The sequence below is a fragment of the Ambystoma mexicanum genome, chromosome 3q (assembly GCF_040938575.1).
Source record: "Ambystoma mexicanum isolate Mex_15411 chromosome 3q, UKY_AmexF1_1, whole genome shotgun sequence".
In the NCBI taxonomy this organism is placed as follows: Eukaryota; Metazoa; Chordata; class Amphibia; order Caudata; family Ambystomatidae; genus Ambystoma; species Ambystoma mexicanum.
Window position 1 is genome coordinate 878,111,918 of NC_090926.1, and position 288,358 is coordinate 878,400,275.

A 288,358-nucleotide genomic window follows, 5' to 3' on the forward strand; every position below is an offset into this window, starting at 1 on the left:
TAACATGGAATGCATCACAGGACATTATTCAGAAAAGCAGAGCCGGCCTTAGGGCTGGCGGGCGGGGCAGCTGCCCGGTGCGCCCTGCCTTTAGACCCCTTCCACGACAGCTCAGGGGAGTCTTTCAAGGTCTCGACAGCTCAGGGGAGTCTTTCAAGGTCTCCCCCAAGCTAGCGTGGTGGGAGAAGGCGCGGCAGGCACCCTATTAAAATTAACGCTTTCCGAGCGCATCTAAATACAATAGGGCGCCTCTCGTGCCTATTGAAAAATGTGTCACTCCCCCACCCCCTGCCCCATGACTAGGGGTGCGTGGGTGACGGGGCACCCCCTTTTTGATTTGCTACCCGGGTCGCTGTGGCTTCTAAGGCCGGCCCTGCAGAAGAGTAATGGTAGGGCTGTGTTAGTAAACCATGCTTTCTACACTTACACTTTACACAAAATTAGGCAGACGGTCTGCACCCTTTCATGGCCCGATTCTCAGCTGTGGCAAAAGCGTGAATGAAAATCCGACATTCTCCCCTCAAGTTTCCAGCACCACCATTCTGAGGTGAGTGGAAGGATTGGGGGCGAGCTGTCGAGCGCTCCAGTTGCGAAAGCTCATGAAAACTTTTGTTGCGGCCGCAACTTGCGCACCAGTATCACTACGTGGAGTTTTAAGAAGTCTGCCACTTTTCTTATTTACCAAAGTCTCATTGAGCCTTCAGTAAATTAGAAAAGTGGCGCTACCCTCTAGGAAACTGTACCATGCAAAGTCAGCATTCTGGGACTTTAGGTAAGTGAGTCACTCGCAGCAGGAACTCTCGGGATGCCGGTAAGTATAAAAGGAACATGCTTTATTATGTTACAGAGTTAGGTATAGCAGTTGGGCAGGAGGATATCAATGGTACATTTATATGGTTCAAGCGCCTATCATTTATTTATTCATATATTTAGGCATCATGGCGCTACATGGAGACAAGAGACTTCTGATGACGGGACGACAAAAAAGGAAGGGGCAGATCAACCAAGAGACTGACAGCCTAAGGGGGACTTGAGCAAAATTCATAAAACACAGCAAGTAAGGTTCTTGACTCAACGTGGAGGGAAGGCCATTCCAGAGTTGGGCTGCTAGTACAGTGACATATCTCCCCAAACCTCTGCTCTTCTTTACTCTGGGGATAGTAAGCTGACCACTGGTACTCGAGCCAAGCTCTCTAGATGCATTGTACAAAGCCATGCGTTCCTTCAGATATTTAGGACCATTGCCATAGATGCATTTATGACTTAGGGTAATGGCCTTGAAGTGTATCCTTGCTGGCACAGGAAGTCAGTGTAGTTCCCTTCTAGTGCCCATAATATGGGATCGTTTGGGAATGTCATAAATTACGCATAGGGCTTCGGTCTGTCATAAGCTGATGCAACAGAAGGTGGTCCCAAGAAGAAGGGCATTCCAATAGTCTAACCGGGGTAGAATAAATGCTCTTGCCAGAATGGCACGATTTGTTTGTGACAGAAAATGTTTTGCATGTCTTAGCACTTTTAGGTGGTACTGGGTACTGTGAACTACTCCCTCAACATGAGCGGCAGAATTCACGGCTGCATTCATGTAAACGCCAAGCGTTTTGAGTTTGCCTTTAGGGAGGATTTTGATATTGTCGATGGACAAGCAGGAGTATTCGGAACACAGCTTGTTTCTGGCTTGAGTGGACCCGAAGATCATCAGTTCGGTCTTGGAGGGGTTTAAACACATGTAGTTCAAATTCATCCAGTCATTGATAAGTCCATAGATGTGAGTCAGAGCCATAGTCGCCACTCAACCCCAGTACTAGCTGATTGTCGTCAGCATAATTTGAATCATTTGTGTTCCAAGAAGTTATCAAGTCGCATAAAGGCATGATGTATAGGTTAAATAGGGAATGGGACAGGCAGGCACTCGAAAACCCTCTGTGGGGCATTCAATTTCGGAAGTAGCTTTACCCCAGCAATCTCGTGATTTCCTCTTACCCAAGAAAAAGGAGAACCAGTTGAAGTCCTACCCTGAAGTCCCCAGCAATGGTCTTCCCTGGGACCTGGAGCAATCCAGACTCTACATTCTAAGCATCTTATAAGATTACAGATATGCATTAGGATACAACAGAAACACCTATCCTTTAAAGGAAAAAAAGTATTAACCTGACAGGTGCCGTTTTTGAACATGCAAAAAAAGGGCTCCGCAAATAGAATGCCCTCACAGTGGCTGCCCCGAATTAAGGATGGTCACTTGGACCGTTGTCAATCAGGCCTATGGAAAAGCACAGGCTTTAATGCCTGGTCGCCGCATTCTTAGTTTTTAAGAAAAGTGTTGCTTGTCCAGGGAACAACACCTTTCTATTTTTGCATGCACCTCAGAATTGGGCCCTTAGTAATGTAGAATGTGCAGTGTTTTAAGTGAGATGTGAACTCTGGGGTAGCAGGGTGAATCTGGCAACGGGCATGGCTTGAAAGGGGTGTAGCCTAATGGAGCAGCATGTAGTTGAGGTAAGGGCCACTTACACCCATATATACATTTTTTTGGGGGCTGGAGAAAAGCAATCCACGCATCTGGAAACAACTCGTTGTTACTCCTACGTCCCGTTCCCTTTCCTCCATACTTGTGGAACATTCCATCCTTCAGGACGGGACTGGAGCACTTTTGTAAAAAAGCATCAAAACTTGTTTTGTCGTTCTTTTATTTTTATGCGGGGCACCCCGCCCTCCTGATCTCTGCCCTGTGCATCACCCTTCAGTCCTTTTCTACGCTTGGTCGGGACTGGACGCATTTGCATCACTGGGAGTTTTTTGTGTGTACTTCTGTTGTCCTTCCTTCTTGCTCCGGTTCCACGGTCGTCTAGTCCTCCATCTATGCCGCAGCGTCTGGGATTTTTGTCCTGTTGTTCATGCAAACGTCGTTTCGCATAGGCGGATCCTAATCCTGTTTGCCTGGTGTGTCTATGTCCGGAAAACATTGCTGGGACTCATGATTTTATTGCAACTCTGTGTCCATCCGGGCACTCCAGCGTTGTGTTCTTCGGTGGCAGGTGGTATTCCAACGCGTTTCTCCACCTCATTTACAGCTCTTTATTGACGAGAAGAAGAAATGCCTGTTAAGTTCCTTACCTTTTAGGGCACACCAGCCTGGGGACTCCTTTCCAGGGTCTTCTGGGACCGGGAGGGGCTTGCATAGCTCTTCTACTGGGGACATCCCTGAGATGTCCTTTAAGGGGCCGAATAGGCACACTGGAGACGCGCAGCGTCCTCCGAGTGTTCCTGTAGTGGGCCTACAAAAAGCGGACATTCTTCCGAGGTTCCCCTTTTGGGGGCTAAAGTTCAGCCCAGTTCTTCTGTGGCTCTGGATACCGTGGTTCGCCCTGAGGTCTCTATTTCTGGAGCTTTCCATACCGAGTCACAACTTGAGGCCCCTATTAAGGGAGCTTTACGTCCCGGGTTAAAAACAGAGGTTCCTCTTCTTGGGACTAAATCCAGTACCGGCAGAATCAAGGGACCTCCTTTGAAGGTCTTGTCGGTGAGGTGTATTCCTCACCCTTCCCATGCTCAGTGTGCGGGTACCGATCCTGTTGAGGGGACAAGGAAGGCGGTCACGTACCACAGGACTTCGAGTACCGGCTCTGCCAGGGTTCCTCCACTGGAGGCTAATTCTGGGACAGCATCGAAGATGTCCAGTAAACATCCTAGATCTGACAGCACTGGCTTAGCCGAGGATCCTTGTTTCAAGGCTAAAATGCCGCTTAAGACCCCTGTTTCCCCTGAGGAGACAGATGCCTCACTTTCTCCTGTGACGCAGTTCTCCTCAGGTGTCGACAAAATTGTGGCTCAACCTCCATGGTCCATGGTGGCCATTTTGGATACCTCTCTTACACCAACGCTCATGGCAGCTGGTGCCGGGAGCATTGCTTTTGGGGCTGAGCAGTTTTTTCCATGCCATGTGGACAACATGAACCCGTTCCGCCCTTCTATGGATTGGTGTGCTTGTGCACCGCCGCCTTATACAGTATCGCTTCCTCCTGCTTCTGCACCACTGATTTACGTGGACCGAGCCTGCGGTAGGCCGTTCTGGTAACCATCCTTGTTGCACTTATGGGGGTATGACCCTCACAAGCAGCCTGTGCCTAATCCAGCACCTAGACCTTCATCGGAGGATGTGTTCTTTGAGAGATTTCAGACACTCATGCACTCTGATCCCATGATGGCATACTTTAAGGGCCTTTTTAAAGAGCTGTACCCCAGTCCTTCGGTACCACCTTCGGCCCTGGTTGCTCCAACGCAGGTCCCGGTTGTGCCACCTCTTCCACCTCTACCTGCCGTACCTCCTCCAGCGCTTTCTCCTCTGCCTCCACTATCCCTGCTAGAGAAGACATTAGGTGCGACGCTAGACAACACTTCAAAGCCTGAGACACCACGTGCAGCAGATCAGCCTCCTGTTCCCGCTTCACCGGACAGCGATGAACAGTCCCGCTCTAGCAGAGCATTCCATGATCGGGTGCTAGATATGATGAATTTGCTTGATATCCCAGTACCCGAGGCCCACGCTCCACAGGAGGGGGTGCTTTCAGGAACTTTTACCGTATCGCAGCAAGTGCGCACCAGCCTGTTCCTCCAGAAGGACGTCTTAGCTGAGGCCCGTAAGGTCTGGGATAAACCCCATACTGGGCTGCATCTCAACAAGAGGATTGATGCTCAATACAAGCTTCACGCCTCAGAAAATATAGCTGTGTCGGCTTGTCCGCTCCCATCGTCCACAGAAGTGGCAGCTGCCACTCTCCAATCCAAGCCGGCATCTGCATCCTCCAGCGGCCCAAATCCTCTCCTAGGAGGATAAACTTCTTGACGCCATTGGCAAGAAAGTGTTTTCCAATTCGGTGCTCCAACTTCAACAAGCTAACACCGAGCTCATCCTGGCAGCAGACAATCTTCAGCTGTGGAAGGAGCTAGCTGATTTCTAGTAGTGTATCTCTGCGGATAGGCTAGATGACTTCAAAGCCGGGTTGTCAGATGCCGAAGTGTTGGCACAGGATCTACTGGAATCTGTGGCACACCACGTAGATATCTCTGCTCGTGGCATTATGCTCGGGGTCGACATCTCCCGCCAAGCGTGGCTCCATGCGACAAAGTTTTCAAAAGAAGTGCAGAACAAGGTTCTAGACCTTCCTTTCGATGGCAAAAAGTTGTTTCATTCCTCCAAAGATGAGGAACTCACAAAGACAAAGGCGAGTACTCAGACCGCCAAGTCTTTATCGGTCCTGGTAAAAGCTCCAGCTAAGGCCCTTTATACACAGAGGTCAGGGTCCCAAACTCGGTCCTTCTCTGGGTTCAGGGGGTTTCAGGATTGCTGTGCATGATGATCTTAAGCCCCACCGTAAGCAACAACGGCAAGGTGATCGGTTTTTCTCTCAGCCATCAGCCTCTTCTCCAGGGACAGGCAGTCTCCCTGCCGACAAGTCATCCAAATGATATTTTTTGTCGGTCGCATGAGACTCCGGTGGGAGGACGAATCTCGGCAGACCATCACCGAAGGCCGGTGGGTTTTGTCCATCGCTCGGGTGGGTTTTTGATTGCCCCTCCACCCCACTCTTCAACCCTGCCTTCCAGCAGACTGGGTCGCCCTCCTTCAGAGCCGAGGTACAGAAACTTCTAGACCTCAGAGTGGCGGAGCCTGTTCCCCCCAGGGAGCAAGGGGAGGGCTACTACTCCCGTCGGTTTGCAGTACCCAAACCCAACCAGGCTGGCCTGCACACTATCCTCGATGTTTCCCAGTTCAATCTTTCTCTTCCCCAAGAGAAATTCAAGATGATCACACCTTGCCAAATAAAGTCTGCTCTCCAGAAGAGCGACTGGCTCAGCGTAGTGGACCTTCAGGACGCATACATGCACATTCTGATATGGAGCCCACATCGGAAATATCTGCAGTTCTCCCTGGGAGAAGAACACTTTCAGTTCTGTGCGCTCCCTTTTGGCCTCACCTTGGCATGCGTGTCTTTACAAAGATGATGTCGGTCATCGCACCTTTCCTCCAACTGGAGGGGATTCATGTATATCCATATCTCGAAGATTGGCTCCTGCGCAGTCCTTGCCCACGGCCTTGGCCAATCTTCAGTCACTCTTTGGTTTCATGGGTTTCCGTTGGAATACTCTCAGTACCAGGGTGTCCCTAACTACAGACAGGATTGCAGACCTATCAACCACGTGTCAGCTCTTCCTCCAGTCCTCACACATGATGGCTTGGTGGTTGCAAAGACTTCTGGGTCTCATGGCCTCTTGCGTGCTAGCTCTACCTCTTGCACGTCCAAAGATGAGGCGCACTCAGCTAGCTCTTCGGAGCAGCTGGTCTCAGGCTTCGGCCCCGGATTTTAAGATGATCCTAGTTCCTTCCTGCATGACGTCAGATCTGCAATGGTGGTCTTCGACCAACAACCTTTGAGTGGGGGCCTCCTTGCAGGAGCCCTGCCCACAAGTGATGGTTACCACAGACTCCTCCCTTCTGGGGTGGGGAGCGACGCTAGATCACCTCGAAGTATTCGACCTATGAACGCTTCAGGACAGGCAGTTCCACATCAATTATCTAGAGCTCCTGGCTATTATTCTCGTGCTCAGAGCCTTTCAGCCGTCGATTGCCAACAAGGTAGCCCGTATTCGCACAGACAATTCTGTCGCAATGTTTTATAAAAACAAGCAGGGTGACACCAAGTGACCTCTCCTGGTGGACCTAGCCATACAAGGGACTGAGCCATTCAACACAAGGTTTGGCTCCAGGCTGTACACATTCCGGGTCACATCAATGTAACTGCGGACTCACTCAGACGCCAGTCGGCCTGCCAGTTACGAATGGGGATTGAACAGCGTTGTTCTCTCCAACATTACTCGCCAATGGGGCACTCCAGAAGTGGACCTCTTTGCGACTCTTACAAACAGAAACTTCCTCTTCATGCATCCAGAGACGACCTGGGGGCGTCCTCCTTGGGAAACGCGCTTGAGATCCTGTGGCAAAACATGAGAGCTTATGCTTTTCCTCCATTGCCTCTGATTCATCAGTCACTCTGCAAGCTCAGGAGCACATCGAATTGCACTCTCTTCTTCATAGCTCCTTGGCGGCCAGCCAGATTCTGGTTCTCAGAACTTCAGCATCTGTCGATTCTTCCTCCGATCAGATTGCTGCTGATTCCCAACCTTCTTCACCAGAACGATCACCAGCTCTGGCATCCCTCTCCACAATCGTTAAACTTGGCAGCCTGTTGCCTGAATTCAAATACTTAGCACAGTTCAATCTGTCCGAGGACAGTATGCGTATTATCCAAGCGCCTAGAAAACATTCCACGACGGCTCAATATAGGAGCAAATGGCCTCATGTTTGCCATTGGTGCTTAGCTAAACAGCTTGACCCCAGTCATGCTATGGTTGACACTGTTCTATCTTTCGTGTCTCACCTTGCAGCTACAGGCATTCATATTCTGTTTTACAGAACTTACTTATCGGCCATTGCGTCCTACCTGTCCACGGACATCTGTTCTTTTTCACTGACTAACCCGGTCCTTAAAAGACATTTTGCGGGTCGTCTTCACCTCTTCCCGCCAGTGTGCACCACTCAACCCAAGTGGGATTTTAATGTGGTCCTTACCGCGTTATGCCATAAACCATTTGAACCCATGGCTACTACTGATCTGAAATTCCTTTCTTGGAAAGTCACCATTCTGATTGCAGTGACATCGGCGAGGCGAGTAAGTGAGCTTCAGGCTCTTTCTGTGGAGCACCCGTTCCTAACTTTCCACAAGGACAAGGTTGTGCTTCGCACTCATCATTCCTTCCTGCCTTAGGTGGTTACCGATTTTCATCTGAATCAATCGATCTCCTTACCTGTCTTTTTTCCTACCCGGCATCTGATGCTGAGAGAGTTTTACATAACTTGGACGTTTTACCTCGATAGAACGAGTGAACTCAGGGGCTCCTTACAACTCTTTGTCACATTCGGAGACTTGAAGGGTAAACCGGCTTCGAAAGCAACTATCTCCTGATGGATTGCCTCCTGTATTTCATGAAGCCTATAGCATTCAGGACCTTCAACTTCCGAAAGGGATCCCTGCTCATCTTTTACGTGGGAAAGCGGCTGCTGTTGCCTTCCAAAAGTATGTCCCTTGGGAAACCATCGCCAAGGCAGCTATGTGGGCTTCCCCATCAGCTTTTGTAAGCATTACTGCTTGGACCTGAGCTCCAGGGCCGATGCCCAATTCGGCTAGGCTGTTCTTAAGAACCTATTTCAGTAAAGGTATTACCTGTGAGGTGTACTTGGGAATCTCCCACAAATATGGAGGAAAGGTGACGGGACGTAGGAGTACAACAAATTTACTCACCTTAGTGACTACCTTACTCCTAGTCCATAGGCCCGTTTCCTCCATACGCTCCCCACCCACTGTGCCCTCTATAAAGTATCCTCTATTATTGCTTAAATGGTCTCAGACCTGGCGATAGAAAAGGGCTGAAGGGCAATGCGCGGGGCGGAGCTCAGGAGGGTGGCGTCACGGCCACGTGCGGTGCCCCGCGTACAGGGTCGGACTGGGACAAGAAATAGGCCCAGTCACCCAAAAAAAAGTAGCCCACCCCTTGACCTCTGATGACATCACCGGAAGTGATGCCATTTGACCCCACCCCAAAGTGACATCCCGGGAAGCGATGAAACACGGCCTTTCACCCCTTGACAAAACAGCAAGTGGCATCAAATAGCATTGTTCCTAAGTACACTAAATTACTGTGAATCCAAGCAGACGTCCCAGGCCAAATGATAATATGTTATTGTATAGCACTTACGCTTAAGCTCTTTTTTTATAGAATAAATATGCATACAATATCACCCAACCTGTGTTGGTACTCATTTATCGACCTAAGAAGGATGAAAGGCTTTTTGAAAAAAAAAAAAAGTGAAACATATATATATTTTTTCTAATGTTTTTCTTCCAAACCGGCCCAGGCATGGCCAGAAACCGGCCCCCACTCCACAGGGACGATTTCGGCCCGGCCACAGGCCGAAAGGCAGAGGGGCCAACCCGACCCTGCCCGCATAAAAATAAATAAGGACAAAACAAGTTTGGATGCTTTTTTACAAAAGTGCTCCGGTCCCGTCCCGAAGGACGGAATGTCCCACAAGTATTGAGGAAAGGGGACTATGGACTAGGAGTAAGGTAGTCAATACGGTGAGTAACTTTGTTATTTTTGCATACTGCGTACATTTGATCAAAAACGTTATCTATATCCAGAAGCCATAACTGTTGTCAATGATAGCTGTAGTCCAATAGACCTACTGTATCACTTGTAGCAGCTCTCAAGTTTGGTAGGTAGGTCACAGTTACATTAAATGTTTTTCCCAAGGTCACACACACACTCTCCTGAAGCCAGGGTTTGAGCACAATCTGTAATTTAGGCAGATGACCATGTAAACCCCATATCTGATTAATTGAACTATGTGTTAATGCTTGGCTTCCCAGGGCTAACATAAAATTGCACTTTATAGCGATATCTTGAAAGGAGACGAATTGCATAATCAATGAGGCTGGCAATATATAACTTGTTTTTCCTTCTTCCCCATCGCCTCATTTCTTCAAAGACAAAATTGAATTCTTTGGTTTTGTGTTTCACGCAGGTGGCATATCTTCAGACCCAGAGAAAGTAAAGGACATTCGGGAAGCTGCCCCTCCTGAGTCACTGTCGGATGTGCGAAGTTTTGTGGGCATGGTAAATTACTGTGGGCGATTTATCAGAGACGTGGCTTCCCTCGCAGAACTGCTTAGGGCTCTCATGAGGAACAACGCCACCTGGGAGTGGTCCACCTGGGAGCAGAAGGCATTTGACACCATTAAGGCAGCACTAACCGGCGAAGAGGCCATGTCGTTTTTTGACCCCAAGAAGGAGTCAGAACTGGTTGTTGATGCCAGCCCAGTAGGCCTGGGGGTGGTGCTGTTGCAACCAGACACACAGGGGCAAATGAGGCAAGTAAAGCCCTGACTGACACAGAGAGAAGATTTTCACAGATCGAGAGGGAGGCTCTGGCGATCCTGTGGGGCTGCAAACATTTCCGGATATACATCTTAGGAAAACCGGTGTCGGTCATCACAGACCACAAACCCCTGCTTCCCATCATGACAGGGGCATCTTCCAAGCCTCCCCCACAGATTGAAAGGTGGATGTTATCCCTGATGGAGTACAGACTGAAGCTCCAATACCGGCCTGGCACGTATAACCCGGCAGACTACCTACCCCGACACCCCGGGGCCGGCTGCTCGCAAGATGAACCGGCCGGAGAAGACTGTGCCGAAGTGGTCAGGCATGTGGTAGAGGCCGCCATGCCAATAACGTTGACCATGACGGAATTAGCAGACACTTCCAGGAATGATGAGTGCTTCCAGATAATCCGTACTGCTATGGCCGATGGGGACTGGAAACTGGTGCTGGCAAACATGTCACGAAGGGCAAAAGGCGCACAACAGGATCTGCAAGTGCTGTGGCGTTCCCGTCACGAACTGTCCGCATAAGATGAAGGGTTGCTGCTAAGAGGACGGCAGATTGTAGTATTGCGACTGTTGGTTGAGAGGGTGCTCAAATTAGCCCACAGTGGCCAGCAGGGGATGGCCAAAACTAAGGCACGTCTGAGGACCAAAGTCTGGTTCCCAGACCTGGAACATCGTGTAGACAAGTATGTGCAACACTGCATATGGTGGCAAGCCGCCAGCCTAGCAGCGAACCCTGTATTGAGTCCATGGGGAGAAGTGACACACCATGGGTAAGGTTCATGCCATTTTTGGCTCCACGGGAAGAGGAACATACTTTCTATCAGTAATCGAACAATGGTCTTGATACCCAGAGATTGAGTTGGTTGAATCTACCGCCAGTGACCACACCATTCAAGCGCTGGAACAGATATTTGCTACACATGGTTTTCCCCTTGAACTACAATGGACCCCCATTCCAGGGCCATCAATTTTCACAGTACATGGAGGAGTGCGGAATAACTCACCGGAAGGTGTCACCACTATTGCCCAGGGCCAATGGAGAAGCAGAGCAGTTTATGCGCACCCTTAACAAAATAATCAGAATCACTCAAGGCCAAGGGGGTGAACTACGAAGGAACCTATATCAGTTCCTACATGAGTACCGTGCCACACCCCATCAGTCCACCGTGTTAGCCCCAGCAGAGGCACTATTCAATCGGTGCCCCCCAAGGACTGATACCGGAAATGGAAGGGCGCAACCCAGGGACCATTGATGCTCAGAGTGTTTCCGAGGAGCGGCAGTTGCACAATGAGCGCCTGAATGTCAGGGGGCATCTCCAGCAGCCCAACATCGCAGTGGGGGACACCATCCTGGTGCGCAACATGCACCCGGAAGGAAAGCTCTCTCTCACGTACAAACCCAGTCCCATGGGTATGACTCACTTCAACGGGTCAATGTTAACCGCAGCAGACCACAGAGAGACTGTCACGAGAAACTCCTGCTATTTGAAAAAAGTGGACACGAGATCCACCGAGGAGGACCCCGTCGCAGATGAAGCCACGACTCAGCCCGCCGCTCTGACACCCGGAAACAGTGAAGATATAATAAGTCTGGCACCAACCGAGTCTCCCCATCAGTCCAGGAATGAGAGCAGAAGTTATCCAAGTCAGGAAGGTCGAAGGTGCTCGGCCAGGTTCTGTGATTTCATAATGAACCCTGATCCCCAGGGAGGACGGTAATGGCCCACGTTGGGCCGGTAAGATTATTACCTGTTTTGCACTAACGTATACGCCCTGTTTGGGCAGTTGTCTATTGTTTGTGTTATCACTCTGTTAGTTCTTTATGAAAAAGGAGGAATGTTACGGAGTGATGCACTCCCCGTACGCATGCGTGAGCCAGAACGAGGGCCGCACATGCGTGATTAATAAAGGGGAACCCGTGTGGCGCAGTAGTAGTAGCCCGTAACAGTCAGATGTCTTTGTGTCTTCTCTTCAGGTACGGGGGCCCTGTTACTGGGAGATCCCTGTGGCATAAAAAACTACAATAAATACCAGCATGTGCACTTCATCCAAAGTTCCTCTTACTGGCATCACAGTGTCGCTGCAAGCAGCATCTCCTCGTTCTCCTGCCAGTGCAACGAGGCATTCTGCGGTACTGGCAGTGCCCGTGCCAATGAGGAATGTGAGGCCATCACCCACCATTAGCTCCCAGGACCTGTCTACTGGCCCTGATGGAACATGAATGGGTGCTGCTTCACAGCATGGCATCTGTCTCTTACCCATACCCAAGGCCACTTCTACAGACATCGCAGATAAGTGACCGCTGCGGGGCGTCTCGGGGGAGGTTGTTGTACTCACAGCGATAGCGAGTAGGGGGGCAGGAATACATGTGTGCGATCGGGAGTTCCTAGTGTAACAGCTGCCAGGGCTTTTACACGTGTGCATGTGTTGGAATCTTAAGTAGAAGATCACATCTAAAGAAGCCAAACAATGCAAGGCTGTGCAGTGATGCAAGCCCAGGAACAGTTTAGCTATATGCTCATATTGCTAAGTAGCTTCTTTTTTATAAGAGGTTGCGCTAAGCCGTGTCCCCTCTTTTCCTGCTGCGCGGGCGCCTGGAACGAGCCGAGGCGCTTCACTTCACTGCCCACCTTGCATAAGCAACAACGTGAGTGAGGGGCTAGCGGGGCTTCAGACAATGCACGAAGACTTATGTAGATAATCACGCGTCCACTCCGTTAGCACAGTAGGAAGGAAAACACAACATGCTGGGGTTCATTTTTTGTGTTATGTAGATAATGTCACAACATTTTGGTCTAAGGCCCTTGCTCTCAGTTTGGGTGATGCAGGTAAAACACCAGGAAAACACTTGCGAGTGTCCTGCTGTGACAACACTGCACATTGTGAGCCAACACAGTGCACACACCCACATGAGGAATAATCATGACAATTGTGCTAACAGCGGAACCATGTTGATTGACTAGCGTTCCTGGGGTCATTGTTTATCACCGCCTGCTTTGGGAGGCCATGTTGTGTCTCACAAGTCTTTTTCCTGGTGGAGTGGGTGTTTTATGTAGCACAGCTGAGCTGTGTGAACTGGCAGTCCGGGGAAATTACCCGGCTTTTTCATTTTAGAAACCCCGTCTGAGGTTTGCATGGTTGGGTGGCTAAGGTAATAAAAATTGTAATTATTTTCCCCAAAACTTTCAGAATTTGAAGGATTGTCTCGAACCCCCAACCTTTCAGGAACAAGTCACAACAGTTGCTGACTGTGCCACAGAGACTGGCTTGGAAATGACAGTACAGCAAGCACTGTTATATCAATTAGAGAAACGCTTGTACTGAAGTAGCATGCCAAGATTCACAGACAAAACTACAAACGTGAGATCATTTACACTTTACAGAAAGGAGAAGTGCTGGAAATATGATTAGGTGGTGGTTGTGGGGGCGTGTTGGGGGATTGGTGGTAATTGGTGGGCTGTGATGGGGTAATCCCTCTTTTATGTTGTTGATCGTCCCGATTTTTAGTTTTGGAAATCTGGTCACCCTACGTTTGCTTCCCCTCTGCCATACAGTTACCTGGAGCGGGAGGGGGGGAGGTTCCAGGAGCGGATACCCCGGGATTGGCCCACTATGTGTCTCGCCAATTCCAGTTCATTCTCCACTCCTGGAAAATGAGGATGCAATAAGGCCTCCCCCGCTGTCAGTCCATTAGATCATCATGCTCCCGTTCCGCTACGTGGTGGCTACGTCTTTCTACGCAGGCCTGCTATCTTCAGACCTTGATACCAACGCCAGTACACTCTCAGAACATTTGAGCTGAAGTTCGCAACACGGGTCTGTGCTAAACGAACAAAAAACACGAGATGCGTCCTTGTTTCGGCAGAGATATGCAATAACTTCCTGTTACAACCGGCCCCTGAGACAAGGCCTTGTTTCGGCCCAGTCTGCTCTCGGTCTTTATTCTCTTGTGTTTCATTCTGATACAGGAAATGGCTCTGCAGATGCACAGCTCTTCTCCAGTGTCACCCCTGTGAACATAGGGCATTGGGGGTTTGATAACTATAACTCCCCAGGTTCCTCCGGCCATTGGCTGTCTGTCCCCGAAGCAAGTGACTATTGGACATCAAGAAAGGGGCTTCAGGTTCATATTCCCATTAGAGTTTCTATGGGTGTGAATGCAAATATTTGCCTTTGCCAAGAACTGATGAGTCATGCGTCAAGTCAGATGGCAACTAAGTGGAGACTTGGCAATCTCTCAGTGTCGTTATCAGCAAACTCCGGTACTCGGTACAACCTTCTGCGAGGAACCGGAAAGTGTCCGTAACGGCTGAGTGGCGTGAGGCGGGTGGTGAGATCTATTAATGATACCTTCTCCTGCCCTGATGGAATATTAACTTGGCAGCCATGCAAATCAAGTGCTTGCCCCCTGTGGATCACAGCTATTATTAGCGGCCGGAGATTGATCCATGCACAGCGAAGCAAGCACTTGACCACAGGCGGAGAGCTCAGCGCAAAGGGATACTGCGGGAGGCGCAGGCAGGAAGCCCGCCCCTTTATGCATATTTCATGCAGCTACACGTTACAGGACGCTTCTTCTCAGCCACAGCGCACTCACAGATAGGATGCAACCTTGTGTGTGCATTCTCGATAATATCACATTATATTCACTTAAGTGTTCTTGTTTTTGTGATGTTAGTCAATGGTTTCTCTTTTCTGAAATGTTGTCATTATGGATAAAATAAGATCAATTAGCCTAGGGGTTGAGAGCAGTTGTACTGACGGGAATGCGCAGTAATGAAATGAACCCCTTGCATGACTAAAAGCCAAGAAGGTATATACTTCAATCAAGTGAAGAGGCTTTGGGCTCATTTGAGTTCCCTAAATTTGGCGGCAGGGACTTGTTACGTTAACACTTTAGCGTAGACAGTTGCTCCCCGTCGCTGAGTTTTCCTAATCTGCAACAGGGGAGCGGAAAAAGGCGGCGTACATGCTTGCACTCCACCCTTTTGCACTCCACCATGCAAACTGAGTACATGCTGCTTGCCATGCATGCATCGCAGGTGCCGTTTCCACTGGAATCAGATGGAGTTTGCTGGCTTTTTGCTGGTGAAAAAAGCTGGCGGGACTCCATAGGAATCCTCAGCATTTGCACCGTATGAAAATCCATGGCGGCACGAATGCCGAGGATTCTTATGGAGGAGAGGAAGGGAGTGACAGAAAAGTTAGTTACATACCTCCCCTTTACTCCGCCATACAAATACATGACAATGGAGTGTGACATGAATGGAAGGCATAGAAACCTTACGGAAGTCTTTCACGTCTTCCATTAGCAGTACGCCCCCACAGCAAAGGAGCTCCATTATGTCTATAATGCAAACGTTAAAAACCACTGAAATTCACCAATTATGGGTTTCAACCTCGACACATCCAGCCACTCGACATGCACACACATCATATTACAAATGACATCACTGATGATATAACACATGACTTCAACACTTGGCAAAGACCTTACCCTGCAGCCTTGCCCCTCACACAAAACCAATACCCACAGTGGGTACAGTTCACTGAATATTGCTTATTGCCAAGCACCTAGCACACTACCCTTGCCAATAGTTTAATCTGGGATCTGCTCATAGGGATTTGAACTACAGCAATGCTGCATGCAAGAATTCATCTTCTCATAGCAACTATGGGCCCTGGCATATTTCCATGGCCTGTTCTTGCTGTGGCTGGGTCATAGCCAACAGCCATATCCCAGGTAATAATCCTACAAACAATAGCCACAGTAATTTACCTGACTGCATGACATGGGTGCATGGCACCTGGGTAATGGTCAGAGCCCATCCCCCAAGTGCGATACCTATCCCCAGATTTCCCAGAGAGCATGGACTGTACCCATGCCATGTGGGTATTGTGCCATAGCTAGAGTCCCTTGGACAGAGACTGCAGCATTACCCTCCCTACAGTTATCACAGGACATGGCCTTTCAGTTTATGTTATGTTTGAGATACATATTGTTCCACATCACCAACATGGTGGTCTCAAGGTGCTGAGGACTGTTTGGAAGTTGGCATATTCTGCCCATGGTATCCCGACCATAGTCTGCAGAGGACAGGAAAAGGGAAGCGGTCGTGCATTAGTATAAAGAACCTACAGATATAACAAACAGGGGATATACAAGTAGGTTGAGTATGTTTAAGGATGAAGGATGGTGTGATTTGTGATAGCTTGGGTGCATGCCGATTCTGCCCAACTTTCGTATCTGTAGATTCCAGTTCACTGCTGCCCATCCTCCATTTAGATGGAGTCCCTTCTCTGCGTCCCTGTGCCCGACATGCACAGGCACTTAAGGCCTGTCTAAGGGAAGAAGCTGGGTGTTTAAAATCCGGCAAGACACAGGAGCTTCCGCTCGAAGGCTGATAAGCTCCCCATTTCTTTACTCTCTATTTCAGCTTTCTCACCATCGCCCTATCCCTGAGTCCTGGCTCTGTCACTCCAAGCAACAACCTCATTTTCCCCCTTGATGAATCACAACTCTTTTGCTCCCAAGGGAACATCTCCTACACCTCATATTCTCACCTCTCCCCTCTCCTGTCTATGCCCCTGTATCTCATCAAAGCCTTACCACAGGATTGTTTCTCTACCTCTCATATGATTGCCAATGTCCAGCTTTGGGCTTGCCTGTTCCGGTCTCTCCACTTCTCTGTTCTCTTTTCCGTTTTCTGGTCTTTCACCACTACTCCTTGCTAATATATTATCTCTGCCATCCTTCTCAATATCACCTCCAACTTCCTCTCTGATTTGCCCCATAATCACCTCTTTAATACTCTCCTCCACTTCTCTCTTGATGTCTTCTCTAACCTCCTCTCTGAATATGTTGTCAGTGGCCAACTGTTGCAGATTCTTGGTGGAGGTGCCTCAGTGGCTTTCTCTTCAGGCAGAATCTTGCCTTTTGTCTCTGACATTCCTCTATATTGTGAGGCTGGAGAATGAGTGGGTGGACGATTTAAGCATATTCTCAAGGAAGATATTTTTTCCCAATTGTGTATCAAATTCTGGGTTCCTTGGCTGCAGAGCATAACTATTACTGGTGCAACCAATGCAGCAGCAGAGGGTCACAGTTCCGGTCACCAAGCAAATGATTGTGGCACTTCTCACCCAGCAAATGCTCAAGGCACTGGTCTCTGAGCACATGCTCAAAACACAGAAAGCTTATTTGTACATTTTGTGCTGACGCATCCTGTACTTACAGCAGACTATTCAGCCCAAGACAAATTGGAGATCCACTCCATCTGTTGCTTCTAACATTGTAACTTTATTATTGTTGATGAATTTGTTCTTATTCAAGAGGCTGAGAGACACCACCGCAATGTTCCTACAGAAGAGATAATCAGGTTAGGCCAATCAGCATGCAAATGTGTATTTATATGTACAGTATATGCAAGCAAGTATATGTGAGCTGAGGAGAGGAAAGCTGATGAATAAGAGTGAAAGTGGGTGAATGCAGCGTGGCTGGAGGGGGCTAAGTCTAATCAAGTTGCCTACAATGCGAGGCAATGCTGGCACATATTAACACTTAAGTGTTACCTTTCTTCTTGAATGCCTCCGCTAGCTGGCTGCTGGAGCCAGTGGAGCGGGCCGCAAAGCAATGTAACTTAGGTTACTTAAAGTAACGTAAGTTATAGTAAACCCAAACCGGCTCAGGTGTGGTGGCTTGAAGTTCAGAAACTGGCCCCCAGCCCCAGGGCCGAATGGCCGATGGTGCAGTCCGACCCTGATCCTGGAAACACAAAAATTAACTTCAGTCCATAAATCATGATTACAGTTATCTACATGTTTGGTGGGTGACCATACCCAGCTTTGTAAGAATAAAAGAAATGAATGCTAACATAACCCATGGCCTCTTTTGGAACTTCCCTTTCCGGATTCACCATTTCCTACTCCCATATGAACCTCCCCCCACCCCCTGTGTAGCCCACCCACTGCTCCTCCCCTTGACACCTGACTCTAGTGACAGCTGTTAACCATCTTTCCCTGCTGACTCTGAATGTTCCTTTATTTTCCCCTCCATTGGTTACACCGAGTAGGCAACTATTTGCTTTTCCTGGGCCCTTTACCATAATGTGCTGTTCTTTTGTCTTTGCTCCGACAATACAAAATGTTATCATGACTGTATGTACTTCTTAATTGTACTGTATTTACTGGGGCACTACCACAGTACAAAGGCTGAGTAACTGATTAACATAACATAAGATATGAGTATTCAGAGTGGGGCATACAGTGCATTCAGATATTGGTCGTGGTCCGAATGCATCCCATGACCATTGGGAACACCTTCCTAATGTGGTTTATCATACCTTCCACAGGTATTTTGTGTGAGGACCTGCCCTCCAAGAGTTAATTCCTGGTTGGTGGGCTTGTGCACATGCTTGAGATATCCCTTAGGTTATGCCCACATCAACTCAATTAGATTTAGGTCACAAGATTCCTGATGCATTTGAACCCAAGTGAAACCAGGTTCCACTATAAAAGCAGATGAAGAGGGGTCCTTGGGGTTATTGTCCTGTACGATTCATAATTCTCAAGTATTCTCCAGGTACTTCTCCCTTGCATATAACAGCATCCCCTTCTTATGATCTCTTTAGAGAAGGCTGTTTCCATTATACCATCAATATAAATAAGGGGCCTTCTTAGTGATGCCACCCTAGACATGTACTTTGGTTGGATTCTTTAGTGCAGGCTGGCTTGAAACATGTTCTTTCCTTCTGAATTACATCCTGTTGAATCTTTCGAGGGCAACAATAGTCTTGTTAATGAACAGAACATCTGGAAGTCCTCAATCATCTCCATCCAGACCTTCACTAGAGCCACCCACTTTGCCTTATTGACATCACAGATTATAGAGCAGAGCCTGTGGATCTTGAGTAAAGCATGTTTATAATAAGTGAAATTGACATTGTAGAGTAAGGGAGAGTGGATGAGGTAGGGTTGGGTGAGGTAGAGTGGGTGAGCAGTGAGGGGTAAATAAGGGCACGTAGCGTCAGTGAGTTAGAGTGGGTGAGGTATGGTGGGTTGAAGTAGATAGCTAGGTAAAGTGGGTGAGTGAGGAGAGGTTGAGTGTGGTTAGTGGGAAGAGGTAGAGTGATGAGGAAGAGTAGGTGAGGTAAATTGGGTGAGGTAGAGTAGGGTGATTTAAAGTGGGTAAGTTGCAGTAGGGTTAGGCAGAGTGGGGTGAGTTAAAGTGGGAGAGTTGGGAGATGTACAGTGGAGTGCAGTAGAGTGGGTGAGTGGGGTGATGGAGAGTGGTGTGTGTTAGAGTGTGTCTGGGGTAGAGTGGGGAGAGGTAGAATGGGGTGAAGCAGAGTGAATCAAGTAGATTGGAGTGAGGTAAAGTAGGGTGAAGTAGAGTGGGTGAGGTGCAGTAGGATGAGGTAGAGAGTTGAGAAGTAAAGGGTGAGCTGAAGCGGGTGGAGTGGGTGAGGTAGAATGAGTGAGGTACAGGGGAAAGAGATAGAGTGGAGTGAGACAGAGTGGAGTGAGTTAGAGTTGGTTTGGTTTGGGGTGATATTCAGTGGCGGGTAGCATGGAAGGTAGTGTGCATGAGGTAGGGTGGGGAGAGGTTGAGTAGGTGATGTGCAGTGGGATGAAGGAGAATTAGTGAGTTACAATGGGATGATGCACAGTGGGGAGAGGTAACGTGGTTGAGTGGGGTGAGGTAGAGTTTTGTGAGGCAGAGTGAGGTGAGATAGAGGAGGGAGTGAGCTAAAGTGTGAGAAGGAGGTTGTGAGGTGCAGTGGTTGAGTTAGAGCGGGTGGGCTCGAGTGGGATAAAGTGAAGGGGACAGGTAGAATGGTTAGAGTGAGATGAGGTAGAGTGAAGGAGTAGAAAGAGTATGAGTGGTATTAGGTAGAGTGGTGTGAGGTAGTGTGGGTGTAGAATAGTGGTGCTGTAGAGTTAAGGGAGGTAGAGCTGGGAGGGGTAAAGTGGAGTGTGGTAGAGTGAGTGTATGGGTGAAGTGGAGTGAGTGAGATGGAGTGGGTTAGATTATTTGTTGAGGTAGAGAGGGCTGAAGTAGAATGGTGTGTTTAGGTTGTGTTGAGGTTGAGTAGAGTAGGAACTGTGGGGATAGGTAGAGTAGGGTGAGGCAGAGTGGGTGTGGTAGAGTGGGTGAGGTAAAGTTGAAGAATGGGAAGATGTAGAGTGCAGTACCGTAGAGTAGGTGAGTCGGTGACTGGGTTGATGTAGAGTGGGGTGTGGTAGAGTGGGTTGAAGATATGTGGGGAAGTTTGAGTAGGATGAGGTAGAGTGGGGAGAGTTAGAATGGGTGAGGCAAAGTGTGTGAGGTAGATTGGGGTGAGGTCAATTGTGTGAGGTAGAGTGTCTGAGGTACAGTGGATGATGTAGATTGTGTGGAGTGGAGTGGGATGTGGTTGCGAAGGAGAGGCAGAGTGGGTTGAGTGGGAAGAGAATGAGTGGTGTGAGGTAGAGTGGTGTGAGGTAGGGTAGGTATGGTAGAGTGGGTGTAGTAGAGGGAGTAAGGTAGAATGGGGTGAGGTAGTGTGGGTGGGGAAGAGTGAGTGGGGTAGAGTTGGGCTCACCCACTACTTTCTGCCCACTCACTCCTGCCTCCATGAGAAGATCTCTTGCCTTCGCTAGATCTCTCCTTGTTACATCAACTGTACTGCCTACATCTCTGCACTGTGATCCGCCTTTTGTCATTGTAATGCTCACCTGTCTGGCAGTAGGTTCTATGTAACTTAGACCCACAGACAGGCACTCTTGCCTTTTTCCCTGTAACTGCTGTAACAGCGCCACAATGTCCCAGGGCCTCTTTATGCACTTTATAAATTCAAATAAATAAATAAGAGGTAACGTGGAGTATGGTAGAGTGGGTGAAGTGGAATGAGTGAGATGGAGTGCATGAGATGAGTTGTTGAGGTGGAGTGGGGTGAAGTAGAATGGTGTGTTTAGGCTGTATTGGGGTTGAGTAGAGTAGGAAGTGTGGGGGTAGGTATGGCAGGGTGAGGCAGAGTGGGTGAGGTAGACAGGGTGATTTAAGGTGGGTAAGGTGCAGTGTGGGTTGAGGTAGAATGGCACATTGGCAAGATGTAGCGTTGACAGTGGTCGAAGTGGGCGGGAGCAGTTGGAAGCAGTGCTCCTCTACTTTAAAAAAAAGTTTGACTGTTTCTGTACTTTCATTTTAAAAAGAAACCGTTCTGGAATGGTTTGGTGTTTAAATAAAAGGGTAGGAAAAAGTTGAAACTTGCACTTCAGTCCAATGCACTGAACATTCCCTTAGACAGCATGTGGGTATTTCTGGGGGTTTGGACAGGGTTGGACTGGGACAAGAAATAGGCCTGTACACCCAAATAAAAGTGGGCCACCCCTTGTCTCAGAAAAGTGGCCCACCCCTCGCCTCAAAAAAGTGGCCCTCAAACCATCCCCCGTGAATTGCATCACTTCACTACTTTACAGAAAATGCTACTTATGGAGGGTTCATGTGTCTGTTACATTACAACACAACTCATGAAATAACATAACTGTGCATACAAGAATGGATCAAGAGTATGATTAATGTGAGGTAGAGTGGATGAGATAGAGTGGGGAGAGGTAGAATAGAGTGTGGTAGAGTGGTGAGTGGGGTGAGGTGCAATGGGTGATATGAAGTGGGTGAGATGAGTTATTAAGGTGGTGTGGGTTTGGGTAGAATGGGGAGAGGTAGAGCTGAGTGTGGTAAAAGTGAGGGAGTGGATGAGGTAGAGTAGAATGTGGCAGAGTCTGATGTGGTTGAGTGCTGGAGGTAATGTGGGGAGGAAGGTTGGGCAAAGACAGATTGTGGGGAGGGAGAGTGGGTAACTTAGACTGGACAAGGGAGAGTGGACAAGGGAGAGTGGGCAAGGGAGAGTGGGTAAGGTATAGTGGAATGAGGTAGAGTTGGGAGAGGTAGCGTTTGGTAAGGTAAAGCGGGTGAGTTGGGTGATGCAGAGTGGGGGAGGTAGAATGGGCGAGGTACAGTGGGGTGAGGTAGAGCTGGTGAGGTGCAGTTGGGTGAGCTAAAGTGTAGGAAAGTAGAGTTGGGTGAGGTAAAGTGGGTGAGTGGAGTGAGATAGGGTGGGTGATGTAGACTGAGTGAGGTAGAGGTGAGAGTGGTAGAGGGAAGTGAGGCAGAGCAGGTATGGTGCTATATGTTTAGGTTAATTGGGGGGTAGCATGGCAGGATGAAGAGTGTGTAACTTAGAGTGGGGAGAGGATGAGTGAAGTGAGTTAGAAGGAATGCGGTAGAGTGGGGAAAGATAGAGTGGGCAGAGATAGAGTGGGCATAGGAAGAGTGGGCAGAGGTAAAGTGGGTGAGCGGTAGGAGAAAGAGAGGGTTGAGCTAGACTGGGTGAGGTTCAGTTGAGTGAGGTAAAGTGGGAAGAGGCAGGGGTAAAGTAGGTGAGGTTGATTGGGATGTGGAGTGGAGTGGGGAGAGGTAGAATGAGGTGAGGTTAAACTGGGTTAGGTAGAGTGAGGTGAAGTTGAATGAAGGCGTCGGAAGAGTGGTGTGAGGTAGGATGGTTGTGATAGAGTGGGTGATGTAGAGTGGATGATCAAGAGTGAGTGAGGTAGATATAGAGTGTGGAGATATATAGTTGGTTGAGGTGGAATGGAGTGGGTAGTGTAGAGCGGGCGAGGGGGTGTTAAATAGAGTGGGTGAGATGAGTTATTGAGGTCGAGTTGGGTAAGTTAGAGTGGAGAGAGATTGGGCTGGCTGGGGTAAAGTGGGTGAGATAGAGTGGAAATGAGGTTGAATGGGGTGATGTCATGTAGGTGAGTTACAGTGGTTGAGATACAGATGACTGAGGTATAGTGGGGAAAGGTAGAGTGGGATGTGGAAAAGTGGGTGGGTGGGGTGAGGTAGAGTAATTAGGTGGGCTGAGGTGGAAGAGGGAAATGTACAGTGGAGTGAAGTAGAATGGGTGAGTGGCCTGAAGTAGAGTGGGGTGCCACAGAGTGGAGGTTGTAGAGTGGAAAAAGGTAGAGTGGGGTGATGTAAAGTAGATGAGCGTGATGAGGTACAGTGGATGAGGTAGAGTAGGTAAGGTGCAGTGGGAAGAGTTGGAATGGTGTTAGGTAGAGTTGGATGAGATAGAGTAGGTGTGGTAGAGTGGGATGAGGTAAAGTGTAATGTGGTAGAGAGGGTGAAGTAGACTTAGTGAGATACCGTGGGCTGAGGTAGAGTGGGGCAACGAAGAGTGGAGTGAAGTAGAGTGGGTGAGTGGAGTGAGGTAGACTAGGTGAGTTAGAGTGAGTGAAATACAGTGAGTGGGGTGGGTTAAAAGTTGGTGACTGGGGTGAGTAAGAGTGGGTAAGGTAGAGTGGAGTGTGGTGTAGTGTGGAGAGGTGGAGTGGCAGTGTGGGGTGAGGTAGGGTGAGATGAAGTTGAGTGAGGGAGTGGGAAGAGTATCACTTTAATGTGATTTGCTGTATGTATAGTAGTGTATGTGTCTGTAATGTCCATTTCATACATATACATGTTCTGGAAGCACCTCAAGACCTTCCTCTTTTCTTCTGCCTATGCTCCTCCTCTCCCCTACTGATCTGTTCTCTCTTGGCACCGTGCACCTGGCCACCCTCTGTCCTCCGGGCCCAGGTACCTGCTCACCCTGCCACCCTCCTGCACTGCCTCCGGGCCACCCTTTGCACTGGGGTCTGTATCTGTACCCACAAAGCCCCCCTTTTTCTTCCTGCACTTATCAGACCTACCCTGTCTGCTGCCTTAAAACCAGCACTTGCAAATTGCTGGCTGCACTACCACTGTTTGTTGCCTTTATTATTTATTTATTGTTATTTATCTGTTTCTCCTCTGCTTTGCACTTTCCACTTCTCCCCCTTCCATGCACCTTTCCCCTCCCCCTCTCCCATGCACTTGCGTGTTCTCAATGTCACTGGGCCTAGTAAGATCAGTGTTTTGTTCTCCCCTGTTCCCCTCCCTTGCCTTGTGGCGCTCTGAAACACTTGTGTACGAGCGTGATAGAAATAAAATATCAATATATCAATATATCAATATATGAAGCTGCCCATTCATTTAACATGTGTCTTCTAGCCCTTCTATACATAGGCAAGTAGGTGGCGTAAGTGTGTGGAATAAGGGTGTGTGACGTAAATGTGTTTGATCTGTACATCTGTGGCATTTCTGTATTAAATAAACATGTCCTATATGCTTTCTTTATGCATGAAAACTCACATTAAAGTGAGGTTTGACTTTGAGGTGAGTTTTTATATGTTTACTAGAAGAAGTACCCATTCTCTGAACGGGTTCTGTAGACAGATATGATAACTCTGATCCTGTATGTCGCTGTTCCGATTCGCTTATCGCTTGGTGTGGTTTGCATCCTGAAGTAAACTGCACTGAGAATGGGTGCGTGGGCTGGCTGATATACCCCAGAGCAGACGTTGGGGGAGGCGAGAGTTGGTGTGCTGCTCCATATTGGGACCTTCTGTGCTCTCTCACCACGTGTTGCCTCACCATTGCATGGTGCAGTTCGCTGCAGTTCATTGCGGTGCAAATATCTTAGAAACCAAGCATCCGAAGGCCTGGACCTCAATTTCTGTTCCTCATGTTGGGACTGGTCCTTCTACCAGCACATTGATGTTTCGCCGATTTCAGGCAACCATCTCAAGTGTGATGGTGCTGAAATCCAGGGAAAGGAGTGGGGTGTCCAATGGTCATGTAGCTAGTAATATCCAGAGGGTCCTAACAGATATCTATGCATAATTTGGTGTAGATTGGTGAAACGGTGTGGAATTGTATAAGGAACAACACTTCAGAAAGCCACAAACCCACAAACAAATTATTACTTGCGTTGAAATCCGGGGAGCAGGGTAGGGTGTTCAAATGTCATGTAGCCAGTGAAACTGTATAAGGAACATTGCTTCGTCAATCCACAAACCCACAAACAAATATTGACTTTTGCTAAAATCCGGTGAACGGGGTAGGTTGGCGAAATGTCATGTAGCCAGTAATGTCAGGAGGGTCATGGCAGGTAATTATGCAACATTTGGTGCAGATTGGTGAAACAGTGTGGAATTGTATAAGGAACAACGCTTTGCCAAACTACAATGTTGATTTTTGCTGAAATCCGGGGAAAGGGGCGGGGTGTCCAAATGTGATGCAGCCAATAATGTCCGGAGGGTCGTAACAGGTAGCTATGCAAAATCTGGTGCAGATTGGTGAAATGGTGTGGAATTGTATAAGGAACAACACTTTGCCACAAACCCACAAACAAATGTTGACTTTTGCTGAAATCCAGGGAAAGGGATGTGTAGTGAAAAGGGGAACCCGCACCCCCTGGGGCCAGCCCTTAGTGCAATAATCACTCCTAATCACTCTCCCGCACAAGTAAAAATCTATGTGAGGCACAATGAACTCAGTCTGGAAGAAAGCCAATCACACAGAAGATTTGATGCTTGCATTTATTGCTACAGTGACTAATCAGAATTAAGCAGCAGTTTTCAATAATATGGGAATGAAAGTGCAAGCTGAATAATACAAATTATCAGTTAGAGATGAATAAGCAATGAATCTTACGCTCCTAGGAATCGTTGATGGCGATACGACAGAACCACACCCAGGACCCACGCCACTCAGTGTGCCCGGCACCATTCAGGGACTGGCCTAGTCCCTCGAAGGCCTGCACCCAAGCGGGAATGTGATTGCCAGGAGCCTCTGCCCTCTAGTGCTGGATGGTTATCCAGGCGCTGACTCTCTCCGTGCGCGCGTCTCACGAACAGCCCAGGAAGAGTCCTCCCATAACTGGCCCAGGTAAAGTTCTCTTATTAGGGGCTGCACGTCAATCACTATGACGTACCAGCTCTTCGAGAAGCTTCCATGCAGCAAAACATGTTTTCGACTGGAAAGTCACTGTCAGTCCTGGCTCTCAGGCTCAGTGTACGTTGTTGTGGGGAGCGCCTTTCTACATTCCTGTGTTATCAGTGCACCTGACAAGCGCAGAGTGCACAAGAGAATGGCAGTGCCTGGCTCCTAAATGCTGTGCAGGGTTTCTTGCAAAACTAGATATTTATGTCTCCAGAAGGGCCTTCGGCGTTAACCCCTTGCAAGCATGCTGGCTCACTCAGTCTTAGAGGCCTGGCTGGTTCAGCATTTTCCTCCACGCTTCGAATAAGCTCTAAATACACGCAAGATAGCTCAGTAGGTCAACGCAAGTGCAGGCTAATGCAAGTACCTAGATACTTTTCATGACATTCCACCCCTTTCGAAGTGAGGCCCGAAAATGCTGACTCAGTTCTATGATTTAGAAGCGTGTACGGTGTGCTGTAGGCCGACCAAACGTTTTTCTAGCGCAGTCATTCTATTATAGGGAAAAGTCATTCTGCGCAAGAGCCCAATAAAAACTATAGCAATTAGTAATAGGGAAATTAGCAGCCACAGCAAGGGATGCAACCATATATTAAGTAGCCTTGTAGAGGAGGGTGACCATCCAGTGAATACATCCCACCAGTGGTGAGTAGTAACTGATTGCAGATGGTCAGCAGTTTTGATTAATTGATTCCTGTCTATCATCATCTTGCACTCTCCAGAGATAACTGAGGTAGCTAAAGTTTGGAAGTCTTTCCAAGCGGTTTGGGCAAATTGTCTTATAGCTTGAAGCCCGTCAGTGATTACTCCATAGGGTAGAGTCCAGTTAAGCAGTTGCGTGAGCTCGGCATGCAAAGTGGTGTGAGACCATCGGGTCAATGAATATAAGGTGTGAGTAACAATGTTTAAGATAGTCACGACCTGATCTACACAAAATACTTGAGGGTTTCCTAGCAACCTATAATTATTAATAAGCAAGGAATGATTAGTAACTATACAGGCCTTGTGCTGGTCTATCTGGAAAATGTCAGTCCCATTAATGTGGTATTGCAGCCAGGTGCACTCCCCGGCTATGGGATGCATGCATGGGTCCGGCATCCTTCCAGTTTGGGGACACACCCACCCCTGATCTCAGGGCATGTAGGTGTGACTGTGGATGGTGTAGTTTGGCTGTCTAACCATTCCCCTCGTATCTGCGGAACCCACCAGGAACCATTTATTTTCATAGGCAAGACTATAAAAGGGCACCATATTTCTAAAGCATAAGCGGTTCTACAAACTTGCATTAAAGCGTGGCATGTGTTATTCATGCAATCAAAAGCAAGCGGTTTAATCAATGTGTTTGCTGGTAACTGTAGCTCTGTGTGCCAGTGAGTTGAGGATAGTCACCCCCACTCGGAGCGAAAAACCAACACCTGCTGATTTAACAAGGTTTGCCATAAAATGCATCGGGTGTCTTTAGCAGTTTTATTGACCTGCCCTATGGCAGAAAAAATGTCTTCATAGCTAAAATTCGGCCATCTCCAGTGGTTGCCAATACCTCTAGCAGTGTTTCGCAGGGTAGGGCTTATCATAAAGCCCTACTGGGCCAGAAGTTTTATAGCAGCACTGGCATCAGAACCCATAGTAGCTAACTTATTGTGCACAGTTTCTATGTCAAAAGTGTTTAAAGCTCCCGTTCCCACCCCTGCTGCTCCCTCAATCAATAAATCTAGCCCCCTAGCTACACGCAATTTGGCGATGGGTCATAGAAATTGACTCCATTTGTGCCAGCTTGGTTGTAATAAGGAAACATTGCCTCGTGATAAATCTATGTCTAAGTCTACCTCTGTAATGATAGAGGCGTGCATTACGTGCTTGCAATTTAAATGTTGTTTTACTACTGGAAAATCTAGCATGTTCACAGTTTCTACCTTGTGTGACTTAAAGAACACCATTCTCCAAGTGGCATGCCTGCCATATACAATATTAGTTTTAGATACAAACACCATACTACCATCCAGCAGTGGCTGTTTCATCGCACAATTGTATGAAATTCATTTAGTTAAATTATAGTCCACAAAATCTTGGCGAGCACACTCGCTGTAGTTCTTGGGGCAGAAAAAACATGAAACATCAAACAAATTGTTGGATCCATTCACTGAAACGGTTGGGCCTAGGATTTCATAAGCACCAATCATATGAGTCAGTGACAAAAGGTGGCCGACAATATGCCAAGCCAGCACATTAGCAGTCCCATGCGGATACTCATTTGTAGCGCTTTTCTCACAGGTTACGGTGCGATTTTTATCGTCACGCAGGACTGGAGCATCAGGTGTAGTGCATGCGATTCTCAGAGTCCATGTAGCGTCTTGCATCAACCCATTCTTTACAGAGAAAGCGTTTGCTTGGCAGGTCAGGAGCACCCACAGCAAGGCAAGTCTCATCCCCTTCATGCCGTGTGAGCCTAGCAGCAGGGATATAAACAGGCATGTCAGAATTCTGCAATAGTACAACATAAATACTTCCAACACCTTGACTTAACACCTCCCTTTTTGTTTGGATGGTGAACCCACACCTTTTTCCCAGTGCTACAGAAGCCTCCTTCATCCCTCAGTGTGGTGTCTGGGGCTTGCTTACTTTCAACCACTAGGGGAACAACTGCTTGTTCACAAATCAATTGTGCAATTCGGTCATGTTTGGTTAATGGTACCGCAGATGCACCAGCATTATGTAAAAGTACCGAAACAGTCCCTCTATAATCAGGATCAATCACACCTCCCAAAATGTCAATACCTTTTTTCGCCAGACTGGATCGTGCAGCAATGCGTCCATAAGTACCAGCCGGCAATTTGATGCCAATACCCAGTGATATGGATTTGGTTTGCCCCGCTGGTATAACATCATCTTCATAGGTAGATAAATCAAGTCTAATGCTGCCTGCCGTAGCTTGCACAGGCAACTTTGCTTCTTTGTCGGTTTTCCACACAATAAGAGCCTTTGTAGATTCCACCTTCTCACCTTCACACTTGTCAGTCTCACAAAGGGTGTCTGCCGGTTTCCCAACGGACGATTGTTCAGTTCAAACAGTGCTTGTGCCAGGTGTTTGGACCACCCCTTGAGAGTGTGAGTCTTAGTCAGTTTCTTTATTTGTTGCTTGAGCAGCCCATTGCTGCGTTCCACCAGAGGAGAGGATTCTGGGTACTGACTGATGTGCACTGTCCATTTGATACCTTGCTCTAGCGCCCAGTTCTGCACATTATGTCCAGCAAAATAGCTGCCTTGGTCTGATTGGATTTCATCCGGAATGCCATAGTGCCTGATGAGGTATTCCATTCCTTGCAAGGTAGCCCATTGATCTGCATGTGCAACTGGATAGGCTAACAGCAGTCCAGAATATGTGTCTACCATGGTCAACACATAATGCTTCCCATTCTTGGGCGGTAAAGGACCAATGTAGTCAACTTGCCACATGCTAGCAGCTCTTTCACCTCTTCTCAAAGGGCCTTGAGTCTTCCTCTCCAGTGGGTAGTGCTTCACTTCGCAGCACACGGAACATTGGGAGGCAGCTTGCTTGGCATGATCCATGGTAATGGGCAATTGTCTCCTCTTAGCCCATTCATAGGTACCTGCTTGCCCTAGATGTCCTAAGGTTTGGTGTGCCCAGTCCGCCATGCCTTGCAATATCTCAGCTTCTTCAGGTGTTGTCACTGGGTGAATCTTTGCCATTTGATCCATTTCGTTGTTGAACAGGGCAGCCAGTGAGGTGTCAGGGGGCATGGGTGCATTGACATGCCCAATGCAGATTTTGCACCTCTCCCCTTTGCGCCACATCTCTTCCCAGATGTCCGGCCCTCCCCAGATCAGAGTGTTTTTGATCTGCCAGCCGTCTCTTCTCTATGCCGGTGCCTAGTGCGTCAGGCCCTCATATGTGGCCCAACTGTCCGTGTATATGTATGCAGTCTCTGTCTCTTTCACCTGTTCAATCACGGAGGCCACCGCCTGCAGTTCAGCATATTGACTGGATCCTCCCACACCTTCTCTCATCAGAAGTGTTTCTCGGTGGGGATGGAATGCAACAGCTTGCCAGTGTCTTTGCCCTTTATCATACTTTGATGTGCCGTCCGTGAACCATGCAAAATGTTGTTCTTCCTCTGTCAATGTATCATAGGCGGGTGCAACTTTGAGGGGAGATTCTGGAAACGCCACCTGGGTGCTCGGTTCAGGCATCGCTTCAAGATCCACTGCCTCCAGCATTTGTTCTTGCAGTCTGGAAACCCCTGTGCGGCCAGCTTTCGCACATTGCTGGAAATACCATTTCCATTTGACATGAGTGGCGTCTTGTGCCCTCACACTTTTTCCGCTTACAGCAGTGTCACTCACCCAGCCCATGATCGGAATTTCTGTGCAAATTGTCACTGGTTGCTCGCCTGTGATTCTTTCAGTCTCAACTAGAGCCCAGTATACTGCAGCAACTTGTTTCTCAAGCGCAGTGTATCTTGTCATAGGATCAATGAGTTTTCTTGACCAGAAACCTTGCAGCACTCTTTTCTGTCCTTGCTTTTGCCACAAGCTCCACACTGCAACATCATTGAAGACAAGAATTTCCAGTTCAAAAGGATCAGTTTTCGTCATGGGGCCCAGCATGATGTAATTCTGCAAAGCGTCCTTAGCCTGCTGAAAGATAGACTGTTGCTCTAAGCCCCATGTAAAATCATGTTTCTTTCTGGTGACTTTGTAGATGGGTTTCAGTATCAGGCTTAAATGAGGTCTGTGATTTCTTCAAAAAACCATTAGCCCAATGAATCTTTGTGCCTCTTTTTTATTTGCTGGTGGACTCATCTGCTGAACCATGTCAATCACAGGGACAGGAATTTTCTTAACTGACCCAGACCAGATTGCACCAAAAAATGTCACCTCTTGAGCGGCCCCCTGTACCTTTTTGGGATTTTTGGCCCACCCCCGGTTTTGCATGTGTGTGATCAACTTTTCAGCAGCTTTTTCTACATGTTCTTTCTCAACACTGGTTAGCATGATGTCATCAATATAGTGGGCAACATACACATCATCCAACTGTACCATCTTTAAGTCTCTGGCAAGCAATCCATGACACAGAGTGGGACTATGCAAATACCCCTGGGGCAATTTAGTAAATGTAAATTGTCTGTCTCCCCAAGTGATAGTAAATTGGTCTTGTGATTCAGCGTCAATGTCAATGGAGAAAAATGCATTGGCCTTGTCGAGGACCACATGCCATTCACCCACTTCTCTCATAAGGTTTTCAATCAGAGTAATGATGTCTGGCACCGCCACAGCTAAGGGTGGCACCTTCTTGTTCAAAGCACGAAAATCAATTGTCAGACGCCATGCCCCATCTGGCCGGCGGATAGGCCAGATCGGCGAATTGAATGGACTGACTGCCAGCCTCATTATGCCAGCTTTCACCAATGACTCAATAGTTTCACCAATCTCTTTGTGCCCTCCTGGCAGCCTGTACTTTTTCACACACACTGGCTCAGCAGGAGGGGGTAAATGCAAGGGGGACCATTTTGCATGCCCAACCACCACGGGGTTAACAACTCTCACATGGATTTTCCGATTGCCAAAAACAAATTCACCTAAATCTGTAGTCACACTTTTGCCCAACAACACATCCATTCCCAGTATATACTCAGGTATGTCGGCAATCAGGACATTTGCTGTGAAGGGCAATCCCTCACCAATTGACATCTTTACATTAAAGACTTTTGCAACAGTTTCTGCTCTCCCATACCCATTGACCAAAACCCTGGGACCAGATAATTTATTGGGATTGCCATTCAAAATGGTTACCTCAGCTCCCGTGTCTAATAGAGCCAAAACGTGTTTCACTTTATCATTGAAATACAATGTAAGTGGCACAAAAGGGCGTCTGTCTCTGGGACTGGTTCTCTTTATTAACCGTACCTCAAAGACTGAGCCAGCCCTTCAATCAAAAATGGAGTCTGGGACCTCCCATTTGTCATTTGCTAAATCAGGGTACACTTTTGCCCACACTTTGGGCTTCAACACCTCTTCCTCAGATGGTGCAGAGGGCGTAGTTTTGCCTGACCCCTGTTTTGGCAACTTTTTCCATTTCTCAAGCAGCACAGGTGTTGGTTTACCGTCTATCTCTTCCTTTGGAATTCCCGCTTTTAGCAGGTCCACCCACATTTGCCTGCGTGTAATTTCAATAGTGGCAGTTTTCGCTTTAGACTTTTAGGCCTTTTCTCAGAATCATTACCCGCCGCCACTAGGCGCGCGGCTTTGCGCACATCCAGCCCTTCTAATTGCCCTAGTAACAGTGCGACCTCACCAATGGCTTTACCTTGTGCTGGACCCAGCAATGAAGCGCGTGCGCATGCCTGCAGTAAAAAGTTCCATATCAGGCCCTGCAAAATTTGCACTGTACATTGCGCACTGTAAACCCATCTCTCTAAAATGATCTGTCGCTTCAGTTAGTGAACCCCAGGGGCCCCACATTTCTTCCATATCCATTGGACTTGCATACAAATGTATTAAGGCAGTTTGAAGCCAATTAAACAAGGAATGCGACCCTTGCTGCCCCAGTGTGCCGCGCAACATCTGTCCAAGCATTACATTAGTAGTGATTGAACCCATCTTTAACAATACTTATGGGGTTAAGAAGATGCCATCTGCACCGGTATCCCACCCTCTTAAAAGCCACTTCAAAATCGGTTCACCTGCCCTCTGTCTGAACAACTTGGCAATGTCTAAAAGCTCTGTCTGTGTATAATCGCGGACAATCCTAGTATTCTGAATGTTTCCACCGCCAGCTTGGCCTTTTGACTTGTTAGTGATTAATGGCCGCGCTGGATAAACACATTTCTTTGGAGTACATTCCAGCTCCTCTCCCTCAGAACAGTCTAGCTCTGCAAGTCTGACTTCAACAGATTCATCCCAGTCAAATGTCTGTTTGGGTTCGCTATCACTAACCTCACCAGACCATGAATTTGGGTCCCAGGTATCTTTCCTAATTAATGCGCGAATCCTTATCTTTGACGGATTGCCCCGTCGCTGTCTGCGCTTGTGCATGGCTACATGCACAGCTTAAGAGGCAAACCTGTCCTCTATCTCATCAGCCCGCTTAACGGATGATTCAAGGGTCTCTCTCATAATGATTTGTTGTTCCTGGAGCAGGGAAATCTCATCATTTAATTTACGAATCTGAACATCTTTAACCAATTCATTCTCATGCAACTTCCTGAGCACCTGCAGGAATAACCAGCCCACGTTTCCTGCTGCTTTTTGCTCCCTTCTGCATTTCCCAAGCGGTAATCTCTCCAAAGAACTCACTAATTACCGCCGGGGAAACATAATTTTCAAGCATGTCCCTTGCTCTCGGCGCAGAGTACCGATGCAAAATGTCTGCTACACCCGATCAGGCCTTTGTTGCCGGCCATCCTGGAATGTGACAGAGTGCACTATCCCCTTCATTACATTCATCCTTCCCCTGTTTCTTCCAGAAAGGCATTGTGCTCGCAAGTCCCGCTGACTACGCCAAATGTAGTGAAAAGGGGAACCCGCACCCCCTGACCCGCACCCCCCTATTCTGTGCCTCGCATAGAATCTATGCGAGGCACAATGAACTCAGTCTGGAAGAAAGCCAATCACACAGAAGATTTGATGCTTGCATTTATTACTACAGTGACCAATCAGAATTAAGCAGCAGTTTTCAATAATATGGGAATGAAAGTGCAAGCTGAATAATACAAATTATCAGTTAGAGCTGGATAAGCAATGAATCTTACGCTCCTAGGAATCGTTGATGGCGATACGATAGAACCACACCCAGGACCCACCCCACTCAGTGTGTCTGGCACTGTTCAGGGACTGGCCTAGCCCCCCAAAGGCCTGCACCCAAGCGGGAATGTGATTGCCAGGAACCTCTGCCCTCTAGTGCTTGCTGGTTATCCAAGCACTGTCTCTCTCCGTAAGCGCGTCTCACGAACATCCCAGGAAGAGTCCTCCCCTAACTGGCACAGGTAAAGTTCTCTTATTAGGGGCTGCACGTCAATCACTATGACGTACCAGCCCTTCGAGAAACTTCCATGCAGCAAAACATGTTTTCGACTGGAAAGTCACTGTCAGTCCTGGCTCTCAGGCTCAGTATACGTTGTTGTGGGAAGTGCCTTTCTACATTCCTGTGTTATCAGTGCACCTGACAAGCGCAGAGCACAGAAGAGAATGGCAGTGCCTGGCTCCTATATGCTGCGCAGGGCTTCTTGCAAAACTAGATATTTATGTCTCCAGAAGGGCCTTCGCAGTTAACCCCTTACAAGCATGCTGGCTCACTCAGTCTTAGAGGCCTGGCTGGTTCTGCATTTTCCTCCACGCTTCGAATAAGCTCTAAATACACGCAAGATAGCTCAGTAGATCAACGAAAGTGCAGGCTAAGGCAAGTGCCTAGATACTTTTCATGACAGGGTGGTGTGCCCAAATGTCATGTAGCCAGTAATGTCCGCAGGGTCCTAACAAGCAACTATGCAAAAGTTGGTGCAGATTGGTGAAACGGTATGACATTGTATAAGGAACAACGCTTTGCCACAATTCCTGCCACAAACAAACACATTTTGACTGTTATATTTAGAGTGAGATTAGGCAAGCTAATGTTTAACTGTTGGTACATGTACGTAAACTACATTTATATGTTTTATACGCATATGATATATGATATGGCATTTGTAGCACGCCTATACACAAGTGTTTCAAGGCGCGACAAGGAACAGAGGGCGGACAGAGACAACGATCTTACTAGGCCAAGTGACAATGAGATCGCGCAAGTGCCTGATAAATTACTTCAAAGTACTTTGATGCGAATTTCCATACACATGTTAGTGTACATGTATGAAATGTACATCTTCTACACGTACAAGACTGATGGTCAATGGGTCATTACCGCCCCTGTACCACTGATTGCATGAAACCACAGTTGTACTTTCGGTTTACTGAATCAGGGACAGTACACCTCGGTTGCGTTGCTTCCAAATGGACTTACATACATTGGTCAAGTGTAGGGCCACTGTCCCCAAACCTGGAGGGACTCTAATCATGGTGCCCTAGAAGAGAACCAAGGCCTTTAGCCCTGATGGTAAGTTTACAAGGTTCAGGATCGTGAGCGGGGCTTTGCACCCTGTGCACGTCGCTGCCTACAAGAAGTGATCTAAAGCTAGGACAAACTACAAGTCCCTCTCTAATATAGCTGTCCTAATATAACCACTTGGAGTGCTTCAAGAGGTGGCAGGCAAAAGGACAAACGTAAATTGAAAGAGTTTTCCAACAATATGTATTGTCAAAAAACAGAATATGCTCTAAATAAATTGATATGCCCAGTTATTCCCACCAAGTTCACATTATAAGATTACTGGGGATGGAAACATCCAACCTGAGACAGTAGTTACTCGTCCAGTTCATGGATATTGCGATTGTAATTTTTTTAATTATTAAACAATCATAAAACAATTAAATCTAAATGGCATTTGCAAAAAATAAAAAATAAAACATTAATACGATAAATATTTAAAAGTAGGCTGGTTCCCTCTGTCACTGAAAAGAAAATTCCACTCCTTAACATCGAAAACCTGTCTTCTTCTTTTGTGAAGTGCCTGCCTTATAGAAAAATGCAATGTCTAGGTCATATCATGCAACAAAAAACAAAATAACAAGCAACAGCACTTCACAATGACATCAAGCCCATGCTCAGATAATATGATTTCCAAAATAAGTACAGCTGGATCCACCAGATATGAGCAGCGCAATGCAATGATTCACAAAGCTTCTTAGATCTGAGAGTCATTATAAATCCGTAATAGGAGGAGGGGCATGTCAATAATGCAAAATGGCCACCTAAATAGTGAACTTCGGTAAAGCCCATAACAAATCCCATAATATCCTGCAGAAGGGCATAACTGTCCTCAGAGGAGGAGAACAGAGAAGACATACCCTGCTCTGATCTGGAACCTGAGCATAATCTTTGGGGAACTGCTCCCAGGTATCCAAGATCCAAACTCCTCTGAGGCCGAAATCACTCGCTGGCCACCAAAATGGGACATGTTGGAACACATTATGTCCCATATGACACACACAAAGCGAGTTAGGGGAAACAAGAAGTGACTCTCCTTAGGCATTTTAAAAAATTTGAGCAAAGATGGATAATTTTCCTAAAATAGAAATCGAGAATGTTAGACAGACGATTATTGATGTCTTGGATTAATAGAAACCCAGGTTCATATGACAGTCTTTTAATGAACAGGGTCAAGTTGCGTGGGGGCTACTAGCGCAATAGATTGAAAAGAGTGAAACCTGGGTTCAGATCACAGACCCGATAGGCATCATATCATGGATGGTGTTGGGGCTCTCTTCGAAATTAAGGATTGAAATTAAAATTGGACAAGCAAGAGCTAAAAGAAGCTCCTGGTTATCAAGCATTATTCAGTGACCAGAAACTACCATTGGGGAACCAGGAGCAGGTACATAGATTTCCACAAATCTAACTTTCACATAAGAAGTAAAAATATAATTTTGTCCATCATTTATGAACTCTTCTACATAGATTTGTCCTGTTGTTTATTTACAGCTTGTCCCAAATTCACATAGGTTGTTTTTGTTCTGTATTAGTTGGCCTGTGGAGACAAAAATTTCTCCTTGTAGAGGTTGATGTCAAGCTAATCAGGCTATACAAGGCAACAAGCAGGAGCTAAATAGCTCCCATCTCCCTTCAATGTCGAGCCCTGCAGTACTCAGAACTCTATAATTATAGTGAAACACCTCTAGAAGCTAGGATGATTACTGGATTTCATGAAAAGCCCACTCTCCCAACAGTTAACCAGGAATGAGGGATGATGATGATAACCCTCTTCACATATGAAGAGCTGTGGGTTGTGATTAAAGGCCTCAAACTGGGGAAAGCCCCAGGCCGGATAGCAACCCCTGGAGTACTATAGAAAAGTAAGACACATTCTAACCCCTACCTCTCAGGTGGCTCAATTTGTATAGGATACAGGAATGCAAACATAATAGTGTTTTCTATACCAGGAAAACCCACACCCATACAGACCATATCACTTCTCAGAATAGACTCTCAAATATATTCTAACCTAAACCATCTGAATGTCTCAAAACTAGCATTCCCGCTTCCAGCCAAAGAGGAGATCATTGCATTAGATTATCTGTCTGGAAGCTCAATCCAGCAAAGACAGTCATTACGAATAGGAACCTGGATGATAACCACTGTTGCAGATGTCAACTGCAATATATCAATTTGTTGCACTAAGAGGGCACCCCGATATAATGCCCACTGACATACAATCCCACCCCACAACTCTAGGGACAGGAAACAAGCTAATTTAGATATCAATATTTTGTTTTATTAAAGTAAAATCAATGCAGAGGTGGTCCCCAAGCTTTAGGCTGCGGAAGTCACCACAATATGATGCAATCACAGGCAGCCTGTCCACAAAAACTAACACAAACGGCCTGCGCAAATGTCACTATTTCTCATGCACATGCATCTATTTACAATAATCAAATATCTATATGTTTAATTCTGGATAACAACAGGTATTGTAGTGTTATTTCTGCAACTTGTCAGTCACTGTATCAAAACGCTTTTGACTTCAAAACATTTCTAAATTACACATAAATAACAAAACAAATTATTAAAAGGACTTTGCTTTCCCCAACAATTGCTAGAAATATGGAACTGTGCATACATACAATTTCCCATGTACATATGTTGTTGTGTGTTTCTACTAGTTGTGTGCAATTTCAATGTATGTTTACACTGAGTTGCATTAGAAGTCTGCAGGTGTTGGGCATGGGTGCAGTGTTATTGATTCAGAATGCCACGAATTGTGGTTCAACCACCCAACCTAGGAGAAAGGTTTTAGAATATTCTGATAAAAGTATGAGTGCCTCTCCCCTATTATTTCTCAGATTGAGTCTCACTGGCACAAGATTATTTTCTCTGGAGTAGAAATTACCCAATTCAACTTGCTCTCATTCAGCTCATATCTATGGTCTTCACCGATTACACATTTTTAATCAAATATGCATTAGGCTATGATATGGATGTCTTTGAATCTGTAGTGATAGTTCATGAGGCAGTTGGTAGGTAATATTATTTAGTATTCATTTATGTGACTTAAATACAAGTATCAGTAAAGGACACAGAACTTCGCTGCTCTCTTCACCCGCTTCTCCTCACCAACTGTCCTTCCTCCGCATTCCTCATTCCACCTTCTAGAATCCGATCTTTGTCACGTCACCACCCCCTTTCTTCCAGAATCTCCTCTTTACCACTAATGACAGCACGTACCTTTGTCCTTTTGAAGCCATCACCTTCCACCTTCACCTCGTTCAGAATTGTTCTCTGGCAGAGCTCCTTCCCTGTGTTGCATGGTGTCTGTGTGGCAGTGTCCAATCAGCCTCACTCATCCCCAAATTTCTAGTGATGGTTTATGAGACAGTTGGTAGGTAAGATTATTTAGTATTTATTTATGTGGCTTAAATACGAGTAGTAGTACAGGTTATGTAGCTTCTGCTCGGCATCCATCCTTCTTCCGCATTCCCCATTCCACCTTCTAGAATCCCCGTCCTTTGTCATGTCACCACACATTCATAGCTCAATATTAACTTTATCTGTGAAAATGCTTTGGTACAATATACTGAGATTATTATTTACAAAGAGCTGTGCATAGGCTGCATAGAAATGCTATCACTATCATACTGTGCCTACAGACCAGAAATATATGTTTGGGTTGGATTGAAATTGCATCTCACTTGATTTTACATGGACTGAGAATGCAATGTTAATTTCCCATTTAAAATCAGTGTATTTTGGTAATACCTTTCCAAACCATTCCCCTTCAGGGACCTAGTAAAAATGGTCCTAGAGACCATATCACATTACATATGGGGGAATTCTCATACTCACTTTGAAATTATCCTTTCTGTTTTTAGGATCAGCATAGGATCTCTCCGATTGGATATCTCCCAGCCAGCAAGGGCCCTTCTGATCTGCCTCCTTGAAGTAAGAACATCTTCAGGTTCCCATTCTCCGCCTCGAACAGCAATCCTCCCTTCAGCAGCCCTTATTGAGTCCAAGCCCTTCAGTTCATCGCTCTGATTAACCCATCCCCTTTTGAAAAGGTGTTTTCCTTCCCTACAGCCTTTCATTCCATAGCCTGAGTCATATTCTGCTTTTTAAAATGTCCAATAATACAATGCTTATATCATGATTATGTCACAATATTTGATTGGTTAAATATTTCCACTGGCTTTCCTCATAGTCAGACACTCCTATAGAATATGCACCCCAATCTTCATTGGTTGATTATGCATTTTTTAAATATGAAAATAAAAAGGATGAGACTCATTTGCTTGGAGTAATATTGAGTTCTAAATCTAATATTTCTTCCGAAGCAATATGCCACATCACCAAAACAAGAAGATCTGTGATGCCGTTGCCCAGACGCACATTTGGATATGCAGAATTACTCTGTCAGATGTTAATTCAGAACATTATAAATATTAATATTTTAAAGAATTATTTAAAAAATGTAAGCAATTTGAATTTCTTTAATCTCAAAAAGATTCACAGCTTTGAAAAACCCTTTTCGGCTTGTTTGCAACTGGTATGGTTGTACGTTTATAAGCACAATCTTTTTTCATTGCAAGTTATAACGTAGAGTTCCATGCTTAGTTTCATTTCTAGGGAAAATGAAACCAATGCTAGCAGGTCTCTCAGCCAATGACTGATTTGAAAACTCTGTGAGATGTCTCTTTCTTCTCCTTGCTGTAGGCTATCTATCTGGTCAGGCTTTGTGCCTTAATTGATGTTGAAGATGTTCTGCTAAGTGTAGGAAGATGTGTTTGAAGCTTGGCGCTAGAAAAATAGATCTTATGATTATCAGGCAGGACATTGTATTTCGCCTTCTCCTGGTATTTTAGCTTATATTAATAAGAATATAGTGTCCTTAGAGGAACTTGCAAAAGTGGGGGCTACTCATTAACGTGGAGGGCATTTTGTTCTGAGAATTTAATAGATTTTTCTGATGTGATTAATGAGGCTTCCCCGTAGGGCAGGAATGTCGGATGGCAGCCAGACCTAAATATACAAACTGGGTTATGGAAGGTTCAAATGTTCTTGTTATGTTAACTTGATGATCCACATTGAAACCTCATATTATGTTTACTTCTATTGTAATGGTAAAGTGCGAGCCATTCCCATCAAACAACATTTCAATGGCTTCAATCTTTTGTGCTCGATATGTCCTAAATAAGAATCATTTCGCAATTTAAACACAGCCAATAAAATAGTAAAATGGTACTCTGTGAGGCTTCATTTTTAACACATATGAACATTTCAGTCTATGAAATGACACAGGAATACATAGGCTAGTGTTGCCTTTTACATTGTTCTTCTGTTTTGTCCTTGGCATGGGTTTTCTTTAGCCTTCAGTGGATTGTTCAAATATGACAATGCACCACTTTGAATGTTTGCAGACAATTTTACTTTATTAAAGAGTTCAACACTTCTGACAGACGTTTAGTATTTAGTTCCAAATATTCTTTATGTTTGGCAAACTCTGTGCCATTTGTCTGGTGTCTCTCATGGAAGCAATTAACTTGTGAAAATGTTAATAATTAAAATGATGCATTATGTTGGTACCTATCACTTTACATTGAAGCAGTCTCAATGTCTTTTTCCATTACATAAGACCCGCCTATTTACTTCCTTTGTCAGCAGAATATTTCTCCACACAGTTGAATCACATGTGTCACACTTGAAGACTTTTCAGTGCCTCTTGCTTTAATTGATGGTTTTTGGGTTCCGTTTAGGGTGAACTCACACCACAGACCACATCATTCTTTAAACTAGATCCCATGAATAAGTCTTCCCAAAAATGTAGGCATTTGGGTTACAGCCAACAGGATCTATTCATATAAAACTATACACCTTCATCCATAAAATGTCATCCATAAATATGGGGTGATCTTGAGCAGTGGAGCCTCTTACCACTGTTTTCTAAAATTAACATTCTCCCAAGGATTCTCTATCTATGCCAATGCCTGCCCATGCTGCCCTACTAGACAATCAAGAAACCGAAAGATCTCTTTCAAAGTTCATTTGGGTGGAGAAAAAGTCTATGGCAAGCAGGCATGTCTTGATGATTCCAAAGGAACGATGTTGCCTGTTTCTGCAAGATTTAGGTTTGTATTTTGAGGCAGCACTATTCTATTATACCACTAGTTGGTTGTGAAAAAATATAAAGAAGAAATGGGTTGCACAGGAAGAGAAATATTATGTGCTCTACAGTTTAAGTCCCCACCCACCCCAATTCACTAGCTTCATACAACAGCAGTGTATCATGCACACTGGACCTTATGATAACATGTCTAACCATCTTAGAGACCGGCACAACTTAAAACATGATGGAAACCTTGAACTACAACTCCTCCTGGTGGCACCTCTAACATGGAATCCATATGTGAAAGAAATATCACAAGATAACATCCTAAACCAATAGAGTACACAGGGACTATGGGAAATTCCACAATTGATGGGAAATGGTGGGGACTGCTCCAATTGATTTCCCAGAGTGACATGTCTTTTCCGGCTTTGCAGCTCGGGACTCTAGCATGACAGCTTTGACGTGTGATGTCTTTACAACGCTGTAAAGTACGGCACGGAAATGGAGGTAGGTTGGTGGTAAGCAGGATGGGGAGGGAATGGGGAAAGAGTGGTAGGGGGTGAGGAGAAAGGAAAAGGGCTTGGCTGGGAGCGAAAATGACAGGGAGGAAGACAACAGGAAGGAGGGGTGGGATAGCAGAGAAACCGATGAGTGGGGTGTAGTGGAGAAGCGCCAGCAGGAATAAAGGGGGTGACACCCCCTTCAAACAAAAAGGGGCCACCATGAAGAGGGGGACTGGAGCACGGTTGAAATAAAGATTTGGTGCAGTAATGGAGACGCACTAGAGTCCCACGCCGGAAAGCCACCAGGGGAAAGTCATGGAACCATTTTACATTGCTACACGCTGCGCCTATCCTTAGATAAATGAGATTCACTAGCAAAACAAAAGACATATACATTATCTGTATACCAGAGTGCCTGGACACCGTGTTCGAAAACCACCCACAAAAAAAACTTAATTACTAGCTGGAGAGAATTGCAGCAAGGTTTTTCATAATCCTGGCATTTTCTAGGAAGTGGAAAGACCCAGCCAAGGGGATATGTTTGAGAGGTTGTCAGATACCAGTAACACACGGCCATATATTCTGTACATGCCCTATGTTGCATAACTTCAAGCGCAATATGTAATATGAATTATCAGCAAAGGTAGGTCACAAGATAGGGCTATACCTATCCGCACCAGTGTTTGGGCACCTCCCCAGGGTTGATAACATGGCTCAACACAGATGCATTATGAGGATATCTGCAGTGGTCATTAGTGCATGTCGTATAGTCCTTTTCCTGAAACCAGAGTCATCTAAAGCTGAAAAGTGGTAAATAAAAAGGAAAGAACTCAGAGACATGGAAAAGGTCGCAGTTTCATCTAAATCAAGTTATTTTTTAGAAAGGTGGAGGGTATACCACTCCAGAGAGCTGCCATGACAGGCCGCTACTTACCCGGACATGGTATTCTCATCACATCCCCTTATCCTTGAAGACACTGAGAAATAGTGTAGTAAAGCCTTCCTGCAGGTACATTTATGGTTACAAAGGGTCAAGGCTCAGAAGACCCCCTACCGAATGTCAACACTAGCTATTAGAATTGGGTTGGGAGTGGATGTTGAGAAGGGAAAGGGAAGGAGATGTGGAGAAGGGGATCCGGTTGATGGGGGAGATGGAAGCTGTTGTTACTCGTTTTCAGTATCCAGTCATTGCATTGACAACCAAAGCATCAACAGCCAAAGCATCTAAAAAAAAAGCATCTAATGCATTTTTTTATAGATGGTAAAGGGTTTAGTTTAATAAAAATGGGTTTTAAAGGTTAAAAAAGATGGGTTGAGGGGGACCCCCCCATTCAGGACCCCCCCCATTAAAAAAAGAAAATGGAAAAAAGCATTAGATGCTTTTTTTAGATGGTATGACATTAGATGCTTTGGCTGTCGATGGAATGACTATAAATCCTGTTTTCATTGTTGTCACTGTTATTAAGACATTTTTCCATCAAATGACTTAACCAGAGAAAGGAATGAGACCAGAAACAGTGTTTATATACTGCTTTACTTTAGAGCAATGATTATATATGAGAAACAAGTAGCTTATTAAATTTAATTTTACTCTCTGAAATAAAATACAAGTTTAAAAAAGAATCCTTAATAATCTCATCAAGCAACATTCCTCGGAAATGTGGTCTCTGCCTTTGTCACCCCTTTAGCTACAGAAGGTCAACCCCTCTCTCTTTTGTGGGACATGATTTCACCTTTGAAAGTGATCTTCTATGAGGGGAAAGTTCAGAACTGATTTAGAGAAATTTCTAACTTTTAGCATGATGTCACCAGAGCCTGTTTAACCATGAACTATCCAGCCAAAACTAATCTTAACATTGCCTGAGAACTTCCTTCCAAGAGGTGATCTGAATGCAGTCAAGCTTCCCAGCACCCAGTGATCAGAAATGGCAGGACATCTACTTCCCCTTTTTAGCACCACTTCCATTTGTCAATCAGTGACGTCTTTGATGTCTCACTGCCAGCTCCTCTGAAATATTACCACTGATGGAGCCACGAGGAGCTCAGCCAGCATCTAGCATGCTATCACCCTCTACACACACATTATGTAGAAAGATCTGAATGAAGCTCACTAGTCATTCGGTGGTGAATGTCATATCTGATATGCCCTCTCCCACACCTGAAGGAACAGCGCCCTCTCCAAACGGGTCTCTAGTGAGTGGTTATGCTTTGCTTCCATTCCTACATCCATCCCCTAAGTTTGTTATGCAGCCCCCTGTTAACCAAGCTGGAATATTCCAATCTCAGCTTTTCCCATTTTCTCTTGCATGCTACCATCTCCCGCGCTCACATACTCTGGACAAACTGTTTAATATCCAGCACTGTCAACAATGATCCAGTTCCCTGGAACCTTATCCATCGGTTCCTTTGCTCCTTTGAGGTGTAGACTTGGATCTAATCTAATTCTGCTGCCAGGATCACATAATCACCTTATGCACCTAGCCACTAGAGGTGCATAAATGATTGGGCTTTCACACAGTTGGCGTTAAAATCAAAATTTAAATTGGGCAAACTAAGCCTCTCTGGTGAGAGAAGTAGGAGGCAATTCAGGAAAGTGTAGGGTTATGGATCCCAAGCCTCAAGAGTGTCAGAAGGCGAGTGGAGTGATCAACCATGACAAAGGCTGCAGATAAGTCAAGGAGGATGAGGAGAGAAACCCGTTTGAGTGCCATCTTCAGAACGCTTATCGGAGGATGTTTCATAGTGTGTTTTTTAGTAAGTAATTAGTGACCGTGTTAAAGACTATTTGTTTCAGATTTTGAAGTAAGCGGGATGATAGAAACATATTGTTGGCTAATATGGTCTGCTTGCCGATGGGTTTTTGAGTAGGAGAAAAACAGCAACTAGTTTGAAACATTGGAGAGGTTGAGACTGAAGCAGGGTGATATATGGGAGCAGGCTAATAAAGATACGTTTTAAATGTTCAAGTTTTAAAGGGGTCAACAATGGTGCACAGCGAGTTGGCTGTCCAAAGGATGGGATCCAACTAGGAGGGTGAATTAGGCAAGAAGGAACAAAGGCTGGTTAGAGCAGTAGTGAGGACATGTGAGAGGAGGGAGATAGGAGGAGGAGGGACAGAGGATCGTGAGGGTATTGCAGATCCTAGCAATCTTGAAAGAGAACTAGCAGGCACAGTCAACAGTCATAACCGGAGAGGAAAGGTGGTGGGGATCAGAGCAGTGAAAATACATGAGGTTGGTGAAATCGTTGGACTTGGTGGCATCAGAATCCAGAGCCATTACAAGGGTTAGGAGGGCCTTCCTTCATGCAGGGGAGTGTGTCATTAATGACACTGGTGAGCTTGGAGTTGCATGGTAGTCTTGAGTGAGCAAATCTCAGGGTGATCCAGAGGGATCCAGGAGTGGAGGTGAGGGATAGTAAATCCGTACAAATAATCTAATTTTATGAGGGCTTTTGACACAGTAAACTGATATGTGTTATGGGCCAAATTGCATAGCTGGAATATTGATCCACATTTCCTACATTTTATTATATCTCTATACACGGATACCACAGTCAGAATTTGCATGAACCGTGAGGGAGAGTTGACAAGAGTGCATCGAGACAAATGTGGATTAAAACAGGGTAGTGCACTTGCCCCCATACTATATAATTTGTACACAGCTGATATGGGACAGGCGATAAATAAGGTACAAAATGGCCCCCCTCCTTGGACAGTGTTCCGATTCCCTGGCTATGTTATGCAGGTGACACCATTATAATGGACCATACACAGATCGGTTTACAGTGATCGATGGAAGCACTTAGTAACTATGCTAAGCAGAATGATTTAGCTATTAACATCGACAAAACAAAACATCTGCATTTAAGCAGGAGAGCAACTCAGGATACAGGCTTTGTTTGGAGACTTAACACCACCCCGATTGAAGTTCTAAGTGACTATATGTATCTGGGTTTTCCTATTAGATTGCACCAACATAATAGGTTACTCAAGGATTTCTACATGCCTAAAATTATGAGTTAATGGTTCATTGTAAAGAAATTCATATGTAAAAAGGGGGTTCAAATGTAGAAGGTATGATTACTTCATACAATACATCCATTGTCCCGGGGATACTATATGGAGCCATCTTTCTAAGTGTATACTGTAGTGCATGGCTAGAAACGGTGGAAGGGAAAATTCTGAGGTTGATTCTAAAAGGGCCCCAGTCAGTACCATTGGAGGCACTTAGATTGGAATTAGGGGTACAATCTATAAGATCGTGGGTGCTTGCCAGATGCTAATTGTGGTGCTCTATACTGTCTTCAGAGAAAGGGTCTCTAAAGGCACAATCTGTCGAGTTAAAAAAGTGTAAGCCTAATGATTTTATTATAGACCTCGGGAATTCTGTAAAAAATCATGTATCTTCTCTTGGTATCACACTTAATGAGGTTATGGATAACCCTAAGGGTGTTGAGCTTTTAAATAAGAACACAGTGGCGTGGGATAGAGATGAGTGCCAGACTAGGTTGGCAGGGGAAAAATGTACTCTCTCTATTCAAGCCAGAGTGTTAATCCTAACAAACCCTGCACATACCTGAAGAAATTTGTTAACCCACAAATAAAGCGCTTCATAATTTATTTAAGGTTTAACATTCTACCTACACATGAACATCTAGCTAGGTGGAGGGGTATTCCCTGGGAGGAAAGGCTGTGTAGGCTGTGTAAATAGAAATTAGAGACATCTCGACACTTACTCGTTAATTGTACAAGTATGATGGATTTTCACAAGAAAGGCTACCCAGTGGAACAAAAATCACTTGGAGTTCGTTATAAGTGATCCATTTTGGGACCATCTTTATTGTGCGAGAGCAATTGTTGTCACGGCAGCGGCTTACTATGTTTGGAAAGAGGCACTGAAGCTGATAGAGAGTCTAATGTAAGTGCTGTGGGGATATGTTATAGATTTGAAGGAACTATCATGATGAATTTGGATATTTTATAGAGGTGAAGAAAATACTATGAATTTTTTAAAGACTTTAGTGAGATGAATTGTTTGGAAAAATGTAATACGACAATTATATAAACGTATGTACCGTTTTTAATGTTTTTTTTTTAAATTTCTTTTATTGATTTTATACAAACAAAAACAATGAAAACCAAACAAGCAGCATAATCATAATGGTTCAATTGCACATCAAGTGATCGTAGTCACTGCTCCCATTATCCCACCCTCCCCCCGTGAGCCTATATGTCCATCTCTTTCAGTGTTTGGCACATACGGCCGAGTTTTGTCCTCTTCGGAGTCTTTTGGGTTTGATGTTACTTCAAACAATTCTGTTATTAGCGCTTTCCAGGCCAATAGGGTGCCCACCTCCCCCTCATCAGCCCGGCTACTCGCATCTTGCCATGCCACCGTTTCAGCCTCCGCCCATTTCTGTAGGTCCTTCCACCATACATCCACCTTAGGTTTGTGGCATTTCTTCCACCCCATGGCGATCCTACGTTTCGCAAGCACATACGCCAGATTTCTTAGTTTCTCAATATGTTTGAGTTTCCGTGGCTTAGGGAACCTGCCCAGTAAGCAGGCCCAAGCCGTGTCTATAACAAGAGAAACCCCTTTATCAGCCAGTTTCTGCGCCACATCCCTCCAGTAGCATCTAATAATCGGGCACGACCAAAACATATGCGTCATGCCAGCGTTTTCCAGGTTACATTTAGGACACGCTTGTATGCCAGCGTTTCGAAACTTAGATATCCTCAGGGGGGTCATGTATGCCCTACGCGTTACATACAGCTTAATTTGTTTTAATCTGGCATTTCTAGATACTTTTTTGTGGTAGCCCAGGGCACGCTCCCACATCCCGTCCTCCATCGGGGCCCCCACTTCCAGCTCCCAGTCCAGTCTCAGATGCGTCAAATCTTTGCCCACCTTAGCCATCACCATCTCATACAGTCTCGAGATCTCATGACCCCCTTCAGACATATCATACATTGCTTCCAAAACTGCATCTGGTTCTTCTATCAGAACTGTTTCTGGCCAGGTGCTCTTAATCATTCGCACCAATCTAATGTATGTGACACATTGCCCCGTGTGTAGACCCGCCTCTTCGTTGAGTTCTATACACTCCTTAATGGATCCCTCCTGCCAAACATCGCCTAGCGTTGCCAGCCCCACCGATTCCCAGTAGTTCCTAACAATCGCCCTTAGCTGATCATCCCCTCCTGTTAAAGTAACCAAAGGTACCTGCGGGTGGCATGGGTATGGGACCTCCATTAGGCGACAAGCCCTACGCCAAATTTTCCGCCCCAGCTTCAACATCGCAGGGCGCCCCCTCATGTCAGTTTCGGACAGCCAGATCATTTCTTTCAAGTAAAACGGGGCACAGTCCTGCCCAAGCACCCTGTGCTCAGGGGTCACTTCATCGGAGAGCCACTTAGCCAAATATTGCAACTGTCCCGCCAAATAATAAACCTCAAAATGGGGCAGTCTGATACCTCCTTTTTCATAAAAGTTCTGCAGTTTCCAGAACGCCACCCTATTCCGGTACCGTGCAACAAGAAATCCCTACACATGCTGTTCAATTTACTAAAAAACTTTTTGGGTATTATGTGTGGGATATTGCTACAGTAATACAAAAGCCTGGGCAGAACTACCATCTTGAGCATAGCCCCCCGCCCCATCATCGCCAAGGGCAATCTAGCCCAGAACTGCATGCTGTTTCTGATTTTCTCAACGGCTACTTCCGTATTGTGTCTGTGTTCGTCCTGTGCCGTGTGATATATATCTATGCCCAAATAGCGAAAAGAGTGCGTTGCCCACGGTACCTGTAGCACCGGTAGACCTCCTGCAGGGATCCCCTTATAGCTACCTAATGGGAATATGACTGACTTTTGGGGGTTCACCGAGATGCCCGACAACTCCTCATACCTTTCCATCACTTCAAGTATGTATAAGAGGTTTTCTTCTGGGTATTGCAAGTACAGCAACAGATCGTCCGTGTACAAGGATATCAAGTGTCGTTCCCCTCCCATCTCAATGCCAATCATCTCGTACTGTGCCCTAAGGCATATTGCCAAAGGCTCCAGGGCCAAGATGTAAAGCATCGGGGACCAGGGGCACCCTTGTCTGGTACCTCTGCCAAGTTGCCATCTTTCCGATATCACCGCTCCAGTTCGGACCCTGGCAAGCGGCTCACTATACAACATCTTGGCCCACCTGATATAGCACGGCCCCATTCCATACCCTTCCAAAGCGGCCAATAGCCTTGACCACTTGACCGAGTCAAAAGCCTTGACTGCATCTAGAGACACTATTGCCATCTCACCCTCGTTTTTGACACCCCATTCGACCACCCGATGAAGTCGCCTATGGTTGTGTGTAATGTTCCTGTTCGGGACGTAACCCGTCTGATCAGGATGTATGAGTCTGCCAATCACTTTCCGCAATCGATTCGCAAGAACAGCTGTGAGAATCTTGCTGTCTTGATTGAGCATCGACAGGGGCCTGTAGGAACCACATCTGTGCTCCGGTTTATTTGGCTTGGGCAGCGGTATTATAATCGCCTCTCTAAGTGACTCAGGCAACCGTCCTATCTCAAACGCTTCATTCAACATGTCCAGCATTGGGGGGAGGATTTCCTCCTTGTATACTTTATAAAATTCGCTGGGGAACCCATCTGCCCCTGGGGCCTTACAAGTGGGCAGCTGCTTTACTACCTCTTCTAATTCCTCCAACGTGATTGGCTCATCTAACTCCTCCCTCTCTTAGTCTTTCCCAGTGCCCTGCACATTGTTGCTGTAGTTTTAGTACCAGCTCTGTGTCTATCTCTTCGCTCTTCAACGTTGTTTCTAGCTCGGTTTCCGCCCTCTGTAGGTCAGCCAAGACCCCACCCTGTAACCCTCTTGACTTAGCAATGGCCGCCCCCCGCATCACCACCTTAAAAGCTTCCCATAGTGTGCCCGCAGAGTCCATACTTCCAGTATTTTCCACAAAAAAGTTAGTAATCTCCTCCCTTATATCTTCTCTAAAGATTGGATCTTTGAGCGCCTCCGCTCGGAAGCGCCATGTGGGGATTGTCACCCTCGGGGGGCAATATCTGTTAGCTGCGTCCGCAACGCTCTCGCCACTTGGCTAGGCTTATTCACCCTGTCATCTGACCTGTCCACCGCTGGATCCAACACACAATTGAAGTCCCCGCCCCAGATCACCGCGCTCCCCATACACACACTAAGATTGGCACACAGGGCTCTGAAATATGCTGCTGTGTTTTGGTTGGGGGCATACGTGTTTACTATGCATACCTCCCTGCCCTCTACCAGCCCACGCAATATAGCCATCCTTACATCCATTTCAACCACCTCTTGTGTCAATTTGAACGGGACATGTGGTGCCACACAGATTAGCACCCCCCGGGCATATGCAGAGTATGGCGAGCCCACTACGGTCCCTTTCCACTTTCTCTTAACTAGGTTCAACTTCTCCCGCGTCAAGTACGTTTCTTGTAGTAATGCAATGTCTATTTTCTGCCTTTTCAGATACATCATGATCTTGTTTCTTTTCAGGTAGCTGTTAAGGCCCCTGACGTTCCACGTTATTATCCTGAGGTCCCCCATAGGTCGTTAATAAGCACCCACCCGATCCTCCATCGGTTACGTCCTTTCGTGCACTGCACGTGCCGCAAGCTGGTTCTCCCAAATAGGCTTGAAACAAAACTTAAACTCCCCATAACAACACACACGCGCAACTCCCCATCCCCCAACTTTCTGCCCACCCACCCCTCCCCCAACAATACCCTCCCCAACAGTTGCCCAGCTCCATTCCTGGATCTCAGGCATCCCCACATCTAGCCCTGCCGAGCGCGAGCTTCTACTCAGGGCTCAGTAGGATATAGCCGCCCTAATGGCCGCTGAAACGAATAGTCTATTGGGGTAGGTTGTCCGCGTTCTGTTGCTCCTCTCAAAAAACATTACACATTCAATTGCCAAACCGTTACCGATTACAGTTACACTCACTATATTCCAGTCCGAATCGAACACCAGGCTCAGATCGTGTACAAAGTTCAGTCAGTCACAGCTTCTCCATCCAATCAGGGTCCTTTTCCTTGCTGAATCTTCATTTGGTATGATCCTGCCGATCCCAATCCGCTTCTTGTTCCGGGCAGCCCTGCAGGTCCAGCCATGCGACAACATCCTCAGGGGTATCGAAAAAGAGCGCTTTGTTCATATGTAGCACTTTCAATCGTGCCGGGTACAGAAGCATATATCTGATTCCTGCTGCCCTCAGCCTCCTTTTGACGGCTACATAGCTGTACCTCTGCCTCTGTACCAGCATTGTGTAGTCCGGATACGCTGTGATGTTGGTGGATGCTCTCTCTATCGTGCCGCCCTTACGAAAGTATTCAAGGATCTTCTCTCTATCTCTGTAATTCAGGATCTTCGCGATGATCGGTATTGGCGGGGCCCCCGGCCGGGGTTTCCTCATCAGGGCGCGGTGCGCCCTCTCCATTGTGAATCCCTGCGAGAGATTACCAGCTCCGATCCCTTGCAGGATCATGTTTTCAACATAGTTTGTGGGATCTTGCCCTTCTTCTCCCTCCGGAAGGCCAACCACGCGAATGTTGTTTCTCCTCGCTCTTCCTTCCGCGTCTTCCACACGATTTTCCAAGTTAGCGACCTGTTGTTTTAAGACATGAATCTCCTTCGCATTGCTCGTGCTAACATCGTTATTAATCTTCACCCCACTTTCCAAACCGCTGGTTCTTTCTGCAAGTGCCCTAACATCTTGACGAAGCAGGGTGAGTTCTGTGCCTACAGCATCGATCTTATTCTCCAGAGCTGTGCGTAGATCCGCCATTGCCAAGTCCCATTTAGCGCTTAGCCCCGTTATAGCTTCTGGGATCTGGTGCTTATCCCCTTTGGGGGCATCCTCTGCGGGGGTCTCGATTGCGCTCTGTACTGATGTTGAGGGGGTCCGTTGCGTTCTCGTAAAAGTCTCCATCGTGGGTTGCTTGGGCTTAACTCTCAACCCTTTCGCCTACATGGCGCTTCTCGCTGCTCTTGTGCGCCTCCGCTTTAGTGCTGCTGTCGCACCGTCCTCGGTCCGACAATGGTCAGGCTTTCAGGTCGCCAAACGCACATTCGAGATGGCACTTCGGATTGTCTTGCAGATGGGCTATGGCCTTCCACTCCCCATACAACTTCCATAGGCCTCATCACCCAAGCATCCAATGTCATCTCCTCTTGCGGTCAGAACGCTGAGGCTCCATTCACGTATGTCAGGCCAGGCGCTTTCGTGGATTCGACCATTCTGCCATATCACCCAATTGTGTTGCTTCTCCAGGCAATTTGCCGCAGCCGTGTCCCGCAGGTCCGGGGAATCAGTTTCGTTTCTCCTCGGAGGCCTTTCCTTTGTTAGCCGCCATCTTGGTGTCGAAGCAGCCCCGCGATCGCATCGACAAAACCATGTATATCTCACGATTCTCGGGGACTATGAGCTTCTCCAGCGAGCTTCACTTATCTTGCAGCTTCCGACAACTGATCCTCAAAGTTCTAGGCGCTCGTTGCAGTTTCAGTAGGTAAATTTGGCAAAAATAGAGTCGGATCATCAGGAGCTCCTCACGCAGCACGTCCTATTCCATGGCCAGTTAGCCACGCCCCCCTGGTGAAAAAAAGTTAAGTAATGAAATAGGATTGTTGTAGAAATGTGATGATTTGTAAAGTATGTAATATGAAAACTATAGAAATGCATGTATTGTAAATTGCTTTTTTATGATGAGACATGTGCTTATGGTTTTGTTTAACCTTTGCAAAATACAAAAAAATAAAATGACCTAATACAGAAAAAACGAATGACAAATGACCCAATGTATTTGACCGAAAAAGGTAAGCATTTTAGTAAATAATAGGTAGGGGGTTGGGTAAGGGTATAAGTTAGGTTAGGGCGTTTAGAGAGGAGGCTTAGGGGGCACTCCACCTGCATTATAAAAAAAAAGATTAAAAAAGATGAAAGTAATTTTCGTTTTTCGGTCAAAAAATGAGGTCTTTTCTCAATTCTTTTTTTTTTCTCGAAAAATGATCACAGATCCAGTGAAAGTTGGAGGAAAGATATGGGGGAATAGTGGTTTTCGAAAGGTGCATTAGGAGGTAGGGTTAAGTCATTTAAGGCCTGTTCAACAAAGGAGGCCTGAGTCAGAGACAGGACCTGACCTGGGCCAGGTAGGGGGCTAGCGGATCAGGTATGAGCATACTTCTGGGGATAGAAGAGGCAGGAGATGGGAAAGATGAAGAGGAACCAAGACGTTGATGTTGGGGTAAGGAAGGAAGACAGAAAAATAGGGCAAGACATTATAACAACAGGGAGGATTTCAGATTCCAGTGTGACCAACTCACAGAACCATACATATCAACCTTTTATCACATTTAGATTCAGACAGTAAACATGACATTGGTCAATTCATGAAGCTGACTCTAGAAAGCACTCCAGTTTCTGCTGATGGCTATTAAAGCGAGATTGACTGAAGGTGCTTTGGGAACTACTGAATGATGGCGATATTAGGAACAGTCTCCCACACGAAGTTAAACACCTGCAGCTGTAAACGGCTTGGAAGTCTACTAGTGTACAATCCATTTTGCAGCCTCTGCATTTACAGTGAAATATGTGTCACCTGTGATACAGCAGTCGAACCAAGAGTGCCATCTGGGAATGCTCTAATTCTTGTCCTCACGTGCGCATCCCAGATCCTGCCTTTAGGAGATCATTATATCCCGAGATGCACAGAAATGCAAGGCAGCAGCTGTTGCATCCTTGATGCGACTTTGATGGGATTCTCAGCTAGTGCCGCAAAGGCGTTCAGAATAAGAAGCTAAGAGTTGCCATCTGCTGTACACACTGCACATCCGCTGAATGGAATATGTCAGAAGGCAGCGTAATGTTGTGGTGCACATACTGCAAGGTAATGATTACCACGTGCCCTATATTCGTCCCTGTGGACGTGGCAACGCCTTCATCCACTGTGCAGAATAAGATGATCATTTTGGTTTCTACATACACTCCAGACATTTGCACCAAGAAACATGTTAATGGATGTAGGTCTGTGCATGTGCTGGCTTCTACATACGTAAGCCTAGCTGTGCAGTGACAGTGTGATCTGCTAGAAGGGGTTATGGTACAAAGACGGACTACTAGGAGTCCACCATGAGGTGCATAGGGATAAGAAGCATTGATGGTAACAGGCAGAGGATATGTCACAAGGATGGAAAGGCGGACTCACTCTTGATTAATCTGCTGGTGGAGCTAACACATTGCATCTTCACACAATCTGGCCTTCCCTCCTGCTCTGCTGAGCCACTGGGTCTGCATCAGCGATTCCAACCCGTGCTTTCTTTTCTAAGGGAGCAAAACAAAAGGTGTATTCTCTTTCAATCATCCAAAATGACCACAAAGGCAGGAGGTTTGTAAGCAGCTCTACCCACATATTTCATACATTTTTATAGGTCAATGTTGGCCAACTTTAGAAACCAACTCTGATTTTAAAATGTCTGTTTTCCTCTACTGGATTCCACATTTCTGAATATAGTCACTAACTTCGGTTCCCAAAACATTTTAGTTGGATACATAATGACCAGAGGAAAATATCAATCTAGCAAAGAAGCATTTTCGATTCACTGCTTAAATAAAAAGGTACAGAGTTGTTACACTAACATGGTAGTTATAACCCAAAGGGCACTGAGGGTGCAGCAAGCAGGGTGAAGCCCTAACAGGCTAGTATTGTAACACAATGAAAGAGGGCAACACACAACTGTATGTAATTAGAAATAGGCCGTAGGAAAATCCCATTTACGCAAGACAAAAGCGCTACAGAGCAGTGACCAAGGAGATCCAGGGTCGGTTTGGAAGATATCAGGATAGATAAAAAATAACTGTCTGTCCCTGTCCTAACCCTGAAATTAGGGAAAACTTTCCTTAGGAAGCGCTGATGTTCTGCTTACAAAAAAGGGGACAGTAAAAGAAGTCAAAGAGAATCCATTTTTGAAGAACAATATCAACATAAAGGTTGTTAGACTCCTGTATGTCCTCAGTCACTGTTAAACCTAATAGAGGAATATAGGCAAAAGTGTGTAAAAGTAAAGTTTACACCTTGGATTAAAAAGACATATAAACGATAACAAGTCCGGACTGTCTATTGTGGGTACACAATACTTTTACTATCCCACAGACAGCTCGAGACTTCCCAGGGTGACTTTAAAATTAAAATCTAAGAAAGAGGCTCAGAACAATGTTGTTGTACTGCTGTGATTCAAGTTTATTAATACAGCAAGTGCTCCCTGGTGGGGATGAGCCAAATTTCAAATGAAGACAAACAGGTAGCCCACATGACCCTTCCAACAAAGTGTTAAATGGTAGGACGGGGCGTGAGGCTACAGTAAAAGACATATAAAGGGTTGTTCATGGTAACGGTAGAATATATTTTAGTTCTACACCATGTAGCAACCACTATCTACCGGTTTCAGTGGTGTATTTTGGGTGTAACCACTTTCATCAGGACAGTCTTCTAAAACAAGGGGGATAAATACTATGGTGATACTCTATGTTCAGTCACTGTGTTTCTGCCACAGGGTTTATACTTTACCCTGTTTTCTAGCGCCAATGCAGGGAGGTTCAGGAGGAGAACCTTTCCGGCTGCAGTGGGCTGCAGTGGGTGTGGTTTACAGCTGTTGGTCCAAGTCGTGAAGCTCATTGCATCACTCTGAACAGTGGCTCTGACATGGACTATCATTGCTATTCTGCCTACTAGCACACCCAATACGGTACACACCCACTGCAGCCGGAAAGGTTCTCCTAGATGCCCTCCTCCGCTCTCGCCCTCCTTAAGTCTGTCTTCTATGCACCTGATCCAGGGCCACCAGAGATTTTGCCACATCACCCTTACATTAGAGGACCTCCACTTGCTGCCCTGCAGACCTGAACTAATTTTCAAATTGTTTTGCATCATTTACAAAGCTCCCCACTCTGGTAAACTGAATTACTTGATAGGCAAACTACACCTCGCTGGATGCATATCCTGCACCCGCGGCTTCAATGCAATGGTGGAACACAAAAGTATGCTGGGTACCTTCAAACTGTAGTGAGGGACCCTGGAAAGCCATGCCAATCAGAGAAACACTTAGGCAACCATCGAAGTCTAGGCTTTTTGCCTATATCAGCGCCCCGGAGAAGTTGTTGTAGATCTGCATTGAGGAGCTGCAGCTGTGCCTGCTATGCACCTGCTTTAACGCAAGAGTGTCCATAACCAAAACAGTCAGGAAGGAGGAGGCCAGGGGCAAGGTGCACCATTCTATGTGCTCACCTTCTGGAATGTTCCACGCAACTTTTTGAGACTTGTCCCTGGAAAAAATATGGCTTTGAATTGAAGGTTGATTGAAGTAGGAGACTCCTGCCTCCTTCCACCAAACCTGCCATCAACACCAGCAAGAACATCCAACGCCACTGAGCTCTGCTGACTGGAAGGCAGAGCTACAGCCAGCTTTTTTAGAGTTAGGTCTGCCTCTGCCCCTCTTCTTCGCTTTCTCTTGTGGTGAGCCATGCCTCTTGATTTAATAACTGCAGTGGGTGCTGGTGGGTGATGGTAGCAAGCTGTGCCCCCAACAGTATGGGAATGATTCTAGCCCCCTCGAAACCACCTCCTAGGCTTTAGGGGACACAAAGAGAATCTGTCTACTATGCATAAACGACTGAGGGGGAGGACAAGAGGTCTGGACACAGGCCAATAGGCCAGAGCTGATGGGTCAATGTGGTGCAAGCAATCTGCTTGGAACAAGTGCTTCCACCAGGCTGATCACCACCTTGTGCTGGGCTTTGGCAGCTGGACTAGGGGTGGGGGGTGTCTAACTGAATTACTGGTTCTTCCAGGTCTCTAATTTAAAGCCTACCAACACTCTTCTTCCCCCTTCACCTACTCCCCTTTATCTAAGCCCCTTCACCCCACTAATACCCCTAAATCCTCTCCTACCTATTATTGACTCTTGTCACTCAAACTCCCCCCCCCCCTCCTCTCATTGCTCAGACTCGGTTACCAGACATTTCATCGAAAAAAATCGGTCGACTGGACAAATGGTCGAACCAATTTCGTCGAAAACCAAATGGTCGAATTTTTTATTTTTTTTATTTTTACCCTTTTTTTGGGGGGGGGGGGTCCCCCCCGACCCCCTTTTTTTCTAAAAAAACCATTTTTTCCCTAAACTACAACCATAAAAAGAAATATATTAATTAAAAAAAAAATCGACCATTTGGTTTTCGACGAAATTACATCGACCAAATGTCCTGTCGACCAATTGTTGTCGATGAAATGTCCGGACACCCTCAGACTCTTGTCTTGACCTTATCTTCACCTCCTTCGCTTGGGACTATCTCTGCCCACCCTGTTCACTCTTCTGATCACCTCTTTCTTTTTTTTTCCTTTACCCACCTTCATCTCCCCTCCCTCATTTCCATCATTCTTTATCTTCCTTTCTCCTCTTTCTTCCTCCCTTTCTTCAATCTCCTCTTTTTGTCTCCTTCCTCCTGATGAGGCAGTCAACTCCTTTCAGTCCTCTCTTGTGTCTACTCTTGACTCCATCCACCCATGATGCTCTTTTACTCCTTCCCAGAAGTGCCCCAACCATGGCTTACCCTTGCTCTCATCTCTCTCTGTTCTGCTCCCTGCCAGGCTGAACGACGATGGAAAACGTCCCAGTTTTCCGCTGATCTCTCTTCTCTATCCTTACTGCATTCATCCTATGATCTAGCTCTGCTTACAGCAAAAACAATTCATTTTTCTGAACTCAGGCTTTATCTCTCCACCACCCCGTCACCTCTTTCAGCTTCTGCAAACCATTCTTTCCCCTCGTTCTCATGACCCCTCTCTTCTCTCCCCCTTTCTTCCTCTGACTTTGCAAATTACCTCTAACATTGTCTCTCTCTGCTTTTCCTTCCCACCTGCCCCTGCCCACTCCTCCCCCTCTAACGATTCTACCTCCCTAATAACTGTTCTCCACTCTCTCTGATCTTGACACTCTGCCTTTCTTCTCATGCGCATCCTACTGGTTCCCCAGAGGACCCTCTTCCCTCTGTCCTTATTCCCCAAGTTTACCCTCACCTCATTCCCTATCTGACTTCCATTATTAATTCTTCCCTCTCCAGCTATTTCTTTTCCTCTGCATTTAAACAGGCTCTCATTCAACCCATCCTAAAATTACACTGCCTCGATCCTTCCGTCCCTGCTAATTTTACCCTATATCTCATCATCCTTTCCAAGCTCCAAGAGCGCACTGCTTACTCTCAGGTTTCCTCCTATTTCAATCTTCACTCACTTCTCTCCCCACTTCAATCTGGTTTCCATCCTTCTCACCCAATCGAGACTGCTCTTCTGCATGTCTCTAACTCCCTCCTTTCTGCCCGTCAGTCCAAGCTCTCCTCTACTCTGACCCTCCTCAGTGTTTCGGAACTTTCGAGACTGTCGACCACACAGTTCTTCTCTCTCCTCTCACTTCCTTGGGCTCCTCAAGGTCCTGAAATGGTTACACTCGTATTGAACCACTCCTACTCTGTCACCTGAGCTGGTAAGACCTCTGCCCCAACACCCGTAATTTACGGAGTACCATAAGGGCCTCTTCTTTTCTAGCTCTACACTCTTTCCCTATCTGCACTTATTACTTCCTAAAGATGGGCACACTGGTAAGTGTGGCTGCTCTCCACCAACCACAAGACAAGGAGGACGTTGTACGCGTTGAATCATTTACCCTTTGGGGCCAAATCACAAAGGTATGACACAAAGATTGCAAGAAACACTTTGCCCCTCAAAGGTATAGCTCTGAATGTTCATTTTGCAAGTCCCTGTCTCTCAGAGGTGTAGGATGGGATGGGATGGCTGTGGCTGCAAGTGACTCTCACATAAGTAACCCATCCACGTATACCCATGTGCCTGACACACGCAGGGATGCATTTGCTGACTAGGCCCGGGATCGAACTCCTGCTCACTTGGGGTCAGTAAGTGCATCAGCAGTGATGGGCATTCACGTACCTGACACTGCAAATGATAGTTTTACATTTCCGTATCTGCTCCAGAGAATGTAATGCATGGCCGTTTCTTTTGGGGATTTTACATTTCCACCCTATTTGATTTTACTACCTTCTTTGGTGGTGGTTTTTTTGATTCTTTCTATGTGGCAATGAGAGCATTGGACTAGGGAGCACTTTGGTGTCTTATGGGCATTGTGGTCCTCTGTTGCTGGTGTAGTTATTTTTACTTTCAGGGGCTTTCATATTAGTATCTACACGGTGTGGTGATTTAAATTTGGGGTACAGTAATTAGCACTTGATGCTTTTCTGTAAGTGATAACGTGGTTGGCACTACTTGAACCACATTGTTCATTATTGATTTTGTTTCACTAGGATTGTGGTGGAAGACGTTTTCTCACTGTGCCAAACGCTAAGGTTGGTATTGGGGGAAGTTTGGACAAGGTATTGTTTACGTTTATGTTCTGTTTTGGATCAGTGCCCTAATGGGGACATGTCTGTACTCTCACAGGTGTCTCTCCCCGAGTGGATTTGACTTGTGGAACATTTAGGCTTTCCATGCCCTGAGGATGGATTGTTTTCCAATCCGGAACGCGTTGGCCATATAAGAACATCTATTGAAGCCTATTTGGACGTATTTTTGCAAAGAAGTCATTTGAAGAAGTTATGTTGTGGCTCTAAAAATTGTAATTGTCTCATTTGGAAATGGAGCAAGAAGCCATATCAATTATATGGACCTTTAAACTGTGAATCATTTAATGCACAGTATTGCTGGTAATCACTCTGATGGGTATAATAGGTTAATAGGGGCACATTGCGAAGTGTGCTTTCTTTTTGGTTGAGAATGAACAGAAATTGTTTTTTGTGAATGAACAGAAATTTCTTTGAAAATATTATTATTTGAAGTCTACTTTTTTGAATTTGCTTTTCAATTAAAACCCCTGTTGGAACTACGTTCTTTGAATATTTGTGTATAGACCTTGAAGATTTGTCTTATTTAAATGTAAAGTGGGGGCTTTGACGTGGTGCGAAGTTCCAGAACAACATATTGTTAAAGTCATTGTGGGTTTGGAGGGACCCTTTTGGAGTGTATTCTGGGGGTTACTGTACGGTGACGTATGGTCTTGTTTTGCTCTACGTTTCTTTTGGGGAACAAATGCTGCTATGGGTCTGACTGGGCCCGTGGTATGTGTGCAGCCTGTACTAGAAGGGCCAGGCACAATGGTACGTGCAGCAGGACAATCACAAATCGAATCTGACCCCGGGCCCGCTGTGGTCTGCTGCAGCCACTCCCACTCCAAGTCCATTTCCCACACTTTGCTAATAGTCTCATTCACAAAAATGAATCCACCCTTGCGCGCTCTGATTCCTTTTTGTGAATATGCCCAATTGCACGAGACACATGCTTGGTCCACTTTCCACCATGCAGGGCTCACTCAGGGGAACACAACTACTTGGGTAATCTGGCCTGTTTCGTGTAAGGACGGACGCCATGATTTTCAGGTGGGTGGTTCTTCAGGCGCCGCTAAAGTTCCTCAGCGTTGAAGTTTGCCTCTTTAATAAATATTAATCTCAGCTCAACTGCTAGCACACTCTTTTCCCACAGAGTTTCTAGGTTTTACACAAGAGAGCTTTATTGTATTTCAGAGCGACATTGTTACAAATCCCTCTTTTTTTATCGGTCGAATTGCTCTCTCACCAACACACTTCAGCACTATTTTGGGCCCAGTGTATCTTCAATACATGCCAGACACAGGGGAAGCTCTTTACCCATGCACCACAAGGTGGCCCCTTGTCATCTAATGGGGGCTGTGGCAGACAAACCTCCATGCACAGGCACTGGCTACAGAAGAATCACGATGAGGAGGAGAGGGCAACATAGGCGTCCTTTCAAATATGGAGGCACCCGTCATTCTCTACCTACTCTACCTACTCCTTGGTGTACCTGTAATTGATTGGGGGCCAGGATTTGAACATTGTGAGTACCTCATTAACTGGGCGAAAGCCTCAACAACTGGTGCCCCCGTCAATCAACTGGATGCCAAGGTTCTATCTGCTCCTGCAATGTTATTTTTAATGCATTCAGCAAACAGTACATCTATTTATTATCTATTTTTTTTGTATCTATCCCCCACTTTTTGTTGTATGTCTTGTTATGTATTCTAATCTTTGTGTGGGATGCTTGCAAAGGGTAGGCGTGCAATGAAAAAAACACAGCAGCCAGCACTGTATCCGTATACAGTTTGAAACCTGTTAAAATGGATTTCTAAACTCTGACTCGGTGGGCAGAAGTTTAGGAGGCCACCCTAAGTTAAGTGAAACAGAGGAATGTTCTGGACAAGCCAGACCAATCTAGGTAGCTTGGCAGGCGATCAAGACTAAGTCTCAAGAGGGGTGAGAGTGATCGGAAGCCCACAATGAGCACGCACAGCAACGAAACACAAATTACTCTTAGACAAGTGTAAATAAAAAATATCCATGCATTTATTGTCAGCCAGACCAAATAGACACAAGTAACTTTACCAATAACAAAAACAGATATCACACAAATCCTGAATCTATACAGTACATATACAAGACATTTCCTAATGCAAGTTAGTTATAAGCTACAACCACAACCTGCAAAGAAAGGGTTAAGTTTATTACACAAATGGCAATAGGTAATCCTTCAGAGTTTGTTCCCTAACTTTCGAGTCCAACCGTAAGAAGGGAGTAGCCTTGTTCTCAACAGTACAGTTGTGCGTAAAAAAACACTATAACGCAGATGAACAAAATGCCGGTCTTCTTTGTAGAGTTGTAGCCAGTCCTGAAGGGGCTTGAGGCAATGAAGAATAAGTTCCCACTATTCGAGTAGGCCCTGTCCTTGGCGGCAAAGCAGTATTTAAGTGATGAGAATAGCTAGAGAGCGCAGGCTAACTCAGCCAAGTTCGAATACCTTTAAGGGATACTCGTGTGTAAAAACAATTCGCTGTGCCAGGGGCCCCCGGTAACTTATGCAAGTACTCATCGACCGTCGGCACAGTCTGTTCTAAAAATTACCAGTTTAGTTGAGGTTGCTAGTAGGTACGAGTCCTTTAGTTTCGCGGCGCTCTAGATCTCATCGGCTGCAGTGGAGAACGATTGTCCATGGTGGGACAGTTGTCTTTTCTCAGCTTCTGAAGGAGGTATGAATAAAATTCCAGTGCAGCTCGTTTCAGGGCACAGGAGAGCAGAACAGCAGGGGAACTATATTGACCATCACCTCCAGGCAGTGACGCGGTAATCGTAGATGCGGGCATCCAATGCACTCTCCTAATTTGTGATCCAGAGGAGCTAGGCTTGCGAAATTTGGTGGGAGAATGCACGGGTCCACAAGCAATTGATGTCCCAAGTGTCGGGTATGCACTCTCAAGACGGCGGCGGAGCTGCGAGTTGCCCTGAGGTAGAGCTGGACAGTTTACTGGATGGCCCAGGAACACTTCCAAAGGGGTTAGTTCAGTGGGTAAGCAGGGGGCGCCGAGAGTAGTTGTTCCCACTACTCCAAAGGGCGAAGCGCCTTGGCAGGTCTTCTTGATCGAAGAAGAAAGCAGGGGTCCGACGGGACTGCAGAGAGCAAAGGGTGCCAAAACATTCTAAAGCATCTCCGGCGGGATTATGAGTCTGTTTCTTCATGTGGAAGACTTGGCTCCTTCTGTAGTTCAGTGAGAACACAGGTGATCGACCTGGAATGGCCGCAGAGCCCGTTCTCTTATCCAAGATTAGCTTGGCACCAAAACTGAGGATTCCAATAGAAGATCTGCTCTCTTGCAGGCATCCCAGACATGGACCAATCACACCCCACGGTGGTCTTGGTCATTCAGGCACTCCAGATATCCTGGTACCAGTAGTGTGGATTGGAACTAGACAGTTTCAGCCCTCTTCCTGGGCACACATACGTGACAGGCAGAAGCCAGCAAAAGAGATCGTTTTTTTTCTGGTCACTGCATGGCCATATATGGAACACCTTGGTTACTTGACCTGGGTGAAGGCGAGGGACAAAATGGCCATGGGACAGAACAAAAGACTTTGTGGCCCAGCCATTTTGGGACATGACCATAGTCTTGAGACAAACGCATTAAACGCGGTTTAAAATAGTAAAAAGAAGTAAAACATTATAAAAAGGAACTGCTGCCACCAGTTCATCCCAGACACACACGTACAATCACCTAAAAATCCTTCAAGGGTGTCTAGGGCCATGGAACAAAAAGGGACCCCAGTGCACGGTGCTGAAAGGTATATTGTGCACTGTTAAAAAGTTACCAAGAAATGGCAACATAGTCAAAGACTAAGGGAAACAATGGCTCCAAATACTGACAGTCTGAAGGATGTGTCAGTTTCCCCATAACAAAGTGAGCAAAAGCCCAGGGGAGTTCAGCTGAAGGCTGGACTCCACTGGAAAAAGTCAGGTTACGATAGCAAACAAAAGCAAAAAGTTTGAGGGGTCCATAAATGGAGGGAAAATTGCACATAAATGAAACCTTTCCTAAGAAAACCCTTAAAACGACACTAGCAATGGAAAATGTAATAGTTCACAATTATTATTATTTTCTTTTTTATTTGTATTTAACCATAAGATTTTTACAAAGGGAAAAAGAAATTTCAGTCATTTGCAATTTGTGAAGAACTGAGGTAGAGTCACTGTTTCAAGAAAAGGGTTGGCCTGAAGGTAAATTCTTTGTAAGGTCTTGAAGGCCTGGTTGGCTAGTCAAGAAGTTGGCATGATGAAGGATTTTGTAAGTAGCTAGTAACTAATTTGTTTTGTCTCCGCTGATCAGCTTGGCCGAGCACGTTGGTTCGTCCATCAACGTGAAATTCGAGAAAGTGTGTTTCAAATAGTGCGTTCTTACCCTTTGGTTACCCGGACACTGAAGCAGTAAGTGTCGGATTGTTTCTTTTTCAGAGGTTGAGTTGCAAAGTCGGCAGAGGCTGGTGGATGAAAGGCCTCTAACTGCCAAGATATCATTGGTTGGTACCAAGTTTAAACGGGCCCGAAGCAGAAAATCACGGCCCTGTCCGCTTGGGAATTTCTCAATGTAAGGTTGAAGTTTGTTTAATTTTCTTACGTTACTTGGGAGGTGGTTTCTCAGTTTATTACTGGCAGCTGCTACCAGTGTTCTTGACCAATCCAGCTCCTTCAGTTTTTATTTTTATTTTTACGGGATTGTGCAGCAGCACCTCCTCATCGCATTCTATTGACTTGAGTTCTGCAAAGTTAGTTGTTTCCCAAACAGAAAGTGTTTTGTTGTTTGATTTGACAATTTCTTGTTTTATTAGGTTGTAAATTGAGGGTGCGACCGCTATCCGGCATTTTCTGTAGAGCATCAGAGTTGCATATCTGACTGTGCCTTGTAATGAGTGTAGACTTAATTCACGGCGGATTGATGCCACTGGTGTTGAGTTTGGTAAGCTGAGAACCTTTCTCCAAAATAAGGCTTTGAGTTTTGGCCAGATTGACATAGGAATGTTTTCCATTGCTTCTGCACCATATGTTAATGATGGAACCACCTACATTTTGTAGAATTCCAACACTGGAACCATAGAGTAGCAGCCAGACTTCCTGTCGATGGCATTTCCTTGCGTCGCTAGTTGCTTTGCTTTTTCCCTTAGGGCCTCTTGCATCGATGTATCGTTCTTTGAGCTGTCCAGTATGACCAACCAAGTATTTGAACTCTCGAACCTTTTCGATGGGGTTTCCGTCTAAAGTGAGATGGATTTCCTCTTTTTTTCTCCTAGTTGTTTCTAGCGTTATAAACTTGGTCTTTTTTTCATTGATTTCTAGATTGTTTGCCTGGATGTATTGCTGCAGGTTGTTGAGTTGCCGTTGTAGGCTGATTGGCGTATGATCTAGTAAAATCAGGTCATCGGCATACAGTAGACGGGTGATCAGTGTTTTATTCAACTTTGGGGGAAATGCTCTCATTGCTGCATCTGAGTCCTTTAAGTCTGCTAGAAATGCTAGGAAGAGTGCCGGAGCGAGAGGGCACCCTTGTTTGACACCTCTGCATGTTGGGATCTCTGATGATAAGACCCCATTCTGGTCTAGACGGACTCTCATCGTGGTGTCTGAGTAGAGAGTCTTAATAGGGTCGAGGAGCACCGGCGGACAATTCCAAGCTGCAAGTTTAGACCATAACCGAGATCTGTCCACTTGGTGAAACGCTTGGGTCAGGTCTATAAAAGCTATAAATATGTGTGGAACCCCTTCAAATACTTTGTTCTTTAGTACATTTAGTCAGAAGATGTTAGCTGCATTTCCCAAATTCTTCTTAAAGTCTGTCTGCAGAAAGTCTTCACATGGCGCATGTTTTGCCCATTCTTTGAATCTGCCCAGCAACAGGGAGCCAAAGACTTTCCCCGTTACGTCCAGCAGTGCTATTGGGCAATAGTTTGCCGGGTCGCATTTGTTACCTTTCTTAAAGATCGGGACCACTATTGCAGTTTTCCATGATGGAGGGATGGATTTTAGGTCCACGCATCTCCGAAAGATTTTGCACAGTAGCTGTGACCATTCGTTTGGGCAAGCTTTTAAGTCCACGTTTGTTACCCCGTCCGGGCCTGGGGCTCTAGAGGAATTCAGTTGTTTAATCCGTTCAAGGATGTCTGCTGGATTGTCTAGCTTCACCCATGGCTCGGACTCTGTACTTGGGGGTAAAGTGAAGCTATTTGCCGGTCTTTCAAAGAGGTTCATAAAGTATGATATCCAGGTTTGTTTGCCAATACTATTTATCATGGTGTTTTCTAGAGATGGTGATGTAGATTTTAAGAGCGTGCAAAAGTCTCTTGCCTTATGGCTACTTATGGCCTTTGAGATGTTCTCTGCATCTTGCTGGTAGAGGTTAAGACGATAACATCATAGCCATGTTTTGCATTCCTTTGTTGCTGCGATGGCCTCTAGAGTTGATTCCGCCGTGCCTAAGTTTCTTTCTCTCCGTTTGATTTTCCTCAATTTGTGTCTCTTATCCGCTAAGGTTTTATCATAAACATGTCTTGGCTGGGTGGCCTGCTGATGTTTTCTGTTCTATGCCGTCTTGTAGATTGTTAATAAAGGCAAATAGTCAATTTGTTTTGAGTGGTTTGAGTGGGACATCACATTATATTTGGACTCTACATCTCTTATTGCTTTTGATGACAGTTTTAATTTGCAACCTTGCGTGTTAGTCAGCAGGTTGTGGTCACTTGCCTTAGTTCTTAGGACATCAAAGGGATTTGTAGCTCGTAAGAGAGATTTTGTGACAAATATATGGCCTATGGTCGCCTTCAAATCTTCGCTCCCAAGTCGGAGGTCTGTTTTTATCTAGGAACACCTTGTTTAGATTGTACATGTCTCTTGACTTCATCAGGTGTTTTAATGATGAGCCTCTATGTTCAGCTGGTGATATCCTAGACCAGAAATACATATTGTTGGCTTGCGATGGATTTATCGCATTAAAGTCTACACATAACAAGAAATATGGTGCCAGATGCACTGCCAAGGCCTCGTCGATTGCTTCTGCTATTATTTCTAAGTAGTTTGAGGTCTCCATTGATGCCGGGTTCCAGTATGTATTTGCTATTATTAACATTGATGAATTACTGGTATCGTATGAGCCATCTAGATTTGTTCACTTTGCCTTTACCATCAAAAGTGCTTGGTTGCTGACTAATGTTTTTCCCAAGGTAATTCCACATCCGTTTCTGCAAGTGATCAAAAGTCACGATGACGTGCGACCCAAGGTGCCCTTTCATGCCGGTGCCAGGATGAGTTTGTATCCCTCTATGGTCGGTTGCTGCATCAGCCAGGTCTCTTGCAGACACAATAGGTTGTAACCGCCTATTTTTATGTCTCCTGAAGCTTGAAGATGTGCGTGGCATCTAGTGTTCCATGAGCACAACCTTATTGTTTTTTGAGTCTCATTTGATCTATGGTTCTTATAAAGGATGTGCCCAGAGGCGCCAAATTGTAATTTTTTACATTGGATGTCTTTACTTGGTAAGTCTGTTGTTGTCTGATGTGCCGGTGTTGATTGCGTGATGGATCTTTTGATGTTAATCTTTTTTTCTGTTTCACTTTTTTTATTTGTTTCCGGCAAGCAGGCCGTCCCGGAGTCAGTGCTTCGAGCCTGATGTATAGGTTTTAAATGAGGCGTCCGCTGATCGTCCCTGTTCTTGTTTGTGTTGTTTGCGACGGAAGAACTGTTTGTACTCTGCAGTTAGTTTCCGTGATACTTCGCCTTTAAGTCCTTTGATGTTTCGCACGAGTCGTCTCTTCTCAAGCTGACTTTCGGCCGCACAGTTTGCCGGTCGTGTGATTTTTTAGGGCTCGAGACCAGGCAATCTGATTGTTTGGGTTTGTCCTTTGATGGACAGACTCTCGGACAGACCGTCAGAGCAAAACCCATTTTTAATAAATCTTTTGATCTATCTCTTAAAGCGTTCTTTACTTTGGATGATGCGATGTAAAGGTAGGCCCTTGCTTTCCGATGCCTATGACTTGGCTCAACGATTAAGAGGTTGTCCCATTTAAGGTAACAGAGTTGTGGGATGTGCTTGAAAAGTGTTAGCACTGAGCTGCTGTTTAGTGTAACATCGTCCTCCTTTTCTTTGGTTTGTTCCAACTGTAGTCTCCATTTTGCTTGTTCCCACTTTCTGGGCTTCTCGTTGTAACTTTGTGTTTTGGATCGATAGTGAATCCTCATGGAATTGTTTTCTATTAGGTGTTTCTTCTTGACGTCTCTTGTTCCTGGAAGGTAGTCTTTATTTTCTTTCTGTCGTCCTGCGACTGTGGTGAGTTCATCTGTTTGTTCCTTCTCGTTGTTTGACGTTCCCGGTGTGAGGAATCATCCACGTGGACCTGGTGGCGAGACCGGCATTCAGTTGAGCGCGTAGTGTAGCCGTAGAAATCTTCCTGACAATGCAACTCCCAATAGTACCAAAGAACTGTTTTGGAAGGGGAATTGTCCGGAAGATTATGGTGAGTCGGAACACAGCTGCCTAGACAGAGAACACAGTGTCAGGAGTTTTGTTCATGACACAAACAAGAGAAAAACAGTGACTGAGCAAATCAAAGTACTCACGTAAAGGGATACTTCTGGGGAGTGATAGTAAGTCAAACTGAAGGCCAGAGATATCCAGGAAACCAGTCTTGGTGCTTGTCCATGAAGTGTTCCAGCAGTGGGAGTGGAAACCCAGAAGAGATAGGAAGTCCGTCCGAGGAGCGTGGTTCCAAGCAAAAGGACAACCCAACCTAAACCTGTACCCGCCGGCACGCGGACGCCTGTAGAGGAACGGAAGTCTGATAAGGTTCCAAAGTAAATAAGTTCCTTGTGACCAGTTCCCAAAGTGAGTGTTCCGTGTAACAAGTTCCGTGAGACGAGTTCCCAAAAGTGGAAAGAGTTCCTTTGTGGATGAAGAGGGGAGTTTGTGCTTGCAAAAGGACCGTGGACAAAACAGATGGTTGGTCGAGAGTATCAGGAGGTGCAGAAAGTTCCGAGGCGACAAGGCAAATTCGCGTAAGACAAGTAGAATGGTCGTTCGTTCCGAAGTCAAGATAACCAGGTATCAAAGTACAAAGCCAGGGGGTGTCCAATATCAATCCGTAAGACAAAACAAGGTCGTGGTTCAAGGCAAGAGGTAACAACAAGATAAGCTCCAAAAGACAAAATTCAGAAGCATCGTTCTATGGTCAGGGCGGAGCATTATAGAGTCACTTGACTGCGAGGGGAACGTTGCACATGCCGTAATCGTGCACGTACGTGCTCAGGCGACCAGCGTTTCCAAGGCAACCCCCAGCGTTGTCGAAGTGTTTGGAAACGTAAGGAGAAACGTTTCGGCTCCAAAGATCTCGGGGATTCGGGACTTGCATGTTTAGTAAGATATTTGGCGGTACGGGGAGCTGGTTTCCTGACAGTATCCTCCCCCAAAGATTTACTCCCCCCCCCGAGAGGCCAGAAACAGAGCCAAAAGAACTGGAGCATGCAAATTAGATTCAGGTTCCCAGGTACGATCCTCGGGACCATAACCCTTCCAGTCAATAAGGAAATACCGAACACCTCGGGAAATCTTGGAAGCAAGAATAGCCTTCACCTCATACTCTTCCTCACCCTGTACCCTGACCGGAGGTGGATGAACGGGGAGCCTAGTCCCCTCAGAACAGGGTTTCAAAAGAGACACATGAAAAACCGGATGGATTTTCCATTTGTTCGGTGGTTCCAGTCTAACTGCAGCCTGGTTGATGACATCCTTGATCCGATAAGGACCTACGTATCTAGGTTTCAAACAACTTCTGATGGGAATACAGAGGCGCTTGGTAGAAAGCCAAACCAACATACCCGGATGATAATCGGGCGCGGGAGACCTATGTCGGTCGGCGTTGTCCTTAGAACGTTCCTGGGCTTCTTTCAGACGAGAATGTACCTGTTGATGCAGAATAGTAATGTCCCTGAGACTGTCCTGGACTGCAGGATTGTCTGACAAAACCGGCAGATCCAATGGTAAAGAACGTGGATGGTAACCATACAAGGCAAAGAAAGGTGAAGTACCGGTGGAAGTGTGAACCGAGTTGTTATAAGCAAACTCGGCTGCCACTAACACCGACAACCATGATTCTTGGTGCTGCATAGTTAAACAACGTAGGTACTGCTCAAGTAGCATTCAATCTTTCTGTCTGACCGTCCGTTTCCGGATGATAAGCAGTAGAGTACCTCGCATCTACCCCCAGGGACATGGTAAGGTGTTTCCAGAATCGCGAGGTGAATTGCGAGCCTCTATCAGATATTATATCAGGTAGACCAAAACAGCGGAAAACGTGGCGAAGAAACAGATCCGCTAACAATGGTGCCGTAGGTAGACCTTGACATGGGACAAAGACAGCCAGTTTAGAGAAAGAATCGATCACCACCCATATGGTATCAAAGCCCTGAACGGATGGGAGTTCTGTGATAAAATCCATAGATATCATAGTCCATGGTTTGCGTGGAACTGGAAGGGGACATAATAATCCCATGGGTTTCGTAGTTGTGGATTTACATTGGGCACAAACAGCGCAGGTAGAGATGTAATCTGAGATGTCTTTCTGCATTGAAGGCCACCAGCACCATCTCTTAAGTTGCTCCAAGGTCTTACGCAAACCGGAATGGGCTGAGATCAAAGAGTCATGACCCCAATGTAACGCTGTTCGTCTGGAATCAACATCTGGAAGAAACAGACGACCGTTGACATGAGGCAATGTGTTAACAATTGTCATGTTAAAGCGTTCTATCTCCGGAGGATTCCCCAAGACCCATTTTCTAATGGAATCCTTTAACGAAGGCTTCAAGGTACAAGAGCATATGACCTGATTGGGTAACACCAAGCCACCAAAGTCCTTGGGAGAGGAATTATCCCCATACCTCCTAGATAGTGCATCTGCTTTAGAATGTAGAGCTCCAGGACGATACGTAATCTGAAAATTGAACTGTGAAAAGAACTCATGCCACCTGGCATGCCTGGCTGTGGTGCATTTCACTGACTGCATAGCAAGAAGGTTACGATGATCAGTGTAAACCTGAACCGGAGTATCAGTACCCAGGAGGTGATGTCGCCAAACCTTGAAAGCATCACGCACAGAAAACAGTTCACGCTCGGTGACAGTGTAGTTCGTTTCATATTTGGTATGTTTCCTAGAATGAAACGCCACAGGATGAAGGAAACCCGTGTCCTTACAATACTGAGACAACACCGCACCAACTGCTTGATCCGAAGCATCAGCCTCCACGTAGAACTGTTGCATAGGCTTGGGATGCTGGAGGACTGGTGCGGAGGTAAAGGCTGTTTTGAGGTTGTGAAAGACTGTCTGTGCTTCCTTCGTCCATTTGAACCCGTTCTTTGGGCTGGTAAGGGCAGTCAAAGGGGCCACAATGGCAGAAAAGGAGCGTATAAAACGTCTATAAAAATGTGCAAATCCTAAAAAGGACTGCAAAGATTTGATAGACGTAGGAGCAGGCCAATCCAGTACAGCCCTTACTTTAGAATCACTCATACCAACTCCATGGTTCGTGATGTCATATCCCAGAAACTCAACATGCTTGGCATGGAAGATGCACTTCTCTAATTTCGCATAGAGACGATGGTCTCGTAACCTTTGTAGTACTGTGGAGACATGCTGAACATGAGTATCATAATCGGGGGAGTAGATCAGAATATCATCAAGGTATACTATGATGTATTGGTCGAGTAAATCACTGAAAACATCATTGATAAAATATTGAAACGTAGCTGGGGCATTACATAAGCCAAACGGCATAACCAAGTATTCATACAGGCCATACTTTGTTTTAAAAGCCGTCTTCCATTCGTCACCCTTCCGCATTCTGACCAAGTTGTAAGCGCCCCGTAAGTCCAACTTAGTGAAGATGGTAGAAGAGCCCAATTGGTCTAAAAGAACTGAGATAAGCGGAATTGGCTACTGGTTACGAACGGTGATAGCGTTCAATGAGCGGTAATCGATGCAGGGGCGCAAATCGCCTTCTTTTTTCGGGACAAAGAAGAGAGGCGATGCAGCCGGAGAGCGTGATGGTCTGATAAAGCCAGAAGCCAAGGATCTGTCCAGATACTCCTTCAGTACTGCGTCCTCTTTCTGGGTTAGGGAATAGACGCGGCCAGAGGGTACCGTGGCATTAGGGACCAAATCGATGGGACAGTCATACTGTCGATGTGGTGGTAGGATCTCAGCGCCTTTCTCATCAAAGACGTCTTTGTACCCTCTGTACTCCCGAGGCAATACCGTAGTCATGACTGTACCAATGACCAAAGCGGAATCCAATAGATGATTACTGGGTCCCGAAGATGAGGATCCTAATGTCCCACAAGATGTAGCACAGAATTCTGAATGAAAGGATACCGACCCTTTAACCCAATCCACTAACGGATTATGTTTCTTTAACCAAGGCAACCCAAGGATAAGTTTGAATTGGGGTGCTGTAATGACATCAAAGGCTATGATTTCGGTATGACCAGAGGAAGTAGTCATAAGGAGATCTACTGTTTGTTCGGTAACCAACCCTGATAACAGAGTCGTGCCGTCAACGGTGTTGACCAGTTCGGGGGAAGTCTTGGGAATCAGAGGAATACCATAGTCCTGAACAAACTGACTATCAACATAATTCCCAGTAGCCCCTGAATCCAATACTGCATCAACAGAACAAGAAACCATTGAAGGAGCGAAAATGTCAACAGTAATGGGAAACAAAACCATGGTATTAGAGCCCGCAGTGGTGGGACTCGACAAAGGGGCTCTCTCTATTGCCGAGCTTTGGAGTTTCCCTGTTTACGTGGTTTCTTGGGGCACTGTCTCAAGAAATGTTCCGAGGAACCACAGTAATAACATAAATTATTCTTCCTGCGGGTTTCTCTTTCCTCGGACGACAGAGGAGCCCTGAGGGTGCCTATCTGCATAGGCTCAGGTGTAACATGGCTTTGATCACTAGATACTGGTGTTGGATAGGGAACCAGACTCTTTTCCCCTTTATGTTCTGCCCTTCGTGCATCGACTTGTAGAACCAGGTCCACCAACTCAGAAAAAGCGGCAGGAACCACGGGGACAGTGGACAGAACATCCTTGAGTGGGTCTGAAAGACCCTTATAAAACAGAGCCCCTTTCTTCGCCTCAGGCCAATCCGTCTCGGCTACCAGTTGGTTGAATTTCGCCAAGTAGGACAATAATGGCATATCCTTCTGTTGTAAGGAAAGTAGCTCCAGATCAGAGGCTTGGGACTTGTACCGTGTATCAAAAACACGGGACATAGCAGAGATGAGGGCATCGCAATCGTACCAAAGATGACTACCCTGTTCCAATAAAGGATTAGCCCAGACCGCTGCTGTTCCCCCAAGATTGGATAACACAAAAGCCGCCTTGGTAGTGGCATCAGGGAAAGACGTAGGACGACATAAGAAATGTAGTCTACATTGGTTAATGAAAGTACGGAACGTCTTAGGATCCCCCATGAACCGTTCCGGAGGGGCCAAAGGAAACTATGCCGTCATGTAAATGAGCCCGTTCTCTTGTCGAGGAGCGCCTGCCCCAAGGGCAGAACCAGAAGAAGGGGCACTTGCACCACCACCTGCCTGTAAGTTAACTTGCAGGGTGTCGATCCGACGCTGGGTGGCATCATGAGCCGCAGTCATATCTGCGCGTAAACCAGCGACCAACTGAACCAAAGCTGCCAACGGATCGTCGGCAGCTTCCATAATGGTTAATTATGCGGCTTCTGAATATGTGAGGAATCACCCACGTGGACCTGGTGGCGAGACCCGGATTCAGTTGAGCGCGTAGTGTAGCCGTAGAAATCTTCCTGACAATGCAACTCCCAATAGTACCAAAGAGCTGTTTTGGAAGGGGAATTGTCCGGAAGATTATGGTTAGTCGGAACACAACTGCCTAGACAGAGAACACAGTGTCAGGAGTTGTGTTCACGACACAAACAAGAGAAAAACAGTGACTGAGCAAATCAAAATACTCCCGTAAAGGGATACTTCTGGGGAGTGAAAGTAAGTCAAACTGAAGGCCAGAGATATCCAGGAAACCAGTCTTGGTGCTTGTCCGTGAAGTGTTCCAGCAGTGGGAGTGGAAACCCAGAAGAGATAGGAAGTCCGTCCGAGGAGCGTGGTTCCAAGCAAAAGGGCAATCCAACCTAAACCTGTACCCACCGGCACGCGGACGCCTGTAGAGGAACGGAAGTCTGATAAGGTTCCAAAGTAAATAAGTTCCTTGTGACCAGTTCCCAAAGTGAGTGTTCCGTGTAACAAGTTCCGTGAGACGCGTTCCCAAAAGTGGAAAGAGTTCCTTTGTGGATGAAGAGGGGAGTTTGTGCTTGCAAAAGGACCGTGGACAAAACAGATGGTTGGTCGAGAGTATCAGGAGGTGCAGAAAGTTCCGAGGCGACAAGGCAAATTCGCGTAAGACAAGTAGAATGGTCGTTCGTTCCGAAGTCAAGATAACCAGGTATCAAAGTACAAAGCCAGGGGGTGTCCAATATCAATCCGTAAGACAAAACAAGGTCGTGGTTCAAGGCAAGAGGTAACAACAAGATAAGCTCCAAAAGACAAAATTCAGAAGCATCGTTCTATGGTCAGGGCGGAGCATTATAGAGTCACATGACCGCGAGGGGAACGTTGCACACGCCGTAATCGTGCACTTACGTGCTCAGGCGACCAGCGTTTCCAAGGCAACCCCCAGCGTTGTCGAAGTGTTTGGAAACGTAAGGAGAAACGTTTCGGCTCCAAAGATCTCAGGGATTCGGGACTTGCATGTTTAGTAAGATATTTGGCGGTACGGGGAGCTGGTTTCCTGACACCCGGTCCTTGAAGGATTGTTTTGACGAAGGATCACAAGTGTCTGTCCTTGATGGAAGGGGACTATGTGTCCTCCAGTTTTCTTTCTTGGTTAATTTGTTACACCTGGCTTCCAGTGTGTAATAAAGGCTGGCCCGGGTCTTGTTATTTTCTGAGGACTCACGTTTAGCTTGTAGTTTATAATTTCATCAGATGGGTTTTTGTTCGTCTCATCTTTTGTTTCACAAGGAATTTGATCTGTCCAATATTGACTGAGGTTCATTAGTGCTTCATTCTCTAAAAAGTCATCTAACTGGTGTGGGAGGGTTAGCTCGTACTCCTCCCACCTCGACAGTTTGTCTACTTGTTAGTTTTTCTCGGTTGCTGGTGGACTCTCTTGAAGGTGTAGTTGCTGCCAGAGTTGAGGCAGAACGCTGTGGATTTTGGCTTTTGTCTGTCATGTTGATCCATATTGTTGTTTGAGTTCCAGATTCCACTCGTGTTTGAGTCGCTTGGGACGGTGTTTGGCTTTGATCCTGAAGGACTGGCGGAGATTTCGATTTTGCTTCAAGGGCCATGATATATCCTTCCAGAAAGATTAACTTGCTGTGAATCATCGCTTGTAAGGTCGTGTGGTCTTTTAAAGTATCTGCTACAGCTTCATAGAGCTTCTTGCTAAAGCTATCATCACTACGGACATTATTGAGATAATTTCTGGTTTCTTAGTCGAGTTCTCCACATAACTTGGTGGCTCTGGGTTTCTGAAAGATCTCTTGATAGGTGAGTCTGGATGACGGGCAGTGCACGCCGACCGATGAGGTTTGTTTGATCTATATGTGTGCAGGGAATAACTTCTGGACGCATTTAGTTGTAGAGGAAGGAGAAACGGGCCTTTCTCTGGGCTTGTTTGATGGGTATGCTATTCCAAGGACTAACTTTTGTCCTGTTGTTGCTTTGTCATTCTAGGGGTTATTTTTTCACTGCTTGGGTTGCAGGCCTGGTCGGAGGTTGTTTGATTGCTCACTGTCCTTGCTTGTTCACTTCCTCTATCAGTTGTTTGAACTTTCTCACTTGTGGACTTGCTGGGTTTTGATGGCGATATCTGATCCGTTGGTTGTGGCGAACACCCTTCCAATATGGTGATGGGTGAAGCTAGGCTTATCAGTAAAGTTAAAGCCTTCGAGATTGGTTGGGCAGTTGATGGGGACTGTTTCTCCATGTCCTGAATGTTTAGGGCTGGTTCATTTTCTGAGGGAACCGGTTGGTCAGAATTTACTTTTTCCCTTTCTAATTGCTCCTGTGGTATGTCTCTGGGCCTCCTTTCATTTGCATGTTGTGGCGACGTTTCATTGGACAAACTTGTTAAAGTACCTTCTACCCTACGTTGTTTAGAAAGAGGGAAACATTTCTTAACTGCCTCCAAAATTTTGGCATCGGAAAGTCCAGAATGTTCCTATCGTCTTTCGTTTCTTGCGTTTGAACGCATTTTGAAGAAGTTTGTCAGAGGGTTAATTGTTTCTCTTACGTCATATCTTGTTCTGGTTTTTAAGAATTTTGAATTGTGATGGCCCCTGACTGCTGACGTGGGCTTAGTCAGACTGCTTCCCTGAGTCAGGTTGTTCTTATGAGAACCTTTCTTGTGAGCTTGTTTTTTTTTTCTCGATCCTAGACCTGGGTTGTCCGTCTGTCTTTGTCTTTTCTTTATGTTTACAATATGCAATTGATGTGCTGGTTCTTGAAGTGGCTCCATTGTTTCTTCTGGACTCACAGATCCATGGATTTCCTCACTAGGCAGGGGCCGAGGTGTAGGAACTGTGTGCACCTGCGCCACAACAGTTGTTGCATTTGACTGAAGATGCAGTGCGCGGCCGCCGTGCAACTCCTCACACACGGCTCCATTCGCTTCCGCGCTATTGGGCAGCTGTAAACTTGCCCGCTCTGCTACACTCTCGCCCGGCGCCTCCTCCCCTTCACTCACTAGCCCTGGGTCGTCGCTCCGCCCAGTGCCAGCTGCCTGCTCTGACGTGACTCCCTTCTGGGGGCCACCGGAGCCTTGCGTGTGCTGGAGAGGGTCGGGGCGTGGTGCAAGGCTAGCTCCAAGCCATGTGATCGAGACGCCGGCGCCAGCGATGGGGTAAGGCTTGTGTTTCCTTTTTGGGTGTCTCTGTTGGGGTTTGTTGTGTTTTCTATGTGCTGAGTGTCCACATTAATGTTCAAATGTGGTATGTTTAGGGGGCTTGCCTGTAAGTGTTCAGGTAAGGGCATTAATGCGCTGGGTGCTGGTAGAATTGCCACCACCCCCCCTTTCTGCTTACCCGGCGTTTGAGGCACTGGAAGCGTTGTTGATGTAACGAAATCCTCTTTCTGTAGCAAGGTTGTGGCTGTTTGCGTCCATGAGCTGTGCAGGCAACGACCTTCCTCCTCATCCTTGGAGGCTGCGGACGCGTCTGCAGTCCTGGCAGTCCTGCCTGTCATGATTGCAGGACTGCCACTCGTCGTCCAGTCTGCGGCCGCTCTGCAGCAAAAGGCAGTCTTTATAGTAAGTTTGAGCAGAGTCCACCCACTGTGTAGAGCTAGTGGAAAGACTCTGAACTGTAGCCTCCAGGGATTCTAGCAGAAAGAGGAGCAGGACTGCCACTCGTCATCCACTCCGCCAATTACAAAGTGCAGCAACGTTCACCCGGGTCAGTGAAGAGGACCTTTTTCGTCCCTTTAGGCACTTGCATCTTCTTGGCCTTTGGGGTCCTGTTGTTTTAGGTCTTCTAATATCCGTCCCATTTCATGGCAGGCCTCTGATCTTCCAAAACTGGGGTATTGACGAAGGTGAGTATTTTGCATGGAACAGTCCACCACTTGTTGTAGAAGGTGCTGGTCTCCATTTAGAGATGGTCAATGTAATTGGCTTTGATCAATTCTAGTTGAATGCTGTGCTCAGAAGTTAACCAGCAGTAAAGGTGAATTTAACAATGTCTCCCTCAGATTTAAGTACATAACGAAATGCCACCAAACAGCTACCCGCCTACACACGCACTAGGTGTGTCTAGTTGCAACAAGTGCTACCATTCCCCAGGTCAAGATTTATTCTAAACCTTCCAGCCATCAACTCTTTTGTTTTGCTATTGTCACCCCGAGTGGGAAGGGTATGCCCAGATGTGGGTCCCTTGCCTGCTGGGCCTAGAGACCCAAGCTACTCCTGACTGATGACGCCCAACAAGGCTGAAACATGTCTGGGGATGCTTGTGGTCTCGTGCAAAAGGGATGTGACCTAGCAGTTCGGGCTGGACTACCCCTTTGGGGGTGGGACCAAGCCTGATTTGCATATGGTCTTTCCCCTTTTGTAATGGCTTGGCAGGCGAAGAAAGATGGTCTAGAGGGTTGCCCAGAGCAATGCCAGAGGTCAAGATTTATTCTAAACATTCCAGCCATCAACTCTTTTGCTTTGCTACAAAAAAAGGAAATACAGTAATTACCCAAGACAACGAGTTTGGCATCACAGCAAAGGGAGCAGTGCCCATCAGCTGAAATGTTGACTATGACTTCTGCTACGGTCGGCAACTCGAGCATGTGTTTTTGTGGAGTCTTGGATGTTCTGCATCTTTTTGTGTTAAATGTAGACCCCTGAACGCAAAACACCTTTGAACTTCTTCAGTTCCCTGAATGCCATGCACCACTGATCAGACCTGGGCAGCTGACCATTTCAAGGCATGCAGTGCTGTGGGGGTACCTTGTTTACTTACACGTGTCTGATACACTGGTTTCTCACCCCAACATCGGTGACACTTATGTGTTTTACCACTTTGGTAATAGCAAGTCAGACAATCCCGGGCCTCAGCCCTAATAGGGGCCACTCTAGAGATCAATACAAAGTGGGGCGCTGCAATAGACTGGATATGATTGTAGCACTTGACTATTCGTTGCTTATGCAAAAGCCGAAAATGCGCTCTACATTTAAGAAGCACGACCAATTGGCTTTGCCATTGCTTGTTTGGAACGACTGGCATACTGTCCATATGAGGCGAGTCCTCAGCATAATCTTAGCCATCCAGTTCATTACTATTGATGTGGCTGCGGCTGGTTTCTTTGCCCAGTGGTATCCAGTTACGCTATTGATTGTGCTCTGTTCACATTTGCTTCTATAAATATTTATGAAGCGCTTTCTGAACACATCAAACGTCCACGCGGTGTCAGATGCTGCCTTAAATTTGAATTACAAGTGTGCCTAAGGCGTACAGGAACCTCCAGGTGTGTACAAGATCACAGCGCCATAAACAGCACAAGGACATGACTCCCCCTTGGCTATTAAGTAGTTTAGCTTAAGAAAGAGGACAAAACAACTCAACACATGTGGAAGACCAAAGGGAGCGCACAAAAGTTGGAGACGCAAAACAAAATCGTGAACATTAAAAAACCAGTTAGTTGGAAGCAAAGAAGAAAAATAGAGCCCACGACAGGAGAACGAGACATGACTTTACATCTTGGATTCGGATTCGAGAAAGGACAGATACAATCAAACGTAATGTGGGAGTTCTCTATCGTCACCCTCAGTGAAAGTTCCCCCAAAAAGTGGATTTTTATGAATATCACAATCCATGAGGAGGGACTGGGTGTCAACCCGGTGCTGCTCCGCGTTGCTGTCCCCGGGCCACCCTCCTAGCCCACACCAAGCTCCAGGAGGCAAGCAACGCAGCATAAGAGTTTGGAGCTACGCAGGACTAACTCACTGGGGATTGAAAGAAGAGCGGGTTACACATGTCCAGCTTTCTTATGCCCATAGCGAAGGGAGGCATTCAAGATACAGTTGCATGATGTGTCCACTGTAAACAGCAGGCATTAGGAGGTATGGCACTTAATGATGCGTTGACACGGATTTTAAGGATTTGGCGAAAGGCTGCATTATTTTACGCCATATCCATTTTACAGCCTAAGAATTCTCATTCTAATTCTACTACATTTATTTTCTGATGACCTGTTCCTTTCCTATAGAAATCCGGCCCATAATGCATTGCCTCCTAATGTTCCACACTGGCCTCTTCTACCGTGTGCTCTCTTTCCAGTCCTTGTCTTTTTATCTTTCCCTTGGCCAATAGTTCTTCCCTTTCCTCTTTTTCTTCTCTGGCTTACCTGCCTGCTCAAGTACCAGATTCCACCCCAGGCGGAAAGCATCCTTGGCGCCCCAACCCCAAAATTGACAACAGAAATTGCATGTTACAAATGCTGTGAGTATGGCACTCAAACGACTACATAAAAATGGTTCCATGTGTTAATATCCCGGCAAAAATATTGCGATACAAAAATATGACATATTTTTGCGGCAACATTGAGCCATGGACCCTGCGGGGGACACCCCCGCAACCCCTGCATTATTTTTAAAAGTGCGGGGAACACCCCCGAAAGCCCCGCTTCCACAAATTATCCCCCCAAAAATATCACCTATGGCGAGACAGCCGACCATATGTACAGCGATATTTTTGGAGGGGATAAAATGCAGGGATACCATAAAAATGCAATACAAAATGCATACATTAGATCATAGGTGACAATCGTAGAATGTTACCTGTATTATGTTTACAAAAAGTAACTTTTGTAGACTTTGCCCTTTTAAATGGAAGCCGGACATCAGATAGAATCAGAGACTGACCAATGTCATTTTCAATTGATAGAACAGCCAGCTATGTCAAGCTTCCATTGTTCATTGTTGATGGGAGGTACGTTTTAATGAGCTTCAATTTGGCAAAGCTGCACTCTCCACTTGCAACTCTGGTGGACAATATGTATGCATGGATTTGTCGTGTTGCACTTTTTCGATTAATTTCTATAAAACAGAGTATTCTTAAAATCCAGGCACAACCACATATTTCTACCAATCAGACATGAGCATATATGTGCTTAAGTGTCGAAGTTACATAATGGTCTCAAATACCAGTTTCCCCACAAAGTGTTTGATCCTGGTCACATGATTTGATCTGGCAACATTAGAAGAGCCTAGAAAGTATTCAGTTCACGCTGTACCATACATGCCAACATTATCCATTCTATTAGGGAGATGCAATTCCAGTCCTGCTCTTAACTTTGCAATCTGGGACTTGTAGTCCTGGATTTATAATGGGGAAAACCAGGACTACAAGTACCAGAATGCAAAGTTAAACTAGGACTGACTAGCATCTGTTGAATGGAATAGATATGTATGGTGTACGCTATTCAAAAAAAGGCTTATTCACGGTATTGTGTTTAATGTATATGTCAGTGGCCACAGGCTTTGCTGTCGGGGGGCTGAAGGGGCTATATATCTGGGTTTTTTGGTTGTAGCCCCAGATAGAAACTCAGGGACTACAATCAAAAGGCTAGCTAGCCCAGAGTCTCGACAATCCCAACATTAGCATAGTCCCAGTTCTTTTCCAGACCTAGCAACAACCCTTGTCAGTGGCAAGTTATAAATGCACATCAAAAAGTTATGTGGTTCTTAGTTTACTGATGACATCTTGCATGCAATGTGACGGACTTCCTCTGTTGACTCTAATATGAAAGAATTAGGTCAATCATTGTAAGATCATTTTCTGTTATGTCAATACATATGCAAAATAGGGCAACCCGAATGTCCTTTTTCGCACAGCACCTGACAATACCTAGATCCACCCCTGTGTATTTCAGTGCAGATTGACATCATTTGTTATCCTTAAACTAATAGTAACAGCCAAGCAATGTTTAAAAGCCACATTTAATTCCATTCTATTTACTACAAACTATCTGAAACCGAAATCACTGCACTTTCATTGTGTTCTTTTGATAAGTGTATAATAGGACACTGACCATAAAGAAAGGTAATTAGTTAAGGTGGGTTTTTATATTACAGGTAGGATAAAGTGTCAATGAGGTGTCTCCACGCTCCCAGCAAAGGTGACAGACCATAGACCCTGGTTGGGCCTAATGGGTGACAATGTTTATTTCCCTAGGACTGAAAATCCACAATGCCCCAAACAGTAATTTCGGACCCTTCTGTGAGTGTCAATGAGGTGTCTCCACGCTCCCAGCAAAGGTGACAGACCATATACCCTGGTTGTGCCTAATGAGTGACAATGTTTATTTCCCTAGGACTGAAAATCCACAATGCCCCAAACAGTAATTTCGGACCCTTCTGTGAGTTTTTACAGGTTACAGCAAACATTTTACGCAGTTTGGCATGACACAATGTACAAATGCATTTTTTGAAATGCTAAAAGCATTTTGTGAGATTTTCATTTGCAATGTACAAAACGTCCTGTGAGCAAAATGTTTTTTGTGCTCAGTGAAGGTCCTCTTTAATTAACCACTGCCCCTTCTCTTATAATTACACAAGCTTTTCCTGGCTGTGGTTTATACAAGGAAAGCAGAGTACCTTTAATATTTATGCTATCCTCGTAAATATTAACAAAGGGTGTTGTGGCTGGGGGCATGGCAGAGCACAGCCTCCAAAAACATTTCACAAGCTCATTTCTAAAGTCCAACAGTTGTCTCACCCTGGCCAGAGCCCTCATAATGTCCAAATTGGACTATTGCAATACTCTCTACTTGGGCACCAGTCAAAAGAATCTTCATAAACTTAAAGTATTGCAAAACAATGCTCTCAGGGCTGCACTCAACATTCTGCGTTCTAGCCACATCACACAAACTATACAAAACGCCAAATGGCTCCCGGTCCAAGACAGGATCACCTTCCGAACACTCATGATCACCCACAAATGCCTCAATAATTCAGCGCCCAAATATCTGATGAACAAATTCTCAAGAAGAGAATCCACAAGGCCTACCAAATCTACCTACTCCCACTGCCTAAACATTCCCTCCTTCAAATTAAACAAAGCAGGGGGATCCAGCTTCCCTGTGCTAGCTGCCAAGACCTGCAACAAACTCCCACTTACCCTAAAAACCGACACTGTGTTCCTCTCTTTTCGAAACAAAACAAAATGCTGGCTATTCTCGCAACCAAACTAAACAACTTATATTATCCAATCTGACCTATCGTGATCTCTAGACCCTTGCCTCCCACCTGACTATGTCTAGAGCTCACCTGGTTCCACTCTTAGGCCATCCTAAGCCAGGGGCACTTCTACTAGCTCTTATCATGATCCCAACTTGTTTGTACATGCTGTAAATCTATATATCGTGTATATATCTGTAAATATTATTGTCCTGCACATTCCAATGTATAATTCAGTTTACCTGTATATATGCATAACTTTGTAACATGTACCTTAAGAAAAGCGGCCAGATACCCTTGGGCTCGGTGCGCTATACGAGCAAATAAAACAAACAAACAAACAAACAAAAGCTGGCAGCGTTTCTCTTATCTACATGTAAAAAGCCTAAACATATATATGCGTTAATATTTTGCTTTATAATATCAAGGGCTGGCGGGGAGGTGTGCAGAGTTTAATGCTGAGCCAAGGTTTACATACAGTTAAACTTTTTGAAGGAGACGTGGCCTAGCCTTACATTACTGACGCCTGTGCATCTAGGCACTCTATATCCTGGCGCCTCCACTTGAACAACATGTGTGATCTGGGCAACATCATATCAGACTTCAAGAAGGGCAGCGTAGAGGCTCTGAGAGGGGGCAGTTTATTGGCTTGGAGGGACATCGTGCTGGCAAAAAAAAGCCTCTATCAGTCTCAGAAAGGGGCTGCTTGCAGTTTTTTATAGGGACATCATGCAGGCTCACAAAGGCAATGGCATTACTTCATATATTAAATTATAACGCAGAGCGAATTTACCAAGAGCAGAGCCTCTTGAGCGGCCGGCCTGATATCTTCTTTGCGCTCGATAGTTCAGTTGCATGTGGTGGTTGGGCTTAGCAGTGGCTTGCCTGCTGCCTGGTCCTCGTTGATCTTCTGGAGCCCTACCTGAACTCTGCACTGCGCATGTGCTGAGGACTCGGAAGGCACAGTCGTTCAGGCCAGGCCTGGGAACTGTCTGAGAAGCAACAAATGTTGCTTTTAAGATAAAATCAACATCTGGGGCTTGCAGAGATCAGGGCCTGCATCACTGCTGACAGATGCAGTAGCACCTTGGCTGGCCTTTCGTGCTACTGGTCACTGCTGCAGTGCTCAGAGTGCAAGATTTCATACCTCTTTTTTTTGTACAAGTACAAATAAATGATGCATGATTGGAGTCATTCTGGCGCCCCCCACCAGCTGGCATCTCAGGCAGCCACCTGCACTGCCTGATGCAAAGACCGGCCCACTCCACACCGCCTTTCTGCTGAAACATAACAATTCCCAAACTGCATTTATCTTAACATTTCTCTCCACAACTAAGTTCTGTTTTCTATCAAGCACTCTGCAGAACCCTCCAGATGGTGTTCTGCTGACCACCCGACTGCGTTTGTCACCTCATCCAGTGCATCCATTAACTTCATGAATTACATTGGCTGGCCTCTCAAACTTGATCTCATCTCCGGGCCTAGCTTGGTTGCCTTGCAGTTACTGTGCTCGCCATTTGCCTCCTGAGTTGAGCGGTTGATTGCAGGCAGCTGATTGAGGTATCGAGACCCTTCGTGGGTCTGTTAACTTTTATTACTGTTTTTTTCTTTTCTTGACTGCCTCCATTGCTGTGCTCCCCCTCCCCTCTGTCCCTTTCCGTGTTGTTTGGTCGTATTTCCTCCCTCCTGCCTCCCAACCCTCCCACTGCACTATGATTGGCACACCCTCCCCCTCCTCATTACAGGTGTTATCAGGGCAGCCCCACAGCTATGGGCCCCTAAGGCAAAGGGCCCCTAAGGCAATGGGCCCCTAAGGCAAAGGGCGGCTCCCACTGTGGCAGCTCCTCCTGTTGTGTCTGCAGGTGTCCGCAGGGGACACCAGTTGCCAGTCAATCTTTCAGGCGAGTCCCACGAGCTTCCTGCCACCTTCAGACCCTGTCTCGGTTGTGTTGTACTCCCCGTGTTGTGAAACACCAGTCCTTTCTCCTTCTTTAGGATTCTGAAACTTAGGTGTTTTCCCTGTGTTGTTATAATATGCACTGTATCAGTATTTCAAAATTGCATTTTGAAAAACCCGGCCTTCTCCCCTTTTTAGGATTCTCAAACTTAGGTATTTTTCCCCATGTTGTTATAATATGCACTGTATCAGTATTTAAATAATTGTATTTTGAAAAACCTGGCCTTTTCCCCTATTTTGGATTCCCAAACTTAGGTGTGCCCTTCCACTTGTCTCAAACCGGCGCATTCTGAATACTCTCATCCAGAGTGTTGCCGTCTGTCCTATTGCTCAACTCGCTTGCCTCTCGCTGTCTTGTCTGCCTACTCCAGGGACCTTCTCTAGTGTCTTCCCCTCTCCCTTTCCACCCCCTCCTCTCCCGCCTATTCTATGGTGTTCTCTGTCTCTCCTATCTTTTCAAACTGCTTCTCTATTGACTATCCTGCTCTCCTTACTAAATCAGGTAGGACGAAGTTTAAAAAGGACATCCTGATCTCTACCCAGGCCTCCCTATCACTGACACCTACACCAGTGCCTCCTCCAGGGAAACTCTCACCGACATCCTCTTTGTCGTGCCTTCGCCAGACCTATGGACCCTTCATATGGTCTCTGTACTCTCCCCCTTCTCCTCCTCTCCCATTAATGGTGGCACCCGGTGGGACGCCTTCCTGGCATCCTTCCATTCCTCTAAGGTCATCATTCATGTTTACTCTAATGGGACTGTCTTTGTCCAAGGCCCTCAGGCCAACCTTCACCTCTTTGACAGACGCTTCCGTGCCTCATTAACTTCCTTTCTTCTCCTGCTGTCCCCTCTACCATTTCCTTGACTACCTTGCCTCCCCTTTCTGCCTCCTCCTTGGCTACCTTTCCTTCCCCTTCCCTCTCTGCCCCCTCTTTGGCTTCTTCTACAACTCTGCAGGGCGTACCTCCGATCTGTACCCCTCCCCGGAAGTCCTTCAATGATGGCAACCTTCTCCATGTTGCCACTCTAAACTCTCGCTCTGCTGTCAAACACTCCTCTGATATCTGCCGCCTTCTGGAAGAACTTGACCTTGATGTCCTCAGTCTCACGGAGACATGGTTCACGGCCAGCTCTATCAAGAGCTTTGATATGCTCCTACCTGATGGCTACAAGAGCCTCCCTGTACCCAGGGCCAACCGCTCTGGTGGGGGTGTAGCCCTGATCTTCCCCGAGAGGATTCCTGCCTCTGTCACTCCTATGCAGGCCTACTCCTCTTTTGAATGCCTTGTCTGCAGGCTCTCTCTCTCCCCTAGCCATTCACTCTCTGTGGCTACTATCTATCGGCCACCTGGTCAGATTTCATCCTTCCACTCTGAGTGGGCTGACCGCTCTGCCTCACTCCTGGCCTCCACTACTCAACTCCTCATCCTTGGAGACTTCAACATCCACCTGGACGCCTCCTGTCCTCCCTCTGGACTCTTTTGCGACCTCTGCGAATCTCTCTCACTCTCCATTCTCCCCTCTGGCCCAACTCACTCTGCAGGGCACACTCTGCATGTTCTGATTTCTTCAGACCTTCCCCTCCCTGTCCCTCTCACCCCTCCTCTCTCCTGGAGTGATCACTTTCTCCTCTCCTCCCACCGCACCCTCCCTACCCCTCAGGCCAAGCCACTTCCATCACTGCCACCCACCTTCTCGGTCTCCGACCCATGAAGCACGTGTCAGCTGAGGCTTTCACTGCCACCTTCTGATCCCCTCCTCGGGCTGACTCTCACCCTGACACAGTCCTCTCCACGCTCCACTCTGCTATATCGGATACTCTTGATATCCTTGCCCCTGTCATGAGAATCCGCCTGAAGCCCAAAGCCAAGTGCAACTCCTGGTTTGACTCAGACCTCGTCACCCTTAAACGCTAGTGTAGGGTGGCCGAAAGGAAATGGCGTGCCTCATGTACATCCTCTGACAAGCTGGCCTGCCGCCTGCTGCAAAGGCAATACCGGCTCTCTGTCCTAACCAAGAAGAGAGCGCATATCCAAGCCCGTGTCTCTGCAGCATCTAGCAACTCGGCTGAACTCTTTAAAATCTGCAAGGAACTGGGAAATTCTGCCACAGTCTGTACCTCTCCTGTTCCCTCCCAGGCCCTCTGTATGGCACTGGCTTCTCGCTTCATCTCTAAAACTCAGGACATCCTGTCCTCTCTCTCCTCCTATCCCCTCCCTCCGCCCACTCCCTGCTCTTCCTTTGGCCTTTCTGCAGCCTCCTCTCCTCCCTCCTTCTCTGCCTTTCCCCTGTTCTCCGGCTGACAAGGTTTCTAGACAAGTCCGATCTATGAAAGTCTTGCCAAAACAGGTTCACCCCTGTTCCTCCAAAACCATAAAGGACCACATTGACTCCCTGGCTCCTGCCCTGGCTGATTTCTGCAATCACTCCTTCGCCACTGGAGTCTTCCCATCCACCCTGAAGCACTCCCTTGTGCACCCCCTTCTTAAGGAACCCTCTGCCGATCCCTTCTGCCCTGCTAACTATCCCCCATCTCCATCACTCCCTTCCTGGGTAAGCTCCTGGAGTAACTGGCCATCTCCCAGCTTAATCTCCACACTGAATATGTTGGTTGTCTTCATGACCATCAGTCTGGCTTCAGAGCTGCCAGAAGCACGGAAACTGCTCTCCTGAACATCCGTGAAGACCTGCTCTCCAACCTTGACTCTAACACCCCTTGCGTCCTCATCCTGCTTGATCTCTCTTCTGCCTTTGATACTGTCAACCATGCCATCCTGCTCAACCGTCTCCGTGATAAACTGGGTATCACTGGTCAGGCTCTGGAGTGGTTGACTTCTTTCCTTTCTGACTGACCCTCCCAGGTTTAACTTGGGTCCTTCCTATCTTTTACTCTACCTGTGGTGTCCCCCAGGGGTCTAACCTCTCTCCCTGGCTGTTCAACCAATACCTGGCACTCCTCGCCCACTGCATAGCTGCTTTCTGCCTCAACTTTCAGTGCTACGCCGATGACACACAGCTCATCTTCAAGCTACCCTCAGCCTCCTCCTCTACTTCCCTCATCTCTGACTGTCTGTCTGCTATCCAGGTGTGGTGTGCTGCCAGTGACCTCTGCCTTAATGCCAGACTGAGATTCTCCTCATCAGCACACCCGCTCCGTCCTTTCCTGTAGCTCTCTGGCCGGCCTCTCTTGGCCCCTTTCCTGCTCCCACCTGCAAGGCAAAAAATCTCAGGTCATCTTCGATTCTACACTCTCCTTCTCTCCTCACATCTCTGATGTCTCTAAGAAGTCACACTACGAGCTGCACCACCTGAGAGGTATTCTTCCTTTCTTCTCCTTCCCCCAGAAGCTTACTGTCTCCAGAGCTCTGGTTCTCTCCAGGCTGGACTATTGCAATAGCCTCTTTCTAAATCTGCCTGCTTCTACTCTCCGCCCTCTGCAACTTATCCAGAACAGGACTGCGAGACTTGTCCTTGGACTCAAGCCCAGGGATCGTATCTCTCCAGGACTGAAATCTCTGCACTGGCTCCCAGTGGCTGCGAGGATTAAGTTCAAAACCCTCTGCATCGTCCACAAGGCCTTCTGGGGCCTTGGGCCTCAATACCTTCAACTCTCTCTTCCTAAATACCTTCCTTCTCGAGCTCTTCACTCCTCTGCCTCCAATTCCCTCAGGGTCAGTCGCTTCTCCAAGCAACAAGTTGGTGGTAGATCTCTTTCTTCGGCTGGGGCCTCCCTCTGGAACAGCCTCCCTGCCTCCCTGAAATTTGAGGAGAATCATCTTCGGTTCCGGAAGCACCTCAAAACCTTTCGCTTTGCGTCTGCTTTTTCTCCTCCTCTCCCTTGCTGATTTCCTGGCTGACACTGAAACTGCACTGGTTACCTGGCCACCCTCTGATCTCGGGCCCAGGTCCACTCCCCCACCAGTCGCCCTCCTGGACTGCCTTCTCGGCTACCCCCGCACTTGGTGACTGTTTCTGGATCCCTACGGTCCCACTTCTAGCACTTGACACCGGACGTCTGCACTTACCCTTTCACTTGCCGCCTGCTGCCCATACTTTTACTCGCTGTTTATTATTGTCTTATCCCATGTACTGCACTATCCTCTTCCCCTTGCCCCCTCGCACTTCTCCTCCCTCCCCTGCCCATGCATTTGCGCGATCTGAATGAAACCTGGCCTAGTAGGATCGTTGTCTGTCTTCCCTCTGTTCCCCCTCCCTTGCCTCGTCACTCCTTGAAACACTTGTGTATAGGCGCGTTATAAATGCCATATGATATCATATCATATCTCACCACACCTGGACCTATCAATTGCCACTTGGTTTTGAACCTCTCATCATACTCTTTGTGGGAATAACGTAGTCAACATAACCTTTGTGTACAGCCACAACATACTTTCTCATCTCTTTATTTTCAGTCCTATTTGCTGAACCAAGTCGCTGCCCCTCATTTGTATTATCGCCATTCCTGCACACTTCCTCATCCCGCGAAGTCTGAAAAGTATCATTAACAATCAGCTGCATCCTATTCTCCCAATCTCAGACCATGACGGCGTTTCCTCACCATAAGAGTGGCCCAGCTGGCTCTGATAAGTCCCAATCAACGGTCCGCATATTTAAATCTCATTATAGTGGCCCGATTCTTTAACAAACTGAATCACAATAGCATCCTCCTTCACCCCTACTTACACATCAATTCTCTCACAGGACCACCGTACTTTGCAAATCTCAACCTGCCCCCCATTCATACGCAGCCTGGCACCTTCAGACATCGACCTAATGCGAAATTCGTTTTTTTGTCATGTTATGTTGTGTTAAGTAGTTATATAGTGCAATGAACCAGAGGTATTGATGCGCTACTAATTACTATGAAAGAGGGAAGATTGCTAAACACAGAAAGACCAAATAAAAAGCTAAACTGTCCAGATGTAGCCCAAACAGATGGTTTAAGGCGTTGCCTTAGAAGGAGAAAGTTGAGTACTTGTCTTTGAGACACAGGAATGGCATCCAGATGTCTACACCCTGTACTGAAAGTTTTCCAACCAGCCTGTTCTAGGTTGAACCTAGATACTGTCAATTTGGCATCTGTGGAAGATCGAAGAGCCCTTGAAGGGCTATTTAAGTTAGATAACTCTTTAAACTAGGTAGGAGCATTGCCCAATAGACCTTTATCGACCAAGGTAGCTGCTTTGAATGTAGTAGGTGTGGTAACAGGAAGCCAGTGCAACTCTTTGAGAATAGGCAAGGGCCACGTACGAGATGGAGCATTAATAACACAGGCCTTGTTATCCTGGAGTTCTCTGGAGGTATATATTTGACAAGTAGTTTTAATATCATTTATTTAGGGGCTCCAACATAAAAAGAGTACAATAATCCAAATTAGAACCCACATGTGCCCTTGTGATTGTCGTCACAATTGCCCTGGCGTTGTAGTTAAGTGATGTTATGAAAGAAAATGTCTAATCTCTCTGAACAGTTACAGGTAATGACTAGAGGAAGTCATAATATATTAGTGTGAGCATCATGTTCATTTGGTTGTCTGGTTGTTAAATAAAGATGAAATATGTGTAAAAGGATATTGAAATGGGTAAATAGACAGCGTATGCAGGCGGTTACAGGAGTTTGATAATGTATAGATCGATTTTAGTCCCACTAAACCAGTTTTCATCCATGCAATTCTTAATACAGTCTAGCATATATGAAGGTTTTAAGTTGTTGTGCATGTGGTTATTTTCATGCAGGAGGTAAATCTGAAAGTCATCATCATGGGAGCGGAAGCCGACTTCCAGGTTAGCAAATCAATCATGAACACATGAAGAACTTTAGTGTACATCTTGACTAATAACGGTGACCGCGTGGAGCCCTGTTGTATACAAGATTCCACTATAGTTGATTTGGTGTCCTGAATTGAGTGGGATTCCTCACCATCACCACAAGATGTTTCGCAATACATTGTCAAACATTCCTCTCTCTCACATTGGACTCATGTTAATGGAGGGAAAACCACTGAGCACATCTTGCCTGCCCCAAATCCCCCCAGCTTTTACTGGGCAAATTCAATATTTTTCAGCATGCACAGATAATGCCATAACAAGTAGCCTCCCATCTTGACTCATTATGCCATAATATAATGCCTCGTAGATAGAATTATTTATCCCAGAATGCCCCGTTCTTTGTAGAACCAGAGCTAAATCACAATCTGTTATAAAGAGACACTAGGATTTAACCATGGATGGACTATCCATAGAAAGAAACAAAATGCATATAGAAAAGCCAATCCACAATTGCTCAACACAGGTGGACCTATTATTACAATGCAATAGTATTTCTTTTTTGTTGATTACAAACATCATATCCAAAATGAATACATATCTACAGCTCACAGCTAACTGCAATAATGTAGATATTAATTTTCTAGAGATTATTATATGGGTGGATCAAATGAAAAATACAAAAAAACATTAGCAACAAACCGTCCAACAAACCTACGGGATCCAAAACACATACAGGATAATTTCCCATTTGCCCAGTTCCTTAGGGTGAAGAGAAACAGCTTGGAAAAAACTATTTTATGTTTATGAAACAGAAAAACTAGGTAGTAAATTGATTGAACAAGGATACCCCAAATGACTAGATAAGAGATCATTTAAGAGAGCCAAAAACAATGTGAGAGTTGCTTTACTTGAATAAGATAACACAAATAAATGTACGAACTCTGACAACTTGTTTTTTTAGTACTTTTTCAAACTTGTCAAATAACATCAGTAAAACCATAAACAAGAATTGGAGGAAAAAAAAAAAAAATATATATATATATGCACATATATATATATATATATATATATATATATATATATATATATATATATATAAAATTGTGTTATAGTTTCCAATTGAAACATTTCACAAAACGTAAGTCCATAAAAAATTCTAACAGCATCTACGTACATTATTACAAACAATAAATCAATCATCATTTCATCTTAAAACACAAACCAGCATAACATTGCATAAAAAGAAGAGAGTGAAATGTGCATCATAACTCCATCAACAATCTAAAGCAATCATACGTACTCTATTCCCGACCGACATTAATGAAGGCCTACTAAGTAAGTTGTTTGAGAATCGTGCAGAATAGTTATAAACACACAAGTACACTAATTAGATCATTACTTGTAGCATTTCAAAAAGGTTAATCAAAAACCTATAAAGGGCTAACCGCTGTGTGACGTTATTGCCTACCATCAAACGACACCACAATGAAACACCTGCATACTCATAATACGTAACAACCATAGGGCAGATTCCTTAAGTTGGAAGTAAAAATGCAATCTAATACTAGAAGTTTGAAAGTTTCCATACCATCTCTCCTATGACAAAGTCTGCCAAAACGTTCTGATCGGGCCATAGCAATTCTGGGACCAATACAGTCCAAAGTAGGTAGTTTAATTTATATCTCAAATAGACTGATCGAGCCTGACTCCAGGGAAATGGATAAATATTTCTATGCCGTTTTTCTGCTTTCTGAAGGTCGTACATAAAAAAGACTGATTTATTTCGGTTGATTTTGTACAGCCCTCAGAAAATGGCAAAAGGCCATGATGATTTACCCTCCTAGCTCCCCTTTGCTCCTTGCCACCCCACTCACCCATGCCCCACTGTATACACACACATACGTTTTCTTACAAACACGCACACACACACACACACACACACACACACACACACACGCACACAGAGACACACACTTACCACTCCTGCGTCTCCTTTTTCAAGTCTCGCTGTGCCTGTCAGCACCTGTACGCACTTGTGTGTGTCGCAGGGGCTGATAGTTTGATTTAGAAAGACCGCTCTGTGCGGTCACAGAGTGGTCATTCTAAATTGATCTTTTTTTTGTTAGATTTTTATTAAACTATTTCTTGACTCGGGACCAGATAAATATAACTTGATAGATGATCTCTTTTCCTGATAAACCCAGCATATTCTTTATACTTAGGATATAATCACAGTTGTTTGATGGTCTCTCTCCAGTGTGTTTCGTATAGCTTTTTCCTAACTGTGGGATGTATTGACCCACTACGCTATGCTATGCGGCATCACCCTGCCAGTTATGGTGAAAGAAACAGCAACAATGGCGGCAAAATCCTTGTGCGCGCCAAAAAACGCCAAACACCTACAAAAAACCGTGTGCTTCAGCACACAAAATGAAGGATGCACAATCTAACACCCATGATGCATGTGTGGGGAAATAGAGTACACCCTGCGGAAAAGGTGCCAGTGGGCTCCATGACTAACACACAAAGTGCAGAGAGAGAAGCAGCACTTTGCAAGTGAAATCACAAAATGTGCTTACACATGACATTTTATTTGTTGCTAAAAACTCCTAAATGCCGATACACAGCACTTCTCCACATTCAAAATCTTGCCTGGTGCTAAAATTCATGTATCAAATGAAGCATTGTGAAACATGCAAAGTCTGAAAAATGACAGCATCTATGCCAAAATCTAGGTGCAGTATACCCAGGGCTACCTGAATGACAGCTGTCAGAGGAGTACTGAGGAAACTTTAAAATTACCTAAAACTAAAAAGTCTGCTGGATTAGCAAACATAAAAAGGATTGTTGCCAAAAAGGAATAAAGATTTTAGTTGTGTTTTTCCCACATATTTTAAGGACAAGAAAGAAATGTATATTTTGATGTAACAAATTTGGCCTTTTCTGGGTTTAAAAAGTTAATTAGCCTGGCTGAAGCTGCAAGCACTGGAAAAGCAGGTTTTTCTCCCAGAAGGAGGGCCTTCCTTGCAGCAGAAACTCACTGGAAGGTGCTAATTGCTGGTTAGCCCAGGACTGAACAATGGACATCCTCCAACCCAGGATATTGAAGGTGTGAAAGGTCGTAAAACTGCTGCAGCAGAGGAAACTCCTGGCTGACAGAAGAAAATTCCAAAGGAGGGGGCTACGACATGCTTCAAGGAGTGACTAATACTGACCATTTGGTGTTAATAGGATATGTAATGGACGTTTTTAGAAGGTGTATAACATATTATCAGAAGGGGTGAAAAATCTGAAAATGGCAGATTAATTAACCTAATTTTTAGCATTATCTTTGAAAACTTAGTACAACTGTGTAGCTTATTCTGAACAGGAATGGCATTAAATGTGGGTTTATGGGGACTGAAATTCTGCTAGAATGGTGAAACTTTATACACACATTCCCAGAGTAAACGTGCATATTTGTGGAAATTTACAGAAATATTGGAACATGTTCTCATTACAAAATGGACAAAACTCTGCAGAAAGTGGAAGCAAAGTCTCAGAGCTGTTGAATTTTGATGAGCAGATACTCCATAAAATATGCAATCTGTGTATGTGATTTTTTTTTATAGAGGTTGCACATGTGTAAATATGTATTTTCCCAAAATTAGACTTTGTGTTCCAGTGGCTAGGGGTGGATTCTCAGCATCAAAAATTATACCATAAAGATGACACTCTGTTTCTCTCCTTCTATCAAGGCAGAGAGTAGACTCTGACCCAATCACCTTTCACAGGGGAAAGCTTAGCTAAGCCGGCCCACACACCCCCTTTGTGATGTCATTTCAGAGGATAAATAGAGACAGCTGACAACACATAGGGAGTCACTGATCCAGCCACTTTCCTGATTCCGGTGAAGCACTCTGATCCAGCATCCTACATCCAGCTTTAATATTCTTCCAGATCCAGATGCCAAATTTCTTGCCAGCAATAGAGACTATTGATTTCCAGCAAGGCCCAAATGCTCAAATGTATTCTCCCCCCAGTATAGCACTGTGTGGGGTGAGAAGGCCTTTTGAAACAGTATCCTGAAATTCTCTGGCTTGCCACCACTAGGCTTGCCTGAGGAACTCGCCATCCAGCTGATTCAAATACCCCCAGACTAGGAGGGCAGATCCTGTGCCAATGCAGCGACCGGCCTAGAGGATCCAGTCCGCGCCTGATGTGCTGTCTTTCCTAGACCAGACCCAATCCATAACCAGAACTGACAGTCCAATTTAAAAACTGATCCTGTGAGTATTAATAGGAAGAACTTTGGCCCATAGTATATTTAATTTGTCTTAAACCTATTTCCAACCCAACCTATCTTTCATTCAGAACTAGCATTGTTAGGAGTATCTTTGCATTGTCTTATTCCTATTGCAAACCCGTCCTCTCTTTCATTCAGAACCAGTATTGTTAGGAGTATCTTTGCATTGTCTTAACCCTTTCTCAAACCCATCCTATCTTTCCTTCAGAACCAGTGCTGTTAGAATTATCTTTGCGCTGACCCTTTTCTCATCTGAAGAAGTTTGAGTTTCCTTAGCAGGCGGATCACCCCGATCAAGTGACTGTAAGATCCCTGTGTGGTGTTCGCTTTTTCATAGTCATCCGCTAGTGTAAGCAAACCCATTTGTCATTTTCAAAAGTGCATTTCAATTTCCATTCTCACGCCTATCTCGCAAAAAACGACCTTTACTAAAACCTCTATAACTCCCTCAGTTTTTGTGATAGAAAATTTCAACTCCTACTTGTACCTAACATCTATAGCTATCCATAGAGCCCAAAACTGCATTTCAAAACAGTACGATTCTCCCATTATCGCGAATGTCGCGCACGGAAGAGTTTGCCGCGATTTTAAAAATCAGAAAGGTTTACGCATGTAAAATAGCTTTGAACTGCTTCCAACTTGAACTTTAAGATCTCAAATGTTTTCTTTGGCTAAATCATTGCTTGTGCTTGTGTGCAACTGTTCAAAGCGGCTCTCATAGGAATTTATAACAATTTCAGTATTTTTGACCATAATTGGTGTTTTTGCCCAGGCAATTCGAAAAATAATTTAAAAGTCATTCTGATAGCTGAAAAGTCAATTCCGTTTTTCTCTTCTGTTTAACAGGAAAAGTGTGACTGATATTCTGTTTGATTTGTGCATTTGAACCACTACACAAGTATTATTTTCTGTGCTGCATTTGTTTTGCTCATTACTTATTCCTAGTGTATTAAAGATATTATTCTGTGTTCTGTCATCCATTGGTGATTGTTGTGTACCTATTAAAACATACTGGGCCTCATTACACGGTAGGCGGTGGACCAAGGTGCTATTAGCACATTGGTCCATGCCGGTAAAATACCGGCACCGCCTTGGAGGAAAGGGGAATTACCGCCCTATTCCAAGGTTGGTGGGGCGGTAATTCCCCCTTCCCCCATTGCCCTTCCCTATTCCCATTTTTGCCCCATAGGGCATAATGGGAATGGGGAAAGTGCTAATTACAGTACCGCAAATTGTGGTACCGTAATTAGCACCCTGGGCCCTTTGCGGGTTGGTTTTTAACGCCTGCTAAAAAGCAGGCGTTAAAGTACCAACCCGCAAAGGGACCTCATAATCAGGCGGTAAGGGTTAACGGTCACGGGTACCCTTACCGGTGACCGTTAACCCTTACCGCCTTACCGCCTACCGTGTAATGAGGCCCACTGTGATTACATTTTCAATACATAAATAAATATTTACCTTTGCAAACTAGCCTGATTCCTGGTTCAGTGTGACCGGGGGGTTCTAGAAGAAGGGTTTGATATGAGTGGTATATCGTTCAGAATATTGAATTTATAGACAAAAATAAATACGGGTTTCAGTTGTGCACTACATGCTGGGCTTTGACTTGGGTGTGTGCCAGATTGAAATCAGTTACAGCTTGAGGGCTCGTCGCGAGATCCTGAATTAGACATACCACTCGTGACAGTCTAACACAGCGTGCTAGCTGACGGGGTACATACACCTTGTTGGGTTACCATACTATGCTACACTGTAAAAGCACCCCTCTAAAGAAATACTCAAAGGAGTTGGGCCTGTTTGCAAAAGTAAAGTAACCCTGAAATAAGCCAGAAGAAAATTAATATTTCCGGAATGGCGACCCCAGTGGAAATCCATATTGCAAGGGAACACCTACAGCACAAATTGTTTGTCAGGGGTGAATGGCTAGAACAGGACGAACAGGTATGGCTGCAGGGAATAAAACAAGAAGTCACTGAAACCAACCTTAATATCTGGCAGGACAAGGGGCCATTCCATCAAGCAGTCAGTGAGCTGTACATGACCCCTAAAATAAAAGAGGAGCAATGCAAAATTGCCAAAATAGCGGCCCACCTGTACCTCCACATAGGAGTCATACAGGAAAAATACACAGACCATGTAGACTTCACAAAGAGGCAAGGGGAAGCAATGCAGAAAGTCCAGAGCAATCTGAACTCTGCAGAGCAAAGGCTCGAGGGTAGCCAAGAATCTGAAACAGAGGCTACGCAGTATGCCATCAAACTGCAAGAAGAACTGACGCTCTTACTGTAAAAGAATGCAGGGCAAGATGCCCAGGTACTGACACGGCAATAAAAGTGTCAAGAAAGGTTGGATTCTCTACAACAGAGCCAACAAAAGCTGGAGCAGCAATTAAATTATAATAGAGCCTGATAATTGCCCTAGAAAGTCAGATTGATGAACTAAAGGAGGAAAATAATAAATTAATAGTGAAGGATCTCCACACTCAAACAGATTTTGATGAGGAGCGCCAGAAATTATATGCCATTAGAAAACAAAGGGACGACCTGGCTGATCAGAGGGGAACTCTATGTCAAGAGAGGGACGCCTTAGGTCAGGATGTGAGCAAGTTAAAAACCAGGTTAGAAGAAGGAAAATTGGCCCTCCAGGAGCTTAGTGGAGTCAAAAACGATTATGAAAAGCTGTTAGAGCACACCAGGCAGGTGGAGGATGCTCTGGCAAAGAATAATCAGACCAGTAAGGACCAAACTCAGGAGGTGGGTCTCCTGCAGCAAAAATTGGCTCAATACTCCCAATTCAGGCAGGAAGCACAGAGAGACAATGAGGCTCTCTGTGAAAAGAATGACAGGCTCCATAGACAGATACCAATGCAAGAACAACTCATAGAGACCAGTAAGGCCTTAATAGAGGAGCAAAAAGGTCAGATATTGGCATGTCATCAGGAAATAGGGGCTGAAAAAAATGAGGTGAGATGGGAGAGAGAAACCCCAGAGCAGAACCTCTCTGATCAGGGAGACTCCAGTGAGGGGAGGATCAAAGAACTGGATCCTCAAAAATATCACCTACCAAGAGATCAGTCGGTCAAATTTGGTTGGGAATTCCATGAGACTAGGCCCACTAAGAGCATCTTAAAAACCTCTTCCCAGCTAGGACAATGAGGGGGGGTACTCAGCCAATCCTGGGAGCAAGGGAGAGTCAGAAGACTCTTCTGAGCACCGCAGGTCACAAGAGACTGGGCCCCCACATTCTGCCAGACATTCCCAAGCTCGCAGACTCAGGGAGAGCCTAGAAGATCAGACAGCCACCCCTGGTAGCAGTGCCTCTGAGTCAGAGGATGAGTGGACCAGGGTGACCAAAACTAAAAAGGCCAACAAAGTTAAGAGAGCTTTACTGAAAGATCCCCTGAACCAAATCAAGGCTATTAGCAACTTTATAACGCCCTAACATACAAATGCCAAATATTCAGTTTGGGAGCACCTCGAATTGTTTGAGCAAATGATGGAGACTTTCCACCTGAAGGACAGCCAAAGCTGTATTCAGTATGTCAAGTGGACATTTTCACCTGAGTACTCCAGCTTCTTTGCGGGCTGGAGGTTCAGAACCATTCAAGATGGTCCACCTATAGGTCGGCCATCTTAAAGCATTTTTCAATCCATAGAAACCCTCAAGAGGCCCGCAAGGCAGCCTACAACCTGCAATGGTGGGATGACCAGGCCCCAAAAGAATTTGTCCAAGAACTGAAACGTGCCTTTGCTCAGAGCACCAGAAGGGTGCCTACTGTCAGTAGGGAATTTGTCAATACCTTCTTTCATGCACTCCCTAAATACATTATGACCCAGCTGGTGAGGGACTTTCATGAGAAAAGATCACTAGAATGGTTCATTGAACAAGCAACTTGCATTTACGAAGTGCAGAAGTCAGTAGAAAATAAAAATGCCAATAAAAGCCCAAAACCAACCAAAACCTCTGCTGCTGCTAAGGCGGCGGAGGTGAAGGTTTCCCCCATTTTAAATCTGGAGATGGAGGGGCCTAAAAACATCCCTGCGCAGAGTCCTACCAACCCAAGACCCAGAAGGCCCTCGGGCCAATCCCAAACAGGGAGTCAGGGAGGTTACCCCACAAATGCGACCCATCCGGGGCTATGTGTGGACTCCTCCAGCCAAAGTGGGGGGATCCAACCAGGCAGCTGCCAACCCAGGAAACTTTCCTCCTCACTTTCCCCAGGAGGGCAGTAATCCCCCAAATGCTGGGTTGAATTTCTTTCCCCGGTACTCGCCAAACCTCAACCCATAATACAACCCTTCTTTCTTTCCCCTCTTTCCTGAGCCCAGACAGCCCAATCCGGGAGAGGGGAGGCCAAGGGTGGGTGGAGGGGTACCAAAACTATCCCCACCAAGGGTATTATGGGAGAAGGGACAGTTACCCTTCCCGTGATCAACCAAGGGTAGACCAGAGGACCCTGTACCAGCCAGAGCGGGTGTCCCAACTAGAGCGCCAGGTCCAGAACTTGGCACAGGATCTGGGTCGCATGCTGAGGGCTCAACAGAACCCTCAGATGAGCATGGCGACTCAGAACTCCTCAAATCAAGGGTCTGGTGCTCCAGAGAAATGACGGGCGAAGGACCCAGACAATCCAACGGTTCCCAGGGAGGAGGCACAGGGGAAGGGGGGTGTAAAGCCTTAGAGGAAGCTTCCTTCCCCACTTGTGAAAAGCCCCTGGAAACCCAGGAACCAGAACCAGAATCTCCTGCCCCCGAAAATCTGCAACCCAAGGAACATAGGGTGGGTAGGAGAAATAAAGAGCCTAAAAAGGTCCATTTTGTGGTGGAGGTGCGAATCTTCCAATTTGAAGGAGAGGGGTCCTTAGAGGATTCTGGGAAAAGGATCTTATCCTTCAGGGATGGGGGAACTCCTCCCAAAGAGAAATGGGTCCCAAGAGATCCTGATTAAGACTGGGTAGATGTGGGGACCGAGTTGAAACCGCCCATCATCAAACCCAAGAATGACCAGCAAGAAAATCCCCTTGTTCAAACCAATTCTGGTGACTGCCTCCTAAAAGGGGGAGGAATCTGGAATCAGAACCAGGGGAGCCCAAACCTTCCCCCATATCCAATTGTCACCTTTTTCTTACAGGTTCCCAAGATCCCAAACAAAGTCCTGCCCAAATCACCCCTTTGTCAGAATCCAAAGCAAAGAAATTAACCCACCAATTGACCAAAAATGTGCATTATCTTTGCCCCCTTGAGGAGAAGGAGGGAAGATGTTATGCCCCGGTCCAAATACAGGGGCAATGTACAATTTTGGCACTGGTGGACACTGGATCCCAAGCCACCCTTCTGTCAAAAAGGGCCTTTGATCAGATGAATTCGGGAAGGGGGGAGAAATACCAAATCCCTCTCACCCCTCTTCCTGGACAACTTCAGAACTTCGATGGGAATGAAATTCCTGTCAAGGGGACTGCAGATTTAGACATGAAAATTGGTCGACACAAGGTGAAGCACCCCGGTCATAGACTCCAGAGGGCACACCATGTTTACTAGGGAATGACATCCTGCATAGATTGTCTCTCCTCATAGATTGTGCAAACAAGGTCCTCTGGACCCAGACTAACTGACCAATAAAATTAAAACATAGTGTCAACCATGTTAGTTTAAATGGCACATGCCACATGGTTGAACAAAAACCTGACCAAATTGAATTCCATTTCCAGAATAACCAAATCCCAGACGTGACAGTAATTGCAGTAGGACAACATCACTAGTGATGGGGAGTCTTCTCTATTTCTGAAAATCAACCTTCCTTCCAGTCTAAGGGGCATTCCACACTGGAAGGGAACACTCTGAAATTCTATACAAATTCACAATCAGAAAATCCCACTTCTGTAGTCCAAAATGATGAGAAATAAGCTCAAAGCTTGGCTGATATTCAGAAAATTGGAGAGCAGTTGTTCATCCCTATTCAGTTAAATGAACGGAAGGACTCTGTTCTCGCCCGAGTGTGTGTGAACAACGGTAAGAGCTTCATCAGCCAGGCCATGTTCCGCAAACTCCCAAAAGATCCAGCCATTCCCACATTTAAACTGTTAGACAAATGAGAAATGGACCTGGAAATACCCAATTCCAAACATCTCCTGCATAGCCGGTGTATGCTCAAAATTTCCAGTAGGCAACAAGAGCATAGTCCATAATTGTTGGGTCGTGCAAGATGTCCCTGCTGCATTTTATTTAGGCAGTGACATTCTCAATCACTTTGCCATGAGTTTGGACCTAATAAACTTCAAAGCTTGGTCCCGATTAGTGAATAATCCCATGGACTTTGATGACCCAGAGAAAGCATTTCGGTCAGCTCAACTGCTGACATATGCAGTTGAAATTCAGATTGGAGAGGAAGTCACCATCCGAGAATGGGCCTGGCAATTCTCACTGGAAGTAAAGATTAAAAGAGGACAGAAACTGGAAAATCCTGATGCCTATGTTCCTCTCAATGCTCATTTCCAACAGCAAGAGTTGGGGTTAAACCCAACACGACTAGTCAACATAGAACACAACACCATTCCAATAGAGGTGGATAACAGCGACCTAAAGAGTATCACTCTGGACGCAGGCACCATTATTGGAATGGCGGTTGATGACCGACATTTTTCCATAGATTTAGGTAACAAACTATTAGGACCAATCCCCAAGGACTGTTTTGACAGTGATAGTGACAATGACACAACACCAGACAGGATCTTCACTCGGCATGGGGGGAATTTCCAGGTGTACTGCCCTTATGTTAAGGAAGATGTGACCTGTGACTTCAGGAGGGATGAGGTGATCTTCAAGTCCACGAGGACTGCCTTCCCCACCTGAAGCCATCAGTCCAAATCAGTACTTTGACCAGGGACTCCTCCACCCAGCTGGAGGAGGCCGCTGAGATAGCCAAACCAGAAGTCTTTCCGGGCTTCAGGCAGATGGTTGAAGAGAGAGTCAACCTAGCTGATGCCTGTGAGACTCTGGAGCAAAAGCAAAAATTGAAACAAGTTTTCTTAGATTTTCAAGATCTCTTTGCGGTGGACTCATATGACTGTGGTCGCACCGACATCCACACAACAACAATTCCCACAAACCCTGGCATGACTCCAGTGTTTGTGAAGCAATATCGCTTGCCTCTCGCATCAATGGAGTCCCTTACTGAAATAATTAAGAACCTTGAGTCCCGTGGGATAATTCGTCCAGTCCACAGCACCTTCAATAATCCAGTGCTGGGAATTTTTAAACCAAACGGCCAGTGGAGACTGTGTACTGACCTAAGGGAGCTCAACAAATGGGTCCATACTTCCCGATGGCCTCTTCCCTACATTGACCAAGGGCTGGCCCAGATCCTAGGGTCAAAGGTATGCACTGCCATTGACCTGACCAATGGGTACTGGATTGTACCTGTCAGTAGGGAGGACCAATATAAACTGGCCTTTACCTTTGGGGGGCAGCAGTACACTTGAATCCGGGCTCCCTTCGGATACATCAACTCCGGCAATGAATTTAAAATCTTTCTGCATAAGGCCATGCCCGACTTTGGTGAAAGGGGTAACCTGGCCTATGTAGATGATGTTCTAATCAAAAGCTCAACTGTGGAGGAACACATAGCGGAGATACGTTATGTTCTGACTCAGTTGAGGGCTGCCAAGAGCAAAACTCTCTTTCCAAAAGGCACAGTGGTGCAGGACCTGTGTCAATCTCCTGGGGCATGAGATAACTCCTGAAGGTCTCTGTCCCCAGGAAAAGAAAGTAGAAGCACTCCTGAAAATAAAAGACCCCACAACCCTGCAGGAACTAAGGAGCCTCCTTGGACTAACTAATTACAGCAGAAAGTTTATTGAGGATTACGCAGAGATCAGGAGACCCCTGATCCATCGGTTGAAGGGGGTGTCAAGTGGGAGTGGGGTCCAGAACAAGCCGAGGCAGTAAGACAACTAAAAAGAAGCCTCTCACAAACGCCTTGCCTAGCTTACCCTGTCAAAAACAGGAGTTCTTCTTGGAGACAGGGTTCTCAAATACATGCTTAACTGCAGTATTATATCAAAAGCATGACAAGGCCAATAAAGTAATCTCCTATGAGAGTAAGACTTTATCCTCTGTGGAGGAAAAATTCAACGATTGTGAGAAGGCACTCCTGGCAACGGTGTGGGCATTGAAGAATTACCGGCCGTCCATCCAGGAGGAACACCTCATAGTGGAGATTCCACACCAGCCTCTGCAATACCTTCAAAGTGACAGAATCCGGGCCGGAAATGTGAGTAATTCCCAAATTACTTCCTGAATTCTGTCAATGCAAGGCTTTCCTGTGGAGGTCAGACATGGCCAAAACAAGAAGAGTTCCCTCGCGCAAGGTCTGGCTGACTTGCATGATTGTGCCAGAGAAAACTGTCTCGAGGACGAAAGTCTTAAAATCAAGGACAACACGGAGGCATACCTTAATTCCCCACACAAGGTCTATGAAGAAGACAAGGGTGAGGGAATGCCCATGGTCTATGTGGATGGGTGCTCCTACCATGTTGACAATAACGGGGAAAAGGAACTTGTGGCCGGCGTGGGGAATGCATGGGTGAATGATGTCCCAGAACCCTCCGCTGGGTACAAAATCAGTCCCCGAAGTAGTCAAGTGGCAGAGCTGATGGCTGTGCATCAAGCCATCCTCACTGCTGTCCAACACCAACTCTACGAACTGGTCATGATCACTGATTCAGATTATGAACGGAACAGGTTCGTGGAGCACCTGGTTAACTGGAAAACCTGAGGCATGCTATGTGCTAATAATAAACCTTTAAAACACAGAAAATTAATACAAAATATTGATGATCTGGTCAACTCGAATGGGATGACCATCTACTGGAAAAAGATCAAGGGTCATTCTAAGGTAGAGAGACCAGACAAAATTGGAAATGACCTAGCTGATCAGCTGGCCAAAACCGGAGCCTTTCAGGGGGATCTACTTGAGATCGATCCTTGTTGGGGGAAATCCAGTTCATTCCTGTGTGTGCACAATTTCAGCCAACATCACTCACACACTGTGCTCCCCTCCAAAAGAGGGGGATGACACTGCTTGGTCAGATTTGCAAGTCGATTTTATTGGGCCCGTGATTCGCTCCTCTAGAGGGAACAAGAACATGTTTACTGTAACATGCTTGTTCACTAAATGGGTGGAATGTCTCCCGGCCCCAAATTGCAAGGCAGAAACAGCAGCTGCCCTTATGATCAATCACATCTTCTCATGTTTTGGACTACCCCAAAGGATTGAGTCAGACCGAGGTAGCCACTTCACCAGCGAAGTGATGACAAAGATGTGGGAGATACTTGGGGTCAAAAGGAAACTACACATTGCTTACCAGGTATCATCTAGTGGTGGAGTTGGGAGGTACAATAAAACTATTGTGAGCATATTAAAAAAGTTTATGGCAGATTCTGAGCCAAGTTGGGACATTCGATTACCCCTTGTCCTGATGGCCATCAGATCTACCCCTTCTTCAGCAACAAAAATGTCTCCATTTGAGCTGATGACTGGATGAAGGATGGTGCTACCCCAGCATCTGCTCTACAGAACCCAATAGCAGACCTTGATAAATACCTCCACAACTCATGAGTATGTTGAGAATCTGAGAAAACACGTTCAACATGCTTTTGCCTATGCTCAGCGGAATCTAGAGAGATCTGCGGACAGTATGAAGACCCACTATGATCTCAAGACAACTAAAAAGGAATACCAAGTAGGAGACCAGGTCTACTTGTACAATTTCCAAAGGAAGCAAGCCAAAGAGCGCAAATTCCTCCCAAATTGGCGGGGCCCTTTTGAAAGTGTGGACAGAATCTCACCAGTCGCCTACAGATTCCGCATACCCAAGGGCAGTTTGGCAGAGGGGGAAGACAAGTGGGTCCACATAAACCAGCTGAAGAGTTGCCATCCCAGGCATACTTTGTGGCAAATAGAGGAGCCAACCGGAAACCCACAGGGGGAAAATCCAGACACAAAGAAGAATCACTAAATGTTCACCGTGTAGGTGCAAGAAGAGTGTTAAGACCAGTAGTAAACATAGATGGGGAATATTGCTGATTATAACCAATGCAAGTGTCTTTCCCACTGCTGACATCCCCAGGTGACGTGTGGACACAGTAGTGGGAAAATATCCATAACCATGCTCTGTTCTATCTTGTAGCATCTGGACTAAGAATCATCCAAAGGACTACCAGGGAGGACCACTCGGGGACCAGGAGGAAAGACCCAAGGAGCCCGGAGTGCCGCTCCATACTCCCAACCAGAACCAGCAATACTCCTGACCAGAGCCGGCGAGGAGAGCGGGTCGCCTCCAGCACTGACGGGAGAAACAGCTGAATTTCTCCACATGGACAAAAGAAAAGAACATCCCAATATCCCGACTTCCCCTTGATGGGATGTCAAAATTAAGTCAGGAGGGTCAGCTCTGTGGGATGTATTGACCCACTCCGCTATGCTATGTGGCATCACCCTGCCAGTTATGGTGAAAGAAACAGCAAAAATGGCGGCAAAACTCTTGTGCATGCCAAAAACCGCCAAAAACCTACAAAAACCTGTGTGTTTCAGCACACAAAAAGAGGGATGCACAACCTACCACCCATGATGCATGTGCGGGGAAATAGAGTACACCCTGCAGAAAAGGTGCCAGTGGGCTCCATGACCAACAGAGTGCAGAGAGAGAAGCAGCAGTTTGCAAGTGAAACCCCAAAATGTACTTACACATGACATTTGATTTGTTGCTAAAAACTCCTAAATGCCGATACACAACACTTCTCCACATTCAAAATTTTGCCTGGTGCTAAAATTCATGTATCAAATGAAGCATTGTGAAACATACAAAGTCTGAAAACTGACAGCATCTATGCCAAAATCTGGGTGCAGTACCTGGGGCTACCTGAATGACAGCTGTCAGAGGAGTACTGAGGAAACTTTAAAATGACCTAAAACCAAAAAGTCTGCTGGATTAGCAAGCATAAAAAGGATTGTTGCCAAAAAGGAATACAGATTTTAGCTGTCTTTTTCCCACAGATTTTAAGGCCAAGAAAGAAATGTATTTATGGTTGATTTGGTTTTTGCTGAGTTTAAAAAGTTAATTAGCCTGGCTGAAGCTGCAAGAACTGGAAAAGCAGGGGGGCGCTGTTGAGCAGCCGACAAGATGGCTGCCTAGCCTTTCAGCTCCGTGTGCTGCCGCTTTACATCTGCTTCCATCTGCGGTTTGCTACTCTGCCCCGTCTCCGGACTCGGCCCACGCATAGCTGACACTCGGGGCCACCCGCCTGTGAAATCTGGCCCTGAATCGGACCATCTGACCCTGTGTTCGCAGTGCTTCGAACCAGGCCCGTGCGCTGCCGGTCGACGCCGCGGACGGTGTCGCAGACTTCCTTCCGTCGCAGCTGGCGACCCGGCGGGCCGCCTCCCTATCTATCGCCACCGCGCCCACCTGCCTTGTGACTGGGGCCGGGGCCGGAGCGCGGGGGCCGCCTGTGCGGCCTACGCTGATACGCGTGGGCCGACCCGGCGCGGCGCCGCGGAAGGCTCCGCTGAAGACTCCGCTGAAGACGCTCCTGGCCTGAACCAACTAACGATTGCGAACTGAGCCTGAGGTGAGGAGCTGGTGGGCCCTGTATGTGCGGCATTTCTCCACAACCCCTTGGGTCAATCTGTCTGCCGCCCTGAGAGCCGTGCGGGGCTCCGTCAGAACGAACCTCTTGCCCACTACCTCCGGCACTCGGTTTTAAGGTCCTCCACGCCCTGCCGGTGCATTGCCCCGTCTCACGATAACCACACGAGTCTGACTCCCTGGAACACGCCACGATGTCCAACAGGTCCAGGAACACCGGTAAATCTGGCGCCATGGACAAGTTTGCTAAGGCCACCCCGAGACCCGACTCGGCCCATACATCATGCGTTCAAATCGAAGCACCGCTCCCTGCAGAGGCCCCCCCCGCAGACCTGACGGTCGTTATGGAATCCATGGCCAGAAACTTCGCAGCTTTTCACGAGAAGCTAGATGACATTAATGCAAATGTGGCATCTCTACGAACCAAACTGGACCAACAAGGGTCGCGTATCACCGAAACCGAAAACAGGATCAGCTCCAACGAGGACAATATTAACACACTGCAAAGCACGGTGTCCACCCTTGTCACGGACATGAAACTAGTGCGCGCTAAATGCGACGACCTCGAATCTAGATCACGGAGGAATAACATACGCATCATTGGAGTCCCGGAAAATGCACTGAAGGGCCGACTTGAATCCGCAGTCGAGAACCTCCTGAAAGACCTATTGGGCAATCCGGAATTGTCCCCCTTCTTCACAATCGAAAGGGCCCACAGGGCGTTAGCCCCACGTCCCAAACCAGGAGACTTCCCGCGGCCCATCATCGCCAAAATTCTGAGTTTTAGAGATCGGGACCAAATCCTCCGCCTTGCGCGGGAGAAGGGTGAACTCAGATTGGACTCGCAGGTGATCCGAATCTTCCCCGACTTCTCGATTGCAGTACAGCAGGAGCGTCGCCAATTTCTCGGGGTCAAGAACCTGCTCAGGGAGAGAAGCATTCCATACGCCATCCTGTTCCCGGCCCGTCTAAAGTTCACATTTAACAACAAACTTTATTTCTTCACGGTGCCCTCAGAAGCGGTGAAATTCATAGAGGCACACATCCCTCTGCATCCACCTGCCGGAGATGATATGGAAAATGACTGAACTTAATTTGAAACTTGCTCTCCCGGATCGCCGCCTACTCGAGCGGTCTGAGGGCTTCATCATCCATGGACCGCCCACACTACCACCCTGCTGTTGTATTCCTACTTTTCATGCCCTCCGGGCTGTACTCACAGTTCCTTAGCCCTCAGATACGCACTTTCTATCTTGCATGTTGTTGGTCCACTCATAGTGATCATGTTGATTCCTGTCTTCATCAAATGCAATATCTCCCCATTTCACATCCAGGCCGGCACGGCCACAGGTAATGGCTGTGACATGCATCACTAAACCGCAAACACTGTTTATTTTCTCACGGACGCCTTAGTGTCCCAAGCGTGCTAACACACGGCAATAGCGCACCCCATTGCGATTGCACTGCTTCCTATTTCTTTGTTTTTGGTTCGCCCCTGTTGGGCTCTTGCACAGGCTGGATCATGTTGGGGTCGGTCCGACTGTGCACTGTTGGAGATGGGTGGGATGTACACTGCTGATCATGGGTTGGTGGTGAGGGTGGGGGGGGAAACTGGGTGTTATCTACAAAAGGCACACGAGGTTGCATGTGGCCGGCACTAATGGGCCACGTTCGTAAATTTTGCCCCCACCCTTGGGGCGCACACTATTGTTGGGTCCGAGACGTTCATTGAGAACACGTGTTACATAATGAGATACCTGGCACAGGTATGGCAACCGTCTTAATGTCATGGAATGTCCGAGGGGTAAGCAATCACACTAAGGCGCGCAAAATCATGGCATATGCCAACAGACATAACTGCAAGATACTGTTCCTGCAGGAGACACACTCCAATGGCCACATCCCCAGAACAATGGCCCCGGCATGGGGACCTACTAGATTTTTTACCTCCTACTCCACTCAATCCAGGGGGGTTCTAACCATGATCCATAAATCCATCAAGTTCACACTGCATAAAAACTACACTGACCCTGAAGGACGCTATGTCATACTACATTGCACTTTGGCCAACAAAGAATATCTACTCGTCAACACCTATTGCCCCAATATCGATTCTCCTGATTTTTTTGACAAGATCGCCACTATACTGCTGGGATACGTGGGAACTCTGGTCATTTGGGGGGGAGATTTGAATCTTATCCTTGATGCAGCCCTGGATAGGACTGGATCCAACCCACGGCCTCTGTCCAGTGCCGCACGCAGGTTGCACTCTCACATTAAGACCCTCGACATTTGCGATGCCTGGAGGTCGCTACACCCACATCTTAGAGACTACACTTACTACTCATCAGTGCATGGGAGCTCTTCTAGGATAGACTTGTTTCTTGTCTCGAAAGGTGTCATGGGAGGGGTGTTGGGCTCCCAGATCTTACCCCGCACGCTTTCTGATCATGCCCCGATCACACTCACAGCCAGACTAGGAGTACCCGTCCCGACGTTCAGCACCTGGCGTTTTAAATCCGACGCCCTGCGAGATGTGGTATTTAAGGCTGAAATACTCGACGATATTCTGTCTTTCTTCGAACTGAATACTCTCCGAGATACCTCTGCCGCCGTGAGGTGGGACGCCTTTAAGGTGTACATCAGGGGAATGTCTATCTCCCGGGAAGCTGGGGTGCTGAAATCAATCAGAACAGCGCTGAGCCGTTCAGAAAGCAAACTGAAACAACTGGAACTGCAAGGCGCCTCTGGTGCCGACCCCGCCACTCTTGCCCAGATCTCTGAGGAACTCCAAGCTTTCAACAAACTCGCCGTCAGCGAGATACATTTCCTTGGTCGCCCTCAAGCGGCCAGGAAATATGGTGAGGGAGAGAGGCCCGGGAGAACGTTAGCGACACTAACTAAATGGGAATCTGGCCGAACGCAAATCACCTCACTTAAAGATGAACAGGGTAATACCCAATGGGCTGACCTACAAATCCTGAACACATTTACCGAGTTCTACAGATCTCTCTACTCCCAGCCTGCTGAGCACACTGAACAGCACATGCGGGAACTCCTTGACTCGATCCCCACCACTGAGATCTCCTCCGCTACCCGTGACGAACTGGACTCTCCAGTCACGCTTGACGAGATAGTAACAGCCATCTCTGACCTACCCAAAGGCAAAGCCCCGGGGCCCGACGGTCTGACTGCCGATTTCTATCAAGAACACGTCGCTATACTCGCCCCCAAGCTACTCGAGGTCTGGGATGAATCGCTCCGAGTCTCTATTCTTCCCCTCTCTATGCACGAGGCAGTCATTACGGTGCTGCTCAAGCCCGATAAGCCCGACGACGAATGTGGGTCCTATAGACCCCTCTCCCTAATGAACCTCGACACAAAGATCTTTGCAAAAATTATAGCGAACCGATTTCTGCAGATTATGACATATCTGGTCCATGATGACCAGGCCGGCTTTGTACCGGGTAGGTCCACCTCCCACAACATCAGGAGACTGTTTAAAGTAATGTCCCACATTGATCAAGAGGCACAAGCAGTGGCGGTCACACTGGACGCCCAGAAGGCCTTCGATATGGTCTCCTGGAGATACACTTGGCTGGTTCTTGAGAATATGGGTATTGGCCCGAACATGATTAAGTTTATAAAATTGCTTTACACTTCTCCTGTGGCACGGGTTAGGATCAATACACTAACTTCTGATCTTTTCACACTGTTCAGAGGTACCCGACAGGGATGCCCCTTCTCTCCAATACTGTTCGCTTTAGCAATTGAACCAATGGCAGACTATGTCCGTGCTCACCACGCCCGCAAGGGTATAAGACTGAAAGACAGCCCCGAAATTATATCCCTATATGCGGACGATGTTCTCTTATACATCAGAGACCCTGCAACACACCTTGACTCAATACTAAGGGACATTACTCGCATAGGCACTCACTCCGGCTTCACTATCAATTATTCTAAGTCGGAGATCTTCCCGCTCACTAAGGCCACCCAGCAACCTGCCTCTGAATACCCCCTCCGTTGGTCACCGAATGGTTTTAGATATTTGGGCGTGCACATATCCTTGGCCAAGTCCTCCCTTCTCGCTGACAATTACTCTGCGGTAACACGCATGGCCGAAACTAAAATCCTCAGGTGGCGTGCCCTCCCGCTCTCCATTGCTGGACGGCTCTCCCTCATTAAAATGATTCTGCTCCCCAAACTCCTCTACACATTTAGCAACGTACCCGTGTGGCCTGGGAATAACTACTTTGCCAGACTGCACACACTGTTTGCTCAGTTCCTTTGGCACGCGGGCGCAGTACGCAAAAAGTGGACGGACATGACACTTCCATACAAACTAGGGGGACTCACAGCCCCGAATATATCACTTTACTGGCACGCAGCTCAGGCCCAACATGCCACCCACTGGTATCCTGGTGCACCAACGCGTCCCCATGTCAAACTGGAGAGATTGGCGACCACCGGCATCGACCTAATGTCCGCGCTACTGCATTACCAATACATACCCGACTCTCCTATTGACCCTCTCTACACAACTCTCTTGGCCTGGTCTCGCATGCTTTCCCAGACGCCTGGAGCCTTCCCGTACTACAAGTGGCTTCCCGTGTGGGCCTTTCCTGGCCTGGAACCCACACACGACGCAGCGCTGGCCCGACACTGGGGGGAGCTGGGATACCATGCACTGACGGACTTCTACCCTGAAGGCAGCTTTATTGACCCCCGATCTTGGAAACCGGGTCACACCGGGACCGCTTTGGAAACCCTCCAATATTATAGACTGCGGGCCGCGTTTAGGTCCAAATGGCCCACATTCCCGGACAAGCCCCCAGACAACCCAGCCATCGCATACATTGCCAACTCAGGGGGCGCCCGCGGCGTGGTCTCCTCACTCTACAAGATATTTCAGGCTGCTTCCCCTACTCCCACCCTCAAGGCACGCGATGACTGGGCCGACGACCTGGGCCTGGAAATATCAGATGGGGCCTGGGAGAACATGTGCCTGCACACCCAACGAGTCTCCCTCAACTTCCGTTTTCGTGCCATGCAGTACAAACTCCTAAATAGACTTTATTATACTCCGTACAGAACCTCTAGGTTCGCTCACACTGCGACACGCCCCTGCCCCCGCTGCGGGGCGACAGAGGCCGATCACCTACACATGTTCTGGTCTTGTAACAAACTGCTTGGTTTCTGGGAGGGTATCCTAGAAACTCTCTCTGCTATCATTGGAGTTGTTGTTGACCCAGATCCTCTGGCCGTCCTGTTTGGCGCCTGGACGACCGATGACACTAGATGTTCAGCTAGATTTCTGAATATTGCATGTATGGTTGCCAAGAAATGCGTCCTTCAGAATTGGAAAAATCCCTCCCCTCCGGCTCACCGGAAATGGCTCCATATGCTTACCTGGTCACGCAATTGCGAGGAGGAATTCATATCCATGCTCCCTGTTACATCTCGCCCCCGTAACATCTGGACGGAATTCAACACATACCTTAACAATAGAAGTACAAGTGCCTCCAGCTCTGGCTTGTCTCCCACCCCTCTGTAATTACCCCTACTATGTGCACACTTATTTGTATATATCTCATGCGACCACTGCCTTGTATTGCTGTGACCAATGTACCATGTTAAATGTATTGTATTGTTACGTCTTTTACACGTGCTGGACTCGTGCCCTTGATGACTGCACCATGTAACCTTGTGCCGCTAAAAATAAAAGTTTTAAAAAAAAAAGAACTGGAAAAGCAGGTTTTTCTCCCAGAAGGAGGGCCTTCCTCTCAGCAGAAACTCACTGGGAGGTGCTAATTGCTGGTTAGCCCAGGACTGAACAATGGACATCCTCCAATCCAGGATATTGAAGGTGTGAAAGGTGGTAAAACTGCTGCAGCACAGGAAACTCCTGGCTGACAGAAGAAAATTCCAAAGGAGGGGGTTACCACATGCTTCAAGGAGTGACAAATACTGACCATTTGGTGTTAATAGGATATGTAATGGACATTTTTAGAAAGTGTATAACTTATTATCAGAAGGGGTGAAAAATCTAAAAATGGCAGATTTATTAACCTAATTTTTAGCACTATCTTTGAAAACTTAGTACAACCGTGTAGCTTATTCTGAACAGGAATTGCATTAAATGTGGGTTTATGGGGACTGAATTTCTGCTAGAATGGTGAAACTTTATACACACATTCCCAGGGTAAACGTGCATATTTGTGGAAATTTACAGAAATATTGGAACATGTACTCATTTAAAATTGACTAAATTTTGCAGAAAGTCGAAACAAAGTCTCAGAGCTGTGGAAATTTGATGAGCAGATACTCCATAAAATATGCAATCTGTGTATGTGCTTTTATAGAGGTTGCACATGTGTAAATATGTATTTTGCCAAAATTAGTCTTTGTGTTCCAGTGGCTAGGGGTGGATTCTCAGCATCATAAAATTATACCATAAAGATGACACTCTGTTTCTCTCCTCCTATCAAGGCAGAGAGTAGACTCTGACCCAATCACCTTTCACAGGGGCAAGCTTAGCTAAGCCGGCCCACCTCCCCCATTGTGATGTCAATTTAGAGGATAAATAGAGACAGCTGACAACACATAGGGAGTCACTGATCCAGTCACTTTCCTGATTCCAGCAAAGCAATCTGATCCAGCATCCTACATCCAACTTTGATATTCTTCCAGATCCAGATGCCAAATCTCTTGCCAGCAATAGAGACTATTGATTCCCAGCAAGGCCTAAATCCTCAAATGTATTCTCTCTCCCAGTGAAGCGCTGTGTGGGGTGAGAAGGCCTTTTGAACCAGTATCCTGAAATTCTCTGGCTTGCCACCACTAGGCTTTCCTGAGGAACTCGCCATCCAGCTGATTCAAATACCCCCAGACTAGGAGGGCAGATCCTGTGCCAATCCAGCGACCGACCTAGAGGATCCAGTCCCGTGCCTGATGTGCGGTCTTTCCTAGACCAGACCCAATCCATGACCAGAACTGACGGTCCAATTTAAAAACTGATCCTGTGAGTATTAATAGGAAGAACTGTGGCCCATAGTATATTTAATTTGTCCTATCCCTATTTCCAACCCATCCTATCTTTCATTTAGAACTAGTATTGTTAGGAGTATCTTTGCATTATCTTATCTCTATTGCAAACCCGTCCTATCTTTCATTCAGAACCAGTTGTCATGACTCCCTACAAGCGCTGGTCTTGGTTGCGCCATAGGGGAAACATTCGGTGCAGTGTCATTACACCTTTTTCCTCACCCAAGATGGCCGCCGTACTGCCTCCCACTCAGATGGGTTTCTGCTTGCCAGTGTTGGCGGAATCCATTGCTCTGCACTCAGCGAGCCTGCCTTATCAACAGCCGAATTCAGACATGCTTCGCGTCGCTACTCCTCACTGTGGCACTCCAAAGTTTGAAACTAGATACTCTTTGGAAATTTCTACTGAGAATCTTTTTGATACTTCGCTAACCCCGTCCTGATCCTATCACTCACCACTTTCCTGCCTTTCTTCTCCAGCTCCAGGCGTGCTCACTCGGACATCTCCCGTGTTTACCTTTTTCCCCGCTCCTGCAGTAGAACCCATAGCAGTTAGTACTATCCGCCCTGCTCGGTAAGCATGGTTCACACCTCCTCTCTCTTTCCACTACGCCGAACAGACTTACCGTATTCCTTCTCTTCAACTATAGGGTCTCCCTTCAAGTCCTCTCATCCGGGGTTCTCCGCAGAGTGTAAGACGGCAACAGAAAAACTCTCAGGTTACACCTCTACCTTCCTACATTCTACCTTACCTCCAACTCTTCACTCCGGTAACCTCTTCTTATTTCCTCTTCAGCCTTCGCCGGGGAAGACCTCAGCAAAGAGCCACCGATACTCTGACTCACCTTCAAGCTCTGCCCGCTCTCGTCCTGACAACCAGAAGACAACGCCCCCGACTCCAGCTATCAGGGTTTTCTACCCCAGAGGGTTTCCCTGAGGTCTCTGCTCCTCGAGCACTTATTACTGTTACTCAGAGGAGTAGGGGTTTTGGGGGGATTCCTCACATACGACTGCTGCACTTGATCCAGGTTAGTGGGAACTGAATATTAATTGGAAATTGTGCTTCCGCATGACACCAGTATTGTTAGAAGTATCTTTGCATTGTCTTATCCCTATTTCAAACCCGTCCTATCTTTCATTCAGAACCACTATTGTTAGGAGTATCTTTGCATTGTTTTATCCCTTTCTCAAACCCATCCTATCTTTCCTTCAGAACAAGTATTGTTAGAACCATCTTGCGCTGACCCTTTTCTCATCTGACGAAGTCGAGTTTCCTTAGCAGGCGGATCACCCTGATCAAGTGACTGTAAGATCCCTGTGTGGTATTCACTTTTCATAGTCATCCTCTAGTGTAAGCAAACCTTATTTATTTATTTGTTTTTGGTTTTAAAAGAAAAACCTTTACAAAAGAATAGTGCTTTTCCAAAGATAAAATTGCAATAGGATCTCGGAACCCATTTGTCATTTTCAAAAGTGCATTTCTGTTTTCTATTCTGGCGCCTATCTCGCAAAAAAAGGATCTTTACTAAAACCTCTATAACTCCCTCAGTTCTTGTGATAGAAACACAATTTTAACTCCTACTTGTACCTAATATACATAGCTATTCATAGAACCCATTTCAAAACAGTACGATTCTCTCGTTATCGCAAATATTGCGCACGGAAAAGTTTGCCGCGATTTTAAAAATCTGAAAGGTTTACACGTGTAAAATAGCTTTGAAATGCTTCCAACTTGAACTTTAAGATATTGTCAGGGTAATTCATAGAATTCAGCGCACAAGTAGCGCACGCGGCTGGCGCACAGCGTGCGCGTGCGATAGTCTGCGCCAGCCGCGTGCGCCAAAACCGAATCCGGCGCACAGCGTATTCATGGATTTTAGCTTCCCCAGGCAGCCGTGGCGCACAGTGGCGCAGCGACTCGCTGCAGCGCCAGTTACGCCCCCAGGAACGCCCCTTGCGCTGGGAAATCTCATAAAAATCCCAAACCAGCGCAAGGGGCTGCGCTAACCCTGGACCATCACGGCAAGCGGCCCATGCGATTTTCAAGGGTGCGCGGGAAGTTTCACACGTCAAATCCCAGGCTACGTCCATTTCAGGGGTGCGCGGGAAGTTTCACACGCGAAAAGCTAGGCTACGGGAATTGCAGGGGTGCGCGGGAAGTCCCACACGCGAAAAGCCAGGGTACGGCCATTACAGGGGTGCGCGGGAAGTTTCACACGCGAAAAGCTAGGCTACGGGAATTCCAGGGGTGCGCGGGAAGTCCCACACGCGAAAAGCCAGGGTACGTCCATTACAGGGGTGCGCGTGAAGTTTCACACGCGAAAAGCTAGGCTACGGGAATTGCAGGGGTGCGCGGGAAGTCCCACACGCGAAAAGCCAGGGTACGTCCATTACAGGGGTGCGCGGGAAGTTTCACACGCGAAAAGCTAGGCTACGGGAATACCAGGGGTGCGCGGGAAGTCCCACACGCGAAAAGCCAGGGTACGTCCATTACAGGGGTTCGCGGGAAGTTTCACACGCGAAAAGCTAGGCTACGGGAATACCAGGGGTGCGCGGGAAGTCCCACACGCGAAAAGCCAGGGTACGTCCATTACAGGGGTGCGCGGGAATTTTCACACGCGAAAAGCTAGGCTACGGGAATTCCAGGGGTGCGCGGGAAGTCCCACACGCGAAAAGCCAGGGTACGTCCATTACAGGGGTGCGCGGGAAGTTTCACACGCGAAAAGCTAGGCTACGGGAATACCAGGGGTGCGCGGGAAGTCCCACACGCGAAAAGCCAGGGTACGTCCATTACAGGGGTGCGCGGGAAGTTTCACACGCGAAAAGCTATGCTACGGGAATTACAGGGGTGCGCGGGAAGTCCCACACGCGAAAAGCCAGGGTACGTCCATTACAGGGGTGCGCGTGAAGTTTCACACGCGAAAAGCTAGGCTACGGGAATTGCAGGGGTGCGCGGGAAGTCCCACACGCGAAAAGCCAGGGTACGTCCATTACAGGGGTGCGCGGGAAGTTTCACACGCGAAAAGCTAGGCTACGGGAATACCAGGGGTGCGCGGGAAGTCCCACACGCGAAAAGCCAGGGTACGTCCATTACAGGGGTTCGCGGGAAGTTTCACACGCGAAAAGCTAGGCTACGGGAATTGCAGGGGTGCGCGGGAAGTCCCACACGCGAAAAGCCAGGGTACGTCCATTACAGGGGTGCGCGGGAAGTTTCACACGCGAAAAGCTAGGCTACGGGAATTCCAGGGGTGCGCAGGAAGTCCCACACGCGAAAAGCCAGGGTACGTCCATTACAGGGGTGCGCGTGAAGTTTCACACGCGAAAAGCTAGGCTACGGGAATTGCAGGGGTGCGCGGGAAGTCCCACACGCGAAAAGCCAGGGTACGTCCATTACAGGGGTGCGCGGGAAGTTTCACACGTGAAAAGCTAGGCTACGGGAATTCCAGGGGTGCGCGGGAAGTCCCACACGCGAAAAGCCAGGGTACGTCCATTACAGGGGTGCGCGGGGAAGTTTCACACGTGAAATCCCAGGCTACTTCCATTTCAGGGGTGCGCGGGAACGTTTCACACGCGAAATCCCAGGCTACGTCCATTTCAGGGGGGCGTGGATAGTTGAACACGCTACTCCGATCGTTGGGTCTTCACAGGTCTTCCCTGTACAGCCTCCACGTCCCCTGCATGCAGTCCACACCACAGGGGATTACCCTGCACACCTGCTCATGACTCCCACCCCCCAGCAGTCATGGGGCACCCTCCACCAGGCCCCCACCCATGTCTCCCACCACCCCCACCCCCCAGCACTGTGGGGCACCTGCCAGCAGGCCCCCACTTATGTCCCACTCATGTCTCCCACCAACCCCACCCCCCAGCAGTCATGGGGCACCCTCCACCAGGCCCCCACCCATGTCCCACTCATGCCTCCCACCACCCCCACCCCCCAGCACTGTGGGGCACCTGCCAGCAGGCCCCCACTTATGTCCCACTCATGTCTCCCACCAACCCCACCCCCCAGCAGTCATGGGGCACCCTCCACCAGGCCCCCACCCATGTCCCACTCATGCCTCCCACCACCCCCACCCCCCAGCACTGTGGGGCACCTGCCAGCAGGCCCCCACTTATGTCCCACTCATGTCTCCCACCACACCCACCCCCCAGCACTGTGGGGCACCTGCCAGCAGGCCCCCACTTATGTCCCACTCATGCCTCCCACCACACCCACCCCCCAGCACTGTGGGGCACCTGCCAGCAGGCCCCCACTTATGTCCCACTCATGTCTCCCACCAACCCCACCCCCCAGCAGTCATGGGGCACCCTCCACCAGGCCCACACAGATGTTCCCCTGCCAATAGGAAATCACAATACAGATCCCAGGATCCCATGGGCAACCACATCCCACCCCATGTCACCCCAGTCCATACACACATCCAAGGTACACATCCATTCAAAAATCAAATACCCATTACATGATACATAACCAATGAGCAGTATGCACATGAGTCCAAGTCCGTCAGACTCACACAATGGCAACACATGACTGTGAAAACCCAGATTGTGACAGTCAACAAACCAATGAGAGAAGTCCACACAATAGAATCAAAAGAACAATGTATTAAAATGTAAGAAGGAAAAAAAAAGAAACACCTAAATGAATACACAAAGTAACAGGTAAAAAACAAAAAAAATCTAATGAAAGGTGAAATCCAAAAGAACGGGTGCAAAGTCAATCAAAATGGAAATCAAAATCAAACACATTGCCCCATGGTCCAAATAATAAAATCGAAAATATCCACAAACTATGTACAAAGATGATTGTCCGGGTCCAATATCCCTAAAAACCATAAAATGAAACCTACCCAAAACCTAACTAATGCTAACTATATACAAAAAACGTGGGCCATTGTCCAATCAACCCAAATAAATAAAAATAAAGGAAACCTACTATCTACATAACTATATACAAAGGCGGCGGGCCAGTCCTGCGGCTCACTGAGAGATGTTATGGGCCAGGGCATCATCGAACTCCCTTTCTATCTCCCCGAGGCGTTCATCCTCAATGGCCCCGAGGGCCCGCAGGGCTGACGCAGTGTCCACCTTCAAGCCCCTGCGGATCTCCTCGAGGCACTCGGCACGCCTCAGGGCCCTCTGCATGGAGTCCACCGCCCTGACCATAGCGAGCCGCCCCTCTTCTGCCCGCCGCCTCTCCGCATCTATTGCGTGGCCTAACCGCTGCCACACGGAAGACACATTCTGTCCAGGGTCCTCCTGCCCTCCAGCCGATGGCTGCCCCTCCGATGTTGATGGCCCCGAGCCATGACGCCTCCCACGTCGCTGCCGCTGCCTCTGCAGCCACTGCCTCTGCCAGCACGACGGCATCCAGGCTGATGGTATCCACCGACGCCGTCGTGCACGTGCCCTGCCTGATGATGCCGGCACATCCTCCACCTGCAGGGGTCCAGTTGCCATGGTGTCCACACCAGCTGGACCACCGACTCCCGACTGTGGCAGGGATGGGATCCCCACTGAGCCGGCTGCATTGGTCGGGGCAGGTCCACAGGGGGCCCTGGTGTCAACTGGGCCGGAAGACGGCAAGGAGAACGACCGGCGCATACTTTCCACAGAGGAGGAGATGCCCGACACATTGGCCATCACCTGCAGAAAACCCGCGGCAATGGCAGATCCCAACTGGGCCACGTCGGCACGGTGCTCTTCGTGATGATGTGCGTGCTCCTCCCGGGAAGCACGCACGTCATCACGAATGACCCCCGTGCGCAACGCGACCCCAATCAGGACCTTTTCCATGCGCCCACGGGTCCCCTCGTCCGCAGGTGGAGGGGAGTCAGATGACATAGACACCCCCTCCACCTGCGGACGGGCCTGGGACGGGGCATCCATGCTGGTGCATGGTGGTGCACTCACAGGGTCAGGGACAGCGACATGCACAGGCACCTCCACGGCGACCTGTGCTGCCTCCTGGCCCTGGACTGCACCACTTGCACCAGCAGGGATGCCCCCACCAGGCCTCAGGTGTGCCTCAGTCTCGGCCGCCTCCTCCTCTGTAGAAACCACCAACCTGGATGGCTCCTTGCCCTCTTCCGCTGTAGCTGGCCCCTGTGGGGGCTCACCCACCCCTTCCGCCGCAGCCGTGGGGGCATCCCCGCCGTCTACCTCCACAGCGCCGTCTCCGCCCTCTCCATCACTAGCCGCTGCATAGAGGGAGACATAGAACACAAGCATCAGGGCACTGTACAATGGTCCCCTACACAGGAAGCAATATCAGATGACTGGCAATGGTAAAGTACACTTCTATCATGTCCCTCCACAACACATGGGTCAGGCAATACACACACGCAACACCCATGGTCCATGGCATGCACATCAACATACATGTCCACTGCACTCTTCTAAAGTACGATGTCATGGAACTCACATGCATCATTGGTCATGCAAATCACACGCACACACTTCACCTCTGTCACATCCATGTGGCCTCGTACATCACAAACACAGTGGATACAAGGATGATTAGGCAGCATCAGTGAATCTGTACAGTGTCACAGACATGTGTCATGCATCCATGCCATTCAAAAGTCACAGACATGCAGGTCAAGCACACCGACCTCGACACCATACATGTACCTGGCATCAGCATCCATCCCTCACCCACACCCATGTCCACGAACATACACTTGCATGCTCACATGTGTCCAATCTGCATAGGCCTCCTCAGGTTGCATAGCAACACATACAACAACCATGTGATCCACAAATTACTGGTCGCACATGCATCGCCATGACAACACTGCACACATACATGCCTACAAGGCCCATTCCACACATACAGCATCACACAACCAGCACACTGCAACATGCACTGTCTCACACAGCAATGCCTGCACACTTACCGCTCAACTCCAGACGGGTCTCCCTCTCAAGGACCTGGGAGTGGAGCGCTGGGTGTATGCGTGCCAGGACCCTCATTTGGATCGAACTCATGTGGCCCCGGCCCCCCTCCACGAGGCGCCGGGCCTTTGAGAGGGTCCTGGACCTGCAGTCCTCCCAACGCTTCCTGACATGTCGGTTGTCGCGGACTGCCACCCCCTCCGCGTTGATGGCAGTCACGATGTCGTCCCAGATCCGAGTCCGTCCTTCATAGTTGGCGCGGCTACTTCCGAAGAGGGCATCATACTGCCCCAGGACTCGCTCCACCAGGACCCCAACCTCGGTGACACTGAAGCTGGGGCCCCTCTGCCTCTCTGGCTGGGGGTTGCCAGTGGTGCCAGATGTTTCAGTGCCCGACATGGCAACCCCAGAGGCAGGAGTGGGTGGGCAACTTGGTCCTGGGGCTGGGCTGTGGAGTGGTGTTCTTCCAGTCGGGAGTCTTCAGTTCCAGCAGGGGTGGACACAGCAACTGTACGCCTGCAGATGGCTGATGTGCAGGCACCAAATGGCAGGGCACGGTGGCAGCAGGCAGGCAGGCAGGCAGCAGCAGATGGCACGTGGGAGGCTGCTCGGGGCACTGGGGGGCAGTAACTCGGCCTTCTGGGCAGGAGCGTGGTCTTCCGTGTGTGAACGCGTGGCCAGCTTGATACGGAGTGAATTGGCACGTGAAAATCATGCACGTCTGCGTGGAATCCGAGGAAAGGCCCTCAGCGCGTAAGCACGTCAGCACGCGTACGCGATTTCATTGGTCCAAAGGGCCAGGCGCGTAAGCGCGCCTATGACGCACGGGTGTTTCCCAACCCACGTGAAAAAAATACACGTGCCGCGCGAGCGCGTCAGCACGCGTACCCGATTTCATTGGTCCAAAGGGCCAGGCGCGTAAGCGCGCCTATGACGCACGGGTGTTTCCCAACCCACGTGAAAAAAATACACGTGCCGCGCGAGCGCGTCAGCACGCGTACCCGATTTCATTGGTCCAAAGGGCCAGGCGCGTAAGCGCGCCTATGACGCACGGGTGTTTCCCAACCCACGTGAAAAAAATACACGTGCCGCGCGAGCGCGTCAGCACGCGTACCCGATTTCATTGGTCCAAAGGGCCAGGCGCGTAAGCGCGCCTATGACGCACGGGTGTTTCCCAACCCACGTGAAAAAAATACACGTGCCGCGCGAGCGCGTCAGCACGCGTACCCGATTTCATTGGTCCAAAGGGCCAGGCGCGTAAGCGCGCCTATGACGCACGGGTGTTTCCCAACCCACGTGAAAAAAATACACGTGCCGCGCGAGCGCGTCAGCACGCGTACCCGATTTCATTGGTCCAAAGGCACACAGCGAGTAATCGCATATTCAACAGCGCGCGTGAAAAACGCCCGGTTACCATTTACATCTGAATACAATTACAATATTAATAACGTACATTTAACCTGGTAAACCTCGAGCATGTAGTCACACACGCTCGGCCACGACACGTGCAAAATTACAAAAGGCAATACGGAAAGACGTACGCCTGCAGGAAGCAGGCGTACGTGACCCGGCACATCTAAATATTCACGTGAAAACATCCTACAAGCTCAGTGCAAAGATGAACATACCGTTCCTAGCAGCAGTGGCTGTGGGTTACCAAAGGAGGAGGAGGAGGAGAGTCAGGGCCAGAATTTTCTCACCCAGAACCAGCCTATTCGGGATGCCTGATGACCAGGTGTATGGGAGGTACAGGTTTCCAGCACACATCATACTGGACCTGGTCAGTGAGTGGGAGGATGCCCTCACATCACCCACCCTGTGCTCCCAAGCACTCAGCCCCCTGCAGAAGGTCCTGAATGTACTGCACTTCTTGGGCACTGGATCTTTTCAGCGGACAAGTGCCATAGTGGGTGGTGTGTCACAGGCCACGCAGTCACGCTGTCTACACCAGGTCTTGAACATCATCACTGCACGGCCATCAGTCCGCAGGCACATATATCTCCCCAGGACTCCTGCAGAAAGGCGGGCGTGCATCCAGGAATTCTATGGTGTGGCTCAATTCCCCAAAGTGCTTGGTGCAATTGACTGCACCCATGTGGCTCTACGTCCCCCCAGGGCAACAGAGCACATCTATAGAAACCGCAAGCACTGGCATTCCATCAACGTGCAAGTTGTATGCAATGCCAAGGGAATCATCACATCAGTATATGCCAACTATCCCGGGTCCACCCACGACAGCTTCATCTACAGAATGTCTACCCTAAGCCGGGACCTAGAGGCTGGCCGGCATGGAGATACATGGCTGCTTGGTGAGCATGAATGCCACTGCACATGCATGCATGTCAGATACAGGGTCATGTCACAACACCACTAATGATACCCATCACCACCTCCGCAGGGGACAGTGCCTACCCTATCAGCCCCCACATGATGACCCCAATCCGGAACCCCACCACGCCACCCGAGGTAAGGTACAACACAGCCCACATTGCAACACGGGGCATAGTGGAGCGCACATTCGGAGTGCTGAAGTCACGCTTTCGCTCCCTTGACCGTTCTGGCGGGCAGCTGTTATATGCTCCCCCACTAGTGTGCAGGATCATAGTGGCAGCATGTGTCCTGCACAACGTTGCAACACACCGGGGCCTGCCCGTGGACATGGTGGTGCCCCCACATCCACAACCACATGCACGCCCGCTGCGCATGGGAGGGGAAAGGGCACGGGGGGAGGCAGCCCGTACGCAACTGGTGGCCAACTTCTTCACCTAGGAATCACAGTGCTGGCTAGTGCACACTGCTCTGGCACATACCATCTGACGATCAATGATGACACTACCTGACAATGTCACAAAATTTCTTGACAATAAACTGTCAGAAACACATCAGCCTGAGATTGTTAACATGGAAGTGTCACTATGTGTGCACCCCTACCTACACATACACCAGCAATGCATAACTATGAAAAGAGACAACTCCATTCATCAAATATGCATTGGCACAGGCGAATTGCTACATGACAACATTGCCATGTCACCCAATCCCTTCACAGTCCCGCCACAGAGGACACCATGTCATGGTATGTGAGAGCAAACAAACTGACCCTCACAACATGACACCGGTGTCACAAATTGCAGTGCCCCAAATGGAACATAGCCGCACTTGAACAGCTAACCGTGATGGAGGCACTACTACACACCTGTGTAAGAGTCATTTCAATCAAATTACACACCAACCCACCCTGAAGCCCACCAAAACAAGACACAATGCATGTAATCAATGGTAGTCTCAATACCTGATTGTGCTGGTATGTCCACACCGTCCAGATGTACAGTGATGGCGCCACGCAAAAGTGTCACTGCACATCTACCGACATGTAGTCTGACTCCAGAGAGTATGCCCGTGTGAAGAACTGTGTGAAATACCTGCAAAACATGAGTAACATATGTAAGTTGAGGCACATATCAAACCATCATGCATAGTTAGGTGCAACAACAATGTACACTATGAATGTCTACACAGTATTGACTATGGACTGCCCAACAGCTCATGGGAGTCCAATGTCACCGTGTAATTTGCTGTCACTTGGGCACACCCTTTGCAAGCCCATGGAAACGGAAGCAGGAGGGGTGTGGATGTCAGGTACCCAAGCATCGAAACCAAACTCAGGACAAGCCTGCATGTGCCCAGCCACAATACAGTGTATGCCCAGGTACCCACACAAGGCAACACACTTGAAAAAGAAAAATATAATAAGAAAAAATGGCCATGAAAGGGCCGGCGGGGAGGGGGGGCCACCTATGAGGTCCGAGGACAGGATGCACGCCACAATCCACCTGTGTGGATCATGGGAAATAAAAACACCCCATAGGCTCGTGGCCCACACGGCTACTCTGTTGTGGGAGATGAGTCGCTATCGCTCTGGCCAGACCCTGCAGCTGACTCAGGAGGTGGGGGAGCTGCCTCAGAAGATGGTGTGACAATGGGAGGCAGCCCACGCAAAGCCCGAGTTTGCTCCTCCATGGCTGCAAGCAGGCGGGTCTGGAAGGTCTGGTTCTGGATTATAATCATGCGGAGGTCCCCATGCAGTAACTTCCGGGATGACCTGACCTCCGCACGAGTTGCCTGCATCTCGGCCGAGAGCGTCCGTGTCAGACGCTCCAGCTGCTCCTCTGTCCTTCTATGGGATGAAGCCTCAAGCTCTAACAGGGTCGACCTGAGGTGATGGAATTCTTCCCTCAGGCCTTCCCTGTGGCGCTGGGACTCCATGGAAAGTGATTCCCGCAGAGTCGCCAGTCCCGCCCGCCTGTCCATGTTGGACGCCAACATGTCCTCCCTGTGTGCCTGGCAGATGGACTCTGTAGCCTGCTCCAGTCGCTCCATCAGCCTTTCTGGGGGGACAATGGAAGTGGCCACCCTATCCATGGCCTGTGCAATCATCTCGGATGATGCTGCCTGTTGGGTGGCCATACCGTAGATGGATTGCTCCCAAGCGGTATTGCCAGGTGGCATATGGCCACCACGTTGGCGGGCACCACACCTGCCTGGGGCAAGGCGGACTGCGCCTTGCTGTGCCGGCAAAGCCTCAGGCTGCAGGACTGCATTCCCTCTCTGATCTGCAGCCCCAGGAACAGGATCAGAGATTGTGTGGTGTGGCCCTGCATCCGTAACCACCGGAGGCTGAGCTGCCGACACTGACATCCCCATTGAGGGCAATAACCCGGCTGCAGGTGGGTCGGACAGAGGAGATTCTCTCCCAAGAACACTCACCTGCGACTGCACATAGGTGTCATCCTCCGAGTCTACACCTGAATACTGCTCGGGGGAGGAACCCCCAGAGACACCCCTCGACAGCACGACCTGCAGCACTTGTGGGTTTTCACCCACAAACACACCACGTCCCTCACTTGTGGAAGGTCGGCCCGGGTTGCCCTCCTGGGACGGCTCCACCACCACATCCCCAGCATCAACAAGTGCGTCGTCCCCTGCAAAGACATGAAAGAGAGAAATGGAAACAGGCATTAGCACCATGGCATACAACAAGGGCTGATGAACAACAGAGCCAGTAGTTCAATGACACATGTCCCACATGACTGGGAAACCTCCTATGCATTCACCATCACTGGGTCTGGAGGGGAGGCTCAGGGCACACAATGATGACACAGAGAATGGAGAGCAACGCCTGCTCCCCATGCTGCCTAGCACTGGCATCACACATTGGCCGGTGATTGCCATGTCAAATGCACATGCCATCACACACATGGCATGTGACATAGCCACCAAGTGAAGAGGGAGAGGAGGGCAACTAATTTGGATTTTGGCCACTCTGGTCCTGACATTGCTTCATCACATCAAGAAGTTAACCTGTTGGACATGGATCTGCTAGTCCCAATTGGCCACGATGCACAGTGCCTTGTCAACATTAACAAAATGCAGTAAACAATGAGATTCCACCTCCCCATCACCTGTAATGGATTCATATAGCATTCGTGAAGCACCTGTACAGAAATGTATGAAGGTACAGCGGAGCACTGAGGGGTGGTGGGGCAGAAGGGGATGCCATTCAACAATCCTACTGGTGCTGGTGTCATTCATGTAACGCAAGTGCAGAGGTGGGTGGCACAATGAAGTGCAAGGGGAAGTTGCGGCTGGAAGTGCTGTACAAGGTAAGTAGGACTTAACGTCGAGGGCAGATGGTGGTAGGCGCAGACAAGTGCTGGGGGGGTGGCCTGTAGGGGTACAGAGACAGTCATGCAGTGCTGTGGGCTCGGAGGGGACAGGGGAGGTACACACTGCATCTGGCTCGGCAAGGTCCTTGCAGATTTCAATGTGTCATGCAGAGTTGTCAGATGCCGCAGATATGTGCCCTTGGATTGGGGCTCTCATCTTGGTGAGAAGGGTGAGACGCTATTGCCTTTGGAGCAGGCGGCAGGCCAGTTTGCCAGAGGATGAGCATGATGCAGGCCATTTCCTCTCTGCCACCCGGCACCTGTGTTTTGGGTTCACAAGATCCGAGTCATGCCAGGAGTCAGCATTGGCATGGGGCTTCAGGCGGATTGTCATGACCGTGGCAAAGACATCCAGTGTACCTGACATAGAGTGGAGCATGGAGTAGGCCCTGTCAGGATGGGAGTGAGCCTAAGGGGGAGCTGGATGGGGGGGAGATTTTGGCAGCATAAGCCTCGACTGACACACACTTCATGGGTTGGAATACCAAGAAGGTGTGTGACAGTGGTGAGGGTGGCTTTGCCTGTGGGGTGGTGAGGGTGAGGTGGGAGGAGAGGAGAAAGTGATCACTCCAGGAGAGAGGAGTGCAGAGAGGGATGGAGAGGGGAAGGTCAGATGAGATCAGAGCATCAAGAGTGTGCCCTGCAGAATGAGTAGGGACAGACGGGAGTTTAGAGGGTGATAGGGAGTTGCTGAGGTCACGGAAAAGTCACGTGGGGGGGACAACAAGCATGCAGGTGGATGCGTACATCACCAAGGAAGAGGATTTCAGTGTCTGGGGACATGAGTGAGGAGGAGAGGTGAGGCCACTCAGAAAGGAAGTAGTACATTTGACCAGTTTTCCGATACACAGTACGCACAGTTTGTGAATGTCGAGGTGAGATGGAGAGAGACGTCACACAAGCCATTCCAGAGGGGAGTAGGTCTACGTAGGAGTGACAGTGGCAGGAATACCCTCAGGGAAGGCAAGGGCACACCCCCCCCTGCACAGTAGTGCCGGGCCAAGGAGAGTATCTCCTGAACGTCAGGTAGGAGTGTGTCAAAGATGCAGACAGAGCTGGCCGTCAGACATGTTTCCATGAGACCAAGGATGTCAAGGTGCATTACCTCATGTAAGTGACATATATTGGAGGAATGCCTGATGCAGCGGCAGAGTGAGGAGTGTAAATGTGGAGGAGGTTGACAGCCTTGTAGGACTTACGGGGAGTGCTACAGATCAGAGGTGCAGCATGTGTAGGAGTTGGAGTGGGAGGCGGAGAAGGATCATGGGAGGGTGCAGGGAGGCAGTGCAGGATAGATGAGGAGAGAGGAGGGGGGACAGCAGGAGAGGAAAGGAAGTTGATGAGATGTGGGTAGCATTTGTCAAGGAGAACAAGGTTGGCCTGAGGGCCTTGGACTGAGATGCTCCCATTACCATACACATCAATTGTGGCCTCTGAGGATTGGAAGGAGGCCAAGAGTACACCCCAACGGGTCACACCATTGATGGTGGAAGAGGAGCAAGGAGAGAGGACTGGGACCATGTGAAGGGTCCATGGGACAGGCAAAGGCATGTATGAGCAGATGTCAGTGAGAGTTAACCTTGAGTAGGCTCAGATGTACTTGTCAGCAATAGGGTGGGTCGCATTGGAGGGCAGGGTGCCCTCATTTGACTGTTTGCAAGCAGGTGTCGTGAGTAGGGCACGATGGTCTGAACAGTAGAAGTCAGGGAAGATAGACCATGAAGAGCAGCATGGAGTGTGAGGGAATGGGGCTTGAAACCAGACGGAACAAGAGCACACAGGTAGGAGGTGGGTGTCAAGGCAAATTCCAGAGTATGACAGCATGTTGAGTGCCATGTATATACAGAGGACGCATTAGCATGTGGTATCATTGCATGTCAGGCATGTGACGATGGAACTTGAATGGCTGGGGGAAAGTGTAGGAATGGTATGTAAGACATAAGATGAATAGACAGGGGAGAATGAGCAACAATGTCGTGACAAAATGACAATTCAAGGGGAACTTCCATGGTGTAGGGCCATATGTGCACTGTTGGCAGTAGGGATAGTGCTGTGGGCACATGGTGTTGCACTGAACATACTGGATGAGGCACATGGGTGACACTATCAACTCTGCCACACACCCCCTTGACAGGCACCCAACATGAAGGCTTCGCACACACACCATGCACATGGATATAACACACATGCATGTGCACTCACCGGATGATGCCTCGTAATCAGGGAGATCTCCCACACCTTGGAGTTGTCCCTCGGTGACGTAGGATCCAGCTACGGACTCGTGTGGTGTGAGTTCTATTTCCTGTGCTGGGGACCCACCTCCAGTCACCAAGGTTGCGGCATGACTTGAGGCCAGCTTATCCTTTGCCCTGCGCTTAAGGTCATTCCAGCGCTTCTGGCAATCACTAGCTGTGCGCCTCACTACTCCAAGGGCACTTATTTTGTCAGCAATGGTCTGCCAGTGTGCCTGGCGTCTGGCATGTGTGGTCTTGGACCCTGCAACGATGACCATTTCCCTATCATGGTCTGACACATACTGAACAAGTGCATTCAGTTCGGCGTCTGTGAAGCTGGGCTTCCTTGATGGGCCGGACTGTGCAGCCGTGCCTGGGGCATCAGCCTGTGCCGGACGTGCACTCTTCCTCTTCCGCTTGGAAGGGGGTGGGGATCCAGAGTGTCCTACGCCGCTGTGGACACTAGGGGCAGGAGCCGTGGTGGACTCAGTACTGGGTGTGTGGGATTGCACACTCAGCATGGGAGTAGGTGCAGGCATTGGGGGTAGAGGGATAGGGTCAGGCCTGATCTGAGGTGCATGAACTAGGACCGACACAGTCTTGGCAGGGTGTATGAGAGGTGGGGTGGATGGAGCCACACCCTGCCCACGGGGGGCAGCAGATGACCTATCTGGCATAGATGCGCGTGTCCTGATGACACCAATGTGCACCGGTGCACGTGCAGTGGACCTGCTGACCTGGATGTCAGCGATGGAGTCACCCTCGGACAGGTCTGGTGCCACAATGGGCTGGTCCAACAAGGGCTGATCAGGGTTGGTATCAGCCACATGACCCTCAACCTGGGGGGGGGGAGGGGGGGGCATGGGTGTCCCTGACTGGTCCTCCAGACTGGGGGGGACAGGGGCACCCTGCAAGTCACAACCACGTCCCCTAGTGGATCCTCCACGGCCACCACGTGTGGCTCGGCCACCTTTGCCACCCTTACGGTTTGCACGCCTCCCAACCATGGCACTGATGTTATTGTGCGTATGGGAGTGGGTGTGCACAATTGTCCTGGGCAATTGGGTGTCAAAGGGGTTGGGTACCAGATGGTATTCGTACCCTAGTGCAGTGGCAAGGCTATATGACACCCCTGGGGAAAGATGACGGGTCACGCAACGCACAGGCACCCCAAAAAAGTTAAGGAACGTGCACGATACCCCTCCTAGACCACGTGTGCGTATAAAAAACCCTGCACTACGCTGTGGCATCCAGTAACACAAGAATGAACGTATGCGTGTCACACGCAGCCTAGATTGACCTCTGAAGAGGTACGTGACACACGGGGCAAGCACAGATGATAGATGCGTGCGCAACTCACCGTCTGCCAGGGAGAAATGCGTCAAAAAGACGCGTGGCAACACCCCCGCCAAAAGAAGAATGGGACGCTGTCTGAGGAGACAGGACAACAGTAGAAGGGAACGCTGTGTGAGGAAACAGGCCCAGGAAAAAGAGCAAAAGAGAAAAAGCTGTCAGAGGTAACAGGGAGTACGACCTTTGAACGCCGTGAAGTAAATCGCGTGTCAACTGACAAGAAGTACAGAATACACCAACTCGCTCTCCACGAAAAGCACGTACAAGGAAATGGCGTTCTACATGTACCTTTTATGCAGGCCCACAGGTCCTGCGTCACTTCCGCGTGTAGGCGCTGAAGGGCCAGCCTCCAATCACACGCATTGACACTGGCTTGTGTTTCTTTCACGCGGGATGGGAAACGGCCGTGTCATGGTTGCGCTTACGCGTCTGGCCCTTTGGACCAATGAGATCGCGTACGCGTACGCGTGCTGACGCGCTCGCGCGGGAGGTTTATTTTTTCACGCGGGTTGGGAAACGGCCGTGCGTTGTAGACGCGCTTACGCGCCTGGCCCTTTGGACCAATCACGCGGGTTGGGAAACGGCCGTGCGTTATAGACGCGCTTACGCGCCTGGCCCTTTGGACCAATGAGATCGCGTACGCGTGCTGACGCGCTCGCGCGGGAGGTTTATTTTTTCACGCGGGTTGGGAAACGGCCGTGCGTTATAGACGCGCTTACGCGCCTGGCCCTTTGGACCAATCACGCGGGTTGGGAAACGGCCGTGCGTTATAGACACGCTTACGCGCCTGGCCCTTTGGACCAATGAAATCGCGTACGCGTGCTGACGTGCTTACGCGGCCTTTCCTCGGATTCCACGCAGACGTGCATGATTTTCACGTGCCAATTCACTCCGTATCAAGCTGGCCACGCGTTCACACACGGAAGACCACGCTCCTGCCCCGAAGGCCGGAATCCTGCCCCCCAGAGCCCCGAGCACGCTCCCACCTGCCATCTGCTGCTGCCTGACTGCCTGCTGCCCACGTGCCCTGCTGTTTGCTGCCTGCACATCAGCCAGGGGTGCAGTTGCTGTGACCACCCCTGCTGGAACCAAAGACTCCCGACAGCCGTACCATCGCTCCACAGCCCAGCCCCAGGACCCAGTTGCCCACCCACTCCTGCCTCTGGGGTTGCCATGTCAGGGAGCACAACATCTGGCACGACTGGCAACCCCCGGCCAGGGAGGCAGAGGGGCACCAGCTTCAGTGCCACCAAAGTTGGTGTCCTGGTGGAGCGAGTCCTGGGGCAGTATGATGCCCTCTACGGACGGATGCGCCTCGACAAGGAAGGACGGACCAGGATCTGGACGGACATTGTGACTGCCATCAACGCAGAGGGGGTGGCAGTCCGAGAATTCCATCAAGTCAAGAAGCGCTGGGAGGACTACAGGTCCAGGACCCTGAACAAGGCCCGGCGCCTCGTGAAGGCAGTGGATGCCAAGGGGCGGCGGGGCCACTTGTCGCAAGATGAACTTCGGGTCCTGGAACGCATATCCCCAGCGCTCCATGTCCAGGTCCTTGGGAGGCAGACCCGTCTGGAGTCGAGCGGTGAGTGTACATGCATACTGATTGTAAGCTGTGTGTGTGGTGGTGTGCCAGGAGTGTGCATGTTGCACATGTCTTTGTGTGGCCATGTATAAATGTGTGTGTGCAGGGCTGTGAGACAAGCACATGTGTGCCTGTGATGTGTGAGACAAGGATGGTGCATGTGTGTGTGTGTGTGCTTGCAGTGCAAATGCTTGTGTGTGGGCACATGTGTTTGACTGTGCATGTGAGTTGGCATGCTTGTGGTGTGACACATGGATGTTGATTCCAGGTGCATTAGTCTGCAGCGTGTGCGTGTGTGTAGTTGTGAAGGGTGCAACAGTGTTGCTACATGGATGCAGGTGACACTGTCATGTTGGAGAGTGAATTGCAAATGTGACATGGATGTTCATCTCATGACTGACAGTTTGCGGAGTGGTACACATGCTTGGATGTGTGCTTTGCATGTGTGCATGTGTATTTGAGTCCGTGTGTATCATGTGATGTGTGGCTCACCTTTGTCTGCTCATGCTGCTGTATGTGAATGTATGTAGCGGGCTGTAGCAATATGGCTGTTGAATGACTCATGTGTGTGCGTTGAGGAGACAAGTGTGTTGGGGATTGTGATGCCAGGTCTGGAGTATGACAATGCCACTCTTGTACAACTGTTATGTGTGTGAGTCAATTGTACAGTGTCCTGATGCCTGTCTCCTGTCTCTCCCTGCCTGCAGCGTCATCTGATGTGGAGGGCGGAGAAGGTGCTGTGGAGCACAGCGGCAGGGATGCCACCGCCAGCCGGAGACGCAAGGCCCGGCTCCCCTCCCCTGTTGTCATCTCGTCGGGGAGTGAGGAGTCCGGTGCTGTGTCCCAGGTCGCAGCTGCCGAGGGGAGGTCCAGGAGGCGCAGGAGGAAGTTGGACTCCTCGGCAGCAGAAGGGGCAGCTGAGACCCCACAGGGTTCCGCGGCGGAAGATGGCAGGGAGTCATCCAGGTTGGTGGTGGGTTTGGTGGAGGAGGAGGCCGTGCAAGGGACTGAGATGGGGTCTGGAGGTGGGCATTCCACTGGTGCTAGTGGTGCAGCACAGGGGCAGGGACAGGAGGCAGCACAGGCCGCCGCGGAGGTGCCTGTGTGTAATCCTGTCCCCGGTCCTGTGTCTGCATCATCTTGCACCAGCAGGGTTGCCCACGTCCGGACCCATTCTCAGGGAGACCAGGCTGTGTTCCTCCATACACTGGGCCTTGTTCCGACCCCCTCCTCACCTGAACCCCCTATGCGCCAGTCGTCCTCCGTGCCATCTTCCTACCCACCTGTCACCTGGGTGCCCTGTGGAGCTGCCTCTGACGATGGGGCCAGGCTGGTGGAGGACACATCCCTGCCCCAGTCGGGAGTCGTGAGTCCAGCAGGGGTGGCCACCGCAACAACAGCACCCCAAACAATGGAGGATGTGCAGGCAGCAGGTGTCAGGGCACCGGCACCAGCACGTCAGCAGCAGGAGGAAGAAGGTGGGAGCCTTGATGGCTCGGGGCCATCACCATCAGAGGGGCAGGCATCAGCCGGAGGGCAGGAGGACCCTGGACGTCAAGTGGCTTCCGTATGGCAGCGGTTGGGCCATGCCATAGATGCGGAGCGGCGGTGGGCGGAAGAGGCGCGGCTCGCTATGGTCAGGGCGGAGAACTCCATGCGGAGGGCCCTGAGGCGGGCCGAGTGCCTCGAGGCCATCCGCAGGGAGTTGGAGGTGGGTACATCGGCGTCCCTGCGGACCCTCGGGGCTGTGGAACGGGGCCGCCTCCGGGACATCGAGCAGGAGTTCGATGATGCCCTGGCCCGGAACAACAATCAGTGAGCCGCAGGACTTGCCCGCCGCCTTTGTATATAGTTCTGTAGTTTAGTTGTAGTTAGGTTTCCTTTGTTTTAATGTTATTATTTGGTTGCCAAAGGACAATGCACCACATTTTTGTATATAGACATTTTCTTACTTAGTGTAAATAGTTAGGTTTCATTTATTAGGGCTCATGGACCCGGATCATCATGTTGATAGTTTGAGGGATGTTAATATTTGTTTTAATTTTTCACATGAGGCAATGTGTTTCTTCTTTCATTTGTACTTGGATTTAATTTTGGACTTTGACTTTGGACCCCTATTTTACTTTATTTTTGTTAATTAGTGTTCCTGATTTTTTTGGTTGTACTTTTTTATTATTTAGTTTGCATTGCATGTTTATTGTTATTTTTTATTTTTACCATCCTTGTTTATTTTTAATACATTTTCATTTGATCCTTCAATGTGTTGTATCATCTCATTGCTTTCATGCATGACATGTGGGGTGTTTGGACATTCACTTGCAACATCTGTGTGTGACAGACATGTGTTCATTCATATGATTTACATTGGGTGTGTCACATGTCATTGTGTTTGATATGTGGGTGGATGGGATAGTTGTTTGGGAATTCTTGCAGGGCAGACTGTCCATTACGGTCATGATTGTGTGGGGTTGTGACCCAGGTGAAGGTGGACATGGATGGTACATGGGTGGGGGCCTTCTGGTAGGTGCCCCTGACTGCTGGGGGGGTGGGGGTGGTGGTAGACATGGGTGGGGGCCTGCTGGAAGGTGCCCCTGACTGCGGGGGGGGTGGGGGTGGTGGTAGACATGGGTGGGGGCCTGCTGGAAGGTGCCCCTGACTGCGGGGGGGGTGGGGGTGGTGGTAGACATGGGTGGGGGCCTGCTGGAAGGTGCCCCTGACTGCTGGGGGGGTGAGGGTGGTGGTAGACATGGGTGGGGGCCTGCTGGAAGGTGCCCCTGACTGCTGGGGGGGTGGGGGTGGTGGTAGACATGGGTGGGGGCCTGCTGGAAGGCGCCCCTGACTGCTGGGGGGGTGGGGGTGGTGGTAGACATGGGTGGGGGCCTGCTGGAAGGTGCCCCTGACTGCGGGGGCGGTGGGGGTGGTGGTAGACATGGGTGGGGGCCTGCTGGAAGGTGCCCCTGACTGCTGGGGGGGTGGGGGTGGTGGTAGACATGGGTGGGGGCCTTCTGGCAGGTGCCCCTGACTGCGGGGGGGGTGGGGGTGGTGGTAGACATGGGTGGGGGCCTGCTGGAAGGTGCCCCTGACTGCGGGGGGGGTGGGGGTGGTGGTAGACATGGGTGGGGGCCTGCTGGAAGGTGCCCCTGACTGCTGGGGGGGTGGGGGTGGTGGTAGACATGGGTGGGGGCCTGCTGGAAGGTGCCCCTGACTGCTGGGGGGGTGGGGGTGGTGGTAGACATGGGTGGAGGCCTGCTGGAAGGTGCCCCTGACTGCTGGGGGGGTGGGGGTGGTGGTAGACATGGGTGGGGGCCTTCTGGTAGGTGCCCCTGACTGCTGGGGGGTGGGGGTGGTGGTAGACATGGGTGGGGGCCTGCTGGAAGGTGCCCCTGACTGCTGGGGGGTGGGGGTGGTGGTAGACATGGGTGGGGGCCTTCTGGCAGGTGCCCCTGACTGCGGGGGGGGTGGGGTGGTGGTAGACATGGGTGGGGGCCTGCTGGAAGGTGCCCCTGACTGCTGGGGGGGTGGGGGTGGTGGTAGACATGGGTGGGGGCCTGCTGGAAGGTGCCCCTGACTGCTGGGGGGGTGGGGGTGGTGGTAGACATGGGTGGGGGCCTGCTGGAAGGTGCCCCTGACTGCTGGGGGGGTGGGGGTGGTGGTAGACATGGGTGGGGGCCTGCTGGAAGGTGCCCCTGACTGCGGGGGGGTGGGGGTGGTGGTAGACATGGGTGGGGGCCTGCTGGAAGGTGCCCCTGACTGCTTGGGGGGTGGGGGTGGTGGTAGACATGGGTGGGGGCCTTCTGGCAGGTGCCCCTGACTGCGGGGGGGGTGGGGGTGGTGGTAGACATGGGTGGGGGCCTGCTGGAAGGTGCCCCTGACTGCGGGGGGGGGGTGGGGGTGGTGGTAGACATGGGTGGGGGCCTGCTGGAAGGTGCCCCTGACTGCTGGGGGGGTGGGGGTGGTGGTAGACATGGGTGGGGGCCTGCTGGAAGGTGCCCCTGACTGCTGGGGGGTGGGGGTGGTGGTAGACATGGGTGGGGGCCTGCTGGAAGGTGCCCCTGACTGCTGGGGGGTGGGGGTGGTGGTAGACATGGGTGGGGGCCTTCTGGTAGGTGCCCCTGACTGCTGGGGGGTGGGGGTGGTGGTAGACATGGGTGGGGGCCTGCTGGAAGGTGCCCCTGACTGCTGGGGGGTGGGGGTGGTGGTAGACATGGGTGGGGGCCTTCTGGCAGGTGCCCCTGACTGCGGGGGGGGGTGGGGGTGGTGGTAGACATGGGTGGGGGCCTGCTGGAAGGTGCCCCTGACTGCTGGGGGGGTGGGGGTGGTGGTAGACATGGGTGGGGGCCTGCTGGAAGGTGCCCCTGACTGCTGGGGGGGTGGGGGTGGTGGTAGACATGGGTGGGGGCCTGCTGGAAGGTGCCCCTGACTGCTGGGGGGGTGGGGGTGGTGGTAGACATGGGTGGGGGCCTGCTGGAAGGTGCCCCTGACTGCGGGGGGGGTGGGGGTGGTGGTAGACATGGGTGGGGGCCTGCTAGAAGGTGCCCCTGACTGCTGGGGGGGTGGGGGTGGTGGTAGACATGGGTGGGGGCCTGCTGGAAGGTGCCCCTGACTGCTGGGGGGGTGGGGGTGGTGGTAGACATGGGTGGGGGCCTGCTGGAAGGTGCCCCTGACTGCTGGGGGGGTGGGGGTGGTGGTAGACATGGGTGGGGGCCTTCTGGTAGGTGCCCCTGACTGCTGGGGGGTGGGGGTGGTGGTAGACATGGGTGGGGGCCTGCTGGAAGGTGCCCCTGACTGCTGGGGGGTGGGGGTGGTGGTAGACATGGGTGGGGGCCTTCTGGCAGGTGCCCCTGACTGCGGGGGGGGGTGGGGGTGGTGGTAGACATGGGTGGGGGCCTGCTGGAAGGTGCCCCTGACTGCTGGGGGGGGTGGGGGTGGTGGTAGACATGGGTGGGGGCCTGCTGGAAGGTGCCCCTGACTGCTGGGGGGGTGGGGGTGGTGGTAGACATGGGTGGGGGCCTGCTGGAAGGTGCCCCTGACTGCTGGGGGGGTGGGGCTGGTGGTAGACATGGGTGGGGGCCTGCTGGAAGGTGCCCCTGACTGCGGGGGGGGTGGGGGTGGTGGTAGACATGGGTGGGGGCCTGCTGGAAGGTGCCCCTGACTGCGGGGGGGTGGGGGGGGGGTGGGAGGCATGAGCAGGTGTGCAGGGTAGTCCCCTGTGGTGTGGGTTGCATGCAGGGGACGTGGAGGGTGTGAATGGAACACCTGTGAGGACCCACCCAGCAGAGCCGCGTGTGAAACTTCCCGCGCACCCCTGTAAATGACGTACCCTAGTTTTTCGCGTGTAGGATTTCACGCGCACCCCTGGAATTCCCGTAGCCTAGCTTTTCGCGTGTGAAACTTCCCGCGCACCCCTGTAATTGACGTACCCTGGCTTTTCGCGTGTGGAACTTCACACGCACCCCTGATATCGACGTGGCCAGGGCAATCGCGTGTGGGACTTCCCCGCACCCCGGGATACACGTACCCAGGGCAATCGCGCGAGTGACTTCTCGCGCAACCCGTTGTACACACACGCGCGAATTGTTGAACAGTGGGTGTCCGTGTTAATGGCGTACACCTTTGCACCTCATTTGTCCTTTGGGGTCACGGTATGGCCCATTGCTGTATGTGGGTGGTATTTGTTGGCGCAGGTTTTGGCGCACTTCCGTTAAGTGCGTCGGGACGCTACCGCCTGCTTACTTGTGGCGTACGTTTTTGGGCCTGTGCGCTGGTTTGATCGAGCGCTGTTTTTCCCTGTTCGAATCCATGAATACGTGTTGCCGGAGAGCGTGTGGGCGTTCCGCGCACTTGCCTCCTGTACTTCCCCGTGCCGCCCACATTCTTCCCCATTCCGAGTGTTGTGCCCCATTTTATTCCCCATTCCGAGTGTCCCGCCCTGTGTTCCGCCTACTTTAGAGCTGTGCGCTGCGCTCGGAGTGATAGCCCAGTGGCCGTGGCGCACGCCGTTGGTTGACCTGTGCGCCGGCGTGCGCCGCGCACTTTTTCAGCGCATGTCCTATGCTTTTCTTACGCACGGACTTCCATGAATCGACGTGCGCTGGTTTCCCTGCGCTTTTCGCTATTTTTCGGCGCAGCGCACGTATAGGCCCCTCTGCGCCGGAATTTTCGGCGCACATTTATTCCATGAATCGGCCTGTAAATGTTTTCTTTGGACTAAATCATTGCTTGTGCTTGTGTGCAACTGTTCAAAGCGGCTCGCATAGGAATTTATAAAAATGTCAGTATTTTTGACCATAATTGGTGTCTTTGCCCAGTCAATTCGAAAGATAATTTAAAAGCCATACTGACAGCTGAAAAATCAATTCCATTTTTCTCTTGTGTTTAAGGGGGAAAGTGGGACTGATATTCTTTTTGATTTGTGCTATTCCTGAATACCTGCTCTCTCCTCCCATCTCTTTGCATTGCCTATTGGGGTTGAGGGGTGTTGCAGGGGGAACCTCTAACTATAGTGCTACCTGAACTGAACCACTACAAAATAATTATTTTCTATGACTACATTTTCAATACATAAATAAATATTTACCTTTGCAAACTAACCTGATTCCTGATTCAGTGTGACCGGGGTGGTTCCAGGAGAAGGGTGTGATATGAGTGGTATATCGTTTAGAAAAATAAATATTTACCTTTGCAAACTAGCCTGATTCCTGGTTCAGTGTGACCGGGGTGGTTCCAGGAGAAGGGTGTGATATGAGTGGTATATCGTTCAGAATATTGGGTTTATAGACAAAAATAAATAAGGGTTTCAGTTGTGCACTACATGCTGGGCTTTGACTTCGGTGTGTGCCAGATTGAAATCAGTTACATAACCCTAGAGGGGTTTATAATTAGCTCTTCTGTATCAGACTTTATCCTGAGTATGAGAACAGACATCCTATCATTTAAGCTATTAATAGAGCAGACAGACTGAGATAACCTGTCCATGTGTAAGTCTAAATAGAGTGAATTCTCGGGCGGAACGATCATTTTTGCATAGATGCAAAGTTGTTTCTACAACACTTTAGGTTATAAAGAGATCAAGCCCATTTCATGTCTGATAACAGCATTGGGAATTGAAAGGGCTAATCTCAAAGTACTTTTCCATATAATAATTTGTATGGTATTCAAGTAGGGTCCAAGGTCTACCAAGGCTACATCCAGCCCATATGCTATTACAGGTTCATGTTTGTTGAGAAAGAAGTGCAAAATCGGCATAATGAGAAGTTACACATCCTTGCATACATTCTCTTTAATTGAGTTAGCCAGGGTTGTGTCTTTAGTCTTATCCTCTCCTTAGCCTCAGATATCGAAACAGTATTGGATAAACACAGACTCGGACAACAGTACTGCATTAATACTTCCAGAACTATCCGCAGCATTCGACATAGTTAATCACGACATCCTCATAACAATATTAGAAGGACACTTAGGGTCATTCCGAGCTTTGAGGTAAGGGAAAAACCATGCCGGTAATGATTTACCGGCATCGTTTACCGCTACAGGCTATTCTGACCTCTCAGACCGCTAATTATGGCACCGTAAACTACGATGCCGTAATTATCGGTCTTGGGTCACGCGCGCATCCCACCATGCCGAAATTAGCGGCATGGTGTAAACCGGAGCTGATCACAAGTAAGGAGCCCACGTAAATTACGGCCTCCCTAAGCCTGTAAAGTACCTTACAGGCATGGAGTACATACAGGCATCTCAGAGAAGGAGTAAAGAACCCTGAGCAGTGGTTCCCAGAGCCACAGGTGCACACAATCAGCAGAGGTGGAGGCAATGGAGTCTGCCACAGCAGAAAAGGAACACACCCACACACCACACCCCCTCCCACACCAAGATGGGACCAATAGTGCCAGCAAGGGCACAACCACAATAACTACACCAACAACACCAGCCCCCCCCATTAAGGAGACACAGAGGGAGAAGGAGGGGGAGACAGGCCCAGCATGCAGCACCAGTGCAGCCTCCGTCACCACCCCAGCAGCCCCCATTACCACGCAGCATGTCCGGTCCTTCAAGGAAACCCCTGAGCAGATACACACCCCCTACCAGCTTGACTGTGACACCATCACCACCATATTTGGCCCGAGAAATAACGAGATAAGCGAGCAGCATACAAATACACACTGCTACCCTGGCACAACTGAAGGTGTTGCCTGTGCCCCACACCCATGCCACAGGCACCTACCAGCACACAGTGGGGCCCATGCATGGCATGTCACAAACGTCCATTACACGGACACATAAACAAGTGCTGGTTCTCCTCCCCAAGCACACAAGGGCCTACAAATCCCTAACATTGACTACCCAGGAGATATACAACACTAAAGTTGCCCCCCATGCATTGGCAGGCAGGCCAAATGACATGGGTGCCCCTGACAGCACCCACGTGTCGTAGGTGGACCAGCATGGCATGCAGGTGGCGGATAGCAACTGAAACAATACCACTCCCCCTACGTGCAGATGGAATGCAACGCAACCAAGAACATCACACATGGGTGGGCGCGACATCAAGGAATAACTCATGACTCAATGGGCCAGCTGATAACCACACTACCGTGCTGCATGGGGCGACATGCAGGATGACGTGCCTGGCTGCCTGGTGAGTCGTCTGATTGTGTCATGCAAGTGCATTGATGCCATGAGGTGGGTGCCTGCATGAACAAACTGAGTCGAAATGATGAAGCCAGTGCACGATGTTCACCCCACCAACAACCCTGCCACAGAACCAGTGCAACGGCACATGAGTGCAGATTCCCACATCGATGGAGTAAGGCACACACAAAACACAACATTTCCAACATCTGACAAGTCCAAATCCCACAACACATGCACCACTCATTATTGGCCACCAGAACTGTAAGGGCATATAGGAAGACACTGCATGTGCACAATGTGGCTGCCCCCAGCATGGCACCACACCGGAGACTCATCCCTGGGAGTGGATTGAACTGAGGGCAGCAGGGATACCACACCACGTCACCGGTTTGGCACACCCATGGGAGTGTTGGAATTCACCATAGTATGGATCAGAGCAGTATGAAGATTACGAGCCACTGACTACATCCAACACACCCAACTACGGATTCACACAGTACACAGCACTACATGGATATAACATCAGGACTGCTGCATGTATCAACGAAGCATGTACCACGAGATGTCCGTGCCTTTGTCCATGGACCATCTTGTAGACGCACCCTCCTACAGCATTCCATTGAACTGGACACATAATGCGGCCATGAATGGGCGAAATGCATCCATGGACATGTGCGTATGGCCATCAGTAACACGCTGCCATGTCAGCCACGTTCAGTTCTCCACCGTGACAGTTCAAACACTTACCTTAATTGGCTAGACATGCAGGCGTTGGTGGCTGTTCCTTGACACCATGGTACATGACCCCTGTCAGTAACCCACAGAACAGGCCCAGGCGGCACTAAAACACTGGCCATACCCGTGCATGCGTGGAGATGATGCAGTCACCTGGCTTGCGTAAGGCACATATGAGTTGGCGAAGCTGGACTGGTGGGGGACCCATCTACTGCTATGTGGTGTCCAAGATCCCCATGTCATGTGTAAAGCTGAACAAAATGTGCATCCCTTGGATTGCGTCTCTGTCCCCTGACATGGGACTGCTAGCAGCACATGAAGATGGAGTGAAGGAGGAGGAGGAAGTAGCAAGAAAGCATCATGGAGGTGGTGCACTTGCGGGACATGTCGTGTGTCAAACAATGATTGTACATAATAACCAGAACAGAAGTCAGCAGAGGGTGGCATTACATGGGCACACAGGGCACTGGGTGTGTATATACTTGTGGAATATGCACTGTCAGACGTCATAATACACATGCTCAATGATGAATGTCCACAACGGTTGAACTTTGCAACACCAATAGTGTATTGAAAAAAATGAATGAGTGTGAACATTCCCTCCAGCCACCCCCCTCCCCCCAACTCCACAACAAACCCTCACCCACCACCCCCTCCCCCTCAATTCCACAACAAACCCTCACCCACAACCCCCCTCCCCCCCAACACCACAACAAACCCTCACCCCCCGCCCCCCTCCCCCCTATCCCCCAACTCAACAAACGTAGTCCCATGTAGTACGTTAAGGCCACATGTGGCAGCATTGACCATTAATTCATGCTCCCGGGGCCCGGTGGAGGCATGTCCCTGCGCCGCATGGAACGCAGAGTGCGTCTTGGTGGGCTTGCTGGTGTGGCCCCACTGGATGAGGGCGTTTCCTCCTGCTGATGCTGTGGATTTGATTGGGCAGCCTCAAGGGCATTGGCTATGCGTCTTAGGACGTGACACAAACGGTTTGTGCTGTCAGTGACTGTCTCACACAACCTGTTGGTGCTGTCAGTGAGTATCTGGCGCATTTCCCTGAGTTCATTTTGCCATCCCACCCTGGCCTGGCGGTTGTCCTCCATGAACTCATTGATTAGATCAGCGAGCTGATCTGCACGACGTGTGCCAAATGATGGGAATCCATCACTGAGGCGACTTGGCCCTACGTGCTCTGGCGAGGACTGTACTGGTGGACTTGGCCCACGATCTTCGTACCCCTGCGTGTCTGTAGGAGGACTACGGGCAGGTGTTTGTGGATCTCCAGAGTCACTGCATGAGGCCAGGGGGACATTGCAGGGCTCCGGGGTGTGCACTGTGGGATGGGACTCCTCCTCGGACGCCCCACAGATGGAAGAAGGGCTGTCCACATTCTCCTTGGGGCCTGTAGCTGCAACCTCCCCAGAAATGCTGGACTGTGCCGACGTTGGGGTGGGCATTGTGGCAGGTGCCGATGCTGGGAGGGATTGGGGTGGTGCAGCCTCCACTGGCCTTTCCGGAGCCGGGGTGGGTGTTCTCTTCGGTGCAGGAATGCGCCAGACCCTGCCACTGCCCATGGAGGTGGTTGGCCGGCTTGACTGTGGCTCACCGCTGTCATGATCAGTGCCTTTGGGGGTAGAAGAGAGGGCGAACATGAGTGATTGTATGATGTCCTAATTGCATACATGGCTGCATTCACATTTTAGTCAATTGGGGTTTGTGGCCATTTGGGTGTAGCAACAGCAGTGGTACATGTGCATGAGTATGACATGTACGCAGGTTTCGGAGTGACTCATCCTGGCCAGGTAATGTGCAGTCTGGCTGGCACACTGCCAAACCGGCTGCACAGTGTGCATGATGGGATGTGCAAGTTAATGCACTATGGTTGATGTGCGTTATGTACTTGCACTTGGCCCTAGATTGCGTGGCAGTTGGCTCTGCATTAGTTGGATGGAGGGGAAGGCAACATGAGAAGGTGCCTTTCATGGCCCTTGGGGGAGTTTAAATCATGCAATGGCCATTGGCAGTGTAGACTTTGGACACTCACCTCCTTCGGCAGACGACGTTGCCCCACACTCCATGTCGCCGACGCCCTCAATTGATTCGGTACCAATCAATGCGGCACATGTCTCCTCCCATGGTTCAAGTCTGACAGGGGAACTTGGGCCCCCTCCGGTCTGCATAGCCTGACTCCGGTTGGCGGAGAGGAGGCCCCGCACCCGCACTCGCAAGTCATCCCATTGCTTGCGGCAGTCCCTGGGGATGCGGGGGGTGGTGCCTATAGCGCTCACCCTCTGGCCGATTTGTGCCCAGATTTTTTTTTGCGGATGATGGACTCTCTCCGCATGTCGGGGCTGAACACAACATCAGCATGCTCTGCCAGGTAGTCCACCATGGCCTGCAGTTCTTCAGGGCTGAATTCCGCAGTCTTCTTTGGGGCTTTTGGCATTCTTCCTTGTTGTCCTTTTCCCCACTTCAGTTTGCTCCCAAGGGTGCTGGCTGAAGAGGATGGCTATGGATTGTGTTTTTAAAGATGGCCACCACGCTCCTTCCCATTCCTGTGCGATAACGAAAAAAATCTGTTTTTTTGTGGTGACCGTAATTTACAGGTCACCGTTATTTACAGACGCTGCTGCTTCCAAGGCGGTGTTGTTATTTACGTGTCGCAGCATGCCGGTAGGGGGTTTTGCGGGTCATTTAGCGGCATGCCGCTTGGTACTTTTCCGGCATGGCGAAAAACGCCTGTCCACGAGGTCGGAATGGGCCGCAAATAGCGGTCTGACACCAGGGCGGTGTCGTACTTTCCGCCATGCCGGAAAGTACCAGTACTTACCTCCTAGCTCGGAATGAGGGCCACTGCCCTACTGTGGATCAAACCCTTCGTAACGAATAGAACAGAAACTGTATGGATGAAACCTTTCAAATCCAACCCAAGAGACTCCACATGTGGAGTACCACAAGGATCATCCTTCTCCCCGCTATTATTGAACATCTACCTATCTCTACTAATCGAAATCATCAAAAGCCACAGCCTCACCTGCTACAACTACGCCAATGACACAAAAATAATCTTCAAAATACAAGACAGTCCAGAAATAAACTCAACGCTAGAAAACTGCCTTCGAGTTGTATTCAACTGGATGAACTTTAACTACCTCAAAATCAATATAGGCAAAACAGAAATAATGATTGTCACAAAAAATGGAGGAGAACACCACTTCATCCCTTAGCCAAGGGAACTCGGAACAACCCAGCACCTTCGCCGACTGTATAAAACCTAGGGGTCCTGATGGACAATAATCTCACCCTAGAGCCGCAAGTAAACGCTCTACTCAAGAAATGCTTCTTTCTCTTGCGAGCAGCTAAAAGGATCCTACCGTTCCTATCATTTGCCAACAAGACAACCACCATCATCACTCTCGTCATGTCCAGAGTAGATTACGTCAATAGCCAATACTTGGGTATGCCTGAACGACATCTAAAAAAACTACAGCGCATACAAAATGCGACAGCCAGATTGCTTCTCAAACTACCCGAAGAGAACACATCACACCTGCATTAAAAACACTACATTGGCTGCCAATAAAGCAACAAATAAAATTCAAAACAATGTGCTTCGTGCACAGAGCAGTACACAAACAAGGTGCTGAGTTCTTGAGAGACAAATTGCGCCTTCATCAACTGACAAGAAAGCTCAGATCAAGCAATGACATCCGCCTGGAACCGAAACCCTACAATAAAAGAAAACTCAGAGGATCATCTTTCTCTCACCCGGCGCCGAAAACTTGGAATGACCTACCAAAGAACATACGCAACACAAGAAACCACCTACTATTCAGGAAACGAATCAAAACCTGGCCCTTCATTTCATAACTAGAAGACCGCCAACAGGGACACACACACACAGCTGAAACAACGAGTGAAGAGACAGACCCCGATTCACACTAAGCAATCGAATGGGAATAGATTCTAAGGAAGATACTCTACGACATAGCGAACGACTAGCCGAGAGATAGCCATGACAGGAAACTAAAGACCTACTACATAGCAAGACCTAGATGGAAGTACTGGGGTGAATCATCAATAGTGCTCTCTAAGAATAGGGAACAGCCATCCGTAGCTCAGAAACCAGAGGGTGAGGAATAGACATACCCAATCACATGATACAAAGCTCATTAGGATACAGCTGGGAACGCACCGCGCCATCACACACGCAACAACCGAATAATAGATTTTAAGGAAGATACCCCACAACATTCGGAACGACTAACTGAGGGATGACCACGATAGGAGGACACTAAAGACTGAATCCATAGGCTGCCCAAGACGGTGTACTAGGACGACTCATCAATAGCACCCCGGCCCTGAACCACACCTAGCGCCAACAGGCCAATGTCACAATAGTTAACAAGGGAATAGGGAACCTCCATCCTCAGCTCCCACAATAGAGGGATAGAAATTAGACATACCTAATCACAACATATAATGCTCATTGAATACAGCTGGAACCATGCTGCACCATCACATGCTACAGCTAGACAGCCAATAAGAAATCAGTAACAATCCCACCCACAGGAATACAACTCTAATTAGAAGCAGGATACAGAACCCACTAACTCTACTTTCAACTCTCTGCATACCTAACCCACCCACAACTCACACAACCATCTTCCACCCAGCAATCTGCACGCACTTTACAGCACTGCATCAACAACATACAAACAACACATAAACAGCACGCACACAAGTTCTCACCCGGTCCAATATTTGCACCAAAGCTCAGCGCACACTGTATACCGAACTGAAGCAGCCAACAGCACACCACTTCTCCCACTCTCCTACTCCCTCTCCACCCGACTGACACTACCCGCCCTCCTTATTGGTTACAGATCCGCCAGAGTGCCTGGGGACCAATTCCGTTGGTGACGGTGCGCTATATAAATACCTTTAACGAAACATAACATAATGTATAGACCAGGTAACGAAGTGTAGATACCTTTCCCAGTAGAGAATCCCTGACTAACCAGTACATGGTTTTAGGCTTTCTTTTATTGCTATAGACTACGATTTTTGATTTTGTACCATTCACTAGCAAGTTGTCAATTGCGTAAGCCGAGCATAGATTTTATTTTCTTTGTAATTCAATAGGTGTCTGATTGAAAAACAGTAAGTCATCCGCGAATGCAAGCCAATTTAGTTTGGTCACACCCAATTTTATTGGATATGTGTTAGCAGATGCCCATAAATTATCTATGTCTGAAACATAGAGATTGAAAAGTATTGGGGCAAGAACACAACCCTGCCTCAAACCGACAAATGTATCAATCGGTATGGTCAACGTGCCCTCTCTTGTAAGCCTAATCCTTATTGAAGTATTCCAGTGCAAAGGAGATGACATTTGAACCAGTGTGGCCGGAATGTTCCACATCAATAATCTGCTCCATAGTTTTTTGCGATTAACGTGGACAAGCGTGTTAGTCATATCCATGGAAGCAATATAAGTAGTACCAATCGCCCCCTCTTTTGACTTCTGATAGGATATGCAACATTATGGTTCCATTTATGGTTGTGCCCAAGGATTCCCTGAAGCCAACTTGGAACGAGATAAAAGCTGGTCCACCAAATATTTCAAGTCTATCAATACCATAGATGCCTATATTTTGCTAGTGGCATCTAGAACGATGACGTGCCTATCATTTGCTGGATTGGACCAGTGGCCTTTTAAAAAAATGGAAATGGTGAAAGACGTTTTGCAAGTACCAGGGAATTTCAAATTTGTCAGGATGTCCATAAATAATTTAAACAAGACACCAGACCAAAGTTCCGGATAATTCTTAAGAGTGATAGGGGAAAGGAAAGCAGGTCCGGGAGCCCTCCACGATTTAGCTTTACAGATAACTGAATGTACATCTTCCTGGGACCACTGAAGGACATGAAGGTTCGTCTGATGGGTTTCTGATAGGAGTGCTTGCCTATTGTGCAGGATGTCAAAAGGCATGGCTAGGTGGTCAGACCAGTCAAGCGGGAGAGGAGAGCTGTAGTGGAGGGAAAACAGTGCAGTGATGATTAGGTTGGGTCTGGGTGGTCTGTAGATGAGATGGAAGGTGACTTTGTCCATCAGGGAGAGCAGGAAGTGGTAGGAGTGGACTTCAAAGGAGCCAGTGTTGTCGACATCAAGTCTGGTGCAGGGCCACAAGGTCTTGTGGACGACTGCGAGGCCTCCGCATGTCTTGTTCGGTCAGTCTCTGTGTTGGATGTTGTAGCCATTGAAGACAAGGACGTCTAAGATGTGGGTGGAGGTGGGTGTCAGCCAGGTCTTGGTGATGAAGATGGTGTCAAGGTCATGTGTGGTGATGAGGTGTGGTAATGAGGTTGGCGATGTCTGTTACATGGGTGATAGCTGAGCGGACGTTGGTGAGCAACAAACCTCTGTGCTGTGGACGGTGAGGGGGTGCTGATGGACTATGGGCTGATGTGGGTGTGGTTGCTGGATTGCTGAGTCCATGCCTTAGAGGAGGGTCGATGTCATTGACGTTGGCATTGCCTGATGATAGTGGGGATGGCATGTGGGGACGGAGGGAGAAGACACATGTCGACGCATGCTTACCTATTGTCTGAGCAGGGGTTTGGGGCCTAGCCCCGAACAGGTCCAAATAGGAATTGCCCTTTTCTTTACCTGCCCTTCACTTCAGATGCCTGGTTGAGAGACACCCTTGATCTAAGAGTTAAGAGCGGAAAGGATGAGGCAGGGCTGAGAAGGTGGGCGGGGTTTAGGCCAGGTGACCTAGATCCACTTGCACCTGCTCACCAAGTGCACAAGAAAAGAGGCTGGAGGGCTGCTTAAGTAGGTAGAAATAGCAGTAAACCAGGAAGGCACCAACAGTTTAAACTGATTAACAGGTGGGCGGCGCTTAGACCATGTGACCTATATCCACTTGTACCTGCACACCAACTGCCTTATGCTTAACACCTGATATTTTAATGTTTTGAAAATCATTGGAAGCATGGCTGTAGAGCCATGCTTTTAACTGATATGTCTGCTTTATTCTTACATGTTGGTAGCTAGCTGCTTTATCCATGTTTATTTTTTTCTGTTTTTATGCGTTTTAATATTGTGTATGTCAGTTTGCACAGCTCTTTTTCTGTGTCATGTCAATGCTTCATAAAATTAAATCACATAAATAGTGACATTTACTGGCAAAGAGCATTATTGTCACTCATCATCTTCATTTACTTCATTGTGCATGAAAATCTGGTTGGGAAAGTCAGTTCGGGAAGCCCTGGCAGAGCCCCAGCTGGCGACTGAAGAAGCTGAGCCCAAGCTAGTCCTGGCCCACTCACAACTTTGGTTCCCCTGCATTCTTTAATTATTGTCTCACCACATTTCATGGTCCCTTGATTATTATTTTTTATAAAATCATTTTATTGTCATTTTAGAACAAATAAACTAATAATCATAAAACCGCAATCCACTCATGCTCCTCCGCCGACATCCCATGAGCCCTCATCCCACGGCTGACTCCTTGATTGAAGACAGTACATTTCTTACAATCAACCACCTTATATCTCACTCAAAACATTAGGGCATACTTTCTATGCTTTATCTTACATATTCTATCTTTATAAATATATATTTATTTAAATTCCATGCTTCTCTCTAGTCCAAAGGCCCATTCTGAAAGTTTAGATACAATAGTCACATAAACATGGCTATCCTTGGATTGGGTCTAATTCGAGCCTAGAAGCCTAAAGATCTGATCAAAAACAGTACCTTAAAATCTCTGAAGCCGTGGGCGAGACCATATCACGTGCAGCAATTAACTCTCGCCGGTTAAACATTTTGGTCAACTCACATCTGCCCTTCGCCACAATTTTATGAAGTCGCTCTGTGGGTAATATACTCTATGCAAAACTTCACAAGCATAAAACAGATCGCCACTTCTCTGGGTACCATCAGGGCTTTAGTCCAGTCATCTTCATCTACCTCTACAGCAGCTTAGTATGTGGTCTAGTGGTATTATAAAAAATGACCTTTTATAATGTGAAAAGGGGTATGTAACATATATCTGTACCTATCACATTGCGTTCCAGTGGAGAGGATTCCAGAAAGTCAAACAACTCTTTCAGCTATGCCCTCAAGGTGTGCCTGGGCTTCAGATATTGAATGTATTACCTTCCCTCCATTTGAAACGTAACTTGTAACATCTCAAAAGGCTTTAAGTGTCCTACTTACTATTAAGACATCAATCTTAACATGAAAAAGTATGTCACACTCATCAAGTGCACATGCGCTTACACCACAAAGCTCATCAGACAGATCTGTATGATACTAATGCTGCAGCATTGGCTACCGTGCTTGTCAATTCTAAAATTGATTACTGCAATAGTCTCTTTGATGGTACTACAGAAAAGAACTTGAAGACTCTGCAGATTGCCCAAAATAATGCCGTAAGGGTGCTATGCAGTCTGTCACGAAAGGACCATGTTTCTCAGGGTCGTCGATCCTTACATTAGCTCCCGGTTAAACCTTGGATCACCCATAAATTGCTCTCTTTGACTCACAAATGCTTGACCTGTCAAGCTCCTGTGTACCACATGAACAGAATTCGTAGGAATCCCATTGAACGCTCCCTCCGAACGAATGGACATAATAAACTATTCGAGACTCGTCACAAGCTTCAGAATTTCAGAGGAACTAGCTTTGACATATTTGCTCCTGCCCTCTAGAATACACTGCCACTTGATTTAAAAATTATTCCTGACATTTGTCGTATTAAAAAGCTACTAAAACCTTTCTATTTAATTCTGAGGACTAATTTAGGATCTCAGATGACATGTTGTCAGTTTCCCTGTCAGGTTTTCCTAGGTTTCCTTTTCCTTTTAGTTTAATTTATGTCATGCTGCTCTTTGTTTTCTCTGTTATGGGATTTTTCATCCTTAACTATTTTTTTACCAGAGGGAGATTGTCCCAATCCAGCATGGAGGGAATGAAGGAGGGAATGAAGCAGGGAATTGATTGGCTATCAAGGTGTTGCAAGGTGATTGGAAGACAAGGTGACATGGGAGTCGTTGCAAGGTTCTAAACTGCCTTTCATTGTCCAGCCTTCAACAGGAAGGTCCTGTAGTATTCTGTTCTGAGTTTTGGCCTAAGTTTCTTCTAGTTAAATAATTTGGAGCAGGTGAAGGAGCAAGTTTGGTGACAGATCTTCGTGGGACAAGTCATCCAGAAGTTTGGTGGGAGCACAGCGCTCTAGTTTAACTTGAAAAGAGCGACTATCTGTTTATTTGTTGATTTTCAGTTAAGTCAAGTCAAGGAACTGATACACTATAAGTGCTGTCAGTCGGTTTAAGTAATTTAGGTAATTAGTTAGGTAAATAGGAGTTTGTTTAGTGACATTTCATCCTGGCATTGCTTCAGTTAATAGTAAACTCATCAACTTGAAATAAGACCCTGATTTGAAAATTGTTTATTTGTTCAGTCAAACTGAGCTTCAACAGACTCTTACCTCGTAAACTGTTCAATTGGTGTTTATTTAATGTGATACGCACTGCAGCAGCAAGCTGAGTAAAATTTTGTTAACTGCTACTCGCTCACGCATGCTCAGTAGGGAGCGTTATTTTGAGTATGCACGGCGCGGTAGTGTTGTGAACTATTTCGCTCACCACTACAGCATAAGAAGTTATTTTAACAGCGTCAAGTGATTTCTTGTCACTCGCCGTACGCATGAGCAAGTGATTAGCGTTAACTACACGCATGCGCAGTAGCGTTAGAGGATATGGATCAGTGACAATCTAACGCATGCCCAGAAGCGCTTTAAAGACTCTTTTAAGGGAAGATTGAAGGGAAAACTACCTTGCATCTTCGCAGTTGTGAAAGAGAGTAGTGTGACCTCATTTACTTCTGGAAAGGAAGCTATCTTCAGAAAATCCTTATTTAAAACAGTGCAACTTGAATTTTAGTGTACATGGCAAAACGTTTTTTCTTTTTCCCTTGAACCAATAAGTACTGCTTTCTTTGCAAATTGAGAATTCAATAAACTGGGAAAGTGAACACTTTGAAGTAATTGGATAAATAATTAAATTCATCATTTCCTGGTTTAAGAAGTGCTTCCTTTTGGTGAAAATAAATGTGAAATACTCATCTGTCATAAGACTTGCAACCAGAGGTCAGCCCAAGATCATTTCATGAACTATATGCACAAGAGTCATGGATCTAAGTAAACTCAAGTATAATTGAATCTAGAAGTTTTCTTTGAGCTTTCATTTCCCAAACTGAAGAAACTTCAATTCTGGCCTTCCAGCTCATCAGGGAGGCTAAACAGGTATTCAAGTTTTCAAGGGGTGTAGTAGGGAACAGTATTCAGTGAGGAAGGTAATAACATAATTTATTTTTATCCTCTGCAGGTACTCAACCACAAGAAGTGTGACCTGTGTGGTTTTTTATTTTCTTCACTTCCCCTTTCCCTTGGAGTTGTTAAGACTTCTGGGGCTCAGCAGCTTCTGCGGACCAAGATGCAGGACCGGACACCTGTCTATCGTCTTACCTCCTACCCTGGCTATGTCCTTGGACTGATTGTTTTTTCTGCCCTTCTTCTTCGTTTGTGGACTGAGGCCCCTGGGCGTGTTGCGCATTATAAGAAATGAATAATAATAATAACACCTCACACCTACATAGAATGCAAGGATTTGCACAATGTGGAAGTGTCTCACAAGATCCCATTAGCAAGCTGTTCCATTGCTGTGGAAAACAGGAGAGGCGAGAAGGGCACTCTTGCCCAGTCCCCTTACACAAAGGGAATTGTTCTGAAACATGGTCATAAACTCCAGCCCTAGCTACTGATGTATGATATAGCAAGCATAACCAACGCAGGAAAATTCCCATCTCTTCCACGAATGCCCATCTCTTCCACGTGGTCCCAAAGGAATGACCTCTCTATTGAGTTGAAAGATTTGTGGGAGCCATACCAAAGGAGAATGGGGTAGCTCTCCTGCCAAAGCTAGCCTTCCAAATCACCTTCTGAGTTTCTTCTCCTAGGTGTCCCAGACATAAACCCACACTTATCAGGGTGCCCCAGCAAGGGGATTGCCACTAATGGTTTTGGACAGAAGGTTGGTTTCACTATATAGTCGGGCAATACCTTGTCCCCTGTCCCATGGTTTATCTTCTTTATGTGTCACCACAATAAGCATAGATTTGTTTATTTTGTGGGCTATTTATAACGCACTTAATACCTGAGTTTGGTTTCTAAGCATGCATCTAGATTTTGAACCTCTGTTACTCTGTGTGGTCTTGCTTCCAAGACCAGCACGTTGCCCGTGGGCTAACCTCTGTTCAGATCCAGAGGGGGAATTCCTTTCTGTATACTTGGAACACATGTACACAAGAGATGAACACTGATGTGGTCCCCCAACTCCATTCATAATGGGAACCCATTGGTGTCCTGAGTCTTCCGTAGTTGTATTTGCTGGATACTTGGTTGCACGTTGGCTTGTGGCAAATCGGATTCCAAGGAATCCCACTTGGGTTGTCCTTTGATAAAGGTATCTCAAAGGTCGCAGCTGTACTGGCTCTCCCACTTGTGCGCAATTTTGCAAAATAGGACCCAAAGACAGCTACAATCGAGGCACCTTGGAAGTTCACCTTTTGCCATCTTTTACCACCGAAACCAATCTATCTTCCTTATCCATCCACGAAGGCTAAGCCAATCATGTTCCCATTTTGTTCCTTTTTTCATAAACTCTACGCACCACAGCCAGCGCAGATGCTGTGCACCATCCCGTCAGAGTAATGTGAGCTTCTTTTCATCTCTAACCAGTCTCCTGCATACATAGTGCGATGATGTGTATGCGGAAATTCGAATTCCAGGCTCTGAATACTTTCCTCCATTTTGCTGATTTCCTTGCTTTTATCTTTCTTTCTCAAGAATATCACTGCCATGGCATTTACTCTTAGAACGGACTTTTACACTTCTCTTAAGACATCTGCCCACTACACTGACCCAATATTTATCATAAAATTGTCTGTAGTGGATGGCTTTAGTTGTTCCACTATCACTGGTATAGCTGGGCAGAACCTGTGGGGCTCGGGCCAGCCAGAGCCCCAACTAGGGCTCTGGCCTGACCCCGCTCCTCGGCCAGTGCCTGCCCAAAGCAGGGGCCCGGCCACGGGCCCCACCGTTACTTGCCCACAGCATACAGTAAAACATTTTTAAAAGACACACTGATGTCTGTCTGTATTCCGGCCTGACTTCCAGCAAGCAGAGCAGCGCCGGTTTATGGGGTGCGGCTGCAGAAGGTCGCCTTGCCTCCAGCAGCTCGGTGTCATGTAAGTAAGTTTACATGAAAATGAGCTAGAGGCAAAGGCTGGTGCAGCACCTTTTAAAGAATCACTCCTTGCACAGTGCTTAAACACAATTTAAAGAACAACAGGAGGCTCAGTTGCATGCAATTTAGTGCTTGCTTTTGAAGCAGCTTTATGGCTATTGAGCTACATTAGCCCAGCAGCATTGAATGTAAACTACATTTCATCTTGGGCTACCAGGCGCACCTGCGCCGGCGCACCTGGGACTAGCCAGTGTTTGCCGGTCATCGGCGCGCATCGGCGTATGGCACCTCACCCATAGATCTTCAGGTAACCACCCTGTTTTCTTTTTATATTCTTCATCTACTTGGGCAATGTGGGTTTTCCCCCTAAAAAATCTCTGTTGTTAGCTGTTATGCAAGCTAGCCACCTTGCCCTCATTAACAAAGCAAAACAACTAAACTTGATACCCTGAATAACTTTCAATTGACAAATGGCAACTCGCGTGGGTCTCCCATGATTTCCGCTGTGTTTCAGTTGCAGGACCCCTCAGGGGCAGTAGTAAAAAAGCCCCCCACTTTTTCCTACGACCCTTCTCTGACCCTCCACACCCCGGTTCTGTCCAGCTTTCAGAACAACCTCTTACAAAAGCCCCCGATGGCCCCTCCGCTTGTGCAGCTGACATAGACATAGGTCCACCACTCACCAAGCCTAAACAAGAAGTTACCCCTCACAGTAGGAGGAATACCCCCCCACCCCTCCATCTCCCAAGCCCCGGGAAATCACATAGGGAATTAAACCTCCCCCGTCTGGCACCAAGAGAAACATAGAAATGGCACTTCTTAACACTCGATCCCTTAACAGTCACGCCCAAGATATCCAAGACCTTGTTGTTGACAACAACCTGGATATCCTATGTCTTATGGAAACCGGGATCTCTGACACCAGTGGACCAATGATGGACCTTGCTGTTCGTACAGGCTTTCCTATCTTCTGCCAAAACCGAGACTTGGGTCATGGAGGTGGTGTAGCAATCATTGCAAAGTCGAAGTTAGATCTTTTTTCTACCACTTGCTCTTGTCAAGGATGCGAAATCCTCTTAGTTAAAATGATGCCATCTTTCCACAGTTGTGTCAACTTTGTTTTGATCTATAGGCCACCATCTCTCATACCAGATTTTAATGAGGAAATCACGCTGCTTCTAAGTGGCCTCTCCAGCCTAATCTCTGCGACGCTGTTTTTGGGGGACCTAAGCCGCTAGCTCGGCAATAAGCTGGACAAAGAAGCCATTGACTTAGAACATGCAATAACGAACCTACTACTAGTAAAAATAATATTCTAGATTGGGTGGTCTCTCGGAAATCTCAAAGTAGATATCAATCAGACCAGCCCATGTATATGGTTGGACCACTTTCTCTTAGACTTTCAAATGCAGCCTATGGCTTCACCTTTGAAATTAAACAACCCTGCCAAAATCAGTTACCAGTCGTAACTTTAAGAAAGTGCTCACTCAAGATATCAAAGACTGTCTAACCTCAATTATGGCAAGCACATCAAATATGGATTCAGCGGACTGGCTTGTGTCCTCTTTTTCCAACAACTTTACAAAAATGCTGGATAAAATTGCCCCTCTCAAACCTACGTTTGTACGGGATAACATAGGGCACCAGAAATCGTTCATGCCTGAGCTCACTGTCCTGAAAAAGCACAAGCGCATACTTGAATCTCGTTGGCTAAAACATCGAACAGAGGAAAATAGAACCACCTGACAGGAGAGTGATAAAACCTAAAAACTCAAAATTGCTGTCACCAAAAGAATGTCTTCAATTCCCTCATCAGCCAATCCTCTAATTGCACAGGCTAATTTTTTAAGATTATGAAATCCTTAAAGAAACCAAAGGCCCTCCAAACTACCTTCCCGCCTACTGATCAGGACTGTCCACTTGTCCAGGCTGCTTCTGAGGCCAAAATCATCAATGCAAGGGACACAATTAGCAAATCTTGGGTGTACACTGAAATACCCAATAGCCTCCAGACATTTGATGCTGGGTTTTCCGAACATCCAGCGTTTTCATTATCACCAATCTCCATAACGAACATGCATAAAATGCTTTTGTCTTTGAGTCCAACATCATGTTCAGAAAACATTCTACTGCATAAATTAATCCTCAAGCATAGTGAATTGTTTGCCCTATTCTTGACCAGATTTGTTAATGCATCTTTCAATGACTGCTTGGTTCTGGATTCAATTAAAGCTGTTACTGTTACTCGCTTCCTCAAGAAACCCAGCCTATATCTAAAGGACCTGGGCAATCTTAGACCCATTACAAACTGCAATTTCCTCTTCACAATCCTGGATAAATTGGCCACCTCCCAATGTCAAAGTTATGTGGAATGAAATGGTATCCTGCGCTGCAGTCAATCAGGTTTTCGACCCTCTCGCAGTACAGAGACTGCTCTTGTCGACTGGCAGTCCCATATGCTGAAGATCATGGACAAAAGAAAAGCTGGGCTGTTGGTCTTGTTGGACCTGTCCGGTGTTTTTAATTTAGTGGACAATGATCACCTCTTGCATTCCTTATGTCACCTTGGACACTGCTCTAAAGAGGCCACTGACTGGGTTCACTCTTTTCTAACTAATCGAGAGTCAAGGAACCAGTGGGGCTCTGCATCCTCTCTATGAGCACCTCTCTGTGTGGGGTTCCGCAGAGAGCCTGCCTTTTACCGTTTTTGTTTATTTTGATCAACCTATATATCTGGCCACTCTGCTCACTCCTCGACGACTTGGCTGTAGTGTTCAAAAATTACACTGATGACACCCAATTGGTCCTGGAAATTAGCGTTGACCACACTTACGACTGAGCCAATTTAGCCAGGGTCTATGACCAAATCGAGGCATGGATGTCAAACAACTGGCTCTGTTTAAATGTCAGCAAAGCTGAACTCCCTGTCTTCAGTTCCCTGCAGGCCCTGGCTAAACTAAGTGTGGATTACAAAAAAATTCAAATTGGGAATAGTGCCATTGAGGTGCAAAACAAGGTTAAAACCCTGGGCTTTCAGTTGGAGGCATCTATGAATGTGGATGCTTATGTCAATCAGGTGAGCCGTAAATGTAGCTATTATCTTCGCTACTTAGAAACATCTGTCTTTGCATCACAGAAAAAAAATGTGGAACCATTGCCCGAGCAACCATTCTGTGAGGCTCCACTAGTGCAACTCGCTACTGATCGGAGCCTCATCCTCTAATCTAAAGAAATGCTGAGTACCTGAAAATGATGCTGTGCGTGTGGTTAAGAAGATCACAAGAAGAGCCAATGTCTCCAACCACCGAGGGACCTGCATTGGCTCCCGATACAGGAGTGCATATGTTTCAAAGCATGTATCTTGATCCACCGGTGCATCTTTGGAGAGGTGCCATCATACCTAAAACTTTGGACCCCCTGTTATATCCCAAATGGAGCGCTACAATCTTTGAACCAACAGCAGGTGCTCTGCCCCAGATTCAAATGAACATGAGGCAGGAGTAGATCTTTCCCAGCAAGAGCGGCTAAGCTCTACAATTCACTGCCTCTCACCCTCAGATTAGAGGCTGACTTGAAATCTTTTTGGAAATCTTAAAAAACCCGTCTCTTCAATTAATTTCTAATGATCCTGGCTTGAAATCGTCTCCTCAAAACGTATAGGTTTTGACCCCTACCGTCCGGGGCCAACTTGTCTTGTTTCTTTATGTTTATTTTGAGTGTGTAAGTGTTGGGCCCCGATGCCTGTGGGCTTTCCGCGCAGTATATACATAAACAAATACATTTATCACGGTTATCTGATCGTGCTGGTCGTTGTGCCACTTTCTTGCAGCATTTATTTTTGGGGTTCAGGCACCTTATTCCCCATCCCACGCTATTTAACCTCTCCCCTACTCCACAGGGTTATTTTCTCCTTGAGTTTCCTTTTCACTAACTTGCAGCTGTTTCTGGACATCTCCGGTAATATCAGGGAACTGGAGGACCCTAGCACCCTTGATCATTTATAATGCCTGGTTTCCTGAAGCGATGTGCTCTCTTTCCCTGCAGTAGAACAAGCAGGCCGCTGGGACTCTCGGAAGTGCCCACGGTGTTAACCGCACCCTATGTGCTCTTTCCACTGAAAAACAAGACGAGAGTCTTGTTTCCCCAGATGTTCTGGGGGCCAGTTCTCAAGAAATAACTCCATGGATTCATCCTCAATGCATTCAGGAAGACCTACCTTCCAGATGGCGTTTCTTCAGGAATGTCAATCTGCATCCTACGTCATTCCCTCTAGTCATTTTGCTCTTTCCCAGAGGAGCACAATGTGGGATTTTCAGGAGTTCACTATGTCCTCCAGGGCCAATATTTGTTGCTTTCCCCCTGAAGTGCTGTTTGATATTGTCCGGAGATCTGCCCTGAGGAAGGAAAGTTCAATGCTTTCACGCGAGGGGCGCGTCCCTTAATTTTCATCATTACTTATGCTAGTGCGGGCACCTTCCGTCAGTCCTTCCAACGGTTCTGATTCATCTACAGACCCCCTTTCCCTGACCAGAGCCTTGAGGTTTGGTGGTATAACTGTCAAAGGTATTAGCCCGTGGTTGCTTCCTGCCACTCGTCCTCATCATGGTTCTGCAATAGGGCTCAGCGCTTTTCTGCAAACAGATCCTCCAGTCAATGAAGGATTCCGTGTGAGCGATCTGTTGCAATGTGAAGTCCCACTCAGCAGGGGGCATGACCGGTCATATTGCTCTGTATCTCCCTGCGTATTTGACTCCAGAGGGTCCATGTCTCCTGGTGTCCTGATCAGGTGGAGCAGAGCCCACGATCCCCAAACACATGTTATGTGGTGCTCATGGACCCAGCTCCCCATGTAATCATTGAGCCAAGCAGCCAGCTGATGTTCCATGGCAGATTCCTGCTGGGGAATAGAAAGCTCTGGCGTCCAAAACAAGGAGTGCGTGCATTCAGCTGCAGGTGCTGGGCTGGAGCTGCCCCATCTGTCTCACTCTGGTATGACTGCACACCTTCCAGTAGGTACCCAATTACTTGGGGGGGGGTTGCACCCTCACATCCTTCTTGTTTCGCCTGTTTTCCCCTGGATTCACCAATGCAGGCTTTTGGTCGGACACCTTTGACTCCCCAATGCAGGCTGGCACCCCTGCATTGGCTGGCCGAAGGATACTGCCACTCAATGGATTTTGTCTCGGGTTTCACCAGTTGTACGGGTCCAACACCTCAGCGCACTGCACTGCTTGGGGAGTGTGCCAGCTCTAGCAATTAACCCTTAGTCCTAGGTGTGCAGCGGTTGCTGCTTCCAGGCACATGGGCTGGCTATCTAGTCGGCCTCCTGGAATCACCAGAGGTACTTGTGCCAGGGCACTTCATGGAGCTCAGTTCCCCATTCCGGCATCCCAACAGCGCTCTAGGCACTTCCTCGGTCAGTGTCTTGTGGATCTCTTGTCTCGGGAGGATAGCTCAGGGGCAATGTACTCGCCTTGGAAACAAGACGACACAGAGCAACACAGGTTCGATCCCCGGGTTCACACTTAGAAACCTCTGGGTATTAAGCGCATTATAAATAACATATATCATATCTCCACCACACTTCAGGATCACAGTGCTGTGTAGCCCCGGAGCCCACTTACCTCACATATGCGCCATGCAGCTGTCAGTCATGTCCAGCCCCTGGGTGTTGCTAGGGGTACCAACTGGAGTCAGCCAGGGGAGTTCAGCTACTCCCCCCAACATATCTACACTGCGGGTCTCTGGTTCCATGTTTTAATATCCCCGCAAAAATATCGCCATACAAAAATATCACCATATTTTTCTGGCGATATTAAGGCATGGAACCTGGGGGGACACCCCTCCAACCCCCATATTATTTTAAAGGGAGCAGGCGACACCCCCGCAACCCCTGCTCCCAAAACCCCCAGATAGTATCCCCACTAAAAATATCGCCTACGGCCGTTCCCGATGACCATATATATACAGCGATATTTTTGGTAGGGATAATATTACCTGATACCGGGTCTCTGGGGTGCAACAATGCAGGGCACTATCTGGACCTTCTTTTGCCGAGCAGAATAGGGAGGATTCGAGTCCCCAGTGGCTTAGAGGGGTCCCGAAGGGGTCAGACAAAGAGCGCTAGTGGTGCACAGGGATGGGGAAATGGAGCGTATGTCTGTGCCAGCAGCCTGTTTCAGGGGAAGAAGGCAGGCTGCGTGGAAGGTATTCGGCAGGCCCGACTTGGGAGCGATTGGTGACACCGTGGAAAGGGTACTTGACAAATGAATCGTCAGAGCTAGGTTTGTGAGTATGGTGTTCTCGGTTCCACCTGTGGGATAGGCGGCCATCTTGGTTTGGGCAATATGAGTGCAGTGTACATTTGCACCCAATACAAGTATGAATGAAATGCAGCAGCGAGTAGGGTTACGTGGTTTCCGGGCTGGCGGTGGAAGAGAAGAAGGCTGAACATAATGGCTAAGAGCACAGAGAAACGAAACCAGTTAGATGACACAGTGTTGGAGTCCTCTGAGAATAATAGACACTAAATTAATAAAAAGAAGTAAGTAGGGGGGAAAGCAAAGATATCCGTCAAAGTATTATTTGCCCCAAAAAGAGATCAGAGACATGGTCAAGCAGGCGTTTCACGAACGCAAAGACATGAAAAGAACGAAGGTGAGGCGTAAATTGCCATATTCCGCTTCCGCATGGTCCTCTTTCATCAGTGGTAAAAGTCCCACCTGTCCGAGGGGAGGTGGAAGACACCAGAGAGAAGTGTTCAGACGCAGAAGAAGTTGAGCTGGGGTTGGCGTGGTTATGGGAGAGCTTGGAATTCACTGAGCAAGTAACCCCTAGAGCCTCCCTATACATCCCATTGTATAGGGAGGATAGCTCAGGGGCAAGGTGCTCGCCTTGGAAGAAGGACGACACAGAGCACCACAGATTTGATCCTCGAGTCCGCGCTTAGAAACCTCTGGGTATTAAGTGCGTTATAAATAACCTATCATATCATTCTGCAGTACAAACATACCCTCAAGACATTAAGGATAAGACCCTGAAAGACTTGAGAGAATCTGGCACTGCATCTGTAACTGGCATTTGGTACTGCTGTCATAGGTGAGTAAACCTGACACTCTTAATGTCACATGGCTTTGGCAAAGTTGAGACACATGGGGCATTGGATGTTAACAAGGCAAACATCTGGCAATGGTGCTATTACATTGTTTATTTTTATAGCAATAACTTTAAGTGATGCAAGTACTGGGGCTTTGATGTCATAACATGATATGTGATAGCAATACTTGGCGTATGATATGGGCACCACTGCACGTCACAGAAATATCTGAAATGATGTTACTTCTGCTGTCTTTGATGGCAATAGCTGGCCAATGGTGTGAATACTGGGGGGTATAATGTACATGTCTATAGAATGGTTATTTTTTATTTTTTTTATTTAAATGATGTAGTTTTGATTACAAAACTTTTCATTTGTACAAAATCACAATTTAGTTAATCAATTTGGACATATGAAAATGTAAAAATAAATTAGAATAGCAATAATTCAGAAAAAAAGAAAAAGATTTTTTTAAAAAAAATATATAGAGACTCCTGTGTTCACACCGCGCTCGCCAATGATACCTCTTTCTGGAGCTTGGTCATCTATTTACAGTCATCAAGTGATTATTGACTTTTTTCAGTTAATGCAATAATATTGTTCCAGAACTGAATGATTATGAATGTCAGACATCTATTTTTTCCAGAGAGTATTGTGTTCCATCAATCTTTAGGAGTGAGGTCAGGGCCTTGTTTCAGTATCATTTCTTGGAATAATATTCTTTTCTCAGACAATGCTGGGCATTCCATGAATACGTGAAATAAGAATTTGGGTATCAGTAGTTGTTTGCAAAATCGACAATATGATAAGGATTTTGGGATCTGTCTGGTGATTGCTAATAATTCATGCGTTGGTAGTAGATTTAGTCATAGTCTCATGAATTGATCTCTAATGGATCGACCTGGGAATTGGATCAGGTAAGCTGGAGACTGATGGAGCGCTCCAATATCTATTTTGAAGTTGATGTTCATCTGGTAGAGATTTGTCTTTGCTGTTGTTTGGATCCAATCGTTCCACTGGATTCTTTTCTTGGCCCATTGCGGACGATTAATTAGCATCTCCTGAGTGATATCATTTGTTGTCATGTGATTTTTGACTGTGGTTTTCCATGCTGTCAGTGCAGTATTGGCCCCGAATTTTCTTTTTTGTAAAATATTTTATAAGCTGGAATCTCATCGTCGCATATCATTTTCCTGAGAAAGTCAAGTTGCTTTCATATGACTATTGATCGCAATGATTGGGTAGCGACTTAATGGCGTATTGTCATCACTGGAAAGGATCTCGGTAGACCTAATATTTTCCTCCAAAAGAGGCCTTCAATCAGATCTCATGTGGTTTGATCTAGATTTATCAAGGTTTCACTTCCATACGTGATGATTGCAATTACTTTCTGTCAATAGAAGGTTAAAATCGGTTTCATGGAGAATTTCCCGAATTTTTGATGTATGCGACACCCTGACGAACAAGAGAGGCCATCTTGGTTTTGAGTTGTACAATCCAGTTTGTCTCTACTTCCGATTGATTGACTAGGATACCAAGGTATTTGATTGATGTGTGTTGTTCAAGTTTTCTGTCATTCATGTAGAAGTTAAGGGTCTTGGCTTTTGATTTTCGCAGAGGTGTCAGGGCCATGATTTAACTTGGTCGTATTTATCTCCAATTCATTAGTTTGCATGTATTTTTCTAAATCTTTTAAACTTCTTTGCAAACCAATCAGAGTTTTGTCAAGGATGACAATGTCGTCTGCATACATAAGATGTTGTACCTGTGTGTGGATTTCAATTTAGGCGGGTTTGCCAATTGGAAGCCGGAGCTTCGGGCATATCAGATGTGTATAAATTAAAAAGAGTTGCTGCGAGGGGGCAGCCTTGTTTTAGACCATTGTCAGCGATTATAGGAGCTGATAATATTCCATCTTGAAAAAGTTTGATCCGGAAAGTTGTATTACTATATATAATAGGTTCCAGTATATTTGATGGACAGTTCCAACCTTGTAATTTATTCCAGAGTTTCTGTCTATTAACTAAATCAAAGGCCATGTGAAGGTCGATGAAAGCTGCATATATGGGGAAATTATTGATCAGCGCTTCATGTTTTAGGAGATTCAGTATCATGAGGTTTACATTGGTACCTGTGTTTTGGGTAAACCCGGTTTGTCTTATATCAAATCTCTTAGACTGTTTTATCCACATGGTGAGTTTATTTAATAAAAGTGTTGCGTACATTTTTCCGATGGGATTGAGTAACGCGATCGGCCGATAGTTGGTTGGAATTTCTCGGTCTCCGTTCTTGTATATGGGGATCAAGATGGGCGTTCTCCATGTTGTAGGAATTGATTTGCACTCCTTTATGGTGGTAAATAGGTGTGTGCATAGGTTGGTCCATTCAGTCAGGTTTTTCTTAATGATCACATTGCATAGACCGCCGGGCCCAGGGGCTCTCGATATATTCCGTTTTTTAATAGTTGCCAAGATGGTGTCTCGCCTGATTGTTCTCTGATTGGTACCTGCACCATGGGATTTCGTTTGAATATTGCCTCATAATGGCGTGACCATTTAGTTTCTGAGATCATGTGGATCCTTTTATGTTGCATCTCATCTTGGGGATTGAATAGGTTCCACAGACCTCTGGTATTATTTAACTTCATTCGTTTTAGAATCATTTTGGAACAGCTGAGCTTTTGCATTTCTTGTCCAGTTTCTGTATTTTTGTGTTGCCTTGTTGATCAGCAATTTTTCATTGCCCACATTATTTTTTTTTATCTCTCCAGCTTTCTCTTTAGATCTTTTTACTTTTCCACCATCATGGGATTGAAAGAGTGAATGTGCCTTTTCTTGGTAAAATCCGGTGTTTTCATGGTATGTAGGAAAGGTCTTAGCATCCACTCATAGTTAATTTTGCTCATGCCAACACGATGTGATCCAATGTAGGAGTTTATTAATTGATTGATTTGATTTCCATGAATTCATATTCTGGACACTGAGCTATGTGTTTCTATGGGGGTAGAGAGAATATTGCTACCAGAGTTTTGGAATCTTTCCATGTGATGATCACTGTTCTTAGAGCTAATATTATCTGTCATCAGTACTTTGGAACAGTAGTCAAGAATGACTGTTGATGTCTCGAATATCCACGTTGGTTGTGTCCTTCTTTGAGTCTATGTTTTTATGAGGTTCAGATTTCTAATCTCAAGTTCTTTAGTCCATATTCTTGTTTGTTCAGAGAACTTGTTTTTTTGGTAAGCTCCATTTTTAACAAATAAGTGGAAATTAGGATCTCCACATATTATTATTTCAATCCTCTCATGCTCATAGATTAATTTAACAATGGCAGAGAATACCATGTCAACAAAATCCTCAGTCTGCATCGCAAAAGGATTCCAATAGAGATTGAGGAGAGCTATTTTCTGAGCATGAGATGTAGGAAAGGGAGCGCTGTTCTTGGATCACTGCATGGATATTCACATGTTGTCACTTGTATCGAAGGATTCATGTTGTTGGTGCAGTCATGCGAATATTTGCTTCATTTCTAATAAGGGTAAGGAGGCCTGACGATGGCCTTCCTTTTTCATGCTGTATTGCAGGATTTATTGCAATCAGGTATCCATCACAGAGGCATGGAGGACATCCAGGTTTCTTGTAGACAGATAACATTGTATTTACAAAGGTTGTCCATATTGGGTTGGAAGAGATGTGAGAAGCCTCTAGTGTTCCATGAGCAAATTGAAAAAGTCTGGTTTAGGTGTGTAATTGATGGTTAAGATTCTTGATATCTAGTTGAGTTCATGGACAATCTTGTTCTTTCATGATCTCGCCAGAAAGCTTTTTCCATATGATTCACCTTTGCATAATGGCTGGTTTCTTTTTCATGTAAACTGATGTTGCTGATATTACCTCGTTTATCAGTTGTTTGATGCAGACCATAGACAGTGTCCACCCAATTGTTGTTCTTTCTATCTTGTTTTAGTTTGGTAGGTTCATAAGATTGTTTCTCTTTATTTGTTGTCACAATTGTGCATTTGAATCCAGGTTTTAGGAGTTCTGCTGTTTCGTCTATTATTCTTAACATGGTATCTTCGGCATTAAATTGTACACGCACTTTGTCCATTGCAGTGTCATTAATGAACTCAACTAGTTTATCATGTCCTGTGTTCATCCATTTTAGGGAAGGAATCACTCGTATCAATTGCAAGATGTTTGTGCGATTTGATATCACAGTGAGTTTTCCACTTTCTATTTGTTCAATTTTGAGTGTCTTCTTTTCAAATTGCTCCATTGGATTTATGAAATTGAGGAGACGCAATTTGTGTTGGTCTTTAGTAATATTATGTGAAGACCTAGGAGATGTAACTTACATAGGTATTTTCTGATTGCTGAATAGAATTTCCTTCATTAGTTGAGTTATGTTCAATTCTAGATAGATTTTCGTGTGTCAAAGTTTCCATGTCTATGTCAGAGATATCTTCACATGTGAGATCCAGATACTCTGTCAGTACAATGTGTCCTTCTTCATAGCTGTCAATAATGATGAGAGATTGGTCATTGATTGGTGGACTCGGTTTACTGTTCAGATCCTGATCCTCAATTGGATAGATTGACAGATTTAGTAATGTCTCTAGTTGTTGTTGTTCATCCAAGGTGTTTTGTTTCTCAATCACTCTTGTGGAGTGTATTGTTTGATTCGTCACTGGGATGGAGGCTTGAGCACCATCAACTTTATTCTTACTGTTCACGTTAGGTGGAGCTTCACAGTTATCTTGTTTAGTGGTTTTCGGGGTGGTGAGGTTCCGCAGGAACGCTCTAGATCCATTTGGTTTCCTTTTCTTTTTTGTTATTTTTTTTGGTATTGTTTATGATCTGGTTTGGTTGTGGCGTCTTTGTATTTATCTTGCTGTTCTCAAAGATGGCAACATTTCCTGTTTCTTTTTGAATGGGCTCCTTTTGCTTTCCGTTGGCACTTTGCCCAACAGCCCGGGGTTGTATGGACACTTCATCATGACTATTCAGCCGAGTTTCTGCAACATCCGTAGGGGGTTTGACTTATTTATTCCCATGGTGTCTTTATTACTTTGAATATTGGTTTTGCTATTTGTATTATGTTTTTTTGAGTATTTCCATCATCCCCGCTGTCAATGTTGCTTTTTCCTCACAATCTTGTCTGGCAATTTCAAAAAGTCTGGTTTGCCACTGAGCGCGTGTTTCGGCTTCCTGATTTAGCCGATTATGTAAGGAGTTGATGAAAGCCTCAATATAAATCTGTTTTGAGTGAATAAGCACCAAAAGTGTAGCTTGTTCCTTTTGTGCTTCCCCATTGGATTCCAGTAATTTCATGAAAAGTGTCATTCCTTGCGAAGTTACTGCTAAGAGTACGTTTTGCAAGTCTATCATGGTGGTTGGAACAGAGTCATATGGTTTCTGTGGAGTAGTGTTGAGTTGACAGTGACATTTGGAGTCAGAAGACTGTTCTTTTAGTGGTTTAACAGTCCGTGTCTCATTGGCAAATCGCAGAGGAGGAATTATATGGGAGTCTGTACAGATTTCTGATGTAGGCACTCTTGGCGGTGAGGTGCTCCATGCAGACGTTCTATTAATCTTGTTTGACAACTGGAAGACTGCATTCCTTTTTTCTTCATCAGGTCTTCGATCTCTGTAATGTCTAATGAGAGTCGCGCATGTCATGTCTTAATATGTCCTGTTTAGAAAGATGGATTTCATCTGCCTTAATGGCCTGAGAATATTTCTGTTTCCATGCGTTCTTAGCAGCAATTGCGTTCTCCTTTTGTGAGAAAGGAGTGGGGGAAGGTTAGAAGGATTCCATTGCAAGGGCATAGCTACTGACTGTGGCTGTGCAAGTGATTGATCGTCGGATTGTATTTCGCTTGTGCGGTCATTCAATTGTATACCTTCTTTTTTCCAAGATCTCTATTGAAAGTCATCGGTGTAGGGAGCAGTTGCCTTATTGAAGAGCATGCCGTATCTGCTGATGTCTCTGAGGTGGTAGGAGGAGTCATAGCATCTGCATGGAATGACCCGTGCTGTGTGTGGGTTGTGGTGGCCTCTGTCGCACTCTCTGTTGACCGGTTGGAGTGAAGTTTTTCATTTTCTGGCATAGTTACATTGGTTAGTGCCTGGAATCCGAAAATGGTTGGTCAGGCACTGTTGTAACTTGGGGCTTTGCAGGAATGGAGAGTGTCTTGTTTGTTGATCTAGTTGCGGGTCCAGGAACAGAAGCCATATTGTACTTAGTATGTAAGTATGGAAGGGCTCCGTCAGTTTGGTATGTAATCAGCAGAATTGAGTGGCGACTGGAGCTGAACACCTCAGCTTGATTGATGGTTTAATTGAGTCAGGGGAGAATCTGAGTATAGCAGTATAACAGGGGTGCGCCGCAGACAGGCTCAAAGGGAGTATCCCTGCAGTGACCCGATTCCTCGGCTTGATCGTTAGAGCACACAAGATGTAAACTACCGGGGTCAGTGGAAAAGATAGAAATGACGTAAGCAGGGTCAAAGGGACAAGCACTGCAGTCTCCTGCTCGTGCAACTCCTACAGTAGTCACTCTTTCCACAGTAAGTGAGGTGTTGAGAGGTAAAGGTGAGAGTGCTCGGTTTACCGTATTGTATCAGAGCAGCGCTTGTGGTCCAAAGTTGAGTACACCTTCTCTCGTTTTCGCCTGTTTCTTGGATCTTTGCCATGCGTGGGGGTCCTCAGGAACAGGACCAGTATCAAAACATAAGTCCAAGATTAGATTCCAGAGATGTTGTTGTCGAAAGTTCTTTAGTAGAGTGGAAGCTCTAGCATGTCAAAAGGGTGGCAGCGCTGCGCTACAGACTAAATCGAGGAAAAGTTCTCAGGAAAAAGTCGGCTCGACGCGGCGCCACAGGGCCACACAGCCAGAGACAAGAGACTCTGAGCTCAACTGCGCGGCCCGCTCTGCGGCCGGGTCGAGGTTAAGTAGTGATGGAAAGCAAAATGAGACTGCAGCTCAAAATAGCAGCAGCATACCAGCAGGCAGACAAGAGACTCTGCGCTCGACTATGTGGATGCTTATACATCAGCCTGACCTATTGGCTTTGTATATGGTTGATTTGTGTGCTCCACTAGTTTGATGTTTGAAGTAACGTGGGTCACCTGTTTTACACAACTCTAGAACCCAAAGGTAAGTTTACAGGTAGGTTCATTCTCAAGTTGTTACATAGTAGAGAAGATAGCATTGGGACATCCGCCCAGCCAAGTTCAGTAGGTCCAACTGACATCCGTGGAACCTTGCACACATCACATCTATCAACACTCCACACTCCAAATGACATCACCAGCCAACCCACAGATCCCACAGATCCAATTACAACAATATTCTTTGGTGATGCAAAGCTCCTCTTACTAATACATGTCTGTGTTTGGATCGCATACCATTTCATACCACTTGCATGGACAAGAATGGACCTCAACCCCTACCCAGGGGCCTAACAGCCACTTCTCGTAAAGTAACTCGACCCCTCGCATACTTGAGCAATGGGCATAACAACTGTGTTTGATAAATAAATATCAGTCCCCAAACTTCCCTCTCGGTACCCTCGCTGGCGGAACAGGAGTGCACATGTGTGCAGTGGGATAAATTCAAAGCACGACCAATGGTGCTCGTGGCTGTCCCAAATCACCCGGATGAAAACACGAACAAGTGTCTGTGCACAATTCAGGGCTCGGAGAATTATTCTTCCGTGTCATTGTTCACCCTGCGAGTGCACTGTTCAGACCGAAAATGCTGATGGTCCACCGTGGGCATTATACAACTGGTGGCAGTCACTCGCTCACTCATACACTCACCCACTCGCCACCTCCATCTCCCTGCTCGCTCACTAACTCATTTTCTCGCTCACCCACCCAGTCACTCTTTTATTTGCTCACTCATTTACTCGCACACTCAGTTTTTCGCTCACACACTCCCTCACTTAGGCATTGATGTGCGCCCCCATGTGTGTGCTGTGAGGTCACAAGCATCGCCTCGGAAGAGGCGTGCCCTATAATTCTGCCTTCACGCTCTTTTGTTGTTCACAGACATTCTGTACACTTCCCCCACAGCCATAAAGCAGTACTTCCGGTCTGCTGCAAAGCGGCTGTAAAATCGTATTACATGATCCGCTCTATTGGAAAGATACAGCTTTTGTCATCCCAGCTCTGCCGTGATTGCATTTCTGCTGCGCTGCCCCTTTGAGCTCCATTAGGATACATGCTTGCGCCACTTTTCCCAGCATTGTCAATATCACATAACATTGCTGTTTATTGTGTGACAAAGTTGAACTTTAGACGATCAATGTTGCGCTGTATAGAAAATCTGATTGTGACAAAAATCTTTAAGCCCAGCGGTTTCCTTGGTTTTTACTTGCAAAGAGGCTGCACGTCCACAAACAGCCGGGTTCTGAGTGGGTGTCGTTGCCCAGGGCTCGCCTGGTGCTATGGGAGGCCTGGGGTGCTCCGCCTGCACTATGACTGCTGTGCACCGTGTCCTCTGCGGCTATAGGGGTTATCCCTCGTTGCCCATTTTTCCTTTGTCAAGCATCGACTAGCGACCACATTTTTTTGTCCAATAAGACCAGTTGTCTTTAAATAATATTTTGCATCACAGAGCAGTCATGCTTAGCCTCGGTCCATACATGCTACACAAGAAGTTAGCATGAGCATTAAGGCTGAGCTTGTTGGTCCACTGAACAGTGAGATACAATGAGAGAAAGAGGATACGTTTGGGGAAAATGTACATAGAACTAATGAATTGCGCTGGAAATGATTGGCACGCTCTGCGGGGGCGCTGGTCACTGTAAAACCCTGAGCCGGAGCTTAGCATTCGGTGCATGTGACCAGTCCTGGTGACCAGTCCTGCTGTATCCTTCGGTGCATGCGACAAGACCTGCTGTATAGTGCTTCGGGGGATGTGCCTAGTCCTGCTGTATAGTGCTTCGGTGCATGTGACCAATCCTGCTGTATAGTGCTTCGGTGCATGCTACCAGTTCTGCTGTATAGTGCTTCGGGGCATGAGCCCAGTCCTGCTGTATAGTGGTTCGGTGCATGTCACCAGTCCTGCTGTATAGTGCTTCGGGGCATGCGCGCAGTCATGCTGTAAAGTGCTTTGGTGCATGCGACCAGTCCCGCTGTATAGTGCTTCGGAGCATGTGCCCAGTCCTGCTGTATAGTGCTTCGGAGCATGTGCCTAGTCCTGCTGTACAGTGCTTCGGTGCATGCGACCAGTCCCGCTGTATAGTGCTTCGGGGCATGTGACCAGTCCTGCTGTATAGTGCTTCGGGGCATGTGACCAGTCCTGCTGTATAGTGCATAGGTGCATGTGACCAGTCCTGCTGTATAGTGCTTCAGGAAAACAAAAGAGTTGATGGCTGGAAGGTTTAGAATAAATCTTGACCTCTGGCATTGCTCTGGGCAACCCTCCAGACCATCATTCTTCGCCTGCCAAGCCATTACAAAAGGGGTAAGACCATATGCAAATCAGGCTTGGTCACACCCCCAAAGAGGTAGTCCAGCCCGAACTGCTAGCTCACATCCCTTTTGCACGAGACCACAAGCATCTCCAGAAAAGTTTCAGCCTTGTTGGGCGTCACCAGTGAGGAGTAGCTTGGGTCTCTATTCCCAGCAGGCAAGGGACCCACGTCTGGGCATACCCTTCCCACTCGGGGTGACAATAGCAAAACAAAAGAGTTGATGGCTGGAAGGTTTAGAATAAATCTTGAACTCTGGCATTGCTCTGGGCAACCCTCCAGACCATCATTCTTCGCCTGCCAAGCCATTACAAAAGGGGTAAGACCATATGCAAATCAGGCTTGGTCACACCCCCAAAAGGGTAGTCCAGCCCGAACTGCTAGCTCAGGTATAGTGCTTCAGGGCATGTGACCGATCCTGCTGTATATTGCTTCGGTGCATGTGCCCAGTCCTGCTGTATAGTGCTTAGGGGCATGTCATCAGTCCTGCTGTTTAATGCTTCGGTGCATGTCACCAGTCCTGCTCTATAGTACTGTATAGTGTATAGTGCTGTACTAGTCGACGCCCACAATAATACTATGTCTAAAGCTTTAGACTCCACCGCATCTATCAAACTACGTAAAAAAAAACAACGGGCACACTTGAATGCCTGGTTCACCCCACACTTAAAAGCCCTCAGGCTGGAAAAAAGAAAACTGGTAGTCATATGGCGCCACACCCCTTCAGAAGAAAACAAAACAATATTGACTAAATTCTCCGATAACTATAAAAAAAGAAATAATACGTACAAAGAAAGACCTATGCAATTACAGGATCTCCAAAGCCAGATCAAACACAAAGGAGCTATTCACTATCCTACGAGAAATGGAGGCCCCAATCCCACTAGCCGACAATATTGTTAAAGGCAAAATCTGGTGTACCGACATACAGAACGCTCTAGCTAACAAAATAGTACTTCTCCAAGATAGGATAGCCATCAAGAAATCTTCACTACCTAAACAGGATACACAAACTCCAATCTTCGAGGAATAGACTAACAGGCTACATCAATTCAAATTCTCTAAAGTTTCCACCCTTGAGGTGGAGAACATTATTTCCATGCTGAAACCATCAAGATGCCAGGGCGATGATTGCCCAGCACAATTAATCAAAGACGCAGCCAGAGACCTGGGACCATTTATCTCCAAATTTATCAACGCGTCGTTCTCAACTAAAACCATCCCAGGTAACCTGAAAGAATCATGGGTCGTACCCTTACTTAAAAAGCAAACATTAGACCCATCCATTCCAACCAACTACAGGCCTATTACAACGGTGCCTTTCCTTCTGAAGATACTTGACAAAGTAGCGTATCTCCAGATACAGCAGTACCTTGAAACCAATCACCTCTTGGGCGTCCGCCAATCAGGCTTTAGGCCACAACGTGGCACTCAAACTGCACTAATCGACCTAAAGACTCAAACCGAGGAACTCAAGGACAAAGGGAAAACGCCATGCTGCTTCTCCTTGACCTGTCTGTCAGCAGCCTTTGACTTGGTGGATCATGAAGTTTTATGTAAACACCTTGCCGGCTCACTTCTCTAAGGACGCAATAGCATGGCTCCAATCGTTTCTAAACAATAGAAACATGCAAGTCTTTTCCCCCTCAGACTCAGCAGACCTGATCCCTATAACCTGCGGCATTCCACAAGGTTTGTGTGTCTCGCCTACCATGTACAACATTTTCACAAAGCCGTTGTTTCACAAATTGGATAATCGGGGTGTCACCTACACTAAGTATGCAGACGACACCAAGATCCTCATACCTCTTTCGGGCAATTACCTCAGTGACATGGCTCTTGTGAACAGGATTTATCTCCTCACTCAGGCATGGATGGCCGCCCATGGCCTCTGCCTGAATGACGATAAGACTGAACTTCTGATCCTCAGAACCACGGCCAACCTCAAAAAAACATAACTCTGATTACTCCTCCTTTAACATTAACAGCAATACTATCAAGGTCGTAAAGGAAGGAATAACCCTAGGCTTTTACCTAGACTCCACCCTAACCTTGAGCAAACAAGTTATCTCCTTGGCTTCGACATCAGCATATACATGTCAATTAATTAGGGCTTGCAGGGCGTACTTATCCTCGAGTAGATGTACTACCTTAGCAAATGTCCTTATACTATCAAGACTGAACTACTGTAATGCCCTCTACCTGGGCACTAACAAGTACATCCTAAACAAGATCCAAACCCTACAGAACAATGCCTTAAGAACGGCCCTAAATATTCCAAACAAAGCTCACATATCTGAGATCAGAAGATAAAATCACTGGCTGACAATCAATGACAGAATCCTGCTTAAAACAACTTCCCTGACCTTCAAGTGCCCGAATAACGGAAGCCCCACTTTACCTCACCAACCGCATTATCAGGAAAACCTCTAATCGCCCCTCCAGGACTGCCAACTCATTTTGCCTTAATGTACCACGATTCAACTTAACCAAATCTGGCGGCAGAAGCTTCCCAGTTATGGCAGCACAAACGTGGAACTCACTCCCTCTTACACTACGTGCTGATCAAACCTACCTTAGCTTCAGACGCAACATTCAGAAATGGCTGAGAACTAACGATACTCATTCCGGGGGCCTAATCCTAAGAACAATGTGCTAATCAAACTACATGCCACAGTATCAATTCTGAATGACTATTTTGCTGATGCCTTCTATGTACTTATCATGCTGTTTGCTCTCCCTACTTGACTACCCTTTAACCTATGTATCTTGTAAATCTTGTAACTGTAAATCTTTGTAACCTAAGCCTAACGTCTACATGTACTGCTTGCGCCCAGTTACCTTTGGGTTTGTTGCGCCATACAAATAAAAGAAAGAAAGAAACAAACAAACATAGTGTTTCGGGGCATGTGCCCAGTCCTGCTGTATAGCTTCGGGACATGGGACCAGTCCTGCTGTATAGTGCTTCGGGGCATGTGACCAGTCCTGGTGTATAGTGCTTCGGTGCATGTGACCAGTCCTGCTCTATAGTGCTTTGGTGCATGTGACCAGTCCTGCTGTATATAGTGCTTTGGGGCATGTGACCAATCCTGCTGTATAGCGCTTTAGGGCTTTGATGCATGTGACCAGTCCGGCTGTATGGTGCTTCGGTGCATGTGAGCAGTCCGGCTGTATAGTGCTTTAGTGCATGTGACCAGTCCTGCTGTATAGTGCTTCAGGGCAAGTGACCCGTCCTGCTGTATAGTGCTTCGGGGCATGTAACCAGCACTGCTGTATAGTGTTTTGGAGCATGTGACCAGTCCTGCTCTATAGTGCTTCGGTGCATGTAACTAGTCCTGCTGTATAGTGCTTCGGGCATTTGACAAGTCCTGCTGTATAGTGCTTCAGTGCATGTGACCAGTCCTGCTGGATATTGCTTCGGGGCATATGTCCAGTCCTGCTGCATAGTGCTTCGAACATGTGACCAGTCCTGCTGTATAGTGCTTTGGTGCATGTGACAAGTCCTGATGTATAGTGCTTTGGGGCATGTGACCAGTCTTGCTGTATAGTGCTTCAGGGCATGTGATCAGTCCTGCTGTACAGTGATTTGGTGCCTGTGCATGTGACCAGTCCTGCTGTAGAGTGCTTTGGTGCATATGACCAGTCCTGCTGTGTAGTGCTTCGGTGCATGTGACCAGTCCTGCTGTATAGTGCTTCGGGGCATGTGACCAGTCCTGCTGTGTAGTGCTTTGGTGCATGTGACCAGTCGTGCTGTGTAATTCTTTGGGGGATGTGATCAGTCCTGCTGTACAGTGCTTCAGTGCATGTTACCAGTCAATGACCAGTCCTGCTGTATAGTGCTTTGTGGCATGTAACCAGTCCTGCTGTATAGTTCTTCGGGGAATGTGACCAGTCCTACTGTATAGTGCTTCGGTGCATGTGACCAGTCCTGCTGTATAGTGCTTTGGTGCATGTGACCAGTCCTGCTGTATAGTGCTTCGGGGCATGTGACCAGTCCTGCAGTATAGTGCTTCGTGGAAATGTGACCAGTTCTGCTTTATAGTGCTTCGGGGCATGTGACCAGTCCTGCTGTATGGTGCTTCGGGGCATGTGACCAGTCAGGCTGTATAGTGCTTTAGTGCTTCAGTGCATGCGACCAGTCCTGCTGTATAGTGCTTAGAGGCATGTGACCATTCCTGCTGTATAGTGCTTAGAGGCATGTGACCAGTCCTGCTGTATAGTGCTTCGATGAATGTGACCAGTCCTGCTGTGTATTGCTTCGGGGGCATGTGACCAGTCCTGCTGTGTAGTGCTTTGATGCATATGACCAGTCCTGCTGTATAGTGCTTCGGGGCATGTGACCAGTCCCGCTGTATAGAGCTTCGGTGCATGTCACCAATTCTGCCGTATAGTGCTTCGGGGCATGTGACCAGTCCTGCCCTGGTGACCCGTATTGCTGTAGAGTGCTCGGTGGATGTGCCAGTCCTGCTGTATAGGGCAGGGTACAGAATGTGTGAAGATACCCCTGGCCGAATGCAGCCTCGCCGGCGCCCTCTAGCAGTGTATTTAGTGAAAGAGAAATTAAAAATGATGACACGGGGTTGACCTCTTGAGCTTCTGGCTCCACATGTATTCAGTTTCGTGAAATATATATTTCCTTGAAACGGTTTCTTAGTGTATATTTGGTCATTTTCTGAATTTCCTGTGCCTTACTCGTCCCTTTGTAGCAGTAATGACTTCTGAGTGGGCAGTGCATTTCTCGACACTTTCTAGGATAGTGTTAACATTTTGTTTTCGCATTCCTTAATTTTTAGTGCATTCCATCCGTCTCACCTAGTTTTCGAGGCATTAACCATCCAAATTGCAATTTTCCACCAAAGTGGCTGACTACATTTTCAGAAATGTTAGAACCCTAGTCTACGATGCAGGTAATGTACAATGCCAGGATCACTTACCGGCAATTCTCATTACTCCTAGTCCTACTCTTCCTTGTCACAGTACTTATCTTTGAGGCTTTGCCTTCACAACAGGAACCTTTACTGATATGTGTCTGAGCCCGCCCCCCTCCTTACCCAGAGGAATAATAACCCCAGTCCCTGTCTCACCATTTCCAAGAATAATCGCGGTCCCTCCCACACAGTGGACGAATGAGGAGGGGCGTTTACTGGTAAGTAACCCTCCACGTCCCTGTTCCCACAAGCCAGCAAACCGTTTGCTGCTGCTCCCCTTTCCCACTTTATTCACACATCCACCGAGACAGATAATTCAAGGAATCCCTCCAGCTGGGAAGTGACCCATCCGCAGGGCTGTCCACATTCCACCTAGAACGCCTCTGAGGAGCTGCTACGAGATCTGCTATTCCTCTGGTCCATCTGCCTTGTATGTGGCCCTGCAGAGGCAGCCCTGGTGCCGCAGGCACTGTGAAGATGTCCAGTTTATTCTATCGGCTTCTCATCCCTACACAAGCCTCTCTCCAGCCCTGGATGCCTCCAGTCCTTGAAGACTGCTCTCCTGACGCCAGTGCAATGCCAGGCTTCTTTCTCCGGTGATTTGGGATCTTGAAGGAAGACATGACGAATCACACCTTAGAGCTCGTGTACCAATGAGCTGGAACATACATGGAAGCTGTAAAAGCTTCAACATCCGGAGAATCTGGCTGACAGTGACTGTGTATGTGAGAAGGTAGAGGACTCAGATCTAGCCTGACCCATGGCACCAGGAACACACATGATGTCATGTACTCTCACAGACACACACCACACACTGTTTCCCAAAGGTCCTGGTCAACGCCACCTGCAGGCGGACCACCTGGTCCATAGAAAGGAACACCTTCCCCTGTCTGGTGCACAACTGGGCTCCTATGAATGCCAGATCCTGGGTCACAGATAGCCAAGACTTTTCCAGTTTACCAGGAAACCATAATCTCCCAAGGTGCACCTCTGCTGCCCCCCTTTAACATGCCTTGATTGAATCTAAATACAGGAACATTCGAATCCCTTCTAGGCGGAGCAGTGCCACCAGGGGGCTTCGAGCTTTGAGAAAAGGTGAAAGTGCACGATTCATTATACCTAGCCAGGACAACAGTACCAGATTCCAGCATACCCACATACCACTGCAAGTACAAAACACAAGGCTGATGGCTGGAAAGTCATGAATGTATCTTAACCACTGGCAATTGCTCTGGCCAACCCTGCAGAGCATAATTTTACAGCCTACCACGGTAATACAGGAGGGGAAACCATATGCAAATACGGTCTGGCCCCACCCCCAAAAAAGGTAGTCCTGCCTGAATTGCTTGGTCTCAGGCCTGCTGCACGAGAACAAAAATATACCAACTATGCTTCAACCTCACGGGGCACTATAGCCTTGGGACCCACATCCAGGCAAGCCCGTCCCGCATGGCGCGACAAATGCAAAACTGAAAGCTGGTCCTTGGAAGGGTATGAATTAATCTTGATCACTGGCAATGCTCCGGGCAACCCTCCAAACCATCGTTCTTCAGCCTGCCATCACATTACAGAATGGGAAAGATCATATGCAAATGTACCTGACCCCAAAAGGGGCAGCCCAGCCCGAATGTCTAGGTCACATCTATTTGTTATGAGACCACAAGCAACTCCAGACATGTTTCGGCTCATTGATCATCATCAGGGCGGTGTAGCTTGGGTATCTTGTCAAAATATACCCACATAACACTAGAAAGGCCTCCAACAATGACCTCCTGCTAACAGAAGGCAATAATGAGTGCCAGGTAAGTCCCAGTAACAAGCATAGAAAAAGCCCACCCAACCTTCCAACACAACACACCAACTCACCATACAGTGGAGTGGAAGCATGTCCATGAGCATTGCTGAGCTCATGTTTTTTTTAGCTGAGTAACAGACAGCAGCAGATCTAGGGCCCTACTTGCAGGAAGGAGAGGTATGCTCAGGTCACCCATCCCTAGGGATGGGCACAGCAGACCAACTATACATCACCCTGAATCCCCTTCACAGGAGCAGCATCACATACAAAGGGCACCCACAGGGTCACATCAGAGGCTGAAAGCCGCATATGTTAAACAATGGGAAAGGGAACTACTGGTAAAACTGGCCCATTCGAACAGTCTCAACTGCTATTCACTTTTGAAGAGATGTCATGCTTTTGAGCAGTACTTGGATGCGATGCAGCACAAACTCACAAGAGGACTGTACATGAAACTTTGAATGGGCTCCCTCCTGCTTGCAGGCTTAAGAAATAAATGCAATCCGAGCTGTTCCTCTGATTGCCCGCCTTGCCCGAATGCCACAGAAAGTGTGGCACATTTCATCTTTTTTTGCGACAGATATCTAGACATAAGAAGAAAGTATCTGAATCCCCTTTTCAACCAATATTGTATAAAAAGAGTTGGTGACACCCTCCAGCCGAGTCTGGCGGGAGAAAACCAACTGGCCACCCACTGCATGGGACACTATGTGTTGCAGACTTGGAAGAGAAGGTTAAGGTCCCCAGTATTTTTATTAAATTTCAACCTATCCTAGGGTAACAATTGTTGGTATGTGTAACAGAGTCTTAAGTCAATGGTGCTGTTTTTAGGATTCATCTTGATGTTATGTACCCTGAAGTTCGTTCCATTTTATCACAATTTTATTCTATTTTAAACTTTTTAATTTGGTCCATCAGAGTTTTGATGCTTGGGCTCGCACCTTTTCCAGGAATTAACGTGATGTCTCTTATTTAGTGGCATTTTACTAAATGATTCTTGACTAATCGAATTTTGTTAATTGTATTTTATGCTGACTGTTTTACTCTGTTTTTTCTCTTATTGATATATTTTGGCCTGGTTTATGTCTTCCTGCGGTACGTTTGTATGTGTCTTTTATGGTCTATGTAGTAACATGATGACGATTAGAGTCTCATCAACATCCACACAGCTGTACCTCCTTCTGCTCAAGGTGGTGTCCATACTACATTTCCGTGCCACTTGCACATTCCAGCATTTGGTTGGCATGCTACATAGTATATTGAAACCCATGTTCTCTTGTATCCTGGCCCAGATCTTACATGCCTCCCTTTTATATGTCTCTGACCGATTACACTCTCTACCACCTTAAATGCCATCTAGTCGGTGTCTAGTCAAATGGTCGACAGACAAATGGTCGACACAATGTGGTCGAAAGGACAAATGATCGAATTTCTTTTTTAGTTATATATATATTTTTTAGGTTTTTGTTTAGGGAAAAAAGGGGTTTTTAGCAAAAAAAAGAGGGATGGGGGACCCCCCCCAAAAAAAAAAAAAATTGAAAAAACAAAACAAAATTCGACCATTTGACCTGTCGACCTTTTGGTGTCGACCATTTGTCCTGTCGACCATTTAGATTCGACCAGTTGACCTACAACCCATCTAGTCTATCAAAGTCTATGACAAAGCTCACTTCCCCCAACATCATAGGCGCCCTTGACTGTACACATATCCCATAAGTACCACCATGTGAAAGTGAACAGCTGTACAGGAATCAGAAGCAGCAGCCCACCATTAATGCCTAAGTGATTTGTGATGCTGATCTTACCATCACCCTGCTGCCCTGTCTGACTTCCTACAACTACCAATGATGATATGATCCTACAGAACAGCACCCCACCTGTCTACATGGCCACCCAAAGGGGCCAGCAGATGTAGATATCAGGTAGGCAATTAACCCACTAGTTGCAGTGCAAGGTGTTGATATGGAGGGGGTTTAAATCAGGAAAGTGTGGGGATACGGTGCAGGGGATAGGACATTGGAATTGGAGAAAGTGGAAACTCACATTCCCCTTCACTCCCTCTCCAGCCCACCCATGGCCAGTAAGCCCTTCCCATGCATGCAATGCCAAAGTAATAAGTATGAATGCATCCAGTGTCACCAAAGCTATGTTTCATTCCAATGATAGATTCTGGATGTTCCATGTTTCTTTAGTTGCAGACGCTATCTCATAAACCACAGAGGCCACAGGAACACCAAAACAATGAGTCACACATATATGTACCATTTAAAGAGTTTTTTGCCTACTGAAGGCCTGACTCTGGTAACTATACTAAACAGCCGAAGCCCTGAAGTACAAGCTAGAAAAGGTTGTTCAAATCATCATTGCCTGGTACATGTATCTGGTGGAATTTACCAATGCCAATTCAGGACAGAATTCCACCAAGAGTGATGATGAATATTAAATTGGACATCTACGATTTGCCCAAACAGATTGGTGTGATTGCCAGATTGTGTGTTGTTTGCTTCAATTTTTGTGTGCCTTCTCACTTGCATGGGAATGCAACAATGGACATGCATGCAGGTACGGGCATCTATCAAGTTAGGCAAGTGAGCTATGTAGTAACAGCTCCCTTTGAGGACAATCATTGCATCCAGAATATTAGGGAGTGCAATGTGCTCAGGGAGACGACTTTCTCCTTACAAACAGCCCTAAAGCAGTGGTAGTCAAACCTTTTCATGCTGAGCCCCCCTTCAGTAAAAATGTTGTTCCTGTGCCCCCTCTTAAATAAATGATTAAAAATATAGTTGCTAGGTCTCCCAAGATGCCATATCTGCCTATATTTTCTATTAGAAGCAGTCACTATACTCCCTTTCGGAAAGGGCTGTGTGCCCCAGCTGGGCATCCTTTGGACCATCTTAACGGTACCAGCCCCACAGTCTGAAGACCACTGCCCTTAAGTGATTGGGCTGGCATACCCATGTGATCTGGGATGAGAGGTGAGATTTCTCTGGAAGCTTTACCTTTCTCACCATCCCTCCACATCCACATAGCCCTCCCTGGTGTACCATGCCTTACCGGCGGCCTCCTCTTTCTTCTACTTCACCTTGGGTTTGAGCACCACCACGGCTGGAGGCCTGATCCCCATATCATCCGTGACCTTCCGAAACATGGCCAGCGGGGACAACACAGTGGCCTAGGTGGCTCTGTTCCTGCTTGTGACCCTGGCCAAGTCCAGTGACTCACATGGAAGGCTGACCTTGTTCACAATATCTCCCACCCACCAAATCCCTCACTGCTGTGCTTTGCCTCCCCAGTGGCCCTCTCCTCCTTCTGATCCACCCTGGTTTGAGAGCCACAGCTGGAGGTCCAATCCCCAAATCATTCACGTCCTTCCCCAACTGGCATCAACAATGACCACCAAAACCAACACTGTGGCCTAAAAGGCTGGGTTTCTGCCTCTTTTTCCCTCCTGACAAGCTCTGAAGGGATTGGGCCGTTGAGACAGGCCAACCGTGGTAACACTCCAGGAAGCATCACTCCCCAGGAAGACACTATCTCTCCACACCCCTGAAACCCTCACTGGTATGCCTTGTCTAGTCTGAGACCAGCTTACTCTTCTGATTCACCTCAGAGTTGAGCACCATTGCTCAAGACCCGATTCCTACATCATCCGCTGCCTTCTACAACATTGCTGTAGGTGCTGGCACTGTGACCTAAGAGGATGGGGGATGCCTGCTCCTCCTTTGTGACGGGCCTTGAAGTGGTTGGGCTGGCATGCGAATGGGATCCAGGCCTTACACTTCGAATACAGGGTGTATAGGTTGGGCCGGCCCAGTTTCTTGATGAAGGGATGCTTGGCTAAGGGAATCTCTTCTTTGCTGAATCCACTCAACCCTCCACTCTGTCCCTGGCCTCTTTGTTCCAGGCTTGGTTGAAATGATGTTACACTCACACCATGCAGGAAAGGATTGATGCTTTATTGAGTGTAAGATTTAGCGCACCGGCTCTGTCAGCAACACAACTGTAATGAGTCCTGAACATTCCTCCTAAGCATCTTTCCCCTCGCATTCCATGTTCTGTGCTCTACAACTGCTCTGAATGTAAAGCATGGAACACAGCCCTGTTATGGTTACACTGTTATGGTTACACAATAAGATACTACACACCTCCCTTCTTTACACTTAATAGCACTAAACAATGGAAAGATGAGATTGAACCTCCTTTCCTTTTCTCTAAAACTTCATCAGATGTCATAGCTTGCGTCCATTCTTCCTCTGAAACCACCTCCTGATTGACATTTAAAATGTGTTCATCATCACTCTCATCATCGTCAATGTCATCAACCACATTTGTTAACCTTGATAGACAGTTGCCAGACTTGTTTTTGACCGCGGGAACATATTCTATCTCCCAATTATAATCTTGTAAGCCTGCTACCCATTTCCTAACTCTAGAAGAAACTTTATCTAACCCTTTGGTCATGAGAATTTCCTTAAGTGGTTTGTGATCCGACCTCACTACAAACTTTGTACCCCAAATAAATGTGCAAAACTTTCCAACGGACCACTTAACAGCCAACAACTCCTCAATGGACGAATAATTGCATTCTGCCTCCCTCAAAACTCTTGAGGCAAAAGCAATGGGATATTCTACGCCCCCCCTCCCCTTCAACTTGAGATAATACAGCCCCTGAGCCATGGCTTAGAATTCAACTCAAGTTGGGTCTGTGATCCTGTAAAAGGAAAAGTATTAAATGAGATCATCACTGCTTCGCTAGCACAGCAACGAAACTCACAGTTTTGACATCAATGAAATTGAGGATGATGATGCAGATTTGGAAAAACCAATGGCAACAATAGAAATAAGTGGCATGAACCTAAGTATGGTTATCAATTCTGGTGCGAACTATACCTTACTACCAAAAGTTATTTTTGAGGAAAATTTCCAAACCAATATTACGCTGAAAGAAGTGGATGTCAGACCTGTAGCATATGGTGGCAGGTGTGTTGAGTTAGAAGGATGGCTCTGGTCCACAATGAAATTCAAGGACCGAGTAGCAAAAGGGAAAGTCTATGTCTGCAAGAAAGGAAGACTATCACTGCTGAGCTGGTCACATCAAAGGAGACTTAAAATAAAATTAGATCCCAGTGCCCAGGAGGCTGTATTTGCTGTGGATGAAGAAACTTCAACTGGTTTACTTGAACAACATTCTGTTTTTAATGAGGAACTGGGTACTTTGAAGAACTTCAATCATAAAATTCAGATGAAAGATGATGCTGTTCCATTAGTCCAAAAAGTGGGACCAGTTCCTTTGACCATCAAGGGTGCAGTGAAGGAAGAACTAGAGAAAATGGAAGCACAGGGTGTGATAGAAAGGATGGAATCATCAGAATGGGTTTCTCCTTTAGTTATTGTGCACAAACCTAATGGGAAATTGAGATTGTGTATAGACCTCAGATGTGTAAATAAGTGTGTGATTCTAGACAGGCATCCGTTACCCAACATAACAGAAATGTTGGGCACTATTAAGGATGCCAAAATAATGAGTATTCTAGATCTGAAGTCTGCGTACCACCAGATCAAGTTGCATCCTCGTTCAAGAACTATCACAGCTTTTATCACCACAGAAGGTTTATTCCAATGTAAGAGGAGGCCTTTTGGTCTTATTTCTGCTGCAGCTGTTTTTCAGAGGATAATGTATCAGCTATTTCATCATATAGAAGGTGTTTTATGTTTCCAAGATGATGTGCTAGTTTATGGGAAAAATCAAGAAGAACATGACAATAGGATTCATAGAGTTGTAGACATCTTTAAGGAAGCTGGTCTTACCCTTAGCAAGGACAAGTGCAAATTCAATAGGTCATGCATACAATATTTGGGTCATGACATTTCAGACAAAGGCATCAGACCAAAGGTGGAGTTAGTAAACACTATTATACATTTTCCTGGTTATCACTGAAATGATGGTACACTCACACCATGCAGGAAAGGATTGATGCTTTATTGAGTGTAAGGTTTACCCCACCGGCTCTGTCAGCAACACAACTGTAATAAATCCTGAACATTCCTCCTAAGCATCTTTCCCCTCACATTCCATGTTCTGTGTTCTACAGCTGCTCTGAATGTAAAGCATGGAACACAGCCCTGTTATGGTTACACTGTTATGGTTACACAATAAGATATTACACTGGTCATTTTTCATTGTCTCCACTGCAGCCCACAACTTAACCTCAATGTAAGTTCCTGGCTTCTCTGTTCATATCTCACTTGGGTTGCTGTTATCGCTCCCTTTTTGCTGCCCTTCAGTAGCTACTCTTCCTCCTAGGTTTTAAGCATTCTAAACTCTTCCCTGTCACTTCTTCTCTCTTTCTTTCTCCTCAGCCCCTCATTCTTGCTTTCCCTACTGTCCCTCCCCTTCGGCCATCTTCCTCCCCTTTAACAAAATCTTTTCTCTTTCCTTTTTCTCCTCTTTCCGTGAAGGGAGTTTACCTCCTTAACGTCTTCCTCTTTCACTTTACCTCCACAATCATTTCTGCTGCTTCACTGGTGCTCATCTCTATCCCTTCCCTGCTCTTTTCTGCCACTCTCCTTTACCTCCCTCTCCACAATGGTGCATGTGTGCCCTTCCTGCTGCCTACCTCGACACTTCTCATTGGCCTGTTCATCCAATTTATCTCACATTCCGTTGCCTCAGCCTTTCTGTGGGTAGGAAAGTCTACGCCAACTCTCTCCCACTTATGGGCACGGGCGTTCTCTGCCTTAGCTGCCCTCTATACTGTCTCTTTCCTCTGCCGTTCTTAATTGGAGACTTTCCTCTCTCCGTTCCAATGCCGCACTTGCTCTGGGAGCTCAGCCAGGATCTTTCCTGTGAGTATCCACTCTTGCCTGCCAGCCTGACCCGCCGTTCTTACTAGATTCTCTCTCTCCTCTTAGCCTTGTCTTGGCATTTAGCCTGCGTGTGATGTCCCTTGTTTTCACTTACTACCACATCTACTGTCAAAGCCCCTTCCTGCTATGCTAGCTTCCCCAGTTGTCTGCTATCCATCTGCTTCTGCCTTATGGTGTCACACTGCCACCTTGTGCACCTAAAACGTTTCTAAGTCGTTTGTTTTCCCAAAACCCTTGCTGTTTTCTCGCCCACTTTTCAGGCCCAGGTTGGCTGGTGTCACCTCTGTCACCAGGCTTGCTTCTCTAGTTATGGCAGCCCTGCCTGATGGCTCTGCACTCCTCTTGGGATTTACAACCACCCTCTTATGATACTGTGGTACTAGTTAATTCTGCCATCCTTTCCTAATTCTCTCATTACTTGACACCCTCCCCCATGCCCTGTTCTTCCTGGTGCTTTGTTAGTCCATGCTATTTAGTCTTTTGTTATCTCGGGAGGATAGCTCAGGGGCAACGCACTCGCGTTGGAAGCAAGATGACACAGAGCACCACAGGTTCGATCCCTGGGTCCGTGCTTTGAAACCTTTCGGTATTAAGCGCGTTATAAATAACCAATTACATATACAATGCATTGCTAGCCATTCTGAGTCCTCTTCCTCCCGCCACTATCTATGTCCAGCACCCAACGGGTCTCGTCTCCTCCTACCCATTCTTTCCTGTGGAGTCTCCCTCTACCTCCACTAGCTGCTGAATCCTCACGCTGTTTCCTGACTGGCCCTTGCTTCTCCTTGTTGCACTAACATTGTATCTGAGTTTTCCAGCCCATGGCTCTTGCGGCTAGTGCATCCCTTGCCCTGGACCTCTGCATTCCACATGTACATCTAAGTCTTTGCTAACTGCCCTACTATTATTATCCATCCCCCTAGTTGCTGCACTAAATCTACCATGAAAGAATTGAAGAAGTCCACACTTAAATGCAACCGCAAGTTATAGACAATCACAGGTTGCCTATTGCGGGTACTTATGTGAAACTACATTCTATAGAGAAGTTAATAGGTATCTTGATCTTCTGTCATGACCCTTGTCCTGGCAGATATTTATGTTTTTAAGCTCTCATCCATAGTATCCTCTGTGAATATTGAGGGCACTAGATGGCACACACTGCTGGGTCCCCTTGTTACTCCAAACTAGTCTTCCCCCATGTCTATTCTGATGGGACTATCATGGCTCAGGGCAGTCACACTAATCTACTAATATATGAATTCTTGCTCCCTGTCCTGTTCCCACAAAAAGCCTGCTTTAACACTGACCCAGAATGCACCCCGCATTGACCCCTCCCAAGCCTCTGGATGCCGGGCATCCTGACCCACATCTCTGAAGGCCCTATTTTGCAAGTGCCCTTGCCACCTGCCTCCCGCTGCCATCCTCACATATTACTAATTTAATTAGAAGCTGGGCCCATAAACCAAGTGAGGCTAAGACGTGCACATCTTTTATGTGTTCTTCTTCCAAAAATTGGCAGGGTAAGATTGGTCCCTGAGTCGTGGAAAACATCTATATTGGTTCCCGTGTGCAAATCAGGTCATCACTTATTTCCTGAGAATTACTGTCTATTTTCTTTGCTTGATATAACTGGCAAGGTATTTGCATTGTATATACTAGAACACCATCAAACCTGGGTCATCGATAATAATATTCTGCATGACTTCCAAACGGACTTTAGAACTGGGTTGCGTATGGTGCATAACATCGCGTTACTGGAAACTATAATTGGCCAGGTCAAAAGGCAACAAGCCCCCTCTGTAAACATCACATTTGTTGACTTTGTTTAATAATGTTGCCCAGCAACAGTGTAGTCCTCATTTTGAATATTTGTGCAGTGTAAGGGTGAATGTGTTGTGTGAAGGTGTCCATGTGATCTGAGAGGGTGTGCATGCAATATGTGTGTGTTTGATGTGAGCGTGCATGTGTGTGTTAGTGTATGTGTGTGTGTGTGCACATGGTGTAAAGGTGTACATGAGGGATTGCGCGTGCAGTGTGCATTTGATCCGTGAAGGTGATTGTTAGTGTGTGCGCATACGTGTGCACCAGTGTGTATATGTGAGCATAGTGACACGTCGAGTGAAATTCCTGCAACATAACCGTCCATCAAAAAGGAAATACAAAAAGCGAAGAGGAAACACTACGACAACTGAATCTTCAAAGCACCAAACACCCAAAGAAAACTCTTCAAAATCATAAATGAAATAGAAAATCCACCGGGTAGCAACTATGCGCCAATTCCTTCTATGAAACTATGCAATGACCTAGCAGACCACTTCAAAAACAACATCATCAGCAACCAACAAACTATGCAAAGCAGACCACCCAATCTTCCTACGACCCCCACCTATCCTGGAGAGGAACATCCGAACAAACTACAAAGCTTTCCCGAAATGTTAGCTGAGACTTTCGTCAAACTGGTAAATCAAAGAAACAACTCAGGTTTGCCTGAGGACCCCTGCCCCCCAGACATTTACAAATCAATTCTTAAACAAGGAACTCCCATGGAATATCACAGGAACGTCCTCAGCCTTTCAATCATGACAGGGAAAGTGCCACAATCCTTCAAATCAGCGTAAATTAGGCCACTACTCCAAGATACAGCGGGAACCATAGAGGACCTCTCCAACTACAGACCCATCTCTAACATCCCGTACACAGCCAAATTGCTCTAAACTTACATATACAAAACAACCCAAGAATTCATAGAAGACCGCTGACTACTAGACCAGGCACAAGTTGGTTTCAGATCAATCAGAGGAACGGAATCAGCTCTCTTCTCAATATGGGACGACCTTAAAACAAATGCAGACTCGGACAACAGCACTGCCTTGATACTTCTAGACCTATCTGCAGCTTTCGACACAGTTAATCACGACATCCTCATAACGAGATTAGAAGGACTGGGAATAACAGACGCCGCCCTACAGTGGATCAAATCCTTCCTAACAAACAGAACGGAAACTATATGGATGAAACCTTTCAAATCCAGCCCGAGAGACTCCACATGTGGAGTACCACAAGAATCATCCTTCCCCCCGCTGTTATTCAACATCTACCTATCTCTAATAATCAAAATCATCAAAAGTCACGGCCTCACCTGCTACAACTACGCCGATGACACACAAATAATCTTCAAAATACAAGACGCTCAAGAAAAAAACGAAACGCTAGAGAACTGCCTTTGTGATGTATTCAACTGGATGAACTCTAACTACCTCAAAATCAAACCAGGCCAAACAGAAATAATGATCGTCACAAAAAACGGAGGAGACAACCACTTCATCCCTCGGCCAAAGCAACTCGGTACAACCCCAACACCATCGCCGATTGTAAAAAACCTGGGGGTCCTGATGGACAACAATCTTACCTTAGAGCCAAAAGTAAATGCTATACTCAAGAAATGCTTCTTTCTCCTGCGAGTGGCAAAAAGGATCCTACCGTTCCTATCATTTGCCAAAAAAACAACCACCATCATCGCACTCGTCATGTCCAGAGTAGACTACGCCAATAGCCCATACTTGGGTATGCGTGAACGACTTCTAAAATAACACAACGCATACAAAATTCGGCAGCCAGATTGCTTCTCAAACTACCCCGAAGAGAACACATCACACATGCGCTAAAAACACCTTGGCTACCAATAAAACAACAAATAAAATTCAAAACAATGTTCATTGCGCACAGAGCAATACACCAACAAGGCGCTGAGTTCCTGAGAGAAATTGTCAGGCTCAGAGGTCCTGCATCCGCGGAAGCTGCTGAACCCCCGACAATCCCCCTGAGATGTATTTCCCAGAACTAGATTTCAATTCAGCTCTGTAAACTACACCCCAAAGGGAAAGGGGGAAATGGGATAACAAAACAACACCAGGCAGACTGCGTCAAGGCTAACCAGAGCTGAACCTGCAGAGGATAAAAGAATAGCAGATACACTTCCTTAATTCACTTACTTAACCTTATGAATGGAAAGACATTAATCCTTAACTAATAATTAAGAATCATACCTGGTTCTTCTCTTGAAATTTCTTAGAGAAGCTGATAAAGAAGCTGAAAATCTCTCTTACTTGAGACACTTGAAATTCACAGCAACTTCTTACTTTAGGCAAAACTGGAAGTCTTAGTTCATTGTCTTTTTTCCAAAATGCTCTGAATGTTCAGTTAGATTGTCTTTAAAATATTCTTTATTGTTCTTTCAAACTTTTCAAACTATTTATAATTGTATTGAGTTTTTGAATCCTTGAAGAAAAAACACGTGCTAAATGCACACGCAGGTTATTTCCATTCAGATTAACGATGAACTTCACATAGAAATCTTCCTGGTTGAAGAACACGCGCAAACGAATGAAGACGCGCGATCAAAATAATCCACACGCGCAAAAAATCCACACGCGCAATAATCCACACGCGCAATAATCCACACGCGCAATAATGTTCTCCTGCGAAACACGCGAAATAAAAACACCCGCGCTCTTGAGTTCAAACGCGGCGAATTGATTCTCACGCGCAAAATCACTCGCGCTGGAAATATGCGCGCACTTACATCGCACGCGACAAACAGATTCTCGCGCTCTGAACACCCGCGCTAGAAATCACACGCGCTCTTTAGTTCTCACGCGGCGTATAGTTTCTCGCGCTAAGGATCACCCGCGCTATGAAATCGCACGCGCTCTTTAGTTCTCACGCAGCGTATAGTTTCTCGCGCTAAGGATCACCCGCGCTATGAAATCGCACGCGCTCTTTAGTTCTCACGCGGCGTATAGTTTCTCGCGCTAAGGATCACCCGCGCTATGAAATCGCACGCGCTCTTTAGTTCTCACGCGGCGTATAGCTTCTCGCGCTAAGGATCACCCGCGCTATGAAATCGCACGCGCTCTTTAGTTCTCACGCGGCGTATAGTTTCTCGTGCTAAGGATCACCCGCGCTATGAAATCGCACGCGCTCTTTAGTTCTCACGCGGCGCATAGCTTCTCGCGCTAAGGATCACCCGCGCTATAAAATACACGCACATTTAAAATTGCACGAGACCAACATCTACTCGCGCTCGGAACACCCACGCTAGAAAGCACACGCGCACTTGAATTCGCACGCGACAGTCAAATTCTCGCGCTATGGAACAACGCACTGGAAACACACGAGCACTCCGGGAGTTCAATAGTTTTAGTAGAAACACAACTTTTCACGAATTTTCAAGGAGAATGTTATTATGATGAACAGAGTTACAGTAAAAAATAAAGTCACTTATCTCCTGAGCGAATTCATAAGGATTTCCTGCTTTTCCTGTCTTCAAAAACGAATTCCTGCCAGCTGATGACTTCTCCTGTAACCCCCAAGAAAGTAGCCGCTCAACTGCTGATGTCTGAAGGATAAAATCCACCAGGCCTAAGACTAAAGCAGGAGCAGCCACTAAACACGTCCTCTCAGATGGGGTTTTGATGATGAAAGGCACAGAGTGACAGTTTAGAATGTTCATTGTTGTTCAGCATTGTCTTCTAACCAATCAGAGCTGTCACTGTGAGGCTCCATCTTGCCTTGGGTCAGAACCAGGATTCTGAATCAGCAAGTTAAGGCCAAACCAACTATAATGGAAAACTTCCCACCCACACAAAGCTAATCTGAAAAGGATAAATAAAGAGAAATAATGAAAAGGAAACTTGAATAAGGGAAGGAAACCTGACAAATAAGGGAAGGAAACCTGACACAAATTACGTCTACATCAACCAACAAGAACGCTCAGATCAAGTAATGACATCTGCCTGGAACCGAAACCCTACAATAAAAGAAAACTCAGAGGATCCTCTTTCTCTCACCAGGCGACAAAAACCAGGAACGATCTACCAAAGAACATACGCAACACCAGAAACCACCTACTATTAAGGAAACTGCTCAAATCCTGGCTCTTCACTTCGTAACTAGAAGACCGCCAAACACAGGGACACACACACAACTAAAACAATGGTGAATGAAGATACGGATCCCGACTCCCACTAAGCAATCAACTGAAAAAGACTCCAAGGTAGACACTCCACAACACACCGAACGACTGACCGAGAGATAGCCATGATAGGACACTAAAGACCGAACACATACCCAGACTAAGACAGAAGTACTAAGACGTGTCATCACTCGCACCCTGGCCCTAAACCACACTTTAGCTCCAACAGACTTAGGCCCCGATAGATAGCAAGGGAATAGGGATCACCCAACGCTCTGCTCCAACACCAGAAGGAGCGAAATAGACATACCCAATCACATTAGACAAAGCTCATTAGGATACAGCTGGGAGCGCGCTGCGCCATCACACAAAATCAACCAACTAAACAATAGAATTTTAGGAACACACTCCACGACACATCGAACAACTAATTGAGAGATAGCCATGATAGGAGGGCACTAAACACGGAATACATAGGCAGACCAAGATGCAAGTACTAGGACGATTCATCAATAGCACCCTCGCCTTGATCCACACCCAAGCTCCAACTGACCCATGTCACGATAGATAGCAAGGGAATAGGGAGCACCCAACCTCAGCTCCTACACCAGAGGGAGAGAAATAGACATACCCAATCACGTTATATAATGCGCATTAGGATACAACTGGGAGTGTGCTGCGCCATCACACACCACAGTCAGTCGGCCATTAAAGGAAATCAGCAATAACCCCACCCGCAGGAATACAACTCAAATGGAAGAAGATGTATTGGAACCAGGATACAGACTCCACTAACCCAACTTTCAAATCTCTGCACACCCAACCCACCCAAAACCTCACACAACCATCTCTCAACCAGCAAACCGCACACACTTTACCACACTTTATCAACAACAAACAAACACATAAAATGCACCTACAGCACACGAGGTATCGCCCGGTCCAATACTCGGACCAAAGCTCAGCGCACGTGTATTCTGAACTGAAGCTGCCAACAGCACACCACTTATCCCACTCTCCTACTCCCCCTCAATCCGACTAACCGTACCTGCCCTCCTTCTTGTTTACAGATCCGCCAGAGCACCTGGGGACCAACTCCTTTGGTGACGGTGCGCTATAGAAATACCTTCAACATTAACATTAACATATTGGTAATGCGTTCTCTGAACCAGTTATGTAAAATTTGGAGGAGAAACTCACACTGCTGTGGCATCTGTTGTATTGGTTCTACGTATCAGGGAATCTTAGACTGCGTCTGTGAGTGGTGTGCCGAGTTTGAGCGGGTAAGTTTGTGCCAAAAGTGCACTGATATTTCCTATGCTATTATGCCGGTTTGTAAGAGTTTGGACTGTTGCTGCTCACGTTGTAGGCATGCATGTGTGTCCGAGAGGAGTTTGTGACTCTGTATCAAAATCAAGTCCACCAAAAAACTGTGAGTCTTGGTGTCATGTTGTAGACATTCAAAAAGAGACATAATAGCACACAACATTTCCTTAATTTCCTGAAGAATTGGGTCTCGCATATCAGTCAAAGAATGCGCAATAGGTCTGATCAAAGATGAAAGTCTCCTCTGTTGGGCCCGTGCAGGAGTTGAAGAATATGAAATCACAGATGAACCAGAGTCCGAGTACATCACTTCTCAAAATATAGATGGGGTATTAAAATAAAAGTCCTCATTTGCCGCCTGCCCACTATTATGCTGACTTTGCCCATCAGACTTGGCCAACATTTCCAAGTCCTAAACAATTATTTGTTGAGATCCTGAAGAGGCCTTTACTAAGACCCAAATTAATCGCACTAAGTCCTGAACTACAAGGATTGTGGATTATCAAATTCACCCATATTTTAAAGTGTATTAAAAACGGAGGTGATATATTTTGATATTGACTATTTTCCAGATTTACATGCCGTTTCACTGATATTACTAACTTCCTTGTGTGCGTTCACCTGAAACACAATGCCATTACTGGCTCCAGTCTCCGGTTCCAACGGAGAGGGAGGCAAAGGAACGCTGCCGGCACATCTAACACTGATGCGTTATGGTTCACCACCATTTTTGCACCACTCCTTAACTTGTAATGTGCGTTGCAGCTGAGTCACCCATAACTTAGTGGTTAGACTTAATTGCAAACATTTGCACGAAACACGGGAACACAGAACAAAGTGCCAGAAATATTAACAACTTGCATGGAGCACACCTTTAAAACTCGGCTGCAGCTCTTTGCTTCATAACAGATACACGGGAAACATACACCTCGCCTCACAAAGTTTGTGCTTGCTGCCATGCTTAGGTGCCGGTGCTTCACGCCTACTGGGATACTTAAATGCTCCTTTCTCGATAGATGTTAAAGGGTTAGCAAACACCAGCTGAAAGTAGTAACACCAACACACTGTCCTTTCTCTGAGTGTGTTATAACTCTGAACTCAATACCATTAGAAAGGTTGTCTAAAGACACTGACCTGGACCAGATTAGTCGAATTGCTGCTCTGAGGAAATTCCCCAATGTCCCTGAGGCCTCCCTGCTGGTGAACAGCTAAGGGAAGCACAGGTGCCTCAGGGAAACCCTGTGGGGAAACCCTGTGGGGATAAAAACCCTGCGATGATGTAGACTTCAGCTCTAGATGATCTCTGTGTCGTGGTTCTGAGATACAGGATGTAGCAGGTACCCTGGGTAACAGAAATTAGATCATTAGGAGCGTGTAAAACCACAATTGCTAAAGAGTGGGTATTGCTGTTATGAGAATTACCCAGGAGGTTGGTGGTGGAGCCTATTCTGTATAATCAGGATGAGAAGGCAGAGGGATGCCTATCTGTGTGTTAGAAAGAGGAATATTAGAATGGAGAAAGGCGAAGAGCACACTGAGAATGAGAAAAGAGGGGCAGAGTCCTACCTTCGTGAAGCCGAGTGAAGTCTTATCAATGATATTCTGTGCGGATTCATAGAAGGCGTTGTAGATGGCGTTGTGCGTAATCAGATCTGCAAGTAAAAGGGTAGGTCAGTATGCGATCCGGGGTTATGGCGTTCTAGGAATAGAAACAAGATCAGTAGCTGTACCGTTGCTAAGCGACGTACTCGCATTCCAGGAAGTAAGCGTACCGTTAGGTTCAGAACATGCAAGTAGAGCTCGCCGAGTAAGGGAGCACTGTGGAGATAGACAGAAGGAAATCAGATAGGGCATACAGAACAGGACAGAGTACACAGTGCACAGATTTCAAACTCACGTAGCGTTCACTAAAGAGAGGATGGACGCGTCGTCGGTGGTGTTGAAGATCCTGATTACTGCTTCACTGCTGTAGAGTGGCCGGAAGCAAAGTCGGAAACACAGCAGAGACTGGAACGGTGCGTGCACATAGAGGCGCCATGTTGGGAGTATGACAGATCGACATACCAATCTGCTTCCAGCACCTCCAAAGAGACCAAAGGAGCCCACAAAGCCTAACAGAGTGGTCTGCTGAAGTCTGTGCTTGCTGCTGTGCTTTCGCAAGAGGAGTTTTTGGTGCTCCTTGTGGTGTCATGTGCCGGGCAATAGCCGATCATGTGACACTAGTAAACACGGAAGGAGGAGAATAAACAAACCTCCGGAACTGACGTAATAACAGCAGTCCGGGTCAGTTAAGTACCACAAACAGTCGTGTGTCTCTGTTTCTGCGCAGCGACGCGTTTCGCTATAATATTAAGGCAAAATTGCAGTCTGACTAGAAGAGCATTGGTGTGTGTTGAAATCACCACATTGGCGACGAAGGATGGGATCGGAGACCAAAGTCATGAAAGTGAGGCAGATGATGTGAGGTGAGAGGCTTTTGATTAACTGCGAACGCGTACGAACGTAGAGCCTCGTTTTCGTGCCCCTAACATTCTGTCACACAGTTGACTGCATAACGAATATAACGCGCGTATGCAGCATATTTGTTTTACTGAATTCAATGTTCCATTTTTATGAACTGGGCATAACAGAAGGAACGCGTACATTTACAGAAAGTACTAGTGTGCCCCAACGTTCTGTTTATATAGCCTAAGGAAACAGATTTCACGCAGCGTGTGGTTTCAATGTTTTCAACGTTCTACTTTCATGAATTAAATCTCATAGAAAGAACGTGTGCATTTACAGAACTATTGTTGAATTCCGAACATTCTTTTTACACGATCTGAAGGAAAGGAAAACATTTCCAATTTTAACCAGCTGAATGATATAAAGCCACAAACAAAGTAAAGAACATAGAGACAGACACAGAGTTCAGTCAGAACTTTATATATCATTGGGCAAAGAGACAGTTGTAAAGGTTCAAGAAACTTCATATAGCACCAGAAACACCAACACTCCATTTTTTTTTTTGGTGAAACATAACCAAAGCAGTTTGAGGCCAGTATTAGTTTCTTTTATCATTCATTTATCTGGCTTTAACAAAATAAAGTCTCAATTTGGGGAAATATCACAACGCCAACCATGTCCAGCAATGAAGCAAGTCCAGTTAGGACTGCTCCAAGCCCATCAACAAGAAGTGTCAACTCAGAACACCCAGACCCGGCATTAACCACACTCTTGCCACCTTTTGACCCATTCACCACAGGTGTTGCCATTCGGTGTGAAATATGTTTACAACAATTTGAAATGCACCTGGATGCGAGAGAAATCACTGCAGCCAAGAAAAAACGCACTTTCCTTCTACTCAATATAGGACCAGCAGCACTACGTCTATTCAATGCGACTCCAGACCGAGGAGCTGAAGATAACTATGATGCTGCAAAGAATGCGTTAACGAACATGTTCAAACCAGAACTGAATCCAGACTATGAACGTTTTCATTTCTGCATGGCTAGACAACGTGAAAAAGAGACAGTAGACAAATTCCATGCACGACTGCGTGAGATGGCAGTTGGTTGTGAATTCCCTAATGAAGAATTTGCTATTCGTCTTCAAATTATAAATGGAATTTCTTCTGAAAAACTAAGGAGGGCCATCCTGTCAGAGAAGAATGTAAGCCTGTCTCGAATTTTAGAAATGGCATGCCTGCGTGAACAAACAGAAGACCAAGTAGCAGCAGTTGAGGCGGCAATCCAAAGACTCCCGATTGACAACCCAAAACCAACAGAAGAGATTGCTGCTGTATAAAAAAATTTAAATACAAGAGAACAAGGAGAACGAAGAAGAAACTCCAACAGAAACCCAAGGCCACAAGGTAGAGATTCTACATGTAAATGGTGTGGAGGCCCGTGGCACAGAGGAGATTCCTGTCCTGCGTGGGGTACAACCTGCAGAAAATGTAATCGTCTTAACCATTATGCAGCTGTCTGTATGAACCCGCAGAACAAAAGTGAAAGAGATCAAACACCATGGCAAACTTATGGGCGCAGGAAGAAATTTGCCCCCCGAGAAACACCTCGTCATACAGGAAGGAAAGGAAGGGCAAGAGCAGTAGACCATTCCCAGAGATCACCAGATTCAAGTGAAAGTGAAGACACTGAGGATGATGCATCCCCTGATGGAAGGGATCACAAGTGGAAAAAAACCAGCAAACAAGTGCATCATATAGACCTCATATCCGCTGTAGAGCCAAAACGGTCTAGACAACGGAAAAGACCATCATGTACTGTTATTTCAGATGGAGAACCACCATGTGCTGTCATTGATACAGGAGCAACTGTCAATGTAATGCCAGTGTCGGCATTTAACAAACTTCATGTCAAGCCTAAACTTCAAGAAAGAAAGGTCAGACTATATGCCTATGGCTGTAAGAAACCTCTGCCTGTGCAAGGATCATTTAAGTCTGATTTTGCCCACAACAATGCCACGTACAGAGCCCGAGTTTATATAGTTGATGCTGGTTGTGAAACATTGCGAAGTTGTAGAACCGCTGAAAAACTGAAATTAATTCATTTTGCTTTCAACATCCATTGTGGAAAGATTGACAAGTTGATAAAGCAATATCACAGCGTATTTCAAGGAATTGGGTGTCTTAAGGGCAGATCCATTAAACTCCACATTGACCCCACTATTGAACCGAAAGCAGTACGCTATCGCCGAGTACCATTTCACATGAGGGAAGCTGCAAGGAAGGAAGTAGACAAACTTGAAGCAGCAGGTATCATAGAGAAAACGTCAGGACCGACTCCGTGGGTGTCCCCATGGTGGTTGCAAAAAAACCAAAACAACCCAACGCAGTACGAATATGTATTGATATGCGGCTTCCCAATGCAGCCATTGGAAGAGAACGACATGTCACACCGACTATCGATGAACTTATTGTTGACCTAACAGGTGCGACTATATTCAGTAAACTTGATCTTAGATCTGGATATAACCAGCTCAAACTGGCCAAGGTGTCGAGACATATCACGACATTCTCCTCCCACCTTGGGCTACGACATTATAAAAGGTTAAACTTTGGAATATCGTCAGCTGCTGAGGTATTCCAACATGAAATTAGGAAAGTCCTCACTGGCCTGGAAGGAACGATGAACATTAGTGACGATATCACCGTATATGCATCCAATGAAAATGAACATCTTGAGCGCCTGGCAGCAGTGTTACAAAGACTGAAAGACTCTGGATTAACCCTAAATGCAGAAAAATGTGAATTCGGAAAAGAAGAATTAAGCTTCTTTGGGTACATTTTTAATGCACAAGGTGTGTCGCCAGATCCTGCCAAAGTTAATGACATTAAAAACACCCAACCTCCAACATCAGTCACAGAAGTAAGGAGTTTTATGGGAATGGCGACTTATTGTGCAAGATTCATTCCAGATCTGGCCGCTATAGCAAGTCCTCTCCGTGAACTAACCAAGAAGGATCAAAAGTGGGAATGGTTGCCTGTTCACCACCAAGCTTTTCAACAGATCAAGGATACCCTGTCGGTGTCTACAACAATGGCTTTCTTTGATATCAAAAGACAGACAGAACTTCTAGTTGATGCTAGTCCAGTTGGCCTCAGAGCTGTACTTACACAAATTGACAAGGATGGAAATGTATACCCAATCGCTTTTGCCAGTCATGCATTAACTAAAACGGAACAGAATTATGCACACATAGAAAAAGAGGCCCTCGCTATTTTATGGGGATGCAGACATTTTAAAGTTTATCTACTTGGAAAATAGGCAAGAGTGTTTTCAGATCATAAACCACTTATTCCAATTTTTAGAGGGTCAGCACCTCCTCCACCGGCACGCATTGAAAAATTGATGCTTCAACTACAGCCATACAACATAGAGGTGGAATACCGACCAGGAACAGACAACCCAGCTTATTATTTGTCTCGCCACCCACGACCTGCCACAAAAGAAGAAGAACATCATGCAAAGGAAACGGAAGAACATGTGTGTCACGTGGTGGCCTGCGCCCGGCCTCGAGCTTTAACATTGCAAGAGATAGCCAGTGAAACCGAAACAGATACTGGGCCTCATTACGACCCAGGCGGTAAGTTACCGCCTGGGTCGTACCTTTACCACCATGGCGTAAACTATGTTTACGCCATGGTGGTTGGCGGACTTACCGCCCCATTCCGAGGTTGGCGGGGCGGTAAGTCCCCAATCCCCATTTACCCTTCCCCATTCCCATTTTTGCCCCATAGGGCATAATGGGAGTGGGGAAGGTGTTAATTACGCCACCGTAAATTACGGTGGCGTAATTAACATCAAGGTCCCTTAGCGCCATGGATTTTAACACCTGGTGTTAAAACCTCCATGGCGCTAAGGGACCTCGGAATCAGGCGGTAAGGGTCGGCGCTGTTTACGCCGCCGTAAACCCCTTACCGCCTGAGTCGTAATGAGGCCCACTGTCCTGAACCATACCATAACTGCCATCCAGTCAGGGAACTGGAAAAATGTTCTTGCTTCCATGACTCAACGCACTGCAGCAGCACAGGTCAAACTTCAATCTCTTTTTGGTATTCGTCATGAACTTTCTGTAGCTCCTGAAGGAGTAATATTGAAAGGACATTGCATTGTACTACCTACATCATTAGAAGAACGAGCCCTCAGATTAGCTCACAGCAGACATCAAGGTATTGTGAAAACAACTGCAGATTTGAAATCAAGAATGTGGATGGCTAACATACAACAGAGAGTGATGGAACTAGTAGGTTCATGTGCAGCTTGCCAGGCCACTCGGAGAGCGGAGAACCCAGAACCAATTATTAGTACCCCAAGGAGCAGTAAAAGGTGGGAAGCTGTTGGTATAGATTTTTGCACAATTGCAAGAGAAGGATACTTACTTGTTGTAATTGATGAATTCAGCAGATATCCTGAAGTTGAATATGTGGCGTCCACTGATGCTGACAACATGATCCTGGCACTAGAGAAAATGTTTGCCATACATGGAATACCATCAGAAATCAAAAGTGACAATGGACCACCTTTCAAAAGCCAAGAACTATGCCAGTTTTTTCAGAACCTTAACATTCGGCACAAGCGAATCACCCCATGGTGGCCACAGGCGAATGGTGACGCTGAACGATTTATGGGGTCACTCAACAAAGTAATTTGCATCGCCAAGGAAAAAGGACATTCATGGCTAAAAGCAGTGTATCGGTTCTTGAGAACTCATAGGCAGACCCCACACTCCTCGACAGGAATCAGCCCAGCAGTACTCATGTTTGGAGTACCTATACAAGCAGAACTCCACATACACCCTCAGTGGGTAGCACCTGAACGAGACATTCCAACCATAGAGTCAAAAAGAGTCAAACGGAATGAACAAGAAAGCATTTCTCGACGAGCCAGGCATCGAGAATTAATACCTGGAGACACAGTTATGGTAAAGAACCGAGCCACTCCCAAAAAGATGTCACTTAATTTTGAATACCAACCTTGGACAGTCAGTGCTGCCAATCACAGTATGATTACAGCCAGTCAAGGAAGTGAAACTGTAACGAGAAACATTTCGCACTTCAAAAAAGTACCACCGGAATTATGGGAAGAAAGCCAAGAAACTGTGGGAGAGAGACCTGGATCGCCTCATCGACCTTTAAGTCAATCACCTTACCGACCGCCTAGTCAATTGACACGTGAACTTCATAAAACTCCAAGAAATCCGAGAACTCCAAGCAGGCAAGAAGAAGAGATACAATCTGAGAGCCCCATGGTGGATAGCCCTGAGAGAAGCAATACCCGATACCACTTGAGGGAAAGACCAAAACCATTGTCTCGCTTACAAGGTTATGTGGTAGATGGAATATATAAACAAGTCAGCTTGCCCAGATAATGCTGAGAGACTGGAATTGACTAAACCTGTTTTACATATACTGTTTGAAGTTTTGTTTTTCTTTAATTTGGAGAGGAATGTGGTGGCATGTGCCGGGGAATAGCAGGTCACGTGACATTAGTAAACACGGAAGGAGGAGACTAAACAAACCTCCGGAACTGACGTAATAACGGCAGTCCGGGTCGGTTAAGTACCACAAACAGTTGTGTGTCTCTGTTCCTGCGCAGCGACGCGTTTCGCCATAATATTAAGGCTAAATTGCAGTCTGACTACAAGATCGTTGGTGTGTGATGAAAACACCACACTCCTGTACTTTACTTTTTCTGTGCGAGTGAGTGGGATCATTTGTAAAATATGGTCTGAGGGAAAGTGCATACAGGATCAGTTTCTTTGCCTGTGTGCATGGGTGAAAAGTCTGTGCGTTGCTGTTGCTCCTATAGCAGCGGGCGTGTGTGTATGATGAGCGACCTTTGTCTGTGCTGCAACCGTTCTTTCACGAGGGGGCACAGCAGCGTTGATGTCAATGATGCACCTAAACTCTGTAAAGTAAACTCAAAGCACTGCTGGTTAGGGTGCATGGGCGTAATTTTAGGGGAGCAGGGGTGTTTGTCCCCCCCCAATTTTCATGGCACACCATTTTGTCCCCATTCATTTGGCTGGGGCACCTTTTCTTCAGAAGTCATGTCCCCCCAACATTTTCAGTAAAGTTACTCCACTGTTAGGGTGATCCCGTGGGGGGTGCTGCGCGGTGTGCTTCCACGTCACTCTCCCACGCACATTTTGTTGCCCCTCCCTGGGAGCTGCCAACGCTAAGGCTGGCCCAGTGCGAGGCAGCCCAGGGTGGCAGCCATGCCCCACTTTCCAGATGGGCTGCAGTAGCCAAGCATAGCAGCTGTGAACATTAAGGTATGTCTTTAATAGAACAAAGGAGAGTGACTCTTTAACCCATCAAGAAACACAGTCTGCTGTAGGATATCAACAATTAATATGTTTGGCGTTTTTCCATTTAACACCAATGTCAATGGAAATCATTTGAATTTGTTTGAAGATATTTTAAAAGCTCGACTGTTTTGACTGTTCAGGGGGCTCAGGCAATGCGAAAAGTAAGATAATTAAATCATGACATGATCACATGCATCGGCAAGAATGAAATTAGCGCGGAGGCTTCCTTCACCCACAGCTGCACAGTCCCATGTAAGGCCCATTATAAAGTATGAGCTTCAGGCTTGATACAAGAATTTATACCAACTCGGGAAAAGTCACAGTCTTCTTCCAACCCAATCCATGAAGCCAGGCAGGATGCCTGAACGGTAGTTCTGGCACCCACTTTGATTGCCCTGATAGTGGATCTCTGTGGAGCAGTCTAGGGGTGCCTTTCACGGAGCCAGCCCTGGTGGGAGCAAACTAGAACCCCAACAATTTAACCATTGCCTGCCTTAGCGAACACAGGACTATGTACTTTGGTAGCTTGTTATATGAAGAAAGATATAGATTGACAATTCAAAAAAGGTTGAAAAACTTAATTCCTGATGCCTTCATAGTAAGATGACAAGAATAAAACAAAACAAACAAGTTGCATTGCAACATAATAATGCAGAAGAACCACAGACAGGATTATCATTTGAGTAAAGTGTTAGCACATCTGCCCTTATAATAACAGCTGCAGCTAGACCTTACCCTTCGGCCCCCACAACCTCTCCAGTTACTTCAGGCGGGTCGTCTTCCTCTGAATAGCCGGCGCTAGAGGACTCCTCGTCACTGTCCGCAAGGCAAAACGCTCGAGGCCTGGCTCTGAAACACAGAACAAGGTTTGTGATTTAAAATGGAGTCCAGCCAGGGGGGGCCTCAGCGCACCTGGAAGACACCTTATGCATTTGAAAGGAAACCAAGACATCTACATAGAACAAGGCAGGGCTAGACTGCCCCACTGGGACGCCAGGACTTTCCTTTCGGCTCTGGAGGATAGCTCAGGTGCAAAGTGCTTGCCATGGAAGCAAGACCACACGGAGCAACACCGGTTCGATAGAAACTTCTGGGTATTAAGAGTGTTATAAATAACCTATCATATCAGTAGGACTCGGGCACAGGGCCTCTTTGGGTAGTGGGAGGGTACATCTAATATGAGAACGAACGAAAACGATCAAGCCAGCCTGGGTGGTTCACATGAAATTGGCTCTGCACATTTTCTTTTCTTCCCAGGGCTGACGGGCTGGGCTGGGCTCGCGCCTGCACATTTTGAGGCTGGGCACCGCCGAGGAACCGCATATGCCCTGCAGCCTGCCTACTGTCTGTGGTGTGCTATCACAGCAGATGATGCACACTGCAGCGGGCGACCTCAGTGCTGGCCTGCTCTGATGTGATGATGACGAATGGCGAGGTGAGCTGCGGCCAGGGCAGCATTTTCACTGAAGTTCAGGTGCGAGTCGAATCGTGCAATTGAATAGATTGCATGGGGTTGGGGGTGCCGCGGTGTGGGTTTGGCTGCAGCTCCGAGCTCACCCCGGACTTGCTGCGGATGGTGGAGGAGACAGGAGTGGGATAAGGAATGCTTAATGGGTGGGGGTGTTAGGGCCTCATGGCCGTGTCATTGGAGCAACTCAAGGGAATGCCCCTCATGAAGCAGCTGTCACTGCATTCCATACGAGGCCTCTATGAACGAGGTGTGATTAGCCCTTAACACAAACAATCAATGAATGTCGTGCTCTACACTCAATGCCGCAATTGCAAACTGTGTATTTGTGTGTGTGTGGTGGGATAGGGGGTGTGTGTACCCTCATTTAAAGATAAGAGTGACTGAAAGAAACAGCCCCGGGGAGTGGGATCCAAGCAGGCTGCTGTGCCGTAATGGGGAGGAGAGAGCTGGGAATGCAGAGGAACAGCTGGGAATGCAGTGGGGGAAAGCCGGAATTGTGTGCAGGAAGAGCTGGGAAGCGTGGAGGGTGACAGATGTGAAAAGCCAGCACTTTGAGATAACCTACCCAATCTCGATCCAGAGATTTATAACAAAGTATTTTTTTTAAAAAGGAGTGCAAATTGTACTTCTATCCCCCAGGCTATGTTTAAAGCCTCACGCCCTTTGTGAATGATGTTTAGTGGACAAGTCAGTGTCTGCACAGCGTGCCTCGTACTCGGGTTCCTCTGAGTACCCTTAGAACTCGAAAGGCACTAGGACAACTGACCAGATGTGCCTCTGCCGTAAATACTGAGTGAATGCCAGGGAACGCGCCGAGCAAAGGGAGGCCTGGGTGATCACTACCTTCTTCGGGGCAGACAACGGGCCCCGAAGGATCCCTGCCCCACAAGCAGCCAAGGGGCTGCAGATGCAGACATAGGGGTGCCAGGCAGCGGGGCGGGGGATGAGTGAAGGGATCCCTAGAGGGAGAGGCCAGATAAAGGGTTAGAGATGTAAGGCTTACCCCCGACCCCACAAGACGTCTATAAAAAGGCAGCACGCACAGGGAGGCACCCTCTCTGCCAGGACCACTATAGCAAAGGAGATCGAACGCCGGCCCGCCCACTCCAGAAATGATTGAATGACCATGGTTGAATTGTCTGTTTAATTTACAGGGGGACTGTCGCAGTGGAGGTACATGGTGCATCCAGGCTGGAAGGGCTGTCAGAAACCACAAGGGACTGTGCAGTCGATGAATATGACGGCGGCAGGGGCATAACCTCTGATGCGCCACGGGGCAAGTAGAGAGTGGTGGGAGGAGGGATGAAAAAAATAAAATAAAAGTAATTCTATACAGAACTGATTTCTTAGCTATGCCACTTTTGGCATATTTAATGAGTGTGACTACTTTGGAAAGGAGCAAACCAGTAACCCTTTCTCCTTCGACCCCACTATGTTAGCACGGGTACTAACTCCAAAACCAGAATTGGCTGCATGGTTTTCACAACTTATTCCCCCCCCGCCCCCCATGAGTATGTTGTGTGGCTTTCTATCCGAGCCTGGATCCATTACCACCCACAGTATTTTGTTTGTTTGATAAGGAAGGAAGGCAGGTGGAAGAACTAAGGATGGGGAGCAATTTGCTGGAGGGTTGGGGAATGTAACGCAAAGGTGCAACTGGAAGAATAGACTTTCAGCACCAATTGTTAAACCACTGCACACGTCACAGAGAGCAAGGCAAATGGCGCTCTGCGAGCCCGTGGGTGGAAAGGCAGCATCGTGCGTATGATAGGCTCTGCCATTAATGAAAGAAATGTGTTGGCAACTGAACATCCTAACCGGCAGGATCACGGATGCCGCGGGTGGGCCGGCCTAGCTGATAACTGGGGAGCCTGGCAGGCATTCATTCAGGGAGGAGGTGGGCCCCGTTAGTATCAGGCAGGGATCCCTTTCTCCATGGGAGTGGGGTGCTCCTGCCGGCGTAACTAGGGGGTCGGGTAGGCAGTGGGGGGGGGGCACGTGCAGAACGAGGCAAGCTATCAGCAGTCGGTTGGTAAGGGCAGCAATTGCGGTTCTACGCAAAGCAAAGGACTGGGGAGAATGTAGGCGGGGTGCGCAATTTAGGATTATTCAGCAACAATGGTCACAACGGCTAGCCTGGTAGCACGGTTATGGGGAAGTGAAGGAATTGGTTTTGCATGTGTCCCGTGTTTATGGTTAATGGGGGAGGTAGGAAATGGTTGCATGTGTCCAGCATTTTAGGCTTTAAGGATAAGGAGGGGGCTTCAGGGAGTAGCTGGGGGCAAATGAAATGGCTAACTGCCCTCAGATCTAAATTGCATATTACAGATCAAGGACGTAAAGAAGAGGGAAATATTCGAAAATTGGCCAAAGAAGAACGGGCAAGAGTAAGATGGAGGAACTGTTAATACTGTTGGCAGAAATGTCGGAAGGATTCCGAAGGATGGGGCAAGGGTGAGGGGAGACGGAAGGAGGTACTCTCAAGGACGCCTCAGGCTGAGGCACGGGGGAAGTTGTAGACAACCAGTGGGTAACGGGTGATCGCAATGGGGGCTCGGTGGGGGGGGTGAGGGGCCAAGGCATATCCACTGGTAACATGTTTATACTTTATTGCAGAAACGCTGAAACCAAAAGAACTACCTAGAGGGATGTTTGAGGATGGAAGCCAAAGTATTGAGATCATTGAGGACACAAAGATAGATGATGCGTTATTCGAGGTCGAACCATCAACAAGTGCATCATCGATGGGCCCTTTTGCAGTGTTTTGGCTGCAATTCTCTGTGATAGCAAATAATAAAGGCTGGGAAGCAGCAATGGCTCAGATGGGAGGGCCTCAGGCCGGACCTTGTAGAGAAGGCCAGCAGACCGACCTAAAAAGGGAAAGGCCGAGCTTGAGTCTGGGGCACAAGAATCCAGGGGGAGAATGGATTCTCAGGGTTCCAGAAAGAGAACGTGCAAAAGGAATATGGGCTTCAAAGGACGGAAAACAAAGAAAGAGTTGGAGGAGGAACTGGCGGTTGCATCAACACTGATTGGCCGCAGTGAATTCAGGGGAGACAAAGCAACAACAAGTGAAAGCCAACCAAGTAAAAATTACAATGGACTAATAACAGCACCCAGAATAGGGGGGTCTTTCCCGACCGGCATGGGGTTGCCAGTGGCACCCAACCGGGAAGCAATTGGTGAGTGTGTACAGGAGCTGAAGGACAAACTCAATCTGGTCATGGGCTGGGTGAAGGCGAATGGCAAGAGCAGCAAAGCTCAGGACATCAAGGGGAGCGATGGATGCAGCACTGGGTCACAGGCGTGGGGAAGGGATGGGGCTGAAGGCAGGATGAGTGTGGGGACATAAGAAAGGACAGCTTAGTAAGAGCGGTAAGTGTATCATGGGCAAGGTGGACGACACAGGTAGAATAGGGCAGAGGACAGGTTTGGGAATGAAGAGCGTCAAGGGGTACACAGGTTGTGGGAGTGAGCCTTGCCCCAGATGACGGGCGCAAACTTTGTAAGATGGCACATTCCAGGGGCTGTAAAGGAGCAAATATGGAATAGGGCTTTCATCAATATATTCTCCCTGCTCAAACACGAAACTAAGGGGTATGACACTTTGCAGAGTTGCAAACGGAGCAAGGCGGTGAAAGGACCGAAACGAAGGAGACCAGCCGGAAAAAAAGAGCACTGGCTCGAAGCATTCAAAATATTGGCACATGTAACGGTTGAAAAATTCCCAGAACAAAGGCCAGCCCTATTGGATATAGGAACGACATCATGAAAGAGTTCAAAAAGTTTGGGGGTACGGGTTGGCTGCTAAGGGATCAGAGGTTTAGGATGCGAATGGCGGGAGATTCCCTCATGCAATGGGAAAACAAGCTGGTTGAGGAATGGCTCGACCCAAGGGCAGATATCTCAGGTCACAGTAGGAGGGGCAACTTACCGGTGGCAGGGGAGAAGTTGGGGGAGAAAGCCAACACCTCAACATGGGGAGGAAACAGCAATGGGCAGGTCAGCCCATGAATTCAATGTCGGCCGGCCCAGGGTGAGAGACTGGCACGGGGCAAGGTAGTTGGTCGCAGGAGGCACACCCAGGCTATGGCAATAAATGGGCAAGGAACTACCAGTGAGAGGGGAGAGGCAGAAAGTCGGGTGAGGAGGAGAGAGGAGCCGGTAGGACAAATAATTAGTGCAAGTAGTTCAACAGACTACGTGCACCTTTGGTAATGCATGCCGCTTTCGCCACATATGCTCAAGCTGTGGGGGAGAGGGACATCCAGGACAATTCTGCAGAAAAGGGGTATGGAACATGACTAGTGATCAGGCGATGGGAGGACCAAAGAACCGAGCGGGTGATGGGAAGACACCAGGGGCAGGGGAGTAGGTTGTAGGAAGGAGAACAGTGCTTTTCGGACCATGTCATTGTGAGCATACAATAAAATGTTGTGTAACATATTGTCATTCTTTATCAGGGGTGAGAACCTGCAGTGGTCGAGTGGCGTGCAATCAACCATGGCAGGATGTAATATGGGACAGGGGACTGCTCTGCACGGTAATCGAAGGGGAAAGGGAAATGAGGGTTGGTAGATTAAGGTTCGACTTGTCAGTGAAGGGGCCAACACCAATTCATGTTGGGAGGTTGATGGGGTAGCTGGCCAACTACCCTTTGGTGAAGAAGAACGACTTGTGGACGGAAGGGTTCTTGACAGGCTTTAGGATTCCATATAAAGGACCACCGCAAGAAAGGTGGGCTAAGAAACTGAAATCTGCATTAGAACACCCGGCAGCGGTGACAGAGAAGATCAAGAAGGAATTGCGCCTAGTCAGCGTCATCGGTCCATTATCCTAAATATCTCACCGTTGGGAGTGGATCCCAAAAAAGAAAAGGGGAAGTTTCGCTTGATCCACAATCTGTCCTGCCCCAAAGGAAATTCTGTAAATGACTGGTTGGACAAGGAGCGATGCTCAGTGCACTACGCTTCATTCGATGAGGAGTTAAACCTGGCTAGAAGATCCGGGAAAGGAGCACTACTAGCGAAGGTGGACACATAGAGGCTGCATTTAGATCATCACGGTGCACCCCAGTAGCTTCCATTTGTTGGGTTTCTGGGACGGCAACAACATCTTCATCGACAGATGCCGATGTGCTGCGCAATCTCGTGCGCATACTTTGAAGTGTTTAGCTCGTGTTTGGGGTGGATATTATCAGAAAGGGTGCCGACTAGGTGGATTGCGAGAAGTTATTTGAGGGTTTCATCAAACTATTTAAGGAATTGGGGGTGTTGCTGGTGGAAGCAAAATCAGAGGGCCCATGCACAAGACTCTCGTACCTGGGGGTAGAGCTTGATACCATGGAGGGAGTGTTTAGACTGCCCCGAGAAAAAGTGGCAGCATTCGCGCAGAGCTTTGACATGGTGCTGGGAAAGGAGAAAGCCACCCTGAAGGAGATACAGGTATTGCTATGGAAACTGAATTTTGCAGCCAGAGTGATCACCGCAGGGAGGGCTTTTGCACGCTGATTAGCAGCATCCACGGCAGGAGTTTCCGAAGGGAGGTACTTGATCAGTTTAAAAGCAGGCTTAAAGGAGGACTTAAGGATGTGGAGGGGTATTCTGGTAAACTTCAATGGTGTAAGATTATGGCAGGAGGCATGGGTAAATTGTTCACTGATGAATCAGGTAGGCACAGCTTTAGTGCAATATTGGGCCAGGAATGGTCCAGAGCCAATTGGCCGAACAAATGGATGAAGAACGGTCTGTGCAAGAACATATGTGTACTAGAACTGTTCCTGGTGTTAGTAGCCCTACATACATGGCCAAGCCAGCTAGCGTGCAAACAGTTTATGGTGTGGCCTGACTACATGGGTGTAGGTCAGGCGATCAACAACCAGTCAGCACAATGCTCAACTACGATGGGACTGGTCAGACGCTTGTAGAGATAGGGCTGAAACTAAACACAGATTTGAGGGCTAGGCATGTGCCGGGTGTACACAACGTAGCAGCTGATGCACTCTCTCGTTCACGGATGGCAAGGTTCAGACAAGCGTGGCCTCAAGCAGTAGGGGGATGAAGAAGTTCTGTGACAGACTGTGGGGATAGGTGACGTGGACACAAGAATGAGGAAGTCGGATAAGAGGGAGATAGGTAAGGTGCATGTGACTGTTCAAGAGAGTGACACCCGAGTTGGGGGAGCAAGCAGTGGAAGAAAGAGTAAAAATCTTCACGCTGTGGGTAAAGGACAACAGGAAATCAAAATCCTGGATTAAAAGCCACTTCTCGCCAATAGCATTTCATGCACAACTGGGGGGAAGGGAGATCTGAACAAGAGATTTCAAATTTGTACGGCAGTGCAGGGATGGGATAAAGGAAGTGCTAGAAAGAAAGACGATAGGTTACCTATCATGGTGGGGATCTTGCAAGCTTTGATAGATAAGCTTGGAGAAGTCTGCAGTTCAGTTTTTGAGGTTATCTTATTCAAAGTATGTTTTACTCTTGCGTTTTTCGCGGCATTAAGAATAAGCGAGGTGGTACCCAGATCAAGGCAGGACATCAGCAACAGGGCTTTAGGCTGGGAAGACGTAATGTTGGAAGGGGGCAAGTTCAAGGTGAAGATAAGAAAACCCAAGACCAACCAGGCGGGCCATGGGAAGGAGTTCACATTGTACAAACAACTAGGGTCGAACACTACTGCCCTGTGACACTAACAAAGGCTTAACTAGAGATAAGACCGGCAGCAAAGGTGTCATGCTTCAGGCGTGGAAGCGTGGAATCGATGGTGACTCACTTAACATGGCCGCCTGCTGTCGGTCTCAACATTCTATGCCTTTTCTGCTATGGCCTCTGTCAATAAATAGGTCCTTTCCTCTAACACCGGTGCATTGTATCGTCTAGATTCACTCGCCGGCAGTTTCGTATTACGTTTTTGTGTATTCCCTCTCGCATGCCCCTTCCTTGTTTTTCCCCGTCTCCTCCTTGCTTGGTTATTTCCGTGTTCGCCCCTCACCCTCTGTGGACTCATCTCTTTAAGGTACGTTTGGGTACTCTTCGTCTCTTGTTGTGCACTCCTTACCTGTGCTTGTCCTCCGCTCTACCTCTATCGTACTCTCCGCTTTCTTCTTACCCTTCCTAGCCTTTTCCTTCTTAGAACCTCGTACCTCGTTCGGACCCTTTTCAGAACCCTTTCATCTTCCTTCTGCTTTGTCTTCAAGACAAGCGCATTCTGTTATTTCTTCTTTCCCGGTGCCTTGTCGCCACTCCCTTACAGTTATTCATACTTTCATTGCTTGTACGGATTTACTTCCTCTTCTGACTATCGTATAGCCTTCCTTGTTTCTTACCTGCTATCCTTCTTCTTACCTTGCTTCGGTTTTTGTTCTCATTTCTAAGTACCCGCCAGCAGCCTCCTTGGTATCATTCCCGTATTGTTCCCTCCTTCCTGTTTATTTCCGGCCCGTTGCAACCTTCTGTTTGTACTCCAGATTGCGGAATTGTGCTACGTCCTGGAACGTTGCTCCTCATTTCCTTCATACTCAAAGGCCGTCGGCTGTATCCATCTCCAGCATACTTACAATACCGAAAGACCCATCTGCTAGCAAAGACTGTTTGCTGTATTAATCTCCAACCATACATACCATACCGGGGATTCCAGCTATTATCATCTCAGATATCAGGGTTTTTTCTGCTCTGGCTTTTTTTTACCTGATTTAGGGGCTTTCCCCTTGGTCTTCCCCTTGACCCAGGTCTCATCCCTGGTCAGGGTGGCGACTGAGGGGGCTCGCCCTTACCTTCATCACAAGAAGGAACGAAGAGAACGACCTACCAAGTCACCAAGACTTAAGAAGAAGACGGAAAGACCGGAGAGGTCCTGGGAAGACACAGGTGAGGAGGAGTGGGGTGAAGATCCATCCAGCCCTGACAAAAGGTTTACTTCTTCATGCACGAGGACAGGAGGCAAGTGACTCAATACCAGTTTAGAAGAGTATTAGACATGACATTACGGAAAATGAAACTGCCTGATGGGAAATATACAGCCCATTCATTCAGAATTGGGGCGGCAATGACCGTGCATGACAAAGGGATAAAGGAGGCGGAAATAAGGGACATCGGGAGATGGAAATCTGATAGTTTTCACCTGTATATACGACACAACATGGCCACAAATAAATTGGGTTCTACAGGGTAGGTAGCAAAATATATATATATATAAGAATGGGGAGAGGGTGAGATGGGATGCATGAGTACAAACGCAAAGGGAAAAAGCTTGGAGGAGAACATCAACGGGGACTAAAAGGGCACGAGGCTGAGGTAGGGAAGGAGGGCACGCCACCAGGGCATTGCTGGCTACAGGCAAGGGAGTGTTGGGAGAGACAAAATGAATCTCAGGAACACAAAACAGGTGGGGCTCAGTGGGGGTAGAGGTCAGCGTGTAGTATAAATAGCGGAGTGAATACTAGACGAATGAGTTAACTGGATTCTTTGAATTTCTCCTCAGGGAAAAGAGTGGCCTGGGTAATGGGCCACTCTTTTATCACAAGAGCGGTGCAAGGTGCAGGAGATGGAGTTTTGAGGTGCAACTTGGGCTTTGTCAATACGGACTGGCACTGGTTTGGGACAAGGGGATGCTATGGTGGCAGTTGGAAATGACGGTGATGGAGAAAGTAAAACTATACAGCGAACAGACATAGTGGTAATACATCTGGAGGGGAACGACTTAGCAAAGGAAGGCAGGAAAGAGTTGTTACAACAGATGTGCGGAACAATGAGGTCAGTTACACTCCAGTCGAGCTTTACCTTTCAGAACTTTGAATCTCTCTCGGACCCCTACTGAAGCTCAAATTAATGACTTTCAACTTTGTCCACAGACAGTAACATTTGAAAAAAGACAAAAGCAGATTTCTCTTTAGTTTATCAGTGTCCCGATTATGCTCCATTGGGGGGGTGAAGGGTTGACAAGCAGCAACCCAGGGTAGCAACTTCTGCACCATGCGCATGATGCCCTTGTACACCCATTGAATCTCAAAAGCAAGTTAGGGTGGCGAGTCACGTGTTTGATCCCTAAATAGTCACGTTTCACAGAGGCCCATCCATCCCCACAAGTCCACCCTTTCAGACAGGGGTGTTGCTAGATTTGGAAAAGATCTGGGCTATGCTAATGTCGGGACTGTCTGGACTCGAGGCTAGCTAGCCTTTTGGTTGTAGCCTCTGAGCTTCTAGCTCTTTGCAACAGATATATACGTGAGATGTGTTCTAGTTATATCAGGCGTGGCATTGCTTGTCTCGTGCCAATCATTTAAAAGCAGATAGACTCAGCATATTGGTGCAAGATCCATGGGGGAAGAAAGGGGAGATGTGTTCTAGTTATATCAGGTATGGCATTGCTTGTCTTGTGCCAATCATTTCAAACCAGATTGGTGCAAGATCCACGGGGGAAGAAAGGGGAGGGGGCTGTGGAGTGAGGAGTGAAAGAGAGCAAGCTAGATGGAAAGAAAAAGAAAAACAAAGGGGGACAAAGAGTGCTTTTGAGGCGGATGAGAGGGGGGACGAGGGGAATACGATGAAAGGTGAGAGAGGTAATGATGTATGCTAGAGAAGGACGAAGAGAAAGAGGAACAGGAGGGGCAAGTGAGAAGTGGGATAGAGGGATGAGAACGAAGGAGAAAAGAATAAGGAAAAACAGGGAGTCTAGGAGAGGGAGTGAGAAAGATTATATAAAGTGAGTTAAGAGAAAGAAAGACACGACATAGGATGGAAGAGGAAGTCGTGGGTAAAGGGGAAGGGTGATGGGATGAGATAAGAATGCAGGTGAGAGGATTGTAGAGAAACAGATGAACGAGATGGAGGGGAAGGGAGAAGAAGGCGGACAGGACGAGAAAGAAAGACAGAGAAACAAACACAGATAGAGAGACACAGAGGCAACGAAGTGGGCCCCTGGTGGCATCGCACTACTGTGGTCCATGAACTCCCCCTCTGAGCTGGGCCCAGAGCCTCTGACTCACTGTGCCAGGGATGGTCCCTCTGCCTGGCGACCATTGGATCTGCCTCTGAATCAGGGCCGCAATAACCATAAGACAACTCTATAGAGTACTCTTCCCCAGCCAAGGCCTGGCCACGCAGCATATCAAACTGGCAGCCGTCACTACATCCAGTCCAAGGCACGCATTACAAATTAGACAAAAAATCACAAAACTGACTGCCGAGGCCTTCCAGAGTTCACCACACCATAGGAGAGGCACCGGGAGGCCAAGCAGCGAATGGGTGGGAGGCCCTATGGCCGAGCACTGAGTGAGCAGAGAGGCTAGACTTCTCCCAGCGCCCCCAGAGAAGAAAGAACAATCACTAGATGGGCACTGACTGCACTGCTTTTAACACCTGGGCAAGCCCCATAGCTAAGCATCACCCACCGAAATCCGCTAATTCCGAAATTCCACCACACAAAGAGTCCAAGTACGGAATGTGCGCGGTGGCTGCAGCTGCACACTTCCGTCAATAAAGAGGCCAACCACCTACGTGTCCCATTTGATCCCCACAGCAGTAGCTATGTCGAGGCCCAGCAAAGATAAACAGTCAAGGAGGCAGGCAGTTCAGGACACATCAGCCTAAACTCTACAATGAATTTAAAACTAAACGAAAACACACAGTTACACACCCCTTAGTTTCGGAAGCACAGACGACATAAAAAATAGTAAATCTGCCATCTCTGTCCTCCCTCTCAACCTGTCTCCCCTTCCACTCCTCACCCCTCCCTCCAGCGCCATGAAGCGGCTTACAGTGGGATAGCGCGGATTACACACCCCCTTTAAATAAATACATCCATTTCCACGCAAAGGCCTGCAGACAAATGCTTAGAAACACTGGAAACAAAAAAACACTGGAAATAAAAAACACCATCAAAGCCCCCAAGCCCACAATAGCCAAGCTTACCTGTGTTAGTGAGCAGCAGCAGCAGACCGCAAACACTGCTGGACGACAGCCTCCCTCGACTCGAGTAGCAGCACCTTCTCTTCTGCAGCTAGGCCCGGGCAATGGCGATTGGCGACTCCTTCCTAGTAGCACCACCACACTGGCACATAACACTGAGTCACCTGGCAGAGGCGGATCTAACGGTCTCCTTTCTTTCTCCCTTCCAATCCTGGGCCAGTGTAGGGACGTCACGAGACGTGTCTATGTCACGGTCGTCTCTCAGGTACCACTACCTACACTGGCCCAGGATTGGAAGGGAGAAAGAAAGGAGACTGGACTCTGGAGTGACGTCCAAGACGTCCAACAGAAAGGGCCCTGTGCTGCAAAGGGCCCTGTGCTGCGTGAAAGGGGCGGGGCCTGGCACAGGGGCCCGGTCGCCATTGGTCTGCCTGGCGACCGTTAGATCCGCCTCTGGATGGGGATTGACTATATAAAACACACATTGATAACACTGAGAACGCCCGGCTACTTTGCAACCAACAGGGTGCATCTATCAGAAGTTGGGATGCCAATAATGAGAATTGGCATTAGGGAAACGTTGGAAGGGTTGGGGTGCAAATACAAAAGGGTGGGGAAAAAAGGAATCAGAGGACTTTCGAAGGGAGGGAGGAAGGAATCGGGGGCACCGCCACACTAGTAGCTGGCTAGGGGAAAAAGAAAAAAATAAATAATAATAAAATGAACGGAAAAAGGAATGAGACGGCTGTGGGACACCACTACGGGATAGTTTGTAAGGGGTAAGAGGAGTTCAAGGTAGGGAGGAGGGAGTCGCGGACGCTGCTACACAAATAGCCAGCTAAGGGGAAAGAAAAAAAAAATAAAAATGAAAAGGGAATGAGATCTGCTATGGTACAACACTACGGGATAGTTTGCAGGGGTAGGAGGAGTTCAAGGTAGGGAGGAGGGAGAAGGGAGTCGCGGACGCTGCTACGCTAAGGGTAAAGAAAAAAAAAAGAAAAATGAAAGTGAACTAACAGGACCGTAACAAGGGCAGTTACGAATGGATAAGGCGCTGAGGACAGAACCTTAATAAGGTTGGGGTATGAAGGAGCAAGGGGGTGAGGAGTGTGGGGGAACTCTTCAGTGGCAGCGTCCATCGAAGAGTCATGGCGGGGGAGCATAGTTTGGTCTGTTGCGGCTATGCCCGGGAACATGCCGAGCAAAGGGAGGCCTGGGTGGTCCCTGCCTTAGGCATGGCGCACAACGAGCCCCTAAGGATCCCTGCCCCCCAAGCAGCCAAGCGGTTACAGATACAGACAGAGGAGCATCAGTCAGCAGGAAGGGGGAGGAGTGAAGGGAACCCTAGGGGGAGAGGACAGAAAAAGGGGTAGAGAAGTAAGGCTTGCCCCCACAAGGGGTCTATAAAAAGGCAGCACGCACAGGGAGGCACCCTCTCTGCCAGGACCACTATAGCAAAGGAGATCGAACGCCCGCCCGCCCGCCCAGACCAGAAATGATTGAATGACCATGGTTGAGTTGTCTGTTTAATTTACAGGGGGACTGTCGCAGTGGAGGTACATGGTGCATCCAGGCTGGAAGGGCTGTCAGAAACCACAAGGGACTGTGGAGTCGCTGAATATGACGGCGGCAGGGGCATAACCTCTGATGCGCCACGGGGCAAGTAGAGGGTGGTGGGAGGAGGGATAAAAAAAAGTAAACGTAAAGTGAAACTGAGTATGTGGCACCCTGGTGAGAGGCCGTCAGCAGCGCCCGGCACTGAGCTCTTTTCAGTCCTGCACTGGGCTCGTGCACTGCGATGGGTGCACGTCGGACATGCACAAGGGCACAGGCACCCCAGAAAGGGGCCCCTAATACCCGAAAGGGCTATATGGGCCACATTTAGGAATAATAAACTCTTGAAATGTATCCTAGACATTTGTTGTTGAACAGAATGTTTGCATTCTTTTTTTTAATTACACATTTATGACATTAAAATCTGTAATGATAGCATCTACAGAAGGGCGTGTATATTCAATAAAACACACATACCATATGTAATGTGACAGCTGCATTTTGCAAGTCTTTTCGTCGACCTATTGATTCATTCATTCACTCTCATCCATTCGTTTACCCACAGCTCACGCCACAAGTTAATGACCCGCATAAGAATACGAATCTACCCCTTCCCGGACTCTCCCATTCCCTCTGCCCGGTACACGCTGGCAAAATGACCCCAGGTGTAAGGTGAGTGACAGCCCCCGTCTCCATCCTGACACTGCGCTTGCCCTCCTACAGCGACAACACGGGGCAATGCCTTAGACACCGCAGGCGGTGGACAGGGATAATACTAGCTCGGTCCCACAGTCCCATCACTGACACCCCGAGCTCAGCTCCGAGCCTTGTGGTTGCTTCTGACAAGCTGGCAGCTGCAGTCTACACTTCCTCTTGCCGCACCCTTCCTGAGAAGCTCGGCATGTCGCAGCTCAGCACCTGCAGTGTCTGACTGCAAATGGTTAAATGGGGAAGCAGACAGGTCTGTGTAGGTCTTCGGTCGGGGGGCTGGTGCATCTAAGAATGCTTTTTATCTGTGTGCCCTTCCCAGCACGGGAACAGGATGAAATGGATTAGGGAATGGATAGGGGAAGCACCTTTAATAACGGATTAATTATTTTGTCTCATCTGCAAAATGTGAAGATGTACTTTGAGAGATCATGAACATATGCAAACCATTACTTTTTAATCCATATATGTTTAAAACATGCTTTAAATGCACCCATTTTGACTAATTGTATTCAACATTTTCTTGGGGGGTGGGGGGATACTCCCACTCCCCTCATAAAAATAAAAGGGTTGGGCTCAAGCACTGTGCTCGCTGATTCGGCGAAATATGGGGGCTCTTTGGAATAAAATGTCCAGGGACACTTGGATCCCAGTCTGGCCCTGGAACAAGGTGGCCCATGGAAACTCAGGGCACGCCCACACTGCCCTGCTGGCATTAGAGCACACGCTATGGAGGCGTGTGGGGGTGGGGGGGTTTGGCTGGGTCTCAAAAATTCTGCATCCAAAAACTCATTAAGTGAAGGGCAGGCCTCTCTTTCACTGTTGTTGTCCTATTTCCCACGTTCAACACTCCTGGAATTCTTTTGACGGGGAGTTTACATGAAACATTGTGAAACTTCTAGAAAGAATCCAGCAATAAAAAGACGAATGTTGCGTGTCCGCCGAAACGTATAACTTGCAGAAAGGATTTATCGGACATTACTAATGCCAGAGGCTGACCTTGGAAGCACTGTATGTCGGTCGTTTCGTCTGTGTGACTAATTCATTTTAGAACCCTAGGTTACTTATAAAACACGCATTCTTATTTAAAAGTAAAACGGTTTAATGTGCGATTGCTCAGTTTGCTAGTTATGCTGGAAGCAGCAGGGCCGAGAAACCCGTAACTCAGCTTCTATCAGCATGGGCAGGGGGTGGTGGGGCCTAGTGAAACCGGTTCCTCTTGTGCGTCACACCAATATTTGCAGGGGGTGACCTGTGCCAGAGTTCGTCCACCCACGTTGTACGTGCAACCCGTTCACCCATTTCACCTATTAGCATACCTGTCACATTTCTAAAAACAGCGGCCCCTCCAATGAAGCCCAACCTTTAGTGCTGCAAAAATACATATTAGACAAAGCCCACCGTGTGTTGAGCTTAAAGAGATAGTGGACACGCGCTTTGCAATGTTTGGGATGGACATGGTCAATGGCTCCTTTTTAAAATGCGCAGCAACAAACATGTTTTTTACCACAACAGGGGATGACGACTTGTCCACGCCTGTGGCCTACGGCAGTGTACACTGCAAGTGTGTTTTAACACATGAAGACTGCAAACCAACGACATCCGCAATTTGAAGTGTTACACAATCTTGAACTTTGCCTGCACTGTGGACGCTCTGCATTCCAGGCCTTGTTCCTTGTAATCCTGTACAATTTTAGAACACGCAGGTCTTTGGGAGGACGCCATGGCTGGATGTTGGCCAATCAGGTTCGCGCATGCATTTGCAAAGATTGCGATCACAGCAGAGCACATTTGTAGAGTTGTGTAACAGGTGACAGGAAACATGCAATGATCGCTGGGTTTTCTTTCCCTTGCTTTTCCTTTTTCTGTAAGCATGTTCTTTTCTTGTGTTCCTCCCTCCACAGTGGCTGATCTTAGCCTACAGCATATGGGGTGATGAGGAACAGCTGCAATTAGACCAACAGGACCGTGTGCACTCGCCAAACCAATTGGCCTATTAAACATAATGTGCGTTGTAAAGTGCACTAACGCACCCTGGCAGCCAGCAACATTCTCCCTGGCAAACAGCATACTGCAGATCATTAATAGACATGAAACTAAACCCAATTGGACTTTAGGAGCATGCCTCCAAGTAACCCAGGAGCGGTCATCATGCGGTACACGGCTTAGCACTTCTGGTCCAGTAGGTGACACCGTATACACCCCCTTAGGAAATGGGTACGATAAGTGCCAGACTCATGTGACATCTAGTGACTGGGAACCGCTCCTTCAAAGTGCTAGAAGAATATGAGCAGACAGGCGGAACTGCCGGGCAGGATGAGCAAGCGGATGCATCACTGAATCAAAGCTAGACTGGTGCAAGTATTGGGAACCCTCATGTGACTTCTAGTGACTGTGGAACCACTCCTTCAAAGTGCCAGAAGAATATGAGCAGACAGGCGGAACGCCGGGCAGGATGAGCAAGCGCATGCAACACTGAAGCAAAGCTAGAATGGTGCAAGTATAGGGAACCCTCATGTGACATGTAGTGACTGGGGAACCGCTCCTTCAAAGTACTAGAAGAATATGAGCAGACAGGCGGAACCGCCGGGTAGGCTGATCAAGCGCATGCAATACTGAAGCAAAGCTAGACTGGTGCAAGTATAGGGAACCCTCATGTGACATCTAGTGACTGGGGAACCGCTCCTTCAAAGTGCTAGAAGAATATGAGCAGACAGGCGGAACTGCCGGGTAGGCTGATCAAGCGGATGCATCACTGAATCAAAGCTAGACTGGTGCAAGTATTGGGAACCCTCATGTGACTTCTAGTGACTGGGGAACCACTCCTTCAAAGTGCCAGAAGAATATGAGCAGGCAGGCGGAATGCCGGGCAGGATGAGCAAGCGCATGCAACACTGAAGCAAAGCTAGAATGGTGCAAGTATAGGGAACCAAAAGAAGAATTCATACGACTTGCTCCAGATCCAACAACAGTCGCCCTCCATCGGACTAGTGACCTTAGCGAGGAAATAGGATTGGCGCTACTGGCTGTTTGCAAACATCCAACTTATTTTGAGCCATTTCTTATCTCCTTTTGAGTGGATTGGTCGGGTTTCATAATTCCCATCGCTTGTTCAAATAAAGCACTGATAATCAAACTTATCTTACAATTAGGTGGGTGAATAGCTGACCAAGGCTTGCATTTCTTTTCTTACCAGAGTATTTTTGGTTGAGCCCATTTCTTCCACCTTTATTGATGATGGAACAATTCAGCAACCAATCTACTCTCGCCTGGATGGATCTCTTATTGATGACCCCCTCCTTCTGTTTCTCCTAGCACACCCGTCTCCCTCAAACAAGCACCAACACACAACCATTCTAATTGTCCAGCAAACACCCGGATTATGGCAACCTCTGTCCCAAAAACCCCTTAAGCGTTTACACACCCCTCTCCTTGGTTGCCCAAATCACGGACCAGGATATGCACTTTCAGCACCTCCAAATATTAAAATGTTAAGAGTCCAGTAATGGTAAGACTGGTTCGGGCAGCTGGGGAGTTTCTCACAGATATTGTAAGTGATTTCAATCCAGCACTCCAACTAAGTCAATGCCTAGTATGGGATGCCCAATGGAAACCCTTATTTATATATTTTTATGTCAACATTCTTTTAATTCTGGATGATGTACCCTCATATAACGCCCCTCTTTTTGAATTCCCTTGGTCTCACTGAACCAAGAAATAGGTTTGTTTTGCAAATTAAAAGATTTATTTGAAGAATTGAACAATAGATAGATTACACTTTTATGAATATGAATAATATCTGAATATCACACTTATGAATATGAACAATGATCAGCAATGGGTAATATTACAATATCAACAATCTCTTTAATCAATTAGGGGTAGAAATAGGAAGAATAATGTAGCAGAGAATACGTTGTATGGTTCAAGGAAATGCAATGATAAGAAAGAATGCAACACAGAAATAAGACTTGATATGAATTCAATCAAAAGACAATATGATCACTCTTTCCCCCTGTTGTTACTCACTCCCCTGAGTATGCAATATGAAGAGATGGAATGAGGGCACACAGGTTTCAGGAATATCAATCAACAATGCAGTTCAATCCCAGTTCCCCCAGCAAGCTTAGAGAGAACAGGTATGATTTTAAAACAGGTCAATCACTTTTAAATGAGGTTGAATTGAATGGGAAAAATGATAAAACAATGATTTAAATTTGCTAAAGGAGAGTCAGCACTAATGAGAGTTGCTTTGGATTGGTTCAGGTCAACACTAGCAATGATTTATGAATGATTATCAGATTGAAAACGAAATTCAGAAGTTGAAAACAAGAAATAGCTGTTTTTCTATGAAGTGAAATTTAGCCAAAATGGCAAATCGTGGCAACTTTTCCGTGTGCGGGAAACATGATTACAGAAAAACTATAAGGAATTGAAATTGGGTTCGTTTGAAAGCTGAGGATGTTAGCTTCATACTGACATTTGAATTTCGTTTCTAGGACGTGCGGTTCAAAAGTTAGAGGTTTTAGTGAAGGTAGATTTTTCAGAAACAGAGTCAAGATTCAGAATGAAAGATGCGCTTTAAAGATTAGGAATCAATATGGACTTATACTAAGGGGCTATGAAAGTGCAAGATATCCAACGGGACAATCACCAGAACAGGGCGCCTTCCACTCTGATTGTTGTGCGCCGGGACACTCGACTTTCTTCATAAAATATCAGCGCACAGATGATTATCGCTACAATTATCACAGGCTATATAATGAGAAGAATTCAGGATGGACACACGATTCTATAATACAGTTCTGGATAGGTTGAAATGGATTGAATAGGATTACTTTAAACTAAGAGATGACTATGGACAGTTCTACACTAAATACTTACAACTATTGCTTTGGAATGGAATGGGCCCGTCAAAGATCTGGTCAAAGGTTTGGACTTCACTCGCCACCGGACAGGATTCAGGGCACCTGGACTCTGCTCTCAGCAAGGCACTCTGGTCTGCGCAGCCTCTTGGACTGGATCTGACGGGTTCTGGGTTACAGCTCTGCTCTACGGGTCTGGATCTTAGTTCTAGCACAGAGTTCTTAGCTAGAACAGCAAAACAGCTCAGCCAGGCTGTTGGATTTTGTGGTGCCCCTTGGAAGTTTAGGGGTTAGAATCAGGTTTCAAAAGATTCTGAAGGCCAGCTGAAAAGAGTTCAGCTTTTGGGATTAGGCCTCTCTGCTTCAAAGTTCTAGAGTCTGGATTCTGGGTCTGGTTCTAGAGTCTGGAGCCTGGATCTTCCTGCAGGTTGCTCCGCCAAGGAATCAGTTGATGAGTGGAAAGTATGTCTTTCTGGGTCCTCAACAGTCCCTATTTATCCATTTCCAAAGTGGGTGGGAAGGCTGATTATCTATGCCCAACCCTCTAAGGATCTGATAGGTCAGGGAATTTCCCCTCTCCTGATTTGAGAAAGGAGCAGTGTATTATATGTGTCAGAGTGACACTGTGTTTATGGTCCAAAGGAAATCCCTCCCCTTTTCTTTTACTTAGGAAATCTATTTTCCCCCAAAAACATATTTCCAAGATGCACAACTTGTTAATAATTTACAAAAAAGGGCATCTGGTTGATGCCTTACTCTGCCCAGGCGGGTAACATTGTGAGTAGAACAAAGTTGAGTAAGGACATGGGAATCTTACTGCTGAAGACCAGATAAACCCACTCCTAAATAAAAACCACCTATGAGCCGTGGTATTGAACTAGTATCAATAGTTGTGGCAAATATTTGACAAAACAGTTATGTGGGCTGCAATAGTGTTTTAATTAGATTGCAGCGGGTGTTTTCAATACACGTAAATCTGGGTCAAAAGATACAACAGCCAGTGTACATTTTCAAGGTTGAGTAACCAGTTTGTAGGGTACAAATGCTAAATATTTGTGGTATCAATCTGTTGCTTCCATGTCCACTAGGGTATCCTTGGGAAGGAGACCAGCGGACTTAGTAATGTGATAGCACATTTATCGGTGGACAATTCATCAGAACAATGTGGGGTTGAACCAAGACAACACAAAAAATACAAAAAGTCAACGCAACAGTGTTTCGGCCAGGAGGTGACCTAAGTGAGCTCTTGTGGAATGGCCTTCATCAGGACAGGATGATTTCGGGGGTGGCGGTATCTGTAGAGGTCAGGTCTTGGGAGCGCAGTGGCTCGGGTGGAGGCAGTGTCACTGTACACTGACAGGAGTTCAAAGTCCTAGGTGTGCCCGTTCCTAACAGTGACCTGAGGCTGGATGTAGTGTCAGGTAAGCGTTGAGTAACGCTGTGTCAGAATGATGTCAATTGTGACATAGTTCCTTGTGAAAAATGACATTTAGAAATTTAAAATACACAAACATATCTTTAATTCCAGTCTTTTTCAACATGAAAATCAATGTGTGACACTCTACATGGCATTTTGATGGAAAACCCTTCTTTGACATGTTTAGCTTTGAAAACACAAGTTTCTCCTGTCAGATTTAGAGATCGCCAGCGCCTGTCTGAGGCGAGTAACGGCACTGCACCCATTTTGACAGATTTCTTTCCATCAAGTATCTTTAAAAGTGGATTTTGTTCTGATAACATATGATTCTTGCTGACATTGCATTTATGTGGATTCTTGTAGTAGAATAATGTCGAACACCCAACACGGAGGTTGGATCTTTTAGGTGGTTTGTGAGCCATAATGTTTGTAAATTTGACAACCAAGAAAACGGATTTCCAAACAGCTCTGTGTTTTTTTTGGCAATCAGCATTGCTTTTTCAAGTGGTTTCAGGCTACTTTGTGGGTAGCCCAATGGTGGGTTTTGGCAGTGGTCTCCTGTGTCCACTAAGATAGGCAAAAGTGGATGGTGGCCTATTTTTCAGATTTGTACTGCGCCATTTTGTGTGATTTTAGTGAGCAGCATGCTTTCCATTGGCCATTTCTGAGGTTTCTGCTCCCAGCAATGCACAGTAATGTTGCAGGGCCTGGACTAGTGGGTTGAAACATCCCGCAAGCCCCCCTCTTGCGATTGGCGTTGATCGTCCATCGATGGAAACTCGCAAGACTGGGATGTCAGCCTCATCTCTTCTGATTCCACAAATGGCAACGTTCAGCATCTTTTCCTCCATCAGGGGTGGATCACTCAGTTCTCTGCGCCAGTCCTGATGTGAGTATTGAGCGATACTCCGGGCCCCTCGGATCTTTGCTCCCGGTCCCCGGGTAATCCTCCTTGGTTAATCTCCATGGTTTATCTCTCAACTAGGATGACAAAGCAAAAACATATTTGTAGACATTCCCCCACCACTATTAATGTAGTGGGGCGGACACATACATTTTATAAATCAGGACACATTTTTATTATTACATTTTACACACTATATGTGGAATATTTTATAGTTGGAGTTTTATGGATCTGGAGTGGCCCCTTCTGGGGTTCCAGAAGACTCATCCAGTTGCTGCAGAGTGTGCCTAGGATGGCAACACTTTAGTTGATTAATGTGGACCAACTTATCTTCCCCTTCTGACAAACTGCCTTTGGGGATGCGGATTCTGTAGGCGACTGGTGAGATTTTGTCTACAATTTCAAAAGGACCCCTCCAGGTTGGCAGAAATTTTCGCTGTTTGGCCTGGTTCCTTTGGAAATTGTATAGGTAGACCCGGTCTCCTACATTGTATTCTTTTCTGTTCGTCTTCAAGTCATAGTGGGTCTTCATGCTGTCGGCTGATCTTTCTAGATTTCGCTGAGCATAGGCAAAAGCATGTTGAAGGTGTTTTCTTAGATTTTCAACATACTCATGAGTTGTGGAGGCATTGATCAATGTCTGCTCTTGGGTCCTGTAGAGCAGATGCTGGGGAAGCACCATCCTGCGTCCAGTCATCAGCTCAAATGGTGACATTTTAGTTGCAGATGAAGGGGTAGATCTGATGGCCATTAGGACAAGAGGTAATCGAATATCCCAACTTCGCCCAGAATCTGCCAAAAACTTTTTTAATATGCTCACAATTGTTCTTTTATATCTCTCTACTGCACCATAGAGGCTAGCCGGTAAGCAATATGTAACTGCCTTTTAACACCAAGTATCTCCCACATCTTTGTCATTACTTCGCTGGTGAAATGGCTACCTCTGTCTGACTCGATACTTTGGGGTAGACCAAAACGTGAAAAGATGTGGTTGATCATCAGGGCAGCTGCTGTTTCTGCCTTGCAGTTTGGGGCCGGGAGACATTCCACCCATTTAGTAAACAAGCATGTCACGGTCAACATGTACTTGTTTCCCCTCGAGGAGCGAATCACGGTCCCAATGAAATCGACTTGCAAATGAGACCATGGCAGTGTCACCCCCCACTTTTGGAGAGGCGCACGGTGTGTGAGGGATGTTGGCTGAAATTGTGCACACACAAGAAACCCCTTCAAGTATTGGTCGAGGTCCTGCGCCATGTGTGGCCAGTATGCAACCTCTCTTAAGATTTCAAGTGTTGTATGAAACCCCCTATGACCGGCTATGGCCGCATGATGGGTGTGACTTAACATCAGGCTTCGGAATGAGGTAGGAACCACCCACTCATCATGGCCAGCTAGGAATTTCCTCACCAACAAACTGTCTTGGATTCGGAACATTTTTGAACATTTCATCAACACTCTGAGGTCCTCTTTCCCTATGTAATCGGTATCCGTCAGGGGACAGTTCTCAGGGTCCTCAATGTGTTGATAAAACTTACCAATTATTGGATCCCCTTTTTGAGCCATCATCAAATCAGCATCTGGGGTCTCCTTACTCCATTGTGCAGTTGAGAGTTCATTGTGAGCATTTTTCTGGGACCTGGTTATAGCAGTGACCTGGATTTCCCCCAACAGGGACTCGATCTCAATTAGATCCCCTTGGATGGCCCCGGTTTTGGCCAGCTGATCAGCTAAGTCATTTCCAGTTTTGTCTGGTCCATCTACTTTGGAATGACCCTTGATCTTTTTACAGTAGATGGTCATCCCATTCGAGGTGACCAGATCATCAATAATTTGAATTAACTTCCCATGTTTCAAGGGTTTGCTATTAGCACCTAACATGCCTCTGGTTTTCCAATTAACCAGGTGCTCCACGAACCCGTTCCGTACATAATCCAAATCTGTGATTATGACCAGTTCGTGGAGTTGATGTTGGACAGCAGTGAGGATGGCTTGATGCACAGCCATCAACTCTGCCACTTGACTACTTCGGGGACCAATCTTGTACCCAGCGGAGGGTTCTGGGGTCTCATTCGCCCATGCATTCCCTACGCCGGCCACAAGTTCTTTTTCCCCGTTGTTGTCAACATGGTAAGAACATCCATCCACATAGACAGTGGGCATTCCCTCACACCTGTCTTCTTCAAAGACTGTGTGGGGAATTGAGGTATGCCTCCATGTTATCCTTGATTTTTAGACTTTCGTCCTCGAGACAGTTTTCTCTGGCACAATCAAGCAAGTCAGCCAGACCTTGCGCAAGGGGACTCTTCTTGTTTTGGCCATATCTGACCTCCACAGGAAATTACTCACATTTCCGGCCCGGATTCTGTCACTTTGGAGATATTGCAGAGGCTGGTGTGGAGTCTCCACTATGATGTGTTCCCCCTGGATAAACGGGCGGTAATTCTTCAATGCCCACACCATTGCCAGGAGTGCCTTTTCACAATCGTTGAATTTTTCCTCCACAGAGGATAAAGTTTTACTCGCATAGGAGATTACTTTATTGACCTTGTCATGCTTTTGGTATAATACTGCAGTCAAGCATGTATTAGAGAACCCTGTCTCCAAGAAGAACTCCTTGTTTCTGACAGGGTAAGCTAGGCAAGGTGCTTCTGATAGGCTTCTTTTGAGTTGTCTTACTGCCTTGGCTTGTTCTGGACCCCATTCCCACTCTATCCCCCCCTTCAAAAGATGAATCAGGGGTCTTGTGATCTCTGCGTAGCCCTCAATGAACGTTCTACTGTAATTAGTCAGTCCAAGGAGGCTCCTGAGTTCCCGCAGAGTTGTGGGGTCTTTCAATTTCTGGAGGGCTTCCACTTTCTTTTCCTGGGGCCAGAGACCCTGAGGAGTAATCTCATGCCCCAAGAAATTGACACAGGTTCTACACCACTGTGCCTTTTGGAACAAAAGTTTTGCTCCGGCGGCCCTCAACTGTGTCAGAACATAACGGATCTCCGCTATGTGTTTCTCCACAGTTGAGCTTTTGATGAGCACATCATCTACATAAGCCAGGTTACCCCTTTCACCCAGGTCGGGCATGGCCTTATGTAGGAAAATGTTGAATTCATTGCCGGAGTTGATGTATCCGAAGGGAGTCCGGGTCCATGTGTACTGCTGTCCCCCAAAGGTAAAGGCCAACTTGTATTGGTGCTCCCTACTGACAGGTACAGTCCAGTATCCATTGTTCAGGTCTATTGCAGTGAATACCTGTGACACCTGGATCTGGGCCAGCCCTTGGTCAATGTAGGGAAGAGGCCATCGGGAAGTATGGACCCCTTTGTTGAGCTCCCTAAGGTCGGCGCAGAGTCTCCGCTGTCTGTTTGGCTTCAATATCCCCAGCACTGGATTATTGAAGGTGCTGTGGACTGGACGTATTATCCCACGGGACTCAAGGTTCGTAATTATTTCAGTAAGGAACTCCACTGATGCGAGAGGCAAGCGATATTGCTTCACAAACACTGGAGTTATGCCAGGGTCCGTGGGAATTGTTGTTGTGTGGATGTCGGTGCGACCACAGTCATATGAGTCCACTGCAAAGAGATCTTGAAAATCCAAGAAAACTTGTTTTAACTTTTGCTTCTGCTCCAGAGTCTCACAGGCATCAGCTAGGTTGACGCTCTCTACAACCATCTGCCTGGAGCCTGGAAAGACTTCTGGTTTCGCTATCTCAGCGGCCTCCTCCAGCTGGGTGGAGAAGTCCCTGGTCAAAGTGCTGATTTGGACTGGTGGCTTCAGGTGGGAAAGGCAGCCCTCATGGACCTGGAAAATCACCTCATCCCTCCTGAAGTCACAAGTCACATCTTCCTTACCATAAGGGCAGGAAGTGTACGCAAGAAAGTTCCCCCCATGCCGGGTAAAGATCCTGTCTGGTGTTGTTTTGTCATCACTGTCACTGTCAAAACAGTCCTTGGGGATTGGTCCTAACAGTTCATTGCCTAAATCAATGGAAAAATGTCGGTCATCAACCGTCATTCCAATAATGGTGCCTGTGGCTAGAGTGATACTCTTTAAGTCGCTGTTATCCACCTCTATTGGAATGGTGTCATGCTTTATGTTGACTAATGGTGTTGGGTTTACCCCCAACCCTTGCTGTTGGAGAGAAGCATTTAGATGAATATAAGCATCAGGGATTTTCAATTTCTGTCCTCTTTTAACTTTCACTTCCAGGGAGAATTGTCAGTTCCTTTCTAGGATGGTGACTTCCTCTCCAATCTGAATTTCAACGGCATAAGGCAGCAGTTGAGCTGACCTAAATGCTTTCTCTGGATCATCAAAGCCCATGGGATTATCTGCTTATCGGGACCAAGTCTTGAAGTTTATTAGGTCCAAACTAATGGCAAAGCGATTGAGAATATCACTGCCTAAGTAAAAGGCGGCAGTGACGTCTTGCACGACCCAACAATTATGAACTATGCTCTTGTTGCCTATGGAGATTTTGAGCATACACCTGCTTGGCAGGAAATGTTTGGAGTTGTGTGTTTCCAGATCCGTTTCCCATTTGTCTATCAGTCTAAATGTGGGAATGGCTGGATCTTTTGGGAGTTGGCGGAACATGGCTTTGCTAATGAAGCTCTTGCCGTTGTTCACATACATTCGGGCGAGAACATAGTCCTTCCCTTCATTTAACTGAACAGGGATGAACAACTGCTCTCCTATTTGCTGAATATCAGCCAGGCTCTGAGCTGATTTCTCATCTTTCTGGACTATAGGAGTGGGAATGTCTGATTGTGGATTGTTAAAGAATTTCAGAGTGTTTGCATCCAGTGTGGAATGCCACCTTAGACTGGAAGGAAGGTTGATTTTCCGAAATAGAGAGGACCCCCCATCACCAGTCTGTTGTCCTATTGATATTACTGTCACATCTGGAATTTGGTTGTTCTGGAAGTGAAATCATACTTGGTCGGATTTTTGTTCAACCATGTGGCATGTGCTGTTTAAGCTAACATGGTTGACACTCTGTTTTAACTTTACTGGTCGGTTAGTCCGGGTCCAGAGGACCTTGTTTACGCAATCTATTAGGGGTGACAACCGTCACAGGTGGTCATTCCCTAGTAAACAAGGGGTGCCCTCTGGAGTCACAACTATGACCGGGTGCTTCACCTTGTGTCGCCCAATTTTAATGTCCAAATCTGCAGTCCCCTCGACGGGAATTTCCTTCCCGTCAAAGTTCTGAATTTGTCAAGGAAGAGAGGTGAGAGGAATTTGGTAATTCTCCCCCCTTCCTGAATTCAGTTCATCAAAGGCCTTTTTGGACATAAGGGTAGCTTGGGATCCAGTGTCCACCAGTGCCACAATTGTACCCTGCCCCTGTACTTGAACCGGGGCATAGTATCTTCCCTCCTTCTCCGCAAGGGGGCACAGATAATGTACATTTTTGGACAACTGGTGGGTGAGTTTTTTAGTTTTGGACATTGAGAGAGAAGAGATTTGGGCAGAATTCTGTGGGGAGTCTAGGGAATCTGAAAAGAAAAGGTGGCAACTAGAGATGGGAGAAGTTTTGAGTTCCCCTGGTTCCGGTTCTGGACCACCCCCGCCCCCCCCCCTTTTTGGAGGCAGTCACCAGGATGGGTTTGAACCAGGGGATTTTCATGTTGTTGGTTCTGGGATTGGATGATGGGCGGTGCTAGCTCACACCCCCCTTCCCCTTGTGCCTCCTCCCTGGGAACCGGTGAGTTGTCGGGGTACTGCCCCCGTCATTGTTCTGGAGAACCAGGTCCAGAATTGGAGGCATTCTGTGCCGGCATGCTCATCTGAGGATTCTGCTGAGCCCCCAGCATGCGACCCAGATCCTGTGCCATGTTTTGGACCTGGCGCTTTAGCTGTGAAACCCGCTCAGGCTGATATGGGGTTCTGTTTTCTCCCCTGGGCTGATCCCGGGAAGGGTAGCTATCCTTTCTCTGGTAATACCCCGGGTTGGGAAGATTTGGGTACCCCTCCACCCTTGGCCTCCCCTCTCCCGGATTAGTTTGTCTGGGCTCAGGAAATTGGGGAAAGAAGGATGGATGATTTTGGGGTTGAACGTTTTGTGGATACCTGGGGAAGAAGTTCTGTCCAGGATTTGGGGAGTTTCTGCCCTCCTGGGGGAAGTTAGGAGTAAAGTTCCCTGGGTTAGGTGCCTGGTTGGACCCCCCCTTGGGCTGGAGGAGTCCACACATAACCCAGGATGGGTCTGTTCCCCTTGTAGCAGGGACCTACATAGTCAGGAGAGTGAGTGATCCCATTTGTGGGACTACCTCCTTGGCTCCCTGTCTGTGACTGGCCCGAGGGCCTTCTGGGCCTGCTGTGCAGGAAAGTTTTTAGGCCCCCCATCTCCAAATCTAAAATGGGGGCAACCTTTACCTCTGCCACCTTAGCAGCAGCAGGGGTGTTGGTTGTTTTGGGGCTTTTTTGAGTATTCTTGTTGTCTATGGGCTTTTGCACCTCATAGATCCAGGTGGCCTGTTCAATGACCCAGTCTAGTGATCTTTTCTCATGAAAATCTCTCACTAGCTGGGTCATGATGTACTTTGGTAAGGCATGGAAAAAAGTATTAACACATTCTTTGCTGTCCGTGCGCACCCTTCTGGTAGTCTGCGCAAAGGCACGCTTTAACTCCTGCACAAATTCTTGTGGGGCCTGATCCTCCCCACATTGTAAATTGTAGGCTGCCTTGCGAGCATCTTGAGGATTTCTGTGAACAGAAAAATGCTTTAGGATGACCGCCCTATATGTGGACCATCTTGAATGATTTTGGTCCTCCAGCCCCACAAAGAAACTGGAGTATTCTGGGCAGAATGTCCATTTCACATACTGAAAGCAGCTACTGCTATCTTTCAAATGGAAAGTCTCCATCGTTTGCTCAAAGAGCTCTAAGTGTTCCCAAACAGAATACTTAGCGTTCATATGATAAGGTGTGATGATGCTCCTTATTGCCTTGATCTGTTTTAAGGGGTCCTTAAGCAACACCCTTTTTGCCTTATTGGCCTTCTTGGTTCGGGTAACCCTGGTCCATTCATCCTCTGATTCAGAGGCACTGCTCCCAGAGGTGCCCGTCTGGTCTTCTAAGTTCTCCTGGATTCTGCGAGCCTGGGAATGGCTGGCAGAATGTGGGGACCTAGTCTCCTGTGTCCTGGGGCGCTTAGAGGAGTCTTCTGATTCCTCCTTGCTCCCAGGATTTGATGGGTACCCCTAGCTGGTACACCCTGGGTGTCCTAGCTGGGAAGAGGTTTTACTCTCATGGAGTTCCCCACTAAATTTCACTGTACTTGGGTACCCATACCCAGATGGCCGCCCATCCATTCCTGGGAGGTGCTGGCCTATGAGCCCCATACTTCTGACTGGATAGTAATCTGCCATCCCCGTGGCCCTGAGCTCATGTGCGCCAGTGGACATGGGGGTGGCAGAGTCCATGGACTGGGAGAGATGAAGGCCTCTGGTACTAGGGTTCCTGAGGTTATGCTCAGGTGTTTCCCTTTCCCAGCGAACCTCATCTCTATCAGCCCCTGCTCCCTATTGTCATACAAGAACCTGAGCTTGATGTTCCTCAATCAAAGCTTTACTAGTCTCTATTAGACTCTCTTGCATGGCTATCTGTCTGAGGAGCCTATCATTGTTCTCACAGAGAGCCTCATTTTCTCTCTGTGCTTCCTGGTTTGTCTTTGAATACTGGGCCAGTCTTTGCTGCAGGAGGGTTACCTCCTGAGCCCTGTCCATACTGGCCTGCTCCTTCCTTGCCAGAGCATCTTCCCCCCTCCTGGTGTGCTCTAACAAGTTTTGATGCTCTTTTTGGAGGTCACCCAGTTCAGGCCCAGGTGATTCTCCTCCAACTTTCCTTTTAAGTGACAGACTTCCTGGCCTAAGGTGTCCCTTTCCTGTGTAAGAGCCTGCCTCTGTACCGCCAGGTCGTCCCTCTGTCTTTGAAGGGCACCAGCTTTCTGGCGCTCTTCATCAAACTCTGCCGGGGTATCCAGGTCTTGCAAAATCAATTTATTGCGCTCTGCCTTCTCTCTATCTAGGGGGCTTTGCAGGGTGGCTACCTGCTCTGTGCATGCCCTGTTGAAATCCAGTTGTTGCTCCAACTTTGTCTGGCTCTGCAGTAGGGAGTCCAAACCTTCTTGGTACTCCTTCTGCAAGGCCTGAATTATGGTATCCTGGTCTGCCTTTTCCTGTTTCAGGATACCCATGGCCTCTTTCATTTTAATTATATACTGCCTGCTTTCATTTTCTGACTCCTGGCTCCTCTGCAGCCTCTGCTCAGAAGAGTCCAGATCAGATTGGGCCTTTTCTAATGCCATCAGTTGCCTACTTGCCAGATCTTGGCCTTCAGCATATTTGTCCTGTATGACTCCCATAGATAAATATAGATATGCCGCTATCTTGGCAATCTTATTTTGCTCATCCTTGGCCTTAGGGGCCATATATCGTTCACTCAGGGCCACATGTAAGGGACCCTGATCTCTCCAGGTATCTGACCCAGTTGCAGTGATCTGTTGTGTGATTGCCTGCAACCACACATTCTGATCCTGCTCAGTCCATTTACCTCTCACAAACAACTTATGTAAAAGGTGCTCTCTAGCTATCTTGATGTCTACCAATGTCGCCATTTTGGAAACATTAATTTTCTTCCTGCCTTACAGAAGTTTTTTATTTTATGTTTTCAAAAAAGACAGTTTCCTTAGAGCGTTCCCTTTTGAGGGGTGCTTTTACAGTGTAACATAGCGTAGTAGCCCAACAGGATTTATATATCCTGTCAGTTAGCACATTGTATTAAGCTGCACAAGTGGTAGATCTAATCCAGAAGTCCCGCTATGAGCCCCCAATCTGTAAGTGATTTAAATCCAGCACTCCAACTAAGTCAATGCCTAGTATGGGATGCCCAATGGAAACCCTTATTTATATATTTTTATGTCAAAGTTCTTTTAATTCTGGATGATGTACCCTCATATAATGCCCCTCTCTTTGAATTCCCCCGGTCTCACTGAACCAAGAAATAGGTTTGTTTTGCAAATTAAAAGATGTATTTGAAGAATTGAACAATAGATAGATTACACTTTTATGAATATGAATAATATCTGAATATCACACTTATATAAATATGAACAATGATCAGCAATGGGTAATATTACAATATCAACAATCTCTTTAATCAATTAGGAGTAGAAATAGGAAGAATAATGTAGCAGAGAATACTATGTATGGTTCAAGGAAATGCAATGATAGGAAAGAATGCAACACAGAAATAAGACTTGATATGACTTCAATCAAAAGACAATATGATCACTCTTTCCCCCTGTTGTTACTCACTCCCCTGAGTATGCAATATGAAGAGATGGAATGAGGGCACACAGGTTTCAGGAATATCAATCAACAAGGCAGTTCAATCCCAGTTCCCCCAGCAAGCTTAGAGAGAACAGGTATGATTTTAAAACAGGTCAATCGCTTTTAAATGAGGTTTGAATTGAATGGGAAAAATTCTAAAAATGATTTTAATTCGCTAAAGGAGATTCAGCACTAGTGAGAGTTGCTTTGGATTGGTTCAGGTCAACACTAGCAATGATTCATGAATGATTATCAGATTGAAAACGAAATTCAGAAGTTGAAAACAAGAAATAGCTGTTTTTCTATGAAGTGAAATGTAGCCAAATTGCAAATCGCGGGAACCTTTCCGTGTGTGGGAAACGCGATTACGGAAAAACTATAAGGAAATGGAATTGAGTTTGTTTGAAAGCTGAGGATGTTAGCTTCATAATGACATTTGAATTTCGTTTCTAGGACGTGCGGTTCAAAAGTTAGAGGTTTTAGTGAAGGTAGATTCTTCAGAAACAGAGTCAAGATTCAGAATGAAAGATGCGCTTTAAAGATTAGGAATCAATATGGACTTATACTAAGGGGCTATGAAAGTGCAAGGTACCCAACGGGACAACCACCAGAACAGGGCGCCTTCCACTCTGATTGTTGTGCGCCGGGACACTTGACTTTCTTCAGAAAATATCAGCGCACAGATGATTATCACTACAATTCTCACAGGCTATATAATGAGAAGGATTCAGGATGGACACAAGATTCTATAATGCAGTTCTGGAGAGGTTGAAATGGATTGAATAGGATTACTTTAAACTAAGAGATGACTATGGACAGTTCTACACTAAATACTTACAACTATGGCTTTGGAATGGAATGGGCCCGTCAAAGATCTGGTCAAAGGTTTGGACTTCACTCGCCACCGGACAAGATTCAGGGCACCTGGACTCTGCTCTCAGCAAGGCACTCTGGTCTGCACGGCCTCTTGGACTGGATCTGACGGGTTCTGTGTTACAGCTCTGCTCTACGGGTCTGGATCTTAGTTATTGCAGGGGGTTCTTAGCTAAAAAAGCAAAACAGCTCAGCCAGGCTGTTGGATTTTGTGGTGCACATTGGAAGTTTAGGGGTTAGAATCAGGTTTCAAAAGATTCTGAAGGCCAGCTGAAATAAGTTCAGCTTTTGGGATTAGGCCTCTCTGCTTCAAAGTTGTAGAGTCTGGATTCTGGGTCTGGTTCTAGAGTCTGGATCCTGGATCTTCCTGCAGGGTGCTCCACCAAGGAATCAGTTGATGAGTGGAAAGTGTGTGTCTTTCTGGGTCCTCAACAGTCCCTATTTATTCATTTCCAAAGTGGGTGGGGAAGCTGATTATCTATGCCCAACCCTCTAAGGATCTGATAGGTCAGAGAATTTCCCCTCTCCTGATTTGAGAAAGGAGCAGTGTGTTATATGTGTCAGAGTGACACTGTGTTTATGGTCCAAAGAAAATCCCTCCCCTTTGCTTTTACTTAGGAAATCTATTTCCCCCAAAAAACATATTTCCAAGATGCACAACTTGTTAATAATACACAATTACATAACAGATTGCTTAAGGTACATTGCTGTCCAACTCTCATTTTCCTACGAGCTTTAGTTCATAAATGACAACTTTTTCACACTTTTGGTGTGTTTCTCAATGTTAGTTCTGCACCAATTTTTATACATACATGCACATCCCATCTGGGCATATTCCTGTAATTTTTCATGTTCCTAACATAAACACAATAGCTGGAATATGAATAATTTCTGGGGTTCAGTCTCAGAACATCGCACAGATTCCAGATTAGTTTTAAACTGTGAGCCAATTTTTCATTTTAACAACCTATAAGTTTCATATTTTTGTCAGTTCAGTACAATTTGTTATGAGCTTTTTTCTAAAACATACATTTACTTCAACTTCAATCCAAATTTTCAGTCTGGCCCGCCTCCAAAGCTGGGCTGAGTCAGAGGGTCACATGGCTTGTCTTCCTGCCAGAGCAGTTGTTGCCAGTCACACCCGAATTAGCATTCCTATTCAGTTCAAGGAACCCATTGTTTCTTGCTCAGGGCAGCAGAGGAAATCTCCTCCCCTTCTGATTAACATGCTAATGTGAAATCCTCTTCTTTTGATGGGAATGAACAAGGTGGAAGGTTCTCAGGGGAAGCAAGCCTCTTGAAAGTTTTAGCTGAATTAGGTTGCCTTATGGTCAATTGTGACATAGTTCCTTGTGAAAAATTACATTTATAAATTTAAAATAAACAAACATATCTTTAATTCCAGTCTTTTTCAACATGAAAATCAATGTGTGGCACCCTATATGGCATTTTGATGGAAATCCCTTCTTTGACATGTTTAGCTTTAAAAATACAAGTTTCTCCTGTCAGATTTAGAGATCGCCAGCGCCTGTCAGATGCGAGTAACGGTGCTGCACCCGTTTTGACAGATTTCTTTCCATCAAGTATCTTTAAAAGTGGATTTTGTTCTGATAACATATGATGCTTGCTGACATTGAATTTATGTGGATTCTTGCAGTAGAATAATGTGGAACACCCAACAAGGAGGCTGGATCTTTAAGGTGGTTTGTGAGCCATCATTTTTGTAAATTTGACAACCAAGAAAACGGATTTCCAAACAGCTCCGTGTTTCTTTTGGCAATCAGCATTGCTTTTTCAAGTTGTTTCAGCCTACTTTGTGGGTAGCCCAATGGTGAGTTTTGGCAGTGGTCTCCTGTGTTCACTGAGATAGGAAAAAGTGGATGGCGGCCTATTTTTCAGAATTTTACTGCACAATTATGGGTGATTTTAGTGAGCAGCATGCTTTCCAGTGGCCATTTCTGAGGTTTCTGCTGCCAGCAATGCACAATAATGTTGCAGGGCCTGGACTAGTGGGTTGAAACATCCCACAATATGATTTAGACAACATTATAACCCTTAATGGTTAAATGCCTCTCCAATTTCGGAAGACCCTCTTGTAAGGACGGAACCCACAGGCTGAAGCAGGTAATTTTTACACCTGCTTATCAGCATAGACAAATAGAATTCGCCCCTAGATATTTCAGTAATGATAACTGACTAGGTTTTACTCTTTTTGTCAGCAGTTATCCCAACTAACAAAGGATATATACATCAACAGTGAAGATTCAGTGCCACATATTAGATCTGGAACCCAAGTGACACCTCCTGACGAATGTCCCCCATGAAAAGAGAGGACAGAAACATGTTGAGTCTTTTTGTCTAGTAATAGAATAGCTGGAAACAGAGATCTTAAATCTTTGAAAGCTTTTCCCACCTTTAAAGAGTTTAATACAAATGTAGAAGTGGACACAAAACAAACTGAGCGATTGTTTGCACTCAGAAACCTCCTAATAAGGCAATACATTGATGCCACATAGACTATTGTTTTTTATATAATAGTTTTTAATATTATATGAACTGCATTGTTTATATTATATGTTTCACAAAATGTTTAATTTTGTAATACTTTTTGATTGTTTATTGTTCATATGAATTTTTATCATATTGAGAATAAAATTATAGATTATTCTAATAGCACAATAGCTATCCTGGCATAACTGTTCACAATTGTTTCACTACCTTCCGTTTATATGAAGAGTTTCTCACAGAGCCTTACATTCCCAACGATACATAGGAAAGTTGCACTGTTGGTAGACATTGCCATCCACGTAGAAGGTAAATAAGGAAGCTTGCGGGTGAGGAAGGAGGTCATGAACAATGTCATGGGAGAAATAAAAGGGTATCCAATGAAAATATTGCAATCCTAAGGTTTTTACTGAATACGTACGAATCCCTTTAGCCAAAAGAGCATAACTCCTTAAAAAGTGAATTAGAACAACACGATTACTGCACTTTAAGCTAAGTTTCATGTTTGCAGGAATCCTTTAATTGGTCAAAAACAATTTGATCTGCTAATAACCGTCTACTTAGGACAGATGCGACTGTATCAAAGCAATATCTTAAAAAGACATGAGAGCCACATCTGTTCAAGTTACCCAAGGGGCAAAACAATACAGTACAAACATCACATATAAAGTGTACATTCTTTCATAAGTATTAAAATGTTCCAGTCCAAACCCAAAGGATGAACCTTCTTTGGGGGCTAGGGGAAGGAGCATCATCTACGTAGTGGCGGACACGAGGAACTTTCAATGGAGAATAGTGTTCAGACTATTTTACTTTTGAGACCCCTCTGGCTCCTTAATGTACCTGAATGTCGAGGGAGGATCTCATGATTGTGAATGACTCTGCTGTATGAAACAACATGGGACCTCATGTGTGCAGCTCCAGCTAGGATATGTGTTTTCTCTGCTGGAGTTGCACATGAGGCGGTGTCTCCATTCAAACTAACACAGAAGGTGTTGCAGCTGAACTACCACATGCCACACCACCAACTCCTAGGACACACAGAGCCCTACCATGCCGATTATCACCAACTCCATGCCTGCCTGACTTCACCCACAAGCGGTTGGCTTTCCTACAACAGACGTCCTTGGTAATGGACTGCACCTAGGTTCAGGAACCTGCCTTGGCCCCTCCACTGTTCCAGGGAGAACATTCATTTCAAATCATGAGGGCAACGGCCACCCATACATTTAGTAGGATATGTAATCATTTAAGCAGAAGATTATTCTCCATTAAGAGATACATTTTTCTCCACTACGTAGAAAACTACCAGTGCTCTGAAGAAGGACCATCATTGGATTCAGGAATGCAACATGTTGTGACTAGATGAAGAATCATTCTGCACAGTAATGACAAAATGTATACTTTATATGCAATGTTCTTAATGTATAGTCTTTTTTCCATGTGATTTATGTTACACATGAATGTGTTAAACCAGGTACATAGGACTCATGTCTTTTTATGATATCATTTTGATGCAATAACATCAGCCTCTAGTCAGGCTGTTAGTTATTTTACGGTGGATAATAGGCAAAGAATTGACATCGATTCTTTCCCCAATGTAAGTGTGCGTAATTAAATAAAGAATTCAAGCAAGCATGACCCTTAGCATAAAGACACAATAACCATGATGCTCCTATTCACTTTTTGAAGAGTTATGCCCAGTGCAGTTTAGTAAATAAAATAGTCATTAAACCAGGTCTCCTCCCACTTATTTAAGTACCCTAAAGTTAGAAATATCTTTTAAAAACATTTGCTTCCTGTGGAGAAAATCCTTAACTATGATCATAGGAATAACTACAAAATCTGCCCTTAAACCAAAATATGACTGTAAAAAGGAATCTATAAACCTGGCTTCTACCATAGTTCAGTAATGTGTGTTTCATCCAAGTGTTCAAAGAGGCCCACACAACTAAAACAATGTCCTGCTACCTCCACTAAGCAACTTCTGTGGTGGCAGCTCAGCCCCAAAATCTTAATATGCTCTTGTGACACAGCGGTATTCAGGAAACAACCCAACCATTTATTATTGTTTACTCCCTTACTGCAACCTCTTTAGCCGAAGTGGTTTACAATAATTGCCTGTACACACGAAGTAAAAGTGTGGTTCCTTCTCAAATTTAGCCTCTGCACTGTCTCCTCAGCTTTAGAGGGATGGGAAAGAGGACAATACCATCATACTCGAAACACTGACCTTATGGGACTTAAATTATAGTTTCACTCAGTGGGTCATCTGGCCATGGTACACAATGGTGCATGGCAGCAGAACAGAAAGCATGAAGCTCACAAAGTCCCTTACCAGAAGTAACTTTCTTGCCACCACAACCTTCCACCACACTGCAGTACTTCAATTGTCTTCTTCCTGGTCCACTAACCTGCCAGGACTAACCACTAATAGTCCCTTTCCCAGTGTACTCGCCTACTAGGATAAAACTCCTGCCAGTACTACAAGTACTCTGTGGTGAGGCTGCTTCAAGCTTTCAACACTTCAATCCTTAATGTGGAAAAAGTAAAAACCCAACAACTGTTTCATTAATAAATCACAACGCATTGGAAATGTTTATCATTTACCCCAGGCAATGCAGATTATATTCCTCTCCACTTGATAATGGTTACAAGGAGGGTTTCTGTACTGCCATCCTTGATTTCCCTTAATTGGCTTGCTTTGGCTTTGACAATACTGGTTATAGTTCTCTTTTAAAAATGCCCTTTCTGAGCCACATTCATCTTGTGTGAATATTCTTCTTTTTTGCCTTTGGCAAAGGGGATTAGAATATTCTTTTCCACCCTAGTGGGTGGAACTCATGGAATGTGTAAACTGTATCAAACTACCCTAGGCAAAGGCCTTTTCCAAACTCTATAGAAATTATTGATTTTTTTTGCTTCATTAATTGGGCAACACCGACTAGCTGACATGAGAGTTAGCGAATGCTCAAAGTGCAACCACCACCTATTGCATCTACATTTTACTCCAGGAAGGGCTCCCTGCCGGGGTTGTGCCATTAAATATCCTGTTGTATCGGCTGATTACCAATTATGGGAAAACGATGAAATGGCACATGCAGTCATCCAGTTAAGATTTTGAAGTGGGAAGAGTTGAGAGTAAAATAATTTTTTAAGGAGTAAAAAAGAAATTCCCATTCTCATTTGTAGCATTTTATAAGTGAGTACAGATATGCTTAACGGTAAAACAGAAATGTTTTTGTAATAAATATTTAGATTTATATTCACTTAATACATTTACAGATACATTTTTACCTCTGGATATCAGATAGTAATAATAGTAGTTTCTTCCTGCGGCACAACGAGTTCTACTGGTCCAAACAGATTCATGGAGCTGTGTGGGTGAAAGAAGGAGAACAGGTTGCTTATCGCCAGTATCCTATTTTTTTGTTGGGAGTATGTTGAGATCGGCACCAGACCTAGTGATAGAATCAGACGTAAACCGCTAAGGCTGCGGAGCGAGATGCGGCCCAGTCGCCACAGGAGGGAAGTGGTCCACCCAGGAATTGGAGATGCATATCAACTGCCTAAAACTCCTTGCATGATCCTTCGCAGTTCGTTCTTTTGCCAGAGACAGAGTGAACTGATGTATACTACTCAAGATGGGCAATGTATCCGCAGTCAGGTACATCAATCATCTTGGTGGCACCAGGCGAGGCCTCTGGCAGAGTTAGCCAATGGTATTTGGCACTTCTGTCTGCAACATCAGATATCGGTGACAGCAGAGTACCTTCCAGGGCTGAACAAACAAGTGACGGATTGGCATTCATGCCACCTGTCCGATTACAGCGACTGGAAATTATGCAGAGAGGTTTTCCTTTGCCTACAGCGGACATGAGGTACACTGACCAAGGACCTCTTCGCCTCTAGACTCAATACCCAGCTGCCAGTGTTTTTCAGCTGGAGACTGGACCCAGCTGCGGCAGCAGCAGATGCTTTCCTGCAGAAATGGAGCAAGGGGATCGCTTACGCCTTTCCCCCCCTTCACAATGATAGTGAGAACACTTGTAAAGGCCCATCAGGAGCAGGCAGAACTGGTACTCGTAGCTCCAGTCTGGACCTCTCAGTCCAGGTATCCAGTTCTTCTAGAACTTTCATTGGATTTTCCTAATCCTACTACCCCGAACTTAGAATCTACTATCTGGTCCGAACGGGGAGCATCATCCTCTGCTTCCGTCTGGTTCCTTGATCCTCGCACGTGGATGATTTCAGGGCAAGATGGAGAGTGCCTGGCATTTTGTGCAAGGTAGTCAGCCTCATTGAGGAGAGCTGGGCTCCAGCATCATCCAAGAGATACGCCAACTCCTGGGGGAGCAAGGGCGCGCTGGTGCTTGGAACGGGATCTCCATCCAGTTTCAGCCCCTATAGCGGAGATTTTAAACTTTCTGGCTAAACTGGTTGAGCAGGGATTAGCATATAGAACGATAAATGCTTACTGCTCAGAAATCTCTGCCGGCCACAATCTAGTGCTAGGGTCTCCGGTCGGCAAGCATCACTTAGTGTGCAGAATGCTTAAGGGGGTTAGGTTGTCAGTCCCACCGCAGGCCAGGTGCCACAGGCTTTGGGACGCGAATAACGTCCTCAACCTTTTTCTCTATTGGCCGCCAAATGCAGAATTATCTCACACCACTCTCTCCGGGAAGCTTTTGTGCTTTGTGTGTTGCAGGAGAGTCTCTGACGTTAGGGCCCTAGACCTAGCAGGCAGGGTGTAGTCCATGGACGGAGTAGTCTTCCACGTCTCCAGAAGAACCAAATGCCATACAAGTGTGATTACGTATCCTGCATTCAACGAACAACCTAAACTTTGTGTTGTAAAGTGCCTAAAGGCTTACAGAGAAATTACCTGCACCCCGAGGACCGACCCCAGGGGTCAAATACTGATCACTTTTCGCAAACCACATAGAGCAGTTTCCGCCCCTACGGTAGCTCGCTGGGTACGATGAACCCTCGCACAAGCAGGGATAGATATCGCACAGTTCGGAGCTCACTAAGTCAGAGGCGCAATGGCTTCTAAAGCCTTTCAAGTGGGGGTCAGGTTAGAGGACTTTGAACGACATCTAAGTGTGATCACATCGAGATGGACTGAGGCCTATAGTTGACTATGATTTGTAGCCAATGGTATACATTTGATGCTGACTAGTTAATATATTGTGCTGTCACAGTACAAACGTATGAACAGTTATATATTCTGCTTTCTTTTTTTCTTATCTTGTTAAGATTTTATTGTGTATTAACTATTTAGCATGATGAATTATATGTATGATTAAGTTTATGATATATTTATATGAAATATGTGTAAAGTTTATTTATAAACGGTATCTCATTAAATAAATAACATTGAATGTCATGTAGTCAGACACCACTCTCGCTATGTCTCAACAAAGATAAACTAGCTGAGGTAGCTTATTTAACACTGCAACTAATGTCCTTAACACCTTCCATTTTGCTAGTTTTGACATGATGACAAACCACTTAATACCTCATTTGTCTTCTTCAGGATTACAATACACTATATCTATGAAACAAACAAAAAAACATAAATGTGATCCAAAATATATAAAACAAACAGAGGCTGGACCATGATACCCAACAATTTATAAGTGGCAACATGCAGCGCCATTGAACTGCTAACATTGCTTTCTGTTTGCCTCTTTCAAACAGGTGCATTATTGCCTGTAAATAAAACACCTGTGTAAAACCGATCCAGTCCACCAAATGTCCTCTAGAATGCACTAATGATCTTTTACCTGTAAATAAGTTTGTTCCAGGAACGAGACCTCTATGCTAATGATATGATCCTCTTGAGAAATTCAGAGAGATCGACTCAACCAAATACGTGTTGGTTTACTGCATACATTTGACCAGCACGGTCTCACTCAGGGCCACGGCAGCAATTGAATCAATCCTACATGGGAAATAAAAATGAAACAAATCTTTCTAGGACCCTAATGTGTCACTTCGTCGTCCTCATCAACATTCTGTGCTCTAAAGGGGTTTAGAAAAGTTTCAAAACCCGGTTCATAACGACGTTCCTTTTCACATGGCCTATGCAACATGGCAAATGTGTCATGTGGAAGCATAATAACAGATCAGTGGGGATGCATTAACAGTCAGACACATCCTCACTGGTGCCACTCATTTTGATTATTCAATCCGGTAATATGACTCTTAGCGTGATACATTCAGAATTGTTCCCTTGATGCTAAATTGGCTTCTAATCCATGCACATCACTGTATTGTGTTTTTTCCACCACCCACCATGTTATCTCATCTGGACTATGGCCCATGGCCATATAATGTTCCACTAGGGGTGACGCTAAATTTGTTCAGATCCTGGATCTGTGTTCCACGATCCTCGCTTTCACCGGTCTAGATGTCTTACCAACGTACGTATTGTCGCATGAACATACAATTAAACAAATGACATTGCTGCTATTGCATGTTGTGTGTGTCTTAAGTGTCCACATAAAATTCTGAGTCTTAAACGTTTTTAGCATGATTATATATTTACAGACACTGCAGCTACTGCATGGAAAATGTCCCTTCATAGGTTCTAAACGCCGGGCAATAGTCAAAGCGTTGGTACGGACCCGGGTCCGTCAATTGGCAGTTGTCAAAATTGCTTGAAGTTGGTCCCTTTCCTGAATCCAAATAAAGGATGCAGAAACTCTGGATACTCCAGTTGGAGAATGTGCCAATGTTTGCTATGTGTGTTAAACGTCATCACACAGACCAGCTGTTCGATGTTTTTTTTCTTTTCTGATCTGTTGTAATACCATGGCCCTGTCTTGATTTCTGTCTTTCTTTATAGATTGTTTCAGTAGTCTTTTGAAAATGATCTCTGATTGTAAATAAGTCCTCCAAGGAAGTGCAATTCCTTCTGGCTCTTAGAAATTGGCCATATGGAATATTGTTCTGTAAAGCTTGCGAGTGAAAGGTTTCATAATGTAAGATCGTATCCGGATCCGTAGGCGTCATAATTAACCAGAAGTCTTCCTTGGGTCTCTTTGATGGTTAAGTCCAAAAAGGCTATCTCCCGAGATTGAGTAACAGATGTGCATTTTAAAGTCTCATTCAGAGTATTGATCCATTCCAAAAATGGTTCAACCTGCCCTTGAAAAAGCAGTGCTCATGGTTGAGAATCTGTTCTTGTCCCTATATGCTGTACACTTTAGAACTGATAAAACGGGTTGCTACTCTATGACAGCATGGTATGGGGACCTGTAAGCTGTTTCTAGGCACTGTTTTGGATGGATGTACTGATATTACGCCATTGGCTTATATTACGTTTCGTATAGTTTAAACTGACAGGTCGATTAATGGAATTAATGTGCGCCGAAAATTCCCGCGCAGAGGTGCCAAAACGTGCGATTGGCAGTAAAAGTGCAAAAATAGCAGTGCAAGTGTGAAAATCGCAGGGAAACCAGCGCACATCGATTCATGGAAGTCCGTGCGCGAGAAAAACATTGGATGTGCGCTGAAAAAGTGTGCTGCGCACGCCGGCGCACAGGTCATCCAACAGCGTGCGCAACGGCCACTGCGAAATCGCACATAGCGCGGCGCACATCACAAAAGTAGGCGGAACACGGGGCGTAACACTCGGAATGGGGAACAACGCGTGAAAATATGGGCGTCACGGGGGAAGTACAGGAGGCAAGTGCGCGGAACGCCCACACGCTCGCCTACAACCCGTATTCATGGAATCGAATAGGGCAAACCAGCGCACGGTCAAAGACACGCATAGGGCCAAAGAAGTACGCCACAAGAAAGCAGGCGGTAGCGTCCCTGCGCCTGAAAAAAATGTGCGCCAAAATGTGCGCTAACAAAAAGCACCCATATACAGCCATGATGAATGGTCCATACAGTGGCCCTCTAGGACAAATGAGGTGCAAAGGGGTACCGACAAACACGGACACCCGCTGTGTGAAAAATAGCGTGTGCGTGTGGACCTGGGTGCGCGGGAAGTTCCACACGCGATTAGCCTGGGTACGTGTACTGCGGGGTGCGCGGGAAGTTCCACACGCGATTAGCCTGGGTAAGTGTGTTTCGGGGTGCGCGGGAAGTTCCACACGCGATTGGCCTGGGTACGTGTACTTCGGGATGCGCGGGAAGTTCCACACGCGATTGGCCTGGGTACGTGTACTTCGGGTGCGCGGGAAGTTCCACACGCGATTAGCCTGGGTACATGTGTTTCAGGGTGCGTGGGAAGTACCACACGCGATTGGCCTGGGTATGTGTACTTCGGGATGCGCGGGAAGTTCCACACGCGATTGGCCTGGGTACGTGTACTTCGGGTGCGCGGGAAGTTCCACACGCGATTGGCCTGGGTACGTGTATTCCGAGGTGCGCGGGAAGATTCACACGCGATTTCAGCAGGGTACGTGTATTTCGGTGGTACCAGGGAATGCTACAGGTGATTTGGCTGTGTGGGTCCTCCCAGGTGTTCCCTCTACACCCTCCACGGCCCCTGCAGGCAGCCCACACCACAGGGGACTACCCTGCACCCCTGCTCATGTCCCATAGGCAACCCATCCACCATGGCCATGCCCCCCAGCCAACCCACATGTCACTTTGCACTACTGATCACCAACACATGTCTCCCAGCACCCCCACCCTCCAGCATCCAGGGGCACCCTCCACCAGGCCCCCACACATGTCTCCCACCCCCCCCCACCCCCCAGCAGTGCAGGGCACCCTCCACCAGGCCCCCACACATGTCTCTCACCACCCCCAGCCCCCAGCAGTGCAGGGGCAGCCTCCACCAGGCCCCCACTCATGTCCCCCACCACCCCCACCCTCCAGCAGTGCAGGGGCAGCCTCCACCAGGCCCCCACTCATGTCCCCCTGCACCCCCACCCCCCAGCATCCAGGGGCACCCTCCACCAGGCCCCCACACATGTCTCCCACCACCCCCACCCCCCAGCAGTGCAGGGGCAGCCTCCACCAGGCCCCCACTCATGTCTCCCACCACCCCCACCCCCCAGCATCCAGGGGCACCCTCCACCAGGCCCCCACACATGTCTCCCACCACCTCCACCCCCCAGCATCCAGGGGCAGCCTCCACCAGGCCCCCACTCATGTCCAACTCATGTCTCCCTGCACCCCCACCCCCCAGCAGTGCAGGGGCAGCCTCCACCAGGCCCCCACTCATGTCTCCCATCACCCCCACCCCCGAGCAGTGCAGGGCACCCTCCACCAGGCCCCCACTCATGTCTCCCACCACCCCCACCCCCCAGCATCCAGGGGCACCCTCCACCAGGCCCCCACTCATGTCTCCCATCATCCCCACCCCCAGCAGTGCAGGGGCAGCCTCCACCAGGCCCCCACTCATGTCTCCCATCACCCCCACCCCCCAGCAGTGCAGGGGCACCCTCCATCATGCCCCCACTCATGTCTCCCACCACCCCCACCCCCCAGCATCCAGGGGCACCTTGCACCAGGCCCCCACACATGTCTCCCACCACCCCCACCCCCAGCATCCAGGGGCAGCCTCCACTAGGCCCCCACTCATGTCTCCCACCACCCCCACCCCCCAGCATCCAGGGGCACCCTCCACCAGGCCCCCACTCATGTCCGACTCATGTCTCCCTGCACCCCCACCCCCCAGCAGTGCAGGGGCAGCCTCCACCAGGCCCCCACTCATGTCTCCCATCACCCCCACCCCCCAGCAGTGCAGGGCACCCTCCACCAGGCCCCCACACATGTCCCCCTGCACCCCCACCCCCCAGCATCCAGGGGCACCCTCCACCAGGCCCCCACTCATGTCTCCCACCACCCCCACCCCCCAGCATCCAGGGGCACCCTCCACCAGGCCCCCACTCATGTCCAACTCATGTCTCCCACCACCTCCCACCCCCCAGCAGTGCTGGGGCAGCCTCCACCAGGCCCCCCTCATGTCTCCCATCACCCCCACCCCCCAGCATCCAGGGGCAGCCTCCACCAGGCCCCCACTGATGTCCCCCACCACCCCCACCCCCCAGCATCGAGGGGCACCCTCCACCAGGCCCCCACTCATGTCCAACTCATGTCTCCCACCCCTCCCCCACCCCCCAGCAGTGCAGGGCACCCTCCACCAGGCCCCCACACATGTCTCCCACCACCCCCACCCCCCAGCAGTGCTGGGGAAGCCTCCACCATGCCCCAACTCATGTCTCCCATCACCCCCACCCCCAGCAGTGCAGGGGCAGCCTCCACCAGGCCCCCACACATGTCTCCCACCACCCCCACCACCCCCACCCCCTAGCAGTGCTGGGGCAGCCTCCACCAGGCCCCCAATCATGGCTCCCATCACCCCCACCCCCAGCAATGCAGGGGCAGCCTCCTCCAGGCCCCCACTCATGTCTCCCACCACCCCCACCCCCCAGCATCCAGGGGCACCCTCCACCAGGCCCCCACACATGTCTCCCACCACCCCCACCCCCCAGCAGTGCAGGGGCAGCCTCCACCAGGCCCCCACTCATGTCTCCCATCACCCCCACCCCCCAGCAGTGCAGGGCACCCTCCACCAGGCCCCCACTCATGTCTCCCACCACCCCCACCCCCAGCATCCAGGGGCACCCTCCACCAGGCCCCCACTCATGTCTCCCATCACCCCCAGCAGTGCAGGGGCAGCCTCCACCAGGCCTCCACTCATGTCTCCCATCACCCCCACCCCCCAGCAGTGCAGGGGCACCCTCCACCATGCCCCCACCCATGTCTCCCACCACCCCCACCCCCCAGCAGTGCAGGGGCAACCTCCACCAGGCCCCCACTCATGTCTCCCATCACCCCCACCCCCCAGCAGTGCAGGGGCAGCCTCCACCAGGCCCCCACTCATGTCACCCTGCACCCCCACCCCCCAGCATCCAGGGGCACCCTCCACCAGGCCCCCACACATGTCTCCCACCCCCCAGCAGTGCAGGGGCAGCCTCCACCAGGCCCCCACTCATGTCTCCCACCACCCCCACCCCCCAGCATCCAGGGGCTCCCTCCACCAGGCCCCCACACATGTCTCCCACCACCCCCAACCCCCAGCATCCAGGGGCACCCTCCACCAGGCCCCCATTCATGTCCAACCCATGTCTCCCTGTACCCCCACCCCCCAGCAGTGCAGGGGCAGCCTCCACCAGGCCCCCAACCATGTATCCCATCGCCCCCACCCCCAGCCGTGCAGGGCCCCCTCCACCAGGCCCCCACTCATGTCTCCCACCACCCCCACCCCCCAGCATCCAGGGTCACCCTCCACCCGGCCCCCACTCATGTCTCCCATCACCCCCACCCCCAGCAGTGCAGGGGCATCCTCCACGAGGCCCCCACTCATGTCTCGAATCACCCCCACCCCCCAGCAGTGCAGGGGCAGCCTCCACCAGGCCCCCACTCATGTCTCCCACCACCCCCACACCCAGCATCCAGGGGCAGCCTCCACCAGGCCCCCACTCATGTCTCCCACCACCCCCAACCCCCAGCATCCAGGGGCACCCTCCACCAGGCCCCCACTCATGTCCCCCACCACCCCCACCCCTCAGCAGTGCAGGGACAGCCTCCACCAGGCCCACACACATCTCTCCCAACACCCCCACCCCCCAGCAGTGCAGGGCACCCTCCACCAGGCCCTCACACATGTCCCCCTGCACCCCCACCCCCAGCATCCAGGGGCACCCTCCACCATGCCCCCACTCATGTCTCCCACCACCCCCACCCCCCAGCAGTGCAGGGGCAGCCTCCACCAGGCCCCCACTCATGTCCCCCTGCACCCCCACCCCCCAGCATCCAGGGGCACCCTCCACCAGGACCCCACACATGTCTCCCACCCCCCAGCAGTGCAGGGGCAGCCTCCACCAGGCCCCCACTCATGTCTCCCACCACCCCCACCCCCCAGCATCCAGGGGCTCCCTCCAACAGGCCCCCACACATGTCTCCCACCACCCCCAACCCCCAGCATCCAGGGGCACCCTCCACCAGGCCCCCATTCATGTCTCCCACCACCCCCACCCCCAGCATCCAGGGGCAGCCTCCACCAGGCCCCCACTCATGTCTCTCACCACCCCCACCCCCCAGCATCCAGGGGCAGACTCCACCAGGCCCCCACTCATGTCTCCCACCACCCCACCTCCCAGCATCCAGGGGTACCCTCCACCAGGCCCCCACTCATGTCCCCCACCACCCCCACCCCCCAGCAGTGCAGGGGCAGCCTCCACCAGGCCCCCACACATGTCTCCCAACACCCCCACCCCCCAGCAGTGCAGGGCACCGTCCACCAGGCCCCCACACATGTCCCCCTGCACCCCCACCCCCCAGCATCCAGGGGCACCCTCCACCATGCCCCCACTCATGTCTCCCACCACCCCCATCCCCCAGCATCCAGGGGCACCCTCCACCAGGCCCCCACTCATGTCCAACTCATGTCTCCCACCACCCCCACCCCCCAGCAGTGCAGGGCACCCTCCCCAAGGCCCCCACACATGTCTCCCACCACCCCCACCCCCAGCAGTGCAGGGGCAGCCTCCACCAAGCCCCTACACATGTCTCCCACCACCCCCACCCTCCAGCAGTGCTGGGGCAGCCTCCACCAGGCCCCCACTCATGTCTCCCATCACCCCCACCCCCAGCAGTGCAGGGGCAGCCTCCACCAGGCCCTCACTCATGTCTCCCACCACCCCCACCCCCCAGCATCCAGGGGCACCCTCCACCAGGCCCCCACACGTGTCTCCCACCACCCCACCCCCCAGCCATGCAGGGGCAGCCTCCACCAGGCCCCCACTCATGTCTCCCATCACCCCCACCCCCCAGCAGAGCAGGGCACCCTCCACCAGGCCCCCACTCATGTCTCCCACCACCCCCACCCCCCAGCATCCAGGGGCACCCTCCACCAGGCCCCCACTCATGTCTCCCATCACCCCCACCCCCAGCAGTGCAAGGGCAGCCTCCACCAGGCCCCCACTCATGTCTCCCATCACCCCCACCCCCCAGCAGTGCAGGGGCACCCTCCACCATGCCCCCACACATGTCTCCCACCACCCCCACCCCCCAGCAGTGCAGGGGCAGCCTCCACCAGGCCCCCACTCATGTCTCCCATCACCCCCACCCCCCAGCAGTGCAGGGGCAGCCTCCACCAGGCCCCCACTCATGTCCCCCTGCACTCCCACCCCCCAGCATCCAGGGGCACCCTCCACCAGGCCCCCACACATGTCTCCCACCAATCCCACCCACCAGCAGTGCAGGGCAGCCTCCACCATGCTCCCACACATGTCTCCCACCACCCCCACCCCCCAGCATCCAGGGGCAGCCTCCACCAGGCCCCCACTCATGTCTCCCGTCACCCCCACCCCCCAGCATCCAGGGGCACCCTCCACCAGGCCCCCACTCATGTACAACTCATGTCTCCCATCACCCCCACCCCCAGCAGTGCAGGGGCAGCCGCCACCAGGCCCCCACTCATGTCTCCCATCACCCCCACCCCCCAGCAGTGCAGGGGCACCCTCCACCAGGCCCCCACTCATGTCTCCCATCACCCCCACCCCCAGCAGTGCAGGGGCAGCCTCCACCAGGCCCCCACTCATGTCTCCCATCACCCCCACCCCCAGCAGTGCAGGGGCAGCCTCCACCAGACCCCCACTCATGTCTCCCACCACCCCCACCCCCCCAGCATCCAGGGGCACCCTCCACCAGGCCCCCACACATGTCTCCCACCACCCCCACCCCCCAGCAGTGCAGGGCAGCCTCCACCAGGCCCCCACTCATGTCTCCCATCACCCCCACCCCCTAGCAGTGCAGGGCACCCTCCACCAGGCCCCCACTCATGTCTCCCACCACCCCCACCCCCCAGCATCCAGGGGCACCCTCCACCAGGCCCCCACTCATGTCTCCCATCACCCCCACCCCCAACAGTGCAGGGGGAGCCTACACCAGGCCCCCACTCATGTCTCCCATCACCCCCACCCCCCAGCAGTGCAGGGGCACCCTCCACCATGCCCCCACTCATGTCTCCCACCACCCCCACCCCACAGCATCCAGGGGCACCCTCCACCAGGCCCCCACACATGTCTCCCACCACCCCCACCCCCCAGCATCCAGGGGCAGCCTCCACCAGGCCCCCACTCATGTCTCCCACCACCCCCACCCCCCAGCATCCAGGGGCACCCTCAACCAGGCCCCCACTCATGTCCAACTCATGTCTCCCTGCACCCCCCACCCCCCAGCAGTGCAGGGGCAGCCTCCACAAGGCCCCCACTCATGTCTCCCATCACCCTCACCCCCCAGCAGTGCAGGGCACCCTTCACCAGGCCCCCACACATGTCCCCCTGCACCCCCACCCCCCAGCATCCAGGGGCACCCTCCAAAAGGCCCCCACTCATGTCTCCCACCACCCCCACCTCCCAGCATGCAGGGGCACCCTCCACCAGGCCCCCACTCATGTCCAACTCATGTCTCCCACCACCCCCACCCCCCAGCAGTGCAGGGCACCCTCCACCAGGCCCCCACACATGTCTCCCACCACCCCCACCCCCAGCATTGCAGGGGCGGCCTCCACCAGGCCCCGACTCATGTCTCCCACCACCCCCACCTCCCAGCAGTGCTGGGGCAGCCTCCACCAGGCCCCCACTCATGTCTCTCATTACCCCCACCCCCAGCAGTGCAGGGGCACCCTCCACCTGCCCCCACACATGTCTCCCACCACCCCCACCCCCCAGCATTGCAGGGGCACCCTCCACCAGGCCCCCACTCATGTCTCCCACCACCCCCACCCCCCAGCATCCAGGGGGACCCTCCACCAGGCCCCCACTCATGTCTCCCATCACCCCCACCCCCAGCAGTGCAGGGGCAGCCTCCACCAGGCCCCCACTCATGTCTCCCATCACCCCCACCCCCAGCAGTGCGGGGGCACCCTCCACCAGGCCCCCACACATGTCTCCCACCACCCCCACCCCCAGCATTGCAGGGGCAGCCTCCACCAGGCCCCGACTCATGTCTCCCACCACCCCCACCTCCCAGCAGTGCTGGGGCAGCCTCCACCAGGCCCCCACTCATGTCTCTCATTACCCCCACCCCCAGCAGTGCAGGGGCACCCTCCACCTGCCCCCACACATGTCTCCCACCACCCCCACCCCCCAGCATTGCAGGGGCACCCTCCACCAGGCCCCCACTCATGTCTCCCACCACCCCCACCCCCCAGCATCCAGGGGGACCCTCCACCAGGCCCCCACTCATGTCTCCCATCACCCCCACCCCCAACAGTGCAGGGGCAGCCTCCACCAGGTCCCCACTCTTGTCTCCCATCACCCCCACCCCCCAGCAGTGCAGGGGCACCCTCCACCATGCCCCCACTTATGTCTCCCACCACCCCCACCCCACAGCATCCAGGGGCACCCTCCACCAGGCCCCCACTCATGTCTCCCACCACCCCCACCCCCCAGCATCCAGGGGCACCCTCCACCAGGCCCCCACTCATGTCCAACTCATGTCTCCCTGCACCCCCACCCCCCGGCAGTGCAGGGGCAGCCTCCACAAGGCCCCCACTCATGTCTCCCATCACCCCCACCCCCCAGCAGTGCAGGGCACCCTCCACCAGGCCCCCACACATGTCCCCCTGCACCCCCACCCCCCAGCATCCAGGGGCAGCCTCCACCAGGCCCCCACTCATGTCTCCCACCACCCCCACACCCCAGCATCCAGGGGCACCCTCCACCAGGCCCCCACTCATGTCCAACTCATGTCTCCCACCACCCCCACCCCCCAGCAGTGCAGGGCACCCTCCACCAGGCCCCCACACATGTCTCCGCCACCCCCACCCCCCAGCATTGCAGGGGCAGCCTCCACCAGGCCCCCACTCATGTCTCCCATCACCCCCACCCCCCAGCAGTGCAGGGCACCCTCCACCAGGCCCCCACTCATGTCTCCCACCACCCCCACCCCCCAGCATCCAGGGGAACCCTCCACCAGGCCCCCACTCATGTCTCCCATCACCCCCACCCCCAACAGTGCTGGGGCAGCCTCCACCAGGCCCCCACTCATGTCTCCCATCACCCCCACCCCCAGCAGTGCAGGGGCAGCCTCCACCAGGCCCCCACTCATGTCTCCCATCACCCCCACCCCCCAGCAGTGCAGGGCACCCTCCACCAGGCCCCCACTCATGTCTCCCACCACCCCCACCCCCCAGCATCCAGGGGAACCCTCCACCAGGCCCCCACTCATGTCTCCCATCACCCCCACCCCCAACAGTGCAGGGGCAGTCTCCACCAGGCCCCCACTCATGTCTCCCATCACCCCCACCCCCCAGCAGTGCAGGGGCACCCTCCACCATGCCCCCACTCATGTCTCCCACCACCCCCACCCCACAGCATCCAGGGGCACCCTCCACCAGGCCCCCACACATGTCTCCCACCACCCCCACCCCCCAGCATCCAGGGGCAGCCTCCACCAGGCCCCCACTCATGTCTCCCACCACCCCCACCCCCAGCATCCAGGGGCACCCTCCACCAGGCCCCCACTCATGTCTCCCACCACCCCACCCCCCAGCATCCAGGGGCACCCTCCACCAGGCCCCCACTCATGTCCAACTCATGTCTCCCACCACCCCCACCCCCCAGCAGTGCAGGGCACCCTCCCCAAGGCCCCCACACATGTCTCCCACCACCCCCACCCCCAGCAGTGCAGGGGCAGCCTCCACCAAGCCCCCACACATGTCTCCCACCACCCCCACCCTCCAGCAGTGCTGGGGCAGCCTCCACCAGGCCCCCACTCATGTCTCCCATCACCCCCACCCCCAGCAGTGCAGGGGCAGCCTCTACCAGGCCCTCACTCATGTCTCCCACCACCCCCACCCCCCAGCATCCAGGGGCACCCTCCACCAGGCCCCCACACGTGTCTCCCACCACCCCACCCCCCAGCCATGCAGGGGCAGCCTCCACCAGGCCCCCACTCATGTCTCCCATCACCCCCACCCCCCAGCAGAGCAGGGCACCCTCCACCAGGCCCCCACTCATGTCTCCCACCACCCCCACCCCCCAGCATCCAGGGGCACCCTCCACCAGGCCCCCACTCATGTCTCCCATCACCCCCACCCCCAGCAGTGCAAGGGCAGCCTCCACCAGGCCCCCACTCATGTCTCCCATCACCCCCACCCCCCAGCAGTGCAGGGGCAGCCTCCACCAGGCCCCCACTCATGTCTCCCATCACCCCCACCCCCCAGCAGTGCAGGGGCAGCCTCCACCAGGCCCCCACTCATGTCCCCCTGCACTCCCACCCCCCAGCATCCAGGGGCACCCTCCACCAGGCCCCCACACATGTCTCCCACCAATCCCACCCACCAGCAGTGCAGGGCAGCCTCCACCATGCTCCCACTCATGTCTCCCATCACCCCCACCCCCCAGCATCCAGGGACACCCTCCACCAGGCCCCCACACATGTCTCCCACCACCCCCACCCCCCAGCATCCAGGGGCAGCCTCCACCAGGCCCCCACCCATGTCTCCCGTCACCCCCACCCCCCAGCATCCAGGGGCACCCTCCACCAGGCCCCCACTCATGTACAACTCATGTCTCCCATCACCCCCACCCCCAGCAGTGCAGGGGCAGCCTCCACCAGGCCCCCACTCATGTCTCCCATCACCCCCACCCCCCAGCAGTGCAGGGGCACCCTCCACCAGGCCCCCACTCATGTCTCCCATCACCCCCACGCCCAGCAGTGCAGGGGCAGCCTCCACCAGGCCCCCACACGTATCCCAACACCCCCACCCCCCAGCAGTGCTGGGGCAGCCTCCACCAGGCCCCCACTCATGTCTCCCATCACCCCCACCCCCAGCAGTGCAGGGGCAGCCTCCACCAGACCCACACTCATGTCTCCCACCACCCCCACCCCCCAGCATCCAGGGGCACCCTCCACCAGGCCCCCACACATGTCTCCCACCACCCCCACCCCCCAGCAGTGCAGGGGCAGCCTCCACCAGGCCCCCACTCATGTCTCCCATCACCCCCACCCCCTAGCAGTGCAGGGCACCCTCCACCAGGCCCCCACTCATGTCTCCCACCACCCCCACCCCCCAGCATCCAGGGGCACCCTCCACCAGGCCCCCACTCATGTCTCCCATCACCCCCACCCCCAACAGTGCAGGGGGAGCCTACACCAGGCCCCCACTCATGTCTCCCATCACCCCCACACCCCAGCAGTGCAGGGGCACCCTCCACCATGCCCCCACTCATGTCTCCCACCACCCCCACCCCACAGCATCCAGGGGCACCCTCCACCAGGCCCCCACACATGTCTCCCACCACCCCCACCCCCAGCATCCAGGGGCAGCCTCCACCAGGCCCCCACTCATGTCTCCCACCACCCCCACCCCCCAGCAGTGCAGGGCACCCTCCACCAGGCCCCCACACATGTCTCCCACCACCCCCACCTCCCAGCAGTGCTGGGGCAGCCTCCACCAGGCCCCCACTCATGTCTCTCATTACCCCCACCCCCAGCAGTGCAGGGGCACCCTCCACCTGCCCCCACACATGTCTCCCACCACCCCCACCCCCCAGCATTGCAGGGGCACCCTCCACCAGGCCCCCACTCATGTCTCCCACCACCCCCACCCCCCAGCATCCAGGGGGACCCTCCACCAGGCCCCCACTCATGTCTCCCATCACCCCCACCCCCAACAGTGCAGGGGCAGCCTCCACCAGGTCCCCACTCTTGTCTCCCATCACCCCCACCCCCCAACAGTGCAGGGGCACCCTCCACCATGCCCCCACTTATGTCTCCCACCACCCCCACCCCACAGCATCCAGGGGCACCCTCCACCAGGCCCCCACTCATGTCTCCCACCACCCCCACCCCCCAGCATCCAGGGGCACCCTCCACCAGGCCCCCACTCATGTCCAACTCATGTCTCCCTGCACCCCCACCCCCCAGCAGTGCAGGGGCAGCCTCCACAAGGCCCCCACTCATGTCTCCCATCACCCCCACCCCCCAGCAGTGCAGGGCACCCTCCACCAGGCCCCCACACATGTCCCCCTGCACCCCCACCCCCCAGCATCCAGGGGCAGCCTCCACCAGGCCCCCACTCATGTCTCCCACCACCCCCACCCCCCAGCATCCAGGGGCACCCTCCACTAGGCCCCCACTCATGTCCAACTCATGTCTCCCACCACCCCCACCCCCCAGCAGTGCAGCGCACCCTCCACCAGGCCCCCACACATGTCTCCGCCACCCCCACCCCCCAGCATTGCAGGGGCAGCCTCCACCAGGCCCCCACTCATGTCTCCCATCACCCCCACCCCCCAGCAGTGCAGGGCACCCTCCACCAGGCCCCCACTCATGTCTCCCACCACCCCCACCCCCCAGCATCCAGGGGAACCCTCCACCAGGCCCCCACTCATGTCTCCCATCACCCCCACCCCCAACAGTGCTGGGGCAGCCTCCACCAGGCCCCCACTCATGTCTCCCATCACCCCCACCCCCAGCAGTGCAGGGGCAGCCTCCACCAGGCCCCCACTCATGTCTCCCATCACCCCCACCCCCAGCAGTGCAGGGGCACCCTCCACCAGGCCCCCACACATGTCTCCCACCACCCCCACCCCCCAGCATTGCAGGGGCAGCCTCCACCAGGCCCCCACTCATGTCTCCCATCACCCCCACCCCCCAGCAGTGCAGGGCACCCTCCACCAGGCCCCCACTCATGTCTCCCACCACCCCCACCCCCCAGCATCCAGGGGAACCCTCCACCAGGCCCCCACTCATGTCTCCCATCACCCCCACCCCCAACAGTGCAGGGGCAGTCTCCACCAGGCCCCCACTCATGTCTCCCATCACCCCCACCCCCCAGCAGTGTAGGGGCACCCTCCACCATGCCCCCACTCATGTCTCCCACCACCCCCACCCCACAGCATCCAGGGGCACCCTCCACCAGGCCCCCACACATGTCTCCCACCACCCCCACCCCCCAGCATCCAGGGGCAGCCTCCACCAGGCCCCCACTCATGTCTCCCACCACCCCCACCCCCAGCATCCAGGGGCACCATCCACCAGGCCCCCACTCATGTCCAACTCATGTCTCCCTGCACCACCACCCCCCAGCAGTGCAGGGGCAGCCTCCACAAGTCCCCCACTCATGTCTCCCATCACCCCCACTCCCCAGCAGTGCAGGGCACCCTCCACCAGGCCCCCACACATGTCCCCCTGCACCCCCACCCCCCAGCATCCAGGGGCACCCTCCACCAGGCCCCCACTCATGTCTCCCACCACCCCACCCCCCAGCATCCAGGGGTACCCTCCACCAGGCCCCCACTCATGTCCAACTCATGTCTCCCACCACCCGCACCCCCCAGCAGTGCAGGGCACCCTCCACCAGGCCCCCACACATGTCTCCCACCACCCCCACCCCCCAGCAGTGCTGGGGCAGCCTCCACCAGGCCCCCACTCATGTCTCCCATCACCCCCACCCCCAGCAGTGCAGGGGCAGCATCCACCAGGTCCCCACTTATGTCTCCCAACACCCCCACCCCCAGCAGTGCAGGGGCAGCCTCCACCAGGCCCCCACACATGTCGACCACCCCCCCACCCCCCAGCAGTGCTGGGGCAGCCTCCACCAGGCCCCCACTCATGTCTCCCATCACCCCCACCACCAGCAGTGCAGGGGCAGCCTCCACCAGGCCTCCACTCATGTCTCCCACCACCCCCACCCCCCAGCATCCAGGGGCACCCTCCACCAGGCCCCCACACATGTCTACCACCACCCCCACCCCCCAGCAGTGCAGGGGCAGCCTCCACCAGGCCCCCACACATGTCGACCACCCCCCCACCCCCCAGCAGTGCTGGGGCAGCCTCCACCAGGCCCCCACTCATGTCTCCCATCACCCCCACCACCAGCAGTGCAGGGGCAGCCTCCACCAGGCCTCCACTCATGTCTCCCACCACCCCCACCCCCCAGCATCCAGGGGCACCCTCCACCAGGCCCCCACACATGTCTCCCACCACCCCCACCCCCCAGCATTGCAGGGGCAGCCTCCACCAGGCCCCCACACATGTCTCCCACAACCCCCATCCCCCAGCATCCAGGGGCACCCTCCACCAGGCCCCCACACATGTCTCCCACCACCCCCAACCTCCAGCAGTGCAGGGGCAGCCTCCACCAGGCCCCCACACATGTCTCCCACCACCCCCACCCCCAGCATCCAGGGGCAGCCTCCACCAGGCCCCCACACATGTCTCCCACCAACCCCACCCCCCAGCAGTGCAGGGGCAGCCTCCACCAGGCCCCCACTCATGTCTCCCATCACCCCCACCCCCCAGCAGTGCAGGGCACCCTCCACCAGTCCCCCACTCATGTCTCCCACCACCCCCACCCCCCAGCATCCAGGGGCACCCTCCACCAGGCCCCCACTCATGTCTCCCACCACCCCCACCCCCCAGCATCCAGGGGCAGCCTCCACCAGGCCCCCACTCATGTCTCCCACCACCCCCACCCCCAAGCCGTGCGGTTTGCCTGGGTACGTGTATTCCTGGGGTGCGCGGGTAGTCTCCCATGCGATACCATCAGGGTACGTGTATCATGGGTCCGCGTGAACTTCCACATGCGATACCAGCAGGCTACGTGTATTACGGGGTTCGCGGGCGTTCCACACGCGATTGTCCTGTGTACGTGTATTTCGGGGTGCGCGTGAACTTCCACACGCGACTGGGCCTGTGAGAGTGGGGTACGTGTATTCCAGGGGTGGGCGGGAACATTTACTCGCGACTGGGCCTGGGAGAGCGTGTTACGTGTATTCCTGGGGTGGCCGGGAAGATTCACACGTTCGCCTACAACGCCCGAAAAATAAATGGTCCAATCCTGAAACACATACGCCAGCATGAAGCAGGCGTACGTCGACCCGCACAGCATAAAAGTGCACGCAAACAACAAACAAGCTCAGACGCCAGGATGAATATACCGTTCCTAGCAGCAGTGGCCTTGGGTTACCAAAGGAGGAGGAGGAGGATAGTGAGGGCCCGAATTTTCACTCCCAGAACTATCCTTTTTGGGATGCCTGATGACCAGGTGTATGGGAGGTACAGGTTTCCACCACACATAATACTGGACCTGGTCAGTGAGTGGGAGGATGGCCTCACATCACCCACCCTGTGCTCCCAAGCACTCAGCCCCCTGGAGAAGGTCCTCAATGTACTGCACTTCTTGGCCACAGGATCATTTCAGCGGACAAGTGCCATAGTGGGTGGGGTGTCACAGGCCACGCAGTCACGCTGCCTACACCAGGTCTTGAACATCATCACTGCACGCCCATCAGTCCGTAGGCACATATACCTGCCCAGGACACCTGCGGAAAGGCAGGCTGCCGTCCTCGATTTCTACGGTGTGGCACAATTCCCCAAAGTGCTAGGTGCCATTGACTGCACCCATGTGGCACTACGTCCCCCCAGGGCATCCGAGCACATCTATAGGAACCGCAAGCACTGGCATTCCATCAACGTGCAGGTAGTATGTAATGCCAAGGGAATCATCACCTCAGTATATGCCAACTATCCAGGGTCCACCCACGACAGCTTCATTTACCGAATGTCTACCCTAAGCCGGGACCTAGAAGCTGGGCGGCATGGCGATACATGGCTGCTTGGTGAGTATGAATGCCACTGCACATGCATGCATGTCAGATGCAGTGTTATGTCACTACCCCACTAATGATACCCATCACCTCCTCACCAGGGTACAGTGCCTACCCTCTGAGCACCCACATGATGACGCCAATTCGGAACCCCATCACGCCTCACGAGGTAAGATACAACACAGCCCATATTGCAACCCGGGGCATAGTGGAGCGCACATTCGGAGTGCTGAAGTCACGCTTTCGCTCCCTTGACCGTTCTAGCGGGCAGCTGTTATATGCGCGCCCAGTAGTGTGCAGGATCATAGTGGCAGCATGTGTCCTGCACAATGTTGCAACACGCCGGTGCCTGGCTGTGGACATGGTGGTGCCCCCACATCCCCAACCAGATGCACGCCCGCTGCGCATGGGAGGGGAAAGGGCACGGGGTGAGGCAGCCCGTACGCAGCTGGTGGATAATTACTTCACATAGAAATCACACCCCTGTGGAGTGCACACAGCCCTGGCACATACCATCTGATAAGCAATGATGACTCGACCTGACAATTATGACGAACAAAGGGACAGTCAACTGTCAGAACCATAGCAGCCTGAGATTGTTCATGTGGAAGTGTCACAATGTGTGCATCCCTACCTACACAAACACCACCAATGCAGTGTCATCAAAAGACACACTTCCATGCTGCAGAAATGAATACCCACTTGCAAAATACTACATGAGAACAGTGCCATGTCACCCAACCCCTCCCCGGCACGGCCACACAACACACCATGGCATGTCATGCAATGTGAGAGCAAAAAAATGAATCCCCATAACATGCCCCAAGTGTCACCAGCTACAGTGTCCCTAATGGAAACATGGCCACACATGAAATGCTCACAGTAATGCAGGACCTACAACACACATTACCAAATACTTCCCAAGAATACCAATCACCTACACAACCTCCAACCTACCTTAAACATGACATTACAGACTTAAAAATTTGCTAGCCTCACTACCTGATGATGCCAGCACTTCAAACACTTTCAAGTATACAGTGTTAGCGCCACGCAAGAGTGTAGGTGCACTGCTTACAACATGGACTCCAGTTCCAAGGTGGACCGCCTTGTGAAGACATGAGAAATGGACCTGCAAATTAGGAGGATGAGATGGATGCAGAGGCACATATCAATACACCATGCAGTGTACAATACAACAACAATATGCACTATGAATGTATACACAGTATTGACTACAGACTGCCCACACATCGAATGGGAGTCCAACGTCACCATGTACGTCAATGTCACTTGGGCACACCCTTTGCAAGCCCATGGAAACGAGAAGCAGGAGGGGAGTGTGTCACACAAACCCAAGCATCTGAACCAAATTCATGACAAGCCTTCATGTGCCCAGCCACAATACAGCGTATGCCCACGGGAGCCACACAAGGCAACACACTGTCCAAAAAAAAAAAAATGCCGGGGGGGTGGGGGGGGGGGGGGGGCGGGTTGGGGAGGCCACCCAGGAGGTCCGAGGACAGGGTGCACACCAAAACCCACCTGTGTGGATCTTGTGGAAAAAAACACCTCCATGGCCCATGGCCTACACGGCTACTCTATTGTGGGAGAATCACTGCTGTCGCTCTCCTCACCCTCTGCAGCTGCATCAGGAGGTGGTGGCACTATGGGAGGCAGCCCACGCAAAGCCCTAGTCTGTTCCTCCATGGCAGCAAGCATGCGGGTGTGGTAGGTCTCGTTCTGGAGGATAATTGTGCGTAGGTCGCGGGATACCCGGACCTCCGCCCTAGTTGCCTGCATCTCAGCTGAGAGCGTACGTGTGAGACGCTCCAGCTGCTGTTCTGTCCTTCTGTTTGTTGAAGCCTCAAGCTCAACAAGAGTCGTCCTGAGGTGAAGGAGTTCCACCCTCAGGGCTTCCCTGTGGCCCTGGGACTCTATGGAAATGGCTTCCCGCAGAGTCGCCAGTGCCGCCCGCCTGTCCCTGTCGGACGCCACCATGTCCTCCCTGTGTGACTGGCAGATGGAGTCTGTTGCCTGCTGTAGTCGCTCCATCAGCCTTCCGGGGGGGACAATGGAAGTGGCCACCCTATCCATGGCCTGAGCCATCATCTCTGATGATGCTGCCTGTTTGGTTGCCATACCGTATATGGATTGCTCCCATGCGGTATTGCCAGGTGGCGTACGGCCACCACGTCGGCGGGCACCACACCTGTCTGTGGCAAGGTGAACTGCGCCTTGCTGTGCCGGCACTGCCTGAGGCTGCAGGACTGCATTCCCCCTCTGATCTGCTGGCCCAGGAACAGGATCAGATGTTGCGGAGTGTGACCCTGCATCCGTAACCACCAAAGGCGTACCTGCCAACACTGACATCCCCATTGAGGGTTCTAACCCTGGTGCAGGTGGGTCAGACAGAACAGAATCCCTCCCAGGAACACTCACCTGCGACGGCACATAGGTCTCATCATCTGAATCGACATCTGAATACAGCTCGGAGGAGGTGCAGCCAGAGACACCCCTGGAGAGCACGACCTGCAGAAGTTGTGGGTTCTCACCCACCACCACACCACGTCCCTCACTGGTGGTCGGTCGGGCCTCAGACCCCTCCTGGGTCTGCACCATCTCCACAACCCCAGCAGTATCAAGTGCGTCATCCCCTGCAAAGACATAAAAGAAAACAAATGGAAACAGGCATTAGCACTATGGCACACAATTAGGGCTGAGAGGCTACAGAAACAGTACTTGATTGACACATGTCCCACATGACTAAAACCCTCCCATGCATGCACCGTCACTGCGTGTGAAGGGTAGGCAGATGGCACACATTGATGACACCAAGATCGAAGATGAACACATTTGCTGCATGCTGCCTAGCAGTGGCATCACACATTGGCCAGTGATTGGCAGGTCAAATACACATGCCATCACACAGATGGCATGTACCCTAGCCATAAAGTGAAGAGGGAGAGGAGGGCACCAATTGTTCATTCAGTCCAGTTTGCTCATGAAATTGATTTTTTCATTGAAATGGTTCAAATGTTTAACCTGGAGCTGCCAGTCCAAAATGGTCCTATAGCACAGGGACATGTCTAAACAAATCATGTCCAGGAAACAAAGCCAGTCCACTGTACCATAGCCATGTCAGACATGTGACAATAGGACTGAGAAATGCTGAGTAAAAGTGGTGGTATGCAAACAATCTGCCTGAATAAACAGAGGAAAATAAGCAACAATGTTGTGGCAAGATGACACTTCAAGGGCAACTGGCGTGGTGTTGGGCTGGATGTCTAATGTTGGCAGAAGGGATACTGCTATACCCAAATGCTGGTGCGCAGAATGTATTGGATGAGGCACATGGGTGACCCAAACCACTCAGGCACACATACCCTCACCTGGCACCCAAACAGAAGCCCTCCCACACACACCATGCACATGGATGACACACCGGACAATGCCTCGTAATCTGCCAGTTCTCCCACGCCTTGAATATGTTCCTCCGTGACGTAGGTCCCAGCAACCTGCTCATGTGGAGTGAGTTCTATGTCCTCTGCTGGAGACCCACCTCCAGTCACTAGAGTTGCGGCATGACTTGAGGCCAGCTTATTCTTTGCCCTGCGCTTCAGGTCATTCCAGCGCTTGTAGCATTCTATAGCTGTGCGCCTCACGATTCCAAGGGCACTTATGATGTCCGCGATGGTCTGCCAGTGTGCCTGACGTTGTGCAGGTGTGGTCTTGGATCCTGCAACAATCACCATTTCGCGGTCATGTGCGGACACATACTCTACAAACCATTTCGCGGTCATGTGCGGACACATACTCTACAAGTGCATTCAGTTCGGCCTCATTGAAGCTGGGCTTCCTTGACGGGCCGGACTGTGTAGCCGTGTCTGGGGCATCAGCCTCTACTGGACAAGCACTCTTCCTCTTCCGCTTGGAAGGTGGTGGGGATCCTGAGTGTCCTACGCTGCTCTGGACACTAGGGGGAGGAGCCCCGGTGGACTCTGTACTAGGAGTGTGGGATTGCACACTCAGCATGGGAGTTGGTGCAGGCATTAGCTCAAGTGTGATGGTGTCAGGGGGAATGTCAGCATGATGGACTTGGACCGACACTGTCCTGGCTGGGTGTGTGAGAGGTGGCAGAGGTGGGGTGGATGGAGCCGCAGCTGCCCCTGCAGCCTCCCCAGCCTGCCTACGCGGGGCAGCAGATGACCTAGCTGCCCCTGATCCACGTGGCCTGATGACACCAACGTGCACCGGCGCACGTGGCCTAGACCTGCTGACCTGGAAGTCAGCCATGGAGTCACCCTGTGCCAGGTCTGGTTCCACAGTGGGCTGGTCCAACAAGGGCTGAGCATGGATGGTGGCAGCCACGTTACCCTCAACCAGGGGTGGGGGGGGCATGGGTGTCCCTGACTGCTCCTCCACACATGGGGGGCTAGGGGCACCCTGCAAGTCACGGCCACGTCCCCTACCGGATCCACCACGGCCACCACTTGGGGCTCGGCCACCTTTCCCACCCTTACGGCTTGTTCGCCTCCCAGCCATGGCACTGATGTTATTGTGCGTATGGGAGTCGATGTGAACTATTGTCCTGGGCAATTGGGGGTCAAAGGGGTTGGGTACCAGATGGTAATCGTACCCTAGTGCTCTAGCAAGGCTGTATGTCACCCCTGGGGAAAGATGACGGGTCAGGCAACGCACAGGCACCCCAAAAAAGGGAAGTAAGGTGCACGCAACCCCTCCTAGACCACGTGTGTGGAAAGATAAACCTGCACTACGCTGTGGCACCCAGAAACACAAGAATGAACGTATGCGTGTCACACGCAGCCTAGAATGACCTCTGAAGGGGTATGCGACACACGGGGCAAGCACAGATGTTAAATACGTGCGCGACTCACCGTCTGCCAGGAACAAAAGCGTGAAAAATATGCGCGTGTGCGCGTTGGCAACACCCCCGCCAAAAGAAGAATTGTACGCTGTCTGAGGAGACAGGACAACAGTAGAAGGGAACGCTGTTTGAGGAAACAGGCCCAGGAAAAAGAGGAAAAGAGAAAAAGCTGTCAGAGGTAACAGGGAGTACGAACTTGAAACGCTGTGAAGTAAATCACGTGTGAACCGACAAGAAGTACAGATTTCACCCACTCGCTCTCCACGAAAAGCACGTACAAGGAAATGGCGTTCTACACGTACCTTTTATACACACGTCACAGACGCGCATACGCGATGAGGCCATTTCCACCAATTACACACTTTGACACTCGGACGTGTATCTTTTTTTTTACACGCGCCATTCTCTACGGCCATGCGCGTCACGTCATAGCTGCGCATGGGGGCCTTTGGGCCAATGAAATTTCGTATGCGTGCAGACGCACTTACGCGCTAAGGGCCTTTCCTCGAATTACACGCAGACGTGCAGGATTTTCACGTGCCAAATCACTCCGTATCAAGCTGGCCACGCGTAAGCACATGGAAGACCACGCTCCTGCCCAGAAAGCCGATTTACTGCCCCCCAGAGCTCTGAGCACGCTCCCACCTGCCATCTGCTGCTGCCTGACTGCCTGCTGCCCACATGCCCTGCCATTTGCTGCCTGCACATCAGCCAGGGGTGCTGTTGCTGTGACCACCCCTGCTGGAACCGAAGACTCCCGACTGGGATTCCATCGCTCCACAGCCCAGCCCCAGGACCCAGTTGCCCACCCACTCCTGCCTCTGGGGTTGTCATGTCGGGCACTGCAACATCTGGCACCACTGACAACCCCCGGCCAGAGAGGCAGAGGGGCACCAGCTTCAGTGCCAGGGAAGTTGGTGTCCTGGTGGAGCAAGTCCTGGGGCAGTATGATGCCCTCTTCGGAAGTTCCCGCGCCCACAAGGAAGGACGGACTCGGATCTGGACGGACATCGTGACTGCCATCAACGCGGAGGGGGTGGCAGTCCACGACTTCCAACATGTCAAAAAGCGCAGGGAGGACTTCAGGTCCAGGACCCTGAACCAGGCCCGGCGCCTCTTGAAGGCAGCGGATGCTAAGGGGCGCCGGGGCCACTTGTCGGAAGATCAGATGAGGGTCCTGGAATGCATATCCCCAGTGCTCCACGTCCAGGTCCTTGAGAGGCAGACCCGTCTGGAGTCGAGCGGTAAGTGTACATGCATCATGATTGTAAGCTGTGCGTGTGGTGATGTGCCAGTAGTGTGCCGGTTGCACATCTGTTTGTATGGGGCCGAGTATGGGTGGGGGTGTACAGGGCCATGAGGCTAACACATGTGAGGGCTGTCATGTGTGAGACATGGATGGTGCTTGTGTGTGTAGGCTTGCATGCCAAATGCAGTTGTGTGGGCACACATGTTTGGATGAATGTATATGTAAGTAGGCATGTTCGTGATGTCACGCATGTATGTTGTTTTCAGCTGCATGTATCAGCACTGTGTACATGTGCATGTGTGTGTATTTGACAAGGGTGCAACAGTGATGCAACATGGATGCATGTGACAGCGGGATGTGGAAGCCTGATTGGCAGATGTGACACGGATGCCCATCGGAACACTGCGACAGTTGGCTGAGGCGTACACATGCATGCAAGTGTGGTGGTGTGCGTGCATGTGTAGTGCACTCCCTGTGTTGCATGTGATGTCTGGCTCACCTTTGCCTGCTCAAGCTGTTGTATGTGTATGGATGGTGCTGGCAGTTGCGATGTGGCTGTGGTATGGCTCATGTGTGCAAGTTGAAATGACATGTGTGTTGCCAATTGTGATGCCATGTCTGAGGTTTGCCAATGCCACTCATGTGCAACTGTCATGTGTGTATGTGTCCATTGTACAGTGCCCTGATGCCTGTGTTTTATTTCTCCCTGTCTGCAGCGTCAACTGGTGAAGAGGGCGGAGAAGGTGCTGTGGAGCACAGCGGCGGGGATCGCACCACCAGCCGGAGACGCAAGGCCCGGCTCCCCTCCCTGGTTGTGATCTCGTCGGGGAGTGAGGAGTCCGGTGCCGCGTCCCAGGCCGCAGCTGCCGGGGGGGTCCAAGAGGCGGAGGTCGGAGTTGGACTCCTCGGCAGCAGAAGGGGCAGCTGGGACCCCACAGGGCCCAACGGGGGAAGATGGCACGGAGTCATCCAGGTTGGTGGGGGGTTTGGTGGAGGAGGAGGCCGTGCAAGCAACAGAGACGGGGTCTGGAGGTGGGGATTCCACTGGTGCTAGTGGTGCAGTGCAGGACCAGGGACAGGAGGCAGCACAGGTCGCCGCGGAGGTGCCTGTGTGCAATCCTGTCCCTAATCCTGTCACTGCATCATCTTGCACCAGCAGGGATGCCTACGTCCAGACCCGTTTTCAGGCAGGGGATGAGCTCACGACAACTGGCCTTCCTCTGCCTGCGGACGTGGCTATCCGGGTCCGGGTTGAGCCTGTCCTGACTGGTGTGGCGTTGCGTGAACGGGCCATGCGAGGTGACCTGCAGTCTTTTCATGAGGAGACTGCACGTCATCTCGAATGGCTCGTTGACCGCGTCGGCCTACTGGGACAGGTCACCCAGGCCGGATTCCTCCGTTTGATGGGGCTTGCTCAGACCCCCTCCTCAACTGAGCCCCCTATGCGCCAGTCGTCCTCCGTGCCATCTTCCCACCCATCAGTCACCTGGGTGCCCTGTGGAGCTGCCTCTGACGGTGCGGCCAGGCTGGTGGAGGAGGCATCCCTGCCACAGTCGGGAGTCGGACGTCCAGCAGGGGTGGCCACATCAACGACTGCACCCCAGCCAGCGGAGGATGTGCAGGCAGCAGGAGGCAGTGCACGGGCAGAGACGCAGCAGCAACGTGGTGGGAGCCATGATGGCTCGGGGCCTTCGACATCGGAGGGGCAGGCATCGGCCGGAGGGCAGGAGGACGAGGACAGGAAGTGTCTTCCGTGTGGCAGCGGTTGGGCCACGCCATAGATGCGGAGCGGCAGCGGGCGGAAGAGGCACGGCTCACGATGGTCAGGGCGGAGAACTCCATGCGGAGGGCCCTGAGGCGGGCCGAGTGCCTCGAGGCAATCTGCAGGGAGTTTGGGGTGAACATCTGGACGGCCCTGCGGACCCTCGGGGCCATGGAGGAGGACCGCCAACGGGACATTGAGCAGGAGTTCGATGATGCCCTGGCCCGGAACATCCCGAAGTGAGCCGTCGGACTAGCCCACTGCCCTTGTAAATAGTTCTGTAGTTAGTGTTAGGTTTCCTTTGGTTTTGCATTTTTTTTGGACCTTTTGGATAATGGGCCACATTTTTGTATATAGTTTTTTTTTTAGGTAGTGTTATTAGATAGGTTTCATTTCTTCGGTTGGGATCATGGACCCTGGATTGTTTATCTGTATATAGTTGACTTTGGATTTTCTATTTTTTTTATGATTTCCCCACTTTTGTGGACTGTGACTTTGTACACCTTTCCTTTGCATTATGATTTGTGGTTTTGCATTATTTCACGGACCTGCTGGTTTTAAAAAAAAAAAAATCCACTATTGTTTGTTTATTTTTGATTCAATTTATGTTGCTTTTAATACATATTTTTTCTTCAAAGTTCAATGTGTAGTATCATCTCATTGGTTTCATGCATATCATGATATGGGCTTTGACATTCACTGACACCCATTGGGTGTATGTGAGGGACATGTGTTCATTTCCAAACTTGCAATTGGGGTTCTAACATGTTTTTGCCATTTCTAAGTGGGTGGATGCAATACTCAGGTGGGTGTTTGGCATTTGGAGGCTGACCATAAGGGCCAGGGATCTACATTGTGGTTACATGTTGGCTGGGGGACATGAGTGGGGGCCTGGTGGAGGGTGCCCCTGCTCTGCTGGGGGGTGGGGGTGATGGGAGACATGAGTGGGGGCCTGGTGGAGGGTGCCCTGCACTGCTGGGGGGTGGGGGTGATGGGACTCATGAGTGGGGGCCTGGTGGAGGCTGCCCCTGCACTGCTGGGGGGTGGGGGTGATGGGAGACATGAGTGGGGGCCTGGTGGAGGGTGCCCCTGCACTGCTGGGGGGTGGGGGTGGTGGTAGACATGAGTGGGGGCCTGGGGAGGCTGCCCCTGCACTGCTGGGGGGTGGGGGTGCAGGGAGACATGAGTTGGACATGAGTGGGGGCCTGGTGGAGGGTGCCCCTGGATGCTGGGGGGGCGGGGGTGGTGGGAGACATGAGTGGGGGCCTGGTGGAGGCTGCCCCTGGATGCTGTGGGGTGGGGGTGCAGGGGGACATGTGTGGGGGCCTGGTGGAGGGTGCCCCTGGATGCTGGGGGGTGGGGGTGGTGGGAGACATGAGTGGGGGCCTGTTGGAGGCTGCCCCTGGATGCTGTGGGGTGGGGATGCAGGAGGACATGTGTGGGGGCCTGGTGGAGGGTGCCCCTGGATGCTGGGGGGTGGGGGTGCAGGGGGACATCAGTGGGGGCCTGGTGGAGGCTGCCCCTGCACTGCTGGGGGGTGGGGGTGATGGGAGACATGAGTGGGTGCCTGGTGGAGGGTGCCCCTGGATGCTGGGGGGTGGGGGTGGTGGTAGACATGAGTGGGGGCCTGGTGGAGGCTGCCCCTGCACTGCTGGGGGGTGGGGGTGGTGGTAGACATGAGTGGGGGCCTGGTGGAGGCTGCCCCTGCACTGCTGGGGGTGGGGGTGCAGGGAGCCATGAGTGGGGGCCTGGTGGAGGCTGCCCCTGCAATGCTGGGGGGTGGGGGTGATGGGAGACATGAGTGGGGGCCTGGTGGAGGCTGCCCCTGCACTGCTGGGGGGTGGGGGTGGTGGGAGACATGAGTGGGGGCCTGGTGGAGGCTGCCCCTGCACTGCTGGGGGTGGGGGTGCAGGGAGCCATGAGTTGGACATGAGTGGGGGCCTGGTGGAGGCTGCCCCTGCACTGCTGGGGGGTGGGGGTGATGGGAGACATGAGTGGGGGCCTGGTGGAGGCTGCCCCTGCACTGCTGGGGGGTGGGGGTGGTGGGAGACATGAGTGGGGGCCTGGTGGAGGCTGCCCCTGCACTGCTGGGGGTGGGGGTGCAGGGAGCCATGAGTTGGACATGAGTGGGGGCCTGGTGGAGGCTGCCCCTGCACTGCTGGGGGGTGGGGGTGATGGGAGACATGAGTGGGGGCCTGGTGGAGGCTTCCCCTGCACTGCTGGGGGGTGGGGGTGGTGGTAGACATGAGTGGGGGCCTGGTGGAGGCTGCCCCTGCACTGTGGGGGGTGGGGGTGATGGGAGACATGAGTGGGGGCCTGGTGGAGGCTACCCCTGCACTGCTGGGGGGTGGGGGTGATGGGAGACATGAGTGGGGGCCTGGTGGAGGGTGCCCCTACACTGCTGGGGGGTGGGGGTGATGGGAGACATGAGTGGGGGCCTGGTGGAGGCTGCCCCTGCACTGCTGGGGGTGGGGGTGATGGGAGACATGAGTGGGGGCCTGGTGGAGGGTGCCCCTGGATGCTGGGGGGTAGGGGTGGTGGTAGACATGAGTGGGGGCCTGGTGGAGGCTGCCCCTGCACTGGTGGGGGGTGGGGGTGGTGGTAGACATGAGTGGGGGCCTGGTGGAGGCTGCCCCTGCAATGCTGGGGGGTGGGGGTGATGGGAGACATGAGTGGGGGCCTGGTGGAGGCTGCCCCTGCACTGCTGGGGGGTGGGGGTGGTGGGAGACATGAGTGGGGGCCTGGTGGAGGCTGCTCCTGGATGCTGTCGGGTGGGGGTACAGGGGGACATGTGTGGGGGCCTGGTGGAGGGTGCCCCTGGATGCTGGGGGGTGGGGTGGTGGTAGACATGTGTGGGGGCCTGGTGGAGGCTGCCCCTGCACTGCTGGGGGGTGGGGTGCAGGGAGACATGAGTTGGACATGAATGGGGGCCTGGTGGAGGCTGCCCCTGCACTGCTGGGGGGTGGGGGTGATGGTAGACATGAGTGGGCGCCTGGTGGAGGGTGCCGCTGGATGCTGGGGGGTGGGGGTGGTGGTAGACATGAGTGGGGGCCTGGTGGAGGCTGCCCCTGCACTGCTGGGGGGTGGGGTGGTGGTAGACATGAGTGGGGGCCTGGTGGAGGCTGCCCCTGCACTGCTGGGGGGTGGGGGTGGTGGTAGACATGAGTGGGGGCCTGGTGGAGGCTGCCCCTGCACTGCTGGGGGTGGGGGTGCAGGGAGCCATGAGTGGGGGCCTGGTGGAGGCTGCCCCTGCAATGCTGGGGGGGTGGGGGTGATGGGAGACATGAGTGGGGGCCTGGTGGAGGCTGCCCCTGCACTGCTGGGGGGTGGGGGTGGTGGGAGACATGAGGGGGGGCCTGGTGGAGGCTGCCCCTGCACTGCTGGGGGTGGGGGTGCAGGGAGCCATGAGTTGGACATGAGTGGGGGCCTGGTGGAGGCTGCCCCTGCACTGCTGGGGGGTGGGGGTGATGGGAGACATGAGTGGGGGCCTGGTGGAGGCTGCCCCTGCACTGCTGGGGGGTGGGGGTGGTGGGAGACATGAGTGGGGGCCTGGTGGAGGCTGCCACTGCACTGCTGGGGGTGGGGGTGCAGGGAGCCATGAGTTGGACATGAGTGGGGGCCTGGTGGAGGCTGCCCCTGCACTGCTGGGGGGTGGGGGTGATGGGAGACATGAGTGGGGGCCTGGTGGAGGCTGCCCCTGCACTGCTGGGGGGTGGGGGTGGTGGTAGACATGAGTGGGGGCCTGGTGGAGGCTGCCCCTGCACTGTGGGGGGTGGGGGTGATGGGAGACATGAGTGGGGGCCTGGTGGAGGCTACCCCTGCACTGCTGGGGGGTGGGGGTGATGGGAGACATGAGTGGGGGCCTGGTGGAGGGTGCCCCTACACTGCTGGGGGGTGGGGGTGATGGGAGACATGAGTGGGGGCCTGGTGGAGGCTGCCCCTGCACTGCTGGGGGTGGGGGTGATGGGAGACATGAGTGGGGGCCTGGTGGAGGGTGCCCCTGGATGCTGGGGGGTAGGGGTGGTGGTAGACATGAGTGGGGGCCTGGTGGAGGCTGCCCCTGCACTGGTGGGGGGTGGGGGTGGTGGTAGACATGAGTGGGGGCCTGGTGGAGGCTGCCCCTGCAATGCTGGGGGGTGGGGGTGATGGGAGACATGAGTGGGGGCCTGGTGGAGGCTGCCCCTGCACTGCTGGGGGGTGGGGGTGGTGGGAGACATGAGTGGGGGCCTGGTGGAGGCTGCTCCTGGATGCTGTCGGGTGGGGGTACAGGGGGACATGTGTGGGGGCCTGGTGGAGGGTGCCCCTGGATGCTGGGGGGTGGGGTGGTGGTAGACATGTGTGGGGGCCTGGTGGAGGCTGCCCCTGCACTGCTGGGGGGTGGGGTGCAGGGAGACATGAGTTGGACATGAATGGGGGCCTGGTGGAGGCTGCCCCTGCACTGCTGGGGGGTGGGGGTGATGGTAGACATGAGTGGGCGCCTGGTGGAGGGTGCCGCTGGATGCTGGGGGGTGGGGGTGGTGGTAGACATGAGTGGGGGCCTGGTGGAGGCTGCCCCTGCACTGCTGGGGGGTGGGGTGGTGGTAGACATGAGTGGGGGCCTGGTGGAGGCTGCCCCTGCACTGCTGGGGGGTGGGGGTGCAGGGAGACATGAGTTGGACATGAGTGGGGGCCTGGTGGAGGGTGCCCCTGGATGCTGGGGGATGGGGGTGGTGGGAGACATGAGTGGGGGCCTGGTGGAGGGTGCCCCTGGATGCTGGTGGGTGGGGGTGATGGGAGACATGAGTGGGGGCCTGGTGGAGGGTGCCCTGCACTGCTGGGGGGTGGGGGTGATGGGAGACATGAGTGGGGGCCTGGTGGAGGCTGCCCCTGCACTGCTGGGGGGTGGGGGTGGTGGGAGACATGAGTGGGGGCCTGGTGGAGGCTGCCCCTGGATGCTGGGGGTTGGGGGTGGTGGTAGACATGAGTGGGGGCCTGGTGGAGGCTGCCCCTGCACTGCTGGGGGGTGGGGGTGGTGGGAGACATGAGTGGGGGCCTGGTGGAGGCTGCCCCTGGATGCTGGGGGGTGGGGGTGGGGGTGGTGGTAGACATGAGTGGGGGCCTGGTGGAGGGTGCCCCTGGTGGCTGGGGGTGCAGGGGGACATGCGTTGGTGGACAGTAGTGCAAGGTGACATGTGGGTTGGCTGGGGGGCATGGCCATGGTGGATGGGGTGCCTGCGGGACATGTGCAGGGTAGGCCCCTGTGGTGTGGGCCACCTGCAGGGGCCATGGAGGGTGTAGAGGGAACACCTGGGAGGACCCACACGTGCAATTCACGTGTGGTGCTCCCCGCGCACCCCTGGAATGCACGTACCCTGATGGAATCGCGTGTGATACTTCCTGCGCACCCCTGAAATACACGTACCCTGCTGCTTTTGCGTGTGATACTTCGCGCGCACCCCTGGAATACACGTACCCTGCTGCTTTTGCGTGTGATACTTCCTGCGCACTCCTGGAATACACGTACCCTGATGGAATCGCGTGTGATACTTCCCGCGCACCCCTGAAATACACGTACCCTGCTGCTTTTGCGTGTGATACTTCCCGCGCACCCCTGGAATACACGTACCCTGCTGTTTTTGCGTGTGATACTTCCCACGCACCCCTGGAATACACGTGCCCTGATGGAATCGCGTGTGTTACTTCCCACGCACCCCTGATGTACACGTACCCAGGACAATTGCGTGTGAAACTTCCCGCGAACCACTGAAATACACGTTCCCCGCTTGGCGTTTGCTGTTTGGCAGCCCTGTGAACTGGTCCAGGGTTAGCGCAGCCTTTGCGATGATTTGGGGATTTTGAAGGCTTTTCCTTGCGCGAGGGCGTTTTTGGGGGCGTAACTGGCGCTGCTGCAGAGTCGCTGCGCCACTCTGCGCCACGGCTGGTTTCGGAGGCTAAAATCCATGAATACGCTGTGTGATGAAAAGGATTTTTTCGCACGCGGCTGGCACAGTGTATCGCACGGGGACACTGTGCGCCAGCCGCGTGTGCCACTTTTGTGCGAATTTCTATGAATTACCCTGTGAATATGTAATCATTCACCTTGCTTTTCAGTACTGGTAAAACACTCCACAAGAGAACAGCTTATTTGGGACTTTAGTTTGCATCTGGTTATTGTCTAAGTACAGTGGTAAGATAACATGACATTTCACCAGCGTGTCGACAGTGTCTGAACCTTTGTGCAAAGTCAAATTATTGCCTTTATAATTAGATAATAAGATACCTGCAATAATAATTGTTTGTGTCTTCCATGTCATCCATCTTGGATTATTGAAATAGTGGTACACCAGTGCCAGATAATTGGGAGCAAAGGATTGTGGTAAAAATGCAAATTCAGTGCGGTGAAAGGCCCAAACTTACCAGCTGCGAGAGTAGCACCCTGAACGGGGAGGGGGTTTCCTTGAGAGCACACAGTAATTTGAACTAGGATGGAGAAACATAGATAATAAAGATGGGTCACAGCTAAGTATAACAAGGTTTGGCATTAGGCTGAGGCGGGGTAAACAGCCCTCAAAGCATGCTTTTTCAGAAATGTGTGCTCGTTTCATTAATTTCCTTAGAAGCTGCAGCGGCTGGTAGCACAATGCAAATCCCACGATCCCAGGATTGCATGGCATAAGCAAACGTTTGTTACTTTCAAGGCCATAACCAGAGCTCACGGGCCCCACCGAAAGGCAATCAATGCACAACCATTTCATAATTCAGCATATTTAATTTATGAAGCCTGATCTACTGGTGGTTTCAGAAAGCCCATGGCAGTTTCAGATTGCCCCTGAATACATTTCTGCCTGGGAAGAAGGTCGAAGAATTCTCAATGTGCTACATTTATACGGTAACTTGTATAGGTTAGGCCAGGTAACTTGTTCTTGGTTCAAGGTTCTGACAGTGTCATGGTAGAAGGCTTTCTCTTGAGAACGAAGATGAGATATGATATAATATGTGATAGTCTATTTATATAGTGCCTATAGACAATGTGTTTCAAAGCGCTTCAAGTCAAGGGAGGGAACAAGGGAAAATACAATGACATTCTTACAGGCCATGAACAGTAAGGATGTGAAATTAACTATTGTACTCGGCCTGACGACATTTCAGATAGTGTAGGCGCTAAGACTTAGATAAGTAAGGGAGGGGGAGAGTGGGAAGGAAATGGAAACAGACAGGCAGCTACCATACTAGGCCTGACAACATTTCTGGTACAGCCGATGAAAAACAAAAGGTGAGGGAGAAAGGTGCAGAAAGGGAGGGGAGGAACAAAACAAGCGACTATCGTACTGACGACATTTCAGATAGTGCTGGAAGGGGGGGAACAAATAAGGGGAGCAGGAGGAGACAGACGAGGTTGCTATCATACTAGGCCCAGGGACAATTCTGATAGAGTAAGTGCAAAGAAGAAAGTAAGGGGAGGAGGGGAGGAGATAGGAAAAGGGAGAGGAGGAGAGAACAGAGAGTAAGCAGTTAAAAAGAGTGGCGAAGCAAGAGTGGAGAATGAATACAATTGTAGAAGTCAGTAGTAACACATAATATTGCAAACCAGGATAAAAGATGAAGATGGCAACAGCATGGCCAGGTGACTTAATCCACTTGCAACTGCTCCGCATCTGCAAAGGAAAAGAGGCTGGAGGGCTCCTTAAGTAGGGAAAAAGAGCGGCAGGCAGGAAGGCACCAGCTGGGCGGGACTTGCTAAGTGGGGAAAGAGCAGCAGGCAGGAAGGCACCAGGTGGGCGGGGCTTGCTAAGTGAGGAAAAGAGCAACAGGCAGGAAGGCACCAGGTGGGTGGGGCTTAGGCCAAGTGACCTAGATTCACTTGCACCTTCTCCCCATCTGCAAAGGAAAAGAGGCTGGCGGGCTCCTTGATTAGTGACAAAGAGTGGCAGTCAGGAAGGCACCAGGTGGGTGAGGCTTGGTAAGTGGGGAAAAGAGCAGTAGGCAGGAAGGCACCAGGTGGATGGGTCTTGCTAAGTGGGTAAAGAGCAGCAGGCAGAAAGGCACCAGGTGGGCGGGGCTTAGGCATGGTGACCTAGATCCACTTGCACCTGCTCCCCATCTGCAAAGGAAAAGAGGTTGGAGGGCTACTTAAGTAGGCAAAAAGAGCGACAGGCAGGAAGGCACCAGGTGGGTGGGGCTTAGGCCAGCTGACCTAGATCCACTTGCACCTGCTCCCCATCTGCAAAGGAAAAGAGGCTGGAGGGCTCCTTAAATAAGGAAAATGAGCGGCAACCAGGAAGGCACCAGGTGGGTGGGCTTAGGCCAGGTGACCTAGATCCACTTGCACCTGCTCCCCATCTACAAAGGAAAAGAGGCTGGAGGGCTCCTTGACTAGGGAAAAAGAGCAGCAGGCAGGAAGGCACCAGGTGGGTGGGGCTTGCTAAGTAGAGAAAAGAGTGGCAGGCAGGAAGGCACCAGGTGGGCGGGGCTTGCTAAGTGAGGAAAAGAGCGGCAGGCAGGAAAGCACCAGGTGGGCAGGGCTTAGGCCAGCTGACCTAGATCCACTTGCACCTGCTCCCCATCTGCAAAGGAAAAGAGGTTGGAGGGCTACTTAAGTAGGCAAAAAGAGTGGCAGGCAGGAAGGCACCAGGTGGGTGGGCCTTAGGCCAGGTGACCTAGATCCACTTGCACCTGCTCCCCATCTGCAAAGGAAAAGAGGCTGGAGGGCTCCTTAAGTAGGGGAAAAGAGCGGCAGGCAGGACAGCACCTGGTGGGCAGGGCTTGTTAAGTGGGGAAAGAGCGGCAGACAGGAAGACACCAGGTGGGCGGGGCTTGCTAAGTGGCTAAAATGACTGGGACAGATGAATAAAGTTTTGCTGATCATCTCAAATGTTTCAATTAATTGGCACTATAATGTGGGAATTGGGGATTGGATTGTGATGTCACAAGGGAGAACCAGGGGTGGTGTGATAAGGTCTGTGGGACCCAATCATTGAAAATAATGTATGCCCTTCTATAGGGGTTTGATATGCAATCACCAATCCACTTCTTGTGGGGAGACTTCTTATGTTGCAAAGTGTCTGATGTTAATTAGTTAAGACGATTATAAAAGCTTTTGATTTAGGGGCGTTTCTTTGACAGTGCCTTTTTATGCAGTTCTGTTCTGTTTTCTGTTTGAATATTGCTGTCTCAGCTGCGTCTGGGGCCCTGAATAAAAATGTATTACTTCTTGCCTGGCGTACACTCCTTTTTGACTACTTTAGTCATTAGTTACTGGTGAGTTCCGAGGTAACCCCCTAAACATATTTGGAGGCCCCAGCGGGATCCATCAGCTTTACCGACCAGGCGTGGGGATTCCAGCCGTGCTCCCGGAGGAGTGCGGAATATCGCTTGCTGACCAGTCCTAACAGCTGAAATATCAAGGAGGCCCACAACACTGAGTTCCCAAAGGTCTGCCTGGTCAGGGCGCATCCTTCGCTCTGACAGGATACTGCTCTTTAAAGGGAGACTCTGAGGTCGAGAAGAGTGGAGAATCCCCTAAAAGGATACGGGAGTGTACCCATGCATTAATGTGCAAGGAGCGGGAGGGATTATTTTTATGATGTATAGGACACACCCTCAAGAGGTGGAGGGCGATTGGCCATAGTAGTCTTAGATTTTAGGTCCACTTATCCGATAGGTAGTAAGTGGGCGGTGGCACATCTGCATTAGAGCAGAGGTTTGCGTAGTAAGTCGCGGTCCTTGTTAGACGAGAGTTGCACGTATAGCAGGCAATTGGTACAGTTGCGTCATTGGGTCCCATGCTTGCTGGGCCTAGAGATCCCAGCTACTCCTCACTGATGAGGCACAACAAGGCTGAAACATGCATGGGGATGTTTGTGGCCTCGTGCAGAAGGGGTGTGACCAAGTTCGGGCTGAACTGCCCCTTTTGGGGTAGGACCAAGCCTGATTTTCATATGGTCTTTCCCCTTTTGTTATGACTTGGCAGGTGAAGAATGATGGTCTGGAGGGTTGCCCAGAGCAATGCCAGAGGTTAAGATTCATTCTAAACCTTCCAGCCATCATCTCTTTTGTTTTGCTGCATCATTTTTATATTTCTTTGGGTTATAGAGTTCGAACAAGAGAAGAAAAAAGGGGAAGAAGCATATGCACTAGTGTTTTGTGAGTAGTCACGGTTGATCGTGGTAGAGTGGAAATTGTTGCAGTTTTTGTTCATTGTGGCTGTGGAGATTACGGAAGGGCCAGGGCCGAACTAACATGTAAATATCCAAAGAGCTCTGTAGCGCGTGCATGGGGTACGGTCAAGCGAGGGGAGGAGCAACCGCACTCTCAGTGTACTAACATAGGGCATTGTTGTTCAGGTGGTGGGCCTGTGGAGAGGGCCATTTGTGTACTAATAAAATCTAACAGGACAGGCCTGTGGAGAAGGCCATTGTGTGTACGAGTGGAACGAGAGGTGTGAGGGCGGGCCTGTGAAGAGGGCCAGTGTGAATGAAATAGGGTGAGCGAGGGTGAACGAGTTAAGCGGTAAGTATAAGATTGAGTGGAAGTGAGTGAATAAGGATAAAAGAGTTAAAGGTTTTAAATAAACAGGGAACAAAGAAAAGGGGGAAGGGAAGAGTACTCTAACAATCAGGAAGAGGGTGCGATGCTACTGGATGGATGCACCCCTTGATCACATGTGCAAGAAATTGCCCCAATATTGCAATAAAATAATGAAGAACCACTTTCAGTGGGCAAACGACATATTGGGAAAGTGTTATCAGGAATGGCTGGAAAGGGAACATTCAATAGGAGTATTATCGACAGCATTTACTCATACCTGTCGGCTACCTATAAAGCTAAGCTCAAAAAGAGACAGGACATTTTAGGACTCTGGAAGCTGTACGAAGAAAGTAAAAAAGAGACAGAGAAGGGAGAAGAGGAGGAGGAAAAGGGGAGTGCGTCGACCCCTCCCTATGCAATGTATCCACTGTTAACACCAGCTGTAGGATATGCAAACCCTAGCGAGTATCTCAAGATAAGATGAGAACAAACAAAAAAAATAGGAGTGCGAAGCTAACTATGTTAGTAAGGATGAGAAGGCTAGAAACAAATATTTAGTGGATATTAAAAAGAGCACACAACAGCAACTTGACTCCATGTTCAGGAGAAAAAGCAATGGAAAGGGAGATAGAGAAAACAGGAAAGGAACAAGGAAAGACAACTGACGAGCAAGGATGGACAGCAGGGTCATAAAATTTAAAATTGATACCTGGGGACAGGACTTGGAAGACAGCGAACTAGATACGACAAAGGGTGATCACACCGTATCAGATTGGAAGGACAGTAGCGACAGAGACATGCAATCTAGCAAATATGAACAGGGGAATGAGAAGAATTGAAAGGGAAGAAGAGGAAATAGAGGAATCATTGGGGGACTGGGAAATAGGCTTTTGAGTAGGAAGGCTAGAATAGCAGTAGCTAAAAGACCACAGGGAGGGAATAAGCCCAGAGCACGCACACAGAGGCCCATTTTTCAGAAAGCAAAAGGTGAGGTGCATTACGTACCTTGGCAGAAAATGGATAGGGATAATTTGGTCAACAGTTTACCTTCACTAATGGAAGGAGCGAGAACGTGGATTTATGTTTTTGAGAAGGAGACGGCAGGGAATCCGCTGGCCATAGGAGACATTAAGAGTATATTGGCGGTATTGGGGAGGGAACGAAGTGACAACATTTGGCAACAAACGGAATATGCAGGGGTAAAATAAAGTTCTAACATACATGACCGAGCACCCTTTTACAACTATCGAGCACATGTGTGCAAAACTCTGAGAGCATCAGATATGGCATCAATATTAGCACGTAAAATGAAGCCAGATGAGGACCCCACAGGATATATATGGTCTATACAAGAGATATGGACACGAAAATAAACAGTCCTGGGATGACAAAATACCCTTGTTTTATCTCATCTTAGTGAGGGGCCTCCCAGCGGATGTGCAGGTTTCCCTAGATAAAATAGTTGGGATAGAAGCAAAAGGGTGGCCCGAGATACAGACAACTATTGTGTACTATTGTAAGAGGAAGCATGAGAAAGATAAAGAGATAGCAGACACTGCGACAAAAGCGGAAAATAAATGAGTGCAGAAAAAAATGTTTAAAATAAGTATGGAAGGAGCAGTGCTCAGGGGACCAGTTGGCCTCCCACCCACCCAACAAGGGGGGTTCTCAGTAGCAGTTGTAACACCACAAGGAGGATACATGCAAGCACCATACAATCAGTAGTGGGGTCGGTGCAGATGCAACAACAACCAGCATTTACAAACACGCAATACAGCCAGGGTTTTCATATGTGGGCAAAGTAAACAATTACATGGGACAGTACCAGACAGGGAGAGTGTATTATACAAGTGGATGGGGAGTTGGGTACAGGGGTATGGGGCCATGGTTTGGAGGACAGTGATTTGCATGCAGCATCTTTGGTCACTTTGGCCAAACATGCCCACTAACAACACAAATAGGACAGTAGGGAGTACAGCAACAGCAGGCATATATACGGACACAGACACCTCAACAGATGCAAAGATGCAAGATATACCACAGCAGCAACTGCAATTGCTGCCTACAAAGACACAGGGTATACCAGCCCAGGGACAAGTACAAGTGCAAGGTGGGGAAATGGCAGGAATGCAATGTACAGTGAGCATACTTCAGGCACCAGCACAGACACAAGACCAAGAAAAAATAAGGATACTGGGACAGAATACTGTGCCCCAATACACGGGAGTGACAGTGGCATGCAGCAATCCATTCACGTCTTCCGGGAACACATTTTCCCAACAGAGGTGACCACGGGGAGTACAAGTGTGTCCTGTTCTAGCAGTAACTCTAGACCCGAAGGAGGAACGGGAGGTAGCAGTTAAAATAGGGCAAAGGGGATTTTCCTTTCCCATAGATACTGGGGCAACCAGATGATGTATAAAAGAGAGGGAGTTCCATTATCCAACAAATATTTGGACACACAAGGCTTTTCAGGGATGATTTTGAAGGTTCCTCTGACTAAATATTTACCTTTAACAATAGGGACGCAGCATATTGTACCGCCATTATTGTATTCAAAAGACACACCTATCAACATTCTAGGAAGAGACTTGCTGAATACCACAATTTCATTTTCAGAGAAGGGGATGGTGTGCACCACAACTGGGATGTGCCCAGTCAGGGCTGTATTGTTGATACAGGCATACTATGCTGACAGCACGATGAGAGGGATACCCACACACACGCTGGTGTTTCTTTATGGGGGTAAAGGTGCTGCTGGGATGGATACCAGGTATTGAAGGAAAGGTGTTTTGATTGTCCAATGATGTTCTGTTCAGACCACGGTGCCCCTCCACTGTTACTTCAGGCATACACACACTGCTGTACCTAGAGGAAGTAGTTGCAAGAAAAGACATAATCATATTAGTTGCTACGGATTACGACAACATGGAGTTGCGATCAATATTATGTATCGATCCCACAATGACACTGACAGGAGTAACAGACACAGAGCTGTTCACTACAAAAGACGAGGAGGAAGGAGAGATAGTGTTCGAACTGAGCATACCATGTCCAGTACATATAAAGGAAAGAGTGCTGTCTCAGATTATGCAATTGGCAGATAAAGAAATCAAATTTTTGCAGGAAGATCTGGAGAAAGTTCCAAAGGTCCTATGGACAAAATTACCCTATAATGTGGGCATACTAAAAGGGGCGGGGCACACAGTATACTAAAAGAAGGAGCTTTGTTACCACAAGTAAAGCAATATCCCCTCTCCCGAGAAGCAGACGAGGGCATATATGTATTATTGTGTAGTGCCTTATGGTCGCCCAGAGACCACTGTATTATTGCGTAGTGCCTTATGGTCGCCCAGAGACCACTGTATTATTGTGTAGTGCCTTATGATCGCCCAGAGACCACTGTAATATTGTATAGTGCCTTATGGTTCGCCCAGTGACCACTGTACTATCACTCTCAGCCCAGTATCTGACCTCGGTTTTTAGACCTACATCTGACCGTCGCACTTAGCCCAATATCTGACTGCTACTCTCAGACTAGTACGTCACTGCTGCATTAATCTCGCTAAGTATTTGAGAACTGTACTCTGCCAATTCTGCCCCGTATCCATCCACGGCAACTAATTCCAGCCCACCTAGCTCAGCTAGTAGTAACAGTATGTACTTCCACATGCCCAACCCATTTCACCTTGCACAATTCTCCAAACTGACAATTATCCTTACCATCATCTACACGACCATGCCTACAGTTCTGCCTACAGAGGGCCTTGGTGCCCACATACAACTCATCTCTAAACCCTGCAACTTAGAACAAAGGAAGCTTAGACTCCGGGCTCGACTACCTAAAATATTCGAACCTATTACTAAATATAACATTAACCTAGAACACCTCCGACCCAAAATACGCCGACCACTGGTAATCACCGCCCCTCTCAGACACCAACCACACCATAAAATCAATAAACTTATAGCCAAACCTCCGCTCACAGCACAGCTAGAACCTGAACTAAAAGCTGCTCTAATCAATGCCAGATCATTAGTCGCCCATGCCACTGACATAGCAGATATCATACGGGATAATAGCCTTGACTTTATTGCCATTACTGAATCTTGGCTCCACGATGCAGCAGGTCCGGCTCTCTCTCTGGCAGTCCCAGAGAATTATACCATTCTCAGAGCTGACAGACCGGACTCGCGCGGTGGAGGAATTGCAATTATCGCCAAATCTAATCTCTCTATGAGAATCACACCCACACCCTCCCTCAAATCCTGCGAGCTTCTCTCTATCAAATTACCGACTGCAAACTCCCAAACACTAAATATCCACCTTATCCATAGACCCCCTGGCCCCGTCAGCACCTTCACTGAAGACATCACCACTGTCATCTCTGAGAAGCTAAAAGAATCCTCCCAAACACTAGTACTAGGAGATTTCAATCTAGGGCTCAACGATATCAACGACCATCATGCTACTGCCACAGGTAATACTCTGTCAGTGCTAGGCTTCACGCAGTTCGTGAATACTTCCACACATATCAAGGGAAGAACACTAGACTGGATTGCCAGTCACAACTGCTACCCCTCTATAACAGCCATCACCCCCCAAATATGGTCTGACCATTACCTTATCTCTTTCACCCTCAACACCAAAAGACCCACAGTCTTAACACCCACGCCAGCCACACCCACCTTAACGAGAAACAAGAAAAACATTACAGCCGACAATATTCTGCCCCACATCCTACCCAAACTAAATTCCCTACCTGACCACTCTGACCCAGGCATCCTAGTGGATGCATTCAACGCAGCCATGTGCTCTGCTCTTGACAGTATTGCTCCATTTAAACTTCGGATCAGTAAACCCAAAAAGCATTTGAACTCATGGTTTACACCCCACCTAAAAAACTTAAGACTACAGAAGAGAAAATGCGAAACAGCTTGGAACCGACATCCGACCGCTGAAAATAAAACTAACCTAATTAACATCTCCTCGCAATACAAAAGAGACATCATCCTGGCCAAACAAGAAACCTATAATAATAGGATCTCCCAATCCAACTCCAGCATGAAGGAGCTATTCTCCATCCTAAAGGAATTGGAAACTCCTATCACAGTACAGGATGACTCCATCAAAGACAAAACTTGGTGCACAGACATACAACTGGCACTAACCAACAAAGTATCCAACCTCCAAACAAAAATTGCCCTAAAGAAAGCCTCTCTGCCAACTCAACCTCTGATAGTCAAAATTCCCTCATCCAACAACCCAGAATCCACCCAATTCCGTTTCTCCAAGGTCTCAGTAATTGAGGTAGAGAAGACCATTTTGACTCTCAAACCTTCTAATTGCAAAGGCGACCAATGCCCCGCACAACTGATCAAGGATGCGGCTAGGGATTTAGCCCCCTTTATCACAAAACTTATCAATGCCTCCTTTACTACGGGCACCATCCCCCGCAATCTAAAGGAATCTTGGGTACTCCCCCTCCTAAAAAAGCAAACATTGGACCCCAACATTCCTACTAACTACAGGCCCATCACCACGGTTCCCTTCCTACTAAAAATATTAGACAAGGTAGCATACACCCAAATCCAGAACTTCCTTGAGATGAACCATCTCCTCGGCACCCGCCAATCCGGTTTCCGTCCGCAACACGGCACAGAGACTGCCCTTATCGACCTAAAAGCCCAAATAGATTCACTCAGAGACGAGGGAAAACTAGCTCTCCTCCTCCTTCTAGACCTCTCAGCCGCCTTTGATCTGGTGGACCATAAAGTCCTATGTAATCACTTGGACTCGGCTGCCCACTTCTCAGAGGAGGCTATAGTCTGGATTCAATCATTTCTTAGTGACAGGACTATGAGGGTGTTCTCCCCCGCAGCGGCAGCAGACCCTATCCCAATCACTTGCGGAGTGCCCCAGGGATCCTGCGTCTCGCCGACACTCTATAACATCTTCACCAAGCCACTCTTTGACGATCTTGATAATCTGGGTATCACCTACACTAACTATGCAGATGATACTCAGATTCTCTTACCACTTACTGGGGATTACGTCGAAGATCTGGCTCTGGTGAATAGAGTCTACAGCATCGTTCAGGCATGGATGGCCAACCATGGCCTATGCTTGAACGATGACAAAACAGAGCTCATCATCCTGGGCACGGCAGCCCGTATCTCCAAACTTAACCAAAACTACTCCGCCTTCATCATCGATGGCAACACTATCAAGGTCGCCAGAGAAGTAAAAACCCTAGGTTTTTACCTTGATGCGACACTATCTTTCACTAAACAGGTGAACTCACTGTCATCATCCACTGCCTATACATGCAAGTTAATACGAGCTGGGAAACCATTCCTTTCAGAGGACAGCTGTCTTATTCTAGCTAGAGCCCTCATTTTATCGAAACTAGATTATTGCAACGCCCTCTACATAGGGACTACCAAACAAATCATCCACAGAATCCAAGTGCTCCAAAACAATGCACTTAGAGCGGCCCTAAGTATCCCCAGAAGTGCACACATTTCAGAAATAAGACGAAAACACAAATGGCTTTCCACCCAAGAAAAAATCAACCTTAAATCTGCGTCCCTTATCCACAAATGCCTAAACAACAAAGCTCCCCGATACCTCTCAGAACGCTTCAACAGGAAAAATCCAACGAGACTCACAAGGACAGCCAGCCCCAACTGCCTCCTAGTGCCCAGATTCAAACTAGCCACCATTGGAGGTTCCAGCTTCCCAGTTAAGGCAGCACAGTTATGGAACTCCCTACCCCTTGCACTCAGATCTGACCAAACCTTCAATAACTTTAGAAAGAACACCATAAAATGGCTTATTGAGAATGCGACATAGCGTACGTCACTTTATACGTAACGTCTTCTTATAATGTTTGTACTAACCTGCTTTTACTGTTTGATCGCCATAGATTTGACTGTCTAGCTACGCCTTATCTGCACTTGCACTTGACCTACCCTGCAGATTCGAAATGTCCACTATGCCTGTAACCTGTAACGTTAACTTATCTGTAACCTGTAAACGTTAACTAAGCTGTAAACCTCCTTGTTCTCTTGCGCCCTGCTACCCCAGGGTCTGGTGCGCACAATAAATAAATAAACAAACAAACAAACAAACAAACAAACATTGCATGCCCAGGGTATAATACAGGAACCCACGTCACCTTGCAATACTGCTATCTATCCGATCAAAAAATCAAAGGGAGGGGCGTGGTGTTTCATACAGGAAGTACGCCCCCTTAACAATATTATTGAGGCAGAATACCCATTAGTTCCAAACCCTGCAACAATTTTTCCAACATTCCAGCAGAGACACACTATTTCACACCGGTAGATTTAATGAATGCCTTTTTCTCCATTGGCCTACACTCAGGCTCCAGGTATCTCACCACGTTTACGATCGCTAGTTTGTGTATTGCTAGAATCTGTGCTTGCTTCATTCGAGGGTGAGGGCATAGCTGTGGTGGCAAAACAAAGTGTAAGCAAAGATCACCCTGCTTCTTTAATTTGCTCTGTACCATAATGTATGTATGTACACATTCACTACTTGAATGCACATGTGCTTCAAAACCGTTACCCCAAGCTTTCCTGGCATTTAGCGGGCAGTCTCACTAATCCTTACATAAATGTGTGTCTACACTATACCATCTAATCACAACATAGGTTGTGTATTAGTTCTGCTACATTGACTTGCTGGGCCCCCATTTACATCCTAATTTTGATGTTTCTTTGGTTGCCAACTGTAAAATTAGGTTAAAGTCTCTGCTTCAGCTTTAGTTTACTGGTTTAATAAGTGCTTGTGGTAGATTTTATTTTTATACCTTTCCACAATGAATGTTTTAGTTAAATTGAGCACAGAGCAAGTAAGAAAAGTGATCATCCAATCCAACAGTTTCCTTAAAGTATGTGCAGCAAGATTGACTGCTAATAATTCAATATAGGAGAAATTGGTACACTAGTTATATTCAAGAAGCTTAAAAATAAATTCCCACATGGAAATACTCGAGAAGTAGAGTACAACTAAAGTAAAGAAAAATTAACTAGAGAGGGAAAGAAAACAACATGAACAGAAGTAATATTTTTCTCTATCATATTTTACTACAAATAGTGATACATGTGAGTGCATCTCGGAGTAAGACACAGACAACAGATTCTGAATTAGAAGCAAAGTTTATTAACTTAAAAATCAGGATGAAAAAGGCCTATCTTGCCCTATACTATGGTGGGATTTCCCTACCAAAACAAAAATAAGGAAAGTCTGAGTAAAGAGTTCAACTCTGTCTGTGTCCAAAACTTATTCTTGCCCTCACAACTAACCTATACAATGGGCCTCATTACACGGACGGCGGTAAGGGTTAACGGTCACCGTTAATGGCAACGGTGACCGTTAACCCTTACCGCCGTACTACGAGGTCCCTTTGCGGGTTGGAGGAATCAACGCCTGCTTCTTGCAGGCGTTAAGTACCAACCCGCTAAGGGACCTCGGAGCTAATTACGGCACCGCAAAATTGCGGTGCCGTAATTAGCGCCTTCCCCATTCCCATAGAGCCCTATGGGGCAGAAATGGGAATGGGGAAGGGCAATGGCGGAAGGGGGATTTACCGCCCCTCCAACCTTGGAATGGGGCGGTAAATCCCCTTTCCGCCAAGGCGGTGCCGGTAATTTACCGGCATGGTCCAGGGTGCTAATAGCACCCTGGATTACCGCCTTCCGTGTAATGAGGCCCAATGTGTAGGTATGTCAGCAACCAATAAAACAGTGTTTAGCCTAAAGTTCAGAGTACCATCCAGCTTAGAGGTTTCTTTCAGCTCCCTTCCCCAAGTATAAAACAGTTCCAACAAAAGTCTCAGGATTGCCTTCAATTCATGATGAAATAGTTGTAACCAATACTCGGGGTTCCCTTTCTCCAAGTTCCAAATAACATAGTTCCAAACACAAAAGCATCTTGAGATTCAGTCGTCAAGTCAATGAGTAGATTAGACCTTGGGGTTCCCTTCCACAAGATTCACTCTCAATGGCAGAATAGTCTTTTCCAGTTTTCTTAAAGTTCTGCACCACACTTGAGCCCTCTGTACATGATTGATCTTGGTACAAAAGTATCTTGAATGAGAATTACCGTTCATTCAGCTTTCCAGATGTAGTATTCACAATGTCTCCCTCTGTAGTTTAATATGCCATTCTTTGGTTCCCTGATAAAGTTCACCTCCAAAGTTCCATTCACTCTGCAGTTCAACATGTATTGGCTTCACTTGTATTGTTGGAGTTCTGGTCACTTTAAAGTTTGTTGTATATTAGATTCATTTCAATTCAAAGTTATGTTCACTTGTAGGTCCAACATATATAGTGTTTTCTTGTATTAAAGTTTCATTAATTTCCGAGCTTGTCACATGGTGGTTTTATTTGAATTTTAAAGCTCTGTTCACTTGTAAACTTCATAGATAACAGAACTGTTTATTTGTTATGTTTTCTTCAATTTGATAATCAGATAAAGATATATTTCTTCTGGCTTTCAATCGGGTTGGAATTCAATAATCATGAGGATATTTCTTAGTTTTTTCATTCAGTTCATCTCATTATATCATATCTTTGTACATTGCCTTTTATCCAGTAGTTAACTAGAATTCGGATCACAGACCTTTGAAAACGTGGTTAATCATGCATGCGCCCACTCTGATACAAAGTAATCTCCATTGTTCAGTATTTAACTAGGATTTAGATCAGAGACCTTCGAAAACATATGTTATCATGCATGCGACCGCTCCGATACAAAGTAATCTTCCACGTAAGTTCAAACACTTGCATACCAGGTTTCCTCTTTTATAGAAACTCACTGGTTGCTTCTTTGAGTTTCCCTGCAGCACAGATCACTCGGCATTCTGTTCTCCGCCTCAGGGCTCCACCTCCTGCCCCTCAGGCACTCCTGTGTCGGATTCTGCTCACAACAGAACAAGCACTTCAAACAACAGGAAATTTCAGCATTCTTTCTGTTCCACAGAGCCTCAGCTCCAGGGCCGTACTTCCATTAACCGTTAGAGTGCCGCACATATACAGCTCCCTGCAGCTTCTCTTGGCCTCTCTGATGCTGCTTCACCCTCACCGCCACTGCCTTACCTTCACCAGCTTTTATTTGATTGATCTTCCTTTTATACACCTGCAGCCCTTTAACAGGCTGCAGGTGTGAATGTACAATCAGCCCTGCCTGACCATCATTAAGGGGACATGCCTGATCTCTACAACCTCTAGCAGGCCTCTTCCTTGTCCCAGTACCAGAGTGGTAAAAGTAACTAGTCTTCATTATTCCTGTTGCCTCTTCCTCGTCCCAGTCGTGTCAGTGATTATATATGAGGCAGTCAGGGGAGTTGACTTACAATAACTCATAAAGGTGGGACAAGGGTTGGGTTGGTCGTTGGTAGTAAAAGAGTGATACAATGTCTTTCCCAAGGGCATCCCAGTCCCTAAGCACCCTTCACACATCCTATATTTAACCATTTTGCTTTCTTCCTGACACATCTGTATTGAAAATAAATATCTCCTACCCTTTTCTCGGTCAATGGGACATGGATAACAATATCCCATAACTGCCCCTGGAATAAGGTTTTCTCCTTGGACAGAAAGTGGGGAATACTGTGTCCCGCCCGAAGGCACCCCAATCCCAATCCCTAAGGATGCTCCACCCAGGTGATCCTCCATCTCTTGTCCACCCCCCAGGGTCGGGATTCAAAGAGTGATTGCCTTTCTCTGGCCACCTGTGCAGAAGATCCCAAGGGAGTGGAAGTGAGAATACCCTCAGGATCACATACATCAGTTAATGTCTAGTATCCTTTGCCAGTGGTGACTAAGGTCTTAATACTACTCTTCCTTGATATTGCTCTTAAAAACATTAATAACAAGTGGCACCCAAAGACCTCTAATTCAATTGCCCTTGAGACTGTCTCTACTGTTGGTCTCCATGTCCCAAAGCATGACCAGTTCCAAATCCGTCAGTCATGATTCAATGTTCAGGAGCTCTTTACAAATACACTCCCACATCAGCTACATCATGGCTATATTTTAGTATAAAAATAAATCCCTAGTCTTTAATGTGTAAATGTGCTCTTTGATTGGTATAATGAACAAAACCGGGGTTAATGCCATTTATGTCCCAGAAAGCCTACTTAATAATCCCTACTAAGCTCCAAAATTATTTTAGTACAGGTTGCAAACAAATCATGTGCCCTATTGATGCATTTTCTAGGTAACATTTAGGACATGACTAGTCCCTGCAATATTAGCCATTATGTCGGGTCAATGTTGTAGTCTGTACAGTGTGAAATAGTGTTTCTCATATCTTGCTTATTGAATAATAAAATGTAATGTAGTCAATGATGGATCCCATTTTCTCTCCCAATTGTGCAGGCAATGGGCTCTTCCAACTGCCTCAGAGTTATTTAGCCTACTGAAATGTTTGTCATACATTTACAGCTGTCCCTGAAGAACTAATATTGCAACATTAATGTTCTTCAGTTCATTACTCTCCTTGTCCCAATCCAACCTAGATATTTTCACCTCAACGTATGTAACTATGGACATTTCAAATAACTTGAAGGTGACTCAAATATGCTGTCATGGTTTTGGTCATAGCACCACAATTCTTTTAAGTGTGCCACCATAATGGTCTTACTAAAAACATATTCAAAGGCTGGACTGCCAACCCAAGAGTAAGTAAACGTCTGAGATTTTAAGGAGCTTAATTTGATCCCTAATGTCAACCCATATCTGACACACAACTCCAGAGGACCTAAAATGAACCTTCTATATGGGTTTGCAAATGTATATATTTATTTATACAACTAGTCTATACTAGTCATAGATTTCATTAAGATGTTATCCTTGGCTTCTGGAGCATCCTTAATCGCTAAGAAGGAATTTGAAGCACAGTAGAATTGCTTAAACTCTGGGAATGCTCAACCCTCATTCCTTACTTCCTTTGCGAGTTACATCCACCCAACGAGGGAACACCTTGGATCCCAAAGGAGTAACTATGCTGGAGGAATATACATGGTTTGCTCACCAAATAAGAAGTTACACTTCAGAATAATTATCATTTTCGCATTAATTGTTCTTATTGAAGTCATTGCATGGTTACCCCAATGATTTTAATCTCGAAATGTAGTTTTTATCAAGGAATCAAGATTTACTTTTTTGGAGGTCTTCCCAATTTAAAGCTAGTTTAAACACACCCTACTGTAGGAGTTTGTTCTTTCAGGTTCCACTGCATCAGTAGTTCAGATGGATAGCTCACAAGTGCTGTTCTCTTGCATGGGGATGGCATGAAGTGCTATATAAGAACACACATTGTTATTATCATTTAGCTTTATCTATGTTTATGTTGTATCCTGACATTCTACCAAACTGTTAAATAGGATGTACTTTTAGTCAGCTGATGACAGCTGTACTATTGTCTGCATACATCTATACATCTAGACCAGTGTAGATAATCTCCAAGGACGCCACCACATGGATCAAATCTTTCTTAGCAGGACAAACTTCTAGATTATCCATAGGCAAAGAAGCTTCAGACCCCATACCAGACCCCACAGGTGTCCCACAAGGATCCTGCCCATCTCCCACTCTCTACAACGCCTACACAAAACTCCTTTTCTCAGCATTGTAGACATGGGTGTCATCTACACCAATTTTGCAGACGACACCCAGATTCTCACCATACTCACAGGGGATTACATACAAGACACCTCCACCATAAATAAAATATATTCCCTAATTCAAAATTGGATGGCTTTAAAAAGCCTTTGTCTTAACGATGAAAAGACAGAGATCCTCATTGTGGGTTCACAAGCCAAAATAAATGCCCTTCAGCCAGACTATGCCACCATCATCCCAGTACTCAAACATGTAAAACCATTAGGAGTCTACCTAGACTCAAATCTCTAATTGACCAAACACATAAACGCACTCTCATCCTCCACTTCCTATACTTCAAAGCTCATCTCACTCAGCCGTCAATTCCTGACCCCCTCCAATTGCATCACTATAGCAAGGGCCCTGATCTTATCGAGACTCGATTATTGCAACGTTCTTTTTCTAGGTATCTCAGCCACCAACCTCAATAAACTGTAGATGCTACAAAATAAAGCCCTCAGGCCTGCACTCGGAATAAGAAAATCGGATCACATTTCCAATATCAGAAGAGAGTACCATTGGCTCCCCATCAAAGCCAGAATACTATTCAAAACATTGTGCACCACTTTCAAATACCTACACGAAAAATGCCCCTATCGACTTAAATCACATAATAATTAATAAAATAAGATCGAATGAACACTCACTTATAGCAATACCCCAGTTCCAAAGGACTAGAGCAGGTGGCGCCAGTTTTCAGTATTTAGCCCCCAAACACTGGAACACTCTGCCACTCTCCATCAAAAATTAGACAAAACTCAAGGGATTCAAAAAATTTCTGACAACCTGGCTATTTAATCAATGATACCCATGGGTCTGGGCGAGTAACAAATGTAATAAATAAATAAATAAATAAATAAATAAATAAATAAATAATCAGATTAAGAGACAGTGGTATCCTCCTGAACATTGTGCCAGAATTCCGTAGTCAATGCAAAAAGCAGGGGGGTTGAGGGAGGGGGCAGTATGCAACACAATTTTAGAGTTATCTCTGGAAGCAGAGGAGTCTTAAAATATTGCCATTCACTATCAACTAGCCATTGACTGGGTATACATAGCCTTGATATTTGTTATGAAACTTTCTAATAAATTCCCAAATACATCTAGCATACTGTATCAAATGCCTCCACAGTGTTGTATATCACAATGGGGAAGGGTATTACTGATTTGTCAGCAATGTCTATAGACCTCAGCAGACTGCATGTTACTTTGTCCAGATGTTGGCATAAACCCGTGCTGATCTACACCTATATATTCCCTAAATTATTTCAGCAATATTATGACCATACAAAGCAGTGAGTTAAGTCTCTATGATTTACACATTTTTGAATCCTTCAATTTTGGTATCACACTAACATAGGTTAATTGTCACCAGGTTGCGGTTTTATTTCCACATTATAACTAGGTTGAATAATGCTAATAAATAAGAGGCAAACCAAGTAATAGGTTCTTTGTAAAAATGTTTGCCATCTGTGTCTGGCGATGCATCATTATTTGTGACAATATTGCAGATTGAATTCTTCTTCAGAAAAGTTCCTATCCAAATCTTCCTTCGCTTGGTCCAAAAATGTAGGCAGGAGCTGAACTTCTGTATACTGTTGTAGTTTTTCTTTGTGTGCGAACTTCCTCCTGTTAAAGATTGTTGTAATATTTGCTTTGTAAATTGCTCCTTTACGGCCTACTAAGTGCCCAAGTCAGCGTCCTGAATGTTCATATTACAAACCTTGCTTTTACTTTGTGGCCTTTTAACTTACCTTGCTAATAGTTCAAAACAGTTCTC

The 288,358-nt window shown here is 48.5% G+C and overlaps 1 long non-coding RNA gene across 1 annotated transcript; it reads right to left on the reverse strand.

Moving 5' to 3' along the window:
* Positions 1-26,778: 26,778 nt before the first annotated feature.
* LOC138583072 (uncharacterized) lies at positions 26,779-211,652 on the reverse strand. Its single transcript, XR_011305146.1, has 4 exons — positions 210,718-211,652; positions 199,072-199,185; positions 53,819-53,934; positions 26,779-28,297 (listed from the first exon to the last, which is right to left on the reverse strand). It is a non-coding gene; the product is annotated as an uncharacterized lncRNA (long non-coding RNA).
* Between the last annotated feature and the right edge of the window lie 76,706 nt (positions 211,653-288,358).